The 207,614-nt window shown below is 45.7% G+C and overlaps 7 protein-coding genes across 24 annotated transcripts; 3 read left to right on the forward strand and 4 right to left on the reverse strand.

Annotated features, from left to right (window-relative positions):
* Window positions 1-4,334: 4,334 nt before the first annotated feature.
* HNF1A (HNF1 homeobox A) lies at window positions 4,335-20,752 on the forward strand. The gene is made up of 10 exons (XM_089894581.1): window positions 4,335-4,990; window positions 11,584-11,783; window positions 13,200-13,386; window positions 13,827-14,068; window positions 15,003-15,154; window positions 15,283-15,484; window positions 16,252-16,443; window positions 17,584-17,705; window positions 17,774-17,933; window positions 19,312-20,752. The coding sequence occupies exons 1-10, from the start codon at window positions 4,662-4,664 to the stop codon at window positions 19,437-19,439; spliced, it is 1,914 nt and encodes a 637-aa protein (XP_089750707.1). The 5' UTR covers window positions 4,335-4,661; the 3' UTR covers window positions 19,440-20,752.
* Window positions 15,199-30,380, reverse strand: C14H12orf43 (chromosome 14 C12orf43 homolog). Of its 2 annotated transcripts, none has more exons than XM_022550765.3 (6): window positions 28,355-30,380; window positions 26,192-26,234; window positions 25,914-26,012; window positions 23,065-23,138; window positions 22,436-22,526; window positions 15,199-21,920 (listed from the first exon to the last, which is right to left on the reverse strand). In XM_022550765.3, exons 1-6 carry the CDS (start codon window positions 28,473-28,475, stop codon window positions 21,575-21,577), a joined length of 774 nt encoding a protein of 257 aa, XP_022406473.1. In that variant the 5' UTR covers window positions 28,476-30,380; the 3' UTR covers window positions 15,199-21,574. The 2 variants fall into 2 exon arrangements, with proteins under 2 accessions (XP_022406473.1, XP_022406472.1); XM_022550764.3 differs by having other exon boundaries at window positions 15,199-21,923.
* Window positions 30,381-30,509: 129 nt separating this feature from the next.
* OASL (2'-5'-oligoadenylate synthetase like) lies at window positions 30,510-51,232 on the reverse strand. Its single transcript, XM_022550864.3, has 6 exons — window positions 50,752-51,232; window positions 45,203-45,485; window positions 43,611-43,786; window positions 36,472-36,713; window positions 34,096-34,243; window positions 30,510-31,517 (listed from the first exon to the last, which is right to left on the reverse strand). The coding sequence occupies exons 1-6, from the start codon at window positions 50,947-50,949 to the stop codon at window positions 30,963-30,965; spliced, it is 1,602 nt and encodes a 533-aa protein (XP_022406572.1). The 5' UTR covers window positions 50,950-51,232; the 3' UTR covers window positions 30,510-30,962.
* A 21,771-nt stretch (window positions 51,233-73,003) lies between these two features.
* Window positions 73,004-78,289, forward strand: C14H12orf76 (chromosome 14 C12orf76 homolog). The gene is made up of 2 exons (XM_089894580.1): window positions 73,004-73,177; window positions 77,025-78,289. Exons 1-2 carry the CDS (start codon window positions 73,045-73,047, stop codon window positions 77,108-77,110), a joined length of 219 nt encoding a protein of 72 aa, XP_089750706.1. The 5' UTR covers window positions 73,004-73,044; the 3' UTR covers window positions 77,111-78,289.
* Window positions 78,290-80,713: 2,424 nt separating this feature from the next.
* Window positions 80,714-120,365, reverse strand: ANKRD13A (ankyrin repeat domain 13A). Of its 3 annotated transcripts, none has more exons than XM_089894568.1 (15): window positions 119,988-120,365; window positions 101,512-101,644; window positions 100,577-100,701; window positions 98,374-98,419; window positions 96,728-96,871; window positions 95,860-96,049; window positions 92,024-92,090; window positions 90,601-90,682; window positions 88,883-88,944; window positions 88,003-88,133; window positions 87,189-87,346; window positions 86,381-86,494; window positions 85,206-85,366; window positions 83,587-83,654; window positions 80,714-82,756 (listed from the first exon to the last, which is right to left on the reverse strand). In XM_089894568.1, exons 1-15 carry the CDS (start codon window positions 120,081-120,083, stop codon window positions 82,303-82,305), a joined length of 2,031 nt encoding a protein of 676 aa, XP_089750694.1. In that variant the 5' UTR covers window positions 120,084-120,365; the 3' UTR covers window positions 80,714-82,302. The 3 variants fall into 3 exon arrangements, with proteins under 3 accessions (XP_089750694.1, XP_022406454.1, XP_089750695.1); XM_022550746.3 differs by having other exon boundaries at window positions 82,432-82,745; XM_089894569.1 differs by lacking the exon at window positions 83,587-83,654 and having other exon boundaries at window positions 82,603-82,745.
* Window positions 120,366-124,137: 3,772 nt separating this feature from the next.
* On the forward strand, window positions 124,138-173,237 carry GIT2 (GIT ArfGAP 2). Of its 12 annotated transcripts, XR_016387512.1 has the most exons (21): window positions 124,139-124,326; window positions 128,477-128,610; window positions 130,041-130,153; window positions 130,785-130,890; window positions 132,387-132,473; window positions 132,591-132,721; window positions 134,726-134,820; window positions 143,926-143,971; window positions 145,088-145,139; window positions 148,453-148,525; window positions 148,772-148,869; window positions 150,067-150,178; window positions 153,174-153,316; window positions 155,342-155,491; window positions 159,199-159,447; window positions 161,079-161,168; window positions 165,140-165,222; window positions 165,840-166,028; window positions 169,416-169,479; window positions 170,016-171,139; window positions 171,788-173,237. XR_016387512.1 is itself a non-coding variant. In XM_022550964.3 (20 exons), the coding sequence occupies exons 1-20, from the start codon at window positions 124,275-124,277 to the stop codon at window positions 170,226-170,228; spliced, it is 2,235 nt and encodes a 744-aa protein (XP_022406672.1). In that variant the 5' UTR covers window positions 124,138-124,274; the 3' UTR covers window positions 170,229-173,237. The 12 variants fall into 12 exon arrangements, 11 of the variants coding, with proteins under 11 accessions (XP_022406672.1, XP_022406671.1, XP_089750689.1 ...); XM_022550964.3 differs by having other exon boundaries at window positions 124,138-124,326; window positions 155,342-155,446; window positions 170,016-173,237; XM_022550963.3 differs by having other exon boundaries at window positions 124,138-124,326; window positions 145,091-145,139; window positions 170,016-173,237.
* A 3,226-nt stretch (window positions 173,238-176,463) lies between these two features.
* On the reverse strand, window positions 176,464-196,574 carry TCHP (trichoplein keratin filament binding). 4 transcript variants are annotated; one of them, XM_022550973.3, is made up of 14 exons: window positions 196,443-196,573; window positions 194,927-195,120; window positions 193,718-193,928; window positions 193,052-193,108; window positions 191,609-191,677; window positions 190,560-190,733; window positions 189,612-189,724; window positions 189,361-189,427; window positions 188,080-188,252; window positions 187,152-187,233; window positions 185,602-185,787; window positions 184,876-185,019; window positions 183,769-183,832; window positions 176,464-181,174 (listed from the first exon to the last, which is right to left on the reverse strand). In XM_022550973.3, exons 2-13 carry the CDS (start codon window positions 195,118-195,120, stop codon window positions 183,800-183,802), a joined length of 1,503 nt encoding a protein of 500 aa, XP_022406681.1. In that variant the 5' UTR covers window positions 196,443-196,573; the 3' UTR covers window positions 176,464-181,174; window positions 183,769-183,799. The 4 variants fall into 4 exon arrangements, with proteins under 4 accessions (XP_022406681.1, XP_022406680.1, XP_030620195.1 ...); XM_022550972.3 differs by lacking the exon at window positions 176,464-181,174 and adding an exon at window positions 182,246-183,290; XM_030764335.2 differs by lacking the exon at window positions 176,464-181,174 and having other exon boundaries at window positions 182,246-183,832.
* Window positions 196,575-207,614: the final 11,040 nt, after the last annotated feature.

Here is a 207,614-nt window from a genome sequence, read left to right on the forward strand (position 1 = left end):
GGAAAACAGCTTGTGCAAAAGTCATAGATGGGAGACAGTTTCAGGTATGCTCTGGAGATGGCAAATAGTGTGACTGGATAGAGAGTAGGTGGGGCTTAAGAGTCAAATAAAGTGGGTGGCAGGGACTCTTATGTGGAGAACTTTTGCAAACGAAGAAAACTCAGCCTGGGTAATGGGAGTGGAACGGCTGTTTTAGTAATCAGGTAATGATTATCATTCAGTAGTGGGGAGTGCTTACAATGTGCCAGGCACAGTGCTTTCTGTGTATTACTTCATTAATCCTCCTAACAACTCACGAGGCAGATAGCATTTTCATTATCATTGTACAGAAGAGCAAACTGAGGCACAGAGAGGTTAAGCAAGTTGCCCAAGGTCACAAAGCTGGTAAATGTCAGAGCCAGGCTCAAACCCAGGCAGTCTGGCTTTTAATCACTCTTTTATTCCCTCAGCACCTCAGTCTCCTCATCTGTAAAACCAACACAAAGGTGACAAGTCCAATGAGCAGAGTTACGCTTAACCAGAACAACAAAACAACGATGACAACAAAATAATAGTAACAAGTATTTAATGAGAGTGAACTGCCTCACAGAAAGAGGTAGTGTGGAATAGTGGTCAAGGGCTTGGATTCTAGCATCAGGGAGATCGGGATTCAAATCCTAGCTCTGCCAAGCACTAGCTGAGCAGTTTACATAGCCTCCTAGAGCCTCAGTTCCCTCATCTGTAAAATGGGGATAAAAGTACCTACCTCATGAGGCTGTTGAGATGTTAAATGAGAAAAAGCATGAAAATTGCATATACCAGCGACTGCTCAATAAAGGTTAAACGGTTAAAAGGTTAAAGGTAGTGGGGCTGGGAGGAAGAATAGTCCAAGTATGAATACAGGTGTGCCCCGAGGTGGGGGTGGTGGGGTGGTAGGGTTGGCGATTAAATTCCAAGAGAGCCCTGAGATTGGCTGACGGGGCACCCCTCTTGCGCCGCTTCCTAAGGCCAAGGAGAAGACTTGTGCGTTGCCAGAACTTCGGTTTTGCAAACATTTACTCACTCAGTAGGCGCGAATGGTGATAAAGTTCACAACTACGGTTTACTGAACACCCTCTGTGTCCAAGACCATCCCTTAGGTCCGCAGTTCCCAAACTACGCCTCGAGGTGCCCCTGGGAGCCGCAGAATATTCTAGAGGATTTTTGAAAGGAACACAGCGACATCTGTCGCCCACCTTGCGCTAGCTCAAGGTAGTTTGCAGTTTGTTAGATGATGTCATAACTTTGTGAAACTGGGTTTATGGCAGTTATTCTAATAATATCGTGCAAAAATGATTGTGGAACAGGAAATGAAGGTGGTTACGTCCAATCTAATTCCAAAGTTTAAGCAGTTGTGTAGAGCCCAACAAATCTCTGCATTAGGTGTACAAAGTTGTCTCAAGCAACCCTAGGAGATCTACACCTCTGTTTTATAAATAAGTCATGAAAGGCGAACTCAGTGCCTGAGGCCACCCAGTGCGGGGTTGGGGTGTGTTTGTGGGGGGCCCATGAAATGCACACTAGGTCCTGAATGATTCTCAAGAAGGCAAAATGCCTCTCCCAACCTCTGAGTCTGTTTAGTTGTGTCCCCTGATTGTGGGGAAGGGCAGGCTGGGGGCTGGAACCGCCGTTTCCATTGTCTGTTGCCAAGTATCAATAACCGACACCCTTCTCATTTTCAGAGGGAGCCCTAGTTGGGGGGGGGGCCAGGACAATAGCCTCTGTGTGTACTGGAGCTGAAGTTGGACCCTGAGGGTCTCTCTCCTTAGACACCCTAGAGGCTCCCCCCGCCCCACACCACTGTTCTCCTCCCAACTAAATCCACCTTCAGTCCCGGAGTCACCAGTTCAGCCACCTGGCTGCCGGGGTGGGGGGGGGACCCAGCAGTCAATGAGCCCAAAAGTTGTGCAAAGTACCCAGGCCCCACCCTGTCTGGCTCCGTCTTCTAGAGGAAAGTCTCCGAGGGCAGCTGCAGGCGGCAAGCAGCCTCCTGGACGGGGTAGCAAGGAGGAGAGCCATGAAACTGCGAAGGGACAGCATGCAGCATCTTCCCTGTCCTTTAGCTGGACTTGAGAATTCTGCCCCCAGTAGTGAGCTGCCTGACCCCAAAGCTACTTGTGCTAGAGGAGAAGGGAAGCACTGAGAGCAATGTGGGGGGCCCACGTCCTCATGGGGCAACTGCCAGCACCATCCTGTGCAGAGGGCCGGGCTCTGGGAGTAACAGTGCCTACTTCACAGAGCGGTTCTGAGCATTTCATACGTTACTAAAGCCTGGTGCGGAGCTAAGTATACGTTGGGCGGTGCGCAATGAAATTTATTCATTCCACAAATATTACTGAGCACCTACTAAGTACGGATGAGGCAACATACTAAGCACTGCGAATACAGCAGTGAACAAGACAGACAAAAGCCCTGCCCTGGAGCGAGGGTGGGGGACCCGACACTCTAGCAGAGGCAGACAGACCATAAATAATAAACATCATACGTGTAAGTAAATTACAGAGCAGTGCTGTCCAATATAGAATGTGAGGCGCAAATATAATTCAAAAGTTTCCAGTGGTACCATTATAAAAGGAAAAAGAAACAGGTGAAATTAAGTTTTCTAATTTTTAAAGTATTTAGTTTTAAAATTAAAAACTTTCACTCAGTAGATCCAAAATATTATCATTTCAGCCAGAGGCATCAGCCACATTTCAAGTGCTCAGTGGCCGCACGGGCCTCACAACAGCTGAGTGTGTCAGGTGAGTGCAAAAATGAAGAAGCCCCTTTCCCCCTGCTGGCCTAGCCTGGCCTGCAGGGAGGGCCTTCTGGCCAAGGGCGCCTTCTCCCTTCCACCATTGCCAAGCATGACCCTGGCTCTGCAGACCCCTGAGAGATGCCCCAGCCTGGGGGCAGTCCCTCAGCACCACCCTGCCCACTCCAGGCAATGGTGCACACCCCTTGTTCTGGGAGCTTAGGGCCACCCCAGGGGACAGACAGCAGGAATTTTTGTCCAGGCTCTTACCGGAAGAGGGAAGGGTGGGGGTTGGGGATGAGTTTTTGCCTAGGACTGGCATTAGCGGGAGGTGAGTGAGGGTTGGAACCTGCCTTTATTTAACATTTTGATATTTTTTGTTCATCACAGATTTTTGGCATTAATTTTTCAAATTAATGAAAAGTATATTTTATTGATTCATAGATCATAAAATTTGCCCTCTTAAACTGCAAACTTCAGTGGTTTTTAGTAAATTCACAGAGTTGTGTAACATCACCCCATAAATATTAGAACATTTCTATCATCTCCAAAGAAACCCTGTACCCATTAAGCAGCCATTCCCTGTGCCCACCCCCACCTCCCCAGCCCCCAGCAACCACGAATCTACTTTCTGTCTGTATGGATTTGCCTATTCTGGACGTTTCCTATACATGGAATCATACAATAGATGGCCTTTTGTGTCTGGCTTCTTTCACTTAGCATGATGTCTTCAAGATTCATGCCTACTGTAGCATGAATCAGGACTTCATTCCTTTTTATGGCCAAATAACATGCCATTGCACGGAGAGACCACATTTCTTCTATCCATTCATCCACTGATGGATATTTATGTTTTCTCTATTTTTTAGCTCTTGTGAATCACGCTGCTGAGAACATTCGCAGGCAAATTTTTGTGTGGACATTTCTTTTAAGTTCTTTTGGGTTTTGCATGAATTTTGAATTTTTAATAGAGTATATAAAAATATTTTTTCATCTTGATTTCATCTTGAGTTTTTTGATATCCCCTTAAAATTTGCACCTGCACCAAGTGCTTCACTGGCCACACCCTGCTTCCACTCCACAAATCTTGTCCCTGCTAGCTGTGTGACTTTGAGCGAGTTGCTTACCCTCTCAGAGCCTCAGTTTCCTCCTCTGTAAAATGGGCACAATCCCTGTACCTACTCTGTTAGGGGGCTGTTAGGGGGCTACACTAAGGTAATGACACTCGTTACAGACCCAGCCCACAGTAGACTTAGTCAACGCGTTTTTCCCTCCTGGGAGGCCAGACGTTGGGGCTGGCAGTGGGGGGTCCTCAGATGGATGTGTCCTAGCCTTGCCCTTGAGGAGAGTTGACCCGACAGCCTAGAACTCTGCTGTTTCTGTTCCCAAGGCTGTTTTTGTTCTCTTGCCTCAGCCTGGCCCCCTACGAGGTCGCTGGGGGAGGGACCCAATGCTGGTCACCTGAAGGCCTCCCTGGCTCCCAGTACCTTCCATCCCAGCTGTCCTGGGCCCCCCACCGCTGCCTCCCCCGCCCTCCGCTCTGCCCACTCCCATGGAAGGCCACGGCTCCCTGTCCCTCTGCGCTGCCATGAGGCCTGCACTTTGCAGGGTGAAGTCCAAAGTTCAGTCCCTTCGCTAAGCACATGGATAAATATGAACCTTGGAGAATTTCCCCAGCTCCAATGTAAACAGAGCGGGCAGGGGCCCTGATTCACTGGCCACTGGGGCCAGGGTTGGGGGTTGGGGGTGCCCACAGGGCTTGGCTAGTGGGGTTTGGGGGGGCAGCGGGCGCAAGGAGCCTGGTTTGGGCCTGCCTGCTGGCCGGCCAGCACGGAGCCAGCCCACGCCGGGGGGGCGGGAGGCGGCCGGCTCAGTGGCCCTGGGCCGCGTGGCCCGCGCTAGTGGAGCCATGGTTTCTAAACTGAGCCAGCTGCAGACGGAGCTCCTGGCGGCCTTGCTCGAGTCGGGCCTGAGCAAAGAGGCGCTGATCCAGGCGTTGGGTGAGCCGGGGCCCTACCTGCTGGCCGGAGACGGTCCCCCGGACAAGGGGGAGTCCTGCGGTGGCGGCGGTCGAGGGGAGCTGGCCGAGTTGCCCAATGGGCTGGGGGAGACGAGGGGCTCCGAGGACGAGACGGACGACGAGGGGGAAGACTTCACGCCGCCCATTCTCAGAGAGCTGGAGAACCTCAGCCCCGAGGAGGCAGCCCACCAGAAAGCCGTGGTGGAGACCCTGCTGCAGTAAGGACCCCTCCCCTGTCCCCAGCTCCCAAGGAGCCTGGAGGGGCCCAGCCTCGGCTCCTGACCAGCCCTTGCCAGTCCAGAGTCCCATGGGCTGTAGCCTTTAGGCTGGCTGTCGGCAAGGGGGACAGGGCCCATTAGAGCTTGGAAGCGGGGGTGGGGTGGGGTCCTAGCTCGGAGGTTGGAGCCTCCAGCCCCTGACCCGGCCCTCTGCGGGGTCCCGAGTCTCCATGAGCCAAGGCTTTCAGCCCGGTGCCTGGGAAGTGGGGCATGCCCCAGGGGAGCCCCAAGATGGGGACAAAGCAGCAGAGTCCACGATTCTAGTCCCTGGACAACGGGGGTGGGGAGGCAGGGAATTTTTAGCTACCATGCCCATTTCTACTCCCCCAATCCCAACTTCCCTGCTAGGCACCCGGATGCACCAGTGGGGAGGGGGAGCCCAGGCTGGGGTTTTGGGGGGCCCGCTTGGCCTCCCCGGAACTTAAGCATTCAGTCAGCAGAACCCAGGTCTTTCTTACCTGAGGGAAATGGAGCCTTAGGAAGGGAGCTGCTCCCCTTTCCGGCACAGCCTCAGGCCATGCCCCTCACCAGTGGGTACCGTTAGAAGCCTCCCCACTCTGTACCCCACCCACTGGCTGACTCCCCATCTCCCAGAGAACTGGGTGGGTCTGAGCCCGATGCCTCCCCTCTCCTCAGCAGAGCTGACCTGGTTACTAATTACCCACGGGCTTTATTATTTCTCTTTTGTTTTATAAATTTATAAATGGCAAAAGGCTCTGATAAGGCCTGTGATCATTAACTTGGAGGGCTGGTAGCCTGGGGAAGCCTGAGCCAACCAACTTCACACGGAGCAGGGGTGGGGGAGGTTGGAGGTGAGGGAAGGGGAACCTGGGGGCTGCAGGGACTGCCCCTCCCCTAAGGCTCTGTAACCTCTATCCTAACAGCCAGGTGGGCACGTGCTGAGGTTTCACAGGTATCATTTCGGGTAGTGTTGAGATGAACTCTGGAGGCACCTGGGGACAACTGCTCCTCAGATGAGGGAACTGAGGCTCTGAGGGGGACGGAGCTGGACTAAGGCCACCCAGCTGGGGCTCCACACCCACTCTCTTTGGTGCCCTCAGTCACCATGACCGGGGCCAGGGGCCAGCTGGGGGTGTCTGGGGGTTCTGAGCAAGAGTCCCAAAGACCACCTCTTTTCTGTCCAAGGTCCTGATCCCAGCTTGGGGTTGGGGAGGGCTGGATCCCTGCCTCAGGGAGCTCTCAGGGCCTGACAGGCCTTTTGAGGGCCTGGGCAGGAGGCAGGGGAGTAGCCAGGGCCCCCTGACTTGGCAGGAAGAGGAGGGCAAAGGGCCCTGCCGCGTTGCAGGGGAGGGGCAGAGTCTGGCATCTCCAGACCCAGGGCGAGGGCAACCCGGACAAGGGTGGGGCAGGGCCAGTCCTGCTCAGGGCCCCAGATGGGACTGGGGGCTTTCGGGGGAGAGTGGGGGCAGGGAGTGCCAAAGGCCTTACCTGGCTGGGTGGGGCCTCTTGATCAGCAGCCCCTTTGGTGGGATGATGGGTGGAGGGAAAGGCTTGATCCACAGCACTCGAGCGGGAAGCAGGGGTCAAAGTGCTCCCTGGGAACCAGCAGAGACCTGGAAGCTGAGGGAGAGAGGGGAGACATGGAGGAAGAGACAGGGCGTTAGGGGAGATGGAGAGAGAGGCCTGGAGAAGCAGAGTGGAGCGGACCAGCAGAGCCGGGAGGGAAGAGGGGCTGACACGCAGCTGGGAGAATGGGCTGGGGAGAGAGCGAGGCGCCCCAAGCTGCAGGGAGGCTGGAGTGCTTGCCTCCCGCCCGATTGGGTTTTCTTTAATGCTAACAGCATGCTATTTACTTTCCATTTAAATTTGAGATGTTGCTATAAATTATCAACCAGCTCCTTGTTCCTGCGGGGTTTATAACTAACTACCTGGGTTACTTATTGTTCAGGTAACAAAAGGGATCTGAAAACGCCCCGAGGGGAAAAAGTGGGGCCTTGAGCCTCAGGGCACAGGCTGCAGAGGGGTAGGGGACCCCCATGAAGGCCTGGCCAGTGGGGGAGGTTGAGGCTGGAAAGGATGGTGAAGAGGCAGGGCTTCCCGTGGAAGCCAAGTGTGACCAAGTGTGACCTTGGGCAAGTCTCTTCTCCTCCTGCCTCCGTTTCCCTACCCGGACAATGAGTACAATTCAAACTCCCTGCCCTGATCCCCTGATCTCTTCCTGACGGACCTCCCTCCCTCCCTCACTTTCCTCCAGTTACACTACACTTTGCTGATTCCCACCTCAGGGCCTTTGCATGTGTTGTACCTTCTCCCCGAAACCCTCTTTCCAGATCTTCCTACGGTCAATTCCTTCTCCTCTTTTTGCTCAAATGCCACCACAGTCACTCCCTCTTCCACTACTTCCATTGACTTTCCCCTGAAACTTATCATTACTTATTATTACCTTATTTTGTCTGTTTTCTATCTCCTGCTATGACAACAGAAGCTCTTCCAGAGGCTTGTTCACCGCTCAGACCCCTGATATCCACCCCAGTGCTGACACACAGCATGAATGAATGAGGGACTAGGCTTCTCTGAGCCCTGGGGATGTCTGCTGTAATGGCCAAGGGAGTAACACGTTCCCAGGGCTCCTTCCTCAGTGTCCTCCTGGGCCCTCCTGTCCCTGAGCAGCTGAAACTCAATCTTGAGGGTCTCTGGTCCTCTCCATTGGGCAGCACCAAGGCACTGAGACCCAGGAAGACAGCGGCCAAGGTGGGGCAATCTGACATCCCTAACTGGGGCCAGCCTGCCTGGGCTTGAACCCCAGCTCTGCTCAGGCAGGCAATTTCACTCTTCTGAGTCCCAGTGTTCTCTGCAAGGCAGAGCTGATCATAACGCTTACCCACAGGGTAAGCATGTGAGTGCAACGAACAGTTGCTATTATCAGTGGTCCCATTTTACAGATGAGCAAACTAAAGCTCAGAGAGGCAAAGTGACCTGCCCAAAGTAACTCGTACAAAGCAGTAAGGCCAGGACTTGGACCCAGGTCCTCCTAATCCCACACTTTGCACAGCACCCTGAGGTGGCATGCCTGTCCTTGATACATTTATCTCCCTCTTTACCCTCCTGGGTCATTCTTGCTGTTAATGTCACCATCGACCACTTCCACGTAGTGCTCGAGGACTCACGAAGTGCTTACAAGTGCATTAAGCTTGTTTTCTCCTCCTGACAACCTATGAAATATTAGCTCCCTACCACAGTTGAGGAAACTGAGGCACAGAAGTTAAGAAACTTCCCAGGGCCACCCGGAGAGTGAGTGGCAGAGCTGGGATTCACACTGAGAACTCGGCTCCCCCTCCGGATGAGTGGCCTTCAGGCTGGTCTCCCAGCTCTGAAGCCTTGGATCCACTGAAACCCCACGGGCCAGGGAGCAAGAGGCCCAAAGCCTCGAACCTCTGATTGACCCTAGAACTGGCAGGAGGCGGAAGGAGGGGGTTGTGGGCAGACCTTCACCTTTCCTGGGCCCTCTTCCCTCTGCTGTGGGGCTGGAGGTCCCAGGATTAGGTCGCTGCTGCTGCTGCTGATGGTAACAATATTGTTCCACTTACTGAGCACTTACTGTGTGCCTGGCCCTGTCCTCAGCATTTCACTCCTATTAGACACTCATTCAGTTCTCCCAATAGAGAACAGGGAGGCAGGCGTGAATTTCCCGCTGTGTTACAGGGGAGATGCGGGCCATGTGCACATTGGGCGCGAGGCCGCAGTGGTGGGATTTGAACCCAGGTTGGTTCGACTCTCAAACCCATTAGAGTGAAAGCAGGAGATGCCTGGAGACCTGGCCTCTTAGTTCTGCGTTGGGGAAAATGTCCTGCAAAGAGCCATGTTCTTGGAGACTGTGGGGGGGGGGAGGGGGGAAGAGAAAGAGAGCAGAAAACAGAGAGACACAGAGACAGAAGGAGAGAGAGTGAGAGAAACAGAGACAGATAGAGACACATGGGGTCAGAAGGACAGAGACAGACAGTAAATCTTTAGTTTGAGCCAGGAGAGGCCCTGTTGAAGGAAGACTGGGCTCCTTCTCTCTGGAGAACAGACAGAGGGAGGGAGGATCTCTCAGGAGGGTGATGACTGCAGTTGGGGGAGGAGGGAGGCTATCGGGCAGCCCAGCCCCGGAGTCAGATAAACATGTTTGCCACGGAGCACAAGGCTGGACTTTGTCCTGCCCTTCCCTCCCAGCTCTGACTGGCACCCGGGGACCGGGGGAGGTGAGGCTCCTACGAAAGCAGGGAGATAGGGCTTGGGGAGAGGTTGGGGGGTTCAGGAAAGTGAAATATTCTTGAGTCCCAGCGAAGTCACCTTGGATAAGTGTTCACCTTTCTGAGCCTCAGTCTTCTCACCTGTAAAATGGGCATACTTCCTAGGGTTATTGTAAGATTTAAATGACCAGCCCTTACCTGGCTCACCATAAATACTCAAGAAACATGAATTCTCACGGCTATCATTTCTACACAAATGGGACTTTGCTGGACCGACTGCTGATTAACTATATCTGTCCCCACCTTCCATTCCTCCCTGCCTGTATGGGAACTGCTGATAAAAAAAGGAGGAAGTCAGAGGGCCAAAGTGGATGAAAGGCTCTGTGCCCTCATGTCTCGGAAGGGCATTGTCAAGGACGCAGGCGAGACTGGTTCTTTGAGGAAAGAGAGAAGGGCCAGGGGAGAAGGCAGTGTGGGGTGGGCTTCAGAGCACTGGGGGGTTTCTTTTCTTTTCTTTTTTTCACAATTCACTTTTAAACATTATATATGCATATGTAGCATATTATATGATACTATATTATTGATACATAATTTATGAAGTACAGAAGAATAACAGAGAAAACCCTCCCCTCTCACCCTGTCCCCAGCATCCAATCAGTGACTCCAGTTCATTCTGTATACTTCTGGTATTTCATGTGAACAAAGCAAATATGTAGAAATCTTCTTTTATCCCACTTAAAATTTTACACACATAGCACAACAGACCTACCACACAAACTGTTCCATCTGGGCTTGTACAGAGCTTTCTCAGTGGGTTTTTACGGCTGCATTGTACAGAGGCATGCAATTTGGTTAACCAGCATCCTTTTGCCGGACGCTTAGGTTGTTTCCAATCTTTGGCTGTGGCAAACAACATGGAGATGAATCACTTCCTACACATGCCATTTGGCACATATGCCTCAATTCTAGAAGCAAACTGCTGCATCAAGGCTGTGGGGACACAGGCTTAGGATCACACAGACCTGGGTTTAAATCCCAGCTCTGCCTGTTTCAGCACTGTTGTATCTGACACATGGTTGTAACAGAAGCTCAAGAGAGGATGAAGGGAAGAGAGGAGGGTTGAGACAGAGCAGAAGAGGGAGAGAGAAGAATTTCTATCGTACAGGCAACCTGACCCCTTCCATTCCCCACAGTGAGCGGAGAACAGGAGATTGAGCCACAGGTGGCCTCAGGTCCCCTTGAATCCCTCGAGTGAGAGAACTGAGCCCACAGAGTGGGATTCCATGCTCAGACACACTCATTTTTCTTACAAGGCCTTGGGATGCCAGCCCCTAACCCCTTCACCTGGGACTCTGTTGAGAAATTAGCCACCCGCCTCAGTGCTGTGGGGAGACTGGCTGCGCCACCATCTAGGGTTTAGTGCAGATTTTCAGGAGGCGTTTTGATGCTATGTGATTTTTATCTGACAGACTGACTTAGAACCAAACACTTTAAGCTGGGGTGGGACTCCACTGGGCTAACCCTGTGACCTTCGGCAAGAGATACAAGTGACACAGTGCTCTGAGCCTCAGTGGCCCTGGATGTAAAGTGGGAGAATCATGTTTCTCTCCTTGTTTTCAGACCCCAATTTTTTTCCAGTAGATCTCTCTCATCTATCCATCCATCCACCCACCCATCCACCCATCCATCTAACATCTACCCATCAACATCCCATCTATCCATCCATCCATCCATCCTCTCACCCACCATCCACCATCAATGCACTGACCATCCCATTACCCACCCATCCATCCATCCATCCACTCATTCATTCATGCATTCACCAAGGGCACACTCTATGTCAGGCCTATTTTGGATGCCGAGAACAAGACAGTTCCTGCCCTCCAGGTGTTTATAGTCTCTCACAGTGGTTAAGACACAGCCACAAATAACATTTCTAGGTAGAATTGCGGGGGGCGGGAAATCTTTAAAGGAGGCACAAAGATGAGTACCCTGCCCATCTGGCTTGTGCAGCTTCCCGGGGGAGTCTGTTTTTGTCTACATCTGTATCCATGTCTCTGTGTGTCTGTGTTTCGAAACCTTTATCTGTTCCTATGTCTGTGTGGGACTGGTTGGGGCCTGTGTCCACATGTCTGCCATGTGTATGTGTCTGCAAGTCTCTGTCCCCATGTCCTTGTGTCCTGGCATGAGTGCCCATACCTCCTGTCCCTGAGTCTAGGTACAGGCTCCTGGGCTCCACGCCTGCTTCCATCTACCATCCTCACCCCCCGGGTGGACAGGGCTCCCAGCACCCACCCTGGGCTGAGCAGCCTGTCCTTGTCCCCCCGCCTCCCCCCCCAGGGAGGACCCATGGCGTGTGGCGAAGATGGTCAAGTCCTACCTGCAGCAGCACAACATCCCGCAGCGGGAGGTGGTCGACACCACCGGCCTCAACCAATCCCACCTGTCCCAGCACCTCAACAAGGGCACCCCCATGAAGACACAGAAGCGAGCTGCCCTGTACACCTGGTACGTCCGCAAGCAGCGAGAGGTGGCCCAGCGTAAGTAATAACGGACTGCAGCCCTGTCTTCCCGGCAGGGCCTGGGACTACCCGCAGCTCGAGGGTGGGAGCTGGAAGCCTCCCACCCCATTCCTCGGACAGGCAGACTGAGAGGAAGTCGGGAGGATTCAACCAGCATGTATCAGCTGTTCTGCGCAAGGCGCTCTGGGGGAGGGGAGGAGGGTTGGTCTTGGGCATCCTCTTTGGGTGGGTGAAGTGGGCCCCTGCCTTCCAAGAGCTCCCTGTGTAGAGGGGAAGCAGGAGAACAAATCATTATGATTCGGTGAGCACTCACCGTGCGCCAGGCCCAGGGCAGGGCACTACAGAAAGCGTTTCCAAGGTTGAGCTGGTGGAGGAGGAGAGAATAATCTCTTCCTCAGGGAGGCAGGGGCATCAGGAAGGATCAACTAGAAGTATGATCTTTTGACTAAGTCTTAAAGTGTGAGTTGAATTTTGACCCATGAAGATGCAGGGATGGGGTTTCAGGCAGAAGGAAGGGCAGTAGAGGCTCCGAGGTGAGGTGTGTGCTTAGGGAACCCGGGCCTCATACCCCACAAAATCCTAAGTGCACTTCCGCACTTTTGAGCCTAAGTGTAAAAAAAAAAAATGTTTTTGATGTTGCTTTTATAATTATCCAGGTTTTCAAGGTAATACACACTGAATTTATAAAAAATAGAAGTAAAGATTTTACAATAAAAATTAGGTGTCCTTCTCCTAAGGCAGCCACTGGCATTCCTGGTCTCATACGTAACCTTCCAGGGGTACTGTATGTATATACTGGCTATATACATATTTCCCCTGCTCTTTGAAGGGCTACTAGCTGTTCTGTTATTCGGAGGCGCCATTAACTGGCCTCCTACCAAAGAACCAGCTGAGAAAGTGTCTGGGTCTCTTCTCTCCTGGCTAATACTTATACTTTAAGCTTGATTTTCAAGTCTGCAATGTTGAAAATAGCACGGAATCTACTCAGGAGATACAGTTCAAGTTTCTGCTCTACTGTGCGACCCTGGAAAAATATTTAACCTCCCTGATCCTCAGATGCCTCATCTATAAAATGGGATGGCATATGTGTCAAATGTGAACAAATGCTGATGCTTACCTGGAGCCTTGTATTGAGGACTGTGAGATTATATCCTGGCCCGGTAGCAAAGTACGCAGGGGTTGATTAGTGATGTCTCCCTTGGACACAAGTTAGGAAAGGGGTGGTGTGTGTGCTGTGTGTCTGTCATCACTGGATTAGATGATTTCTAAGTTCTAGCTGTAAGCTCCTCTGGCTCAGCATCCTAGGAATGAGAAAGAACCACGGGCATGGTTAGGTGAACCAATTCCAGCATGGTGAACCAATTCCAGCATGGTGAACCAATGCTGGAAGGTGGGATTGGCCAGTGTTTTGCTAATGGCTCTCTGTGCCCACAGAGTTCACCCACGCAGGGCAGGGTGGGCTGATTGAAGAGCCCACGGGCGATGAGCTACCAACCAAGAAGGGTCGGAGAAACCGTTTCAAATGGGGCCCAGCATCCCAGCAGATCCTGTTCCAGGCCTATGAGAGGCAGAAGAACCCCAGCAAGGAGGAGCGGGAGGCGCTGGTGGAGGAGTGTAACAGGTAGAATGGCTGGTGGTCAGCAGGGCTGGTTTGGTCTGGGCTGGGGGTAGGCGAGGGGGGCTCTGGGTCCTGAGGGAGGCTCCCCAGGTTTTGAGAGCTCCTGCTGTTGGCCCAGGAGTTCTCAGCTCCTGTTCAGTGTCTGACACCTAGCTCCATTCCTGGCACCCACCCCCCACCGACCCAAGCAGCCCTTGAGTGGCTGCTCGTGTCACTCATCCTCACTACAACCCTACACTTACTGGGCTCACTCTATAACTGAAGAGATTAAGAGAGGCTAAGTCACTTGCTCAAGGTTGCACAGCAGACTGGGCTCGGAACCCAGGTCTGCCAGCCTCAGCAAATACTCAGGTAGAGCCCTACTTCTCAGAACCCTCCCCCCAGCCCCAGGGGAGGGTTCTTCTGTGCCTGATCCAGAGGCTCATGAGTGGCCATTTCTGCAGGGCGGAGTGCATCCAGAGGGGGGTGTCACCCTCACAGGCGCAGGGGCTGGGCTCCAACCTCGTCACAGAGGTGCGCGTCTACAACTGGTTTGCCAATCGGCGCAAGGAAGAAGCCTTTCGGCACAAGCTGGCTATGGACACGTACAGCGGGCCACCACCAGGGCCAGGCCCAGGCCCTGCGCTGCCTGCCCACGGCTCCCCTGGCCTGCCCCCACCGACCCTCTCCCCTGGTAAGGTCCACGGTGAGTGCCATGTGGGCAGGGGGATTGGGACCGTGGGTAGAGGGAATATGGGGGTGGGTGGGAGAGTTGGGGAGCACCACCCCAGTGGCAGCAGCCACCGAAACCTCTTAGCACTTCCTTACAGCTCCAACCCCACTCTATTTGCACTGTTTTATCCACTCCACTCCTCTCCATTCCATTGACCACTCAACTTCCCCACTGTACTCCATTCCATCCACTCCACCCTCACTTGCTTTCAGTTACTTCAACTCATTCCAGATCAACCCAACTCAATTCATTTCAGCTCAGTTCAATTCAATTCAATTCAGTTCAACTCATTATAATCTAATTTAGTTCATTTAAATTTGGAATAGTTTGATCCAATCCAATTCCCAATTGATTCAGTTTAACTAAATGTATTTCAAGGAAATTCAGTTAATTTTCTATCAGTTCAATTTCAATCCAATTCAATTCAATTCGACTCAATCAAACTCAATTCATTTCTGGTTTGATTCAATGATACTCAGTTTCATTCAACTAATTCCAGTTCATTCTATTCAACTCAAGTTTGCTGTGGTTTAATTTCATTACCGTCAATTCAGTTTGGCTCAGTTGTCTTTTTTTTTTGGCCACACTGCACTGCACGGCATGCGGGATCTTACCCCGACCAGGGACCAAACCCTGTGACCCCTGCAGTGGGATCGCAGAGTCTTAACCACTGGACTGCCAGGAAAGTCCCTGGCTCAGTTGTCTTTTATTGAGCACCTACTTGCGTTCAAGGAGTTGGAAGCAACCAGCACAGGGCCTGGCAGGAAGTGGACACTCAAGCAAAGTCTGCTGGCTGCATAAAGATGGGGTGGGGGGTCTGCGCAAACCAATGCAGTTTGGAATGATGGGGGCCATGGAGGCGGGCAGGGAAGTGGGGTGCTGAGGCTGGACACTGCTCCCGCTCCAGGAGTGCGCTATGGACAGCCTGCAACCAGTGAGGGGGCGGAAGTGCCCTCAAGCAGTGGTGGTCCCTTGGTGACAGTGTCTGCACCCCTGCATCAAGTGTCCCCCACGGGTCTGGAGCCCAGTCACAGTCTGCTGAGCACAGAAGCCAAATTGGTGAGTGTCCCGCCCCATCTCCCCCCCCACCCCGCCCCGCCAATCTCCTCTTGGCTGGAAGATTCTGGAGCAGTCCCCATGGAAGTAGGGTGGGACCCCACCTGACTCAGTTTGGCTTCCCCTCCAAGGTCTCGGCCACTGGGGGCCCCCTGCCCCCTGTCAGCACCCTGACAGCACTGCACAGCTTGGAGCAGACATCCCCGGGCCTCAACCAGCAGCCCCAGAACCTCATCATGGCCTCGCTTCCCGGGGTCATGGCCATAGGGCCTGGTGAGCCTGCCTCCCTGGGCCCCACGTTCACCAACACGGGCGCCTCCACCCTGGTCATTGGTAAGCTGGTGGGGTAGACGGGAGCATCTGGGTGAGGGGCTCATGGGGCTCCCACAGAATCCAGGAGCAGGATGAGCCACTGGGACTCATTCCTTCATGTATTTATTGAGTGCCCACTCCGTGTTCCACTGGTGATACACAAGTGGACCGAACAGCCCCAAATCTCAGCCACACAAGTCGGGAGGCAGACAATAAGCAGAATATGGGTTGGCCAAAAAGTTGGTTCAGGTTTTTCCTAACAGCTTACAGAAAACCCCGAACGAACTTTTTGGCCAATCCAATACATAAGTTATATAGTACCTTAAAAGGGAAAACAGCTATGGGAAAACAGAGCAGAGCAAGGGGGACTGAAGTTTTCTAGGTTTTAGGTTTTAGTTTGTTTTAAAAAAAAGCCCAGAAAAACTTTATTCAGAACTATTATGCAGAAACTCAATATATAAGACAGACAGGGAGCTGCTGGGAGCCAGGTACAGAGAGTTAAGCCCCAGGGCCTTTGCATCGTTGTGGAACCCCAGGCCTCCAGGGACCCTAGTTTGACACACCCCCTGCCCTTATGACGAGCTAGCAGCTCAGAGGGGGAGTTAACTTGCCAGGGCTGTAACTTAGTGAAGGTTCCTAGTACAAGGCTGTTTCCTGATTACCTTGTCCCCTCTTCCTACCCACTGGCCCTAGGAGGGAGTGATGGTGCCCCTGGGGGTCAGGGCTGGGCCTGGGGAGGCCATGGAGGCAGCAGGAGGTCTGGCTGACTCCTGCCCCTCCCGCTCCAGGCCTGGCCTCCACGCAGGCACAGAGCGTGCCAGTCATCAACAGCATGGGCAGCAGCCTGACTACCTTGCAGCCCGTCCAGTTCTCGCAGCCTCTGCACCCTTCCTACCAGCAGCCGCTCATGCCCTCCGTGCAGAGCCACGTGGCCCAGAGCCCCTTCATGGCCACCATGGCCCAGCTGCAGAGCCCCCATGGTGAGCACCCCTCAGCCCCCCTGCTGGGGGAGGTGGTGGGAGAGACTGGCTGTCGTTCAGCCCAGGGGAAGAGGGCGGCTTGGCAGATGCTGTGGTCTGTGTGTGTCTGATTCAAGTGTGAGTGCTTCTGTGACGGGGGCTCTGCGGGTGCTCAGATGAGCGTCTGTGGGCTGGAATACGTTTCAGTGTGTGAACCCGTGTGGTTGCGTGTGCATGCACATGGGTTTGTGTGAGTGGGTGTTTGTGTGTGCACACCCACGTGTGCCCTTGGGGCCATATGTATTTCTCAGCTTTTAGAAAGGTAACGTGGTGCATATACCATGAATGACACACCTCCCAGCAGGGCTTGGGGCAACACCCTGTCATCAAACACCATGATTCCTGCAGCAAAAGGTAGAATTCCACGAAGTGGGTTAATAAAGACTCAGCCTCACATCAGGTTCAGGTCAGATTTTGCCACCAAATGAGCTCTAGTGCCAACCAGACAAAAACCTGTTGGCTTTCAGACCTTTCTGGAACTTGGACTCTTGGATAAGGGCTTGTGGACTTGAACATCTGTGTATTTGGTTGAGGGCACCATTTATGCGTGTATGTGGGTGGTTGTGTTTTCATCTGAGTCCATGTGAGAATACGTGATTTATGTTGTTTTCTACTGGCATCTGTGTGTGTATTTGTGGGGCTGGAGACTGCAGGTGAAATTCTGGGTTAGACTGTGGAGAGGGGTCCTGGAGATGCAGAAATGCTGCCCCCTCCTCAACCCCTAACAGGAGCCCTGGCCTTTCCCTCCAAGGCCGGTACTTAGTGCCCTAACAGCACCTGTGCCTCCCGTTGCCCTTCACACCTGTCCTCTCGAGATGACCGCAGGAGCTGGGTTTGGGTTCCCAGCCTCGCCCAGGCTCCTCTCCACCGAGACAGGCAGAGCAAGCCCCTGCGGTTGGGGAGAGCGTCCAACCCCTCTACCTGGAGCTCCCAGTTTTGGAAATCAGCCCTGAGTCCCCAGCCACTGCCCCACTGGGCTGCTCACCAGGCCCACGCCCCATTTCCCCTGAGCCCCCCACCTTGAGGCCCTCCTGGGAGGGGTCCAGCCCAGCCCAGGTGCCAAGTCTGTGTCCTCCTCTCTCCTCCCTCCCTCCCGGCCAGCCCTCTACAGCCACAAGCCCGAGGTGACGCAGTACGCCCACACGGGCCTGCTTCCGCAGACCATGCTCATCACCGACACCACCAACCTGAGCGCCCTGGCAAGCCTCACGCCCACCAAGCAGGTAAGGCCCAGGCCTGCCCCGGCCCCTCCCTGGGTCCTGCCCCAGTGCACACCCTGGGGGCTCAAGAGCTGCCCTTCTGCCAGGTCTTCACCTCAGACGCTGAGGCCTCCAGTGAGTCTGGGCTTCACACACCAGCGTCCCAGGCTGCCACCATCCACATCCCCAGCCAGGACCCTGCTGGCATCCAGCACCTGCAGCCCACCCATCGGCTCAGCGCCAGCCCCACTGGTGAGTGGCCTTTCCCTGCCCCCCCACCGCCATCCCCATAGCTGGGGAGGAAGTCGTGGGCAGCAGACGGGGGGCAGGGAGGGGGTAAATGCGAGGGGGCACCTGTGCTCCCCTGAAGTGAGCCGAGGGGGGTGTGAAACCACAGGAAATGGGCCTGTCTCACAGGAACATCTATTAACTCAGTTGAGAAAAAAGATAACCGGAAGAGGTGGTAGGGGGTAATCATGAGGTAAGAACTGGGCTTGCTGGGGACCAGAAGTGACTCATGGATGTGTTGCTTCAGCTCAGGGTTTAGCATTTTTTTGAATTCGTTGCCAACAGCTAAAAATTAAGAGCTTTCATAGACTTCTGGCTCCTCTTGCAAAGTCAGAATTCGTGTTGCCCCATGGCAACCACAGAGTGTGGGCTCTCCAGCCCACCACGTCCCACCCAACCCACACATTTCCATTCCCTGAAGACCTGAGTCTGCAGCCCACAACGTCAGGGTGAAGAGCAGGCACTTTGGAGTCAGGCTGCCGGGCTTTGAGACCCAGGGCAGCCACTTGCTAAGTGTGAGCTTCAGCATCCTCCATCCAGCCCTGGTGGCTATAGGGACAGTCACTGAGGGCTCCACGGTCCAGGCTCTGTGCTCTACCCATGAGGTGTGTGTTGGCATCCCCGTTTTACAGATGAGAAAGCACTGAAGGAGGAGAGGGACTTGGTAGCGCTTCCAACAGCCACTAGGTAGTGGGGCCAGGACCTGAACCCAGGTCCAAACTCAAAGCCCATTCATGCTCTCTTGAGGGTTCTCCTGAGACGCAGAACCAATAGGAATACACACACACACACATATATTTAAGGAATTGGCTGATACGACTGTGAGGGCTGGCGAGTCTGAGAGCTGCAGGGTAGGAAGTGATGCTGCAGTCTCCTTCTCCAGGAAACCTCAGCCTTTGCTCTTGAGGCCTTCAACTGACTGGATGAGGGCCACCCACATTATCAAGGGAACTCTCCTTTACTTAAAGTCAACTGACGTAGGTGTTAACCACATTACAAAATACCTGCACAGCAACGCCTGCGCTGGGGTTTGGCTCAATGACTGGGTACTAAAAGGCAGCCGAGCTGACGCATAAAACTAACCACGACACCGGCTCACCAGCGCTTCTGTGATGTTCCCACTAAAATGTGCTGGGAAGGCCACTCCCTCGTGGCCCTGGAGCCTGGCGGGGGGTTAACAAGGCCCAAGGGCAGAGGTGTGACTCTGGGGTCCGGTCACCTGCTGAGATTCAGGAGGTGGCGAGGTGCCACTTTCCCATCCCGAGTACCCCTTAGGGATGGCGGGCGGGGAGGGGTCGGGATGGGCGTGGCAGGCAGCCAGCGGCCTCCTCTGCCTCTGCAGTGTCCTCCAGCAGCCTGGTGTTGTACCAGAGCTCCGACTCCACCAACGGCCATAGCCACCTGCTGCCATCCAACCACAGCGTCATTGAGACCTTCATCTCCACGCAGATGGCCTCTTCCTCCCAGTAACCATGGACACGGCCTCCCAGGGGATGGGCCCTGGAGCCTACACAGCCTGCTGCAGGGGTGACCAAGACATCTGAGCCTGCAAAACTTTCACTGCCCCCAGGCTGCTGCTCTTCTCTGGAAAACTGTGCCTCAGTCCCCACCCTGTTCCCCTCAGAAAAGGGGGGTGTTCTGAGGCGCCCGAACCCGAGGAGGGCTGCTTCAGTGCACAAGAGGGAACCGTGCAGAGCTTGGAAGCAGAGCTTGTTCCTGGTGGGACTCGGGAGGGACTGTCCCTGCTGCTCAGGGTAAATCTTGTCACTTGGAACGGAAGGGGGCAGCCTTGGACTCTGGTACCCCCAGGCCGGGCCTGTGGAGATCCCTGGCACCCCGCAGGGAACTGCCAGCCACACTTCTCAGGACACCAGCCTGTGTAGCTGGGAGAGAGGTCACAGGTCAACGTGGCCCCATTCTGTCACCTGTGCCCCAATCAGGCCACTCCACCCAGCCCTCCTTCCTGCTTTTAACCCGCACACCCATTTGGACCCACCTGTCCCCCCTCACATAAGCATCGCCTGAGTGGCTCCTCTGTGCCAGGGCCTGGGGCAAGCAGGCCTCTCTAGCTTCCCTCGTCCTGAGCCATCCCTCTCCCCGGCCGCCATGACCTCCCGTTTTCTTGGGCATCTGTCCCCCTGTGCATCACACCTTCTGATGTCAGCCTGACATCTCACCTCTACTGGAAAGCCCCCCACCCCCGCAGGCCTAGGTGTTGTCCCTGCTCCTATGGGAGACTCGTGACTCTGTACCTGGTGCCAAGTCAAGGTTGGGGGGCAGCAGACCCTTCCCTGCTTTGGGGCAGAAGCTGCTAAGCTCAGAAGGCAGTAAGGCCGGGGCAGCTGGCAGAGCTGAAGGGCCCAGAGGGAGAAGAGAGGCGAGACCAGAGGAGAGCTTGCCGCCTGGAAGCTTGGCACCCAGCTAGCTGAGGGGAGGCGTTCACAGCCCCCCACCCCGGGGAGGCTGAGGTCCTGAGGGACAAGGGAGCCATGCCAACCAAGGGCTCATCTCCCTGGGGCTGCTGCAGACAACCCAGCCCTAGTGGATTGCCTCCATCCTGGATTGAGGAAGGAACCAGGGGGGAATGGCATCCCCTGCAGCTTGCAGCTGGCTAAGGGCGAGCCTGTACATTTATTTAACTCTTAGTAAATGAGGAACATGTTGAAACGTCTTGCTTGTCCACACATCGCCCAGATGGGATTGGGCAGGCTCGGGGGGGGCGGAAGGGGACCAGGAGCCCAAGGAGGGATGGGGCCGGCACACACGCTCTCACATCCCACCTCTGTCTTCCTTGCTTTGCCGAATCTCCAAGGCCAGGCAACGAAGCCAGCACTTCACCTTCACCTTGAACTTCTGCTCCTTCTTGCAGGATACATAGGTCCACGAATCCCCCAGGCCACGAGTGCTGTGACACTTCCTGAAGTCTTGACGCTGGGGTAGGGGAACACTTCTGGGGGTGTAGGCAGGACCCCTCCTGTGTGATGCTTACTTATAGTGGCTCATCAGGATTCAGCACAGACACGAGGGCGGCACCCAAATCCCTCTGTTACATTCTGGGTCCCTCGACAATTTATTTTCAATTATCCAGTTGGCTCAGAGACATGATCATGCATGGTGTATTCACAATGTGAAGAAAGAAAATTCTGGAAAACCAGGTGGAGGCAGGGATCTCTCTCCTTCTTTTCCAGACAATGTTATATCAGGTCTGTGTGGCTTGGAGGGAGATGCACAAAACTCCTCCTGGGGCTTGGCATCTCGGGGACACCCTCCCTCGTTTTCTTCAGGTCATGTCCCACACCAGGCTGAGAAGGCGGAAGCTCTACCACTTGGCCATCAGCCTTCAATGACTGGGAGGCTCCTCCTTCTTCCTGAGACCACAGAATGTTCTGGTACCACGGGTCTGCCCCAGCCCCAGTGGGAGCACAGAAGGGCAGGCCTTGCTCGCCCTACAACTGCTTCTTTGCCCCGACCCTTGGGCCAGCCCCAGTCATGGGCGACGTCTAGACTTGCAAGCCAAGTCCTTGCACTTGGAGAGGGAGGCGGGGCTTGGACATGCCTTGTACCCTGTAGCTGCCTGAGCTGGGCCCCGTGCTCACAGGCAGGGCTCAGTTTGCAGGCATGGCTGCTGCACTCTTTGCTGGCGGGGACGGGGAGGTCTCACTGGCCCTCTTTGCCTTTTTCTTCCTTTTCTTCTTTTTGGTCCCAAACGGTGCCTGGTCTCCGTTGAGCCCGGTGGACTCCCTTCCCTGCTCCCCAGATGCGGCCTTGCTTGCGGTGGTGGCCGTGGGGGCGAGGTTGGTGCTGTCCTCCTTGGCTTTCTTTTTCCACTTCCTTTTCTTCTTCTTTGCCTTTTTCTCCATGTTGCCAGGGCCGTGGATGGCGGACTCCTGGATGATGTCAGAGACTGACACAGCCGCCTCCCGGCAGCGCTGCAACTCATCGCCGTCCTCGCTGCTGCAACGGGAGTGCAGGCCGGGTCAGCTGGAGTCGGGACGGGGCCCCAAAGCCGCCTCTCGCTGCCTCTGTCCAAGCCACCAGAGAGCGGCCACAGACAGAGAGTGGCAGTTGGAGAACTCAGGCTTGGCAGTGAGGCAGAGCTGGGTTCCAATACTGGCTTCTCTGCTTCACAGCTGTGTGACCTCACATTGTGACTTAACCTCTCTGACCCTCAGTGTCTTCATCTATAAATTGGGGATCTTAACACAGCCCAGGCCTCACAGGGATGTCCCAGGAGTGCAGTGTCTGGCACAAGATGGGTGCTCGAAAAGCAGTAAACATCCAAAGCCAACGGCCAGTGGAAACTCTTCCCCCTCCCACTGAGGTACTATTTCCCCAGCTACTGACAGGGCTCCTTCTGGGCCTGGACCTCACTGGAGTTGGCCTGGCTATTTCAGGGGCAGGGGGACTGGCCAAGACAGAACACAGGCAACAACGAGGGAACTGGAGGAGTGGGTGTGCCGTCTCACCTGGAGCTGGAAGGCAACCGTTTCCGGCGGGGCTGGGGAGCAGCTTCCTTCTCAGGGCCTCCAGGGATGGACGTGAAGAAAAGGCGGAAGCCTGCAACCCACAGGGGCGGAGTCAGCACCGCCAGGGGCACCCCAGGGGCCGAGGCTGCCCCATCTCTGCCCTCAAGGAGCTCCCAGTCCAGCGGGCATCGCTCCTGTCTAACTACAAAACGGTGCATCATGGGATGAGAGGCACACTTGCTACCTGCTGCAGTGAGAGGATGGGGTGCTTGAGGGGATGCCGGCTGCCGAATCAAGTCAGCAAGCCCTCAGAGGCTTCAGGGAGTCAGCAGCTGAGCCTCCCGCCTAAGGCAGCTCGCAGAGTGGCTAATGAGTTGGGCAGGGGACAGAGACTCATGTGGGAGAGGCTGCAGGATGCAGTGGCTAGGCACTCCTGCTTAGGGTCACCTCGGGCCAGCTGCATTCCTCAGAGACCCAGTCCCCTCACGATTCCCCCCTGTGAACAGGATCACCATAATACATGCCTCGGACAGGGGCTGCAGGGATGAAAGAAGATAAAATGCCAAAAATGTATTTCCCAGCTCCAGACTCACAGGAGGCGCTTAATAAAGCAAAGTATAACTGCTCACCATCATCCTCCAGGACGCCTCTCGGTACCTCAGCCTTTCTTGGCTCCTTCACTACTTCTGAGATGGTAATGGAGCTAAGGGAAGAGATGGTGGATTTAAGATGAGATTCTGGGTAACAATGAATTCTTTTTAATTAAAACTTGCCTTTCTCCCTTTAAGTGGATGGGGTAGGGTAATGTGATACTAAGTGCAAAGGTGGAGAGCACCCTGGCCTGATGGGGACGCAAATGTCCATAGTGCCAGCTCAAACTGCGGTGCCTCACTGGTTTAAACCCTACTTTATTCCAGAAAGTGCTGAAGAAGTTTTGAAGATACTCACAGTACAACAAAATGAGTGCAATTTCAAATAAGGCAAAGAGAAAACAAGAGCAGGAAGGACAGAAAGAGCCAGACGTGTAGCCAGGAAGCCCTACACACTTGCTAGACAGCGGGTACACATTTTGTTCTGAACTTCCTGGCAGCAAGCACGAAAAGGGAAATATGACCAGTCTAGAAAAAAACAATTCAGAGGTCAGCTCCTAGAGCAGGGCAGACCTGGTTTTGTTGTTGTTGTTCGTTTTTTTTAAATTTTTAAAAACTTGAGCTAATTGTAGATTGACTTACAGGGCCAAGAAATAATACAGGGAGATCCACGGACTCTCCCCCACCCCGTTTCTCCCTCTGGTGACACTGCGTGTAACTAGGGTCCGTTATCACAACTGGGAAACTGACTTTGCTACAACCCACCGACCTTTTTCAGACTTCAGACCTGGGTTTTGAATCCTGATTTTGTCACTTACTAACAAGGGACTTCATCTCTCTGAGCCTTTGTTACCCGTCTCTACACTGCGAGTAATAAGAGTCCCCACCTCCGAGGGCTGTCACAAGAATTAAATGAGACAGTGGATACCAAGCCCTGAGCACAGAGCCTGGCTGCAAGCCAGTGCTCAGTAAACAGCAGCTACAACGATGCTGAAGATGACTACTGTTGTCAAGATAAGCAATGAGCTTCACAGGACCCCCTTTCTCTAGAAGCACAGAGAGAGTGGGGAGAACTGACGAGACCAGGAAGCAGGTCTTGGGGGAATGCTGTCGGGGCAGTCACCTCACACGCACCGCAGAGACCGACGCTCTCAGCAACATCCTCGCAGCGAACACAGCAATGCACTGGGTGCTTCTCCTAACTGCCTTCTGTAGGTGCCAGAGGCCTCCCCGAAGTCCTGTGTGGGACGCGGTCTGGGGAGAGGGAGCGGAGACGCAGTCTGGCCCAACTGGGCGCCGCCCCTGACCTGGGTAGTATCTAACCCAGTGGTTCAACGTTGGTCTGCAGGGGACACCAGGCAATGACTGGAGACACAGTTGGTTGTCACAGCTGGTGGAGAGACGCTACTAGGATCACATGGGTAGAGGCCAAGGATGCTGCGAACCATCCTACATGCACGGTATAGCCCCACACAACCACGGATGATCCAGTCCAAAACGTCCATAGTGCCAAGATGAGAAATCCTGATCTAACACAAGGGACCAACTGGAGTATCATTTCTTTGGAGAGAAATATGGGAACACTGCAGGGAATATCCTGACCACGTGTAACCCGCATCCTGTTGGATTTCCACCTAGGAAAGCATCCATTGTGGATCCCTGCAATGCCAGGCAGGCCCTGGTCACCCTGAAGCCGAACCACCATGGAGAAAAACCGCTCCCAGGGGTTGAGATGCTAATTGACCTTCCTAAACATGTTTAACACATTCCCAGGTTGGGGGACTGGCACTAATGCCATGAGGGTGCAGGCTGCTGAGGCCTGGCCCAACATTCTGTCTGGGAAGAGCAGCTGGTGTGCACTTTGGGAAGGCTTATTTGTCCTTTTTCAATGACTACTTCAAATTGAAGGACTATGGCCTGAACACCCTCAATCTCCTTTTCAAAACCTGCTAGGCTGGGGACTTCACTGGTGGCACAGTGAATAAGATGTCGCGTTCTCAATGCAGGGGGCCCGGGTTCGATCCCTGGTCAGGGAACTAGATCCCACATGCATGCTGCAACTAAGAGTTTGCATGTCACAACTAAGGAGCCCTGGAGTGGCAACTAAGACCCGGTGCCACCAAATAAATAAATAAATATTAAAAAACAACAACAACAAAAAAAAACCCTGCTAGGGCTCTGTCAAGTGGGGATGGATGTAGACCAGCGTATCCCGGAACACGTCCCATGACACGCCATCAGTCATCCATGGAACAGAGGCATTGTGGCCAAATGAATTCACAAGATACTGGGCTAAACAAAGTTACACAGGTCTCTTTACTGCAGGACTTCTCAGGGCCTTGAATACACTATTAGGAATCTAAATCTCCCAGGCACGGGGGTATGCAGAGTGCAGCGTTTCTCCTCCTCTTTGCTGTTGGACCCCTTTTGTCAAGAGCCACACTCTGGACTCGCATTTCTAGGCACCTATTTTGGGAATGCTGACCTGGATCTTTACAGATTGTATTCTCACAGTGCCTGGCATACAGAAAGCACCCAAGAAATAGGAATTCAGTCGGTCCCTTGCCCTCTTGCAGAGGGAATGAGCTCGGGTTCCCCTCTTCCTCTCGTGGTAGCAGGATTGCACAGTGGTTAAGAGCAGGGCCTTTGGAGTCAAAGCCACTCTGCTCCTTCCTCCCTGTGACTTCAAGCAAATGCTTCCTCTCACAGAGGGGAGCCTGTTGCCACATCTAGAGAAGGAGGACAACGACAGGACCTTCGTGGTAGAGTGATTATGAAGCGATGAGGTGACAGATGCCACATGCTTGCCGCGATGCCGACTTACACACTCTGAGCTTCCAGGCCATGGGAGCCCTTACTCTTCGTATTAATGAATAAGGGCAGGTTACCTGTCCAGCAGGGCTCCCAGCATCTTAGCTACGTGCGCTCGGAATTCAGGGGTGGTCTGCAGCTCGTTGCCGTCTTGTTCGTGCTCATCCACCTTGTGCCTACAACACACACGAAAAGGACCTCACTTCCTGCCAGCTCAGAAGCTGCCCCCATGAGGGCGGGGAAGACATGTGTCTGGTTCGCACTGACATCCCAGGGTCTAATAGCCTCTGGCACACAGCAGGGGAGCAATATCAATGAATGAATGCGTGAAACGTGAACCCAAAGTGCACAGTACCTGAGGCTCGGTTGGGTGGTTGGCAACTGAGTATTTGCAGCACCTGTGAAAATAACGAACACCAAAGTATTTATAGAAGAAACGACTATAGCATCAGTTGTGTGCCGAGCACTATTTTATGTGATTTACATGTATAACTCATTGAATCTTTCCAATGACCCCATGGGGTGGGGGTTACCATTATCCCCATTTTGCAGGAGAGGAAACTGAGGCAAGGAGATGTAAAATAGCTTAGCCAGGGTCAAACAGCCAATAAGCGACAGAGTTGGAATGAAGACCCAGGCGATCTAGCTCCAGAGGCCCCCCCTTAACCACCATGCTGGACAAGCAAGTGTAATTTGATTCCAGTATTTATTGAGTGCCTACTATGTGCTTGTCTGTGTGCTAAGTGCTGTGGAAGAGACAGAAGAAGGGGGCTCAGTTATGTTGATCACTGGACTGGGAGTCTGGCTGGGGTCTCAGCCTCCACATTCATTAGAGGTGCCTTTCCGGCAAGTTCATTTATTTAAGAACTATTTTCCTGACCACTGTGTAGGCCCTGGGGATACCATGGTGAAGGGATACCAGCCCTCGTGAAGTTCACATCATGTAACCTCTCGCTCAATAAATATCTGTGGATCAAGTACAGGCCAGAGTTGACTCTAGGTGCTCGGGATGCAGGGATGAAAGGAAAAAAGACAGGATAAATAAAGAGGCAATTGTAGAAGAAAGGAAAGCATTATATACGAAGGGAATCGCACAAACTATGATGATGGTGGAGAGAAGGCATGTAACCCAGCTTTCCCGAAGAGATGGTGTCTCAGCTGTATTATTAAAGGATGAGTGGGAGTCAGACAGGAGGGGGAAAGCAGTCCATGAAAAGAGACCGATCACATAATTGCTGCTATTTATTGGGCCTTTAATGTGCGCCAAGCACTGCACATACATCATCTCAGTTCCTTCTCAACCTTATGGGGTAGGTACTACCATTACCCCCACTTTACAGATGAGGAAATTTAAGTACAGTGAGATTTAAGTACCTTGCCCAACTTTTTTACTGCTAGTAAGTGATGGGGATGGAAAGGCATTTCTGCTTATAGAAAATGAAGAGAAAACTGCAGAGTTGTGGTGCCCACAGTATGGTCTGGAGCCTACCTACGGGAAGTGTGCAGTATGGCAGGAAGGCAAAAAGGGACAGGCAGGCAGGGAATGGATTACCAAAGGGCTTGTAAGTCCTTTTCAACAAAAGCAGGGGCTCTTTGCCATGGCCTGCTCTGGCAGTCTGGTAAAGCCTGGATCCCTTCTCAGAATGTTTTAGATGCAAAAAATGTAACACATAGGATTACAAAGAAAACCAATGATACTGAAATTCAGTTATCATTAATAGTAAAAAGCCAAATTTGGGATAGTATTAATATATGTGCTTCTTCATTAATGTATTAAATAAGATCTACTGATGGGTCTAAATATTACTGTAATTTTAAAGCAGGGATGAGTGGAAATAATTTTTTTCAACATTTTATTATGAATAAAATATTTTTGATGTATCTGCAAAGACTGTAATGGGATTTGAAAATCTGCGACTTTTGTTAAGACAAAGTAACAGGTATTGCCAAGACTACTGTGGCTTGTTCACATGCATGATGGAAAGAGATGCTAAATTTCAAACAGAGATTAATGAAAGTAAAGATGAAATATTTTTCCCATTCAGATTCACGGACCCTCTGGATTTTGTCCGGGATTAGGTACCCTTAAGTTAAGGAGTTTTGGATTTATTCCCAAGGCACTAGGGAGTCACGGTCAGAGAGACGTGTAGGACACAGCTCGCTGGCAGCCCCAGGGAGTGAGAAAGTGTTGGAGGCGGGGAAAGGCTGGACGCGAAAACCCAGTAAGGGTCGCAGGCACCTCGGAGAGGTGGTGGGCTGCCCAGGGTGCGACAGTTAGGATGGACCCAGGGAAGCAAAGTCAAGAGACATTCAGATGACTTGGTTTCTCTGAAGGGGATAATGGAACAACCCTCCCTGCTGAACTTGTCCGCGCTTTGACTCTGAACCCCACCCAGGCCCTGGAGCCTCCTCGCGGAAAGAAGTCTAATTCCAGGGACTCCCTCTTCAACATCCATTCTCAGGCCGCAGGGGAAGATCCTGCGCCCTTCGGCCAGACTCCCCGAACATAGTCCCCTACCGGCTCTTGGCTTCTCCGGGCCCCTCGGGCGCTGCTCCAAGCCCCAGGCCGGCATCGCCGCCTCGCGGCACCGGTCCAGCTCCTCCGCATCGCTGCTGCTGCTGCTCTCCAGATCGCTCATGGCGCCAGTGGGCGCCGCCACCTTGAAGCACCGCAAAGGGTTGTGGGGAGTGCCTCCAGGAGCGATCCTCTTTCAAGATCCCACAAGGGAGCGGAGCAGCACAGCGCATTGTGGGGATTGTAGTTCTCAGACTCAGGCCGCCATTGGTCCTAAACTGTTATGGAGGTTTCCTTAAACGTGAGAGTTGGAAGGGCCTAAGAAATCAACTTATCTATCCTTGAGGAGGAAAATGAGACCTATAGAGAGGGAAGAATTGCTTAAGGTCACACAAGGGGTTAATGAGCCAGGATTGGTTCCCAGGTTTTGGTAAATCCGTCTGGGCATCAAGAGCACCTTAGGGAACTTTTTAAAATGCAGATTGTTGAGTCTCACTAAAAACTAGGCGAATCAGAATCCCTGAGAGTGGGACTCAGGAATCTGTATTTCCTCCAACATCCTAGGGCCTTGCTGCTACTCAGTGTATAATCCGTGAACCAGCAGCACCGGCAAACTCCAGAGCTTGTTAGAAAATGCAGAATCTTGGCTTCAGCCCAGACCTCCTGAATCAGAACTTGCATTTAAACAGGATCTCCAAGTGATTTGTGTGCACATTAAAGTTTGAGAGGCACTATCCTAGGTGATTCTGTTGCACAATATGGTTTGGGAAACATTCTGCGTTTTTCTAGCTCAGGATTTCACTCAACCTGCACATCGGAAACATCTGGGAAACTTTAAAATACTGACTCCTAAGATCCCCCCAAGACCGAAACATTAGAATCTCCACAGTTAAGATACTCCAATATAAAATATGAACAAAATCACTTTTGTCTTTGGAATGCTTTTCTTTGTGTTTTATCTTTGAAGCTGAGTGTGTCAAAATTTTTAAAAAATAAACTCTCTGGCCTCAGCTTTCCTATTATGAAAGAGAGGAAGGTAACTTATTCATCATTCTATTAAACAAGAATTGGTCCACTACCTACAATGTGGGCTCTACTGGGCTTTATAAAGGATACAGAGGGTGTGGGATGGACTCACCTGTCTGCTCCATGGAAAGGAGGCACTCTTTCCGCCCCTGAAGGCAAAAAGAGGTGGGAAACAGGCTGCTATTGATAAATTGCCCAGAGACTATTGAGAACCAATTATAAAGTACATTTTTCCCCCCCTACGGTGAGTAGTCCATTAGAAAGTGGGGCAAAGGGGAGGGGGGAAAAAGCAAACTTTTTAATGGGTTGATTGGAGTAAACCTGATCACATGATGTCCTTTGATGCTAAAGATGCTATTACTTTCCTTACATCCTTGGACAATTAGGTACTGTTTGTGTGTGTATTGCAGGAGTTGAGGGAATTTTTTTGTTTGTTTGTTTTTATATTGGAGTATAGTTGATTTATAATGTTGTGTTAGTTTCAGGTGTATAGCAAAGTGAATCAGTTATACATATACATATATCCACTCTTTTTTTTTCATTTTAGATTATTTTCCCATATAGGCCATTACAGAGTATTGAGAAGAATTCCCTGTGCTATACAGCAGGTTCTTATTAGTCATCTATTTTATATATAGTAGTGTGTATATGTCAGTCCCAATCTCCCAATTTATTCCTCACCACCCTACCCGCCTTCCTCTGGTAACCATAAGTTTGTTTTCTACATCCGTGACTCTACTTCTGTTTTGTAAATAAGTTGAGGGGATTTTTAAAAATTTATTATATTTTTACTTTTGGTTGTGTTGGGTCTTTGTTGTGGTGCGCGGGCTTCTCATCGTGGTGGCTTCTCTTGTTGTGGCGCACGGGTTTAGGTGCTCCGTGGCATGTGGGATCTTCCCAGACCAGGGCTCGAACCCGTGTCCCCTGCATTGGCAAACAGATTCTTAACCACTGTGCCACCAGGGAAGTCCAAGGGGACTTTTAACACCACATCATCCTCGCTCTCCCAGACTTTGCTTTTCTTCATCTCAGTTTCCCTACAGTCCTCACTTTCCAGAGTTGAGAGGCTCAAATGTTTAAGCAATAATGCCAGGACAGCCTTAGCATCTGTGGAAATAAATGAAGACCATCCGAAAGAGAACAAAGATTATTTATTCCCAACTTGCTATAGCCAGGGAATCAGCCACCATCTGTTGCCTTTGGCAGAGACTCCAATGCAAGCAGGGCTGTGGGACAGCTTTATAGTGGGAAAAAGGGAAGGCTTCAGGCATACCCTGACTGAGGCTGTTTGCACAGGGAAGCTGGAGGCGGGCTAAGCAGAAGCAGGCTGTCCTATGTGATTGGTTAGGGAGCTTGTTTGGCTTTCTTTCATCGATCCTAAATTGGAAGGGAGGGAATAAGGAAGCTGGCAGTTATTGACCAAATCCTGATGGTTTGGGCTTGATTGATGCAGGCATTGTGGTTTGGCTTCGGGCTGGTGGCTGCAGAGCTTGTGGGTTAGAGTTCTATTGTCGAATATGGTCTGGCCATTGTTCGTTTGTATATCTAGTGTCTCATATCCCTCGTCATTCGTCTACTGGCAAGGTTAGGTGGAACTGATGGGGTCTGGATTAAATGGCAAAAATGCACAGAGAGGTCTTTCAGAGGAACGAGCTGGGTTCTTCTTCTTTCCTTCTTTCTTCAGCGTGAGGGTGGTGCTGTCTTGGACACCATAGCTCATCAAACTCCACCCATCCTGCAGGACTTGGCCTTGGAACTCTAGCTGTTGCTCCTCTCTGTGCAGCCCCTCCTTGACTTCAATCTGCAGCTTCAGGTTCAGGACAAGGCTTTCAGGGTAAATGGCATAGGCATGGCTCCCACCACTGGGATTCTTCACAAAGACCTGGATCTCAGGGGAGATGGTCTGCAGCAGACAGATGCGAGTGTTGGAGAAAACCCCGTAATCAGCCAAGGAGTACTGGCTACTGAGGAGCTGTCGCTCCCCACCGGGCTCCTGGAAGGACAGACGCTGTAGGAATGTGGAGCCCAGTTTCCACTGGATCTTCCTCTTAACCTTCTTTATAGAGTCATAAGGGTTCACCATGATGATGAAATCCGAGAAACCCCACTGCTCCACTGTCAGTTGGATGTCTCGTGCACCCTGGAAGGGAGAGGACAAAGAGGGGTTAAGTCCACACCCCTCTGTCTGAGTACAAAAGTGCCCTTTACCTGTCCTCATCTTTACAACGACAGCAGCAGCTGCAAACATTTAGGGGGTTCCAATCACCTTCCGGGCCCTGTGCTGGGTGCCGTTCATCCTCTTCTTAATGTATTTTATTCTCACAGCAGCCCTATGAGGTTGGTTCTGCTATTAGCCCATTTTACAGATGAGGAAACTGTGGCTGAGCAGGGTTATGCCATTTATTGACCATCACAAAAGTAGTGAGGAGCAGAGCAGGTATTTGTTTGTTTTTCTTTCTTCCACATCTTTATTGGAGTATAATTGCTTTACAATGTTGTGTTAGTTTCCGCTGTACAACAAAGTGAATCAGCTATATGTATACATATATCCCCATATCCCCTCCCTCTTGAGCCTCTCTCCCACCCTCCCTATCCCACCCCTCTAGGTTGTCACAAAGCATCGAGTTGATCTCCCTTTGCTATGCAGCAACTTCCCACTAGCCATCCATTTTACATTTGGTAGTGAATATATGTCAATGCTACTCTCTCGCTTCATCCCAGCTTCCCCTTCCCCACCCCCCATGTCCTCAAGTCCGTTTTCTACGTCTGCGTCTTTATTCCTGCCCTGCCACTAGGCTCATCAATACTGCTTTTTCATATTCCATATATATGCGATAGCATACAGTATTTGTTTTTCTCTTTCTGACTTACTTCACTCTGTATGACGGACTCTAGGTCCATCCGCCTCACTCCAAATAACTCGATTTCGTTCCTTTTTATGGCTGAGTAATATTCCACTGTATATATGTGACACATCTTCTTTATGCACTCATCTGTTGGTGGACATTTAGGTTGCTTCCATGTCCTGGCTATTGTAAATAGTGCTGCAGTGAACATTATAGTACATGTATCTTTTTGAATTATGGTTTTCTCAGGGCATATGCCCAGTAGTGGGATTGCTGGGTCGTATGGTAGTTCTATTTTTAGTTTTTTAAGGAACCTCCATACAGTTCTCCATAGTAGCTGTATCAATTTACATTCCCACCGACAGTGCAGGAGGGTTCCCTTTTCTCCACACCCTCTCCAGCATCTATTGTTTCTAGATTTTTTGATGATGGCCATTCTGACTGGCGTGAGGTTTGTGGTTTTGATTTGCATTTCTCTAATGATTAGTGATGTTGAGCATCTTTTCATGTATTTGTTGGCCATCTGTATGTCTTCTTTGGAGAAATGTCTATTTAGGTCTTCTGCCCACACGAGCGGGTATTTGAACTGAGGTCAGCCAGACTCCAAAGTCTGTTCTTCACCACCGGAGGCCACACTCAAGGGCCTGAGAGCCCCAGATGTCTGAAGAGCAACGTCTGGAAGGTGCTGGGGGAGGGGAATGGTGGGCTGACCTCTAGCTGATCCTTTTAAGAAGGAATATAGGCCCAGCATTGCCAAGTCTTCTGATTTGTCAAGATAAAAATCTTTTCGTGATGGTTTTTATATTCAGGAAAAATCCAAAGGCATATACTTTTCAGCCCATCTGTGGGCCTCATATGGCTGGTGGGCCCCCAGTTTGTAATCTCTGCTCCTTATTAGGGAGCCCCTGATTCTGCTTCTGCCTTCTGCTCTAAGCACCTCAGTCTTTTGCACACAACTGTAGTCCTTTGCCCCTCATCCCCTACCCTGACCCTCTCCCTGGATGGAGTACCCTTTGTTCTGAGTGTCTACATCCGTCCTTGGCTTTTAGGGCCCACCTCATGCCTTAATTTCTTCAAGGAATCTTCCTTGGTGACTTATGATGATGACATTTATTTTCCGATTCCACAGCCCCACAAAGACCTGGGTGTGAGTTCTGGCTCTGCTGCTTCTTAGCAGTGTGACCTTGGTTAATTCACTTTACCTCTCTGAGCCTCAATCTCCTCATCTGTAAAATGGGGATAGTAACGATAAAGATAATAATACTACTTGACCTTTCTATTTTATAGACTTGTCCCTGAACAAGTGCTATGCAAATCGTAAAGCACAATGTGAATAAAATAGATTATTATGTTCTTTACCTGTACTGTGGGTTTGGCATCACATTATAATATTATATGGCAGTTTTTTGTTTTCTGAGTATCTTCTCTGGTAATTCTATTTAGCAGTTTTGTGCAAGTTTGCTTCCATCTGGCAAGTTTCTTAAGGGTTGTGGCCACGTCTTATTTCTGAACCATTGTTGCCCCCTTGGTCACCCACCATCAACCCCAAGCCTGGTGCTGGCACAAAACACCTGATTGAATTGACTTGCCTGGGCTCAGCTTATGCAGAGAATGACTGAGAGCAAAGAATCCCAGTGATTCTTTGGTAGGTTATGGGAAGAAGAAAAAACAGGAAAACAAGAATTTGAAGATAAGGAACCTGAAGCTCAGACAGTTGAATAATTTCCCCAAGTTCACAGAGCTGGTAGGTGGTGCAGCCAGGCCTCAAACTGACACTAAAGTCCTCTTGGCTCCATCGACACAGAATTAAATACTATGCAGTTATCTCATTCTGAGCTTCAAGCTCCTGGCAGCACAGAGAGGAGCCATTACCTTCACGTTCCATCTGGGGACTGGGTTATCATAGTTGTCATAGCAACAGTCCTGTTTCAGGCACTGGCAGGCCCTCTGAGCAACTATGTCCCATCTGTAGCCTTTTGCCACATTGTGGGTGGGGTCAGCCGGATCCAGGATGATAGGCCTGCAACACAGAGAGAAGGCGCCCAGGTTCTTTCTGGTTTGGAGGCCCGCAAGCCAGAAAGAAACCTTCTTGGCAATCATCTGAGCATCTGCTATGTCCAGAGCCCAGGACTGTCAGTCTAGGAGGGCCCAAAAATATTGCCGGAGAGTAACAGAATGGAGAGGATTCTGTTTCCAAGAATTCCTCTTGGGCAGAGTACTTTAGGTGTTTGCAAGGAATTTTTGAGGTGTACGGAGGGTGAGAGCCCCAAAGGCATGCTGGAACAGTAACAGCAGCCCACTCAGGCAGGTGGGCCTCAAGTTCAGAGCTTTCATTTTGCTGAACAGGCTACATAAGTGAGTTCAAGGCTAGAGCTGCTGAATTGCTTTGGATGACAGTAACACCACCACCACTATTTACTGATGTTTATTGAGGCATGGGCTCAAACCCTATGTGAATTAACCTATTTTAATCCCTACAGCAATTCTATAAGGTAGGGCCTATGATGATGATGGTGGTGATTTTCCCCCATTTTATAGATGAGGAAACTGAGGCACAGACCTCCCTAGGTTATCCCTAGGGATTCTTACCCATCTCCTCTGCCTCAACAGAGGAGAGGTTGGGCTGTCTCCAAGCATCTCTCCTCTAGGTAAATGTTGAATAAATACTTTAAAGAATATTGGCTTGAAGGGGGTCTAATAGCCTATTTGGGTTGCTTGGGGTGACCACATGTGCTGGATGGCAAGCCCATGATCAAGACCCGGCCCTTGTACTCCAGGAGCTTTTGACTTAGGTGGGAGCTGAGATTTTTATCTAAGTGACACAATGTGATAGCAGGCTACTGACATGAACTAGACACCTTAGGCTCCATGCTCTCAACTCCCAACATCCCTGACTCCCTGAATGGTCCTGCCTCATTTAGAGTAATAACATGCTGACCTATAGGGTGGGGTCACCTGACCCAAAGGGACCCACCAGGTGACCTGATATGCAGGCCCTGTGCCCAGAGATCAGACTTGTTCCCTCTGGAGTTTGGACCAGGAATGATGGAGGTTCCTCATCAACTAGGAGTAAGAGGGGAGCCGAACAGGTGTGGAGAGAGAAGCAGTGAGAGGAAAGGGTGCACGTGGGCAATAAGAGTGAGCAACAGAGAGAAGGGGAGTCTATAGATTTGCCTCAGGTCCCAGTGGTTTTCCAAGGTCAATTTTCTGGGCATCCTTACAATAAATCCTCTTTTCATTAGGAGGCCAGGTTTTTCTCCGTTGTAAAAAAAGACCCGACACTCGCATAAGGGAATAATAAACAACCTTGCGATATTGCTTGCATTGACCTAAAACTTCTAATGTAAAGAGATGTCCCAGGCTGCGTTCCCCCAGAAGCAGATCCTAAGATCAGGATTTGAGTGCAAGTCATTTATTTGGAAGGAGATACCAGGAAGCACCAATAAGAGAGTGGGAAAGTGAGACAGGGAAGGGAAGGATGCCAGTAAAGGGTATGTGTCTAGGTGATTACCACTGTGAGCAACTGGGGGCTAGTCCCCCAGGCTGGACTCTGGGAAGTAGTAGAGAACATGTGTCCCAAAGAGAGTCCCTCCATCTGAGATCAGGGAGCTGGGGTATTTATACACCAACTTCCACCAGTCACTGGGGGAAGCTGAAAACCCACAGGCAAAGGGACGCATGTGCTGACAGCTGGAGGTTGAACCAGCCTTCCTGGAAACAGTAAAGGCCCAGGGGATACGAATGGGTACAGGCAGCATGTGCTACAACATTTATCTGGCATCTACCATAGGCTAGATACTGTAGGCCCTTTACAAATATTTTGTCTGACTCTCCCAACAATCCTGCATGTTTGGTGCCAATTATTCCTGTTTTACAGATGAGGAATAGAGATGAGAAAATGGTGGAGCTGGGCTTACACTTGGGTCTCCCTGGTTCTTTCCAGTTTCCCGTGCTGTCACTAAAAAGCTAAGGTAGCTTAGCTTTTCTGAAATGTTTTTCTGAAATGGTCTTCTGAGGGCAAGAGGGCTAAGGTAGGGTGGGGTGGTGGCTCGAGGAACAAGGAAAAGGCTTATAGCCTCTAAGGTCCTTGCAATTTTGAAAGGCAGTCACCTTGAGATGTCAAGTGTGTCAGGGTGAGATATCAGCTTTCCTACTTAATAAAGCCCACCCAGAAAACTTGATACCGCCTCTCCCTTAATTCTCTTTCTTTTCTCTTCGAGATGTGGTTGGCATGCAGTGATCTAGTACCTCTCTTTTTTGAGCTGTTTTCTGACAAAGTCCTCAATGATCGGGTTCTGGAACGTGTAGTAGTCGGTCCAGTAGACACAGAGTAACTTATACTGCTGAAGCAGTCTCATCACGGTGGCCAGGCCGCTGTCCAACCCGAAACATGCCTCCTCCTGAGTACCCACTTCCCAGGCGTAGATGGTCAGTAGCTCAAGGGCATAGAGAGGGGGTAGCTCGGCCCTAAGGCACCAGGATTTCACGCACTGTTGAAAGACATGGGAAGAGAGAGCGAGACCCCAAGATTCCTTATAAGGATGACATTGAACCAGAAACTAGAAAAGTCCAAGTTGTGGTCCCAGCTCTGCTACCTAATGGCTGCGTAGTCTTGACCAAGTCACTTTCCCTCTCTGGCCCTAAATGGGTTTCTCCATTTTAGAATTAAGCAGCTAGGTTACTCCAGTTGGTTTCAAACTGTGCTTGACATAACTCCCGGAAATGGAGTGATAAAGGGGTGTCCCAAGGAGTGAGCAGGTTGGGCTCTGTCATCAGCACTCCAGCCTAAGCAGCTCCATTTTAATCTATTTAGGCTTCTGAAAGATTTTTTTTTTTTTTTTTGTGGTACACGGGCCTCTCCCTGTTGTGGCCTCTCCCGCTGCGGAACACAGGCCCCAGACACGCAGGCTCGGCGGCCATGGCCCACGGGCCCAGCCGCTCCGCGGCACGTGGGATCCTCCCAGACCGGGACACGAACCCGCGTCCCCTGTATCGGCAGGCGGACTCCCAACCACTGTGCCACCAGGGAAGCCCCCTTAAAGATTTCTTTTAAAGAAAAGTCTTAGCTAAAGAGAAAAAAAATAGTATGCGTGTGTTGGGGGACTATAGGACTAGGTAATAGCTGAGAATCCATGGTGAACATTAGGGTTGCCTCTCTAACAGGCGTTTCTTCCTTCCCCATTGTATAGTAGCCATGCTGTTTGGATGGAATTGACCCAATCCTCCTCTCCAGGGTTGGCCCTGACAGGATAGGGTCACCAGTATAAACCTATTCCCCTTGCCAAGTGATTGGTTCAAGAGAAGCTTTGTAATCTAAGTTGGCTTAATTTGAGTCAAGCCTAGTTCTTTTGTTCAGTGGTTGAAAGAAGAGAAGTCCTCTCTTGTATGTGGATGTGAGGGCAGGAACAGATGTGGCCATTTTGCCACCATGAGGGAAGCCAGCCTGTGGACCAAGGTGACATATAGAATTGAGAGACGCTGAGAGTATTACAGAGAAACTGAGCTGGAGCATTCATCAAACAATGCCTGAAGCCTCCTCTCCACTGCTGTGGGTTTTCACACATAAGCTGATAATTCTCTTTATTGGTTAAGCCAGTTTGAGTTGGTTTTTCTGTTTTTCTGTTACTTGAAAAAGAAAGCATCTTAATGGATACCAGTCACCTCCTGTCTAAAGAACCTCTCTAACATTGAGCTAGGAAATGAAAATTTCTGTCAAACATCCAGCTATTTAGTTTGTGGAAGCAAAACTGACATCTTGTCCTGTGGCCATTATAAATAAGTTTTATATCACACCCCTCAAAAAGACAAAAACCCACTTTGACCTTGAAACAAACAGAAACGAGGCCATCTGGTCTAGTTCCAGTCCCCAAAATAAATGAAACCTGTGCCTTTCCTGTAACTAACAAAAACAACTTTATCCTTGACTTTAAAATGTTTTTAATTGATTTCAAACTTATTTATACATTAATGAATTTGTTTTTGTAACATTTTGTGAATTCACATCTCACAAAGCTGTAAATCTTAACTAATAAAATTATAATTTTTTTAAGAATGTAAACTCATGACAAGACAATTTATTTTCTCCAATACTAGTGAAATTTTACTAGCGAGATTCTTAAAATTTACATGACAAAGAAAATGCAGAATGCCTGTAATCATAAGATGTAAGCCTTAGGAAAAATGAGCCGTTCATTTCTTTTAGGACTTTTGATAGACTATTTAATGGTACATTAAAAAAAAAAAAAAAAGAGCAAACCAGAAGAAAAGATGTATGTTCCCTTCCAGTGCTGATTTATGTTAGTGATGCTCTGATTTCTCCATATTTTGGATTTCTCTGACTTTTGCGAAGTTGCAATACTTCATGACCTTTCTAGATCTGATAAGCATGTGAGAAATTTGCTATTTTTCCACCATCAACAGAGATGAACTATAAACCTAGTAATCTTGGTAATCGTTTTTTCTTTAAACGCCTATTATACATATTTTTTATTGGATTAAGCCTTTCCTTCTGCAGTCTGATTCCCTTGCAACTTCTCTGCAAGTTCTTATTTAATGAATGACTTTTTATCTCTTGTTTCTGGTTGCAGCTGGAGGTTCCACTGAGACTGTTCCAAAACTGAGTAAACTGTGTTGCCTGAGAAATGCGCCCCATGGGCTGTTTACATTCAGACGTGCCCCTTTTTTCAATTCCGAGGGTGAATCTTGTATGACAATAGCTTTTATTCTTCTGATGTTTCTCTCCTCCCTCCCCACGTCTACTCTGTTTTTATTTCTGATTCTAGATTGTCTGATTCTTGGACAAGTCTGATTCTGGTTCTTGTACCTATTTGCATGGGGCCACTTATGTCCCCACTGATGACTACAATCGGTGACTCTGCTTTTATGGTTTGACCATCTGGTGGTCTCTGTCGGGAGACGGATGATAGGAAGTTATTCTCTGCTGAGTGGCAGTCGATGAGAGTTTGATTGTATTTTGTGTTTCTCTCTCTCTCTCTCTCTCTCTCTCGCTCTCTCTCTCGCTCTCTTTTGGTCTGTTTGTCTTGAGTATTCAGATATCTCCTGGGAGCCCTGTTATTGTTGTCTTGTATGCCATTATGAATTTAAATCACTCAAAAATTGGGGGGTAGGGGTGCGGTGTGTGCACGCACACACATATGATTCCTGGAAAACAGCCCTGTAAAATTAGGAGCTGATGGACTGTTAGATTTTATGCTGTGTTTATTTTGGACCCGTAATTAAAATAGTAAAATCACAGCTGCCAATTCTTTTTGTTTTTATGTATGTAAATGAAAAAAAAAAAGGATTTCATAAAAGAATGGTCTGATTACAATATAATCTATCTGCCAGCAAATCTCTTCCCCCCAACTCCACTATGGGAAATTTATGAAGTGTAATAAATTCGTGGATAAAGACTCATATGGCCACCAAAGGGGACTGAGTCAGAATTTCACCAGAATCTTTTATTTCAGAAGTAGGCAACTTCATAAGAGCAGATTGCTTAACAAAATGAGAATTAATTACTCAGGTTAATGTTCTATTGATGACTATGTGAGAGAAAAAAAAAAACACAAAAAACCCTTTCTTTCTTACTCTCCTACCCTCAATATACGGAAATACATGTGCAAACTAAGATACATTCTGTAAATGATATATTATTCCAACTGACACCTCAGAATAAAAAAAATCCCTATAAAAATTCCTATTATAGGGCTTCCCTGGTGGCGCAGTGGTTGGGAGTCCGCCTGCCGATGCAGTGGACACGGGTTCGTGCCCCGGTCCGGGAGGATCCCACATGCCGCAGAGTGGCTGGGTCCGTGAGCCACAGCCACTGAGCCTGTGCGTCCGGAGCCTGTGCTCCGTGGCAGGAGAGGCCACGGCGGTTAGAGGCCCGCGTACCGCAAAAAAAAAAATAAATAAATATATAAATTCCTATTATAGATTATGAACTAACTAATCCTCAGGAAAACAAAGATAATTATTCTGTAAAATAATAGCATATGTAAATTGGCCTTGCTTATAAAACTATTCAGAATGATGGCTTAATATTCACGAAGTGTCTTTATTAAGTTCCTTTTCAGGAATATGTAGCGTTTACATACGTTCAAAAAATCTGTCCTCCTTCCTACCAGGATAGAATTAGATAAATCAAGAATAAATCGGAACTTTCCTGGTGGCTCAGTGGTTAAGAATCCGCCTGCCAATGCAGGGGACACGCGTAGGAGCCCTGGTCCAGGAAGATCCCACATGCCACATAGCTACTAAGCCTGTGCGCCACAACTACTGAGCCTGCGCCCTGGAGCCTGCGAGCCACAACTACTGAAGCCCGCGCGCCTAGAGCCCGTGCTCCGCAATAAGAGAGGCCACCGCAATGAGAAGACCGCGCACCGCAACGAAGAGTAGCCCCAGCTCGCCGCAACTAGAGAAAGCCCACGGGTAGCAACGAAGACCCAACGCAGCCAAAAATAAATAAATAAATTTAGTTTTTTTAAAAAAAGAATAAATCAAATGTATAAGTAAACTTGTATTCATGTCAGAAATCTCATCCAATTAAGTATGATAATCCCACGGTTAAGAATCAGACACAGGGAATTCCCTGGTGGTCCAGTGGGTAGGACTCATCCTTTCACTGCAGGGGGCACGGTTCCATCCCTGTTAGGGGAAATAAGATCCCGCATGCCGCATGGCACGGCCAAAAAGGAAAAAAAGGATCAGACAGAAAAGGACAAATATTGTATGACTCCACTTATAAGAGGTCCCTAGAGCGGTCAAGTTCATAGAGATAGAAAGTAGAATAGAGATTACAGGGCTGGAGGGAGGGTAGAATGGGAGGTTATTGTTTAATGGGTATAGTTTCTGTTTTGGATGATAAAAAAAGTTCTGGAAATAATGGTGATATTTACACAACATTGTGAATGTAATTAATGCCACTGACTTGTACACTTAAAATGGCAAAAGACAAAAAACCCTCCAAAACAAAACAAAAAAACAACCAAACAAAACACTTATGTCAGAAGCTCAGCCAAAACACTGGGGAAAGCCCCATCTTTTTCCCAAAATGGAACTGAATTAAATACTTCAAAAGATAGAACATAAACATCAGCTTGTTGGTAAATTAAAACACAAAAGAAATCAAGGACAGCTCTTCACATGGGGAAATGATGCTCAAAAGTCCCTCTTGGAAACTGATACTGTTGCAAGGCTTATGAAAGCCCAGAATTATAGATAGTCAAAGTAACACTTTTTGGTTTATCATGAGCATGCACAAACTTGGGCATCTCTGAGATCAGTGATATTCTTACAGTTAACATTTGGTGAATAGAACCCAGAGAAGCTCACTTACATGTTCCTTGGTCCCTGACCCCAGTAGATGAGTTGGTAAGAATCATAAAATAATTTTGAACCATGAAAGTGAATGACAATTCCTGTGATGTTACGTTTCCAGACAAAAATGAACTATCAACCTTTTTAGCATCACGGGATTCTAGTTTTGTTTAACATACAATATGAACTCTTTGTGTCCTTAAGTATTGATCAACAAACACATCTTGTAACACTTAGCTAAATAAAAGTTCTCAAATAAAAGAAAACATCAAATTAATAATACTGAATCAGGGACTTTCCTGGTGGCACAGTGGTTAAGAATCCGCCTGCCAATGCAGGGGACACGGGTTCGAGCCCTGGTCAGGGAAGATCCCACATGCCGCGGAGCAACTAAGCCCATGCGCCACAACTACTGAGCCTGCGCCCTGGAGCCTGCGAGCCACAACTACTGAAGCCCGTGCGCCTAGAGCCCGTGCTCTGCAACAAGAGAAGCCACTGCAATGAGAAGCCCGCGCACCGCGACGAAGAGTAGCCCCCGCTCGTCTGCAACTAGAGAAAGCCTGGGCGCAGCAACAAAGAACCAACACAGCCAAAAATAAATAAATAAATAAATAATAACACTGAATCAAAAAACTGTTTCAAAAAACCATATGCAGACAAATTCTTGTCTTAGAGGCAGAAACTTTTGGGGTTTTTTTGTTTGCTTGTTTGTTTTTGGGCACATGGGGATCTTGGTTCCCTGACTAGGAATCAAACCTGTGCCTCCTGCAGTGGAAGCATGGAGTCTTAACTACTGGATCGCCAGGGAAGTCCCTTAGTGGCAGAGACTTGAACAAAGAAAGGGCTATAGAAGTAAAGCTGATACGTTGTTCTGCGGACATTACAATAAATGTTCAAGTCATATACAGGAAGAAAACACTTTGTACACTTAGACAGACAGACAAACAAAGCAAACAGATCATTTTGTTGAGTTCTAGCTCTCCAAATCCACAAAACCTTGGATCAATTCCTCTTAAGTGACTGACTGACCAAAAAAACCAATTTCATTCTTGGCTTCGGTGATGCTAACATCTGAAGATACATCACAACCTTGGTAGAAGTGATAATCATGCAAGAAGATGACTGCTTTTCCACCATAAACATACTAACTATAAACTAACTTTGGTAATATTCTGATTTTTATCTTTAAATACTTTTTTTTTCTTTTTGGACTGGACTGGTCTTTCTAAAATCTGACCCTTACCATTTTTTTAAAAATAAGAAAGCATCTTTTTTCTTTCTTTCTCATTTTTTGTTTGTTTCTGAGTCTTCCTTTCATAAGTTCAGATGACATGTTCATCTGGGTAGTTTGAAATATACCTGATACCATGCAGACATCATATGTGAAATCTAAAAAGTAGCTGCTGTGGATGTACTCACTCAGTAATGATCATGAGACTCAGGAACTCAATCATTTGGAGGGGGAATTGGTGCAGTGTGGAATTAAACGAATTTTTCCGCTTGTTAGTCCTTAATCAGCTGAGATTAATGTCCAGAGAGCCCAGAGAAGTTGGCCTTAGCAAGCACTGGACTTTAGCTGGACCATTACAAGCACTCGTTCTTCGAAATACAGTACGTTCCTTATTTCTCTCCTTCCTCCTCTGTTTCTTTCTCCTCCCCCTCCTCTCCTTCCTCCTTCTTCATCTGCATCTTCTGCCAGGTTCACATTTTAAAAGGTGAGCCTTAGGCTTCCCTGGTGGCGCAGTGGTTGAGAGTCCGCCTGCCGATGCAGGGGACACGGGTTCGTGCCCCGGTCCGGGAAGATCCCACATGCCGCGGAGCAGCTGGGCCCGTGAGCCATAGCCGCTGAGCCTGCGCGTCCGGAGCCTGTGCTCCGCAACGGGAGAGGCCACAACAGTGAGAGGCTCGGTACCGCAAAAAAAAAAAAAAAAAGGTGAGCCTTCTCTCGCACCCCACCTCCATTGCCTCTTGGTGCAGTTTCCCAAGATGACAGATATGGTTCCTGCTTTTTCTTCCCCTCCCTCCTCCATCTTCCGCTCCTGCCCCCAGCCCGGCAGCCTCCTCACCTCCAGGTACCAGTGTTTTACCAGCCGCAGGAGGCTCTTCAGCTTGGCGGGCCGGTGTTTCACGAAGTTTCTCTGCAGCTCGCTGAAGGATGGGGAGAAACGTCCAGGGGAACCGCAGGCCTTAATCAGACTCACATAGACCTCTGGGGAGGGATGAGAGTTGGGAACAGAAGGCCCTGAAGAGAGAGGAGGCGAAGGGGAGAGAGTGAGGGTTCAGGAAGCCCCAGGTTGCTGACTACTCCATGGGGGAGAGACTGGTAATTATTGGAGTATCTCTCCAGGGAGACCTGGGACCACATAGCTTAAGAGACTAACAGTTTGCCTTCTTGGTTGTCCTTCTGGAGAATCAAAAGTGAGTTTTCCAGAAACAGACTCACAGGCATAGAGAACAGACTTATGGTTACCAAAGGGGGAGGGTGGGTGGGGGAGGGATGGATTGGGAGTTTGGGATCAGTAGATGCAAACTATTATACATAGGATGGAGAAACAACAAAGTCCTACTGTACAGCACAGGGAACTAGATTCAATATGCTGTGATAAAACATAATGGCGTATATTATGGATAACTGACTCACTTTGCTGTACAGCAGAAATTAACACAACATTGTAAATCAACTAGACTTCAATAAAATACATTTTTTTAAGTGGGTTTTCTATTCCTCAGGCTACTCAAGGACTATTGTCCTCTCTTGATGTGCCCAACACCCTCAGTTTCCCTTAATGTCTGTTTTGGATCTCTCAGCGATTTATATGAAGCTTCCATCACTATAGGGAAGGACTAATTCCATATAAGAAAGCTGGGCTCAGAGAGCACGTTTGCTGAAGGGTGGGGCGTACATCACTAATGCCTCCCACTGTCTCTTTCTGGCTCAGATGGGATCCCAATTCTGACACTTTCTCCATGGAGCAACTCCCAGCAGCCACTCTAGTTAAGAGGAGCCAGTGCACCAGATGAAAGCTGGATCATCTGAGCTTGTAGCTGATACCGTTACTAGTGCCATCGGTGCTCCTGGGAAGCAGCTCTCAGCCAATGGCTGATGGGAAGCAGAAGCTGGTGGATGAAACACTCAACAACCCACTTGGGAGACGTGCTCTGCACTTTTCCCAGAGCTCTGCAGGGCACAAGCCCAGCTGCTCAGCACGGTGACTAGTTCAACCTGCATCTTGTTGTGCTCCCCGCCTTCCGTCTCACTCCCCTGCTTCCCCACCAGCATCTCCTGGGACTGCTTATCCTCACATCCCTGTCTCAGGCTCTGCTTCCGGGAAAGCACAGACAATGACAGGCCCCCGCCCCCGGGGTAAATGTTTCAGAAGCTCCCAGGGTTGCTCTTACTCCTTCCCCTCCATGGCTCTCACTTCCTCTCCAATCATATATTTATCTGCGTGATTCTTTGATAAATCTGTTTCCTAAGTTGAGCCACAGGACAGCCAGAGTTGAGTCAGTCCCAGGCACTGTGGTCACCCAGCACCCAGCACAGGACGTGGGTTGAATGGGTGAATACAGGTGTCTGCACGTGGCCACGAAGGAGAGGTGAGGAAGCTGCGGGTCCCCCGGGAGGGTGGTCGTGTGAGTCTGGTGGGCTTCCGCTTACCCAGGACCCTGTAGGCCGGCACGATGGTGACAGTGATGGGCTCCGCAGTCTCCCAGGACTGGATGGTGAAGGCGACAGCAGAGTGGACTCCCTGGACCAGCCTCAGGTCCTGGAGCTGGAGGCTCAGGAGGTCCTGGCAATACCTGAGCTTTTCACATAGCAGGCTCAGAATGTCGTCGTGGTGCCTGGCCTCCTCCTGGAAGCTGTGGAAACCACTCAGGAGCATCACCAGCTCCACCTCTGAGCTGTCCCTGAGCACTGTGCCGTTCCCGAAGGAGCCCACCTGCAGAACACAGAGTCCCGTCACCCCGAGGCCACTGCCTGGACCAGGCAATCCCTGATGCTCTTTCCACGGATGATCGCCACCGCCCTGAGGGATGGGCGGGGAGTATTTCCTTTTTTAAAAATTATTTATTTATTTATTTTTGGCTGCATTGGGTCTTCTTTGCTGCGTGCGCGGGCTTTCTCTAGCTGTGGTGAGCGGGGGCTACTCTTCATTGCGGTGCACGTGCTTCTCATTGCGGTGGCTTACTCTTGCTGCGGAGCACGGGCTCTAGGCGTGCTGGTTTCAGTAGTTGTGGCATGCAGGCTCAGTAGTTGTGGCTTAGTGCCTCTAGAGCGCAGGCTCAGTAGCTGTGGCGCACGGGCTTAGTTGCTCCGCAGCATGTGGGATCTTCCCTGACCAGAGATCAAACCCGTGTCCCCTGCATTGGCAGGCAGATTCTTAACTACTGTGCCACCAGGGAAGTCCGGGTGGGGAGTATTAACATCCCTTCTTTACAGGAGACAAAGCGGGGATGTGGAGAGGCAAGCCTCTCGTCCAGGGTCACACAGTGGGTGCTTCCAACCAGGCAGCCAGACTCCACAGCCCACGCTTCTTATTTACTCCACTGCCTCGCTTCCAAGACTCAGCCTTATCTGCAGAGTGATCCCCACTCCAAGGGAACAGTCATCCTCCACAGGGTGGTGGTTGGAGGATTCTGGCGGGGGTGGATGTCTGAATAATTTCATGACATTAAAAAGGGGGGCACAGGGACTTCCCTGGTGGTCCAATGGGTAAGACTCCGCCCCCCCCAATGCAGGGTGCCCAGGTTTGATCCCTGGTTGGGGAACTAGATCCTGCGTGCATGCCGCAGCTAAGAAGTCTGCGTGCCACAACTAAGATCCCGCCTGCGGCAACTCAGACCTGGCACAGCCTAAATTAATAAATAAATGAAGAAATAAATATCTAAAAAATAAAATAAAATAAAAATAAAAAGGGGGGCACAGGATTGCCTGGTGGATGAGAACCGCGGGCTGGGGAACAGGGCCGCCTGACCATGACCTCGCCCCGTGCCCCTGTTTCTCAGTTGCATCATCCTCTGAACGCTGCTCATCTGGAACCTCAGAGTAATGACGGCACATGAGTCACTGGCTGATTGGGAGGATTCGACAAGACAATGTGTGCCAAGGGCTTGCCGTGGTGCCTGGCACACAGGAAGTCAGCAATATATCCCTCTTCCTTCTCCTGCTCTACTCGACCTAGATCATCTCTTCTGCTGCCTGGAGTTCAGCTTCCCCATCTGAATTGAAGGAGCCTGAGCTGGATGATTTTGAAAGGGTCTTTTTGATGTTCTGAGATCCTAAACTTGCTCTTCAGCGCTGTGGCCTCCGGTATACAAAGTCCCCCAACTCTCTGGCCTTCTCTCTTTCTCACTCCAGGTCGGGAGGTGGAATTGCCAGGGATGCCTCAGACCTCAGGTCGGCTACCTCTGGTGGTGGGTGGAGTCAAGGAACATTGATGATGACCCAGCTGCCGCCAGTTGAGCCCTCGCTGTGCCTGGCACCACTGAAAGCCCTTTATACACACAATGTCTTTTAATCCTCACCCCCATTAATTGAGGTGGGGGGACTAGTATGATTATCCCCATTGTACACATGAGAAAAGGAAGGCAGTTGGGGGTTAATCAACTTGCCACGGGCTCACAGCCAGGACTGATAGTCACAGTCAGATAGAGGGTCAGAACACCAGGTGTGGTGGTTCTACCTCTTTCTTCCCTGTGACCCAAGTCTATGTGGCAGGCCCTGCTTCTGTGCAGGAGTCCGCCATCTTTTGTTTCCTCTTCCTTTCCCATTTTCTTTCTCCACCTGCGTTCGGACTCAGCGTTTCTGCCCTATGTGAGAGGGTTGGGAATGGCACTCTGGGTGCGGATGAAGAGCACATCCCGCTGAAGGCTGTGCCTGTGCTGCCCTTCCCACCTTTTCCACTGGTAAGATACAGGCAGAGAGGGAAGAGCGTTCTAGAACAGGCTTCATGACTTGCTTCAGTCCAAACCTATTCAAACCCAAGGACAAACATTCACTCTTGCGGACCAGCACAGCTTAACAGATTTTCAGGGGTGGGGGGAGGGTTTAAAGCCCAAATAAAGTGTTAATTTCTCGTTGGCCAGGGGGCACCAGCCGCCCACACAGGGTGGGCAGGTAGCTCCCTCAGCATCCAAACTCCCTCTGTGGGGAAATGAAACCCACGGGGTCATTTGGAGGAAAGGTGCAGTTTCAATACACCCATACAAAGGGAGTAGAGTCATAAGATTTATTACTTTCAAAAATAGATAGCTGGGCTTCCCTGGTGGCGCAGTGGTTGAGAGTCCGCCTTCTGATGCAGGCGACAGGGGTTCGTGCCCCGGTCCGGGAAGATCCCACATGCCGCGGAGCGGCTAGGCCCGTGAGCCATGGCCGCTGAGCCTGCGCGTCCGGAGCCTGTGCTCCGCAACGGGAGAGGCCACAACAGTGAGAGGCCCGCGTACCGCGAAAAAAAAAAAAAAAGAGAGAGAGATAACTAATGAGAACCTACTGTATAGCACAGGGAACTCTACTCAATGCTCTGTGGTGACCTAAATGAGAAAGAAATCTAAAAAGGAGGGGTATATGTATTTGTATAACTGATTCACTTTGCTGTACAGCAGAAACTAACACAACATTGTAAAGCAGCTATACTCCAACCTAAATTAATTTAAAAAATTTTTTTAATGATTTATTACTTACAGATCCCAGAAGCAAGGGGACACAGTGAGCCGGGGGAAGGGCAGTCTTCCACCCCAGGTCACAAGCCAGCAGGAGATAGAGCAGGGTAGCAAGCACCTAGTACTTACAAGGTGATTGGGGCAGAGGTTACTAACTTTTCACAGGCTTAACTCTAAGTGGTTTTTTTTTTAACACCTTTATTGGAGTATAATTGCTTTACAATGGTGTGTTTCTGCTTTATAACAAAGTGAATCAGTTATACATATACATATGTTCCCATATCTCTTCCCTCTTGCTTCTCCCTCCCTCCCACCCTCCCTATCCCACCCCTCTAGGTGGTCACAAAGCACCGAGCTGATCTCCCTGTGCTATGCGGCTGCTTCCCACTAGCTATCTATTTTACGTTTGGTAGTGTATATATGTCCATGCCACTCTCTCACTTTGTCACAGCTTACCCTTCCCCATCCCCATATCCTCAAGTCCATTCTCTAGTAGGTCTGTGTCTTTATTCCCGTCTTACCCCTACGTTCTTCATGACCTCCTTTTTTTTTTATTTCTTAGATTCCATATATATGTGTTAGCATATGGTATTTGTGTTTCTCTTTTTGACTTACTTTGCTCCGTATGACAGACTCTAGGTCCATCCACCTTGCTACAAATAACTCAATTTCGTTTCTTTTTATGGCTGAGTAATATTCCATTGTATATATGTGCCACATCTTCTTTATCCATTCACCTGTTGATGGACACTTAGGTTGCTTCCATGTCCTGGCTATTGTAAATAGAGCTGCAATGAACATTTTGGTACATTACTCTTTTTGAATTATGGTTTTCTCAGGGTATGTGCCCAGTAGTGGGATTGCTGGGTCGTATGGTAATTCTATCTGTAGTTTTTTAAGGAACCTCCATACTGTTCTCCATAGTGGCTGTATCAATTTACATTAAAAAAAAATTTTTTAAACCCTCTTAGCTCTACATTTAAAAAAAGTTTTATTTATTTATGTTTTTTGGCCACACAGTGCAGCATGCAGAACTTCCCTGACCAGGGATCGAAACTGTGCCTGCTGCAGTGGAAGCTCAGAGTCTTAACCACTGGACCACCAGGGAAGCCCACTCAGTGGTTATATTAAAAGGTTCCACCGGGGAAGGCAAAGCAGGAACCTGTGGGGATACCCTAAACCTATCTAAAAGTCCAGACTCTGAACATCTGGTGTTAGTAGGGTCACCATACTGTAAAATGCCTAGGCAGCCACTCAGAAAAACAAAATCGTTTTCCTCAAAAGTTGTTTTCCTCATCACACCTTTCTAGTTTTGACCTTCTTGCATTATTATCCTAGCTAGGACAGGAGGTGACATGATGCAGCTGCAGGAAGGGCTTGGGGGAAAAAAGCTCAGTGAGGGCAGCCTGGAGTGGAGTAAGATAGATCCTGGTTGAAATCCCAGCTTCACTACTAGCTGTGTGACCTTGGGCAAGTGACCTCATCTCTCTGAGCTTCCATTAAAAAAAAATTCCATTATCAAAAACTTTAAACAGAAAAATAGAAAGAGCATACAATGAACACTTATACATCCACCCAGATTCAACAAGTCTAAACTCTGCCATATTTGCTTCAACTAAGCCACTTTAAAGTAAATTACAGATGCTAAGGACCATCGTCCCTAAGTACTTTAGCATTTGTGTCCAACAAAAGAGAACATTTTTCCCCATAACCACAAAACTATTTCGCCTCAAAGAAAAACAGTTCCCTGGGACTTCCCTGGTGGTCCGGTGGTAAAGAATCAACTTTCCAATGCAGGGAACTCGGGTTCAATCCCTGGTCAGGGAACGAAGATCCTTCATGCTGCAGGGCAACTAAGCCCGCGTGCCACAACTACTGAGCTCCCACGCCTCAACGAGAGAGCCCGTGTGCCGCAAACTACAAAGCCCACACACCCTGGAGCCCACGCGCCACAACTAGAAAGAGAAAACCCGCACGCCACAACTAGAGAGAAGCCCGAGCCCGCACCCTGCAACAAAAGATCCCGCATTGCCACAACTAAGACCTGACGCAGCCAAGAAAATAAATAAATTAAATAAATAAATATTAAAAAAAAATTCCCTTATATATATTATTTAACATTCTGGCCATATTGAAATTTCCCCAATTGTTCCCAAATTATATTTTACAGATGGTCCATTCACACCAAGATCCAATCAGAGACCTTGCATTGCATTTGGTCATTATGGATCTTAAATCACTGAGTTTCCATTCTGCTCATCTGTAAAATGGGAAAAGAATAGTACATACCTCACAGGGTACACAAATTAGACATAATACATGTTAAGGGGTTAGGCTAGTGCATCCAAAAAAGTACACTATTATTATTAGCTCCCTTACTGGACTTGCTCTGCTCAAGGCAGCAGTGCATTGGGATGGAGTGTCTTGAGATGTCAGTAGCATGGGCTAGAGATAATGAGGCAACAGGTCCTAGCATCCTCAGGGATGTAGACCCACAAGCTGCATTTTGCCCAGCCCTGGCCTGGGGATGGAGGGAACCAGTCTCACCTTGACCACCTTCAGCACCCCCAATTCCTGGTCCAGCCCATGCTCCCCTTGGAAGCTCTGCTCCCTCAGGAACTGCTCCACGGTCTGCACAGTCTCCAGCACCTCTTTTTTCCACTTCTGGCTGGGATGTAGGCAGTCAGTCACGAAGGAGTTCAGCCTGGAAGCTGGGGTGACAAACAGCTCCGGGGGCACTGCCATCTCTGTCTTGAGAGTACCACTGGTGGCTAGATATATACCCACACACCTACCCAGCTCCTGGCACACACACTCTTCTTTAAGGGGACTCCTCCTCAGCTGACCTCCAGCACCCTGTGGAATAAAGGACCAGAGTGGAGAGGAAACAAGGGTGTCTGGCTGACCAGGGGATCCTCTTCCTGGAGGCCGTTCACTGCAGCTGGGGTACTGAGGGACACTGGGTGAAACCACCTTCACAGGCGGGGCTTTTAGTCACCCTTTCTGCTGTAGGTTTCGTTTCTCACCTCTTAGTTTCCCTTTTACAACTTGGAAACTGAAACTGGCTTGAGGATGGCCCTGGGAAAGGCAACTCCCCCAGGAGATGGGAGTTGGATGGTATCCACCAATCCCATCCCCACAACCTTGTCACCCGAAACAGGCTCAGCAAGAGCAGTGACTCACTCGAGGTTGGGCTGAACAGTGGGAATTCTAGGGTTCCGCAGAACGAACTCTGGAATTCCAGTCTGCCCTTTGCCAGACTCGTAACCTCTCTGACCCTCACATAAATAATCCTTAAAATGGGTTTAAGAATAATACCTACCCCATAGGTTGTGTGGATTAAGCGTGAGAACATTTAGCAGAGAAAACATTAAGTAAATGCAAGTATTGTTATTCCTTCACTGTACATCTAGTGAGTGCTGGCTGGGTGCCAGACATTGTGCTAAGAAGACAAGGTAAGATGTGGTTCCTGCCCCAGGGGCTCCCAGAGCAGTGGGGGAGACAGAGGAGACACAGAGAGTCCAGTGTCCTGTGTACTAGGAGAAAAGAGGGCACAGAAACCTGGTGGAAATTCAGGCAGAAGAGTTTCTTTGGGGTCACCTGTGGTGTCAGTGAACACCTGCTTGAGATGACTCTTAAAAGACTGGGAATGTGGCCAGGGGACAAAGGGCACAAGACAGGATAAGGCTGAGAAGTGTGAATCATCCTGGTATGTGCCAGGACTCGGCTGTTAGGTCTACGTTGGCTTGGAGGGCAGGGAGGGGAGAGGTGAGAGCTGTGCCTGGACAGGTGGGCAGGGATTGAAACTCGGAATGCCATTCATTCAACAAACATTTGTTGAGTGCCCGCTATGTGTCACACAGGTGTCCTGGGGATACAGCAGTGAATAGGCAAAATTCTCGGACTGCAGAGGGCTTACACTCTAATGGTGGAGACAGATAATAAACAGGATAAATAAGTAACATTATAATAATTAAGACGGTGATAAGTGCTAATCAGGAAAATAAAGCAGGGAAAGAGGTTAAAAGGTACTGACTACGTGTGGGGGATAAGAAGTGGCAACGTTTAGGGGTTCAGTCTCAAAAAAGGTGGTTAGGGAAGGTCTGAAAAGGAGACATTTGAGCAAAGACATGAAGAAGGCGAAGAGTGAGCTGTATGTATGTCAGAGGGAAGAATGAGAGAAGGTAGGACTTCCCTGGTGGTCCAGTGGGTGAGACTCCACTCTCCCAATGCAGGGGGTCCAGGTTGGATCCCTGATCGGGGAACTAGATCCCACATGCATGCCACAACTAAGAGTCTGTATGCGGCAACTAAGAAGTTCACACGCCCCAATGAAAGATCCTGTGTGCCGCAACTAAGACCCGGCTCAGCCAAAAATAAAAAAACATTTTAAAAAATTTTAAAAATAAAAATAAATTTAAAAGGAATGGGAGAAGGAACAGCAAGTGCAAAGGCCCTGTGGTGGCAGTATGCCTGGTGGGATTGAGGAATAGCAGTGTGGCCGGAATGGAATGATCAAGGGGGGAGAGTGGGAGGGGATGAGGTTTGAGTACAAGGGTAGGGGGTAAATTGTGTAGGATCTTGAAGACCACTAAGACTTTGGCTTTTACTCTGATTGAAATGGGGAGCCACTGGGGAATTCCAAGCAGAAGAGGGACATGGATGGACTTTCATTTTAAGAGTATCACACTGGCTGTTCGTGGGAAGATTGGATTAAAAGCAGAGGGTGGGGAGTGGAGGTGAGAGCAGAAGCAGGAATTCAGTTAAGAAGCTACTACAACAGTCCAGACAAGAGATGTGGCGCCTTGGATCAGAATGGTAGCAGTGAAAGGTAGGGAGAAGTGGTATGATTCAATTTTCTTATTATGGAAAATTTCAAACATGAACAAAAGTAGAATAATACAACGAACCTCCACGTACCATCCCCCATCTTCAACAATTATCAACCTGTAGACAGTTTTTTAAATGTTTATTCAGGTCTTCTGCCCATTTTTATTTTTATTGGCTGCCCGGCACGCGGGATCTTAGTTCCCCAACCAGGGATTGAACCCATGCCCCCTGCAGTAGAAGCACAGAGTCCTAACCACTGGACCACCAGGGAAGTCCCAACCTACAGACAATCTTGTTTTAATGATATCTCCATCCACATCTCCCCTCCTGTATTATTTGGAAGTGAATCCCAGACATCATATCATTTCACTGGCTATATTTTGAGTATAAACAGGTCTTGCTAATGGATAGTGTGTGATGTGAGAGAAAAGTTAGAGTCAAGGACCACTCTAAGGCTTTGGCCTTAGCAACTGGAAGGATGGAATTGTCCTTAACTGAGAAGGGAAAGACTGGGCCAGGGCACAGTGTAGCATGAAGGTCGGGAGCTCAGCTTTGGAAGCAAACTTGAGTGTCTAGTGAGATCCAAGTTGGCTAGGGAGTTGCATATTTGAGTCTGGATTTCAGGGACGAAGTCTGGGGTTGAGATACAAATTACCAGCATAGACATATTTAAAGCCATGAGGCTGGATGAGATCACCAAGGGAGTGAGTATAGAGCAAGACAAGAAAAGGACCAACGACTGGGCCCTGAAACACTTAATAGTATTAAGTGATTGGGGAGAGGCAAGCATCCGGCAAACAAGACTGAGAAGGAGTAGCCAGGGAGGTGGAAGAAAAATCAGGCGTGTGTTTTGATAGCCAAGTGGAAACATTGTTCTAGGAAAGAGAAAGTGATCCACTGGGTCACATATCAGGTGAATCTGCGCTGACTTTGTCCTGAGGGCAGGTGGCAAATCAGAGGAGCGACCAGAGGTGAAATGACCATTCTGGAAAGACTGGTCTGGCTGCTTCTGTGGGGAGGATGGATTGCAGGGGGCAGGGGTAGATATGTAGGGAGAGGTGTCAGGACACTGTACAGTGATCCAGGTGAGAGGGAAGGTGACCCGGACTGAGCTGGAGAAGGGATGGGATTCTAGGTCTACCTTGGGGGAAGGGTGAACAGGAGTTGGTGACTATAGGTATGAGGTGAGGGAAAAGACAGGATGGCTATCAGCTCTCCGGCTTGGGTACCTGGGTAATGGATGGAGGGTACTATTAACAAAGGGAGGAAGATACAAGGAGGAGTGGGAAGTGGGGAGGTCTAGAAGGGTAGCTGCTTAAGCCAGAGAGCTTAAAAAAGTTGTCCACATTGCCTAATGCTTCCGATAAGTTCAGGAATACAGGTCTGAGAGGCACTCAAGAGGCTACTGGTGATCATTGTGGGTGAAATGTAAGGGACAGCTGGGAGCAGAAGCCAGATCTTAGGTGCGGGGTTGAAGAGTAAGTTGGGTGAGGAGGATGGAGACCAGGAGTGTAGATAACACTTTCAAGAACTTTGTCGTGAAAGGGAGGAGAGAGACCAGGTGTTAGCTGAGGAAGTGGTGGGGTGGAGGGTGTTTGTTGTCTTAAATACCATTTGGGGGAAAAAAAAAACCCTCAATCATGACACGTTTCAACTTAAACTTTCCAACTGGCTAACCCCAAACGGAAAGAATCATATTTTTAATTACATAAATTCTAAAAGTCTCCATATTTTCAAAGTTTGGTAGTGCCTGGTCCTTAAACAGTCCTATATTATAACAGTTTAAAGAGCAGTGGCAATTTCGCAAACCAAAGTCAACAATAAAGTAAGATTCCAAACATTTGTCCTATGTTTATAATGACAGATAATGAGCTTCAAGGCAATATAAAAGTTATTCAGGGCTTCCCTGGTGGCGCAGTGGTTGAGAGTCCGCCTGCCGATGCAGGGGACACGGGTTCGTGCCCCGGTCCGGGAAGATCCCACATGCCGCGGAGCGGCTAGGCCCGCGAGCCATGGCCGCTGAGCCTGCGCGTCCGGAGCCTGTGCTCCGCAACAGGAGAGGCCACAACAGTGAGAGGTCCGCGTACCACAAAAATAAATAAATAAATAAATAAATAAATAAACTACTGAAAGAAAAGAAATATCAACTCAGAATACTGATGTAGCCAAGATATCCTTAAAGATTGAAGGCAAAACAAAAATGAAAATAAAACAAAGGCTGATGAAGATGAAAGAAGACAAAAGAGTTAATTATCAGGTAGCTAGATATAAAATGATGGGAAAAGAACTTCTTCAGGCTGAAGCGAAATGACACAAGAGTTCCTAAAGTTGGAACATCTTCAGGAAGAAAGAAAGAGGCACAGAAGGGGTAGCATCTGGATAAATGAGATAGCTTAGTTTTCTCCTCTTAAATTATTTTACTATAAGTATGAATTTTGAAGGAAAAAATTATACCACAATCTCAGAAGGTGAAGTTCAATTCATGCTGAGGTATTAATATGACAACTATAACATAAAGAACAAAGGGTAAGGAAATCTATATTGCTGTAAGACTTCTGTAATACATTTTACATTCGTCAAAGCAAAAATTGCACCCAAGGACTTCCTTGGTGGCTCAGTGGTTAAGAATCTGCCTGCTAGTGCAGGGGACACGGGTTCAAGCTCTGGTCCAGGAAGATCCCACATGCCGCAGAGCAACTAAGCCTGTGCGCCACAACTACAGAGCCCGCATCTCCCAACTGCTGAAGTCCACGTCCCTAGAAGCCTGTGCTCTGCAAGGATAGAAGCCACTGTGGTGAGAAGCCTGCGTACTGCAAGGAAGAGTAGCCCCTGCTCTCCACAACTAGAGAAAGCCCAGGCACAGCAATGAAGATTCAGTGCAGCCAAAAATAAATAAGTTAATTAATTAATCTAAAAAATTGCACCCAAAAAAGTTAAATAGGGAAGGAAGATGATATTGAAGACTACAGTAATAAGGGAGAAAGGTCAGGACTCAGTGGGCTCAGCTTCACTGAAACAAAAGGCAGGAGAGTTTCTCAGTGCTGAGGTGGGGTTGATCTATGGGGTGCTTCCAGAGCATTGAGTTAATCCTGAGTTTGCAATTGTTTTTCTCTGTGATTAGGACATCTCTGTGTGCTATTTTGTACCCATCAAAGTTAGGCTCCTACTCTCCAACAGAGACTGGGAAATATATATGGTAGAATGAACGTAAAAGTCAAATGTAACCACTGTTTCTCAATGTTGGCATTTTATGTGTTTTGTACTTGCTTTCTTTTGTTCATTTGAAGTTTGGAAATGTTTGAAGATACACAAGAATAATGATAAGTGCGGGCTTTACTTCTCAGGAAATCACAAATAATTCATATATAATCTTAATATTTCCCCTTCTCATTGTTGTACCACAACTCATATCAGTTTCCTTCATTTTATTCTTTGTATGATGTACAGTCAAGTTTGCTTGCTACAGTTTCATGATTTTTTAAAACTCTGCACTTGTTTATTATTGCAGTTTTTAAAAGTCCATCCCACGGTAAAATCTCTAGGTACAAAGAAACCCCACATGTGTTTTAAAGATAAACTCGTCTTAAGCAAAAAATAATCAGATTTTTTAAAATGAGGATCAGAGGAGACAATAAATAGAAACTAATTGGCCAAAATGGGTACTTTCTAAATCAGAAAACCTTGGCATTTATATATTCTGAAAGTGTTGACTTGAAACAAATAGACTACCCCCAAGCAGCAAGGGAAGGAGAATGCTTTTACAGAGGGGACAAAGAAGTTGGGAGGGCTCTAGTCAAGAGTTCACGGCTTTTCACTGGCTGAGTCTTGCCAGGAAAGAAGAGGAGTCTTTCTTCTTCCTGTTGGGCTCTGCTATGGTCACAGGGCAAGACAGCTCCCCCTCTGGTCTCCCAGCTCTATGTAATTGAGGTTTCCCTTTATTAATTTTTTACACCATGGTCAAGCTTTGAAAACAAGCCTTGTCTTCTCTAGGCGTCTTTGATGAATTAAACAATGGACAAAGTAACGTACAGTACGTCTGTCTGGGTTATAAAATAAATATTAGTAGATAAATACCACCCATTTAATCAATGAATAAAATTACATTATTAATTCACAATTTTTTTTCAGCTTAAAACAATAGCCAATTTTTATAGATTATTTATTTATCTTTTATACAGCAGGTTCCTATCAGTTATCTATTTTATACATATTAGTGTATATATGCCAATCCCAGTCTCCCAGTTCATCCCAGCACCACCACCACCATCCCCCCACCCCCCCCTCCCGCTTCCCCCTTGGTGTCCATACGTTTGTTCTCTACATCTGTGTCTCTATTTCTGCCCTGCAAACCGGTGCATCAGAGCCATTTTTCTAGATTCCACATATATGCGTTAATATACAATATTTGTTTTTCTCTTTCACAATAGCCATTTATTATCACACAGTTCTGTAAGTCAGAAGTCTGTTCTGGCTAACCTGGGTTCCTTACTCAGGGTCTGGCGGTATGAGGCCAGCTGAGTTCTTTTATTGCTTTAGATGACACCTAGAGGGCCAGGAGAGTGTGGGGAGGATGAAAATCAGGAGAAAATATAAAGGAAGTCAGATTGATTTCAAATTATTACATACAACTGTCTGTCAATCCAACGGTAATTGTTTGTTGTCTACTTTTTGCTGGATATCTTCGTATTTCATATCCAAAATCAAGGCCACAGACTCAGCTTTCTACTAAGTTTGTCTCATTAAAGAATTTTTAAGACCATACCAATCCAAATAAAAATGGTAACATATTCTACTAGAAATGTTTATAAATTATCGTGGGAGAGCAATATAAAGCAATATTTTGTCTTGGGACAAAAGGAATGGTTCCTAGAAGAAGGAACAGCTGATCCAGGCATTGGGTGCGGCGGAGTTTTGCCATGTCACTCAGGGTGAAAGGTCTCCAGGAAGAAGGAAGGCTGAACATTTACCTATGAATTTAAACTGCTGTAATTTTTTTTTTTTTTTGCGGTACGTGGCCCTCCCACTGCTGTGGCCTCTCCCGCCGCGGAGCACAGGCTCCGGACGCGCAGGCTCAGCGGCCATGGCTCACGGCCCTAGCCGCATGCGGGATCTTCCCAGACCAGGGCACGAACCCGTGTTCCCTGCATCGGCAGGCGGACTCCCAACCACTGCGCCACCAGGGAAGCCCTAAACTGCTGTAATTTTTAATAATCTTGCGAGGAGCAGATTGTCAGGATATCCTATTTATCAAGAGACAGAAGTGTCTACAAAACTGAGCCGTCACAGGTTCAGATGGGTCCTTGCTTTCTGGTGAGCATTTCAGAAAGTTGAATCTAGGAGGCAGGAAACCTGGATCAGAGCAGGGAAGAGCCAAATCCTTTCATAGACTTCGACATAGCGCCACCTAGCGGGTAGCTGGGAGATGGCTGGAGCCTTTTATGATTACCTCATTAATCAAATGTTAAATATGTCTGCAACTGTCACTCAAGAACTAAAGCCTCTCCAGGCTTTTTATATTTGAAGGGAAAAAGCCAAAATATGTGGGAAAAAATTTTTTATACTTATTCATTTTTGCTGCACCGGGTCTTAGCTGCGGCACGTGGGATCTTCAGTTGAGGCACGAAGGCGTCTTAGTTGCGGCATGCACGCGGGATCTAGTTCCCCCACCAGGGATCAAACCTGGGCCCCCTGAATTGGGAGCATGGAGTCTTACCCATTGGACCACGAGGGAAGTCCCTGTGGGAAAATGTTTAAAAACAACAACAAACTCTCAGATTTCGTTGAGGGTTCGGTAGCAAGGATATTTTTTAAACGTACAATTTAGGACCTTTCCATATTTTGAATCTCAAAAACATCTAAAAGTCATGATTTTTGATCCACCTACATTTTGAAATTTCACTGTGCGGTAAAACACGATGACAGTAATAACAGATTTCTTCTTTCTAATTATTCATTGGCAATAAAATGAAAGTGGCTAGTCTATCTCATAGGATGGGAATTAAGCACGGCCAAATCCCATCTCACCTTCCCTTCTTACTACATGATTCCTTAGTAAATAGGTTGTGTGTCCATCAACCTGGACCCACATATTCTAAATAGTTGAGGTAAAGCCAGTGAGAGTTTAATCAGGTATTAGTGAGGTGCGAATATTAATCAGTAAAGCTGAGGGTTTTAGGTCTTAAGAAAATATTAGTGAAATTAAAATGAGTTTTACCTACCATTGAATAGAGATTAAGCATGAATTTTTTACTAATATACATACATATGCACATATATACATGGAGTAATATTAATGAAATTAAATGGAAAGGTCTGATTTTATCTAAAAGCCAAGAAAAAATTATAATTGTTGGCCATAGGCAATGTTCTTGAGATTTATAAATACTCAAATACAAAATTTCTGAAAATGCAATTCATTTTGAAATTTTGGTTCAATGTTGAATAAAAACATTCGTGGTGACCTCTTAGTCGTTAGTAAATCATAAATCAAAATATGATCAGATTAAAGAGGTGAGGCCTGTTGTGAATAGGGTGGGAAGAGGATGCTTCAATATAAAAAAGCCCCTTGTAGGTGACTCTCACTCCAGAACTGAGTCACTTTAAGAAGGAGAATCTAGTAGAGGAGAGGTGAGTCTAATCTTACGTAATTTCTTTTTTACCTCTCAGTTTTCTACAAAAGGCAAATACGACAGCCAAATTTTGGGGAATGGAGTAATTTTTTTTTTTCGGCCGCACTGCATGGCTCGTGGATCTTAGTTCCCCAGACAGGGATTGAACCTGTGCCCTTGGCAGTGCAAGTGCAGAGTCCTAACCACTGGACAGCCAGGGAAGTCCCTGGAGTAATTTATTAATACAGTAAGTGTTGCCGAGGCCAGCTCAATCCCAGACCTAGTGTGTACACTTAGGGACCCTTGGGCCCTCTGCTCCAGGAGCTGTAGGCAGGACTAGGTTTCAACACCCAGGCTGGAGAGATGATTCTCTTTTTCCTTAATCAGATCCTGGATGGAGTCCTCTACCACATGGTGAATTGAGTTTCCCCCATTGACTGATTCAACCTCTCACCTGCTGCTGGGGATCTGAGCCACAGCCGAGTCGGACCAGCTGGCGGGAGTTGGAGGACCTCTGAGTCTAGACCAGGATGTCCAGTAGAATGTAACCCACATATCTAATTATAAATTTTCTAGTAGCCACATTAAATAAAATAAAAGGAAACAAGTCAAAATAATTTTAGTCAGCAAAATGTTATCACTTCAACAGGTATTTACACTGACGACACAAACATTGTTTAAAAGATCTCAATGAGATAGTTGAAATTTGCTTTTTCTTATTCCGTCTTCAGAATCCATTATGCATTTTTACACTCAGAGCACATCTCAGTTCAAATAAGCCGAATTTCAACCTGTGGTTGGCGGCTACAGTACTGGACAACCCATGTCTAGTCCATTCACTAACTCAAGTCAAAGCTAAATGATGGATTGAGTCTTTCTTTCCTTTCCTTTTTTTTTTTCTTTAATGTAATGCATCTCTCCATCAATGCACTTAACTTTTTTTAAAAAATAAATTCATTTATTTATTTTTGGCTGTGTTGGGTCTTCGTTGCTGCACGTGGGCTTTCTCTAGTTGTGGAGAGCGGGGGCTACTCTTGGTTGTAGTGCGCGGGCCTCTCATTGCCGTGGCTTCTCTCATTGTGGAGCACGGGCTCTAGGCGCACAGGCTTCTATAGTTGTGGCATGCTGGCTCAGTAGACGTGGCTCACAGGATCTAAAGAGCAGGCTCAGTAGTTGTGGCGCATGGGCTTAGTTGCTCCGGGGCATGTGGGACCTTCCCTGACCAGGGCTCCAACCCGCGTCCCCTTCATTGGCAGGTGGATTCTTCACTACTGTGCCACCAGGGAAGTCCCTGGATTGAGTCTTTCATTCTAACTAGCACTCCAAATATCAGAAGTTCTGGGGCAAAGGTCAGTTATATTTATACTTATATTTACATTTTATGTCATTACCTAGCACAATGGATGGCACATATTAGGAACCTGATGTATCTATACAAGTAAAAAGGATAGAGCCCCAAGCACTAATGGTCATTCAACTCATGGAAACTCTAACAACTTGCTCATTTTTCCACAGACAGTGACTATGGCTAAACATTTTAAAGAAGAAAGTAGATGTCTCATCTGCCTAGGTTATCTTGAAAAGCCTACGTACCTAAAATGCAGATATGTCTGCTGCCTCTGGTGCATCAATTCAACACAGAGGAAGCCCCATTGGAAGCGTTCATTGTGCCCGTCCTGCTCTGTGGTCGCTGAGAAGAATGAGACCAAGACAAATGGTCAGTTGAGGAACCTGGTGAGAGGCACACCTGAGTAATGCTCCACAGTTTAACCCAAGGATGCTAAAGCTCCAAGGTGAGGCATCTGTCCTAACTACTGCAACCACTGCACCACCAGGGAAGCCCTCTATAGCTTTTTTTAAAAACTTTTTTTTAACTTTTTATTTTATGGTGGAGTATAGCCGATTAACAATGTTGTGATAGTTTCAGGTGCACAGCAAAGTGGCTCAACCATACATATACATGTATCCATTCTCCCCCAGACGCCCCTTCCATCCAGCCTGCCACGTAACATTGAGCAGATTTCCCTGTGCTATATGGTAGGTCCTTGCTGGTTATCCGTTTTAAATATAGCAGCGTGTGCATGTTGATCCCAAATTCCCTAACTATCCCTCCATCCCACCCTTCCCCCCATAACGGTAAGTTCATTCTCTAAGTCTTCGAGTCTGTTTCTGTTTTGTAAATAAGTTCATTTGTATGAACATAGGGCTCTTGGGCACTTGAAACGTGTCTAGTGTGATGAAGGAACAAATGCTTAATTTGATTTAATTAATTTAAATATGAACAGGTACATCTGGCTGGTGGCTACCAGACTGGGCAGTGGAGCTCTAGAATCCAAAGAGGGGGAAGATGTGACCACCTGTCCCCTGCTTGCTCCTTGCAGAGTAGTTTACTAGTCTTTCCACCGCTGATCTGACCAGTGACATCTTTCAGTCTAGCAGTTTCATCTTTTTGTTTTGTAGGGAAAAATACTGATGCCTACAGGACTATCAAATTCTATTAAAATACAATCTATTCCACACAAGATTCATGATCCAAAAGGAAACTCAAACCCTACTTTGTCTCATTTTATATTGACTTGAAACAACTCCCTTGACTTGTTAAGGCTTCGGAAGAAACCCAGACCCTATTTCCTCTGGCAGGTTTGACAGGGACGTGAGTGGCGAAGTTCCTATCCCACTGCTGAGTTCCTCTTTCCCCACCTCGCAACGCATAACCTCCCCTTCATCCTCCCAGGAAGGGAGCTCCTGACGCTCAGTCCCTGAAGGAGATCTCTGTCCAGTGTTTCATGCCCAGAACACAGAAACTAGGCCTGGCATTAGTGACGGTTCTGATTTTCCACACGACGATGGCACTTGCTACTCCTGGCAACATTTTCTGAAGCAAAATATGAGATCTCAGTTGGTGAAAGTTGGGGTGAATCTCTTCCTGGAGGCTCCCTTCTCAGATTCCTTCAGAACCGGGAGTGACATGTGGGTTCCCCCCGGGGCTCCTGCAAAAGGAAGGAACCCTGCCCCAGCACCATAGCCGAGATGGGGGAGGTTTAATGCTGAGACCGCCTGTAATCTAAAGGTTTGGGGGAAGAAGGGAAGAAGCAGGAATGAAGCATCATTGGGGGAAATATCCATTTAATACTAAAGTATCTGAGGGATCAAGGGCTGGGGTTACTGCATCTCAGGTCCAGCGAGCATCCCACACAAAGAGGCTTAGGAACAAGGATTAAAATCATAATTGATGCCAAACTCAAAGGAGAATTTCAGTCTCTCCCAGGCAGCAGACGTGTGGGAGAAAGTGCAGAGGCTCTGGATCAAAGGCTCCAGACTGCCTCACCCAGTTCCCCACCCATGGGCTGTGCGACCCCCCATAATTCATCCACCTTCTCCAGCCTCTGTTTTCTCTTATGTGAAATAAGGACAATGATGGCTGCTTTTCATTCACCACCAATCAAACTGCCTGAAGACACTATAAAGGGCTCGACAGAGGTGAGAATTATTAATAGAAGTTGTTATTGACTCAATCACAGTGATTCTGAAACACACTTTTGTCCACTTGGAACCCTATGAACATTTGCCTAGCTGGTGATGGGATTTTTCCCCTGAGCTTATTGAGGTATTCCTGCCATACAAGAACTGCACACATTTTAAGTGTACAATTTGATACATTTTGAAACACATATAATCACATGAAACAGTAGCGATGGGATTTTTCATTTAGAAGCTGACACTGGCAGTTGCCTTGCTGGAGGCAATCTAGGGAAACACACACACAGACACACACATGCGCACATGCACACTCAGAATCACACCACCCAGATCACACAGACAACAGCCCACTGCTATGCACACAACCTGTCACCACTTAAAGGCAATGAAACTGCTTCTTGAAAAACGGCCATGGTTCTTTGCCTGGGAAGTCAGCTTCTTTCATCACATCCTCAGCCCTTGTTCCCAGCAGGAATTCAGAATCAGGGTGGCTCTCCAGATGAAAGCCAGCAAACAAAGCCCACCTTCCTTATCATCAGCATTTTTTCCCCAAGCAAATGATTGATTCCAGAATACGTACCATTTTCAGTTACCCCTGAGGCCACCTGCAATTACAGAAAAGAAAACACTATGAGTATCAGATCACGCTGTGTGTTGTTGACATGGATCTTTTATCCAATTGGTGACTTTAGAAAAACAGATGGGAAACTGTCCAGTCAAATGTCCCAAAAGATAGTATAGGAGACACTGGTGAAAATGGCACAAGCTTTTCCTGCACCATGAATCTTTCAAGTGCATATTGGTTGCCCCTTGCAAAATTCTTAATCCACTGAGGAAACATCTTTTTTTTTCTTTTTTTTGGCTGTGTCCGGTCTTCGTTGCTGCACCCTGGATCTTTGCTGAGGCATGAGGGATTTTTCACTGTGGCAGGCAGGCTCTTCTAGTTGAGGCGTGCAAGCTCAGTAGTTGTGGCACACAGGCTTAGTTGCCCCACGGCATGGGGGATCTTAGCTCCCTGACCAGGGGACCAGGGATCGAACCTGTGTCCCCTGCTTTGGAAGGCAGATTCTTTACCACTAGACCACAGGGAAGTCCCCTGAGGAAACATTTCTGATGAAGAAAGGTCCCTGCGTGATATATAAGCTGATGCTGCATTACTGAATGGCTTCTTAAATCAGGGGTCACTGGGGAGAGACTCAACGCTCCCCGAAAAGGCAACTATAAATCCCACCTTTAATGCACATGGTCAGATTTTCATATGTGAATTCAACCGAATTAAAAAAGAAAGAAAGAAACCAAGAAAGCAGCACTTCTATCTCAGACGAAGAAGGGTGAGCTTACCTTGGCATTAAATGGACTCTCTTCCTCTGCCCTGTCCCTGGGCAGCTCCTCCACCAGGCCCTCGGGGAGAGCTGGAAGGACGCAGAGTGACTGTCAGTCATTGGTGATGCTGCTCAGGAATCACTCAGGGAGGTTTGCTTGATGTGGACCCAGGGCCAGAGTCTACGGCAGCGACTGGTTAACAAGCAAGGACTGGGCATTAAGGGTCACCCTCCTTGGTGGATGAAGGAAGGCAAAGGAGAGGAGCAGGAAAGAAATGAGAAGCAGGGTCCAGGCTAATAACAAAGCCATATACTGAGTTCTTATTTGTCGCCGTTCCAGGGTATGAAGCTCACACCATCTGACACCTGCAGAGCTTGCGGTGATAATATTATTGAATACACTAAAATACCCCCCTGATTCTTATATGCTTGGGGCCAGAGGCTGAGGAGTGACCCCAGCACTGACAGATGCCGACCTGCATCGTCTACATGGAGCCTCATACCTCTCAGAAGCTGTGCACTGACCAGGAGCGCCAGGCTCCTAATGTGCGTTCACACTCAGGACTGTGCCCAAGCCGGCTGTTAAATGCACCTAGAGTGCCCTGGGCTCCGTGCCCACTGAGACCACCTCCTGATGGTGGGCAGTGTCTGGGACCCCGTAGATGTACACGGATGCTGCGAAGCTCCTGCCCTGAGACGAACGACCCCGTGGCTGAGTGACAAGTGCAGGTTAGCGGTCTAGAGCACCAGCCACATGCCCGGGCTCCCACGTTGGCTCTTCCATGTAGGAGCTCCTGAGCTTGGGTCAATCGTCTCTGCACCTCAGTTTCTCTCCCAGGGGAGTGGAGATAGTAAACCAATGCCCAGGCACAGCTGTGGGGAGGGTTGAATGAGACAATGTACATAAAGTGCGCAGTGGTGCTAGGACTTTCTTTGAGAAACGTGACGCTTGTGATTGTGATGTGTTAAGTGGGACATATCTACTGGGGAAACACGTATTTTTAACCGTACGTATTGCCTGCACAATCACAATCACATCACACAGACCCACACACAGACAACCCTAAAGCCCCATGGGCACTGACCCACACCACCTCAAGGGAACACAGCTCCTCCCAGGGGCTGCAGACCATGGCCATAGTTCTCTACCTGGAAACTCGGTCCTTACCCCACACCCGTAATCCTCATCCCAGGAAGCTGGAAATAGGGTGACTTTCTAGACTAAAACCAGCAAGAAAGCCCCACCTCCCTTTTCTTCTAGAGTTTTCCTCAGCAAGTGAGTGATTCTAAAATACGTACCCTTGGGCTTCCCTGGTGGCACAGTGATTAAGAATCCACCTGCCAATGCAGGGGACACGGGTTCGAGCCCTGGTCTGGGAGGATCCCACATGCCGCGGAGCAACTGGGACCGTAAGCCACAAACTACTGAGCCTGTGCGTCTGGAGCCTGCGCTCTGCAACAGGAGAGGCCGCGACAGTGAGAGGCCCACGCACCGCCGAGAAGAGTGGCCCTCGCTCGCCGCAACTAGAGAAAGCCCTCGCACAGAAATGAAGACCCGACACACCCAAAAAAAAAAAAAAAAAAGTCTCAAGAGAAAATTGTAAAATATTTTGAACCAAATGAAATGCAAATACAGTTTGTCAAAATGTATGGAAACACTGCCCTAAGAGGGAAATTTATAGAATTAAATGTAACATAATGGAAAATAAGATATAAAATTAATCATTAAGCTTCCATCTTAGAAAGCTATACAAAGAAATATAATACAAAGTGAGCAAAGAAATAATAAAAATTATTGCAAAAATCACTGAAATTGAAAACAAAAAATCAAAAGAGAATATCAATGAAACCAAAGCTGGCTCTTTGCAAAGAACAATAAAATTCATGAACCTCTAGCTGGGCTAGCCATAAAATTTTAAAAAAAAGAAAAAAGAAGACACAAATTACAAATATGAGAAATGAAAGAGGGAGTGATCATTACTGAGCCTACGGACATTTAAAGGTTAACAAAGGAATATTTTGAACAACTCTATGCCCACAAATTTGGCAGCTTAAATGAACTGAACTAATTCCTTGAAAGACATAAACTACCAAAACCCACACAAGGAGAAATAGATAATCTGAATAGACCTATTTCTACTAAAGAAATTAAATCAATAATGAGTTATCTCCCCAAAATAAGAAAACACCAGGCCCTGATGATTTCACTGGTGAATTCTACCGAATTCTTACAAAGCAAACCATGCTTTTACTATATATTCCAGAAATCACGCTCTTATGTATTAATCCAATTAAGCTGAAAAATTGTGTGCACACAAAAACCTGCACGGGACATTTTATGGAAGCTTTATTCATGATTGCTAAAACAAGATACCTTCAATGGGTGGATAGGTTTTTTATTTTAAATAATTTTGATACAACCACGCAATGAGTTATTATTCAATAATTTTAAAAAGAGAAGAAGAGCTATCAAGCCGTGGAAAAACATGGAAGAAACTTAAATGTATATTACAAAGTGAAAGAAGTCAGTCTGAAAAATCTACATGCTCTGTGATTCCGACTATTCTGGAAAAGGCAAAAATATAGAGACAGTATTGGAAAGGGGAGAGGGATTAATAGCTGAAACACAGGGGCAGTGAAACTATTCTGTATGACACTGTAGTGGTGAATAAAGACATTATGCATTTGTCAAAAACTATAGAAACATATAACACAAAGAGTAAACCTTAATGTAAACTATGGACTTTAGTTAATAATTATATATCAATACTGGTTCGTTAATAGTAACAGATATACCACACTAATGTAAGATGTTGATAATAGGAGAAACTAGGGTGGGGGATGGGAGTATATGAGAACTTTCTCTATTATCTGCTCATTTTCTATGTTAATCTAAAACTGTCCTAGATACTAAAATCTATTAATTAAAAAAATAATCTGAAAAAAAAAATCTGGCTGCACTGTTTCATGGAAAGACCTACTTTTGCTAATGTTCAGCAATCAGCTAATACCCAAACATTAGCTAAGACCTTGTTTACTATTAAATGTAAACCAAACCTGAGTTGTAAATGCATCTTTACTTCTCTGGTCATAGCACAAATTACTGACTTAGTTTATCTAAATTTTCACACATGGGAAAAAAAAAAGAATATGGCTTAGCATTTCTATACTTTTCTTTACATATAGTACACTGAATGAACTTCAATCATTATTCTTCAATCTACTTAATGACTTAATTTCCAAAGTACCTTCAATTGACTCATTTGTAGGGTGCACTTTGGGGTATGGCAGGATGCCCATTTTTCTGACCCACTTCTGGGGGTGAGGTGCATATCTTCTTGAATGAGGATCAAATTTTCTTTTTGTATCCATCAGGCCAGATTCTGGGAAATGCACTCACAACAAAGAGAGCGGCTGACATGTTGCTAGCAGAAGAGCACAGGAAAATTAGTGATAACTTATTCACAGTTCAAACTTTTGATCCCATTATTCACCAGCTGCCTAGCAGAGCCTCCTGAATCAAAGTTGGGCTTTAGGAAGATCTTGCAGTTTGCCGTGCACTTAGACAGACTGCATGGGCAAATATGTTTATTTAGATGGGGCAACATAGGAAGGCAGCACAGTATAGACTGAGAGCATGGGTGCTGGTGCCTGATCACCTGGGTTCAAATCCCACTAGAAGCTGCATGAACCTAGGAAGATTATGTACCCTTCTGTGCCTGAGTTCTCTGCACTGTCCTTAAACAGAACCTATAGCATCATAGTATGAGGCGTAAAATGATTAAATACAAGGAAAGATTAAGAAAGAGTACTTCAGAAGTCCTCTTTAAGTGTTTGATCATTAAATGTCTGGAAGAATAAGTTAGAATCTAGGTAGGGTTGCCTCCAGAGAGAGGACTTGGATGGCTATAGCACAGGGAAGGGTGGATGTTTACTTTTCATCCTTTACGTGGGAAGGGCACTTTACCGCTCATGGAGAATATCTGTTATCATCTCCTGTGATCCCCAGGTCAGCCCTGTGGAATGGGCAGTGCAGGAGCTGTAAAACCCACATTCTGTAGTTCACAGCACTGAAATTTAGAGATTTTAAGTGCCTCGTCCAGTCACATGATGCACGATGGAATTGGGACAGGAATGTATTTGGTTCCTTGAGGACAGAGATCCCTGAACCCCTAAGACTTCTAGATTGCGCCCTATACACAAATCAAGGGCTCCTCTCCCTCTCTTGTTTCAAAATACCCTGACCCAGGGTTTCTGTGGGAGAGAGTTGATGCCCTGGAGGAGATCCTGAGCTACAAGAAGGGCTTAAACCCTGACCCAGCCTCCTGCCTCTAAGTTTCAACTCCTGACCCCAAACATGGCAGATTCCTCCAAACAGAGCCCCTCTGAAGGACAAGGGGAAGTATTACAACCATGTGTCCATCCTCCCCCAGCATCTTCCCACTGTCAGCTGTCTCACATTGAGCCTTCCTGATGACCAGTGTGGACTACCCTGAATGACCAGTGGTCTGTTTGGCCCCCAAGCTGGCTCAGAACTCAGGACATTCCAAACCAACTGTCACATGACAGCTCTGCCAAGAATTAACTTCCTTTCAACGGACCAACCCTGATGAGCAGTTCATGTGACTTAACTGGGAAAGTGGGCATCTAGGCTGGTGCATTGGTAATTTAATGAATTGAGTCTGTGACCCTCAGTGTTTCACTGACTATTGATGTGAGCAACTGTCTGAGCAGCCTGGCTGGGGAGGGGCCCCGGCTGCACTGGCTCTGAGTGTACATCTTTTCTGCCCATCCTTCCTCACCAGAATCCAGGCCCTACAAGCTTCTCATCGTCCCTAGATCCTGCAGTAGCAGAGGACAGGCTCCCATCTCCTCCTAAAGGGACCCCTCCATAGCCCCACCCTAGAGACCCTACCCCAGGACTTTCTCTGAGGATGACCCAGGCCCTCCTAACCTCGGTCACCAAATGTTCATTCCACTAACCTGATGGCATGATTGTCTCTTCTCTCCACTCTCCCAGGAAGCATCCAAACACCCAGTGATCCTTATGGAAATCCTGCCATGAAATCCCAGTTTCTTTCCTTTCTAAAAATCTCTGAATCTAGACTGCTAATAATTGGTATTGGATTTTGGCATCACCATTCAGAAGAGTTTGGCCTGTAATTCCCCTTTCCTGCAATGTCTATTGCTAAGATGGTATCAAAATTCTCCTGATCTGATAAAAAAAATATGGGTGTGGTTCCTCTAAATCTCTTCTCTGGAAGATTGTGTTCAAGACTGGCATTATTCCTATCTTAAATATGCGGAAGAATTCAGAGGAAGACACCAGGGCCAGAAGTTTGCTTTGTGAGAAAAATATTCTCGGTATTTTTTTTTATTTGATGGCTCCTTTACATATTATATGGTGCACAGATATTAAGTATACAGCTTGATGACTTCTTATAAATATAAATGTGTGTACTGTCAACATCCAAATCAATATAAAGAATTTCTGAAACACCTAGACAGCATTGTTTTTGCTATTTCCCAGTCAGCAACCCCCAAAAGGAACCCAATGTTCTATGACCACTATATTTTATGTTTCTCTGCTTTCAGCATCAAATAAATGGAAACACAAGTATGAACACCTTTGTATCTGGCTGAATATTATGTCTGAATAGTACTGTAATTCATCGATGTTGTTATGAGAAGCAAGAATTTATTCTGAATTGCTGTCTCAGTATATAACATTGTACGTATAAGCACAATAAGTTTACTTCCTCTACGTCTTACATACCCTGTGTCGTTTCTCATGGTGGTTACTCAGAATGATGCAGAATGAATGATTCTGTACAGGCCTCCAGGTGGACATAAGCATGTCTCCTTCATGTGTCTGAGGGAGAGGAGCCAGTCAAAAAAATATATAACATATCGTATGATTCCATTTATATGAAATGTCCAGATTAGACAAATCCATAGACACAGAACATAGATTAGTGGTTGCCTGGAGCTAGGGGGAGAAGAGAATGTTTCTTGTTGATTGAAAGTGTTTAGTGACATGGGCTTCCCTGGTGGCGCAGTGGTTAAGAATCCACCTGCCAATGCAGGGGACACGGGTTCAAGGCCTGGTCCGGGAAGATCCTACATGCCGCGTAGCAACTAAGCCCGCGCCCCGCAACTACTGAAGCCCACAACTCCTGAAGCCCTCAACTACTGAAGCCCGCGTGCCTAGAGCCCATGCTCTGCAACAAGAGAAGCCACCGCAATGAGAAGCCCGCAGCACAACAAAGAGCAGTCCCTGCTCTCTGCAACTAGAGAAAGCTCACGCACAGCAACGAAGACCCAACGCAGCCAAAAAAAAAATTAAAATAAATTTTTAAAAAAAGTGTTTAGTCCCAGATTCCAAATGGTTTACTAGTTTTAGGAGTTAGTTCCTGAGTCTTAACACAAACTTTGGAAGGTCATTTATGTTCCTTTATGTCCTGGCCAGGGACATAGTTCTCTGGAATAGAATTGTGACTCAGTGTCATCAAACAAACAAAAATAGATGCAACTTTCAAAGTGCTTGAAGTAGATGTACTCAAAATGACAGAGGGCAAAAGTTGCCAAGTCGATGGCTTTAAAATTAGAATGTTGATGAAGCTAAATTTCACCTTGTCTCAGAACACAGGAGCATAAAGATGATTATGTTTGAGGAAAATGAAAAAGGCAACCTTGATTAACAATAAAAAGGACAAATCGTACAGGAGAGGACAGCTGCTTCCCTGCTCTAAATGTAGGTGAAAATATACATTTTGCAGCTGTATTTTAAATATATAACTTTCTTGGAAGCCAGTCTCTTGTCATTATTTGACACTCTACTTCTGCTGGGGTTTTAACATTTTGAAAATGCAATCTCAAGTGCCCAAGTAAGAAAAATGGTCTAAAAGGACATGAAGGTCATATGTGGAATTCCTGTTTCATGTCAACATGCACTGAAATGAATTAAGGACATGAGAGGGAGGAGGTGAGAGCAAAGATGGCTGGGTCCTACTTCAGCTGAAAGGACAGGTCAACAATTGAGACAGTCACTCCCTTTGCTAAAATAATTGGGATACTTCTTGTTCAACTCAGGTTTCTGCAGGTCTACCATGTCAGGATCCTTTGGGGTGAAAATCACAGCCACCTGACTCAACAAAGAAACTAAAGCAAAAAAAGAAAGAAAGGAGGGAAGGAAGGAAGGGAAGAAGGAAGAAAGAAGAAAGAAACTTACTGAGTCAAGTGACTGCAAAGTCTAGCCCAGGTGTCTGGGGCTAGATGCTCAATGTCATCAGACTTCATTTCCATCTCTGCAGTCATCTCAGAGCTCCTTTCTTCCGTGTTGGTTTCATCGTCTCAGCGAATGGTAAAATACGCAGAACAATACCTAGGTCAACAATACCTTGACCCAGGTATTATTCTGTGCAGCATTGGGCCAAACACTTAACTAAGCTGTTTCCTCATTTATTCAGCCAACATTCATGGAACATAATATGCTACTCTTCTAGGCTATGAAACAACAGCGAGCAAGAACAAATCTCTGCCCTCATGGACCTTACATTCTAGGATGATAGCAGGTACCCAGTGCCAACTAAAAATTGTCTCTCGCCATCTGCCTCTACGAGGATGACGTCACTAGCCACTGCAGTCACTGACCTTCAACACACCCTGAAAGGAGTTCAGGGAAGAGATCAGGAATGTGGCACTCTGTGCTCTGGGAAAAACTGGCAGAACAGGCCTTCAGGTAGTTAGATCTTTTTCAGAAGAAGACTTTATGAGCCCAATTTCTTGCATCTTAAATCTAGGAAAGCACTAAAATCATTGACAGAGACATCTGTTCCTCGTGACTAGCAGCAACCTTCTGCCAAAACGTGTGCTTGATTGCACCTATCCCCCTTCACTAAAATCATATATATAGCAACCTGCCCCCCCCACCTCTTCAGAGCTGGTCCTCATTTTGCCACAAATAAAACTTAACTCACAACTGTCACCTTGTGATTTCTTTTTTCTCCAGTCAACATCACAAAATAACAAAATGTAGGTTAAATGGGTATGTAGGGTAAATGGGGAGAAGTTAAGAGGGGATGAAAGAGGCAAAAGAGTAGGGAGTGTATATATCGAGGGAGCGGAAGGGCTGCAATTTCAGAAAAAGATGTCCAGGTAAACACTCCCTGAGAAGGTGGCATTCGTAAGATAGGAATACAGTGTCTATTTCTCAGGCCTGTGGTGGAGATTTAGTAAGAAAATACACGGATTTGTAAAATACCTTCGATAGGTCCAAAATGGACCTAAGAAACCTCTCTGGAAATAGGCCCGCCTAGAACTCTAAGAAAGAGGGAAACTTTGTTCAGGGCGGAACTTGGATCGAGGTGGACGTTGCCGGGACGGAACGGTGATCCCCCTGAAAACTGGCCCGGGCGGAAACGTTGGTCTTGGAGGAACGTGGATCCGGGAGGAAGCTTGGTGAGGGCCTAACTCTGGCCGGGACGTACAGTTACCCTGGCAACGACGCGCGCCCGGTGCGACGGAAGGCGGTGCGCGAGAGGTAACCGGGGCGGGGCTTCCGGCGGAAGTGGGTAGCTCTCCACTGCTGGGTAGGGAAGATGTTGCGTCCAGTTTGCCGGTGGCTTTGCCTCTGTCTGTGCAGCCTCCTGCTGGGACAGGCGGAGGCCCCGAGCCCCGTGGAGCCGCCGGAGCGGAGCCGGCCGTATGCGGTGCTGCGTGGGCAGAACCTGGGTGAGCGGCCGTGGGCGGGCGGGCGGCGGGGTCGGGTCTGCGCTTTTGCAGTTCCAGGCAGCCGGAGCTTCGCACGCGCGGGTGGACGGCGGGGACCGTGTGGGGGCAGGCGGTGCAGGTGCGACCCTCTCTCTCCGAAGGCCTGGGACAGAGGCCTGAGCTGCGGTTCAGCGGAAGCCCTGGTCCTTGGTGGGCTTGATACATGCTGGTTGCATGAATGACCCGGGTCACAATCTGGGTCCCCTCCTCTATGGCTGTGTGGGCCCAAGCTAGGCAATACGGCGCATGATATGTACCCCATCCCCTCTTCTTTTCTAATGGAACTAATAGTCATAGTCATAATGATAACTGGCATTTGTCGAGCATTTCCTATATACCGTGTTGTACTAAGCATTTTGTGTACGTGAGTTTATTTCAGCCTCACAGTAAGTTAATCAGAAAGGTACGGTTTTCAGCCCTGTTTACGGATAAGGGAAGTGAAACTCAGAGAGGTGAAGTTCTTTGTCCAAGGTTACACAGCTAGGAAGTGGTGGAGGCCAGTAGGAGAACCTAAGTTTTGTGGGGCTTGAAACATACCTTTTGGGAGGATGTCATCAGCATGCACATATATATACACACATACATACGTACATATGGGCGTACATGGCTTTGGAAGGGGCCCTGGAGCTTAAAGCTTGGCAAACTTCACAGTAACTCTGAATCTTGTTCTGCCAAAGTCCTTTCTTTGCGCTGAACGTCATTGGTATGTCTGTATATCTGCAAAGCTGCTACATAGTATTGTTTCTGGATTACCTTGACTCTCCATGAACTCATTGTCTGTCATGTATTGACCACTTACTGTGTCCGTAGCACTCTGCTAAGTGGTTTCTATACATTATCCTGCTTAATCCTTCAGAACAGGATTTCTCAGCCTAGGTACTACTGACATACTGGACCAGATGATTCTTTGTTAGGGGGTGGGGAACATACTATTGTGAGCACACACTGTTCTGAGCACTGTAAGATGTTTAGCAGTGTCCCCAGCCTTTACCCACTAGATGCCAGTAGCACACCCCACTCCCGGTCCAGATAATCAAAATGTCTCTCGACATTTGCCAAATGGATTTTGCCACTGGGGCAAAATCCCGCTGGTTGAGAACAGAACTATTCAAAGTGTGGTGGCAGAGCAGTGAAGTCTGCAAACTATTTGTTATCAGCAAAGAGATGTCTTACAGCATTTGAGATTGTTTAGAAATTTAACGGTTTGACATTGTTGCAACATCCAAGCAGCTCGAAACCACTTCTAGGTCCCTAACCCGGAATGCTTTCTAGGTAGAGGGAGCTGCTAATTAGTCATACACAGTAGGGCTAGGTAGTGGCCTGGGACAGACTAAAAGTTACAAAAACGAGTCCTTTACCACAGCTTTGTTTGAGAAACACTGCCCTAGACCATTCTGTGCAGTGGGTATTTTTATCTCCATTTTTAAAGAAGAGGAAACAGACACAGAGAAACTGTAACTTCTGTAAGGTCACGTAGCCTATAAGTGTAGACAGGAACCCAGACAGTCTAACCCCAAACCCTGCGTTCTTGACCACTGTACTGCACTGCCTGTCTTGGTGGTAATAATGGCTTTCATTTATCATGTACTTATTATCTGTCCGGCACTGTGTTGAGCGCTTTTCATATAAAATATGAAAAAATTTTTGAGCTCTAAAATGAGATTTATTTGAATAAGATACAGTTGACAGATAAAACAGTAATGATGTGGATATGCTTTTCTAATTTTCCAATATTTTGGTTGGTTGACAAACAGATGTCACAGAAGTATTCCAAATAAGAGTTGGAACTGCCAGGAATATTGTAGAAAAAATGTTCACATGCAGTGAAAAGCTGGATCAAATGTCTTTTGGGACCCTTCCAAGGCTAAGATTTTCAGATTCTTTTAGAATATGCTGGCCACTTTAATTATTATACTTAAAACAATAGATTCCATGTGACAGTGTTAATCTTTAAAAAAAATGCAGTATTAGAATAGTTCCAAAACACTACAAAAACATTTCACTTGAAATTCACTATTTTAATGACATTGATATTTAGGCCTTGTGAGATGGGTTTCATTTGCCCCATGTTATAGGGTAGAGAATGAGGCTGGAAAAGGGGAAGTGACCATAAGGAAGGACCTAAGTAGTCTTAACGGTTCTGCCAGGGCCTGCCATTCAGGCAACTAAAGGGAGGGAGAAAAGATAATGATGAAGAGTGGGAGATCAAGGCCCAAAAGTATAGCTATTCCAGTGGATATCGTGTACCTAACAACTCTTGGTTTTAAGCTCATTTTTTGTATTTTTTAAGAAGACTTCCATTCTCCAATTCTAGTCCCCTGCATTCCTGCTTTGGAGGTTTTTGTTTTTGTTTTGTTTTTTTAGAGCCTTTCCAAAACGCAAAAAAAATGGTTTAAATGGAATAAGACAGCTTTAGGTCCAATTGTAGTCAGAGCCATAGAAACTCATGGAATTCTGAACTTTAAAAATTCGGGCAGGGGCTTCCCTCGTGGCGTAGTGGTTGAGAGTCCGCCTGCCGATGCAGGGGACACTGGTTCGTGCCCTGGTCCGGGAAGATCCCACATGCCGCGGAGCGGCTGGGCCCGTGGGCCATGGCCGCTGAGCCTGTGCGTCCGGAGCCTGTGCTCCGCAACAGGAGAGGCCACAACAGTGAGAGGCCCTCGTACTGAAAAAAAAAAAATTAGGGCAGGGACTTCCCTGGTGGCACAGTGGGTAAGAATCCACATGCCGATGCAGGGGACACGGGTTCGATCCCTGGTCTGGGAAGATCCCACATGCCGTGGAGCAACTAAGCAACTTATTTATTAAAATAAATAAGTTTGTTAAAAAAAAAATTAGGGCAGGTATTTAGGTAACAAGGGCTATTTTGAGATATGACATCTAACTCATGTAAGTCATGTTTAACAGAGACCTTTTTATTTTATTTTTGGCTCCATCAGGTCTTCGTTGCTGTGTGCAGGTTTTCTCTAGTTGTGGCGGGCAGGGGCTACTCTTCATTTCGGTGCGTGGGCTTCTCATCGTGGTGGCTTCTCTTGTTGAGGAGCACAGGCTCTAGGCACGTGGGCTTCAGTAGTTGCAGCACATAGGCTCAGTAGTTGTGGCATGCAGGCCCTAGAGTGCACTGGCTTAGTTGCCTTGCGGCACATGAGATCTTAGTTCCCTGACCGGGGATCGAACTCGCGTCCCCTGCATTGGAAGGCGGATTCTTAACCACTGGACCACCAGGGAAGTCCCAGAGGGATCTTATTTCCCGACTAAATCAGATCATGTCACTCTTTGCCTACAACCCTGTCTTTAAACTTAGAATAAAATCCATGTTTCCTTCATGGTCTACAAGGCTCTGCATGAACTGGCTCCAGCCTTCCTCTCTGGCTTCATTCCCCGCCTTTCTTCCTTCACTCCTTCCTCACAGCCACACTCGCCTCCTTCCTGTTCATTGACTTTCTGGCTTGTTCTGGCCTCAGGTGCTTTCATTAGCTGATCCTTGGGCATGCAGATCTCCACATGGCCGGCTCCTTCCTCCCATTAAGGCCCCGGTTTGTCCCCTCCTCACTTGCTTCCTCCATCACCACTCCCAGCACTCTCACATTACCGTCTTCCTCATGGCACTTAAAAGCTGTGTGAAATGCTGTCATTTACGTTCTCTCCTCACGTGCATGGTGACACGCCCAGAGAGGGTCTGTCATGGCTGCTTCCCCCACACCTGGCACAGTGCCTGGCACCAAGTGGCATTTGGCAAATCGTTGTCAGTGGACAACTTACAGAACCTGAAGCTGCCGTTAGGAGGTAACCTGTTTTCCTTTTGCAGTGTTGATGGGAACTATTTTCAGCATCCTGCTGGTGATCGTGATCCTTATGGCATTTTGCGTCTACAAGCCCATTCGGCGCCGGTGATGGCCAAGCCAGCCCTCCCACGAGCCTTTGGGAGCAGAATAAGTCGTGTTGCACATGGGTCAGTGGAGAAGGTGGAATCAGAACTTAACTGCTTGGAAACGATCGTCGGTCTGGACAGTTGGTAAATGCTGAATGATTTAGAAAAAACATCTAGCCATTATCTTATCCTAACACTGTAATGCAAGTATTTGGCCACTTAAGCCTGCTTCTCAGTGTTTCTTTTTATATCTGGCTGTACCTGTTGAAAGTAAGACTTGAAGCTCCAAGGTTCAGTGTAAAGTTGGAGTGTTCACGAGAAAGAAAACATGACTTTGTGAGTGATGTAAAATCCACACTGGAAAGGAATAATCATTAATGCTTGAAAATATTAAGAAGAGTAAGACTTAACATGTAGACATTCCCTGCTTAAGAACCATTTGGTCACAATGGGTTAAGAATCCCAAATGTTTTTAATTATCCCAAGTTGGCCTAGATGCCCCGTTTGCAAAGCAATGTCAGCTGTGGGGAACACAGGCTGCCACTCCTCACTCTGCACGGAGCTCTGCACTCAGACGCCCCCACTGAAGTTGGGGTCACACCAGCTAGGCCTGTGACCACGGGCACCCTTGGGCTGGGAGGCACTGGGGGTGGCTGGAAGTGTTAGCACTTGGCCCATCTGAAAAAGAATTGCTCCCATTCAAACACGTTGATCTCCTTGTCCTGCACTTAAAGTCTTCCCAGCCCTTGGCCTAGAAGTCAGGGCAGCTTTTCTGATTCGGAATCTAAAAGAGACTCAGCAGGACCTCTTTTCCGCCCTGGGTGGGGAGGGGCTACAGAAGTGCGTGTTCACTGTGGCGGGTGGGTGTGTGTTTACACAGTTTAATTTCAACTTTGAAAATGCTGCTATTCACTTGCACTGTTGGTGAACTGGAATTTTCCCCCATGGAAATACTTTCGTACATACAGTATTTATTTTATTTTAAGGGTGCTGGGTTTAACTTTGTTGTTAAATTAAAATGTTTATCTTGTTTGTGCTCCATTCAAGCACAGCACTGATTTTTTTTTTAACAACCGGCACTTAATGTGAAATAACTGGTGTGGGATACAGTAACTGACAAGGATTTTGTTTGTAACCCTAACACTGAGTCACTGAAACGTGCTTTTGAGCAAAATGTCCATTAAAACTAAAGTAAAATCTTATGTGTTGTTTTATTCCTAGTAATTATTTTCCAAGCATTTAAAATGCAGGTAGGGGTGTGTGTGCGCGTGTGCACACACTTGAATCTGATTTAATCTCTTGAGGCACTGTGAAGTGGAATTTTAAATTAATATGTGAAATAACACTACTGCCCCAAGGCAAGCTATTGATTATTTCAGAAAACTGACTGTAAGTAATCTCTCAGGCTGGGCCAGGGGCCAGAAGACCTGGATTCTTGTCGCAGCTCCAGTTATAAACAGGCTTAACTTCTCTAGAGCTTCAGTTTTCTCATCTGTGAAACAGTGATATACACACTTTATCTTTCTTTATTATAGTGAGGATCAAATGATGTGAAAAGTAACACAGATGGAGGTGGGGTCACCACAGTTGGCCTGTGCCTTGGAAGCCCGTGTTTATTGACCGGAGGGAGGAATGACTGGGATTCTGAGACTCTGGCACGGACAGAGTTAAGTCCCAGGAGCCCACATCCCCGCCTCATCTGGGATGCCATGTTTTGATATCTGCCTAAAAACTTACTGCCATTTTTAGAATTTTAAAAGGAAACGGTAAAAACTTGTCAGGCCCATAAACCTTGTGACCTGCCGTTTGCCCAGTAATCACCAGCCAGGTAACTGGATCATGTTCAGTTTTCTGAAACAATAGTTATTCCACATACAGATCCAAAACCCAGCCTGCATCATCATCCCAGTGTTACCGTCTGTTAAGTATGAGATTTCAGTCAAAAGTAGGACAAAGAATAACCTTTGTAGAAAAAGGCTTATTTCAGAGAAATGAGTAAAGATGACAGCATCAGTTCCAGGAGCGAGAGAGCAATAAACTGAAAACTTTTATGCACCAGAGGTTGACCAATTGCTATTTTCAAGTGGAATTATTCTCCTGATCTTCATCTTCAGGAGTGCAGAGGGGCAGTGGCTGAACCCTAGTTTTCCTAAACTGAACTGTAACAAGTCCCCTAACAAACACATTTGACTAATTTACACCAATCATAAAAACAAGTTATTTTAGCAAACACTATCTTAACTTTCTTTAAAGTTGAGATTAAGAAGTCTGCAGGTGCTGCTTGAGAGTAGGGGCTTGGAGTCTTATTAGTGGATTACAGTTTTTCCCACAGGATCTCAATCTTATAGCCACACTCATTTCTAGACATGGGCCTAGCTTGGACTTTGAACTCCATCATTCATGGCACTGCAGCCATTTGAAGTTGCTATAGTCCAACTCATCATCTTTGATGTCATCTGTGTTCAGGAGGAAACTGGGACCAAGCTGGTGGTTATGGTCTCTTTCCTGTCATTATTTAGAGCAGACTTTGCCCTGACGCCTCTTATCCAGCATGGTGTGATGAGCTTGTTTGTGTATCTTAGGAACTTTGTTACCCAGTCAGCCCTCTGTATACCACATCCGTGGATTCACCCAGCCACAGATTAAAAATATTTTTGGGAAAAAACATTCCAGAAGGTTCTGAAAAGCAAAACTTGAATTTGCCTCACACCAGCAACTATTTACATTAGCATTTACATTGTATTTATATCTATTTATATAATTTACATTGTATCAGGTATGTGATCTAGAGATGATTTAAAATATTCAGGAGGATACAGTAAGTTATATGCAAATACCATGCCACTTTATAAGGGACTTGAGCATCCACAGGGTTTTGGTATCCATGGGGCATCCCGGAAACACGCCTCTGCAGACAGTGAGGGAGGACTGTACTTAATTCCCAGCACTGTCTTATGTGTGGAAGTTGCTCGATGAAAGTTTACTGCTGGTAATGGTCCACCCAAGCTTTAATAAACCCTGAAGATAAAGTTAGAAACTATTAGTTTAATGAAATAAGCCGTAGGTATGGCTTGTCTTGACCTAAGAAGAGTAACAGTTTTCTCAATGCTCAAAATATTGCTTACTTCCCGCCCACCCCACCCCACCCCACCCCAAAAAGCAAAGCAGATCCTTCACAACTTCTGGAAATACCAAGGCCTCATTTCCGGAACCCAAACCTTTTTTACTGGTCACTGCCTTTTTTGTTTTATTACCAACATATTCAGGTGTACGGCAAGTCCAGGAGGCTGAATCATCACCTGAACTTCCAAGAAAGGAGAGAGCAGATTTACTGAGATTAGAGAGATCTTATGTTGGCTTGGCTTCCAGCACTCCACAAGAGACAGTCCCTCTCCAGGGCTGCAGAGGTACTCAGAGCGGCCCAATGCTGGCTTTGGAGTTTCCATTTGAAAGGACTAGAGTGCGGGCGTGTGTGGACCGTGTGACTTGGGCAGGACGCTGAGAGGACTGTGCCACCTTTGTCACGCACAAGCGAGGACTGGGAGGAATTCTAATGTTCCAGTAACATACATAACAGGAAGGGACTAGAAAAATGTGAAGAGAAAAAAAGACACAAAGGCTGTCTAGAATATTGTACGAGCACCCTCTAAGGAAGCAGTCTTTATTTGTATTTTAAGAGTGAACACATATCGAAAACTGAACACATATCGAAAACTGCTGTGACAGTGACACAAAGTTCAGTCCCTTGTTAACTGACCTCCTGGGGAGAAAGTCAAAGACATGGGAAAGCAGAACAATGGAATGCAAACAGAGATTACCTCTGTTCACCTTAGTGAGTAAACGATGGGGCCTAACTGCAGCCATTCCCAAGACATATCTTGGCTCAAGGTAAACGCCAAGTAAACAAAATGCTAACTGTGTATCTGAAACAAACATGATGCTGCATATACTGGCCTCGTGTGCAGAGAAGGAATTTTGGTCAGACCATGAAAGGAAAGGCAGATGGTCATATGGAATCAAAAGCACAATTCTTTGGGAACGTTTCATTGGCAACGCTAACTGCATATACAGCCGTTAAATGGAACGGTAGTTCCTGTTTCCCTTCCCGTCCCCAAAGCAGCGCAACAGACAGGAAATGGACGCAAAACAGAGGAGGAGGATATTGTTACTAGGTGATTTCAGTGCAGCCTGTAGGAATGAATCCATGGGCCGGGCTGGAGTGAGGGTGCCCTCGGCCGTATTCCCCAGGTTCTCTATGTTGTGCGGTGGTTATTTACAGAAGGGTTAGACAAAATAGTTAACTACTAAGGGTATCCAAAAAAGGCCTGAGAAAATCTGGTTAAAATGTATAACCTTGTATTGCTACTGATGGGAGCAGTCATTTTTATATCTTTTAAAAATAATAAAAAGATTCTGTTAAAAAATATATTCATCCAGAAAGATGTTGATTTGAACTCTAAAAAGTAACGTAGAATCATCATTTTCCCTTTTGAATACAGAGCCACTGAGTTCCGTTTGTAGCTCCCTTTCTAGTTTCAAGCCCACCCCTTCCTCTCAGGTGCACCCAGGGCACGTAGTGAGGTCTTCCTAGGCCTCTGCATGGAGACCCTTCACCAGAGAAGGCCTGGAACACACCCCTGGTTTGGTGATCCTTTGGTCAGCCTGCCCACTTCAGTAACAAGCCTCGGGCTCTCCTAGCAGCTCCTTCAGGGCCAGGATTAGCTGCCTTGGATTTAGCCTGGAGGATCCTGCTCTCAAAGGAACTGCCTTTACAAATTCAAATCAGATCCCTCAAAGTGGAGTGAGGTGGTTTGAAACCATTAGTAATTTTTAAGGCTAAGGCAACATCTGTTGGCATCTGTATATCTTAATTTGATGCAAATAGTTAACCCTAAAATAAAATAGATCCTGTACTTATCTCCTCTCTAGCTGGGTGTGGAAGGAGTGGAATAAGGTGGGGATGGAGTAGAACAGTGACAGTGCCCTAGAAACCCTGTAGAAAGGTAAAAATAGAAAAGCAGAAGGGCACAAATGATCCATTTCTTTGGTGAACTGTACAGAAGTGTCTCCCAAGTTCTCATACACCACACTCTGCAAAGGCTGCTGCTCTCGTATATAAAAGCACCCTGACTCCGCAAGAACTTGTTTTGTTATCACTCCTTGATAAAAATTAATGTACAAACCTGCGGGGTGGGATTGGGGATTGGGTTTTTATCTAAAGCTGGTAGTAAAACCGTGACCTGCAAGCCAGTACAGCTATGGAAAGTGAGGACGCTCTCCTCCCCTCAAGCCTGGAGATGGGGCCGCTGGCCGCCAGCCCGTTCACCGGGGAGCGTCGCGGGTGGCCCCGGGGGGCCCTGGCCCCGCACCTCTGTGGAAAGCAGGGTCCGATGCTGCATCGTGTGAGGCGCAGTCCCTGGGCCCGTGTGCGGACAGAGCCTCCGGGCGGGAGGCAGGAAGGACTACTTCTCGGTGAGCGACAGCTGTAAGACCTGCTGCAGCTCTGCCTCCTCCTCCCGCAGCCGCAGCTCGTGCTCCTCCAGCTCTTTGGCGGAGAGCTCCATGGCCAGCTGCAGGTCGCTGTCAAAACGGCTGGTCTCACGGAAGGCGCCGGGGCACAGGCCTTCAGAGCCGGAGGGGAGGCTCTCCTGGACAGCCCTGCGTGAGAACGACATGGGGCAGAGAAACTTTTAACATCGTCATCGTAGCAGCAGCAGCAGCCATATTTCTTAACTGCGGACCCAGTGTGCGCCGAGCCCGGCGCTTCCTATCCCCTCTTGTACATGATGCCATCGATCCCGTGTAACTCTGGTGGTGTAGGTGCTGGATGCAGGTACATACCTGCCCGAGATCACCCAGCCACTAAGTGATGGGGCTAGGAATTGAACCTGGATCTATTTTAAAGCAAAACCCAACTTCAACAGGTTTTCATATGTGCCCAGACTACAGGAAAATGCTTTGTAAAATGAATCTTTCCAGTTTAACCCCTTTTAAAACGGATAATCTGGGAATTCCCTGGCGGTCCAGTGGTTAGGACTCCAAGCTTTCATTGCTGAGGGCACAGGTTCGATCCTTGGTCTGGGAAGTAAGGTCCCACAAGCCACGTGGTGCAGCCAAAAAAAAAAAAGAATAATAATCATCTAATCATCTCTGTAGCCCTTCCCCAAAGTGGCACCATCCTTAACATTGTATAAACTTCCCACTGACGGCACCTAGACCCTCTGTGATCATATGTTCTTCGCAGAAGATCAGACCGATCAGAAAACATTTACTGGGTGCCTTTCTGCCCACGGCAATGGTTAGTGAACTGGTCAGCAATTCTATCACCAGTTCCTGGAAGCTCAGCCCCCGAGAGTTCAGAGCTCCTTTTATGAGGAATTGCCCCAAGAGGAAGCAAGAAAGCCGACATTGTATCAAGTCTCTCTTGCCAGGCCCGCTGCCGAGTGTCCTAAGCGCCTGTGCCAACCTCGGGTCAATCATCAAGAGTCACATCAGTCACCTCTCATCCTGGGCGTCACAGGTATGTGCCTGGCCAGTCCCTCCACTAGAAGCTGGTCCTGAAAGCTCCTAGGAAAGACATGTGACAGACACGAATACCCCTTAGAAGGAATAAACTGTTGTACTGATAACAAAAGGAAAGCAGCAAGAACAAGATTAAGAATATTTACAAGTCCATTATCCACAAAGCTGTGTGAAAAATTAATAGAGACTGGGGTTATCTCTAAAATGACACCCAAATGTCAGATAGTATATGGTCCACTACCCTGCTTGATTTGATATCAAGTATGAGAAGGTGGTAGCTGTCAATCTATTAAAAACAACTCAACCTCAGGCAAAGTTTCAATGAATAAAGCAGATAATTCTTCTAGAGCAAGACTGGAATACATAACTCATTATTTGTCATCTTTGGCTACTCCTCTTCTCAAAATTTATGGCCGACAAGGTTTAAGTAGCTATTGGGGAAAAAAATAAGCTCACTTATAACAGGAAAAGGAAACGCATACTGGATTGACAGTGACGGCTAGGAGAGGGAAGCCTCTCTCAAGGGGAACATGCCAGCCCTGGGGTCTGGCCCTTGGCCCAGCAGCCTCAGAAAACAGAATGGCTCTAAGAACAGGTCCATGGGAGGTGGGGCTCATGTTACCCAAGCTGAGACTTCAGAAAAAAACAGGATGCCAAAAACCTCAGCTGGGGGGACACTGGAGTGTGGGTACCGTTCTCAAAGCTTAGCGGCCCCATGACGGCAGGCGCTGGAGCTGCTTCATCAAAGAACTCCCAGCACCTGGCACAGAGTCTGGCACAAAGCAGGCACTGTGCAAACATCTGCCGAATGAACGATGGAAGGACAGAAGAAACCAATGAACAAACAAATGGACAACAGGAGCCCAGGACCACACCAAAGGGCAGTGGAGGGAGAAGCAGATCCCACTCTAGTAGAGCAGGAAGCCACAGAGGGAGGGGACGGAGGAGTTACTATCCTCAAGCCCTGGATGGTCCCAGGAAAGTGAGGCCTTGAGGAAGAACCACATAGGAAGACAAGAGGCAACTGTTCTCAGGCTGGTCTGTTCTCTCCTTAGTGCTCAGGAGTTTGAGATTATGCCCCTTACCACAGAATGAAACATCTGAGTAAAAAACAATTTTAACAATGAATCAACCATCCTTTTCATCACACACTTATTGAGCAACCACAACGCAATGACTGGTCTTCATTGGGGAGGAAGTTGGGATTAAAATCCACATACCTTTGTATGAGACTACTGACACGTAGATAACATTCTAGGGAAAATATGATGGCGTAAACTAGCAAGAATTTACTGTTTCACCACTGAGAAGTTATATAGCAGGCTCCGAAAGAGAGAAGATTATTAGCTACATCAGTGAGTATAAGAAAAAGACAAGTCTGTCAGGCTCTATCCTGTGAATGATGCTGACTGGGGCTATGCAGATGGTCTCATAAGCTTTTATAAAAGACCAGGTACATAAAATATAAAATAACCCATGTAAATACCATGAATATGCCAAACTTGTCATTTAGAGTAAGTCTGTCAGGTTAGCCAAAGACTGAGGCCAAACTGAGGCCAAGCTTCCAAGCCCCACCATTTATTCTGATAAATGCACCTGGCTTCTTCTGGACTCCAGTAAGCTCTGCTGGATGGCAAACTGCATTATCTCGTAATCTTCATCCTGCAAATACACGTTTCTGCCGTTGTCTTGAACGTGGTAAGATTCAGGAATTTCAAACACAGATTGATCAACCTCAAAGTTTGTGAGAGTGGAAGCTGAAACACAAAAGGTGACAGTACAGTGCCTGAGTTAGTAAAATAAATTTCCACTTCAACTTTTTTTTAATTAAAAAAATGAAAAAATTAAAACGATTAAAATCAAGGTTGGCTACTATGTAAGAGAGATTTCAAGGGAGAATAATCTTGACAGAGAAAAGTACTGGAATACTGTTTTTTTCCTTTTGCCTTCACTTTTTTTTAGTAATAAAATGCATAGTCACACAAAAAATATACAGAAGACTGTAAAATGAAAAGTGAAGATCTCTCTCCCTACAGCCTGTCTCCTATTTCCAAATTCCACAGGTAACCAGTGTTTACTTGTGGGTCCTTTGAGGAATGTGATGTGTATATATCACACAATCACACCAATGTGGGTTTTTTTCCTTTTTTACTATGAAATATAGTAAATATATGAAAGAAGATATAAGATATCTGTAAACTTAAAATAAAAATGATAATAATAAAACAAAGGCCTATATATCCCTCAACTGGCCTAAGACACAGAACACTATTTTACCACAATAAAAATTAAAAAAAAAATCAATTACATTTCGATATACTAGCTATGAGTAACTGGAAAATAAAATTAAGAAATAAGTCCATTTACAATAGCATCCAAAATCTGAATTGGATTGATGGCAAAGGAGCCTGAGGAAATTTTGGGGGGTGATGGAAATGTTCTGTATCTTGCCTGTGGTAGGGGTTACGTGGGTGTATACATTTGCCAAAAGGCACTGAACCGTTACATTTAAAATGGGAGTATTTTATTACATACACGTTACACCTCAATAAAGTTGTTTTTTAAGAACAGGCTGTCTTTTTAATTCGAGTGGGGTCATACATATTCTGCAAGCTTTTTTTCACTTAATTGAAACTAAATCTAAAATTTTCTTTCATTCAAGACAGAGATCTACTCATAAGATACTCTAATTTCAAACTGAATAATTACTATAATGACTAAATGTATGAGTTTTTTTTTAATCACATAATCCAACTTTTTTTTTTTTTTACCTGAATCAGATGGGGTCCCTTCCACATTTTGAGATACAGTTTCTTCAGCAGTGCTACAGCCATTAACATTTCCAAATGTAATCCGTGCATTTAAGACATGAAACAAGGGAATTTCTAATAAAATAAAAGCTTTTATAAATAAACTTTACTGAGAAGAATAACAGCCAGCATTTACTGAGTGCTTACTATGCTGGTACCATGCCAAGTACTTTTTATAAGTATGATTTCATTTAATCATCATAACCACCCTTCCCAATATACAGATGGGAAAACTGAGATTCAGAGAGGTTAAGCGACTTCTCCTAGATCACAGTAAGTGATCCAGCCAGGATTCAAGTGGATACAGGATACAGGAGCCAGGATACAACTATCCAAAATGTAAATTCCTCACAAGTAATATGTATTATATGTGGTATCACGCAGACTAATTCAAGCCCAGAAACATATTAATGTATCAAAGGATCTTAGTGTCAATTGTCTTCCTCAAATAATAAGTTTAATTTGAAGTTTCACTTAAGGCTTCATATTATAACAATGTGTCACGTTTTTATGCCTTTTTCATCTGTCAGCATCATCTGTAAATAGAACTGATGGCTGGGGAGGGATCTCCTAATGTTAATATGCAAAATGAACTAAGAATCATGACACTTCTTTAAACCAAATTAAACTAGAGGATAACTCTGCCCTCCTCCATTAAGTCTACTGTCTGCTTCTTTTGCCTCAGATGCTCCAATTCCCTGAAGCACACTCTGTCTCCCGCAAAAACGGGCAGAACCTATGGGCGCTCCTGTGGTTTATTGAACGGTACCTATTTTGACAGGAAATCCAGGTGGGAATTCCAGTTTGATGAAGTCTCTCAGTCGGGCAAAATGCGCACTAGTTCGGGCCATCAGGTCAATGATGGGGATGACCTGCTCCACGAGAGACAGAGGAAACTCCTCACACATCCACAGCATTGCTTTAAACCTGCCGGATTGGATGAGAAAAGACTGAGGCCATCTCCCTCAGACAGGGAGACTGCCTTACTTCTACGCAGTAGGCTAGACAACGTCAGCTTCCTTATGCCCCACGCCCCAGCCTTCCCAGTCATCTTACCTCCCCTACGTCTAAGCTGGGAAGGGATTAGAGCCACAAAGAACTCGCATCACCCTGAAATCGGGCAAGCAGGGGAAATGACCTGTGCTACAGCCTTAATCGATAGCAAGCAGGAAGAATTGGTAGCTGGTGGAAACCATTTCATTTGATCAGCTGAAGCTTGTTGGCAGTTAAAAAAATAAATAAGGAATTCTTATATCCAATCTATATTCCATTTGGAGAAGGTCGAATAATAAGATGGGCAATCTACTGTTACCTTTCATCAGATAAAGTAATTTTTGTTTTTGGGTTTTTTTTTTTTGTTTTTTTTTTGCAGGATGTAGGACCTTAGTTCCCAGACCAGGGATCAAACCTGTGCCCCCTGCAGTGGAAGGGTCTTAACCACAGGACCGCCAGGGAAGTTCCAGTAATTTGAAATTATTTTTAAAGGAAGGGAACAGAGGAAGGACCGAACATGACACTGGAAAACAGCACGACTTCTGAAACAATCAAGAACCCGTTGACAACGGCTGCTGAGTCTCTCTTACTTTTGTGTCCTAATCGTCAGCTCTTTGGGCCTTCCGATGTCTCTGTCCTTCAGATCGAACTCTTCGTTGAAGTACTCATCAGGTGTGATGGCTGTGGGGTTGTTGGCGGTGGCACACTCTGTGGTGAGGTCCTGCCGAGCCAGAACTCAGGGGAGTCAGAAATGCCAAATGATGCTGACAAGTGGAGGCCTAGGGCACCTAGCCTCTGAGGTGGACATGTTAACCAGCTACAGAGCAGGAAGTTCTAGTCATTAACTTTTTTTTATTAAGTTAACTGCACAGAACAAGAAAATTGACAAACAGATTACCAAACTACATGATCAAGTCTAATGGATTTCTCCATTTCAAATCATTTCTCCACTCTCCTTTTATCTCCTGATTATAGAAAGGAAAAAGAGCGACAGACAGAAATATCTGAAAGCACATGGGATCTGGAAGATTGGGAGTTCAGGTTCCAGCTCTGTCCTTCTTTAGCCTGTGGCGTTGGAAAGGTAATTTCACTTTTCTGACCCGCAGTGACCTCCACGGCAGCAATTGCATATGGTTATTGTGAGGACTGAGAAAGAAAGTATTTGTTCAGGTGCTCTATTAAAATATAAAGTCCTGAATCCTTTTTTCAGTTCCATTTTACAGAGAGGGCCTAGTTTAAAACAGGAGAGAAAGCACCTGATTTCTATAATCACTACCTGCCTCTAAAATCTTTATTTTCAAAGACTCACTCATCTTATTCTCTTCCAAAAGAATATCTCAGATTCCAGATGGGGAGTACTTTTTAGCCTGTTCAAATCAAGTGGTCTGCTCAGGATTCAGTAAATGCCACCACAAGCAGAGAAAAGTCATCTCCTGTTAAACCGTGCTGGAAGCTCACACTTCGACTTACCCCTTGAGCACCAAATTGGTGTTCCACAGTCCCCAGCAAAGACTCCAGTGGGTTCCTGTCCGCTACAGAGGAGGGAAAAGTTGAATGTCGAATATTATACCTTAATTATGATTATAGAAAAAGATTCTCATCCTACCTTCATGTTTCTCCATCATGCATTAGGAAATCCATCTATGGACAGGCCAATAAAATCATCCCCAATAGCCATCAGCTAACTTATCCTTTTCTGTTTTCGTTTTTTTAAAATTATTTATTTATTTATTTATGGCTGCGTTGAGTCTTTGTTGCTGCGTGCAGGCTTTCTCTAGTTGTGGTGAGCGGGGGCTCCTCTTCATTGCAGTGCACGGGCTTCTCATTGGGGTGGCTTCTCTTGTTGTGGAGCTTGGGCTCTAGGCACACAGGCTTCACTAGTTGTGGCATGCTGGCTCAGTAGTTGTGGCTCGCAGGCTTTAGAGCACAGGCTCAGTAGTTGTGGCACACAGGCTTAGTTCCTCCGCGGCATGTGGGATCTTCCCAGACCAGGGATCAAACCCGTGTCCCCTGCATTGGCAGGCAGATTCTTAATCACTGCGCCACCAGGGAAGCCCCTAACTTACTTTTTCTAGGACACTTTTTATTAGGATCTCTAAGCTAGATGAACAATAGTTATAAGAATTCAATCAGAATAGTAGAAAAAGTTTGGATTTAGGAACGAGCCAGATCTGGATTCTAACTGCACCTTGGCTGGTCGGAGGCCTCAGCTTCCTTAACTGTCAAACTGGACTAATGGGAACGGTAGAGGAGGTGTGAGTTAACAATGGCCACACGCTCACCGCACGCTGCAAGCCCCAGTCTCAAGGTTTACGTGTAATAACTCATCTGATCCTCCCGATGACTCTAAGGCAGGTCTGGTAGCACTCATTTCACTGCTGAGGAGACCAAGGCACAGCAGGTAGGTACTTCACACGGCCCTGAACCGGCCTCGCGCCAGCTGGGATATGGCAGCCATGTATTGGCTATGTTTTGGCTCAAAGCCCAAGTTCTGTCCAAATCTTTCATCGTGATAGTTTGGACTAAATCACTCATTCCAGTGATAAATATTCTCCAATATCCTTATCTACTTTTTCAACTGAATCCAACAATTGTCCTGCATAACACATAAACAAGCCCTGTGAATGGCTTTAATTACAGCTGGAGCCAATCACAGGGGAGGACCTCCAAGAATGAGTCAGACTAAGGAAATTTTGTAAAAAGGAAATTTGGACTGGCATGACCTAATCACATTAACCCCCAAATTTAACAGAGGCAACAAAGACTTCCTCTAGGCTAAAAAAAAAAAAAAAGAGGGGGGAGAAGGGGGACTTCCTTGGCGGCGCAGTGGTTAAGAATCCACCTGCCAATGCAGGGGACACGGGTTTGAGCCCTGGTCCGGGAAGATCCCACATGCCGCGGAGCAACTAAGCCCGTGTGCCACAACTACTGAGCCTGCACTCTAGAGCCCGCGAGCCACAGCTACTGAGCCCATGTGCCACAACTACTGAAGCCCGCGCGCCTAGAGCCCGTGCTCTGCAACAAGAGAAGCCACCACAATGAGAAGCCCGCGCGCAGCAATGAAGAGTAACCCCCCGCTCACTGCAACGAGAAAGCCCGCACACAGCGACAAAGACCCAACGCAGCCAAATAAATAAGTAAAATAAATAAATTTATTTTTAAAAGAAAGAGAGAAGGGAAGAGATTACCTTTATATCTCTTTTTTTCTTCCTCAGTCAGATGTTCTGTCCGTATTTTGGTTATCACACTCACATTGTTCACTGTATAAACCTTGAGAGATATGTGTGAAAGGAAACAGTGACACGGGGAATCAAAACTCAACAAATAAGCATAGCAAGAGCAAGAATGCTGAAGCCAAAACAAAACAAAACCCAGCAAAATAAAAATGAGAAATGGTTAACATTCATCAGAACCCTTCAGAGAAAATACACAGCTACCAACTTAGAAATGCATCAGCAGTTACTTTGCATCTCTGACATTTTTAATTACCCCTGAGTAGTTAACGGTGACAGGCTGCACTTTCCAACTTGCCCTTCTTGTTGCTAAACACTCTCAAAGAAGGCCCTGCAATTTAGGCCTCCCAGCTGGATTTCTACTAAGGGGCCCAAACCTGCATCGTGTACTTGGACTGATTTGTGGTAATCTTATACTCAGACCGACTTAGACAGCCATCGGACAGAAGGAAAAAGGAAGGAACACAAGGTTCTCTACACTGGTAAGATTTAGAGAAAACCAGCAAGCCACTATTTAAAAGGTATTCCGTATATTGACCTCAAATTATTTTAACTGCCAGGGTCAATGCTCTGTTTTCAAGGTTGATTGAAGAATACTGGGGTCTGGAAAATCAAACATCACAGTTCACAGAGAATTAACTATATGCCAAAACGTGGATTCCCAACGTCTAAAGATTCAGGAAACACACCCAGCACTGGAAGGACTATTTCTAAGTACATCTCACTGAGCGTGATGTAAGCTTTCTTTGCTCACTCAGAGGTCACCAGAGGACCCTGCAGCTGCTGGCAGCACCGTTGTGAGCCATCAATCCCCGCTGCACTGCAGGGCTAACGAGAGGCCAGGAAACAGCTTTCCAGCTGACACGGTGCCAGATGACTCGAGCAACTGTCGTCTCCACTATGACAACTATCTTCTAAATTCACTGACATCAGGTAAGTGGGCTGGAAGCCTACTGGTTACAATTAGGCTGACTAAAAATATTGGGAGAGTCATAAAAGCTACTTTACAATATATATTTTTTAAACCCCCTCAGGTGATTAAAATAAGATGAACAAGCATGTTAAATCTAGTCCTTTCTTTTTCTTTTTTTTTTTTTAAAGAATTAAAGGAATTGTCACTCCCACCAGGACAACTGGTACCTGGACTCATTTCTCTACAACACAGTTTCTCTTTGCCATAACTAGAGACCTCCTTGGGACATGCTATTCCATTTTCTGAAAGTCAAATAAGATAAATCCAAGGAGGAGACACATTAGACAGAACTTATTCCCCAGAGCACCTCCATGGCACAGATGCATGACAAAATCTGAACAGACTCCTCATTTGCATAGAAGCTAAATAGCTATGTTAAATCTTATTTTAAGAGTTTCCTTTTACCTTTGCTTCGTAACCATTAACAACTTCTGCTTTATCTGTCCTCCAGCCCCAGAATCCGGATTTAGTTCTGATAAAAAGTGAACACCACAAATTTCCACATGTACAATATGCCATTCAGATTTATCCCTGCAGCCTTTATAGGTTTCTTCCCCCAGCTTAAGTTAGTGAAGGACACTTGGAAATTAGGGTCCTACTGTCCACAGAAGGATGTTATTAACGACAGATGGCTCAAGTATCCCCCACCCCCTCCCACAGTTATTAATCAATTTGCCTCACCCCCGGCAAGAGAAAGCCTCCATTCTTGGCTTCTTTACGAAAGCTGCCGGCAGAGGCAACAAAGGTGGTGACATTTATTGGACAGCTGTCCCCAAGAAGTGAGTGCAGATGACCAGCGTCCAAGGGCTCGCCACTCTGGGCCAGAGCATTCATCTGAGTCATCCCAGCCGTGGGCACCGATAGAGTCAGTGGCTCTATCCCCATAAGCAGCATCTCAATCCAGGAATTCTTAGAACAGTGAGGCACAGACCATCCTGCTCCTGGGAGAACATGGGTGAGGCAGGAACTCATCACTGTGGAGAGCTGCTTGCAGAAGCCATTAGTGCCTGCGGAAAGGCTTGGGAGTTCGCGCGCGTTATCAGGTTTGGTGCAGCGGGGGAAAAGAATATCAAAAGCAGTTTTTCAGCCCAGCCATTGAGTCTAGCTCTGTGGAACTGCTTTTAAAGCAGCCCAGCACTTCAGCAGCAGCTGTAGCATTGGTAAAGTGCCCAAACACCCAGTTACTCAACTCAATATACTCCTGGAAAAAAAATGCATTTAGGAGCCAAATGCGGCCGAGAGGCTCTGATTCTTTTTCAAAGCAGCTCACCCTGGGAAATGCTCCCACTCCCGGGGGAGCCCTGCCCAGACTGCCCCTTTGTCTAGGACGTCACATCCCAGCTCCGCTGTGACTGCTGCACTTGGGCCTGTGTCGGGCAACTGCCTGCCTCCTGCTCCGACGCCGGGGTGAAGCAGGACACTGCGCAGGAAGCTCCAGAACGGTGGCCGGGAGGCGGTTATCTACATGTTGTGTTTCCAAACAGTTTGCTTTTCTTCTAATGAGATTTGGTAAATGCAATTAGTCCAGACAGGGTATGCGGAGTTTTATGTGTGCATTACAGTCCATCAGAGAAAGGAGGGACCAGAGCTTACTTTACTATTCGTTACCCACAGTTAGCACAATGTGACCGATGGAGGGCAAGAGAGGACGCCTAGAAGGATGATACCACATGCTAGCTATCTCCAATTTACATTCCAGAAACAAATTTAGGGACCGCACCTGCCTCATTAATGAACCTTAGCTAACCCTTTTAGTCGGCGATCAATGAAAATCAAGATATTCCTTTGGGTGAACAGTTCAATCCTCAGTTCCTGTCTTTCACTAAGAACTTGGTATCTTGGCACAGGAAATCATCGCTTTCTGGCACTCGGACTGAAGGATGACTAGGTCTGCTCCACTTCGTCCTTCGTGGATGCTGAGAAATCAGAGCCGCACTTTCTCCCTGGGAACTGCCACACTCCTCACTCAGCCACATCTGCTCTACCTGCAGTCCTGGCTGCTCCATTTCCTTCCCCACATCCACTCTCTGACAGCTTAGTTATTAAACTCAACATCTACGTCCTATTTTAAAACCAAGATTCTAATAAATCCTTGGCTCCTTGATTAACTGTACATGCAGAGGCATCTGATAATGACAGGAGAAAACCCAGCTTCCTCTTTTGCCATTTTCACCTCTGCCCGTCTCCACTGAGACCACCATGCCAAAGGCCACTTAGCACATGCTGGGACTCGGAGGCTGCCACACAATGTGGAGAAAGGCTCTGAGGGTGGCAGGGAATGCTCTGTTTAAGGTGGGCAGAGCAGAACCTTTCAGAGGAGAGACAAATCCGAACTGCAACCAGAGGGTATATATCTGCAGGCTCAAAATTCACTCGGGCAAAAGTATTACTTTGCAAACATCAAGCTCAGAGTAAGATTAGGAGAAAGAAAGGGGTGAAGAAGACTGTCATAACAGGCCCACGTCTTCCAAATTTAATCAGCTGAACACTAGCTCACACCTCGGGTAAGAACCAGGCAAGCACACTTTTTCTAGCAGCAAACCTCACCCTCAAGAGGGGCCCAAGCCCTTGCTTGAACCACGAGAAGCTCACTGAGCACCTATTTCATTCCAAGCACCACCGAAACCAGCAGGTGCCTTCTAGAAATTCTCTCTCAGCAACTCTCTGATGCTTGCAAAATGAGGGTTAGCCTGAACCGTCTGAAAACCCCGGGACCACAGGAATACAAGATGTAACTCAGTACAAATGGAAGGGGGGCTGTCTACCCTCCGCTGGGTAACAGCCAGTAACCATCACATTCTCTGTAAATTACACTTCAGAGCAAACAATGACGCTACAACTCTGCTGCTAAACTAGGGGGAACAGTGGCTCCTCTCATGACATCTGAGATTTCATCTCGAGATTCACCCCTTTTTTCTTTTCAGCTGAGGAAAACAGGAACCTGAAGATGAAGCCGCTTGCTCAGAGCTGCACAGTTAGCAGCCCTGCCGATGGTGCCAGGTTCCTCCAGCCCTCGGCTCCCCCGTCTTCCAGCTTTATGAGCAAAGCCCTAGGCTGGCGTGCCCTCCCGGCCTGCAGAGGCAAATGCTGAAGCCTGGAGATGTTTTCCCAAGACCCGTCCAGGTAAAGCCACAGTCAGTCCCTAAACCTTGCTGTCCCTGGAAGACAGCGGCTGTCACCTGGTGAGGCCGGCGCGAGGAGGCTGGCGACAGGGGACTGACCCTGCCTCAGGGGGTGTAACTCCCAAAGCAGCAGCATACCTGGCATTTTCTCTTCTGCTACCAACAAATACCCTAATTCCACAGCTTGATCTAAATTAGGGGAAAGGGGCACTTAAACCTTATGTTTGATTAAACCGAAGACTCTCAGTTTTATTAATAAATTTTATACTGGAAACAAAGAAGAAAAGGAAAAGAGAGAACAGTCAGTATATTCATTAAGAGAAAAGAAAGCCTAAATCCAGAAGAATAGTGTCCATGTCAGCTCAGGCTACGTCCACTGCTTTGGTTTACAGAGAGCTGGATGTGACATCCTAGGCAAACACTCAGGGCTCTTACAGAATCCCTCAGTTCGGTGTGTTCTACGGTAGAAGCACTCAGGCCAACAGCTATGACAGCCTCCACCCCCTTACAAAGGCCCTCCCCACCTCGGCTCTGCCCACAGGCAGAGGCCCAGAAATGGTGTTCTCACCTGGGTTAACCGAGGCACAGACCTCCCCAGAGGTTTCTCCAGATAAAGTCTGGAATAAAACTGAAACCCCTCCAGACTCTTGCTCTAAACTATTAGGCCTCATGGGGAAGCAGGAGGTGGATGAGGGGGAGAACCACATTGAATTGTATGATAAGTGTGTATTTGACTGACTAATATCAGTATAACCACACTCAGTACTGGACCCATTCTACCTCGGAAACTCAAAGCTCCATGATTTGGGACTAGGGAGTCTTGTGGATTGCCAAACACAGAAATAAAATTCAAGTAAAATCCATCAGAAAAGGGCCCATAAAAGAACATGAAGACATTTCTCCAAGACTTAACCAATGTGCCATAAAAATGATACATGGTGGAGGATGTCAGCTGTGGTTTGTTTGGTTAGAGCAGAGATCAACTTTAAAGCCCACTAGTGTTTCTTACACCATATTAGAAAAATCCCAATCCACCCATACTTTCCAATTAATATATACGTGGCACTAAAGATAGCAGTAAAGGGATTAGACGTGAAAATGCAGAACCTAAATCCATACCTTTCAAAAGCAATGTTTTTAGTATCAAGGCTGGTGTTAATGACTGGGCTTGTGAGCCGCCTCTCAACCTCCCTGCCTTTTGGCTTCATCAAGTCCAGAGTGAGGCGCTCCATTTCCTGGGAAAGGTCAAAGTGTTCGGTGGTGACCACTTTGTCATCGTGGTTGACTTCCATTAACTCTGCCCAGTTGTCTGCTCATGGAAAGAAGGGCATAACTAAGCACAGCGCAAGTAAGATGCAAAACCCAAGAAGCTTTGTATGTTAAACTTTCACACACACTCCATCCCCCCCAACCCCCTGGTGCTATCTGATAAAACCTAAAGACTATTGATTATCGATTACCTATTTGCCCAGGAATGATCTGGCCAACTTTCCATAACTCAGAGGAGGCTCTGGGCCATCTTCCCCAAAGATGCAGACTTTTTAAATAACTTGTATTTTTTGTTAGCAACACATTTCATCTGTGTACTACTTCTTTAAGTATATGATTACCTAATTAATATAAATTATTTATGCACAATACTGGGTTAGCCACACCATTTCTCACCCTCCATTAGGGGACCATGCCTGATTATGGAGGCAATATAAAGAGATACAAGACAGAGTCTTGCACTCAGAGGTTTAGGAACATCATATGTCAAGAGGGTAACAGTGTTGGGTGGTAAATGATATGTGCAAGAGAACTATCCAGATAAGAAATAAGAAACAGGAATTGAGAGTTGAATAACTAATAAGAATAACGGCAACAACAACAAAACATGCCGCAGAGACAGGCACGGAAAAGGCACATAAATGTGAATACATTTTGATGGTTAAAAAATCACTCAGAACTTAGGAAGAGCAGTGATTACTAAAACAGAACCACTCACCTTCTCCCTTAAAGATAAAACTCCGCCTCCCTCTTATCCAGCTCATGTTCTCAAATCCCAGCAATGTGATATCCACACGCAGTTTGGCACCACTTTTCCAAATACGACAGACATCATTCGGGCATATTCTGGAAACCAAGGGCACTGGAGAAGAGAAGTGTACTACTGAGAAAAGCCCGAGGGCCAAGCAGAACAGCCAGGCCCCAGAAATCAGGATTCTGACTTTAATGAAAGGACAGGAGTGGCAAGATGGCGTTGGTCATACAGAACTGGGCTTGACTCCCACACTTACAATACAAGGAGTCATTCTTAAAAAATAAAAATGGACTTTCTGTTCTACAGCTGTTTATAAAACTGCAGATCTATGTCTTGTCCAGAGAAAACGCTAAATCAATTTCCCAAGAGTATTCTCAATCCCGAATGAACCCCTCTCACTGACTACCATCAGGGCTAGAGGGCATCCATCTGGCTGTCCTTATCCACATATGCTACTCTCGCCATCTGGCTGAGGCCCCCCTATACTGTCAGGCCCACCATTCAAGATATCAAATGTCTAAAATATGCTGCTTTTTTAACAAAAACTGAGATCAGAGTGGTTATTTGCATTAAAAAGAACTCAGTTTCATAGAAGAAGCTGAAGTTCTGTTCTTTCATATACTTTTTACTTCATTTAAATGTTTTATTACAAATATGACTTCTTGCCTGAAAGGGAAGTCTGGAAGTGAAAACAGCTGAAAATCTGGGAGTTAGAAACTGTCATTAACTGATCTACAAGAAACAGAAGTAGAACATCTAGGAAAATTACTGTCAGTCAATTTGCCTTACATAAGATTTTGGAGAAATACATCCATTTTGTTAAAAACAAGCTATTCCAATATTCATCTCATCTTCTTCCTTAGAAAAACAAGTTTAGGACTTCCCTGGTGGCGCATTGGTTAAGAATCCGCCTGCCAATGCAGGGGACATGGGTTCGAGCCCTGGTCCGGGACGATCCCACATGCTGCAGAGCAACTAAGCCTGTGCACCACAACTACTGAGCCTGTGCTCTAGAGCCCACGAGCCACAACTACTGAAGCCCGCGTGCCTAGAGTCCATGCTCTACAACAAGAAAAGCCACCGCAATGAGAAGCCCGCGCACCACAACGAAGAGTAGCCCCCACTCGCCGCAACTAGAGAAAGCCCGTGCGCAGCAACGAAGACCCAATGCAGCCAAAAATAAATAAATAATTAATTTTTTAAAAAAAGAAAAGAGAAACAAGTTTAAAAGGATCGCGTTGAACTCCACAAGGAAATGAGTAACTGATTTATGATAAACCTTACTAAGATTTTAGCCATTTAAAGTGAGATATTAAAAAACGAATAATATAGATAAATGTCAGCGATAACTGATAAAAGGAAGAGACAAAATTGTCTATATATTGTACTGATGAATGCTTGGGAGAAAAAGTCTTATGCACGTGGTAAAAGTTTGGAAGGAACACACCTAAAGCATCAACAACCGTTGTGTTTATGTGGGACTGTGGGTGACTGTCTTCCCTTACTCTCATCTATTCATTTTCTAGATTAAAAAAATACATATAACTTTTATAAAAAGTTATATAAGCCTATATTCAAGCTAAATAAATTTCAAGCCCACAGCCACTCACCCCAGCTGGTGAATTCCCACTTCATCTGCACGTAGAAATCCGGAGCCTGAAGGACAAAGGTTTAAAATAAATTACCCCTTACAGCGGAAACTAACACAACATTGTAAATCAACTATACTCCAATTAAAATTAATTTTTAAAAAATAAAATAAAAAATAAAATAAATTACCCTTGGTACCATTAACTAAACACAAACACAGTAAGGTTTACTAGGGGTGTTTAAAAGGGAGAGCGAGAAAGAACAGAGAAGAAGAAACACAAATCGCAAACCCATCACACTAAATCCTTATTTTATGTTCAGGTTGTTATTTTATCTCAATATAAAATATGTCTAGAAAGTTAATAAAGTTAACTGCAAGTGACAAGGTTGGAGGGAGATAAAGTCAAAGTTGATTTAGGGGCTCAACCGTGTTCCTAACAGTAATGGCCCATGAGCCAGGAGGATGGGCTCAAGCACCACCACACGATATGGGTCACAGGCTGGTCTAAGCAGAGAAGAGGGAGCATGGACCCCATCTGTTCTACGGGGAACTTGACTGTGAAAGGCTTTGTGTGCTGGGAAGTGCTTGGTGTTTATCGGACCACTCTGAAACCAAGAGGCTGCAAGACATCACTGCCCCCAGATCTGAAGTTAAGTTTTCCCTCCAGTTAACAGAAGACTTTTGCCCCACTTTCCTCTTAAAGCTTTAGGATTTGGCTTTTTGAGGTTTCACACCACCACAGCAGGCCTGTTTAGGATGATTTTCTGACCTACCATGAATTCCTACAGAAGGTTCTTGGAGAGCTACTTAAGAAATCCAACAGTTAGCATGAAGGAAGAAAAATGCCAGAAATTCCAGGTGTTTTTCTGCTCAAGAAAAACCAGATTCCAATGATGGGTGAAGACACTCCGAGGGGCAATGGATAAGAAATGTGGACACGTAACAAGGAGACACTGTTGAAAGACAAGCCGTCATGCATGGCCTCTGGTGCCACCAAGCACCATGTTATTTGTGGGCTGTCTATAACCTCCAGCAAAGAATACCACTCAGTGCAGTTCACTGCTATGGATCAATACAGGTAAAAAACAGAAAGTCTTTTATACTGAATTTTTTAAGTGTGGGTGACTCCATGTTAAATAAGTCATTTTCTGCTTTGTCAAATGGACAAATGATGTTTTTAGTTCCTCCTACAGTGAGTTAGATAAGAAAACAAATCTATGTGATCTTTATGCACTCAAACACACATCTATTTTAAAAACAATGGATACAACAATTTCATACTTCATGGACGGTTTTTTTGTAGTATGTGTAAAATGAATGTCTTAGGCAGGATTTAGCTTGTGTCACAGAAATTTTTAAGAAGAGTGCTCAGATAACAAGCAGTGATTGTCTCACAGCAAAGTTATTCCTTTTCTCAACAGAATTGTTAATTTTTCTCAAGAAATGTGGAAAGCCGATTTATCTAGCAAATATCTTTGGAAATACTTGGGGAGCTCACTTCTGTGTTTAAACTGAGAATAAACAACATGAAAATTGAACCGCTGGTACTTTCTCGTCTCCTGCTGCCTCGGGAATATTGCATATAGTTAACCAATAAGACAGTTATTGCAAGTGACAAAGGTTATCTGAAGAATGGTAACCACCATCCAAAACAATCCAAGAGCCTAGAAGTTAAAGTCTTTTAAGAAAATTCTCTGTCACAGAGCCCATACATCATTCACAAGAGAGAGAAACTGCCCCAAAGCCAATAACTATAAATAAATTAAGGGAATGGATTAGAAGTCACAAAATACAAATGGCTAAAAGTGACAGGGGTGTCAAGAAGAGCTGCACACAGACTTCTGAGCCTCAACAGGCCCTGAAAATCCCCATAAAGTCACAATGTTCATTACAATTTCCCCAAGATGACCTGAGCTCGGGATGCTACTTGTAAGAAAACAGGCAGCTAGACAAATTAATTGCTTGATGTCCATTTGTCTTTAGTTCTAATTTTTAAGTAACACTTAAAAGAGTAAGTCTTAATGACCCGGAAACGTAATTTGTGAAAGACTTCACACATTTAACAAGTTGGAAAAGCAAGGAATAATGCATTTGGTATTCAATACATCGTATTCATGACTCATAAAACTCTTTAGGAAGGCACACAAGGATGTCAAACTGTGTCTGCAGCTGCTGTGTCAGCATTTAACTCCAATGATGGCACTGTCAATTTTTATGGCTACCTCGAGAATTTTCTGGAGCAGCTCGGGAACTCCCTCAAGGGCCATGGATGTGTTGTGGAAGTCCCGATGCTGAAGGACTGTGTACACCATCTCGGGATCACCAGTGCTCACAGCCTCGTGCAAAACTGGAAGGCAAAACAGTGAAATTTGACCCCCCTGTATTCTCACACTTTCTGACAAATTCCAAAGCCACTATGAAAAGTATCTATCTGGATCAAAGGCCAATATTCTCTTCAAAGTGGGACCCAGGCTGCAGCGCCCCCTGATCTTTATGACCATGACTACTTACTTCTAGCCCTTACCTGACTGAGAAGAGAAGAGAACATAGCACTCTTAGCCTCTTGAGCAAACCCTACCATCGTTCCCTTTCCCCCCTTTCTTACCACTGGCTCTGAAATACTGACAGTGTCTTCAGAGCTGGCTTTCACTGTGTGATCACATAACTGTGGAGATGGGCAGGTAGGGTTTGTGTTGTGTATATCCTTGCTCACTCAACTCAAAATTACTCTGAGAGTAATTTTGAGAGTATGAGAGTGTGCAAAACAAGTGAAGTGCCAGGATTTCACTGGAAAATACTACTACTTTCAGCTATAATTTTTTTGATTTTGTCTATCCTCATGGACTCGCTAGAGTTACCACCACATTCCTCAGGGGAAATCCGGCCTCCACACTCATGTCCGATGCACATAGAGCCGCTTTCTGGATAAGGAGTCACCCTCTACCCAGGGCTCTTGGCCCAGGACATAATTCGGACCACTGTGCTGCAGACGAGCCAGCAGCATCCGAGGCTCTCATCTTCTCGCCCAGCCCCAAGTTCCAAGAGAGAAAGAGTCTTAAGATAAAGATGACTTGGGACAATAAGGATTGAAACTGGCCTTTATTCAGAAAGAGAAAACAAAATGAAAGGCTTTAAATTATTTTACAAGTATACTTGCCTGTCCATCCCTCGCGATTTTCTTTTGTAACATCTGCTTTATGTCGGAGCAAGACTCTAGCAGATTCCAAATGTCCCAAAGAAACAGCAAGATGCAATAAGGTTCGACCTCGCGGATCCAGAGCCTCCACATTCTGTAAAGTAAACGCTGGCATTTATATAATTGGATATATTACATAAAAACGTGGAAAGGAGTTTGAGAGATAATATTCAGTATAAAAATTTAAAATAGGAGGGTCGGGGCTTCCCTGGTGGCGCAGTGGTTGAGAGTCCGCCTGCCGATGCAGGGGAGACGGGTTCGTGCGCCGGTCCGGGAAGATCCCACATGCCGCGGAGCGGCTGGGCCCGTTAGCCATGGCCACTGGGCCTGCGCGTCCGGAGCCTGTGCTCCGCAACGGGAGAGGCCACAACAGTGAGAGGCCCGCGTACCGCAAAAAAATAAATAAATAAATAAATAAATAAATATTAAAAAATAAATAAAATAGGAGGGTCTGGGAGAACCCCGTTGACATAGCGTCACACAGAAGGGATTTGGTGTGTTCACAGTGGTGGCAGTAGAATCTCTCTGACACATCTGGGCCAAAAAGCAACCTCAGGCTACTGAGACAGGACTCCCCATTCTCCTGCAAAGGTAAGCCCAGGAGGCTTGAGACAGTACCCTCAATGTGCTGTGGATGGTAAATGTCATTTAATCCTAAGACAGTTCAGAATTAAATATGAGAAAGATGAAATACACCAAATCCACAGTATTCATTTTTGTGTTAACTTTAGTAGTATTCTGTGTAATATGGCATTTTCAATGTTTGTAAGATTTAGATAATGTATTAGAGAATCTGACAAATTAGCCTGTGATTCTAATGTAAGATATACCATTGAATAATTGATTTTGGACTCGTATTAGAGATTTTTACTAGTGTGCAAATAATATTAAAAAAGAGGAGGACTGGTTCCAGATAGCAGAGTAGAAGGATGTGTGCTCACTCCCTCTTGCGAGAGCACCGGAATCACAACTAACTGCTGAACAATCATCGACAGGAGGACACTGGAACTCACCAAAATAGATACCCCACATCCAAAGACAAAGGAGAAGCCACAATGAGATGGTAAGAGGGGCACAATCACAATAAAATCAAACCCCATAACTGCTGAGGGGGTGACTCACAAACTGGAGAACACTTATACCACAGAAGTCCACCCACTGGAGTGAAGGTTCTGAGCCCCATGGCAGGCTTCCCAACCTGGGGGTCTGGCAACGGGAGGAGGAATTCCTAGAGAATCAGACTTTGAAGGCTAGCGGGATTTGACTGCAGGAGTTCGACAGGACTGGGGAAACAGAGACTCCACTCTTGGAGGGCACACACAAAGTAGTGTGCGCAGTGGGACCCAGGGGAAGGAGCACTGACCCCACAGGAGACTAAATCAGACCTACCTGCTAGTGCTGGAGGGTCTCCTGCAGAGGCGGGACAGAGGTGGCTGTGGCTCACCATGGGGACAAGGACACTGGCAGCAAAAGTTCTGGGAAGTACTCCTTGGCGTGAGCCCTCCCAGAGTCCACCATTAGCCCCAGCAAAGAGCCCAGTAGGCTCCAGTGCTGGGTTGCCTCAGGCCAAACAACCAACATGAGGGAACTCAGCCCCACCCATCAGCAGACAAGCAGATTAAAGTTTTACTGAGCTCTGCCCACCAGGGCAACACCCAGCTCCACCCACCACCAGTCCCTCTGATCAGGAACCTTGTACAAGCCTCTTAGATAGCCTCATCCACCAGAGGGCAGACAGCAGAAGCAAGAAGAACTACAATTCTGCAGCCTGTGGAAGGAAAACCATATTCACAGAAAGACAGACAAAATGAAAAGGCAGAGGACTTTGTACCAGATGAAGGAACAAGATAAAACCCCAGAAAAACAACTAAATGAAGTGGAGATAGGCAGCCTTCCAGAGAAAGAACTCAGAATAATGATAGTGAAGATGATCCAGGACCTTGGAAAAAGAATGGAGGCAAAGATCGAGAAGATGCAAGAAATGTTTAACAAAGACCTAGAAGAATTAAAGAACAAACACTAAAGAACAAACAAACAGAGATGAACAATCCAATAACTGAAATGAAAAACACACCAGAAGGAATCAATAGCAGAATAAATGAGGCAGAAGAACAGATAAGTGACCTGGAAGACAGAATGGTGGAATTCACTGCTGCAGAACAGAATGAAGAAAAAAGATTGAAAAGAAATGAAGACAGCCTAAGAGACCTCTGGGATAACATTAAACGCAACAACATTCGCATTATAGGGGTCCCAGGAGGAGAAGTGAGAGAGAAAGGACCCAAGAAAATATTTGAAGAAATTATAGTCGAAAACTTCCCTAACATGGGAGAGGAAATAGCCACCCAAGTCCAGGAAGCACAGAGAGTCCCATACAGGATAAACCCAAGGAGAGACACGCTGAGACACATAGTAATCAAATTGACAAAAATTAAAGACAAAGAAAATTATTGAAAGCAACAAGGGAAAAATGACAAATAACATACAAGGGAACTCCCATAAGGTTAACAGCTGATTTCTCAGCAGAAACGCTACAAGTCAGAAGGGAGTGGCATGATATATTTGAAGTGATGAAAGGGAAGAAACTATAACCAAGATTACTCTAGCCGGCAAGGATCTCATTCAGATTCAACAGAGAAATCAAAAGCCTTACAGACAAGCAAAAGCTAAGAGAATTCAGCACCACCAAACCAGCTCTACAGCAAATGCTAAAGGAACTTCTCTAAGTGGGAAACACAAGAAAGGAAAAGGACCTACAAAAACAAACCCAAAACAATTAAGAAAATGGTAATAGGAATATACATATTGATAATTACCTTAAACGTGAATGGATTAAATGCTCCAACCAAAAGACACAGGCTTACTGAATAGATACAAAAACAAGACCCACATATATGCTGTCTACAAGAGACCCACTTCAGACCTAGGGACACATACAGACTGAAAGTGAGAGGATGGAAAAACATATTCCATGCAAATGGAAATCAAAAGAAAGCTGGAGTAGCAATACTCGTATCAGATAAAATAGACTTTAAAATAAAGAATGTTACAAGAGACAAGGAAGGACACTACATAATGATCAGGGATCAATCCAAGAAGATATAACAATTATAAATATATATGCACCCAACACAGGAGCACCTCAATACATAAGGCAACTAACAGCTATAAAAGAGGAAATTGACAGTAACACAATAATAGTGGGGAACTTTAACACCTCACTTACACCAATGGACAGATCATACAGACAGAAAATTAATAAAGAAACACAAGCTTTAATGACACAACAGACCAGATAGATTTAATTGATATTTATAGGAAATTCCACCCAAAAACAACAAATTACACTTTCTTCTCAAGTGCGCACAGAATATTCTCCAGAATTGATCACATTTCGGGTCACAAATCAAGCCTCGGTAAATTTAAGAAAACTGAAAGCATATCAAGCATCTTTTCCGACCACAATGCTATGAGATTAAAATCCATCACAGGGAAAAAAATGTAAAAACACAAACACATGGAGGCTAAACAATACGTTACTAAATAACCAAGAGATCACTGAAGAAATCAAAGAGGAAATAAAAAAATACCTAGAGACAAATTACAACAAAAACACCATGATCCAAAACCTGTGGGATGCAACAAAAGCAGTTCTAAGAGGGAAGTTTATAGCAATACAAGCCTACCTGAAGAAACAAGAAAAATCTCAAATAAACAATCTAAACTTACACCTAAAGGAACTAGAGAAAGAAGAACAAACAAAACCCAAAGTTAGCAGAAGGAAAGAAATCGTAAAGATCACAGCAGAAATAAATGAAATACAAACAAAGAAAACAACAGCAAATATCAATAAAACTAAAAGCTGGTTCTTTGAGAAGATAAACAAAACTGATAAACCTTTAGCCAGACTCATCAAGAAAAAGAGGGAGAGAACTCATATCAATAAAGTAAGAAATGAAAAAGGAGAAGTTACAACAGACACTGCAGAAATACAAAGCATCATAAGGGACTACTACAAGCAACTCTATGCCAATAAAATGGACAACCTGGAAGAAATGGACAAATTCTTAGAAAGGTATAACCTTCCAAGACTGAACCAGGAAGAAACAGGAAATATGAACAGACCAATCACAAGGAATGAAATTGAAACTGTGATTAAAAATCTTCCAACAAACAAAAGTCCAGGACCAGATGGCTTCCCAGGTGAATTCTATCAAACATTTAGAGAAGAGCTAACACCCATCCTTCTCAAACTCTTCCAAAAAACTGCAGAGGAAGGAACACTCCCAAACTCATTCTTTGAGGCCACCATCACCCTGATACCAAAACCAAAGATACTACAAAAAAAGAAAATTACAGACCAATATCACTGATGAACGTAGATGCAAAAATCCTCAACAAAATACTAGCAAACAAAATCCAACAACACATTAAAAGGATCATACACCAGGATCAAGTGGGATTTATCCCAGGGATACAAGGATTCTTCAATATATGCAAATCAATCAATGTGACACACCATATTAACAAAGTGAAGAAAAAAAACCATATGATCATCTCAATAGATGCAGAAAAAGCTTTTGACAAAACTCAACACCGATTTATGATAAAAACTCTCCAGAAAGTGGGCATAGAGGGAACCTACCTCAACATAATAAAGGCCATATACGACAAACCCACAGCAAACATCATTCTCAATGGTGAAAAACTGAAAGCATTTCCTCTAAGATCAGGAACAAGACAAGGATGTCCACTCTCACCACTATTATTCAACATAGTTTGGGAAGTCCTAGCCATGGCAATCAGAGAAGAAAAAGAAATAAAAGGAATACAAATTGGAAAAGAAGAAGTAAAACTGTCACTGTTTGCAGATGACATGATAATATACATAGAGAATTATAAAGATGCAACCAGAAAACTACTAGGCTAATCAATGAATTTGGTAAAGTTGCAGGATACAAAATTAATGCACAGAAATCTCTTTCATTCCTATATACTAACAATGAAAGGTCAGAAAGAGAAATTAAGGAAACAATCCCATTCTTTTTTGCAACAAAAAGAATAAAATACCTAGGAATAGGGCTTCCCCGGTGGTGCAGTGGTTCAGAGTCCGCCTGCCGATGCAGGGGACACGGGTTCGTGCCCCGGTCCGGGAAGATCCCACATGCCGCGGAGCGGCTGGGCCCATGAGCCATGGCCGCTGAGCCTGCGCGTCCGGAGCCTGTGCTCCACAACAGGAGATGCCACAACAGTGAGAGACCCGCGTACCGCAAAAAAAAAAAAAAAAAAAACAAAACCTAGGAATAAACCTACCTAAGGAGGTAAAAGACCTGTACTCAGGGCTTCCCTGGTGGCACAGTGATTAAGAATCCACCTGCCAATGCAGGAGACACGGGTTCAAACCCTGGTCCGGGAAGATCCCACATGCTGCAGAGCAACTAAGCCCGTACGCCACAACTACTGAGCCTGCACTCTAGAGCCTGCGTGCCACAACTACTGAGCCCACGTGCCACAACTACTGAAGCCCGCATGCCTAGAGCCCATGCCCCGCAACAAGAGAAGCCGCCACAATGAGAAGCCTGCACACCACAACGAAGAGTAGCCCCTGCTCGACGCAACTAAAGAAAGCCCACGCGCAGCAATGAAGACCCAACGCAGCCATAAATAAATAAGAAAATCTTACTCAGAAAACTATAAAACACTGATGAAAGAAATCAAAGATGACACAAACAGATGGAGAGATATACCATGTTCTTGGATTGCAAGAATCAATATTGTGAAAATGACTAAACTACCCAAAGCAATCTACAGATTCAATGCAACCCCTATCAAATTACCAGTGGCATTTTTTTACAGAGCTAGAACAAAAAATCTTAAAATTTGTATGGAGACACAAAAGACCCCGAATAGCCAAAGCAGTCTTGATGGAAAAAAATGGAGCTGGAGGAATCAGACTCCCTGACCTCAGACTATACTACAAAGCTACAGTAATCAAGACAATATGGTACTGGCACAAAAACAGAAATGCAGATCAATGGAACAGGATAGAAAGCCGAGATAAACCCACGCACCTATGGTCAACTAATCTATGACAAAGGAGACAAGGATATACAATGGAGAAAAGACAGTCTCTTCAGTAAGTGGTGCTGGGAAAACTAGACAGCTACATGTAAAAGAATGAAATTAGAACACTCCCTAACACCATACACAAAAATACACACAAAATCCATACACAAAATGGATTAGAGACCTAAATGTAAGACCAGACACTATAAAACTCTTAGAGGAAAACATAGGAAGAACACTCTTTGACATAAACCACAGCAAGATTTTTTTTGATCCACCTCCTAGAGTAATGGAAATAAAAACAAAAATAAACAAATGGGACCTAACGAAATTTAAAAGCTTCTGCAAAACAAAGGAAACTACAAACAAGACAAAAAGACAACTCTCAAAATGGGAGAAAATATTTGCCAATGAATCAACAAAGGATTAATTTCCAAAATATATAAACAGCTCAATATTAAAAAAAATAACCCAATCAAAAATGGCCAAGGGAAGCTTCCTTGGTGGCGCAGTGGTTAAGAATGTGCCTGCCAATGCAGGGGACACGGGTTCAAGCCCTGGTCCAGGAAGATCCCATATACCATGGAGTAACTAAGCCCACGCACCACAACTACTGAGCCTGTGCTCCAGAGCCAGTGAGCCACGACTCCTGAAGCCTGGGCACCCGGAGCCCGTGCTCTGCAACAAGAGAAGCCATCGTAATGAGAAGCCCGCACACCGCAACGAAGAGTAGCCCCCGCTCACTGCAACTAGAGAAAGACTGTGCACAGCAACAAAGACCCAACGCAGCCAAAAATAAATAAATAAAGTAAATAATAATTAGGGGAAAAAATGGGCAGAAGACCAAAATAGACATCTCTCCAAAGAAGACATACAGATGGTCAAGAAGCACATGAAAAGCTGCTCAACATCACTAATTATTAGAGAAATGCAAATCAAAACTACAATGAGGTATCACCTCACACCAGTTAGAATGGGCATCATCAGAAAATCTACAAACAACAAATGCTGGAGAGGGTGTGGAGAAAAGGGATCCCTCTTGCACTGTTGGTGGAAATGTAAATTGATATAGCCACTATGGAGAACAGTATGGAGGTTCCTTAAAAAACTAAAAATAGAATTACCATATGACCCAGCAATCCCACTACGGGGCATATACCCAGAGAAAACCATAATTCAAAAAGACACATGCACGCCAATGTTCACTGCAGCACTATTTACAATAACCAGGTCATGGCAGCAACCTAAATGCCCATCGACAGAGGAATGAATAAAGAAGATGTGGTACATATATACAGCGGAATATTACTCAGCCATAAAAAGGAACGAAGCTGGGTCATTTGTAGAGACATGGATGGATCTAGAGACTGTCATACAGAGTGAAGTAAGTCAGAAAGAGAAAAACAAATATCGTATATTAATGCATATATGTGGAACCTAGAAGAATGGTACAGATGAACCAGTTTGCAGGGCAGAAATAGTGACACAGATGTAGAGAACAAACGTATGGACACCAAGGAGAGAAAATGGCAGGGGGATGGTGGTGGTGGTGGGATGAATTGGGAGATTGGGACTGCCATATATACACTAATATGTATAAAATAGATAATAAGAACCTGCTATATGAAAAAATAAAATTCAAAAAAAATTTAAAAATAGTATTTGCACATCATGACAGCACTATATGGGAAAATGAATGCTTGCAAATGCAAGACTGAAACATGACTCTGGGAGCTATACATAAAGATGACAGTTACTAAGTTACTTTTTCTATAAAGTTAAGTGCCTCATAAACACTGGCTATAGGCCTCAGATCACTGAACACAACCTTAAGCACGAATGGCATTGAACACAACAGCACTCAAATTAAGTCTAAATAAGGCTAAGGGCTTTCATGGAAATGCAACCACCCTATGATGTGGAACATGGGGGATTTCTCCAGCACATCTCTTCATTCAAGTCAAGAACAGGAAGTGCAGGACTGTAATCAAAACCGAAAGTACAGGGCTTCCCTGGTGGCGCAGTGGTTGAGAGTCCGCCTGCCGATGCAGGGGACACGGGTTCGTGCCCTGGTCTGGGAAGATCCCACATGACGCGGCGCGGCTGGGCCCGTGAGCCATGGCTGCTGAGCCTGCGCGTCCGGAGCCTGTGCTCCGCAACGGGAGAGGCCCGCGTACCGCAAAAAAAAAAAAACAAAAAACAACCGAAAGTACAAAAGATAATTTGAGTTAGAATAAAATTACATTCTCTAGCTGGATTCCCACCAAAACACCACTCTCATTATTGTGTGTTGAGTGCCCTGAAGTAGCAGCACCCACGGGTTCCACAGACAACCAGCATGATCCACCAGGCATGTGTGTGGACATATTTGCAGATAAATGTCCATTTGGCTTTGACTCTTCATTCCTATTTTGGCCCTCCTCCCGGCACCTGCACTGGGTCTCCAGAGCTCAGTCTGAACAACTGGGTGCTGCCTTCCAAAGACGGCTCTGGATGTTCTTCCAAGGACACAAGAAACTGCCATGGGGCTTTTGTTATATAAAAACTTTACGTGCCATGATACTGCTGAGAAAATGTGCTTTATGTTGATTTGAGATGCTAGTTGTTGTGCAGCCTCCAGAGATATCCAGAACAAGCCACTATCAGCCACAGGAAAGGAAGGTAAGCCGGACTGTGGGTAAGCAGCTACTATCCAACAGCTACTGAGCTTCCCTGTTTTGCTAACTGTATCGTGGCTATTGTGGAGTGAAGACAGGAACTGCTACTGAGGAAAAATAGAAGTGGTCGAAGACATTCTGCTAAGTGAACATGCGTCCTCCTGGACCAACCCCAGGCCTCAGCGTTCTCTCAGGTGCTGAAACGCCAACAAGTATCCCGGAACGGGGCCCACACCACCTCCTGGGATTCCCTGACTTTTCCCAAGGGGACGGCCTGTCTATCTCACCAAAGCGTCCAAAGGGCAGGATCCGAGTCTCCTGTTTCTTAGCTTCTGCCACCGTAGACTCTAATTTGCATTAAATCATCGTTCTTTAAAAAAAGTAATATGGCTTTAAACTATTAACTAAGCTGAAGTTTACTAGGAAAGAAATAATTAGCAAATTCATCATTTTCTTTCATGTCTCTTACAGATACTGTTTTCTTTTTTCTTTTTTTTTTTTGCGGTACGCGGGCCTCTCACTGTTGTGGTCTCTGCCGCTGCGGAGCACAGGCTCCGGACGCGCAGGCTCAGCGGCCATGGCTCACGGGCCTAGCCGCTCCGCGGCATGTGGGATCTTCCCGGACCGGGGCATGAACCTGTGTCCCTGGCATCGGCAGGCGGACTCTCAACCACTGCGCCACCAGAGAAGCCCCAGATACTGTTTTCTTACTCAACAAGTTCAATGTACTACATGAAAGGTGCTAGGGTTAGCATACTGCCCGACACAGGAGATGCTTAACAATATTTACCACACAAAAGGGGAAACTCTACTTACTTTAATTCATACCCCAGAACAAAACTAACATCTCGGACTAAGCTCCTGGGCAACCATTAAGATACGATGTATAAAATGAAAGCCAAATATATTTTGTTGACATTTTTCTGTTTTGGACCACAGGGAAAACTGTATGTCGGAGCCACATAGCTGCACACTTTGCATGGCTAACTGTTCAGAGCCTCCTGTGCCTCTCCTCATTTGAAAGGAGAGAAGGAAGGAAGAATAATATAATATATTACGGTGACAGTGTGATTTAAAACAATGGATGAATAACAATTAGAGTGGAAAAAAAGGATAGAAAATCAATAGAGAAAAATCAACAAAACCAAAAGTTGGCTCTTGGAAAATATCAACAAAATTGACAAAATTTCAGCTAGACTGACGAAGGAAAAAAAAAGAGAGAAGGCTAAAGTTACCAAAATCAGGAATGTAAAAGGGGATATTACTAACAACTCTACAGAAATTAGAAGTATTATAAATGAATGCTATGAACAACCGTATGCCAACAAATTAGAATTCAGATGAAATGCACATACTCCAAGACAGCCACAAACCAGCAAAACTGACTTAGGAAAAAATAGAAAACCTGAAAAAAATTTATAACAAGAAAAGAGATTGAATCAGTAATTTTAAAACTTCCCAGGAAAAAGACCTCAGGCCTAGATGGCTTCACTGGTGAATTCTACCAAATGTTCAATAAATTAATACCAATTCTTCACAAACCCAAAAAAACAGAAGAGGAAGGAAAACTTCCCAATTCATTTTATAAGCCCAGTATTATCCTGATGATGAACACGTCACCAAAAAGAAAACCACAGACCAGTATCTCTTGTGAATATAGGTACAAAAATCCTCAACAATATTCTAGCAAAGTAAATTCAGCAACATATAAAAAGGGCTATTGTACACCATGACCAAGTGAATTTATCCCACAAATGCCAAGGGTGGCTTAACATCTGACAATCAATTAATGTAACACAGCATATCAACAGAATAAAATAAAATAAAAAACACATGACCATCTCGATAAATGCATGCTGTGCCCTGAAGGTGAAGTGTCCACCCAAACTTTGTATGTTGAAATCCTAACCTCTAAAGATGATGGTATTAGGAAGTGGGGCCTTTGGGAAGTGCTTAGATCATGAGAGTGAAGCCCTCATGAATGGAATTAGTGCCTTTATAAAAGAGGCTCCAGAGAGCTTGCTAGCCACCTTCTACCATGTTAGGACACAGTGAGAATGCACCTGCTATGAACCAGGAGGAGAGCCCTCAGCAGCCACCACACCAAACCTGCTGGCACCATGATCTTGGACTTCAAGGCTCCAGAACTATAAGAAATAAATTTCTATTGTTTATAAACTATCCACTCTATGATATTTGTTACCGCAGCTCAAATGGACTAAGACAATGCAGAAAAAGCATTTCACAAAATCCCACACCCCTTCATGATAAAAAAACACTCAACAAACTAGGAATGGAAGGGAACTTCCTCAAACAGCATCCGCCTGTGAAAACCCCACAGCTAATATCATATTTAATGGTGAAAGACTGGATGCTTTCCTCCTAAGATAGGAACAAGACAAGAATGTTCTCTTTCATCACTTCTATTCAGCATTGTACTAGAGGTTCTAACCAAGGCAATAAGGCAAGAAAAATAAATAAAAGGCATCCAGATTGGAAAGGAAGACATAAAACTATCTCTACTCACAGACAACATGATCTCATGTATAGAAAATCCTAAGAAATCTACTTAAAAACTATTAGAACTAATGATTTCTGCAAGGCTGCAGGATACGAGAGCAATACAGAAAAATCAATTGTATATCTATACACTCGTAGCAACTCAAAAATTAAACTTTAAAAATTCCTTTTACAGGGCTTCCCTGGTGGTGCAGTGGTTAAGAATCCGCCTGCCAATGCAGGAGACACGGGTTCGAGCCCTCATCCGGGAAGATCCCACATGCTGCAGAGCAACTAACCCTGTGGGCCACAACTACTGAGCCTGCGCGCTTAGAGCCCATGCTCTGCAACAAGAGAAGCCACTGCAATGAGAAGCCCGCACACTGCAACAAAGAGTAGCCCCCGCTCGCTGCAACTAGAGAAAGCCTGCACGCAGCAACGAAGACCAATTGCAGCCAAAAATGAATGAATGAATGAATTACTTTTTTAAAAATTCCTTTTACAACAGCATTGAAAAGAATAAAACATTTGGGAATAAGCAACAAAAGAAGTATAAACCTTATACTCCGAAAACCATAAAGCATTGTTGAAAGAAATTAAGATCTAAATAAATGGAAAAGCATCCCATGTTCATGGTTCAGAAGACTTAATATTTTAACATGTCAAAACTCCCTAAACTGAGCTACAGAGTCAATGCAATCTCTATCAAAATTCCAGCTGACTTTCTGCAGAAACGAACAAGCTTATACTAACATTCATAGGAAATGCAAGGAACCCAGAATAGCCAAAACCATCTTGAAACAAAGAGTAAAATTTGAGGATTCACACTTCCCAATTTCAAAACTTACTACACAAAGCTACAGCAATCAAGACAGTGTGGTACTGGCCAAAGGACAGACATATAAATCAATGGAATACAATCTAGAGTCCAGAAATAAACTTATACATTTATGGTCAATTGATTTTCAACAAGGGCACCAAAATAACTCAATGGGGAAAGAATAATCTTTTCAACAAATGGTACTTGAACAACTAGATATCCACATGCAAAAGAATGAAGTACTGTATATACCATATGCAAAAATTAGCTCAAAGTTGATCAAAAACCTAAATGTAAGAGCTAAAACACTAAAACTATTAGGAGAAAACATAGGATTATATCTTTGTGAACTTGCGTTAACCAAAACCTTCTCAGATACAACACCAAATGCATAAGAGACAAAAGAAAATGCAGATAAACTACACTCCATCTAAACTGAAAACTGCTGTACTTCAAATGACATAAAGAAAGTAAAAAGACAACCTAAAGAATAGAAGAAAATATTTGCAAGTCATATGCTTAATAAGGGGCTAGTATCCAGAAAATATGAAGAACTCTAACTACTCAAGAATAAAAAGACAAATACTCCAGTTTTAAAATGGGCAAAGGATTTAAATAGACATTTCTTCAAAGAAGATATGCCAATGCCCAATAAGCACATGAAAGATGCTCAACATAACTAATCATTAGGGTAATGCAACGCAAGACCACAAAGTGATAATACCTCACCCCCACTAGGATGGCTACAATCAAAAAGACAGACAATAACAAGTGTTGACAAGGATGTGGAGAAACTAGAACCCTCATACACTGCTGGTGGGAATGTAAAATGGTGCAGTCAATTTGAAAAGGAGTTGGCAGTTCTTCCAAAAGTTAAACATAGAATTACTATAAGACCCAGCAATTCCACTTGCAGGTGTTTACCCAAAAAAAATAAAAACATACAACCACACAAAAACTTGCACACAGATATGCATAGCAGCATTATTCATAATGGCCCAAAGGTGGGAAAAAACAAATGTCCATCAACTGGCAAATGAATAAACAAAATGTACTCTATACATACAATGGAATATTATTCAGCCATTAAAAGGAATGAAGTACTAATACCTCCACAACATGGATGAACCTTGAAAACATCATGATAGGTTAAAGAAGCCAAACACAAAAGGCCACATATTGTATGACTGCATTTACATGAAATGTCCAGAATAAGCAAATCTGTACAGATAGCAAGCAGCTTAATGGTTGTCTGGGGCTGAAGGTGTTGGGGGAAAATAGGAAATGACAGCTAATGGGCGTGGGGTTTCTTTTTGGGGTGATGAAAATTTCTGGAATGTGATAGTGGTGACAGTCACACAACTCTGAATATACTAAAAAACAGTGAATAATATACTTTAATGGGTGAATTGCGTAAGTGAATTATATCTCAATAAAGATGTTTGAAAACCAACATATGTATGTGTTTTATGTAAGACATAAAACTAATCTACCCTCTATCTATATGCTGTTTGACGAGTTGCTTAATTTCTCTTGAGCTTCAGTTTGCTCCCTTGTAAAACAGGATTAAAAAAAAAACAATAAAACCCCACCTACCTTACAAAGTTCTTACAAGGGCAAAGGCACAAGCCTAACCCACACAGAAAGCACTTCGAAGAGCCAGCACTTATTATCATACACCTACATTACATAGTTTCTTATAAGCCGTCACTTTCTCCCTAAAAGGGATTTGTTCAAATTTCCTTACAGTTAATAGTGGAGCTTAGGGTCTTCAACTAATAATGTTAGTTTAGCGAGCAAGAGCTTTCAGAATTTAACTGGAATTCACTGTCGAAGCTGACCATGTAAGTTTTTCCTTTAAGTTTCTTCAGTCATGAGCCGTACCAAATTAAAAATCCCCACCCTTTTAACTATCATCGTGCCCCAAAAGAAGAAAAGGAATGAGATTTCTACACGTCTCCTTACGTGATAATGTAAGCCCACCGACTTTTCTTGTCCAAGCCCTCTTTGCCAGCCCGCTGTCCTCCAGCCGCAGTCAAGGCGCAGCTGAGTGCGGGCTGCAGAGCCAGACAACCGGGCCCACTTCCGGACCCCTCACTAGCCTCGGGTGGATTACTCAACCCCTCTGAGCCTTGGTCCCTAGCGCACAGCCAGAGCTTCCGAAACTCTCACAGGGGCCTCCTGGGGAGGCCTCAGGTAAGAGGCTGCTAAGCAGCCCTCCATTCGCTTGAGAGAGTCAACCACCCTCATTCCTGTGCACTCTCAGACCACCTTGGTCCTCTGCAGCTATGGCCTGAGCTGGTTCTCCCACTCCTAGTCGGGGGTCGGGGTCAGGAAGCCATACAAGCCTGGTTCCTAAGGTGAGCCTGAGCCTCTGAGGGCTGAGGAGGAGCAGCTGAGAGGAGGCTCCAGGCTCTTCCCCTTGGATGCAAGGCTCTGGCTCACAGTGGGCCTCTAGCCAACAGGCACTGGCTTGAACGTGTGCCCAGTGGCCTCACCCCGCCTAGCCCCTGGCTGGGATGAGAACCCCAGGGTGGTTCCCTGGTCAGGCTCCGGGCACTGCTGCTGCTAGAACATCCTCTTCCTCTTGCCCAGATTTTGAGCTTTCACTGCTGGCTCCCTAACAGGGGGCGGGCCCTGGGGTCAGGCATCATCTGCCACCCTCCTCTCCACTCGATCCCAGGGCTTTCTCTCCCCTGCTAAGGTGCACTGACTGACCTTTGCATTTGTCCCCGTAAGGTTTCCTTCATTCTTCCAGCATCAGCAGGAAGGCCAAAAGATGTTTAACAGACCTCTTTGGCTAAGTGACAAATGACATAACCATAACACAAATCATTTCAACTGTACCAATCAACTTCAAGGCCCCGCTGAATATTAAAGGCAGTAGAGCTGATGGGTTAAGAGGCACTTAATAAAGTGCCTCTGCTGAGTAAACGTTGAAAGCGTGAAACAATCTCATCACTGGCAAAGTTACACAAGCAGTGAACTCCAGCTATTAGCAAGACGGTGGCACTGGGGCTGACTCACTCACACTCAGAAACACGTGCTTATCCTCTTCATCTGGATAAACTCGATTCTTTCTGTGCCACTGTTCCTAGAACAAAATAAAATTCTTATAGCTACCAGTGTGCCTGCTTCACGTCTCACTCGTGGGATGGAAGGAATGAAGGAACAGACAGCAGAAAATTACTGGCAAACAAAGCCTCAAGTGAAACAGCTGGTTTTATTGCTGCGGTGATAAGAATTTTTTTGTTTTTAATTATGCAACCAATACGTGTTCTTTGTAGAAAAATTGGAACATACGTAAAAGAAGCTACATTCCCAGGATGATTATAATACTAGCAGCAGCAAGTATGGTAAATGTACTGCTCCCATTTACTAAGTGCCTTTGCTTTCTGATCTGTTCTCTGCTTCATTCTCCAGAATCCTGAAATGGAGGCACTTTCACTGAAAGACGTAAAGCGGAAGGGTTAAGAGTACAGGATTAAAGCAGACTGTGACTTTCTGGGTGGACATCCTGGTTCGACTACTGGGTAAGCAGGTGACTGAACCTCTCCACCTCCGTTTCCTCATCTGTGAAATGGGAATCACAATAGCACTCACCCCAGGGGACTGATGTGAGAATTAAATCTAAAACTTCACATAAAACATTTCAGCACGGTGCCTGGCAAAACAGCAAAATACCGCGTTTTGACAGGTGATGAACCGATTCGGCAAGGGTAAATTAAGCACCCAAGCTCACAATCTAACCTGCGATAGCACTGGCCATTAACCTAACTGCCTCCAAGGCACAGGTGTAGGCAACTGTTTCGTAATTAACAGAGGATCTCGATAAATATGAAAGCAGCAAAATATTCCCTGCCTTGTACTTTAAAGACATCAATTATCAACTTCTTGACCCTGAAGCAGTTACATAATTTGCAGGACCCAGAGAAAAATCAAAATGCAAGGCCCCTTAATCAAAAAAAAAATTTAGAACTTCAAGACGATAACTGCAGAGCATTAAACCAAGCACGAGGGACTTCCCTGCCTGGTGGTCCAGTGGTTAAGACTCCACGCTTCCACTGCAGGGGGCACAGGTTCGATCCCTGGTCGGAGAACTAAGATCCCGCATGCCGCACAGCACAGCCAAAAAAAAAAAAAAAACCACCAAGCACCAGCCACTTCTGAGCACAAGGCCCTGTGCAACTGCCAGGTCGCACACCCTTGAAGCCAGCCCCATGTCCACCCCTTCAACGGCCAAGTTTCAGGATCGAAACTGGATTGCGTGCTCATGACAATCAAGCTTCCACGGTCAAGATGTTCTTTCTGAATACACTTCAACTATCCCTTCCCCAGAGAAAACAGGATACTGTGGAATGATCTACAGTGATAACCAATAACAAAGCCAAAACCAAATAATTAGCAAAGATGAATATTCTCTCCTGACCTCCTTGCCAGTCAAAGGCATTAAGGATCAATTTACTCCGGGACAACCTGCTGCAAACTTATAATTCTCTAATCGCGAATGTCCTTAACGTTTTTCAAGGTAAGAGGCACAGCGAACTTTCGATGAACATGTCTATCACAGCTTGCAGGAAAAAGAAATAATTCAACCATGCCACATTGTAGATTATAAACCAAGACTTGGTCTTATCGAACAAGTTTTTCTATAAAGAAAGACTGCGCTTCATTTAAACTCTTTTCCTCACTCCAATGAACAGAAAGCCTGCTGCTTTCAGAAATCAGTATTGAACGTGTGTGTGGTTTAAGGACAATGATGAACCTCTCTATCAAATAGGATTTTAGTTTTGTGACTTTCCTTGTACTTTATCTCAATATTTCGTAAGAAGCTGGGGGGCCCCGATACCAAGGAAGTGCAGAAGCAAAACGTAGCAGAACTAAAACAAGACTGTCTGGTCATTTTTAAAGTGTCCAAGGTGAGACTGAAATCTGAGAGCAAAATCATGGAGGATTCTCTCTGAGCCACGTTTAGTAAAAAAAAAGGGAATTAAATCTTCAGGTATACCGCAATGCCTAATGGTGAATCATTTACTCTGGGGGCATGATCTAATTAACAGCAATGACTCTTACAACGAAAGTTTATTCTGTCGGGATAGAGAATTTAAATTAAAAAAGAGCAACTTTTGACTTCCAGTGGGTGCTCAACAGACTTAAAAGGGAGATGTCAAGGTACAAGAACACACTTAGCAGTAACCGTTCATCACATGGGGGGATGCTGACCTTGCTCAATTATTGCCTACCATAAGAAAAGCAATGCCCCTTTTCCTCTAAAATTTCTTGACAATTACAGCATCAAATTGGAGCCATTCAAACACCAGAACTTTAGCACACTGTATAAAATGAAGTCAACCAGAACAATTATACCAAATAATTACAAATCCTCATCCTAACTGCTAAGTCTGTTAGTTTGTAACTTGAGGATACCAATACCTCCCAGAATTGCTGGGATGCCTTTAAGGCAGGGTTTCTCAAGCAAAATGCTACTGACATTTTGGGACAGATAAATCTTAGTTGGGGAGGGGGGTGTCTTACGCATTTGTGCATTATAGGATATTGAGCAGCTTCCCTGGCCTCTACCCATTAGATTCCAGTAACACCCACTCCCCACTTGTAACAACCAAAAAAGTCCCCATTAATTACTTGATGTGTGGGATAAGGGATGAAATCACTTCCAACTGAGAACCACTGCTTTATACAGATGGGAATAAATAAAAGGTAAGGAATCAAAGCACTTTAAAACAGGAAGTGATTTTAAGGATGCCGTGCACCAGTGATTCTCAAACTTGACCTATTGATAATAGTCAAGTACAAGATTTGCCCACAGGGGTATCAACACCCTCATTCTACAAATACGTGGACGTGGGCCAGAAAAGGAAAATGCCTTGCCCAAGGTCACAGGGCAAGTTAGAACCTGGACTCCAAACCCAACCAAGCCCTTCCTTACAAAACGTATGGGTGGGGTGAGAGGTGTGTGTTGCTCATACATTTTGAGGAGAGGCAGGCCTAATTGGTTAAGACGGTGCGCTCTGGAGCCAGCTGGCCAGAGTTAAAAATCCTGATTTGGTATTTATTAGGTGAGGGACCTTGTGTAAGGCACATAACCTCTGAGAGCCTCAGTTTCCTTCTCTGTCAAATTTAACGATAGTACCTACCTCCTAGGGTTGTTGGAAAGGCTGAGAGAGATAATATATATAAAACCTCGACACAGGGCCTGGAACACATTAAACACTCAATACATGTTGTTATTATTATTATTATTGTCCCACGACTGCAGAGTGGAAGGGGTCTGTAGGGCCCCGAGGGCAGAGGGCTGGAGATGGGCTCAGGGAGGCGATGCGACGCCCGACTCCCCCCTCCTCTCGCCGGGGGCGGACCCCCGCCTCGCCCCTCACCTGGCCCTGCAGCTCCTTCTCCAGCTGCCGGTAGTCGTTGTTCCAGACCAGGACGTGTAAAGGGAAGTGGCCGCTAGCGTCGCAGGCAGAGGACATGGCGAGGAGGCCGCAGCCGGGCCCTCACCGCCCGCTTGCCAAGTCTCAGCACCGGCAGGGTCTCCGGCGCCCGCCCGCCCGGCGGCCGGCGAGCGAGAGAACCAGGGGAGCGAGCGAGGGGCGCGGTACGAGGCAAGGGGGACTAACTAGCCAGGTGAGGGGCACGCGCGGGAGGTCGGCGGTCGCGGGCCGGGTCGGGGACGGGGTCGGCCGCGCCCACCCCGCGCCCCGCCGCGCTCCCGCCTGCGCTGACAGCTCCCGAACCGACTTCTGCGGGCAGAACTGCCCCAAACAGGGAAGTGCGGGGAGCGAACCACCGCGCGCCGTGGCGGGGGGGGAGGAGAGGACAACCACCTGGTCCGGGGTCCGCTTAACCCCACCCACCTGAAGTCCACATCTGGAAACACAGAAATGCCCAAAACAGAGCTAAAACTCTCTTCTTTAGCCCAGAATCTCTACATGGAAAACTCGGTCTACCCTTCATCACCCCCTTTCCCCCTGCTCCAGCTTTCTCATATGGTTCGGTCCACAACTGGGCCTCTTCCACCGGCTCTGTGGTCACGGGGTGACAACAGGCGCCTGGACCAAACCATTCTAGTTACTGACTCCCTAGCCTTTTTGGACCTGGGCATATGCTTCCACGATTGGTCAGGAGCCATTTTGGAAGTGGGCAGCACCAAACAATTTTCAAGGGGGAATTATAAACTCTAGAGAAGTGGCATTAAATAGTTGCACAATAAGAGGATGGTTCTATCTCAGGATTTCTCAACTTCGGCACATTTTGAACCACGTAATTTTTTTTTTTTTTTTGCTATTCTGGTAGCTCTGATTCTTTTTAATTTATTTATTTTTTACTTTTATTTATTTTGATTTTTTATACAATTTTAAAAAGTTGCTTTCCGGGGCTTCCCTGGTGGCACAGTGGTTAAGAATCCACCTGCCAATGCAGAGGACACGGGTTCAATCCCTGGTCTGGGAAGATCCCACATGCCGTGGAGCAACTAAGCCTGTGTGCCACAACTACTGAGCCTGTGCTCTAGAGCCCGCGAGCCACAACTACTGAAGCCCGCACGCCTAGAGCCCGTGCTCCACAATGAGAAGCCACTGCAATGAGAAGCCTGCGCACTGCAAGGAAGAGTAGCCTCCACTCGCCACAACTAGAGAAAGCCTGCACGCAGCAGCGAAGACCCAACACAGCCAAAAATAAATAAATAAATATATTTTTAAAGTTGCTTTCCATTTACAGTTTTTACTAAATATTGGCTATATTCCCAGTGTTGTACAATACATCCTTGAGTCTATCTTACACCCAATAGTTTGTGCCTCTTCCCCTACCCTTATATTACCCCTCTCCCCAGTGGTAACCACTAGTTTGCTCTCTATATCTGTGAATCTGCTTCTTTTTTGTTATATTTACAACTTTGTTGTATTTTTTAGATTCCACGTATAAGTGATATCATACAGTATTTATCTTTCTCTGTCTGATTTATTTCACTTAGCATAATGACCTCCAAGTCCATCCATGTTGCTGCAAATGGCAAAATTTCATTCTTTTTTTTAATGCCTGAGTGGTATTCCATTGTTGAATACTACATAAAGGGAACATACCTCAACATAATAAAGGCCATATATGACAAACCTACAGCTAACATCATACTCAATGGTGAAAAGATGAAAGCATTTCCTCTGAAATCAGGAACAAGATAAGGATGCCCACTCTCACCACTTTTATACAACATAGTTTTGGAAGTCCTAGCCACAGCAATCAGAGAAGAAAAAGAAATAAAAGGAACCCAAATTGGAAAGGAAGATGTGAACCACATAATTCTTTACATGGGACTTGTCCTGTGCTTTGTAGGATGTTGAGCAGCATCCCTGGCCATTCTATCCACTGGATGCCAGTAACACTACCCCCAAAATGTCTCCAGACATTGCCAAATGTCCCCCGGAGGACAAAAATCCATCCCCCACCCCCCACTGAGAAGCACTGTTCTACCTGAACCCCAAACTGGGTTATGATTCAAAGTCACCTAAGGTGGTGGTTTATTCCACATATGAATGTCATCTATTTTTGAAGCTAGCCATTTGAATTTGGGGTTATGGCCAAAAGGACTAATAGATAATACTTAGACTTGACCACAGTCAGCCACTATTAAGTTCATTCTTTGGGTTTCAATCTAAGACACTATAACTCCTTGACTCAATGAAGAACCAAGTCAACTTACAGCTACTCACCAGCCTGAGCTTTCTGCACAGCTGTCTACAACTAGACCACATAACTGGGCAAAGTTGTTTAATGCATCTTGAAAGCATACCCTCTGCCTTCCCTGCTTGTGCACATCCAGCTTTTCAGATGCCTGCAACAACAGCTGTTCAAGAATCCTGGCCTAATCCATTCTCCACATGTGTTGAGTCCAGAAGATTTGTTAGTCTGCAAACCAAAACAGGATGCAGGAGCATCAGGATGGAACCCAGAGGCTCTAACTGTGGAATGTGTGGGAATTATGTGGTTATGCCCATACCACACATTTATAAAAATGGAGAGATGAACCAAAGACCAGTGCTTCTGAGACCTCTTCCAGGACTTCTCTCCTTTCAGAAGGCTTGTGCAATTTAATTTTCTTTCTCTTCATCATCCTATGTTTATTGAACATTTCTCTTAATTCATTAGTCGGAAAACTCCACGATAACTGCTCACCAGAGTACCTAAAGTTAAAACAGTACCTGGCCCACAATAGGCATGGAATATTTGCTGAAGGGAGATCATGGTTGTGTTTACATATAATGCATACAATATTCATTAGCATTAGGGTCACATCTCTGCTCTTCTTCCACTGCTTAAACTCATCTCATTGTGTTTATCTCACACCATCCTGTGAGTTAGATTATCTATTCTTATCCTCAAGACAAAAAAAAAAAGTTGTGATTAGAAAATAATTGTAATATCAAATTCCAGGGCTTCCCTGGTGGCGCATTGGTTAAGAGTCCGCCTGCCAATGCAGGGGACACGGGTTCGAGCCCTGGTCTGGGAAGATCCCACATGCCGCGGAGCAACTAAGCCCATGCACCAACACTGCTTAGCCTGTGCTCTGGAGCCCGCGAGCCACAACTACTGAGCCTGCAAACCACAACTACTGAAGCCCGCATGCCTAGAGTCCATGCTCCACAATAAGAGAAGCCACCGTAATGAGAAGCCTGTGCACCGCAAGGAAGAGTAGCCCCCGCTCACCGCAACTGGACAAAGCCCGTGCGCAGCAACAAAGACCCAACTCAGCCAAAAAAAAATTTTTTTTTCCAATAATAATAGGAGCTACTATTATTGAGGGCTTACTATGGGGCAGGCACACCACACACTTCTGTAAATTATCCCATTTGTCCTTAGCCAGACAGTAAATATTTAGCTTTGCACGTCATATATGTTTTGTTGAATATTCTTCATCCTATCCCTTCTCTCCTTTTTCTTCTTTACAACCCTTTAAAAATGTAAAAATCATTTTTAAGTAACAGGCTATACAAAAGCAAATCATGGCCTACGGGTAGATACACATTATCTCCATTTTGCAGATGAGATTAAAACTGCAGCGTAAGGAAACATCTAACATATTCCTATTTTACTTATTGTAGATCTAGTGCAGCTGAAAGTAAGCTCCATAAAGACAGGAAATTTCGTCTTCTTGGCTCACTGCTCCTTCTCCAGTGCCTGGAGCAGTGTGTGGAACATAGTAGATGCTCAATAAATATTTGCTGAATAAAGGAATGCATAAATAAGTGAACTTGGCCAAAGTTATGGTAGATGACTTGACTACTGATTGCCTCAGGAAGGTTGTGGCTGCATACCTCTAGTCACTAGATTTTGCTGCTTCCCCTGATATTAATCAGCGCTGGGAAGAAGCGAATCTCTTCCAGAGAGGGAGACACCAAATCAAGGAAATTTGGAAGTAGGACAGAAGACACCTGCCCTCACTCAAGATGGCGACAAGGCAGCGTGCCCTTTCCGGTCACATGACCTGCCCGTCGCCGAAGGGCGCCTCCCCGCGCGTGCGTGCTGCGCCGCGGCTGTGAGGCGCTGAGGGGAGAGGCGCCGCAGCCAGCACCACCGTGGGGACCCGTTAGAGCGGAAGCGCCGCCGCCGCCGCCGCCGCCTTCGCTGTCCCCGGCCACTAGGTTCCCGGTAGGTGGGAGGCGGGAGCCATGTCGAAGCGGCTCCGGAGCAGCGAGGTGTGCGCTGACTGCAGCGGGCCGGGTGAGTCGCACCAGCCGGGCCCGCTCCCTTCAGCTCTCCTGGCCGGGACTCCTGTCCCGGGGCCGCCCCCTCGGGCCGGGCGGGTCCCGGCTGTCGAGCTCTGCACCCTATGTCTGGGGTCGGGACGAGGAGGAATCTCGGCGGCCTTGGGGCGGGACCGTCCCGGGCCTGTCTGAGCCGGAGCGGGCAGGGGGTCGCCGCCCTCCCGTCCCTTCCTTCCCTCTCGTCCCCTCTGTCCCAGGCCGGGCGGTGAAACGGCGGGGTCGGGCCCGCTTTCCCAACAGGAAGGGGCTTGGGCAATCTACAGGAAGGCCAGTTACAGAAGTGAAATCCGAGCGTCCTCCCGGCTGCGGCCCCCAGAGGCTGCAGGTGTCAGCCCCCTCCCCACAGCTACCCAGACTCCCGCCCCAGGAGGGGGCCCTGGGGCCCTGCCCGGAGTGGGTGACATTCGCCGCTTCCCTCCACTGAGACTCGCCAGAGGACCCCCATGGATGAGTTCCCCGCTCCTGACATCCCTACTCCCACTCCACCGCGGAGAATCTCCAGGATGTCGGGGTCTTGCAAATGCGACCAGCACTTAGGAGGCAATGCCGGTTTCAAGTTGTGAGATCTGAACAAGCTGAGTTCAAACTAGATTTTGCCTCTGGGTGACCTTGGGCTAGTGACTTCATTTGGCCGAGTCTTGATTTCCTCATTTTTCCGATGAGGATAATTGGGAGTACAGTGCTCAGGGGTAGGGAAGATTCAATGAATATTCTTAGAATCATCTCATTTAAGGCGGTTTTTTTCCTTTTTTTCTTTTTTGTACTGTGTACAGAACCTTTACAGTCCCTTAAAGCTATAGTTGAATTTCTAAATCATACATTAATTACACCTTACAAAACAACCACACACCAAATCACGGGCAAGTATACCCATTTGTGCATTCAGGCAGTATAGGCATATGGGAGCATTGAAAGGCCAAAACCATTCCTCCCATGCATAGTTTTCAGATTTAGAGTTCAGATCCATCTTAGCGGTTGGAACTGGGTTGACAGGTCTCTATGCTGTTTTCAGTGTTTGGATTTATCTGCTTTGAATTTGAAGTTGTAAGATGGCTTCTTTGGCACAATAGCATCCAATAAACGATCTTAACGAAATGAGCACCAGTGTTTTTGCAACTTTTCGGAACTTCATCTTGTCATATGGAAGTGGAGACTGATTTTAAATAGTATTGTGATAACTCAAACCTTATGTGGTTATTTCACGGCCTGTATACTGTAAGTGGGGTTACCAGTTTCCTTTGAAGATAGGGAGATGGGTGGAGGAGTTTAAAAAGAAGTGTTTCAGAAACCAAGTTAGTGTGTTATACGAGCTCCATTGTATTCTCTAAAAATGTTATTTGTTCCACTTCCTTATTTTCTTGCCTGTTTTCAGTTGAACTTTCTGTGATGTTTGATTCACATGAATTTAGATTCAAACTTCCTGTTGAAATGCATTTTCTTTGCTTCTCAGTGGATGGTATGGGGCAAAGGAAAACTGCATCTCCATTGCCACACTAAATACTCAACTAAATAATAAATACAGTCTTGCACTTCTCCGGCGTTTTGTGCATTTCAGAACATTTTCTCTTCCATTGTTATCTTTTTGGTTGTTGTCTCATGCCTCATCTACAGAGACTTGAGTCACTTCCTTCCTGTTTTGAATATAATTAGGCTACCTTGAAATGTTCTGATGAACTTGAGCAGCTGGGAATTTGTGCTGCCTTTTCTGCAAAGCCCTAGTAAAAGAGTTACCTTTAGGGTTGGGGATCCTTTTTTTTTTTTAATTAATTTATTTATTTTTGGCTGTATTGGGTCTTCGTTGCTGCATGCGGGCTTTCTCTAGTTGCAGTGAGCGGGGGCTACTCTTCATTGCAGTGCTCAGGCTTCTCATTGCAGTGGCTTCTCTTGTGCGAGCATGGGCCCTAGGGGCGCGGGCTTCAGTAGTTTCGGCACGTGGGCTCAGTAGTTGTGGTTCGTGGGCTCTAGAGCGCAGGCTCAGTAGTTGTGGCGCACAGGCTTAGTTGCTCCGTGGCATGTGGGATCTTCCCAGACCAGGGATCGAACCTGTGTCCCCTGCATTGACAGGTGGATTCTTAACCACTGTGCCACCAGGGAAGTGACCCTTTTGAGATTCTGATGAATGCTCAGACCTTCTTCCCAGAAAATGCACACATGCTTAACTCCTTCATACAGAATTTATGTTAAGATTTCTCAGAGGGGTTATAGACATTTCTGAAGCCCATTGGTTGTGTTCCTAGAACCCAGGTTAAGAAGCCCTGGAATAAAACGTTCAGATAAACTGGAAGGGGTTCACCCACTCTCAGTCGTACAAACTCGATTTGGATTTTACTGTGTTGTTAACATTCTGATGTTCTCTCCATGGGATTCTGATTCACGATGTTAAGGTGATTAATATAGAGCCTTGCTTAGTGTGTGTTAAATCCTTGTTGTCTTGTTCCTGTTAAATTTCCTCCAAGAAGATTGTGAATACCTCTGAATGATACGTGAAAAGCAAAGGTAATCTTCAAAACGAACAGTCTTTTTGTATGTGTGTCATTAGTTGTAGTACCATACTGCAAAAAGCAAAGTTGTTGTGTATCTTTGCAGGGATCCTTCATCTTGGTGTTTCCAAACTTTGTTTTTTAGAATGGCTTAGTAGTACTGACATAGTTGTACTTCATTGAATAATTTTGTTTCTGTTTTATTTCATGGCAAACATTTGACTAACTATGATCAAATCTTAGTATTCAATAAATAGTTTACCTTTTTTTTTTTTAAAGTGAATCTAGTTCATATCCTACTCTGAGTTCAACTACCTGAAAACTCCACTGAGATTTTTCACTGTAGTAAGACAGTGTTCGTGTGAAACATTCAATGTTTCATGTATTAGCAAACAAAAACTTTCTCTAGTGGCCATGAATTTCAGTGGGCTCTTGAAAATATTTGAATGGTACTTAAAATAATTTGGAAATATTACTATATGCAAGGAACTTCACTTACTCTTTATATCCTCACCACCCTAAGATGTGTTGTTCTTCCCATTTGATCCATGATGAGGACCCTCAGGGAAATAACTTGCCTGAGATCATTATGCAAGAAGTGGCAGAGTTGAGGTTCAAACCCTGGACTGCTTATCTCCAGAGCCAACCCTCTTAACCACTACACTCTTTGACTCCCAGTTTGTCTTTGATTGAAATCCCGTAACTTTTCATTATATGGTTGGAAGGGGTTTGAATAAACTGTTAGAAATGGTAAAGATGGTGTACATGCATTTTAGAGATTTTTGTGGGCATTGAAGAATTTTTAAATATACCCCTTAAGCCAGGCAGCTTGAGCGGCACCTATTGTCACCCCATTGTGAGTCTGATGAAATGTAGGTCTGTCTTTATTTTGAGTTTCTAAATATTCAGTTTACTTTCCCAGTGTGAGTTATTCTTACTGCTTACCAAGTGTGAATTATTCTTGTTTCAAAGGATGTCTAATGAAGCTCTGTGGGACTTCACAGGAAAAAAAAGTGTTGTGCACACACCAAAAGTATTACTCCCTTGTATTTTACATCTTTGCTTCTGTGAAGCCGCTGTTTTTACAGCTTCTGTCCTTTCAGATCAGTGGCGAGATCGGACTCAACAGTTTATTTAAAATACCTAATGGGTATGATAGCACATTTCCTAGCACACAGGAGGTCAGGTTTCCCAGTCTGTGTTCACAACCATAGCAGCTGAGCAGTTGTATAGTTGTGTCACTTGCAGCTTTCTGCTAAGCCCAGTGGCATGTAGATGTGTAGCAGTTGTAGGGTAGCTGTCTTTTCACCACTCACTTCACATAATGCTGTGTGGATTGTTCACTGACACAGTTATGTTATCTTGCTACTTGTGGAGATGGATTCGAAATGATTCAGGTGAATCCTCTCAGTTTGCTTCTCTTACGTTGATTGAAAGAGCACACATCTGAGATGGTAGATCTCATTAGGGTATCAGACAAACTCGTCAGCTTGATATGTTGCCTAGCATACTAAAACAACAGAAATGTCTTGTTTTTCTGAAAAACCAAACCGCAGTCATCTTTTGCCATCTGGCGGAATAGCAACCACCTGGTATCCTTGCCACTGATTTCATTCTCCTTTCCAGATCCTTCCTGGGCATCAGTAAATAGGGGAACTTTTATATGTGACGAGTGCTGCAGTGTCCATCGGAGTCTAGGGCGCCATATCTCTCAAGTAAGGCATCTTAAACACACACCATGGCCTCCAACATTGCTTCAGGTAAAGAATAAGAATTCTGCTCATGGTTTGTAATTTAAGTTTTTAGGGCTCACTGTTTTAGCACTAAAATTATACTTCTTAAATCTTATAAAAATGTTTGACTCATAATTGAGCAGAGGTGCTATGCTTATTGATGCTATATATAATTATTGAATTCATCATTTAAGATTTTTTTCCCTCCTAATGTAAATCTTGTCCCAAAATCTGAACTATAGGTAGACAGTCATTAGAATTTCCTGCTGATGTTTCATTGCTGACTTTCTAGAATGTCACCAGAAATTGTTTTTAAACCGTCTGTCTTTCCCACATACTGTGATGAATGTTTCTGAAAGTGACTGCCTTAGAAACTTTTCATGAAGTTGTCCGCTTTGATAGAAGCATGGACTGGGATTCCTCAGAAATTTCTGAAACATCTGATTTAAGTTCTCTTAAAGTTCTTGTAATCTGTTAGAGACAATTAAGTTCTGTTTTGATTGAATGCCTAACACCCTGCTAAGTGTTCAGGGGGCCCTTTGTTTTCTTTGGGGGTCCATTGTCATGTCAGCGGTACTTCTATTTCCGGGTACACATTCTTCGAGTTCTGTTGGAACTCAGACTTACGCATGTGTTTCGCCTTCATTTGTTTTGAGTACATATTTTACTAAATCTGTGCCAGCTGCACAACATGTCCTTAAAACTTGCCTATGTGTACCAAAGGATCAGAACAAGCATGAGTGTGGATCTTTGATGTGACAATATCTTCACGGACGTAAAAAACAGATGGGGCCATGTCAGGAGTCATGCTTTGAAATGAAATTGGGAGACATGGTTTATTAACAACTTTTGCTCAGAAGTTTCTAACAGCTCATTCTCATGTGAAAATGGATGTTTACTGCTGTCAGATTATACAGAGTACTCATTATATTATAGGATCTGAATAAAGTTCAGAGATGAGTAGTTTAAAATGCCAGATTTGACCCTAAAACAATTCCCAGAGTATGGCACGTGAACCACCAGTGGTACTCAAGGTAGATGTAGGTAATACTCAAATATTTATTTAAATGGTTGCCTGAAACTGTAACTAGCACATCAAATTATAATTGCTAGTGAAAGTTTTAGAAAGTAAGTGGATTTAAAGAAAAATATTAAGAACCTTGAAAACAGAATTTGGATGCTCAGGCTTGGGAAATACTGTCCTAAAGTGTCAAAGTACTCTTTCTTCATCATCTATGAGAAAATGTAATTAAACCCATTTAAGTACCTGCTGGTCAAACCTGAGTCCTGCGTACAGGTTCATCTTTCTCATTCTAAAACAGAAGATAATGACGTGTGTGATATCCCAGTCATGCTAGTGTTTGTAATAGGGCTTTGTTTTCCCAGTTCAGTCACTGATTCCCACTGGATGTTTGCAGAAAGAAATTTAAATATGATTTTATGCTGCTTGGTTTTAGATGGTTGAAACCTTGTATAATAATGGTGCTAATTCTATATGGGAGCATTCTTTGCTGGACCCTGCCTCTCTTATCAGTGGAAGACGCAAAGCTAATCCACAGGATAAAGTACAGTGAGTGAAATGCTTATAAATACTCTTATTTCTTCGTAACCCCTGGGGCCCACTGAAAGGAGTGCAGCTGTTTTTGACCAGCTCCTACAGGGGCAGCACGGGAGGTGGTCACCCAGTTTTGCATTGACCTGTTTGCTATTAGGAATGCAGAACAAAGCCAGGCATGGGACCATCTCTTTTGCATGGTTACCCAGCACAATTCAGTGGTTTCTCCGGTTTAAGACTAAGGCTTGGTGGCTTTTGATGTAATCACATTTGAGCTTTGGCACTCAAACAGTAGGCAGTCAGACCAGAAATCTTGGTTCTGGGCTCCAGTCTGCCTGATGCCTCACTTATAAGATGGGATGAAGAGCTGCTTCCTCGCAAGGTTGCTAGGTCAATTAAGAAAATTACACAGAGCAGAAAAATGCTATAAAAAGCAGGTATTCTGCAGTCCTGGCCATTATAATGACTAATGTATGTTTTCAGACTTCAGGCCTGACAACGCACTGCTGAAACTTACTTCAGTGTTGTTCATTCTGTTCTTGAGTGGGGGATGTGGGTCACTTCCTCTTCTTTTTACAGTCTGAAGAATGGGGAATGTCATAGCTGAACTGCAAGTGAACTGTTTTCTTTTTTGTTTTCGAACCAGTCCTAATAAAGCAGAATTCATCAGAGCAAAGTATCAGATGTTAGCATTTGTCCACCGCTTGCCCTGCCGGGATGACGATAGTGTGACTGCCAAAGATCTTAGTAAGGTGGGTCACACCTTTTAAAATCCCTAAAATTGCTGGATGAAGCAGCATATCGGCTGATTTGAAAAAAACTTAGAAAGAAAAGAAAAACAAAAACTCCTTTCTGTACACTAAATAATTAGTAACAGCTTTTTTTGCAGTTGGTTTCTTCTTTCATCTTACTTCAAATGGCAAGCATTCATGTTAGTGGAGGTATAAGGAGCAGAGGAACAAATAAGTATCCAGAAAACTATTTGTGTTTTTCAGATATGGTTCTAAAATTGTATTTCTGTAAGTTTTTGTTTAGCTTTGAAATAAGAGCCATCTCAGAGTTTGTTTCTAGGGGGGACTAGAAGGTTTGTGGGACTTCTGCAGGCTTCTAGGTTGCATGCTGAGTGGGATCTTCAGGAAGCAGGGTGTGACTCGAAGCTGTAGTACACGGGATGGTTTATTAAACTTGCAAAATGAGTAGATGGTTTTCTTTATGTGGGCCTTTACATGTTTTTGAGAGATGCCACGAAAATACATATCCTTATTTTCAAAGCACTGCTTTCGGCAAATGCTCACACAGATCGTAGGCACTCATAATTTTAAACTTTGCATGGAAATGTATATGATTGTTACTTCCATTTATTAATAAGACTTGGTATGTGTTTTTTACCGCAATTTTAAAAAATATAATTAAAAAATAAGACTTGGATACAGATGTTAGTGTAGATTTCTCCATTGCTATGATAAGAGTTATTGCATTTTGGACAATTCTAGGTTAGACTTGAAGGAAGGCAGCTCTTCTGAATGTATAAGGGCATTTCTGTAGTGGTACAGAATTTGGTATAGCACAGGCCTATTTCCCACCCTGAAAGACTTCATTAAATCATTGTATACAAGGCCAAGAATAGTGTTGAGGAGAGGGTGTGATATAAGGCAGAATCCTGTGACTTGCACGGTATAGGATATGAAGCTCTAAAGCCCTAGGTTCAATAATAACAACAAATAACAACATCAACAATAATAATAGCAGCTGTATTCTTTGAGCATTTCCTATGTACCAGGCTCCATGCTTTGTTATATCATTGAGTCCTTATAGTAACCCTGTGAATAGGTGGCATTATTATCACCATTTTAGAGATAAGGAAACTGAGGTTCAGATTGCTAAAGAACTTCCTCAAGTTCACACAGCTTGAGGGGTGTATGGTTTGAAATTCAGACTTCAGAGCCATGCTCAGCCACCTCTTCACACTCCCTCTCACTCAAGGTCTGGTTGTGCCACTTAGATCATGCATTTGGTCAGGTCAGCCTTCCCAGCCCTAGTTTCCTGTCAGGAAAATGGGCCTGACCCTGCCTTAGAGCCCGGGGATGGTTGTGACCAGCAAGGGAGAGACTGCTTCATCCACCTTACTGAGCTAAATAAAGATGATGTAGTACTACTATAATGTGTATTAAAATAGTCTGCCAGCTGCCCTGCTACGACATTCTTTACATTTTTAACAAATATTCTTTCTTGTGTGTGTATTTTTCAGCAACTCCATTCAAGCGTGAGAACAGGGAATCTTGAAACCTGTTTGAGGCTATTATCATTAGGAGCACAAGCCAACTTTTTTCACCCTGTAAGAAAGCATGAATTGATTCAGATATTAAATTGAAACTAAATGGGTTGCATTCGTGTAGCCTTTCGTTTATTTAATTTTGCTTCTTTTTGTATACTTTTTATTAATGATTCTTAGGAGAAAGGAAACACCCCACTCCATGTTGCCTCTAAAGCAGGGCAGATTTTACAGGCGGAATTATTGGCAGTATATGGAGCAGACCCAGGCACACAAGATGCGAGTGGGAAAACTCCTGTTGATTATGCAAGGTAACAGACTAGATTCTTGTCACCGCTCTCTGTTTGGGATTATTTCTGTTGTGTATGATTCATTGTTAAGTGGCTAAATTGTGTATGATTAGCATTTAACCCCTTCAGAGGTTTGCATGCTATTATTTTGCAGATGAAGGTATTTCAAACGCATATGATCTTAGAGCCAGCTAAAGTCAGGGAGGGTAGAACCATTAACCATTGTGCTTAGCTTCCAGTCTTTCATTTCTTTTTATCCTTTAAACGCAGTGGTATTTGAGCCATAGTTGGAGTACAGATCAAGTATGAAGAATTGCAGAACCCACTCCTCAGTTTTTTAATAGTTTTAGTCATTGCTTGAACTTAGAAACAAATCTATATGGATAGATATGTGGTTAAACAAGTATAGTAAAATGTTAATTGCAGGATTTAGGTAGTGGACATCTGGGTGCTTGCTATAAAATTCTTTACTTTTTGTTTCAAAATTTTGGCTGTGAAGTGCTGGAAAATAAATAAATACATCCATAGATTAGGCTTGAATATCATTTAAATGATAGAAGATGGATCATCTTTCCTTCTTTTTCCAAATTAACTTTTTCCAAATTAACTGCAAAGAATTATATTCTGCAGAGGATAAAATGACAAGTGACAACTTGAAAATGGCAAGTGAAATGAACTCTGCCCTCCTAGAATTTACTCTCTCAGGGAGGAGGAGGTTCATAAATGCATGTAAGAGTTAAATGAGGCAAGATAATGTAGAACTCATTACCAAAATTGATACATATATAGGATTTCTTCACTGTGGCCCAGATCATTAAGAAATGTCTTTAGTTGGTCTTTGAAGAGTAGATTGGATTTGGGTGTGTGAAGATGAACTAAGGTGTACCAGGTGAGAAGAAGGGCGTGGGTCAAGTTCAGGAAGGAGGGATGGACAGGGATGTTCGGCACAGCAGGAGACCTGATTGGATAGAGCAGAGTGTGTCTGGGAATAAGAGCTAAGGTACTGAGGAATACAGTATTTCATCAGGTCTAACACTCTACTGTTTATATGGGTCATCATTATTTCATATACCATTAAAAAGGAAAAGACTCAACCAATTAAATGATGATGTACTATCAACTGTAGGATACTTCCTGATTTCACAGATGTTAAAAAATGAGAAAAAAAGATGTGCATCACAGAAATCAAAGATGTATGGGTAGGTTGGAGAATATTTTTGTAGTACGTTGTATGTGGGAGGAGAAACTGGCAGAAACTAGACTTCATCTTTTAAGGGGAACAGAGCCCTCAGTAAATGATACTTATCACTTATCTTGGAATTTCCTCTTGTACCTTGCACATAATAGTCTCTCAGGGTAATGATTTATTTATATGCCTTGTTACTTAAAGGATTTCAAGCAGCTTAAATATTTGTTTCAAAGGCAAAATTAATATTTTCTGTGATGGAAATTAAAGACAAGGAGGTGTGAATTATGCATTAGGTTGGTCTGTCTCTCCCTGAATCAAAGACCTTGAAGTGGTTACTGAACTCTAATCCAGAAGTCAGGCTGGCTGCCTGAGAAGCATCTAGGGGAAGGACCTTTTTCAAAATATTAATGTCCACACTGCTCCTGTTTTTATTGATTCAGAATTTCCAAGGGTGGGTCCTGGACATCTGTATATTTTTTTAAGCATGCTAGTTAATTTTTGAGAACCTCTACCCTTGACCATTTATTAATTTTATTTTCTACCTCATTAGATGAAGTTATTCTTTGTCCCTCTCATAAGTCCTTGAATTCTTTATTAAGTACTCTGTCTTATAAATTAATAAAGGAAAGGCGATAGTTGAGATTGTGAAAACAGTTTTTATAAAGGTGGGAATCGAAGTAGACCTTGACAGTTTACCTCACACAAAAAGGTTGATTATTCTAAAAAGTCACGTTTGATAAATGACTCAGGTATCTCAGGGGACGTCTCTGTACTTTTCTATTCTAGCTCCAGTGGCCAGCGAGCAATATAAATGGTACTTTGTTTTCTCTTGGTAGGCAAGGAGGGCACCATGAGCTGGCAGAACGCCTCGTAGAAATACAGTATGAGCTGACTGACAGACTAGCCTTCTATCTGTGTGGCAGGAAACCAGGTGAGTTGAAAGGACAGCAGCCTCTCCACACATCCAGCCAGTCAGTCTCTGGAAAAACAAATTGGGACACTATCATTTATGATCTCTGCTTTAATGTATCCTTGAGAAAATTGCAAATAAGGATTTCTGTTTGCAATGATAGCTACAGCATTTTTTGTTATATGTGAAATATGTAACATCGGTCAAATCTTGAATTTTAGTTTTTAGAATTTTAGCTCTACAGTAGTGACTGTTTCAGGAATCAAAGAGCATAACTGAACCCAAACTGAACGTGCGCAACGGTTCTTGTGATTAATGGGAGTAGGAATGGAAGAGCAAAGGATTAACTTTTGTAGTTATTTGCAGAATTCTGCTCTCTAAGGAATGGGAAAAAGTAAAAAAGTGAACTTTACCATTAACCAGCTTTGCTCATGAGGTAGAACTGGGGTCAGCAAACTGTGGTCCATGGGCCAGATAAGCCTATCACCTGTTTTTTTTCAAATAAAGTTTTATTGCAAGATAACCATGCCCATTCATTTACATATTATCTACGGCTGCTTTCACACTACAGCAGCAGAGTTAAGTAGGTTGAGTAGTTGCAACAGAGACCATACGGCCACAAAGCCCAGAATATTTACAATCAGGCCCTTTGCAGAAAAAGTTTGCCAACCCTTGATATAGAATATCCACATACATGTATACAGTGGTTCTCCACCCTGGTTGTACAACAGAGTTAAGAGCCCTTGGTGTGGTTCCAGTTCCCAGTGAGATGGAATAAGCACACCCCCACCCCGTCTCTCCTGCTGAACACAATTATAAACTATGGACCAAATACATGGAGTAGCTATCTGAGGACTGTAGCAGGTAGATTAGGGAACTCAAAGTACCATCAAGCTGGTGGTGAGTGTCCCCTTTATTTTGCTTCTGATATGGCATCCAGGACAGCCTAAAACCTGGAACTGCATAGCAGGTGCAAAGAAGCCTTCTCTGTGTGGTCTGAGGAGCAGGAAATGGGATTCCTACAGGACAAAGAATAGGGGAATTCCCCTGGGTTTTTTTTCTCTTCCTTTTTTCCCCACCCTAGTCCCTAGGCAATCCTATGGCTTCAGTAGTGGCAACAGCAGTGGCAGCACAGGTGCCTAAATCTCTGACCAAGAGCCTGAGGGAATCCTGATTGCTTTTGTTTTTCTCTTTATTCTCTCACCACTTGGCCCCGGAGACAGAACCTCACCTGGTCAGGTACCTGCTAGAACAAAATATTAACATTCTCCATAGAGTTTAAGGAAGATTCAGAGTCTCCACGACGTAATATGCAAAATGTCAGGGATACCACCCATAATTACTCCACATGTGAAGAACCAGGAAAATCCCAAAGACTTGCACGGAAAAAGGTAGTTAACAGATGCCAACCCTAGATGACTCAGATGTTGGAATTATCAGATAAAGATTTAAAAACAGATAGTAACATCATGCTCTAAGAAGTAAGTGTGAACGTTCTTGAAACAAATCTAATATAGACAGTCTCCGCAGAGAAATAGAAGATATAGAAAAGAACAGAACAGAAATGTTAGAATTAAAAAATCCAATAACTAAAATTTTAAAACTCACTGGTTGGGCTTAATAGCAGATGGAGATGGCAAAGAAAAGAGTGCATTGAAAATAGATCACTAGAAATAATCCAGTTTGAGCAATAGAGAGAAAAAAGAGTAGGAGGAAAAGAAACCGAGCAGAGCCTTAGGGACCTATGGGACAAAATCAAAACATTTGTATCATCACACTCCCAGAAAGAGATCATAAAGAATGTGATGCAGGGGCTTCCCTGGTGGCGCAGTGGTTCAGAGTCCGCCTGCCGATGCAGGGGACACGGGTTCGTGCCCCGGTCCGGGAAGATCCCACGTGCCGCGGAGCGGCTGCACCTGTGAGCCATGGCCGCTGAGTCTGCGCGTCCGGAGCCTGTGCTCCGCAACGGGAGAGGCCCGTGTACCGCGAAAAAAAAAAAAAAAAATGTGATGCAGAAAAAAATACTTGAAGAAATATGGCTAAAAACTCTAAATTTGGCAAAAGACGTAAGCTTACAATTCAAGAGTCTCCGAGAACTCCAAACAGAATAAACTCAAAAGAAATCATCACTCAGACACATCAAAATCGAACTGCTAAAAACTGAAGAAAGAAAATGTCTTGAAAGCAGCCGAGGAAAAAAATGACATACCATGCAAAGGAACAATTATTTGTATGATTGTGGATTTCTCATCAGAAACCATGGAGATGAAAAGGAAGTAGAACAATTTTTTTTTTTTTGGCCACACCACGGGGCATGCGGAACTTCCCCGACCAGGGATCAGATGTGCACCCCCTGCAGTGGAAGTGGGAGTCTTAAGCACTGGACCACTAGGGAAGCCCCAGCAGAACAATATTTTTTAAGTGCTGAAAGAAAAGAACTGTCAACCTACAACTCCATTTCCAGTGAAAATAACCTTCAGGAATGAAGAAAAAATAAAGACTTTCTTATTTTATAAATTTATTTTATTTATTTATATTTTTTATTTTTGGCTGCATTGGGTCTTTGTTGCTGCACACGGGCTTTTCTGTAGTTGCAGCGAGTGGGGGCTACTCTTTGTTGTGGTGTGCGGACTTCTTGTTGCAGTGGCTCCTCTTGTTGCGGAGCATGGGCTCTAGGTGCACGGGCTTCAGTAGTTGTGGCACACGGGCTCAGTAGTTGTGGCTCGTGGGCTCTAGAGTGTAGGCTCAGTAGTTGTGGCACACGGGCTTAGTTGTTTCACAGCATGTGGGATCTTCCCAGACCAGAGTTCGAACCCGTGTCCCCTGCATTGGCAGGCGGATCCTTAACCACTGTGCCACCAGGAAATTCCCGAAAAAATACTTTTTTTTTTTTTTGGACATCAGCTCAGCTTTTATTTCTTTATTTCTTTATTTATCTTTGGCTGTGTTGGGTCTTCGTTTCTGTGCGAGGGCTTTCTCTAGTTGCAGTAAGTGGGGGCCACTCTTCATCGCGGTGCGCGGGCCTCTCACTATCGTGGCTTCTCTTGTTGCGTAGCACAGGCTCCAGACGCGCAGGCTCAGTAGTTGTGGCTCACGGGCCTAGTTGCTCCGCAGCATGTGGGATCCTCCCAGACCAGGGCTCGAACCCATGTCCCCTGCATTGGCAGGCAGACTCTCAACCACTGCACCACCAGGGAAGCCCCTAAAGACATTTTAAGATGAAAGAAAATAAGAGAATTAGTTGCTCTAACAGAAATGCTAAAGAAAGTTCTTTGGGTGGAAGGGAATTGATACCAGAGGGAATCTTGGAGCTTTAGAAATGAAAGAAGAACAGAAATAATAAGTATCTGGATAAATACAATAGGCTGTGTTTTCTTCTTAAGTTTTCTAAAATATGTATGACAGTTTAAAGCAAAAGTTATAGTATTGTATGGTGGGGTTTTCAGCATATGTCAGTGTAATGCATTTGACAATTATAACATAAAAGGGAGAGGGTAAAAGAAATATGGAGGTAAATTTTTGCATTCTTCTTAAAATGGTAAAATACTATTTCTAAGTAGATTGTAAAAAGTTATGTATAGTTTAATCCCTAGCACTGAAAAAAGACTATACAGTGATATATGGTCAGAAACTCTAGAGATAAATTAAAATGGAATGTTAAAAATTACCCAAATAATCAAAAGATGTTTTGATTCAAAATATTCAAAAAAAGAGAGGAAAGGGGAGAGAGAGGAACAAAAAACTGAGGTCCAAATAGAAACTAAATAATAAATCATAGACTTAAATCCAAATGTAACGATAATTACATTAAATGTTAATGATCTAAACACACCAATTAAAAGCAGAGATTGTCAGAATGGATTAAAAAAAAGAAAACAAGCCCTAACTGTATGCTGTGTCCAAGAAACCCCCTTTAAATATAATGGTATAGGTAAGTTAAAAAGCAAAAAGGGGTAAAAAGATATACCATGCCAACACTAAGTAAAAGAAAGCTAGAGTGGGGCTTCCCTGGTGGCGCAGTGGTTGAGAGTCCGCCTGCCGATGCAGGGGACACGAGTTCTTGCCCCGGTCCGGGAAGATCCCACATGCCGGAGAGCGGCTGGGCCCGTGAGCGATGGCCGCTGAGCCTGCGCGTCCGGAGCCTGTGCTCCGCAACGGGAGAGGCCACGACAGTGAGAGGCCCGCGTAACGCAAAAAAAAAAAAAAAAAGCAAGCTAGAGTGGCTATATTAATATCAAGCAAAGTAGACTTCAGAGCAAAGGAAATTAGCAGGGATAGAGAGGGACACAACGTGATAAAAGGGTCAACTCACTAAAAAAACATAACAATTCTAAATGGGTACACACCCAGCAATAGAGCTGCAAAATATAGGAAGCAAACTATGATAGAACTGAAAGGAGAAAAGGTCAAATCCACAATTATTGTTGGAGACTCAACAGTCTTCGTTTAGTTAATAGATAGAACTAGAGGTAGAAAATCAGCAAGGATATTGAACTGAAACCATCAACCAACTGCATCTGGTTGACATTTATAGCATCCTCTCCCTAACAACATCAGAACATATGTTCCTTTCGAGTACACAGTCAAACATTCCAAGATAGACCATATTCTGGGTCATAAAACAAACCTTAGCAAGTCTAAAATAGTTAAAATCCTAGAAAGTATATTCTCTGACCATAATGGAATTAAGCTAGAAATAAATAATCAAAATATAAGTGGAAAATACCCAAATGCTTGGAAATTAAACAGCATACTTCTAAATAATCCATGGGTCTAAGAGGAAGTCTTAAGGGAAATTAGAAAATATTTTCAGATGAACAAAAATGAAAAGACAGCAAATCAAAATTTGTGGGATGGAGCTAAAGCAAGGCTTACAGGAAATTTTATAGCATTAAATTATTATGTTAGAAAAGAAGAAAGGTCTCAAATCCTAATTTAAGCCTCCCAACCCTCAAGAAACTAGAAAAAGATGAGCAAAATAAACCCAAAGCAAGCAGAAGTTAAGAAATAATAAAAAGTAGAAATCAATGAAATTGAGAAAGGAGAACAGTAGAGACAAATCAGTTAAACCAAAAGCTGATTCTTTGTAGAGATTAATGAAATTGGTAAATGTCTAGACATACTGACAAAGAAAAAAGGAAAGAATACACATAGGAAGATGTCACTAAAAAACCCACAGACATTAAAGGGTAATGCAAAATATAAATAACTGTACATATAAATTGGACAACTTAGATAAAACGAACCAATTCTTTGAAAGCCACAAACTACCAACACCTATCCAAGAAGAAAGAGATAATGTAAATATATAATCCTACATTTTAAAGAACTTGAATTTGTACTTAAAAACATTCCATTAAAGAAAACCCTAGCCCAGATGATGGCACTAGTAAATACTGTGAACCAGCTGAAGTGGTATTGCCATACAGCAATACAATCAGTGTGGCTTATGACTCACATGGCTTGCTAGCTTTGCAGTTATAATTCTTTACAGATATTTTTAAGTATTCGGAATTCACATTTCAATTTTTGCACATAAAATGAGACTATCCTACCAAACATTCGAAGAAGAAATAACATCCGTTTTATGTGATATTTTTTAGAAAATAGAAAGGTAGGGGGGACTTGAGGACATGGGGAGGGGGAAGGGTAAGCTGGGACGAAGTGAGAGAGAGGCATGGACATATATACACTACCAAATATAAAATAGATAGCTAGTGGGAAGCAGCCACATAGCACAGGGAGATCAGCTCGGTGCTTTGTGACCACCTAGAGGGGTGAGATAGGGAGGGTGGGAGGAGACGCAAGAGGGAGGAGATACGGGGATATATGTATATGTATAACTGATTCACTTTGTTATAAAGCAGAAACTAGCGCACCATTGTAAAGCAATTATACTCCAGTAAAGATGTTAAAAAAAAAAAACAGTAAAAAAAAAAAAAGGTAGGGGGAAATGCTTCTCAAGTCATTTTATGAGGCCAGCATTACCCCAATACCAAACCCAGCAAAGATGGCACCAAAAAATATCCCTCACTAACAGGGACACCAAAATTCTCAACAAATTATAAGCAGATTGAATCCAACAATATGTAAAAAGGAAAATGTAATATACCAAGTGGGGTTTCCAGATATATGACTGATATTTGAAAATATTTGAAAATCAGTTAATGTGATTCATCACATTAACAGCCTAAAAAAAGAAAGCTGTACAATCTTACCTGTTGATGCAGAAAAAGCATTTAATAAAATTCAGCATCCCTTTGTGATTAAAGAAAAAAGAAAAACCTTAGCAAACTAGGAATAGAAGGGACTTCCTTAATCCGATAAAGAGTATCTATTGAAAAGCCACAGTTAATATCATCCTTAATGATGAGAGATTGAATGCTTTTGCCTGAAAATCAGAAACAAGGCTAGGATGTCCACTGTCACCACTTCTATTCAACATTGCACTGGAAATCCTAATCAGTGCCATAAGGCAAGAAAGCCAAATAAAAGGCACACTGATTAAAAAGGAAGAAATACAACTGCCTGTATTCATAATGAAATGATTTCCATGTAGAAAATCCCAAGGAATCTATAATAAAGTTTCTAGAACCAATGAATGAGTTTAGCAAGGTTGCAGAATGCAAGATGAACAACCCAAAATCAATCATATTTCTGTAGACTAACAGTGGACAATTAGAACCTGAAACTAGAAAAATAACATTTATAATAGCTCCAAAGTAAATACTTAGGTATAAATCTAACAAAATATATGTGGAATCTATATGCCAAAAATTACAAAATGCTGATGAAGGAAATCAAGGAAAGCCTGAAAAAGGGTTTCTACTCTGTTTATGGATTGAAATACTCAATATAGTTAACATGACAATTCTCCACAAATTAATTTGTAAATTTAATGCAATTAAAGGATTTGCTTATTGACATGGACATCCTGGTTCTAAATTTTACATGGAAAAACAAAGGAACTAGAATAGCCAAGACAGTTTTGCAAAAGAACAGTAGTAACATAGGAGGAATCACACCACCCAATTTTAAGACTTGCTGTAAAGCTCTGCTGTACTCAAGACAGTGGTTATGGTGAAGAGGTGGACATACAGATCAATGAAACTGTATAGAGAATCCAGAAATAGACGCACACAAATACATTCAATTGACTTTTTTTTTTTTTTCTTTTTTTTTTGCGGTACACGGGCCTCTCACTGCTGTGGCCTCTCCCGTTGCGGAGCACAGGCTCCGGACGCACAGCCTTAGCGGCCATGGCTCATGGGCCCAGCCACTCCGCGGCATGTGGGATCTTCCCGAACCGGGGCACGAACCCGTGTCCCCTGCATCGGCAGGCGGACTCTCAACCACTGCGCCACCAGGGAAGCCCCATTCAATTGACTTTTGACAAAAGTTGCAAAGGCAGTTCAATGAAGAAAGGACAGTACAATATATGGTGCTGGAACAACTGAATATCCATGTGCAGAAAAATGAGCTTCAACCTAAACCTCACACCTTGTATAAAAACTGAGGGGACTTTCCTGATAGTCCAGTGGTAAAGAATCCGCCTTCCAATGCAGGGGACATGGGTTCGATCCCTGGTCAGGGAACTAGGTTCCTACATGCCAGGGCAGCTAAGCCCGCATGCCACAACTACTGAGCTCGCACGCCTCAACTAGAGAGCTCGTGTGCCACAAACTACAGAGCCCACACGCTCTGGAACCCGCACGCCACAACTACAGAGCCCATGTGCCCTGGAGCCTGTGCGCCACAACTAGAGAAGAGAAAACCCGCACGCCACAACTAGAGAGAAGCCCACGTGCTGCAACAAAAGATCCCACATGCCTTAACAAAGATCCTGCGTGCCGCAACTAAGACTCGATGCAGCCAATAAATAAACAAACAAAATATTTTTTAAAAAACTAACTGAAAATGGATCATAGATGTAAATGTAAAACCTAAAACTTTAAAACTTCTAGAAGAAAACATAGGAGAAAATCTTAGTGGTCTTGGATTATATAAAGTACTTAAATGTAACACCAAAAGCACAATCCGTAGAAGAAAATATTGATAAGCTGGCCTTTGTCAAAATTTTAAGCTTTTGCTCTGCAAAAACTATAGTTAAGGGCTTTCCTGGTGGCGTAGTGGTTGAGAGTCCGCCTGCCGATGCAGGGGACACGGGTTCGTGCCCCGGTCCGGGAAGATCCCACATGCTGCGGAGCGGCTGGGCCCGTGAGCCATGGCCGCTGAGCCTGTGCATCCGGAGCCTGTGTTCTGCAATGGGAGAGGCCACAACAGTGAGAGGCCCACATACCGCAAAAAAAAAACAAAAAAAACCCAGTGTGATACCACTAAGTACCTATTAGAATGACCAAAATAAAACAAAACTCAAACCAACACAAGTGCTGGGGAAGGTGTGGAACAATGGTAACTCTTATACGTTGCAGTTAGAAAAGTGATAGAGCTACCCTGGAAAAAAGTCTAGCAGTTTCTTACCAAGTTAAACATGCATTTACCTATAACCCAGAAGTCCTAGGTATTTACGCAAGAGAAGTAAAGACTTATGTTTACACAAAAACCTGTATGTGAATGCCCATAGTGGCTTTACTCATTGACACATGATCAGTGTCCTCCACAAGCTTGATTAGGACTCAGTCAGCATTATAGGAGACAGAGCCCGTGCCTGGACCTGCCCAGACCACCTGGGCCAGCCCTGACTGTTTTATGCTAATTGATTAATTTGAAGGTAAGCCACTAAAGCTCAAGGAAGCCCCACCATCCCACATGGGAGAGCAGATGGAAGCCTGCTCCAAGCTACTTCAGCTCCCTAAATGTCCTTTCCATGGCTGAAGATCATTAGTTATACTGGAGACAAACAGCGTAAGGATTAAGTTGAGCATAGGCTTTCCACTTAATGACGTTGGGACCTTTGTACCAGAAGAAAATAAGGAAATGATCCTTGCTACTGGCCAGATTTTGAGAAGTTGTAGTCAATCTGGCAACTTCTGTTTCTCCCACATAGATCATAATTATGGGAAGATACTAATTGCAAAACATAAATTGAGAAAATAATGATGGTATTCCTTTACAGATCTTATCAATATTTATATGAACAAAACTTTGACTTGGTTTCTGTTTCAGATCACAAAAATGGACAGCACTTTATAATACCTCAAATGGCAGACAGGTAAGGCCATTGAAATACCAGTCAATATTATCTGTCACTAGTATTTCCTTGGTTGTATAGTGTTTAAGTGTATTATATTTTGTGTTTAACAAAGCCCATACATTTTTCTCTTTTATGGCTATGCAATTTGGAAATAAGATGGCTGTAAGTAAACCACCATATAAAACTTAAGTTTGAAAAAGCACAAGTAAGAAATTTGCTAATCCAATTGGAGTTAGAGATACTGTCACAGTTTTAGCTAGTTGTGACAGTATATTGTGTCTCTGGATATATCACAGAATATTTCTGTTATAAGAGTGTAGCCTTTGTCTATGACAGGGATCAGCAAATTTTGTTGTTCTTAAGGGCTAGATAGTAAATATTTTAGGCTTTTTGGGCCATACAGCCTCTGCCACAACTACTCAACTCTACCAGTTGTAAATGAAAGCATCCATGGACACTATGTAAATGAAGGGCATGTCTGTTCCAATAAAATTTTATTTCTGGATACTAAAATTTGAATTTCATATAATTTTCACATATTATGAAGTATCATTTGTTGGGTTTTTTTTTCCAACCACTTAAAAATGTAAAAACTATGCTTAGCTCATAGGCCGAACAAAAAGTGGGTTATAATCTGTTGCCCCTGGTCTATAAGGTCAGATGAGTTCACGGCTGCAGAAATGAACTTTAAACCCTGATTTAGCCAATAAACTTTGCATAAGTACTGTCAAGAGTTTATGAAATGATTAATTGCTATTCCATATGTAATCTTACCATTCTGTTTTTTAACATTCTGCCCTTTTTGTATTTTCCTCTGCATGCTTTTTTTAACACTTTAAAAATTACGACTTCTCACATAAAGGGCCTGGGGACTAACCTGGCAATAATTTTGCCTTTTGGTTAGTAGGTGATTATTTTTCGGTTTACCACTTTGCATGATTATGGTATTTCTAGGAGATACTTTCACTAAGTTCTGTTCAGTTTCCTCACTGACGATTGGGCTGTAGAATTTTGGCCTCTGACCTTGTCCATGAACTGTAATTAATATCTTAATCCCTTGGCTATCTTAATCTTCTACAGAGCTCATGAAAATGGTTTTATTTATTTGCTTATTAGTTTTGTACACTTTCTTAGCAGCCTGGATTTGTCTGAATTGGCAAAAGCTGCTAAGAAGAAACTTCAGTCTGTGAGTATCTCTCTTTCCTAGTGAACTCCTGTATGGAAAACCATGTGTCCTGCTAATACCTGTTCTTAGCCCATTACCTAGTACATCAAATGACTTTGTTTCATGCTCTCAGATGTTAAATCAGAAGCAGACCATCGAGTATGTAGCAAAGAAGAATGAAAGTACTAGTAAGTTTAGTATATCCAGTTTATTGGCTTGGCTTCAAATAATGGCATTTTTCTCTGTCATTTTAAAAGCGAAGACTGTGCCTTTGACATTAGGAAGTTGTTTCTCCCCATAAGAGTTCCCTAGTTTCTCTCAATGTACATGAATACGTGGGACACACTTCTTGGGATTACTTCCTGTAGCCTCATAGGATGCTAGAGAATGATAAGAGCTGAAGCTGGAATGGTGAGTACTGTAGATTGACTAGCTGCTATTTGGGATCCAGCCACCGCTAACTGTCGTGCGTGTCCCACGCCATTCATCAGAGTTTTGTAAATGTAGGCTTTTAACTGCTGGTTCTGCCTCAGCTATGTGCTCAGAGTTTGCCCAGTTCTGCAGGTCACAAGCTCACTTTAGTCTCTGTGTTTCTCTTCAGCCTGCCCATTTCAGCCTTAGTCAGGACCCCGAGAAATCTACTCCTCTGGGAACAGTTTCTCCCTGTTTAGTCCCCACAAATGAAGCCTCGCCTGGTGCTTCCCCAGCCGTTCTAACCACCAGATTACCCGCCTCAGCTGTTCTCATTGCTCTCAAGATCAGAACCAAGATTCTTAACTTCTTTTCGTAGCCTTTATGGGCGTCATCCCACTCTCACCCTTCAGTTCTTGCCCTGCTTCCCAACTGGTTCCCACGGTATGGGTGTGGGTGTGGGTGTGGGTGGGTGCGTGCGTTTAAATATTTCTTTAAGGGTTAGCACCCTCGGAGGCCACCTTCAAGTCCTCTTTCAGGAATCCTCTTTTGCCTGCTGTGCTTTCCCAGCTACCCTCCCTTTCATCATTCAAGTAGCTGAAATCTGACCCCCTTCACAGTGTAGGTAGGAGTTTTCCCAAAGCCTAACTCTGAACTTGCAACTCCCCTAATTTATGTCTTACTCTTCATTCCCCTTTTCATAGAAGACTCTTTACTAGAATTTCATATAATATTAAGTACTAAATATTATATTAAATGAATTTCTCATTACTAGCATTTAACTGTAATATGAAATAAATGTATTTTATGCAATTTGGTGTCTCTGTGTTCTCTATCTGCAGTTTTGTGTGTATGTGTTTTTATTGCCTTTCTTAAATTAAGGAGGTCGTGTAGTAAGATGATTAGGATGATAAGCTTTGGAGTCAGCAGTGAATATTCTGTGATTTCCTTTTAATTACTTAACAGTATGTAAGCCAATTTTTATTTTAAATAATTCAAACATGGATAAAATCCAAGCTCCCCTTGACTATCCTATTCTACATTTGCTAGGCTGAAAGCTGGGGTTATGTCTGTAATCTCTCTAGCGTGTGGCAGGCACTAGATAAACATCTGGGACAAAGTTGAGCATAGTTCTCAAGAACTTGGGCTCTGGGTCGGACTGGTCAGGTGTGGATCTCGGCTCTGACGAGCTCCTTCACCTCTGTGTACCTCGGTGTCCTCTCCTAGAAAGGGAGATGGTGATCCAGCAGAGGCAGCGAGTCAGAGCTGCCCAGTGAGTGTGAGCTGCCCCCACGCTGTGGTCTCCGCCTCCTATCAGTGCCAATTCAGTGTTTATCCCACAATATCTCCCTGTCTCCCTCCCTCCCTCCCTCCCTCTTTCCTTCCTCCCTCCCTAGTGAAAAGCTGGGAGAAATATAAGACCACTAATGTATTCCTTGAATTAGTAAATATTAACATTTTAAGAGAAACTTGCATCCCAGGTCCATCACTTCTTGGCTTTGTGACTTTAGGTAAGCTAACTTCTGTGCCTTGGTATCCTTCTCTGTAAAGTGGTATAATAGTAGTTCCTGTCTTCGGAGAGGTGTCGTATTTACAATGATGATGGTATTAGCAAGGCTCCTGGGATGTAAGCCCGCAACAGTGTTGCTGCTGTAGTTATTGTTAGTAATAATAACATTAGCTTGTAGCCCCTTAGAGGAAACAGATTGGGTGTTTATGGTACAAGTTCAGTTTCCCAATCCTTCATCACCTTATCCAGCAAAAGGCTCTCAGAGTTTATTTTTAAATATAAATGTAATGTAACCACACTAGATAAAATTTGGAAAATAGAGAAGGGGAATCATCCTCATTTACTATATTCTTAATGGGTTCACGCTCAATATTTTGGTATATTTTTTCTAATTCTTGTTTCTGATGCCTACCTTTTTTTTTTTTAACTGAAGCGTAATTATAGAATTTTATATCCTGCTTTTGTCACCTAACAATGTATTGTACCCATTTTAACGAGTTCAATGAGGTGTGTGCAGCCAGCTTTAAATTCTGCATGAAGTACCTTCTGGTCAGTGTATGAATGGATATTTACTGGGTCCCATCTTGGTGCCGGGTACTGTGTGGGGATGTAGGGAACAGTAGAAGATGGAACAAATTCAGCATCTCCCCTCGCAGAGTGGGGAAGCAGTCAACTCAGAAGTAACAGCCACCGAGCGGCAGGGTTTCATGAGGCAAAAAGTGCAGAAAGAGCTAGAGCCAGCCTGGTAGGGGCTTAGCCTCCTCTGGGTTGAGGAAGACCCAGTTGCTGCGAGGAGGGCACCCCAGTCTGTGGGGATTGTTTTGTTGGGACACTGCACAATGTACTGATTAGACGGGCTGTCCTTGGTAGGGGACGCTTAGGTAGTTTTGTAGGGGTTTGGGGGACCTCTACTGAGGAAGACAGCAGAGAGACTTAACCGAGGTCTGGGTGGTATTTTCCTTCAGTGGCACGTTTTATCCTCTCGAAATGGTGTGTTTTGGCTTCTTTATCCTACCAAGGGTTTCAGATCCCATATACTGGGGGCAGAGCGGGTACTGGCACTGGCAAACATTCTCAAAAGAGCAGAAGAGACTTTAAAAAGGTGATGTCACACGAAGAGTGGAGAACTGGACCCTGCCTTTGAGATAGGCACTTTAGATGCCTCTTGCTTCCCTTATGGCACAGCCCTATCTGCATATCAGGAGGGAGGCTGCTGTGGGTGGCAGGTATTTCTAGAGGATCTGTACTATTTTGGAAATGTTACTGTTTGTTTAATAATGGTGGGCATTTACTAAGTAAGCACTGGCTTTGGATAAGACGTTGGAGGTAGATGGGTGAATAAGTCGCAGTCCCCACTCATCTTCCTAGTGTTAATCCTTGTCCCTTGTGTTCCTGATATTTTTTTACTTTCAGCTAAGCAATCATTTGTTTGAAGAACTTGCCATGGATGTGTACGATGAAGTTGACAGGCGAGAGACTGATGCAGGTGACTTAACATGTGGCTTTATCTACTAAGCTTCTGTTACCAGTAGGCAGCAACAAGCTGCCAGCCTCAGTGTTTTGCCCAATTTTTACTGTCCTGATAACACGTGTGTCAACATTGACTCTTGTGTATGCTGGCTTCGGAGTGTGCTGCCCCTAGTCTACCTAGTAATGCGAGAGCCGCGGCTCTTAGAGGAGCAGTGGTGCCCGTGGTGATGAGATTCTATCTCTGGCTCTTTCCTCTGGCTAGTCTGGCTTGCCACGCAAAATCACAGCACCCTGGTGACCGAGACAACCGTCGTCCCCTTCCTTCCAGTCAATCCCGAGTATTCATCGACACGGAACCAGGCAAGTGGCCAAGTCCAAAAACTCACTAGTAGTGATATTTGGGGAATGGCTGATATCATGGTATTTTATTTTCCCAGGACAGGTATGTAAGATTTTTTGATTGATTAAAATGTTAATATCCTTTACACACACACACAAACACACACACACACACACCCTCACAAGTTGATAAGAAAAGCAATAGAAGTTAATAGATGACTGGGAAAGAATATAAAACAATTCACAAAAGGAATACAAATGGCTGCAATTCCCTCACGGTCCAGTGGTTAGGACTCCGCACTTTCACTGCTGATGGCACGGGTTCAATCCCTGGTTGGGGAACTAAGATTCCACAAGTACAAGGGCAAAAAAAGAAAGAAAGAAAGAAAGAAAGAAATAATAAATGGCTTTCAAATGTGAAGAAATGTTTAATCTCATTAGTAATCAAAGAAAGCAACCTGAAGGCATTAATGAAAGTTTTATCAATCAACTTAATAAAGTATCAATACATACTAAAGGATACTCCAGACTGGTAAGGATGTGGCAAGATGGGCTTTCTCATGCTACAGATAAGAGTTTAAATTGCTGCAGACCTCACAAAAGCAATCTGTTGACTTGTTTCAGAGGCCTCAAAATTAACTGCATCCTTCCACATAGGAATTCCTCATCTGGGAATATGTTCTAATAAACTAAAAATACAAAGCTTTATGCACATTTTCATCGAAGCACTGTATTTAATAACAGAGCACTGAAAAAAGCCTAACCATCCACCAAGAGCAGTGAAGCTGAGTAAATTGTGAAGTGCTTTTCATTTTTATTGATTACTGGTTATATATAATGATAGAGCCCCAGCATCTAGACTATAACTTTATGTTGAAATTTTAAAATTTGTCCCTTCAAATTAATTTTTGATTAGTAGGCCTACTTCAAAACTGAATAGATATTAGAAAGAAAGCATTAAGAGAGCCATTTTGTTTTGGTTCACAAAAATAGATACTCATTGTGAGAACTTAAATGTTATATTGTTGTATTATGTAAATGGTTTTAAACTGTTCACAAGGAAAATGTTAAATTTGATTCAGTTATGGCTGTGATTGATGATACTTTGAGCATGCTGGAAGGCCTTTGCCGAAGTCTAACAGTAGTCTGACTAGTTTTATGTGAATAAGTGTGTATTTTTACATCTGGGAATATTTCCAATTATTTTCTCACCCTCAGGGCAGACAGAAACTAGCTCGGTTTAACGCCCATGAGTTTGCCACTCTGGTTATCGACATTCTCAGTGATGCCAAGAGGAGACAGCAAGGTAGTCCTCTCTCTAGTTCAAAAGGTAACTGTTTCAGACCTCTAAATGTTTGCTTCTTTGGCCTTAAAACTTCACACGAGTGTTAAAGTTATAAAAATAATTAAAGCAGTCATTGACACCACAGCTTAGTTAAAGTCCTGTAAGTTTTATTGGTGCTGTGTTGTGACGACAAGTTTCTCTCTTTGAGTCCTGGTGAATTATAAATATTTCAGCGTTATTAACTGTGATTCAAATTTATCTTATATATGATTTTTTACCTCTTGGGTCACCTGTCTTCCCTAAAAAATTGCATTCTGAAATTAACTCAAAAGTCTGACTTAGATCTTGTTAAAGGACATAAGAAACTAAACCCTCTTGACTGAAATTCCAGCTCACCTGCTGTTGTTTACCTACAAGACTGAGTTCTCCATAATTAGAATTTGTCGCTATAAACTTTAGATGTCTACAGCAAGAGTTATTGGGGTTTAAAATTGTGAAGAGAGCACCAAGCACCTATTTCCGAGGTGCCCTTTGAGTCTTGTTCAGTAGCTCAGGGTCCTGTCTCCATGCTTGGGAACATACTTCCTCCCCAGCCCTGATGCTGTATCTTTTTTGTTTTTTTCTAATTGTAGAAATAATACATTTTTAAATTGAAAAACATGTAAACAGGAAAAATACATACCGTAAAGATTCAGTTTTCAGTCAGCATCACATTCCCCAGAGATAGTAATCGTTAACTGACAGCGATTTGTTCTTCTTGATTTTACTTATTCAACCAGACATAAACAAGTTCTAAGAAACTTTATTAAATTTTGGTGAAGGTGCAGTGATAAGGGTCCTTTAAAGTCTCAAAATGTACAAATTCTTTGATTTGGTGTTTCCATTTCTAGGTGTTAATTGAGAGGAAATAGAGATGTTACATGTATGTTATATATAGCACTGGAAACATTAGAAACAAATAAGCAATAATAGAGCAATTGTTAGTTACATATTTGAATAGTGCACACTTGTTTTCAGAGACTATGTAATGACATAATATAAAGTAATAAATTAATTTTTTTAAAAGCTTTAGTATAATCCAAATTTTGTAAGGAAAACATTTATATACATATGTACAAGTGAATATATCACATGTAAATATAAATATACCACTAATCCCCATTACTCACGGATCTCGTATTTGCCAATTCACCTATTCATTAAAATTTGTTGCCTCAAAATCATACTGACAGCACGTTGATGGTAATTTGTGGCTGTATGCAACATGCTGAGAAATTTGAGTCACCCAAAATGCACGTTCCCAGCTGAGATTGAACAAGGCCACGTTCTGCCTTATTGCAACTCTTATACTGTAAACAGGTGTCCTTTTTGAGATTTATTTAGTGCCACAGTTTTCACACTTTTATCCTTTTTGTTGGTGATTTCACTATTTGAAGTGGTCCCCAAGTAGAGTGCTGAAGAGCTGTGTAGGATTCCTAAATGCAAGAAGGTCGTGTTGTGCCTTGTGGAGAAAATACATGTGTTAGACTAGCTTCGTTCAGGCGTGAGTTATAGTGCTGTTGGCCATGAGTTCAATGTTAATGGATCAACAACATATATTAAAGATTTCTTTAAACAGAATCACATGTAAAACGAGGTTATATATTTATCAGTTGTCAAAAATGTGATCAGAGGTTTGCAGGAACCTAACCCTGTGTTTCCAGTCAGAACAATGGTTTCGTATTTGCTAGTTCGTTCTTCACAGCAACTTTATAGACCGTAACTGCTACAAATAATGAAATTGACTGTATGTATGTGTATATGCTTAGGAAAAAGACTGGAAGGAAATAGAACCACATGTATCAATAGCTATGAATGATTACTCTATCAGTTTCAGTTTTTCTATATTGAATCTTTATCACTTCTATAATCTGATGGCACGTATATATATATATATTTTTTAATTAATTTATTTTATTTAATTATTTTTGGCTGCGTTGGGTCTTCGTTGCTGCGCACAGTCTTTCTCTGGTTGCAGCGAGCAGGGGCTGCTCTTCGTTGGGGTGCGCGGGCTTCTTATTGCAGTGACTTCTCTTGTTGTGGAGCACGGGCTCTAGGCGCACGGGCTCAGTAGTTGTGGCACGTGGGCTTCAGTAGTTGTGGCTCGCGGGATCTAGAGCACAGGCTCAGTAGTTGTGCACAGGCTTAGTTGCTCCGAGGCTTGTGGGATCTTCCTGGAGCAGGGCTCAAACCCGTGTCCCCTGCATTGGCAGGCGGATTCTTAACCACTGCACCACCAGGGAAGCCCCGGCATGTATATTTTAAATATTAATTTTAAAAATTAAAATTCCTTTTAAGTAAACATAATTTATCACCAAGATACTATCCATCGAAATATCCAGAAACGATATTGGAAATTAGAGGTTTGCTTGAGTTGCCTGAAAGAAAGTGGAGAGACTTGGATAATTTGTGAAATCTTTCATTCAAAATGTCTTGGAGCCAATGGAGTCATCCCTGCTTCCCTATAGACCATACCTTCCTGGTGTGCCCATGTGTGTCCAATGGATCATTCTCCTCTTTCTCTCTCTCTCACTGGCATTCAGCTAACGAAAGGCCGATGTGCCTACTCTTTGATCACCTAGTTTCTAGGCTCCACTTTAACAATTTCCTTTCTGTTTTGACTTGACATTACCTTGTAAACAAGGTACAATTATAACTGAATTGCAGTTAATCTTACATTAGTTACAGCTTTATTTTCATGATTTCGAGCTACACCCTGTTTCCTTGAATGATTACAAGTTTGGGAACCTGTCCCCTTATCTGAGCAGCTTTTTCCTAAACCATGTAATTAATTTGGCAGGTCGCTCAGAGGAATGCTTAAATCTGTCTCTGCAGTTTTTAGTAGACTCTCTGTTCAGTTGATAACTTGCTGTTTATCCCTTTTTGGTGTGAATATAACCTTACTATTTCTGTCATTTTCTTCCAGTCTTTTAAATGGCTAGTTTTTTAGGAAAAAAGTTTTTTGCAAGCCTGAAGTAAAGTTCTTTGCTTCTATTGATAGACAATGTGGAGCTCATACTGAAAACAATCAGTAACCAGCACAGTGGTGAGAGTCAGGACAATGACCAGCCGGACTATGACAGTGTGGCATCAGATGAAGACACGGATCTGGACGCCACTGCGAGCAAAGCACACAGGCAGAAGGTGAGGTGGCACACCGCACACAGAAAGAGACTGTGTTTTCTTTTCAGATCTTTCCCCCTGAAAATTTGCCTGCTTTGTAAATCACTTGAGGGCTAGGCTTGTGAAAAGTGCTCTGGAAGTAGAGTCAGGTTTTCTACTAGCTTGGGCCAAGCAAAGGTCAATGAGGTAAATAGTTTTAAAATAGGGGGTCTGTTGTCCCTGAGTCAGTTGTTGACTCACAGCCCTTCTGCAGTTTTGACTTTATAAAACCTGTGAAGAAGGACTGGTGGGTTTTATTCTTTCAACGAATGTTTACTTTCGTTGGGTAGTTATCCACACTTCCCTGGATAATACTCTGCTGAGTGAGGCCTAGTCCCTTTCCTCTACGAGGCCGTCACCGCCCGCCCAGGAGGAGAGAGAACTGCAGTACAGGGTCATAAACACAGACACAAGAGGGGGGTGGGGCGGTCAACAGAGACACAACTTGTCACTGAGGAGGAGTATCAGGGGAGGCTTTAACGTGTGCCTTGAAGAATGCCTGGGATGTGGGCGTGTGGAGAGGCTGGGGAGGGTGGGCTAGACAGAGAGGAAGTGAGACAGCGGCGTTGGGGGGCGGGGGAATCTGGTCACGTGTGGAGTCAGCCTGAAACGAGTGGGAGTCAGAGCTGCAGCAGAGGGCAGGGGTCACACCATATGCAGGGGCATGACGCCAGACCAAAGAGCCTGGACCTTGGCCAACAGTGCAGAGCCCAGGAAGCTTTTAGGCAGGGCAAGAGGGCGATGTCAGCCGTGTTGGGTCCTCTGTTTTGGGAGGACTGTTCCGGTGGACCAGGGAGTGGAGGAAGGGAACCCAAGTAGGAGGTGCTGACGAGGTCCAAACAAGAGGTTACACACGTTTACCTCAGGGCCTTGGCTGGGAGGGTCTGGATGGAAGAACAGTTACTGTAGCAAAGTGTGAGCCCGAGGACAGGGCAGCAGGGGCCTGGCTGGTCTACCCACTGCTGAGTGTCCCAGACCTGGCCCACAGAGGAGCCCAGCAAACATTTGAGAATGGATGAACAGGAGGAAGATAAAAAAGGCAGGGCTTGGCAGTAAGTTGGATATTTGAAGTGGGAAGGTAGACTTACTGGAGTTCTGTCCAGAGTTTTCCAGCTTACACAGCTGTGAGAACCAGTGGTGCCACTGGCAGATGCAGGGAATGTGGAGGGGCTAGCAGGAGTCACCTGTTCCATCTGAAACATCTCTGCCCGGTCTCCACAGAAGCGCTGGGTTCACTCGAGTGAAAGCCGGGTCATGACAGGACCCTACACGATGGGGTCCCTAGACTGGCCGGCCTCCGCCTCCTCTCCGCCTTGCACACCCATTCCCTCCAGCTGAGCCCTGCCACTGGCTATAACACCCTTCCTCCAGACAGCCATCTGACTAATGACCTCCCCTCCTGCAGGCTGTTGCTCATGTCCCACCTACCCACGTGTCAGGTTAAAATGCACCCGCCTTCACCCCAGCTTCAGCTCCCCAGCCCCTCACTCTGATCCATTCTATTTATTTTCCATCTCACTTATCACCTTTCACCGTACTATATAGTTTTTTATTTTTTCCCTTCCTCACTCTGTTGGGATGTAAACACCATGGAAGCAGGAATCTTTATCTATTTTCTTTTCTTATGTATCCCAAGCCCCTAGAACACTGCCTGATGCTTAGTAAAAAAGCATCAGAAAAGTTGGAATGAGTAAATTAATGAAATAATGAATAAAAAAAATGAATGAGCAAGAGAAAGGCAGACAAGACAGATGTGCATAGTCATTGTCAGAAAGGATTTGTAGCCCCACTGTCTGATCTATTAGAAAATATTGACTTTAAAATTTTTCAAATACTTTCATAGCCCTACCTTTATGTTTTATTTTTGCATTACGCTTAGAAGCTTTGATTTGGTTTGATTAACTTTGCGATCCAGCTGGCATGGTCAGAATTTGAAATTCTTTAGCAGTTAGTCTTGAATGTTATCATTGTCTCAGATTGTGAACATTTTCCCCAATTTATTTTTAGAGCCTAGATTCAGATTTATCAGATGGACCAGTCACTGTGCAGGAATTTATGGAGGTCAAAAACGCTCTAGTGGCTTCTGAGGCCAAGATACAACAGCTAATGAAGGTGAATAACAACTTGAGTGACGAGCTGAGAATTATGCAGAAAAAGGTAACATGTCAATAAATGCCAGGACGGTTGCTCTTTAACCCCATAGTATAAGGAAGAATCCCAGGCATGATGCTTGTGGTCAGAGGGAAGAAACACAGATCTAAAAATCTTTGGGCCAAGCTGTCTTTTTGGAAGCAGTATGTATTTTGGATATTTTAAATGAAGTAGCTTTGATTAGAAATAAATCCAGTGTAAGTTTCCCAGGTAGGAAAACATTACAGCCTATTAAGTGTTTGTGTCAGTTGTAGAAACCCTTGCACTATCCTGTGCTTCCTGGGAAGCTAGGCACCACTCCATGGATGTGATTCTTCCTATTTATCGCTTGTTCTAAAGAATAAGCACGCCATGAAGACCTGGCAGACGAAAGCCCAGGACAGGTGTATGTGTTTATCCGCATTCCAAACCCCATGCCACACAAGGGGTACTGTCCCTGTTCACTGTAGTCTAAGATATTACCCACCCCTGCCCTGGCAGCCCAGTCCCACAGCCCTGCTTTTTTTTCACCAGTAATTACCACTAATTTATGATGTCCTCAGAGCCACAGAATAGGTACTCAGTAAATGTAAGAAAACTTTTGTGTTTGCACCAGCGAGAACTGTACGCTGGTAAGAAACAATCCCATTTGCTCGGCATTTCCTTGTTTGCCGCCTTTTGAGAGAGTTAGAAATATATAAATATATTAATCTCTATCTGTAAAAAAAGTATGGCTAATAATAGCAAGGAATATGCTTCAGAAGGGATTACGTATATAACTCTTTATCAGAATGCTAAGAAAAAGAAGTGGAAAGATTCTAAATTCTGCCCGAGACTTTGTAGGTACTGCTCCCATGATTCAGTGCTCTACAAAATGAGATTCTGTACACTTCCTTAAACAGAAACAAAACAAAGTATATATCTGTGTCTTCCTACTATCATTTGAAGAGTGATGCTTCAGAATCATTATCAAGAACAGAGGACATGGTGCACCTCATTTGTGGCTGGGCCCTTTTCAGTGGTGCTTCCTAAAGGAAGGCTGAAGATCTAAGAAGAGGTCCGTGCCCCTCTGCTTGTCAGGGAAGAACACTGCAGTGCACCCTTGCCTGCGGCTTGGTCCAGGATTCTTTTGAGTTCTAGATCATTTTTGGAGACGTTTTGAGATAGATGGCCTCAGTACCTATAATAGAAGGGGACAAGAATGCCTGAAGATCGATCAGATTTTAATCAAACACTTGTCCTGTGCCACCCTGGCCCTGTCGCCGGCTGGTGTGCAGCCATGAACAAGACAGACAAAGTGCCTTTTTGCCATAGCATACAGGGCTTGCACTTTTTCTGTCTTTTCTGAAATATCTTTTGTTTAATGAATTACAGTTTGTCTCATTAATTGAACTAATGCATTTTTTTGAGGTGACTTTTTCTGAAACATGCTGACTTTGCCACTGCAAATCAGTCTGCTAAGCATCACCATTTTTATTCTTATTATTCTCCCTTTAGTATTTGTAGAAATCACCAGAGATAACCTCGAATCTCTGAAAGCAAATGTCTCAAGCTTCTTTAAGAAATGCAGAGTGGAATTATTTGCCATTGTTCATAGATTATCTCCTCAATTCTTAGAAATGCTTTTGATTTATGAACCTATTATCTATAAATTTCATGTCCTGTTATACTCCTTCCAGACAAAAAAAGTGTAGTCTGGTTCTTATTAAGATAAGCACCATTCAGATTTATCTGAGGATATCTCGCTAAGTACAGAGTACTAAAATTTAAAAAAATTGAGACCAGGAACTACTGGTCATCAAAGCACATTAAAGCAAAACCCAGGCTGGATGTTTTAGAGTGAAAAGTGTGAAGATAAAGTTTAAGATTTCAAGACCTTGTCTAAAATACTCTAAGAGGTTTTCACATAGACACACAAGCATGTGACCAGATCCCCTCAGTCCTACACTGAGGACCATGTGTCAGTTATGCTCCTCACTGGTTGGACCTTGACCATTTCATTGTAGAACATGGGTTCCCTAATAAGTAGTTTTGACGGGCACTTTATGCCTGTCTGTTTCCTAGAATGTAGGAATTTTCAGTAGCTGCTTGTCACTTTGCAGCTGTTCTTTCTTTGGAAAGGGAGTTGCAGATATAACTTATGCCCTGAAAGCCTTTCTGGTGTAGAAGCAATCTATCCTTTCTTAGGGATCACGCTTTGAGAAAACTGAGAATGAGAGTATTTCTGTTGCAAAGACAGTAAATCAGACTTTCACAAAAGTTTGGCACTACTAATATAAAGTATGTGGAATTTGTTTATTTAGCAAAGATGCATTGATTTTATTTCAAAGTTAGGTAAAGTTTTTTAATATATATATAGTTGACGAAGTAGCATGATTTGTGTCTGATCTTTCACATTTAACAGTTGCTTGGAAAAGATGCTAATTAATGAAGAGGAGCAGCCACTATTGGTGTATTTTTCACAGATCGGTGCTTTCTAAAATAGAAATTGAAAGTAACTCCTAACACTGAATGGGCTTGCTATTGAAAAAGTAATGATCTCCTGGTGCAAACACAGTTGCTTGTGGACTTAAGCCTTGGCCCTGGTGGGGAATTTGGTCACATTTTACAATCTCTGTCAAAGAGTAGACAGCTGAACTCACACCACACCCAGCTTATAAAATGTCCTGGAAGATGGAGGAGCACCAGAGGGGAAGGACGTTGTGCAGCCTGGACTCAGTTAATTGTGTTTAAAATGCCAGATGCTAAAGAGTAACTCGGTTCCTTGCTGATCCCTTAACTCTAATTCATCCAGCGCCATGAAGCAGCCTGCATGTAAGGAATGGAAGGAGCGTTCAGGGTCTCCAAGTGACAGCCTCTAACTAAAACGGGGTGGTGCCAGGCAGATTAGATGTTTAAAGCTGACACCACCACGGTCGCATTTTGGGGCGGCAGAGCCAAAGGAGAGAGAGGCCAGGTATTCCGGCCCTGGCTGAAAGATGACGATCACCAGAGGGCAGCGCACGCTACGTGGAGCGTTCAGATGAAGATGTTGATAGTTCAATAGGTCTCCGGTTTTCTTCATGATATGTTAATATAGCAAACTTAACCAAGATCTGGTTCCCTCTCTTTTTAAAAAAGTGCTAAATTGTTTGGAATTTTAAAGAGTATTATGTAATAAAAACTTGTTGATCTTATTTTTTCTTGTTGGCTTTTTGGGAAGCAGTAGCTCATCTGATTTTTCGTAAGCTGAATTTCACTGTCTTTCTTGCTTTGCAAAGCAACTCTAGTTATCTTTGTGCTGCTTCCATGGTGTCTGCTGACATTTTTGGCATTTGCAAATTGCTCAGGGCTCATTTGAAAAGCAAGTTACCTAAGTGATGTCTTAATGATCTCAAGCTCTTGCTTGAAACAGCCTTAGAATAATCCAGAGTGCAGCTTGCCTGCAAACGTTTCCCAGGCCCACCGTGACCAATTTTTACGTGGTTAGACAGTTCGCTTTTAAAAAGTCCAAACTGCAACTTTTTCACATTCAGAAATTAGCTATTTATTTTGCTTAAGTGACAAAGTGAGTTGATTGCGTTTCACTTATTCTAGAAGAAAGAGTTTTGGTTTGTAGTTGCCTTTGACTTTCAACCCAGCGAGCTGTTAACTGTTCTTATTGTTAAAGCTGGTAGTTGTATGCGTTTACTTGGTGTTTGCTTTTTCTGCTTGCTATAGAAAAACACAGTCCCACTGCCAAACATGTCTTTCAGCTTCAAACACTCCAGAGTGAAAATTCGAACCTCAGGAAACAGGCCACAACCAATATATATCAGGTGCAAACTGATTCTGAGTACACAGACACTTCCAACCACTCTTCTTTAAAGAGACGTCCATCTGCCCGGGGCAGTAGGCCCATGTCCATGTACGAGACGGGATCAGGTCAGAAACCCTATCTCCCAATGGGAGAAGTGAACCACCCCGAAGAGAGCAGGACGAGACTCCAGCCTTTCCCCGCGCACGTAAGTAACACCACTGGCGCTTCTGCTTTTCACTCTCTGTCCAGCCTGACTCCTGCCTTCCCTCTTCTGAACCTGCAGATCCCCAGTCTCTGCTTTGCCAAATTGGGCTACAAGAGTCGTCCTTGTGTTTGCTGTATTAACATGTCGACAGGTGCTTGCGGTGTTCCCACAAGCACTCAGGGCCACTGGCCGAAAGTTTTCCAACGACCCCGGGGATTCTGGCTCTTGCTCAGCCCCTCTCCCCTTTTTCTCCCCCGTATCCATAATATCTTTCCCAGCCAGCCACTATTGGAACTTTCTTGGTAACAAGCTTCCTTCCCTATTTCCAAAAACAAAAGCAAATTATAAAGGTTACTGGCGGCAGTAAGTACTGTCTTCTTCGAGGTAGATGGGCATGTGCCCCCTTACGCACAGGAGCCCTGAGAATTCAAGGCACCTCCTCTGCTCCTCCCAGTGGAGCGGGTGGCGTCTGTGGCCTGGGCATGCAGGCCAGGTCTGGAAGCCTCTGGGCCTCCGCAGCCCCTGCATCTGTGGTCAGTGTGCCTGCTTAGCTGCATCCTCCTCCCTGCGTGGAGAAAGTGTTGCTTTTTCACTTCATAAGAATGAGATGTAAGAATTCTATATCGACCTTACAAGCGTTACATTCCAAAGATTGTATTCTGTAACAGGCTACTAATGCTCCTATTCTACAGTGGAATAACTGTTGTGTTGTGAGGGTTTCAAATATTATATTTCTTGGGGATTAATTTGTTTTAAAAAACCTATGGTTTGACAAAATGTTGCAGGCATTTTGAACCTATGTGATGTTTTCTCAAAGAGTAATATTTATCTTTTTGAATGTCAGAGTTATTCTTCAGTCCACTCTTATAGGAATTTCCAAAAAAATTCTGAGAGTAAATAGAAAGTAAAGGATATGGTCTAGGAAATTAAGCCCTAGTTTAATTTTGTCAAGCTTTAATGTGATAAAATTACAGTGTGGTTATATTGTAATTGGGAGTCTCCTACTTCAACTTTTTAAGTTGTTTGGGCTGAACATTCTAAAGCAATTGATTTGATACATTGGGTGTAATGGGAATGCCATTGAACTAAGTTAAGAATCTTATTTTTGTATAACTGAAAACAAAATTTAGGAAAAGCCACTTTGTTAGTTTTCACAGTGTACTTTTTAATTTTAGAAACATTTAAAATGTAAGAACGTCTTATTATTGTAAAAGTTCTATATCTGTACTAAGGATCAGATTGATAGCATATACCAACTTTAAATCATTTGTATAGTTTTTCATTTCATATCATCTGTCCTGGTTAAAAAACAAATATTTGTTTAAGACTATCTATTAAAAAAAAAAAGAAACATTGGCAAATTTGACAAATTATGCTAGGTATTGTCTTTCCCTTATAGAAAAGTAGCCTTATAAATTCCAAGTAATTTCCGAGAGGCATTTCACTAAGGGATTAAACATCTCTAGGGATCTGTCATTGGCTAGCGTGGAAGTTTCAGCACTGATCTCATGTGTGTAGTGAGTTGCTTTTTAGGATTCTTTTCTGGGAAACCTGGGCCGAAGCCAGGGTAGGAGGTGGGGTTTTTTGTTTGTTTTGTGTTTTCCCGAGTGTGTTTCTTTTTCCCCTTCCAGATTGGGAGGAGTGCGCTTGTGACCTCCTCTTCGTCTCTGCCTTCCTTCCCCTCCACACTTTCCTGGTCGAGGGACGAGAGCGCCCGAAGGGTTAAGTACACTCTGAATGCTCTGCTCTCTGGAGGAGGGGCAGCGCTCCTGGCACTCTGTGCTTCTCCCAGCCCTCCCTCCTTCCGCTAACTGCTCTCTGTCCTGCATGAGGCAGCGCTTCCCTCCTGGTGTCTCAGCTCTCAGCACTCACACACGCATGCATGTCTGCAGGAGGCGGCCTCCGTCTCCTCGAACTCCACATTGCTCAGTCTCACGTGACATTTAACACAGTCTGCAGTTCACCCTGTAACACTGATTCTGAGCATTCTGTCTTTTTAAACAATCAGAAAATTAGCTGGCTGCTGGCTAAATATTATAATAGGGCAAATCTGTCCAAATTTGTTCAGAGAACTAGTGTATTTGGACTAACGGAAACACTAAGACATCGTGCTCTTTATTTTTTATTGTTTTTTTACCTCTTGACATATTTTACCGCAGCACCTTACTTGACAAACCAAGGTTTTGCAGTCCTTGCATTCTGCATCCAGATTGCAACACATGGTAGCACTGGAGGTGTAGGCACCTGTTAGTATGAAGTTGTTCACTTTGTTCTTTGGTCAAGTCCAGCTTGCCGACGTATAATTTACATTCCCAGTAACAGCACATGATACAGGTAAGCTCCTTTTAGAGTAGCCAGGCCGCAGGTATTTATCAAGCACCTTGTCCACACCCAGCCTTTTGGAAAGTCAGTTAAAGGGTCCTGGGGACTTAGGTGACCTCCCTGCTCCCAAAGGCACTGTCAGTTTAAAAAACAGTTTCATGCATGAAGAGTACATGGCAGCAAGCTGGGAAAGTCATGACAGAGCACAGGCTTTGCAGACCTGCGTTCAGGTCCTGGCTCTTTTGTTTTTTACTGGAAGGGCAGTGTGGCTAAAGTGAGAGGAGGGAGGGTGGGTGTGGGTGAGGGACCACCTTTACAGACCAGGGGGATTTGCACTGCCCTTTGTCCATTCCCTCCACATCGGCAGGAACGATGGAGAATCTTGCCCACTGCCAGTGCCTTATGGCACGTGGAGGCCCTTTGGGGGTTCTTTTCTGCACTTTTGAGGTAATCTTTTTTAAAAAAACCTCTTGACATATGCTACTATCTTCTGAGCAGTTCTGAAATTGAACTGCACTATTTATATTACGGTATTTCAGTTAAAGTAAGGGGCAGTTAAATAGAAATGAATATCTTATTTGAAATGTTGTTGCTAAGAGTCAAGTAAACCTCTTTTTGTCCACTGTGAAAGTTTTTAAAAATTTTTTGGTAGTTTTGAGAATTATTGCAAGGACTGCTTACTGAGACAGTGTTTTATACTGGCCATTTAAACGGGTAATCCTCATTGCTCCTGACAGCTTCATCGTGAGGTTAGGCTTTTATGGCATGTCTGTATGCAGAGAAAACTACCAATCTATTAAATAAACTGAACCAGCACCAGCTATAAGGTAACTTTTCTATTAACAGCTTTGAGAGAGCAGCACTTTTAACTAGTAGACCTTAGTTCTGCATGTTTACAATAATTTTCATAAAATTAATGCTGACTAATTTGAAATCCTGAAATATGCTTTTGTTGATAATGATGAAGGATTTAATGTAAGTAACGGATTTCCTGGGTGGTTATTGTTGTACGTTGTTTTCTGTATTTGAGAAACATTTCCTGAGTACTTTTATTAGATATATGAGTCATTACTCTTCTAAAATGTTTCAATGAAACTTGGTACTTTTGATCATTGTGGAGGTAATGCATTTGATTTGTAATTGTCAAATTTACATCAAGGAAGGCAAAAAGATCCATTATAAAAAGGTGGGGTTTTTCTGGGTTTAATTCCGTTTTCTAGCTTTTTCCACTGGAGCAGCTCTGGACAAATGTCCCAGAATAATTATTTAAATACACATTTTTTACATTCCATTTTATGCTGTGTATGTGCATGTACACACACAAACACACACTCATCTCTGTGTGTGTATGTATATATAAAAACTAAAGGAAAAGTAATGTATTAGTCAGACATTCACTGTGAAAGGTAAGAAGAGATTTTTTTGTTCTGTTTTGTCTTTTGTTTTTTGTTTTGTTTTGTTTTTTGAGATCATCTCTGCAAGAGCCTGGTTTCACTGTTCCCTGCCTGCCTTTGTTCTTCCATGTAGATAGCCAGTAGCCAGTAACTCACTGATTGATCCATAAAGCCAAACCGAAAGCAGCTAGTGAAGCAGAACTGCTTGCTGGTAGGAGATGTAAACAAAGGGATCTTAAATGTTATAGTAGTTTTTACAGAACTTAGCTTTACAGACTCTCTTTATAGCTGCAGGCCAACATTTTCAGTCATTTGCCAGATGTATTTGAGTGGTTTCAGTACGAACTCGTATTGAACTTCAGGAGCCCAGTGCAAGTGTCTTACGTTAAGTGGCTGGGACCAAATAGAGCATTGGGGGAAACATGAAAGACCTCAGCAGACAGAGAAAGAGTGTTCTCCCTGGGAGAGGGCAGAGAGGGGTCATGGGGATAGTAAGCAACACGTGGTATGAATAAGGAGCCTTTCCCCATCTCAGGGCTGGCTGCCTGCCTGCCTACCCGCCCGCATAGGGCCTTCAGAGGGCCAAGCAGCATTATCAGGAAGGAGCAAATAATTAAACTTTATGGAGACTTACTTAACTGAACTCACTCTAAGGGAGCCATTCATTTGAGTGGAGCTACTGGGTCTCCGTGTGTTTAAACAGGGCTCTGAAGTTACAGGCGCTTTATTTTTAGCCACATTTTATTGCAGCAACCATAAAATTCCATAGGCACATGTTTTGATTAACTTGGATTAAATTCAAGTTACAGAGCTAGAAATAGCTCATATTTCTCTTTTGCAATTGGTAATCAATTTAGGTTTTAAATCAGCTTCCACTGATTTCTGTTCAAATGAAGAAATTCCCAAGCACTATGGGTAAAATAAATACTGAGGGGAAATCCTTTGTATTAAATGCTCCAGAACTAACATAGTCCCCTTCAAAGGAATGTGGTCCCCTTCAAATGTTGTCACCCCAGAAGGCCCTGTACTTAGCAGTGCTGCCATTTGCTCAAAACAGTTGTAGGCTTCCTGTGTCCCATTTTTGTTGTACCATATCTTTATGTTTTAAGGGATAGATGTTTGGGGAGACAGATGAAAGGGGTTGGCAACCAAGTGTCACACCAGGTTAATCCGTTTTGGTTCACAAACAACGTGTGGCAATGAATGAATGGTTTCTGGTTTCCTTGTGTGGCTCACACAAGCCGTCTCTGAGGATAGTTCTTGGAGAGCTGTGTTGTGAGCAGTGGTGGTCCTCAGGGCCCCAGGTGTGTGGGGTATTGGAGGTAGCAGGAGACAGGAAGCCCAGGTTCTTAGTCCAGGTTTTCTGCTGACTCTTTGGCCTTGGGGGTGACCCCCAGCTCTTTTGGCCCTTCCTTTTCTCATCTGGTATTAGACTAGCTGATCTGCAGGCGACTCCCAGTGCTGACATCTGTGGATATATGTGCGGACCCATTTGCTTCTTAAATGGGCCCCATTATATTATAGTTAAACTCCATACTCCTCAGAGAGCTAAACATGAGCGTTGCCTTGCACGTCTGTTAGTTTGTACCGGGGGTCTGTGTATGGAGCAGCTAAGAAGCAAAGAAGAAAATGGGGCAGAGAAGGAAAGAAACCGTTTCTGGATCCACTATTCATCTGTTACTAAATTAAAAAAATTTTTTTTTTTTTTAAATTTTCTGGCCACGCCACGCGGCTTGCAGGATCATGGTTCCCTGACCAGAGATCAAACCCGGGCCCCGGACAGTGAAAGCACCATCTCCTAACCACTGGACCACCAGGGAATTCCCTGTTCCTAAATTTTTAATAAAGCATCGGCCCCCGTCCCAGATGAGATCTGGGGCATGATGGCCACGTAGCCTGACAGGTAACAATTCCTGAGAAGGCACCCAAGAAGTGTCTGGTGCTCTCAACTAATGGGGTCGCCTTTTCTCTTGTAGGCATCCAGGCTGGAGAAGCAGAACAGCACACCTGAAAGTGACTATGACAACACTCCCAATGACAGGGACCCGGATGACTTGGGGTACATGTGCAGGAAGAACGCCCTGGGGCTGGGCTCTTCAACCAGAGACCGAGCAGCGTGGTCAGGAGGCACACTTCACCACCTGCACCCGCTTCTCTGTTTTCAGACCCATAAGGTCCTCAGATATTAAGGCATAAGTTCATAGTTCACACCTCTTCCCATCTCCCATTATTGCCACAGGGGCCTTTTGTTCTTTTACCAGCAGGTTAGACTCATCTCTGAGTCTCTGTAATGCGCTTCAAGTCAGTTCTCCATTTCATTTTCGAGTCAACGTTAGGTTACAGCCTGCATTTGCATCCCAAGGAATTGTCTCAATTAGGGTGGCTTCATAACCACACACCCTCCCTGTTCCGGTTGTTCCCTCCCTTTCCCCATCTTTAGCCCTCCTACTAGGGTCATCATGTCCACCCCCATGGTAGAGTGAAACAGCCTCCCTATGAGCTGTGGCTGCCTGCTGATGAACCAGCCTTACCCTGAGTCTCCTGCCAGACAGGGTAAAGGAAACCACAAAAGCAGCCCACTCGCGCCTTCGGCACATGCACATGCTGTGGCTCCTAGAAGCAGAGAGGCAGCTGATAACTACCTGTCACATTTAACCACTTCTTCAACGCTCACAGGTCAAGCAGGAAGGGAAGGCAAAGAAGTACAGTGTGGCAAGGTGATGGCTCAGGCCCAGATGCGGCAGAGCCCCACACGGCCCCGAGCCCCGTCTTCCCCAGCACCGAAGACGTCATCCGGAAGACTGAACAGATCACTAAAAACATACAGGAGCTCTTAAGAGCAGCCCAAGAAAATAAACACGACAGGTAAGGAGGCTTGAATATCTGGCCTGGCAGGATGTGTGCACATGCTCTGGAAGAGATGCTGTTGCTCCCTTATAGATGGGGATTTTTTTTTTAATATGCTCACTTCAAAAGTTGTTGAAGGGCTTCCCTGGTGGCGCAATGGTTGAGAGTCCGCCTGCTGATGCAGGGGACACGGGTTCGTGCCCCGGTCTGGGAAGATCCCACATGCCGCGGAGCGGCTGGGCCCGTGAGCCATGGCCGCTGAGCCTGCGCGTCCGGAGCCTGTGCTCCGCAACGGGAGAGGCCACAGCAGTGAGAGGCCCGCGTACGGCAAAAAAAAAAAAAAGTTGTTGAAAATTTCAGGTTTATGTAACAGGCTTAAAAACAAATTTGTCTTTTTTTTTATGTAGTATTTTTAATCTTTCATCTTCTTATGAAGTGCTCTGAATATAGCTGCCTCTAGAGATAGAATTGCAGCGTATTTGGGGTAGTGACATTCCCAGTTCTTGAGGTGAAAGAAGCTACCTCAAAACTGGCAACACATTCTCCCGGCCATACTGCTGTCTGTGGTCTCCTTAGCTGGGGAGAAATCTACTGCCATAGAAGGTATCCTGAAATGAACCTGATTTCTTACCTTTTTCCCTCATGCATGTGCACGTCTAAGAAGCAAGTGGTTTTTTAGAAAAGTTGATCTAATTGTCACGCAAATCATTCTCTGCTCCTGAATGAAGAGTCTGCTCACTCTGGGCAGAACCATATCTTGCAGAGTTATTTCTTACTGCAGAGAAGGGTCCAGCTCTCGTTCTAACTCACCCCTCTGTCCTCTGGTAAGTTGTTAGCTGTTGCAGGTGGTATCCTAGTCTCACGCGGCCGGCCTGCTCCAGACACAATCATGACACGTTTAACATCATCCCACTGAGTTTATGAAAGTGGCAAAATTTGATCAAAACCCAAGAACAATCTCATTTTTTTCGTTGTCAGCAAAGTTTAGGGCTTCAGTGAAGAACTTCTCTCCATGCCTTTGCACGAACAAAAGTTGTTCAAGGAACACAGTACTGCTTCTTCTTTTTCCTGTTCTCTTCCATGAAAAGATGCACCAGTATCTTTTGCATTCTACGTGTCCCTCGCACTGCCATGCTCACCTCCCCATTTTCTACCGTCTTCCGTTTTGCTGTACGGCTCAGACTTCTCTCAGTGTCATTATTTCCCACTCAGTAGGAGAGGAATGGTCAGTGTTTATTGAAGGAACAGAGCTAGTCTTCATGGATGGACTGCTGGAGGCTCCTCAGAGAAAAAGAGGAACCTGCATAATTTCTCAGCCTCCTTCCACGAAAATTATGTAGCTGTTTATCTCCCCCCTGCCCCGCACATCCTCTTTATCACACGCCCTTCCTGCCTCACACGCTACAGGTGTGGAGTTCCTCTGCTCAGCACCACAGCCTTGGCAACAGGCAACTTCATTACCACATTACATAAAGCAAAACGTTTCACACCTCAAATGTATCAAGGCACCGTGATAACAGGGTGAACTCCTTTCCTGGGGCTCTCCCACCATTGAACAACATGCTTCACTTCTCATTTCCCCCCGCTCAGAAGTGCCTTGCTCGTATTTCAAACAGCAGCCAAAAACTATGCTTACATTAAGTTTCTCTCTTTGATGGTTGTCAAAAATATAAATATCTGCCCTGGAGCTGTTTCTGGCTTCAAAGATCACAATATGTGGTGCTTGGTACAATTTGGGAAGTTTCTTTTTTTTTTTTTAAGACGTACAAATCCATTCAATATATGTCATGATCTGTTTTCTATAAGAACCATGAGAGAATGATGCAGAGATTTTTAATCATCAACTCACTCTTTTGGTTTAAACTAGAATTGGTCTAGAGAATTTATATTTTATAAATTGTTCAGTGTTCTCTTAAAATCTCTGGTTCCTTGCGTATCTGAGACACTTTCTCTTTTTTTTGGCTGCATTGGGTCTTCGTTGCTGCGCGCAGGCTTTCTCTAGTTGCGCCAAAGGGGGCTACTCTTTGTTGAGGTGCACGGGCCTCTCATTGCAGTGGCTTCTCCTGTTGCGGAGCACGGGCCCTAGAGTGCATGGGCTTCAGTAGTTGTGGCGCACGGGCTCTAGAGCACAGGCTCAGTAGTTGTGGCACACGGGCTTAGTTGGTCCACGGCATGTGGGATCTTCCCGGACCAGGGCTCGAACCCATGTCCCCTGCATTGGCAGACGGATTCTTAACCACTGCGCCACGAGGGAAGTCCCGACACTTTCATTTATAATCTTGCATTATATGAATTAAACCCATGCCTTTTTCTCTTGTTTTCTCCTCTCGATATCCATTGCTTATGCTTGTCCTAAGTGGACCAGTAGCCCATGCAGGCACGGTCAGGCTTAGTCCTGGTCCCCTGAGCTGAGCAAGCTCCCCACAGCCCCTGACCTTCCCTCAGCCTGGTCCCATCCCCTCAGCCTCCAGCCTCACTCCCTGCCTGTCTCTGTTTCTGTCTCTCTCTCTTACACACAATTACACAGTCCAGGGATTACTGCATATTATGCACAAAAGCCTTTTCAAGGAAAGATAACAAGTTGTGAACATGGACTCCCTGTGGTAGAGAAGGAGGAGGACTTTGTCATTAATCTGCATGTGCTTTCTTTCGTGGCTTATTCAGGACTTCCTAAAATATGTTGTAATGAGTGAGTTTTTGAGAGATGTCCTTAGGAAAAATGTCTCCTCTATGTAGCAGGAGGAAAGGGTGAATTATATTTCTGGGTCAACATGAAAACCATAACCAGCAAAACATAAAAAACTCTTAGGTGTGGATCTCAGTTAATGCTCAAGAAACATTTGTGGCTGATACATTGGTTGCTGTGGACATTGCCTTTTTTTGAGGGTCTTTGTCACCAGATGGGTTGTTGCCCTTTCACATTTGCAAGTTAAATAACTCCTATGCATTGGTGTTTTTGTTATTACATGGTGTATGGTTCTAACTGCTCATAAAGGTAAAAGTCGGGAATTCCCAATTGGAAGGCATTTTGGTATAATTCAAACCAGTTTCTTGAGATGCAATGATTTAATTAAAATGTAGGCAGTCTTAATTTGAATGACCACCTTGAGGAGGTGTAGATATCTTTACAGACTAACTGTTCTGTGGTTCCACCTGGCTGGTAGTGGACGTTGCCTACATTCATACCTGGAGACTGTTTTTGTCTGATTGAATGAACTTTCAAGAAAGGATGGGGCCCCTGCTTTATCACAGAGCGCCTTTTGTTGATGTGGGATCCACAGCAGGTTGGCCATGGCCTCAACCCCTTTGTTATGGGAATGTAAATGGGACCTATTCTTAGCCGAGTATTCTCTGTCTCTGAATTATTTTCACTGTCTTTGAATAACCTCTTCAATATTCTTGCAGTTATATTCCCTGCTCAGAGAGGATACATGTAGCTGTTACAGAAATGGCAGCATTATTCCCCAAAGTAAGTCACTCCCTACTAACTTGGTTCAGATCCCTTTTAATGAACCGTAAGAAATTTCTTTATGACCTTTACATTATATTAATCTTTTTGTAGCACAGGAAGTTTTGAATATGCAAATAGCCATATAGAGCTTTGAAATACTTTTTGTGCTACATGAGTATTGATTTGGGTTTAATAAGACAAGAATGTACAAGCCAAATGCTGAAAGGTAAAGCATTAATAGAATGAAATTTTATCTGGAATATTTCACCCAAGTGGATTAATATTTTTCAAAAACCACTTCAGTATAGCACTACTAAATGCATACTATTAAATACACTGCACGCACTTTGACCTTTGAGACAGAGCCCTTCAGCATCCGCCACACTGTGGGTTGCCAAGCTTGCAATGTTCCGAGCACCCTCAGTGAAAAAGTGCTGGACAGAACTGCTGTTCACTGTGGAATAGTTTGAGTTGTTTTCTGAGGAATGCTTGTCCGTGCTCTCGGATACATCCACCCTGCAGTTCATGGCGAATGCCTATGTTTTTCTGTTTAGAAACCCAGGTCCGACATGGTGAGGACTTCCCTCCGCTTACTGACATCCAGTGCCTACCGACTCCAGTCGGAGTGCAAGAAGACCCTCCCAGGTGACCCGGGCCCGCCCACGGACATCCAGCTGGTCACGCAGCAGGTCATCCAGTGTGCGTACGACATCGCCAAGGCCGCCAAACAGCTGGTCACCATCACCACCAAAGAGAACAACAACTGAATGGCAGGGCTGGCCCGGCCCTTCTGTTTTTGAGGCTTTTCTAAGTCCGGTTTCCAATTTAGACATGGAACTCTTCCGATTTTTACAGAAACAAACGTTTAATGAAAATTTAAAACTTTTTAAAAGAAAACTCAGTATTATTTTTGCATGTTTTCTAACAAATTTTCAACTATTAATTTAACCCACTTGCCTTACTTGTGCCTGTTTGCCAGTTTACCTTCTGACGTGCTGTTGTGCTGTCCGTGACCATCGAGTTAATGATCATAGATATCCAAAAGCAGATCTTCACTGTTTAGAGTATTTTAGAACTTTTCCATGCCGTCAGACTCCTTGCCTATGGCTAAAACTATAAGAGAGAGTTTTACTGAAACATTCTCTGGAGAGAGTTGGGTTAAAAAAAAAAAAAAGTCAACATTGTCTGTTCCCTCTCAAGTATTGTGCAATAAGCAGATTTTCCAGCCTCCACTGCAGAATCTCTAAGTTTGGGGTATCTCCAAGCAGGCATGTTAGAGAAAGGACTTTGCCACTTTCTAAAAATAGTGTAACAATCTCTCTTGGAAGGAAACAATGAAGTGTTCAATTTCTTTTAACTGTTCTATCATATTAGGTGTTCTCTCATCTGATTTTTCGATCCTATCTTCTATTTCTGTTTTACTATCATCCTCAAGTCTCCATGGCATCCGATAAGCACTCATGCTCCCTGTCGTGTGTCCCTTGGCCGTGTTATCACGTACACTCTGCGGAGTCTCAGTCCCACGAGCCGTAACTAATTTTGTCCCTCCCCATTCAGATAGCACTGCCATAAACGGTGACAGGAGCAGTGATCTGCTCCCCTTACTCCTCTAGCCGCCTAAAGCCTTCCCACACGATCTGCTTCGCGTATCTCGCCACCTTTAAGGACTTCTTATGAGGTAAGATGTGTACAATCACCTGAGTTCGCTTCTCTTCCATTATCTCACTGGTACTTCACAATTAGACATCACCTTTCAAGGGACTTCCAGTGCAGGGGGTGTGGGTTCGATCCCTGGTTGGGGAGCAAGTTACTAAAAAGAGCTTTGTTGTTCTAAAAGCTAAAGCATATTCCTTCCTGCTTGTTCCCACAGTTTTGTGTGGGTGTGGCTCAGACCCTGACCTAGACCAGAGGGGCCAGGTGGTACTGACATTGGTGAGTGAAGCGAGCCAGGTGCCCAGGGCAGGGGACAGTGGGGGAGCCCGTGGCACATCAGTGGTCACAGCAGCTCCCTGGCTCCACTCAGGCTGCCACATGGAAAAGTGGGCCTGGGGTTGCTGGAGCTTTGATTTGTCAGGAGACACCAGATATTTTTTGTGCCGTCTCTCCATTTGTAAATGTTCGCAACTCATCTAAAAGTGTTCACGGCACACGTGTGGGTAAGCTTCGGCCTCTAGGCTGCCAGCTCACAGCTCTGCTGTGTAGTGTGAGGGCCTGGCTTCCCTGGTCTCCCCCGGTTTAGCTTCTGAACCTTACCTGTAGCGTGGCCACCGTACCCTGTGATCAGTTGCTGTTAGTCCTTGTCTCACCCATCTTTTCTGTCCCATAGCGCTCGTTCACACACGTGAAAAAGTCAAAATAATCAGAGTTGCCTAAAAACATCCTCAATAAGCCTGTATTTTCACAGAACTGTTTGATTCACAAACACCTTTGTAGTGTGACTGAATGCTTTCGGAGAGGCGAACTGCAATGGTGTTTGGTTTACTAAGTCACTGTGAGTGGGTGCTTTCGCCGGCTTTTGCTGCACTGAGTAGTGTGGGGAAAGGGTCCACATCTCCAAGACTTGTCTGCACAAACCTAAGTGCCGTGCTCTTATTGGATGCTGAGGGGACGCCTTCTCGAGGAATGTCTTCTACCTTAAGTTCAAGCACTGTCTGAGAACCTTTTCTGCATGCTGCATGTACCGGGCTGTCCCTCCTCTTCCTTGCAAACACGTGCCCTCCTGCCAGGCCTACATGGGCTCCTCGGGAAAGGCCCAGCGGCAGTTCAGAGTCAGTGCCCTTGGCCTCCCGGGGAGGACGGGCTTCTGCATAATGAGTCGCCTGCGGTGGGTGAAGTGGTGTCTTCACTCCAGCACTCAGGACCTGCAGTGGAGGACGCTGTTCCGTGCCCCTGGAGAAAGTCAAGGAACGTGGGGACCACCAAAGCATTTCCCGTTGTGAGAACGCCACAGGAGGTTGCTCTGTTAACCCACAGTGCCAAAACCCGGGAAGGAAGTTCCCAGGTGGAGTGACAGGAGGGCCACAGCTCGTCCTTCTCATCAAAGTGCCCTGCCCGTTTCCTCGGCCCTGAGAGGCCGGGGTTAGAGGTCCCCGGGGCCTGCGGACAACTCGCACCTTGTCTGAACAGTCGTTCACCGTCTTTTGCACATGGGTTCCACAGCCTTGCACTAGTGTCTGCGTTCTGTAATGTCATTCTCTTACCCTTGATTCTCAAATCCCCGCCCCCTCAAAAGCCCCTCGGAGCTGAGAGGTCGGAGGTAGGAAACCGGCATTTGCCACTTGCTGGGGGAGACGGCTCCACCCCTGAGCTCCTTCAGCTGAAGTCATCTTCTGCCTCGGCATGCAAATAGTTCTTACTTGCCAAAGAACAATGAATCGGGCCCAAAGACCAAATACAGCATCTCATCGATTGGAACTATAAACGCACAACTCAGGAGCTGTCCTCCAATTCCTCCAGCGGTTTAAGCTGCGGAACCAGAGTGAGACCAGCATGAGTGTCCTCCGCAGCCACCCGGAGCTCCCAAAGCAGAGAGTTTTCCTTCTTTCCTTGTCCCGGTTGAAGGTCACCTTGATTTTACAAAAGAAAATGCTGCATAGGAAAAATGAAATGCCTTTTATTCCAATGTGTTTTATCCATGTCACCCATTATTCTGTACTTATTTTTCCTGTTTGTTGTACATTCTATTCCTGTAATTATTGTTCAACCCTTTAAGCGTTGTAAAATCGTTTTGGAATTTGTGCCTGCTAGTTATGCAATAAACAGGCTCTGTAAGTGTCCTTGTGGTAATTCTATGCTTCCCATCAATAAGTTGATGTTTCCAGATACTAGGTCAAAGTTCCTAGAAAGTTCTTCCCACAGAACCCCATCTTTGATGAGAGATGGTATCAAATGTGCCTCCACCCTGGGGCGGCTTTGTCCGTTTTCAGAAAGGATGACCTTTTCCTCCTCTCTGCTCAGCAGATAGCTTTCTTACGAGAAGTCCTGCATCAGGGAATCAGTTCCATGTATCTTATCATGATGCATTTACTCCTCACGTTAAATTTTGTAAATTCAGCGAAAGCCAGCCGAGCGCAGGCACCCTCACTTCTCCTGGGCAGGTGATCGGGTGGTGAAGTCAGTTCGGTCTCTCGAGGCGCCCAGTCTTTTACTTTCAGAGCCAGGCTGTTGTGCGGGTTCACATGGGAGAGCTGTGGGATAGATTCACACTGGGTTCAACAAGGATACCCACAGTCCCCGACAACTGTCCTCCCCACGGGTGACTTGGGGCACTTCTCCCAAACGGAAGAAGGGATGGGGCAGCACGGGTGCCTTTCTAAGCGAGAAGTCCGGGGAAGACGGAGCACCCTCTCTGTGTGATCCAGCTCGTCCGAGGACCTCGCAGTTCAGACCCATCAGCTCACTCCCAGAGGCAGCTCCTAGGGCAGGGGTTCTCCAGTGAGCCAGCATCAGAGCCCCTGGAGGGCTTGTGAAAGAGTCTCCTGTTCATCTCTGATTCAGCAGCTCTGGGGCAGGGACCCAAGAATCTGCGTTTCTAACAGGGTCCCAGGGATGCTGCTGCTGGTGGTCCAGGGACCACACTCTGAGAAGCACCGCTGTAGGCCATTTTTAGGCCCCATCACCAACACCACACAGCTCCTTGCCTTCTGCTTTCAAGACATGCCTGGGACCTGGGACCCTTTACTGCAGTGTTGCAAAGCTTGCACCTGGACCCACCTCGCCTCAAGCTACAAAATACAGAGAAACTATATTCGACTAAAAATCACTGTGTGCATGGGCAGTTGGGGCAAATTCTGGACCCAAAAAGATACAAAAAGACAAAAAAAAAAAAACCCACCAAAACACTGCCATTTCTGAAGAGCCAGGAGCAAAAACAGCGTATTGGAAGCAAAAGTAGGGTACCGAGCATGGCCCCTGCACTCAACACCACCTAAGGGGGAGGTAAAATACCTAAGCCACCCCTCCAGCTAGACCTCTGGACACATCCCTACCCTCACCCCATATAAGGAACAGGCTTGCCCCACCTGCCAGCTAGCGAGCAAGCCAGGGAAACTGGTATTTGTTCTCGCTCCCCCCGGCTGCAGCAGGGGCCCCAATAAAGCCTTGCCTGAATTTCATGTCTGGCCTCTAGTCAATTTCTCTTGATTGGGGAAGGCCAAGAACCCTGGTCGGTATCACTTTTAGCCATGTTTTTGTAATAATTATAATTAAAGCTCACATTTATCAACTATTTACTCTGTGCCAGGCACTGTGCTGGGTTCCTTATGTATATTAACTTGTTGAATCCTATCTGCAGCCCTATGAAGCAGGAGGAGTTGTTCCCATTTTACAGATGAGGAAGTTAAACTTGAGGTTACGTCCTGCATCCAGAGATGAGGGAGAGCGTGTGAGTTATTGCCAGTCCGGTGTGTCTTCCTCGTAATCAGCCAAGGTGGGTTTTCATGACCCTAGAGGGGTCTGTGACTAAGGAGCTCAGAGAACATGGCCTCTGTGTGGAGGTGAAGCCCGGGGAGGCTGCATCCCTGAACGTCTGCATAAGAGGTGATGTGAGATTATGTGAATAAAGGGCATTAGTAAGTAACCAGGGCACAGTCTTCCTGTGCCCATCAGACGTGTCTCACCCTTGAGCCCCAGGCACCAGGACCCCTCCAGCATTTGTTGAGCGACCGACTGGCAGGACTGTCCACTGGCTCCCAAGCACCATGGGCATTGCTTTCCCAACCGTGGGGCTTCACAGAGGCGGCCTCACCACAGGGACAGCTCGGGGGCCATCTGAGGTTGACACTCTGCGAGGCTGTCCAGGAGCCGGCCCCCATGGCCCACGGACGCCGGGCAGAGGTGGCCACCAAACCAGAAACCGGAGCCACACCGGGTGGGACGGATTCCTTCATAGCTTTACGGGGGCATGTGGCAGCTCACCACAGAGCAGGTCCCCGGGGAGGGGCCTCTTGGGACAAGGAAAGGCACAGTGAAGCCCTGCTTCATCCTGCCCCCCAAAACATACCATCCTCCCTCCCCCACACCCAGGTCCTTGTTCACAAGTACAGCTTCCCTGACCACGCTCCCCAAACTTCCCAGCCCATTTCTCACCCCAGTGCATCTTCTCCCCCAAATCCCTTTTCACCCCTCACCCCTTCCCAACACCTTCCCCTCTCTTCCCTCTCAGGCCCCTCACTCCCCTCCCTTCCTCTCCAGCCCACAAAGCACCACCCTCTGTGTCCTGCCCCTGCCCTCAGCCTTCTCTCCACCTCCTTTCCCTTTCAGATCCCCAGGTAATTACCTCTCACCCAGCCTTGGCCTCTTCTCTTGCCTTAGTCCTGTAAGCTCCATCTTTCTCCCAGGTCCTACTTTCCTCAGGAGCCCAGGACACATTACGGACAGGAAGTCTGGTCTTAAAATTTGCACACACATCCCCACCCACACGATGGCCTAAGAGTGGCTCTTAGCCCCCCTCACCCCACACCTTGCTATCTGCTTCCCTCTCCCAGCCCTCCCCTCTCAGGACCTCTCCCTCTTTCAATACTTCCCCACCCTACCCCACCCCGTTCCTTTCAGACCAGAAGGGCTGAGTTCATACTGGCACTCGTTGTGTGCGGTCACTGGGCTAAGTGCAATTTTATACGGTAGCAACTGAAACAACCCCCCATTTTGCAGATGAGGAAACTGAGGCCCAGTTAGTGGTGGTGGAGCAAGTCAGAGCACAGGGCCTGTGCTCAACCATGGGGCTCTTCCTGGCACAGTGGACCCTCCAGGATGAGGGCTGCAGGAATGTGGCAGACAGCAGACCTTCTGGAAGCAGAAGAGGGTGAGGAATGGCCACGACCTGGATAGAGGTAAGGTGGGAGGGAGGTGTGGGGCAGACTCAGCGGCAATCCTCTTGCCTGGGAGCATCAGAGAGGAAGGCCAGGATGCTGGTCTCTGTGTGGTCTTCTGCCCACCCTGGGTGCCGGGGGAATTTAAAGGAATGTTGAACACCAGGTTTTTGTTTTGTCTTCCAATTCCGTGTTTACCACAGTATTTCTTGTCTTTTCTGTCTGTTTCAAATTGAGACATTTGGTAACCACTACTCAAAGTCAGACTCTGATCTGTGAGTGGAGGATGTTGCCCAATTCAGCTGTTTCAACAGTTCAGGGCCTCACAGATCCCACAGGGCATGGTAGAGGCACCCAGGTCGGTCCTTCTGGAAGGAGCAGCCCTGTGCCTGCTGCTGGAAGCCAGGGGGGCTCCCTCCAGGGGACTGGATGGGACTCCCTGCACCCAGGGAGGGAGGGAGGAAGCTGGCTCAGTGGAGGAGCGCAGCCTATACGGCCTGCTTCTAACTATTCAAGCAAGGTGGAAATCCTGCCAGAGTCCAGCAGCAGAGATGAGGGTGCTTCCACCACTGGCAGGTTGTTTACTGGGCAGGGGAGGAGGCAGGGATCCTCCTGGCAGGAAAAATAGGTCCATTTGAGCTTGGTGGTTTCGGTATCTATCTTACCCATCCTCACATCCCCATTCTCCACTTTTCATGGATGAAGAAGAACTGGCCCAAAGAGGGGTCACCTGGCCCCTAAGTGGTGGGGCATCAGGACAGGAACCCGGGCCAGCCTGGGCCACAGCCTCTGCCCTTCCCCCTCCATTCTGTTCACCCTACCTCCCCCAACCTGGACTCTTATGTACAGAAATATGTCTAATGCATCCATGCAGAATTATAATGTGGCCCCCTGTGTCTCCGCCACCAGGTCAAGAAACAAGAGCATTGCCTTTGCATTAGAAGGCACCATGGGTCCTTCCTTCCCCAGACTTTAGTGCTAATTGCTTCCTTGCTTTTGGTTGAACACCTGTGTGTACCCCTTTTTAAGTAAGAGCTTTCTTTTGCCTGTTTTCAAACTTGTAACCGGAGCCACTGATGTATGCTTTTCTTCCTTCACATTGAGATTCATCTAGGTCAACGTGCGTGTGTAGCTCTATTTAGTAACATTCCCCATGTTGTGCAGTCTTCACTGAACGTATACACCATGATTTATCTATCTAGTATTTTATGGATGGACGTTTGAGTTTAGTTTTTGGCTCTTATGAAAAATACTGCTTTGAAAAATATGTCTTCTGGTACATGTATTGTATGTTTCTGTAGGGTATATGTATACCTAGGCGTGGGACTCCTGGGTCATAGAGATGTGCATCTCCAAACTGTAACATGTTTCCATGCTGTCTTCCCAAGGGTTGTACCAGCGGCAGATGAGATTTCCCCTTGTTCTACATCTTCATCAGCAGTGGTGTAATAAGCAGTTTTAATGTCGCCAGTCCAGTGGGCTTGTATCTAGTAGTTTGAGTTCGCACTTCCTGATCTATAATTCAGCTGCGTGCTTTTCCATGTTTATCATAGCCATTTAGATTTCCTGTTTGGTGAAGTGCCTGTTTGAGTGTTTACCTATTTTTCATTAGGTGCTGTTTTTTTTCTTTTTAAATTATTCATAGGAGGGTTTTCTTTTTTTTTAATGTTCTAAACATTTTGTTGCTATCTGTGTTGCAAACATCCTTGCCCATTCTGTGGGCATGCCTCCCTCTCAGGTGTCTTTTGAAGATAAGCTTTTTTCACGTAGTCAGATTTATCAATCCTTTCCTTATGGTTAGTGTGCCTTGGGTCTTAAGAAACCTTCCCTACGCTAGATTACTATTATGTTTTATTTTGATATAATCGTAGACCCACAAAATAATTGCAAAAACTGTACCCTGCGCCCTTCACTCAGCTTCCCCCAGTGGTGACATCTTACATAACTATAGTACAATATCAAAATCAGGACACTGCTTTTGGTGCAATCACAGACCTCATTCAGATATCATAGGTTTTAGACACATTTGTGTGTGTGTAGTTCTTGCCATTTTACCACGCAAGTAGGTTCCTGTCACCACATGAAGATACAGAACCCGCACAGATGAAGATGCATCACCAGACACCTCCCTCCTGCTGCCCCTTGAGTCATACCTGTCTCCTGGCAACCATGAATCTGTTCTCCCTCATTTTCTCCTTTCAAAAATGTTATATATGTGGAACCATATAGCATGTGACCTTTTGAGATTGGCTTTTTCACTCAGCGTAATACCCATCCAAGTTGTTCAGAGACCAAGGTCATGGGGAGGGGCCCCAGAACCAACCGTAGGACTGTGTCCTGACCAGAAACCTTCCACACCCATATTTGGAAATGGGTCCTTAATTTTTCCTGCCAGAGGGTAGGAAATACCTCCTTAAGGAATAGAGGCTGGGTTATTTAGTTTGGGTTTATCTTGTAGTTTTGTTAATTATCTAGTATTTGCCTTTTTCTTTGTTTTTTAAATAACATTTTCCCCTCATTTCAAAGGTTATAAATGTTCTCTGTGGAAAATATAGAAAAGCACCCAAAATGAGAAATACCCATTATCCCAACTTTGAGAAATACCCACAAAGTAATATTATGTTTCCTTAAAAATGAAGTTACGTAGCTATTGCTTTTGATCAGCTTTTTAACACAGCGTGAACATTTCTCCAGAATTTTCAGAAAATTTTAAGCATTCCATTTCATTTTAATTCACTGTATAATACCCCAAACTCAAACAGCCTCCTCGTGTTGGACATATAGGTTATCAGTTTTTGCTATTCTAACTAATGCTGTGAGGAACATCTTTGTTCCAGTCTGATTGTTACTTATGTTCCTGGGCCAGGGGGCAGCTTGGTGCATTTAGGGAGGGCTCCTGGAGGGCTAGCCACTATGGGGCCTGGTAGGCTAGGGGAGGATTTGGGTCTTGGTCCTAAATGCAGAGGGACACCATTGAAGACAGTGGAAGATTTTCATTTCAGGTGTGTGTTTGTAAAAGATCTGCAGGATGGAGAGAAAAGTGAGGTGGATGGGTGACTTCAGGCAGAAGTCAGTGGTAGGGATGAAAGATAGATGGTGGTGAGAAGGAGCAAAGTGGATGGACTCAGAGATTTCAGGTTAAAGTAGCAGGACTCAGTGCCCTGGGGTATGGCTCCTGCAGCGGGCAGGTGGATGGTGGTGCCATTCACTTATCTGAGAACGCTGCAGGAGGGCCAGATGGCTGTTGCTGTTGTTTCGTTTAATGATGGGAGTTCAGGAGAGATCTTTTGATTATTCTTGTTGTGCTGAGTTTGAGGCATCTTTGGGACATAGAGTGGAGATGTCAGAGCGCTAGCAGATATAGGAGTCAGGACCAGAGATACAGATCCAGGAGTTATCGATGTGTACATGGCATTGGACGCCAGGGACCTGGCTCACATCATGTAGGAAGGGCCTGTGTGGTGCCTGGGCCTGAAAGGCTGGCAGAGGCCAAAGTAACTCTGCACAGGTGCCCAAAGAACCCCGCTTGTATCGTCAAGAATGTGTATGGTAACTGTAAGCCAGGCTGTTCAGTTTGTCTCAGGAGTGACAAGTCAGCAGCATGAATGACAGTGCCACACGGCTTGGTTAATCGCAACACATGGGGAACTCTCAACACGGCAATGTTCTCTACCATAATTGTTTCTGCATAGAAATGGAGGATTGGGTGTTTAGGGGGAAAAAAATGAGCAAAAGAGAAGTCTTTTAGGTCAGCTAATAACCAAAATGAGAAAAAGAGTGCCAAAGCCCTACAAGGACAGTGTCACAACATAAAACAAGGCTTTCCCATCATCATCACTGTAAGGCTGAAATAGTTCTTCTAGCCAGAGATAATCTTGAATGTGTGCAACGTAAGTTATGTGTCCATATGTTTATAGAAACACTATTTTTATTTTTATTTATTTATTTACTTTCTGGCCTTGCCACACCACATGTGGGATCTTAGTTCCCCGACCAGGGAGTGAACCCGTGCCCCCTGTACTGGAAGCACTGAGTCTTAGCCACTGGACTGCCAGGGAAGTCCAAGAAACACCATTTTTAAAAGAAAAAAATTAGAAGCCAAATGAGAATGAATAAATAATAATACCATCATTAATACCATTTATATTAGCACCCCAAAAATGAAATACTTATGTATAAAGTCTTAATAAAAAATTAACTTAAAAAATCACATGCTGGGCTTCCCTGGTGGCGCAGTGGTTGAGAGTCTGCCTGCCAATGCAGGGGACGCGGGTTTGTGCCCCGGTCCGGGAAGATCCCACATGCCGCGGAGCGGCTGGGCCCGTGAGCCATGGCCGCTGAGGCTGCGCGTCCGGAGCCTGTGCTCCGCAACGGGAGAGGCCACAGCAGTGAGAGGCCCGCGTACCGCAAAAAAAAAAAAAAAAAAAAAAATCACATGCTTATATCCTTTGAGGTAGATTGTTTTTTTCTACCTTTTAGAACTTCTGAGTAATCATAACATTAAGTCAGAAAGTTAAAAACCCTCTAAAATGAAGACATGACAATGTCAAACTCCATAAAATAAAATTCCACGTGGCTTCACGGCTGAAGTTCGGCAAGGTCAGCAGGCACTGCTGACGTTAATGCTTTTGAAGGCATTATAATGATGCTTTATATTTTATGAAGACTGAAAATTACCTAAAAACCCAGATTGTGAAAAAATATTCATTATATTCATAAGGAAATGTGGATATACTGAATATATTTATGGCACACATGGTTCCTTCAGTCCCACGAGTTACAACTGGCTCTGTGCCCGCCAGTGACTCCTTATCCATGCACTTGTTTGATTCCTGTGCCTGTTCTTGTTCAGCTTTTTAACTTCCCCAGGCCTCGCAGAGCATCCACCCTAAACAGGATATGTGCTGAGGGAGCAAAAAGAGTGAGAATCGTTTACACACAGAACATGTTAGTAATGGCTTCAACACCATCTGTTCTAAAGGAATTGAACCTTGTAGAAGAATCTGCTATAGAATGATCTATAAATTATTAATTTTACAGTAAGTAGAAAAAGGTGCTTAAAACAATAAAACCAATATATGTGTATGTATATAGCTACAACACAATCAACAGATAAGAGCTAAGAAGAGTATGTGCTATGCCAGAAACAGTAAGACAGTGGAATCTCTAAATCTGGAAACAAATATTGAGGCCCAGTTTAGAGAGGAAACAGTTAAATATTTTAGGGTATAGAACCAGTATAATGTAATTTTTAATGCTAATAAGATTCCTGCCAGGCTTCAAAAACAAAAAACTCAAAGAAATAAAAAATATTCAGTAAACCTGCAAGCCATGCAGCGTGGCCAAAAAAACAAAAAGACAGATAATCTGGGGAAATTCCCTGGTGGTCCAGTGATTAGGATTCTGCGCTTTCACTGCTGAGGGCCCAGGTTCAATCCCTGGTTGGGGAACTAAGATCCCACAAGCTGCGTGGCATGGCAGAAAAAAAAAAATTCTGTCCACATCGATTCTGTCCTGGAGCTTGGACAGTGTATGACTGCTAATAATTCCCTGTAGTCTACTTAGAAGAGGCTCCAATAGAAATGAGAGACAATACCACTTTCACAAGAAAAATGAATATAACCTAGAAAATGTGACCATAGAAAATATTCAAACCTGTAAGAGATGTGGATTAAATCAGTAAAAACCTATCATTCTGGGCTTCCCTGGTGGCACAGTGGTTGAGAGACCGCCTGCTGATGCAGGGGACGTGGGTTCATGCCCCGGTCCGGGAGGATCCCACATGCCGCGGAGCGGCTAGGCCCATGAGCCATGGCCGCTGAGCCTGTGCGTCCGGAGCCTGTGCTCCGCAGCAGGAGAGGCCACAACGGTGAGAGGCCCGCGTACCACAAAAAAACAAAAACAAAAAAAACCTATCATTCTATACAACCCACTTTGCGGCAATTAATAAAAGCAACAATGACAAAGCTTGGAAGCAATGCTGTCAAACCAGAACTTTATTTCACAACTAATGAACACCTGAAAGAAGGGAAGTAAATATGAGCACACATAATGAAAGTGGTGCTCAGGGGATCACATCCAAAGAAATGTAAGACAAGAAAGTGAAACACAGATTAAGGATGCAGTTCGCAGCTCAATTTGTTTTTACAGCACAATGGAAGTGAAAGGCAATGCAGCCCTTAGACTCGGGATTTTTTAATAAACTCTGTTTTAATAACCTGGAACCCAGCCCTGTAATTAGCTGTAATTTACTGAGATATGGAATCTTGAACACAATGTAATGAAAACTGAAACCTCAGAGGAGGAACATGAAAAAAATACAAGTCATAAAAATACGATTATTGCTGCAAGGAACTTACAGCTATTTATAGAGATAAATCTAGGACTATGTCTCATTGATAGAACAGTGGGAAGACAGATTTTTGGCCGATCTGTGGTTGAGTCTGATTTCGTTTTTTCAGGTTCAGTGCCCCTTCCTCTGGGCACATAAATCCCAGAAGCCTGCATACAGCTGAGCCCTTCCCAAGACACTAGAGGTCCAAGGTGTCATGCCAAAAGGTTAGCCAACCAGGTGACCTTCTGAGGTCCCCCTTTTTTTTTCTTTTTTTTGCGGTACGCGGGCCTCTCACTGCTGTGGCCTCTCCCGTTGCGGAGCACAGGCTCCGGACGCACAGGCTCTGCGGCCATGGCTCACGGGCCTAGCTGCTCTGCAGCACGTGGGATCTTCCCGGACCGGGGCACGAACCCATGTCCCCTGCATCGGCAGGCAGACTCTCAACCACTGCACCACCAGGGAAGCCCCTCTGAGGTCCCTTTTTGAGGCTCAGTTACATATACATTGGGATCATCGCCCCCTGCCCCCATGCAATGCTCTATGGGAATTCTACCAAAATGCTTCTTTAAGGAGGAAAGACTCATTTATCACCACCTTTTTAGAAAGCATCCATGGACGACATCAGACTGTCTCAGGGTTCATAGTTCTTTTCTTCCATAAAACAGGACGTGATCCTTTTGGGACAACTAAATTAATAAATCCTGAAATTAATAAACTGTACCAAGACCCACAAATTTGTTTTCAATAGAAGAGTTAAATTTAAATGGCAATTTTAAAAACTGAAAAATTTCTCTATCTCTAGCTGGAGTCCTCACTGGAGGTTGACAATTAGGGGTGAGACAACAGGAAACCATGTATCCTATCGTGGAACACAACGTGTAACTCCTAGCATTGACTTAGAATCTACATTATTTATCAACATATTACAAGACTGTGACAGCACTGTCAATGTGTTAACTGTGAAGCCCCTTTCTAGGATAAGAAAGGCAGGAAAGGGCCTCCTGCTGCATGCTGCAAATCCATCACAGCTTAAAGTCTGGCCAGATCCTCTCTCTGTTTAATTGTGGAACTGAACAGGCTCGCTGAACTATTTTACAGTGACCCGAACGCTGGAACAGAACACGTAAGACGGTCTGGCAGCTGCATGTCAGAGGCCTCACCAACCTTGCTCTCTGTGCTTACAGTATCAACAGAGTCAGTTCCAAGCGATTCTGGGATGTCCATAAGGCTGAGAAGAGAAAGAAAACATAAGACTGATTAGGTCAGCAGTCTCTGGAGCGCTGGAAATTAATCTCATTTTAAGAAAGAGCTACAAGCACAGTATAAATGGCTATTTTCATTTAGAGCTGAAAAGTCTTTGACCCTAGGCCCTAAATGAGGCCCTCTTTTTTTTTTTTAAGTACCAGCCCTAAGTAACATTTCACGTGGCTCTTTGAGACCTCGATCTGAGACACTCACTGATCCATGATGGAGTAAGTTTAGAAAATGCTGTTCCCTGCGCCTTGAGATCCCCGGCCAGTTAGGACACTGACGTTCTGCAGCAGGTGTGGTACCTGCTGTTTCATCAGCTTCCCGGAGTTTCTGACCACAGAGGAGCTGGCCTCTCTGTTAGAACGCCAGAGTGGCCCTGCTAAAGGAGGGACAAAGGCGACACGCCTGCTGAGCCCTCAGTCAGTTCCTGGGTGCTTTAGTCATCAGCTCCCTTGAAGCAGGGGTGACGGCCTCTGCTTGTCTGTGATCCCCCGATGCCTCGCATCGGGGGTCACTCAAGTAGTTCGTGAGGCAGGGAAAGAAGGAAGGAGAGGATCAGATGATAGGGAGGGGGCAACCGCAGGTGCCGAGGGCAGGAGAGGAAGGGAAACAAGCCCCTGGTCACCCCGGTCAGCTGGGCTCTGCTGTCTGGACAGTTAGGACACAGCACCACTGTGCCTTCACCTCTCACCAGCCACGGCAAAGCTCTTCTTGGATTGTTCTCTATCCCGAACAGAGTGGCCAGGCACACAGCTTAGCAGTCAGGACCTCAGTCCTTGGGCTGCAGCGGCAGGAGCCACAGCAAAGTCGCCACAAGGGCTGTTTGAGGCCCAATGAAGGACTGAAACAGACGCTGTGTCAAGGTTCCCTACCAGTCGAGAAAGGAAGAAACACACAAGAGGAGCAAGGAAGAATCTGAGCTGCTGGGAAGCAGCCCTGCGCCCTGGGCTGTGAGCCAGCCTGGAAGAGCAGGGCCAGGCTGCGCAGCACAGCAGTAGCGCCGTCCGCTGCGCTCCCTACCTTGGGCCGGTAGCCCTGCTCGGCCATCATCTTCGCCTCCTGCCGCAGCAGGGCGTCTGTGAGCTGCTCTGCCTGCCTCGCCTCTTCTTCCTCCTCCTCTTCCTGCTGGTCTGCTTCCCACGCCTGCAGCTGGCGCTCTGCAACCTGGCCACCGAGAGCAAAGTCACCTGGGACGGGCCACAGGGCGGAACCCTGCCTCTGATCCAGAGGGAGAGGCTCAGGTCCCCCCGCTGGAGCATCAGCGCTCAGCACTAGTGGTGGCAGTGCCCTCATGGGAAGGACATTCATGGTACTGAATGGTACCATGGTACTGGAGAGGTTATGTGTGTGGTAAAATGCACCTTGTAAAAAGCTCTGGACATAGCCACGTGTTGGGAAGACCCTTCTGTGTTAACTATTAGGTACTGAATTGAATAAAAAGAGACTTGTGGCCAGTGAGCCAGGTGCTTGCAGATGCAGCCAGGAAAGAGGCAAGGAACGGTAACAGCAGCCTTGTTTCCACAGGAGACAGAGGACCCGGAGCGGGGCTGGAGCTACAACCAGGAGGGTCAGGGTTCCAGCGGGAAATGAAAAGGGATGCTCTGAGCTCCCAAACGTGGGCTTCCTGGACAAGGTCCAGGCCAGGCTGTGGAAATAAGTCAAGGGTCCCTGAACCCTGTGCCATGATGGTGCAGGAACCTCAGCAGGGCCTGCTGCCCGTGCGTTCATCCCAGGGCTCAGCCCCACCTGGGCTTCCAGCTCCTGCTTCCTGGCTGATTTCAGTTCTTCGCTCTCCTTTTTCTCACGATGAGCTGACTCTCTGGCCTCCTCAAGATCTCGAATAAGTTGCTCTCTGTGTCTCAGGGATTCCTCTTGCTCCCGTCGGTTCTGTTCAATCTTTTCCTGTATTTGTTTTTGTCTTCCTGTCAGAACCTATCCTCAGCGGAAAGGAAGAGGGAAGATTTTGGTTAGACTTTAACAGATGCCTGTTCTACCAGCCGTGGACAGTCTGCAGCTGCAGCTACATGGAGACCAGACCCAGCCTAATCCTCAGCCTCAGGCCCAAATACACCAGGATGAAGGCAAGCCCAGACTGCGGGATCGGTCCAAACAATCGGCCACGTTTCCCACACGTCTCCATCGCACACAGAGTGCACGTGGACTGTGCGTATGGAGACAGCCGAGCACCAAAGAGATCAAAGCAGGCAGGGATGGAGCTCCGTCCCCAGGGCACAGACACATAGCAACAAGGTGGCTCTCACTCCCTATCAGTGAGTTCTAGAAAAAGTAAGAAATCACAAGCCACGTAGATGGCCAGAGGCAGAGTCTGGGTCATCCCACCAACCTTGTGGATTTAAATTTACTGCTCAAAGCAGCAGAAACCTGCTGTGTTTGATTCTTGGCCAGAGCAGGATTATGTCCACATGATGGTCAGGACTTGGCAACCAGGAACAGCAGGAAGCCACCTGCCATACCCAACAGTCATGCTCTCTGTGGGGGGACATGTAAAGTGGCCACAATGAGGAGGAACATTTTAAATGGGGGAAAAAAAATAAAAAGATGCTGGAGAGTATCTGGTATTCACAAAAGTGAAAAAGCACCAGTTGAGACCGGATTTCCCATGGGTTCTAAAATGTAGCATGCTGGCATGCACAGAATATAATTTCCATTTTAAACCACTTTAAGATAACTTCCAATACATGGATAATAAAGACCTTTTTTCCCCCAAAAGATTTCCTTTGAATTGGGGTGTGTCTTATAATGCACTACTTATATATGACAAATAAAAGTCATGTTCCTTAGTCTACTTCTGGTTTTGCACTCCAAGAAAAAAATCCTAAATGTGGAAAAGGCTTCTGCACCAAGATGTTCACTGCAGTAATATATAACAGCTCAAAATCAGAAAAAAAATGGATCCACAAAAGGAAACGGAAAAACAAACTATACCCACAAGATATATTACACAGCCATCAAAATGACATTTACAAAGAAGATATAATAGTATAATAAAATGATTGAAATCAAATAGCTCAGTATAGTATGTAGAAAAAACATTATCCATAGAAACAGAAGCATAGAAGGAAATAAATAGTGGCTGTGTAGATAGTGACTGTTTTTTTACTTTTTACTTTTCTGTACTGAATTTTTTCCTAGTAAGCGTATATTACTTTTATAATGATATTGAAAGTCCACTGAAAATGCCCAGAGGGGACTCTGTTCCCAGAACATTTGGCAGGGTCAGCACGTGGTCACCAACCCGACACCCGCCTGGCCACCTGAGCCCACTCCCGGATTACCTCGCTCATCAGCCGGTCTCGAGCACTCCTCTCGCGGGCCCACTCTGCCTCTCTCTTTTCCCACATTTCCTTAGCCTCCTCCCTAGGGAGACACGGAGAGGATGACAGCTGGATCCTTACCACCACCGGTGGTAGAAGAGAACCAACAGGGCTCCAAGGCACCAGGTAGCACACACCTTCTGTGCAGCCGACCTCCAAATAAACTTCCAGCAGATTACAGGGAAGGACAACTTCACAGAAAGTATTACTATCATAAGTACTTTAAGTTCCTTTTTTTAACCCTCCATCTCCTTACAAAAAGCACTGGTGAAGACGTGCATCCAGGACATTTAAACACTGAAGTGAATGAAACCATCGGGGCTGGAGAAGAGGAGGGGCACGCCGGTGCCTGAGCTCTGTCACCATGTTCCTGCGGTCACTCTAGCTCGCCCTGTGGCCTGGGGCAAGTGAGTGACTGCCTCGACTCCCCGTGACCCAAGTACTCTGTGACCCCAGCACTGGGCTGGATGTCAGGATTAAACAGAAGGAGGACCGTAAAGCACTTAGCACAGTGTCTGGAGCACGGTAAGTGCTCAGTAAGTGTTACCTGTTATTCCAGTACTTCAATCTACCAGATTAAGTTTTAGGATCCAGACCCATTCATATAGACCTAAGAAGCATTCAATGTCTCCATAATTTATAACCATTTCCTTTCAAGTTTCTAAGATCTCAGATGAACAGATCCTTACTCTAAACCCTAATGGCTTCCACATTAAATAACCCGAGGGAAACACCCCACAAGCCAGGTCCACTAGCAAAGATGTGCTCCTCACGAATGATGGACAGAGGAACAAGGATGGGAGTTTCATCAACAGCAGACAACCCTCACAGCGACCTGCTGACCTGCGGGGATCGAGGTGCAAGTAGAGGCCGGGATGCCACCTCTCACCTCAACAGCATCTGCAGCTCCGCCTCCCGCGCCCTCTCCAGTTGCAGCTGCTCCTCGATGACCCGCTTCATCCAGGCCACATCGGCCTGGGCCTGCTCCCTCCGGGCCAGGTGCACACGCTGGTTCTCGTCCTCCTCCTCCAGCAGCGCCTGCAGGATGCGCCTGTCTGCCTCCTAGAGGAAGGACGAGGAAGCGCAGTGGGCGCGGTGCCCAGCCCTGCAGTAGCAACAGCCTCAGCTCTGCCAGCCCCTCGGCACTGAAAGCAGGCGTTCTGGGAAGACATGGGCTGTTTCCAGAGCAGGCAGGGTGTGATCACGTAGGGATGATTTAGACGCCACAGAGGCCCAGGAGCTTTTCTCTGCCCACAGGGAGAGACCCTCTGCCACCACACACACATCTCTGCCCTCGGACACATCTGGTAGCACAGCTTTTTAGAACACAATTTGCCAGCAATTCCACTTCACAGGATATAAGCTACAGAGACACAAATGCACAGAGATATATGCACAAAGTGCTCACTGCAGCTGTTCCGTAAGAGGAAAGCCGACTGGGGTGGGAAAGCAACTCTCCTGTCTGGTCTCAGTGAGGGAGCCCATCAAAATACTTGCAAGGAATACCGAGCAGCTAGTCAAAAAGAACAAGCTCAGTCTAAGAACACGGGTCTGGAAGCCTGAGGTGTACTCTTAGGTACTATGCTGTGCAATGCCACTTCAAGTACATTTAAAATGAAACTGAAAACCCCCCAAACTCACCACTTCCCTGTGTGTGTGTGCATGTAAATACAGTTGATTCCTGAACAACACGGGTTTGAACTGTGTGAGTCCACTTACACAGATTTTTTTCAATAAGTATACTAGTATTTTTATTTTACAGATCTTTAAATTAACTAAGTGTGGGAAAAGTGTTTGACTAGAGAGTACAGTAGGTAGACTGAAATGAACTAGGGTTTGAGTCCTGATTCTAACCAAACTGTTTTAGCTTCCTGCCCTTCAGTGGGTCATTTATCAATTCGTTTTTGAGGCAGAGAGAGCAGTACATGGGTTTTCAACTCCGTGGGTGTCAGCACCCCTAACCCCCACGTGGTTCAGGGGTCAACTGCATATCTAGAAAGATGTACACCCAAACAGACGCCTCTGGGAGGGGCAGGGATTGCGGGGGCTGCTGGTTAAGGGGGGATCTCACCTGGTGTTTTCTTATGAGAACGCACCCATTACTAAGCAATGGAAAACATGCTTTTCAAAAGAAAGTGAAAGAAACGCCAGGCTGTCCCTTCAGATTTACCAGTTCCTCTTGGATCTGCTGTGTACGTCTGTTGAGCTGCACGTTATACTGATGTCTCAAAAAGCGTCTAGAAATGAGAAAATATGGGTTGCCTTCAGTGTTTCCTAAAGAATTAAGCAGAGGTTAGACAGCTGCTTTCTGCAGATTGTATCCTGTTCGGTTTCAGGGTTACCACTGCACGTCTGAGAAAGTGAGAGGCTCGCCCGCTTGGGGAAGGCAGGCGAGGGGTTGGGAGTCCTTCTCACACGCACCCCAGCTCCGCCTTCTGCCACAAGGCTGCCATCTGCTTCCGCTCTTCCTCCAGCCTCTCCAGCTCCCAGCGCTGCTTCAGCAGATTCTCCTGCTCCTTCTTTAGTTTGGTGGCCTATGGGTACAAGACGGTAAACCCAGGTAAGTGAATGAGAATCAGAGTTCCTTCATCCCTCAGCAGACACCACACAACAAGGGTGGCCTGGCCACCTGGTGCCAGGATCCCCTTCCACCTCCGGGGCTCTGAGCCCCTTGGCCCAGCTCACTCATTCATCTTGCTGGGCCTTCCCAACCCTGCCAACAAGGATGAACCCCTGCCCCGTGCTCCCACAGGGCCCTGCACTTTCCAAGCCTATTGTAACTAAACATCTGTCTCCCTGACCCGAAACAGCTCCCAGCTGTATCCCTACAGCCAGCCCAGTGCTCGGCACTTAGAATACATAGTGGGCACAAAGGATCTAGTTCTTGAATCATTCTGGCCTGGGGAAGGGGAGAGTGCTCCCCTCGCCTGCATGAGAAGATCCAGCCCCTCAGAGCAACTGTGCACAGTATTCTCAAAACAGCTTCCAGGACCAAAGATCCTCATGGTTTGTGCCTTGAGACCCCCAAACTGCTAGTCTCCCACGAGAGCTGTGTGCTGGATCATCAGACTAAGTCAAGTCTACTAAGAGCACTTGAAATCCAAGTACTCAGGAGGCTCTCGGACAGCAGGCCTCTCTACACACGTCGGAGGGGACGCGTGTTATCTCCTGACAGTTGACACTCTAGAATCTGGGCACAGAAAGAACCACAGGTGGGAGCACATGTCAGAAGGAGAGCCCAGCGTTGTTTCCCTTCTTAGAATCGCCCCCCCGGATATGGTCTCTGTTTAGCGCAGCTTTTTAAACGCCCGTTTCCTAACAAGAAGGAGCTACGAGCGAGGAGGCCCTGGCGCCGGGGCTTGCCCTCACCTCCATCTCCTTCACCTTCAGCTCCTCCATCTGCTGGCGCAGCGCGTCTGCCTGCAGTTTACCCTCCAGTTGCCTCCTCTCCTCTTCTGCTTTCATCCGTTCCAGCGCTTCCCGTCGGGCCGTTTCATATTCATTTTCATACCGTTTTTCCTTTTCCTCTTCGGCGGCTTCTTGCTGCATGGAGCCAAAGGGACCCGGGGGTGAGTATCTGTAGCATGGAGCTGGCAAAGACCCTGCTCCCCACCACCGGTCAGCAGGCCTCAGGGCCCGTTCCTCATTCCAACACGTCTGTACCCGAGGAGGCCATGCACTTATCAGCTGTGTGGCCCAGGCAAAGGTGCATCTTCCTGGGCTCGATTCTCACTGTGGGAACCATGGGAGTGGTGCTGCCCTCAGAGACGAAGCTGGGGAGGCTCTCAGCACAGTGCCTGGTACAGAGGAGGGGCTCAAGAACACCAGGGTTCCTTCCCTTCCACAAGTCAACAAAACACTTTACAAAATGAACCCAGAGGTGAAGCAATGGGTCCACGGAGGTGTGGACTTTTATCCCCAGAGTTGCTGCTATAAACCAAGGTTGAGACTTTATGACGTAAATTACATCAAAAGAGGGTGCTGCAACAGAAACAACCTTTAAGGATGCATGTTGCGTCTACCATCAACCAGCCCTGGATGCCTTGTCTTACTCTGCCCCTGGGAGTGATCACGTGGGATTCTTGTCTGCATAAGAGCAGCAAACATTCAGTTTTAACATGTGTTAAGTAAACCGAGAAAAAGTCTATTCCTGTGTTGGAGTCATTAACATTGAAAACAAGAAACAAATTCAAAGACATGGACACAGGGCTTCCCTGGTGGCGCAGTGGTTGAGAGTCCGCCTGCTGATGCAGGGGACACGGGTTCATGCCCTGGTCCGGGAAGATCCCACATGCCGCGGAGCATGGCCGCTGAGCCCGTGCTCCACCACGGGAGAGGCCACAACAGTGAGAGGCCCACGTACCACAAAAAAAAAAAAAAAAAAAGACATGGAGACAGTCTCCCAACACATACCACACCTGTTTTTTTTCCTCTTTCTGTGTTTCCCAAGAGTTTATCACATGTTTCTTGTGAAGTTCCAATTCAATCTGAGGACGAGAAGGCAGAGAATAAACTTCCTAACTGATTCATTGGACACATATTCACTGCCGAGTACAGTGTCATGGCCTGGAATGTGGCCAGGTGTCTTATAAGTAAGTGCATGGTGACCCCAACATATACAGTCTGATTGCAAGTCAATTAGAAAACCAAAGGACCAGTCAATTCTAAACCATGTCAAGAATTGGAAAAAAGTAATAAACTTTTCTTCCAGTACCCTTGGGGCTGAGCCAGAACAGGTCAGCAGACACTGAAATGGAAATCTAATCTCAAAGGCCACCCTGGCAGGTCTAAAGCCTGCCAGGCCCCAGGGCAGAAGCTAGATGAGGAACAGACTCAACCTTTGGCCTGGCTCCCCAGTACTCCCTCTGCAAAAGAGCAGCTGTAAAAACATGCACTACCTGGATCAATAGATGCAACAAATTTGGGGTAATTAATAAGAGATTTGGGTTTAAACAATCTTTTGGATCAGAAAATGAATTGTACCACTGTCCAAAAGCTTTTGTTTGGGAAATTGTTTATAAAAGTTTTAAATTTCTCCCTCAACTCACACATGTAAGCCTTTGCAACTAACTTGAATGTTCTGAATAAACATCTGAGTAGGTGACTTTGGAGGAGCCACTGAAATCTACAAATGGCTGGGGAGAGGAGTCCTCCCGGGTTTAGCGCTAACGGCACAGCACTGCAGAGCAGCCAGATGCTCTAGTACTTGTGACTGGCAATTTCTACATGAAGTTATGAGCACACAAGTGAACACACCAAGTGGATACACAAACTATACACTGAAACTAATTAATTATATCCTTCATGGGATTCTCTCCCTCTAGCCCAATCTCTGTTGAATGATGTCACCCCAGCCAAGACGCCCCGCTCTCTCCTTGCCCCGAAGCCTGTGGATTTGTCCCCCTTTCTCCTGCCACCCCAGTTCTGACCTTTACCATTACTTGCCTGGGCTGCGGCAGCAACCCCTCAATTGACATCACCCCTTCCCCCCCCACCTCGACATTACTGCCAAAGCTGCTGCTCCCCAAAATGCAGCTGGGACCCTGTTGCACCCCTGCTTAAAATCACGCAGGTGCTCCCCAGCACTTCCAGGGGAAGACCGTATGAGGCCGTCCAAGGTGGCCCCTTCTGCCTACCCAGCCTCTGCCCTTGGGGTCCCCCCTCCCTATCAGACGTCCCAACCTCACAGCCACTTGTAGCTGTTAACCGAATGACCCAGATCTTCTGTGTGGGGCTTCTTTTCAAGGTGGCTGGAGTGATCTCTGTTTCACCCCAGCACAAGATGCAAGCTTAAAAACAAGACGGGAAACATGACTTCATCTACTTAGGCAAATCAACAGAAGGATCTCCTTGGTTTTCACCTCTCGAAGTTTGGGGTTGTTCTTTTTCCAGTGTTCATACAAAAGCTGTTCAGCAATCTGTCAAGAAAACACAAAGAGGGAAGCCTGATGTCACTTTTCCAATCTGTCCACATTTTGGATAACCCACAATAGAAGTCAGGTCAGGCTAAGAGCTCCTCCACTGGCACCCGGCACTGTGCCTGCCCTTCAGACCTCCCACATGCCTCACACCCACGGCGCTGGAAGCCAGACACCTGATTGGAAGCACACAGTGCTGACAAATGACTCTTATAATGGTGACAAAAGGGGGCCCAAATCTGATGCTACAGATGGGTCCTAGATACTAAAGATCTGTTTCAAAATATACAACAGGCTTAAAAACAGAGCTCTGGGGCTCACCATCGCACACGACTACTTTGGAAGATAAAATATACCACTCCCAGCCCTTTGTGGGACCAGAGAACTAGAATAAAGAAAAAGGACTCAGATGTAATGATTAAGGGGCCAAAGAGAATAGAGATGACTCATGGAAAACACACATAAAGAACAACTCAGAGTAAGCACTTTTCCCGACTGGCTCTGGAGTGAAGTGCCGTCTCAACAGGTCAGAGCCCCCGAGGGGACCCCACGTGGCATCACTGACAGGCTGGGGACTCCCGCTCTGCAGCCTCCTAAAAAGCTACTTACCAGTTTCCTTTGCTCCTCTCGGGCTGACTTCAGATTCCTGTGCTGCTCCCGGATTCTTCTTTCCCTCAAGTTCATGCTCAGCCTCAGCTCCTCCAGTTCTCTGGCCAGCAGGTCCTGCTCCTCTGCCAGAAGCTGCCTGAGTCTCTGCCGTCGGGCCTCCAGACGCTTCCTCCCCTCCTCCTTCATCTTCTCCCGCTGGTAGGCGTGCATGCTGGGTAAGAAGGAGCCACCATCAACCAGATGTGCTACAGCCGCACAGGGAACACGTGGCTGGTTGTGTGGGTGACAGAGGCTGAGGCAGACAGAATGTGGTGACCCGGGAAGGTTTCTTCCAGCCAAAGTGAACAGAGGTGACAGAACCACTATGCATAATAGAATCTTGTTTTTGCAAGAAGAAAATGTATAATGGGCTTATATATGCGCGTGCTAACGGTACCAGCTAATATTATTTGAGCAGTTACTGTGTACCAGGTACTACATACCTGGACGGTTTTATATTAAACATCACATAAATCCTATAAAGTAGGTTCTGTTTTAGCCCCACTTCACTGATGAGGAAACTGAGCTCATTCATACAGCAAGTGACACAGTCAGGGTTTCTATCTAGGTCTGTCTGACTCCAAAACCTATGCTATTTTTTTTGCGGTACGTGGGCCTCTCACTGTTGTGGCCTCTCCCGTCGCGGAACACAGGCTCCGGATGCGCAGGCTCAGCGGGCATGTGGCTCACGGGCTCCGCGGCATGTGGGATCTTCCTGGACCGGGGCACGAACCCGTGTCCCCTGCATCGGCAGGCAGACTCTCAACCACTGTGCCACCAGGGAAGCCCCTAAAACCTATGCTTTTAACTTCAATGTTTTTACATGCATTTCTACAGAAAATGGGTGTATATGTGTGTATATATATTTACACACAAACACAAATGGAGAAGAGTATGGGAGGATATGCACCAGACAGTTCATTGTGTTTCTCTCCTGGGGGTATGGGGTTACGAAGGAGACTTCCACATTCTACATACATTTCTCATTTTATCTTTTTCAGTGCGAATTTGTTACTTCACTGATGATCTTTTTTTCAATTTCCAGTTGGAAAGACATCACTGTGCAGGTAATCCATGCTGTCCAGCCACACTCCCCCAGGTCCTTAAGGTCACATCTCCTGACAGCAAGTGGCCCTCAACCCTAACCGATGGCAGTCACCACACAATTACCTCCTCTGGTAGGAGGCCTTGGAGCTCCATTCTGCCTGTTTGGAGCTGCAGATGTCAGACACCTTGAAGTAGCGGCTGTTCTGATCCCACTGCTGCCGAAGCTGGGCCTCCTGCTCCCGGCGTTGCTGTCGTGCAGCCTGCTGATCCGGGAGCCTCCGGCTGCACCAGGAGGAGGGCAGCGTGGGGAGTGCCATCTGAGGAGAACAGCAGTGGTAAGAAAATGAGCCTGCTGCAACCTCTCATCCCTTTAATGCGTGATCCTCACCCCTTGGCTGAACACTGGAATCGCCTGGTAGAGCCTGGGCCCCACTCCAGACTAGTTAAATCAAACAGTCTTAGTGTAGGCCCCCAGGCACCAGTATTTTAAAAATGATTTGTCATCAGGACTGCAAATCATCTACTTAAATAAGCGTGGACTGCACCGGGCTGTGAGCCAGACATCATGAAGGGCACTGCAGACAGAGACAGAGAACCAGTCCTGGCAACGCTGGACAAGCACACTGGGGACTTCTATGCTCTGCCTAAGGTAACATAGATAATAATTTAAGGAATACTTGTGTGTGCCAAGCCCTTGACATATACGATCTTTTTCATTGTTACTATCGCCCCATTTTTTGGCAGGTGAGAAAACTTAAGTTCAAAGAGGTAAAATGACTTGCTCAAGATTACAAAAGCAGGAAGTGGAGGAAATTTATAAAAGAGCTGGGATCCTAATTCATGTTAGTCTGAGATGAGTGCCCGGGCTCTGTAGACTGCAAGAGGCTGCCTGTTGGGGCCAACATGCCCTGGCTTCGGCAACCCGCAGAGAGTGGCCCAATCCAGGTGTCACATCTGGAAGTGTTCTGGATTAGCATGGAGGGAGATCCCTCATCTTACGGATGGAGAAACCACCACCCAGAGAGAGGAATGAATTTGCATGGGTCAAGGAGCAATCTGGGGACACAGCTGGAGACTCGAAAGCAGAACCAGTCTCACTCCGGACACCTTTTCCCCTGGTCCAAAAGCTGCCCTATGTGCAAGGTCTACACAGTGCTTGGCTGTGACAATGCTTAAGGAGCTTCTGTTGAATAAGCAAACTCAGAGTCCTCCGATCCCGAAGGAAAGTGATCTGCGTCTATGGGCCGAGTTTAGCCTGAGGCTGCCAGTTTATGATCTGTCTTCAGACTGCGGCAGGCTTGACAAACTGTTTTCCTTGCCCTGTGAGCCGCCCGCGGATAAATCTTTGCACCAGGAGTCAGAAAACTTAAGATTCCGGTCCCGGATCTGCCACCAACAAGCTGGGCTGCTCCCTGAAAAAGTCGCATCCCTCTGTAACAAAAGCGGTTACAGAGGAAAGTGTCGGACCCAGAGCGCGCGGGGAGCAGAGTGAGAACGGGAAGCCGAACCCCCGGGCTCCCTGCGATCGCGTCCCGCGATGGCGGACGCGCTTCCCGCCAGCGCGGGGCCGACTGCAGCGGGGCTCTGAGGGTCCCGGCCCCAAAGCCGGCCCCCGGCCGAGCCCAAACCCCCGACTTACGTTTCTCTGCGCCCCGGAATCTTCGAAGGCTGTCCCGGCCCGAGCTGCAGCATGTCCCAACCGACCCCGGCACGGCCCGCTGCAACCCTTCCGGGCAGAACTGCACCTACGCCGGCCGTTTCCCCGCTCGTTGCCGGGGCAACGGGTCGGCGACGGAGCGCCGCGAGGGCCAAGCCTCCTGCAGCGCGATTACTAGACGCGCAGAGAGGAAAAAGAAGGCTGTGTTTTTCTCTGGTGCCCCCGCGTGATGGGCGGGAGCTCAATCGCAAACGTCGCTAGTCCTGGAAACAGGCAAGGAAAGAGGAAAAGAATCCATTCACTACACCAAATTTAGGATAAAGGTGAGGATGGGGGGAAATCAGAGGGATATGATAGGGGAGGTGATTATAAGCCAGTGGTTCTCAAACCTGGCTGCGCATGAGAATCATCTCGGGAGCTCTTAAAAATCCAGATGTCCAACAAACTCCAGACAAATCCCATGAAGCTCCCTGAGGGTATCAGTGGTTGTCTAAGCCCCCCAGGTGCTTTCGACGTGCAGCCAGCTCGCAGAACTGCTGGCGTCAGTAGGGACGAGTTATTGGTAACTTTCTATTGTCTTAGGATAGTGGTGGGTTCAAGTCTGTTCATTCTCTTAGTGTGTTTTATAACTCGCAGGTGTTACGTGTATTATCTTATGTATCAACTATTCCGTTAAGAAAATGAAAACATCCGCTCTTTGATTCATGCCCTTTTCATTTTCCCATTCTTGTCTTCATTTACTCTCTCCTTCATTCCTTCCTCCCTTTATTCCACTCTCTGTTTTCCTGGATGCAGCATAATGTCCGGTTGAACATTGTGGCCTCTGCTGCAACCTCCACCACGCTAGTCATGTGGTCTTGGACAGGTCACTTCATCACTCCGTGCCTCAGTGTCCTCATCTGTGAAATGAGAATGTTAAAGTAATTGGAAAAGGAGGCCGTGAGACTGCGGAGGCCCTGACGCCTCCGTAGCCTATGCAAGCCAACCTAAACCGAGGCCAGAGCCAATGCACTTGAATCCGAGAAAATGAAACTTACCAATCACCAACAGCCAGCTAGGCGTTCCCAAACAAGGCAACCCCTTAAGCAATAGCCAATCAAATATTTCCTTGCTTTCACATCTTCTTTCTAAAAACCTCTCTCCTAGATTCTGCCGGTGGAGCGCTCCCGACCGCCTTTTCTTTGGTGCTGCCTGATTCAAATCAGTAAGTCTTGAAAATTTTACTGTGCCTCAGTTTAGCTTTTAAAAAGAATACCATCAGGGCTGCTTTCTAGGGTTGCCCTTGTGAGAGGAAATGAAGGTTTAAATGGAGAGGGCCCAACAGCAGAGCACCTCAGGTGAGCTCAGGTGAGCATCTCAGGTGAGCACTGTCTCTCACATCCCCCTTTACTTGACACATGTTTACTCAGCATCTGCCCTGCCTCATGCGTGAGATTCCCTAGGGTCAGCCTCCGATTGGTCCCAACCCCTTTGGCCAAGGTCATGGCCACTCTTCCATATTGTGTCCCCAGTGGAGAAGGGAAGCAGCCACCCACTCTGATCAACCCAGCCAGAGCTGCCCACACAACAAAAGAGCCCAATAAATAAATACTTGTTGATGGGCCTCCTTGAGTGTGGTAGGAACTTTAGAAACATGTGAATTGTGTTGTGGGAGACTTGCCTTCAGGTCCTGATTTTGTGCCTCTTGGGCAAGGGCCTTCCACTCTCTGGGTCTCAGTTGCCTCATCTGTATAATGGCCTTAAAGGACCAAACAAGCTCCACTACTGGGATCAAGGGCCTAGGGCTTGACTGGCCTGGTCCTGGAAGCCTGAGGCCCCAGGGCATAGCCTCTGGGCCTCTTCTTCTGGGATGGCACTTGCCCAAGGAACCACAGCTTATAGGTGGTAGAGCCAGGACTTGAACCCAGCTCTGTCTGATTGCAGGTCCTGAACACTCTCTGAAGCACCGAGAGGGTAGGGATCATTACCTTCCCTGCTGTGGCTCCAGTGCCTGGCACAATGTAGGCACTTAATAAATATTCGTCGAGAATGAATGAGTAGATTCCCCCCAACTTGAGTCCCTTCTTTTTCTCCAAAAGGAAAAGGGAAAGATGGTATTGAAAGACAACAAAAAGAAAGACATAAAGGGACTAACATTGTTTGAATACCTACCGTGTGTCAGATGCTTTCAGAGGTAATTTCTCGTTTAAGCTTCCCTCTAACATGTGAGGCTCTTGCCTGCATTTTGCAGATGAGGAAACTGAGACTGAGATCTCAAGCAACTCTCTTGAGGTCACACGGCAAGGATGACAAGAGTCAGGATTTACACCCAACCTCCAGAGCTTGTAAATCTCTTTTCAGTCTGCTTTTCCAGCAGCTTGTGACTTGTAGATGTAGCTCTTAAAAGAGGCCAGCAGATGTGGGCCAGCTGGGCCATATAAAGAGTTCAGCAATATTAAATATTTAGCGACAGTTTGATGACTACGGCCCACAAGGGACTAGGAGAGAAAGCCTTGGCAGGCAACCATCGAGGTGGACGCTGCACACACTGGGCCCTGGGCCAGCGCACCATTCCTTGGGGCTGTTCTTGGACTTGTCTTTGGGTGTCCTGGCATGGGAGGAGAAAACAGGAATGGGGAGGTGGCATGATGACACGGGAGCAGCTCCCTATTAGCTGAAACGTGACAGTGCTGGGGGCCGTGCAATGCCCTCACTTAATCAGCAGGTGGCGATGCCAAGGCACATTTACCTACGCTGGGTTTTCACAGCGTTTCAACATCAACCACCCTGGTTTCTCTCTTCATACCTGAGCTGGGCTCCCTACCCTCCCTAAGACAAGGATGCAGAAGCAGACAGGTGAGCTCAGAGACCCTGGGGCTATGGGGCTGCCTCTCAGAGCCCCAGTTTTGTGTTTTATTAGCACTCAATTGTTTGACTAGCACTGAACTATTTCGTATCTCTGAGCTTCAATTTTCTCACCTGTGAAATGGGGATAGTAGTGCTGGTTTGTTTAACAGCTGCCTCAACCCAGTGCTGGACACATGATTAGCACTTGATAAGTGATACCTGTTCGTGTTATAATTGCCTTAATGCCGACAGTTTTCTGCATAGCGCCTGCTCAAGTGCTGGGTTTAGTTCCCTTTCTCCTAAGGGAAGGAGCTGAGAAACTGTTACAGGCAGACCTTGGAGATACTGCAGGTTCAGTTCCAGACCCCCACAATAAAGCAAGTACCACAATAAAATGAGTCACACAGATTTCTTAGTTTCCATGCATATGTAAGTTACATTTACACTATACTGTGGTCTATTAATTGTGCAACAGCATTATGTCTAAACAAACAACACACATACCTTAATTAAAAAATACTTTATTGGGGCTTCCCTGGTGGCGCAGTGGTTGAGAGTCCGCCTGCCGATTCAGGGGACGCGGGTTCATGCCCCGGTCCGGGAAGATCCCACATACTGCGGAGCGGCTGGGCCCGTGAGCCATGGCCGCTGAGCCTGCGCATCCAGAGCCTGTGCTCCGCGACAGGAGAGGCCACAACGGTGAGAGTCCTGCATACCGCTAAAAAAACAAAAAAACTTTATTGGGACTTCCGTGGTGGCGCAGTGGTTAAGAATCCGCCTGCCAATGCAGGGGACACGGGTTCGAGCCCTGGTCCGGGAAGATCCCATGTGCCACGGAGCAACTAAGCCCTTGTGCCACAACTACTGAGCCTGTGCTCTAGAGCCCGAGAGCCACAACTGCTGAGCCCACGAGTCACAACTACTGAAGCCCACACGCCGAGAGCCCGTGCTCCACAACAAGAGAAGCCACCGCCATGAGAAGCCCACACACTGTTTCGAAGTGTAGCCCCCGCTCGCCATAACTAAAGCCGGCGTGCAGCAAAGAAACCCAACACAGCCAAAAAATAAATAAATAAAATAAAATAAATACTTTATTGATAAAAAAATGCCAACCATCATCTGAGCCTCAGCATGTCATGATCTTTTTGCAATACTCACATCAAAGATCACCGATCAGGGACTTCCCTGGCAGTCCAGTGGTTAAGAATGCACTTCCAATGCTGGGGGTGCGGGTTTGATCCCTAGTTGGGAACTAAGATCCCACATGTTTCGCCGAAGTGCGGCCAAAAAAAGAAACCCCGAGAAACAAAAAACAGATCACCGATCACAGATGACCATAACAAATATAATAATAATGGAAGAGTTTGAAATAGTGTGAGAATTACCAGTGTCTTGGTGACACAGAGACATGAAATGAGCAAAGTCTGTTGGAAAAATGACACCGACAGACTCGCTTGACACAGGGTTGCCACAAACCTTCCATTTGTATAGAACACAGTATCTGTGAAGTGCAATAGAGTGAGATCTGCCTGTACTAATTTGCTCACCACCAGTTGATAAACACATAGCCATTCTCCCAGTTTCCCTGCTTGAGCTGCACACTGATTGGGGTGGGGTGTCTACTCCTCTCTGCGTGTGGTTCATGAGTAAATCCTGATTTGTCTAAGTCAGCTATGATGGAACCATGCCCTTGACTGGGCTGGCGGTGGGCTTGGGGCCCAGTCCTGCCCAATGACATTTAAGGGCACATCTCCTGGGGGTAGGGGTGGTTTTGCTGGGTCTGTGGGAGACCTGTGGCACTGCTGCGGCCCTCCTCTCTGGGAGGAAGCCCCTGACACAGCTGACCGTGACCTTCGCAGGGCAGGAACAGAAGAATCTGGTCCTTGATGGTGATGTCAAATATGGAATTAACCCACCAAGTGGGCCCCCACTCCATAGCTTGGGATTCCTTTTTTTTTCTTTTAAGATTTTTCTTTTTACTACTTTTTATGGTAAAACAGCATACAACCTGAGATCTACCCTCTTAAAACATCTTTACGTGTACAGTACAGCGTTGTTAATGGATACAGAAAACGTGATCTATACATACAATGGGATTCCTTTTTAGAAGGTAAAATAGAGTCTTGTTGCTTAAATAATTTTTCAGTCAGCAGGAAGTACTCCCATACACAGACTTGTCTAGAGCAGCATTGCTCAAAGTACAATTCCTTTTGTTTTAATACATGACTTTTTTGGGGGTAAAATACACATAAAAATCAACATTTTAACCATTTTTAAGTGTACAATTCAGTGGCATTAAGTATAGTCATAATATTGTACAACCATCTCAAAGTGTGATTTTTTTTTTCTGTTTCAACTTTTTAATGTAAAAAGTCAGGTCGTGGAAATATAAATCATCATCATCGTTGTTCTGCAGCACACATCACACTGTGGGTGTGGATATTTCCATGTGTTATTGGCAAGAGAAACCACAAGAAAACAAAATAACTATTCAAACACTCCTTTCCCCAGGCAGGCTGGCAGTCAGCTTTGGCCCACATTCACAAGAGAATTCCAAAAGAATGCTGTTCTGGGCGGTATGTCAGGGGCATGGATTAACGTGGTTGTTTTAACTCTGATCTTTCAGCGCTCGGGCTGGTTTCCCACGGCTGAACTTCTGAAGACAGGCCTCACCACGTGCAAATGGCACACTTTCTAGAAAACAGGTGGTGTATGAGACCCTCGCTTTTAGGATCAAAGTGTAATTCTTGGACCATGACAACAGCTGGGGAAGGGACGTCAGAGGTTCTTCCCTAGCTCCCTCTGGGGGCTGAGGCCCCAAAACACGTCTCTGTGACAAGTTCCCCCGCTGGATCTGACGTCACCACAGCTGGTAAACCACCTGGGCCAGTGTGGTGGAGCTCACCCCATCCAAATTCCTCTGTTTATACGGGGGGGCTGAGGCCCAGAGATGGAGAGGTCATGCCCAAATGAGGTAAGTGGCAGAGCCAGTGTCTCTAGTGAGAGCAGCTGGTGGCCTCAGCATGTGGAGGTGGAAACAGAAGCTGCAAAGAAGAGAAGACTTGGCCAGCACCTGCTTAGCACTTACTGAACATCTACTGTCCTGTGTGACTTCCCCTTGTCCTCAGTGTCTCTAGGAATTATGGGTTATCACAACTCCACTTTTCAGATGGGGAAACTGAGGCTTAGTGTGGTTGGCCTGTATGGTGTAAGTCAGACCTCACCACCCCAGAGCCCATGCCGGTTCCATCCTGCTGGGCTGTCAAATCTGGGCACAGTCCACCGAGATGGGGCCTCAAGCCAGTCCTGTGTTTTCCATGCCTTTCCCAAACATGGGCACCCACTGGCCATGCCTGGATGGCAGAGAGCCTCCACTTCCTAAGTTCCTAAGTTCAAGGTGACTGGTGGATGGTGTCGGGCAGCTCCCTTCTGTGCTTAACCTTGAGGCTTCCTCAGCTCCCCCTCTCCTTCCACGTGAAGCCACACCATGAACAAGCCGCTGGACCTGGCACGGTCTGGGCCCTGGCCAATTCCACCAAGCACACTAGCCTTTTCTTTAAGTCTCACGGCCAGTGTTTCTGCTGTGCTGTTCCTCTGCCTAGAAGGCTGTTTCCCCTTCTAACTTCTCCTCATCCTTCAGGTCTTGGTGTAAATGCCCCTTCCTCTGAGAAGCCCTCCCCCAGCCCCGCTGACTGGGTCAGGTCACCTGGCCTCAGAACACACTGGATTTTTCCTCCATAGTGTTCACTGCAGTGTTAAAGAAATAATTTTAAAAATTAACATCCTGCCCACACTAGACCGTGAACTTCATGAAAGCCAGGGACCTGGCTATCTGGTTCCTGCTGTGTGTCCCAGCCTCTGCTCTACTGCTTGGTACACAGTGGGTGCTTAATAAATACCTAGAGAGTGGGTGAATGAAACTATGGCAAGTGGAGCACTATGTCCTCATAGTCGGGGGGGAGTGGGGACATGGGCTAGAGGGCCACACCTCTGCTGGAGAGGTTTGCCGCGGAACCTGGACAGTGTGCACTACGGGTTCCTAAAAATTCAGTGCGACCTCTGTTGAGCAGGCACCTGGGATGTTCCCAGACTCCTCTGTTGAGTTTCAGGAGCCTTTGTCCCCGAGAAAAACTTTGCCACTCGTCCTGTCCACCGAGGTGTGCCTCCACTCCACACTCATTGGGACAGTAAAGTTACTGGCCTGGGTCCTGCAGCAAAGCCAGCTGCCAGGGGGTAGTAGGAGTGAGGGACACACCCCGAGAGCCACTAGTGGAATTAGGAGGTAGAAGGGACTTTTTTTTAATGGCCTCAGCTTAGCTTATTTATTTTATTTTTAAAATTTTTTATTGGAGTATAGTTGATTTACAACGTTGTGTTAGTTTCAGATGTACAGCAAAGTGAATCAGTTATACGTATAGATATATCCACTCTTTTTTAGATTCTTTTCCCATATAGGCCATTAAAGAGTACTGAGTAGAGTTCCCTGTGCTATACAGCAGGTTCCTATTAGTTATCTATTTTATACATAGCAGTGTGTGTATGTCAATCCCAATCTTCCAATTTATCCCTCCCCCACCAAAGGGGGCTTTTGAAATCATCATGCTGGACCCATTCACTCAACACATGGGGAAACTGAGGCTCACGAAGGGAAGTAGAGTCTGGAAACCAGTCAACAAGAGTCAGGACCAGATCCTGGGTACCCTGAGAGGTGGGCCTGGGTGCTTTCACTCTACTTCCACCCAGAATTACTGAGAGCTGGGGAGGGCATTTCTAGAACCATCAACATCCTCACCTTCAGCATCCCCATGTGACATATACCGAGTGCCAACCTGTGTCCCAGGTGGATCCTTAAATTCTTAGGTGCCATCTCCTTGAATATTCTCAGTACTTTGAAGGAGGGGCTATTAGGATACCCATTTCACAGATGAGGAAACCAAGGCTCAGAGAGATTATGTTCTTTGCCCAAGGTCACACAGCTGGAAGTGGTAGAGCTACTAATAGCAATGGTACTTTGTTGTGACACTGTCTTTTGTCAGTGACATGGTTGGGTTTCCTTATAGCATTTTTTTCCCCTGAGGCTGCCCCTATAGGTAGAAGATGAGGTGGCATTTCTCCCTTTACTCTGTGCTGTTTACATGCCCCAAATACTATGTTCATGCAGCAACTGAAAAAAAAGTTCAAATATTTAGCTGTAGTATGCGGTGCTGTTTTCCTGGGATGGCAGGGAGTGGGCCTGCTGGTGTGTGTCGCCTTTGCGTTAATTAGGGAGAAGCGGCAGACGGGCCCCGCGAAACAGCAAGGCGGGTTGGCATGGCAGCTCTTCACACCCAGGGGAGTTGGCTCAACAAAGCCAATTTGGCACATTTAATCCTGCTGAAAACCTGGCAGTTGGGGATGTGACATCACTGGAATCAATTACCCCCACAATTGCCAGTCCTGGGTAGAAATAACTCAAGAAATCGACTCGTAATAACCACGCCATTCATTGAGGGCTGCCTGCCTGCCAAGTCACCAACTGCCTGATTTACATTAACCCGTTAAACCCCACATGAGCCCTGAGAGGTAGTTACCATTATTACTATCCTCATTTTACAGGTGGGATAACTGAGGCTCAGAGACGGGAAGTGTGGTAGGCTCAGTAATGGCCCTCAAAGAGATCAGGCGCTAATCCCTGGAGGCCCTCAATGTGACCTGATTTGGAAGAGAGGTCTTTGCAGATGTGATTTAGGACCTTGAGATGGAGAGATCATCCTGGATTATCTGAGTGGGCCCTAAATGCCATCACAGGTGTCATAAGAGAGAGACGGGGGACTTCCCTGGTGGTCCAGAGGTTAAGACTCTGCACTTCCACTGCAGGGGGCATGGGTTCAATCCCTGGTCAGGGAACTAAGATCCCACAAGCCTTGTGGCGCGGCCAAAGGAAAAAAAGAGAGAGAGACAGAGAGAGACTTCACACAGAGGAGAAGGCCATGTGAAGCTAGAGGCAGAGACTGGAGTGATGCAGCCACAAGCCAAGGGAACCTGGAGGCACCAGAAGCTGGAAGAGGCCAGAGACAGATTCTCCTCTAGAGCCCTCCGAGGGGGTGCAGTGCTGCCGACACCTTGATTTTGCCCCAGTGATACAGGTTTCAGCCTCCAGACTGTGGGAGCATAAATTTAGGTTGTTTTAAACCACCAGGTTTGTGATCATTTGTTACAGCAGCCACAGGAAACTCATACAGAAAATGACTTGTCCACGGCCAAATAGCTATGAAGTGGAGGTGTTGGGCTTGAAACATAGTAAGTGCTCAATAAATGTTACCTGTTATTATTATTATGACCAGGTGCACGTGGGGAGGCTGATTTATAGGATGAAATGTCCAAAAGACCACCAACATGGTCTACTTTATCCATTCCAACAGACTCTGTTGGGAAGGGTCAGTCTGAGTAACCCGGATTTGATGATTCAGTTTGGGAAGAAGCTATTAACACTGGGTGGAGAGGGTTCAGCAAAATGATGCAACTTTGTAGCATGAACACCTCACTCCCACTGAGTCAATGCCAAGCACTAGGATTAACTCCACTGGCCAAGCTGGTCCCACAAATCGATTTCAGAGCAGGTGTGCAGCCAATGGAGCAAGTGTGATGGCCCACAGAGGTGGCTCCTCTGTGTCTGGCAGCATTTCCCCCAGGACACTTTATTTGTTGTTGATTACAACCTCTGTCCTCTTTGGTTCAGAGTAAACACTCAACACATATGTACTGAGTGTGTGAAGTCTGCCCCATTACAGTAAGCTAAAGGTAGGGATTGATGGCCTATAGCTAAAGCCAGCTGGCTAAAGTTCTATGTGCCTCCTCCCCTTTTTCCCCTCCCCTCCCCTCCCCTCCCCTCCCCTCCCCTCCCTTTCCCTTCCCTTCCCTTCCCCTCCCTTCTGTTCTTTAACAATTTGATCCCCTAGGTGGGTCCCAGCAAGGTAAACATCAGCGATGGGGGGAGGGGGAGAGGGTACATGCCGGTCCAAAGAGGGGTGTCATAGCTCAAAAGGGATAAGAAGAGTGTCTGCATGGGGTGAGGGTGGCCCAGCACAGGGGCCCAGAGCTTGCGTGAGTGAGAAGGTCATCCTTGTGGAAAGGCAGCTTGGTATGTGGTGTCAGAACTTGAGTGGGGTGTAGAGGGTATCCTTGTTGGGGGGAAGGCAGCATCAACAATAAGAAATTGTTACATAAGGGGAGTTGGTCAAATAAGTGAACACACTGAAAACAGTGAGAATACTAGGTTTCTCACTGTCTGAGCAGGGAGTTACCAGTATGGAAAGACTAGAATTAACCCTGTGGAGTTAGGCTGGAACTGGATCTATCAGGGAGAACTCATGGTTTTCAATATCGATAAAAGACTATAGATATAAATATAGATATAAATGTGTGTGCACACGTGTGTGTGTATAACTCAGTCCACTGATAGGATCTAGGGGCAGTGACACCCCCCAAACCATAAGCACATCTAGATCTTGGTTTCTAAATACCATTCTCTACTAAAAGAAACCTGGGTTCTACGGAGAAACGGCTGATTTCAGAGCTAGGGCAGAGAAAGTACAAGATGAGCCTGGAATATCTTGTGTCAAACAGTAATGAAGTGTTTAAAGAATGATGGAGACATGTCAAAAGGACACAGAAGCCAGATTAAAGGGGCTGTCATGGACCAAATCTAGGATACACTGGGCACCCAAATAAATAATAACAGTAATGGATTGTAACCCATGGAATCAAGAGCCTGTACTAATGGAAATAAATAAATGGAAAGTTTGATGAGAGATGGAATATTTACCTAGTCTCAGAGTACCTCCCTATGAAATATTTATTAATTTCAAAGAGGAAAAGAAGAAATTCAGAGTGAGAAGCCTGGAAGACACCATCTTATTCAAGTGATCACAATTAACATCATCCATAATTGGACAAATTGAAGTCACCTATATCATCTGTTATGATGCAATAAGGACACAGCATCACTTCTGTGATATTTCATGATATACAGAATCCACAACTTGCATCTAATCTATGATGCATGGTCTGAACCTAACTGAGAGGAAACATCAGACAAACCTAAACTGAGGGACATTCCCCAAAGCGCCTGCCCTGCCTCTTCAAAAGAGTCCAGGTCACGAGAGCCAAACAAAGACTGGGGAATGTTCCAGACTGAAGGAGACTCAAGAGACAGGACCATTACATGCAACATGAGATCCTGAACTGGACCCTTTTGCTACAAAGGACATCCTTTGGACAAATGGCAAAAGTTGATGAGCCCTGAGTATTAGAGCTCTGAGTATTAGACACATTAGAAATGCATCAGTG

Source organism: Delphinapterus leucas, chromosome 14 (genome assembly GCF_059928025.1).
Source record: "Delphinapterus leucas isolate spDelLeu-1000000601 "Yukka" chromosome 14, BTC_Dleu_Yukka2, whole genome shotgun sequence".
Classification (NCBI taxonomy): Eukaryota; Metazoa; Chordata; class Mammalia; order Artiodactyla; family Monodontidae; genus Delphinapterus; species Delphinapterus leucas.

Bases quoted from the DNA above. Each gene is read 5' to 3' on its own strand.
- ANKRD13A (XM_089894568.1), bottom strand. From the start codon at position 120,083: ATGTCCTCTGCCTGCGACGCTAGCGGCCACTTCCCTTTACACGTCCTG. The intron at 101,645-119,987 runs GTGAGGGGCGAG...TTTACTTTACAG, and splicing joins AGAAGGAGCTGCAGGGCCAG to AATGTGGAGGCTCTGGATCC. The intron at 96,872-98,373 runs GTGAGTGGCTGT...TCTCTTCTCCAG, and splicing joins GTGGGAATTCACCAGCTGGG to TGCCCTTGGTTTCCAGAATA.
- OASL (XM_022550864.3), bottom strand. From the start codon at position 50,949: ATGGCAGTGCCCCCGGAGCTGTTTGTCACCCCAGCTTCCAGGCTGAAC. The intron at 43,787-45,202 runs GTAAGCGGAAGC...CTCTCTCTTCAG, and splicing joins GCCGGCCTACAGGGTCCTGG to GGCCTTCTGTTCCCAACTCT. The intron at 34,244-36,471 runs GTACTAGATCAC...TCTGTGTTGCAG, and splicing joins AAACAGCTCAAAAAAGAGAG to GCCTATCATCCTGGATCCGG.
- HNF1A (XM_089894581.1), top strand. From the start codon at position 4,662: ATGGTTTCTAAACTGAGCCAGCTGCAGACGGAGCTCCTGGCGGCCTTG. The intron at 15,155-15,282 runs GTGAGTGTCCCG...TTCCCCTCCAAG, and splicing joins TGAGCACAGAAGCCAAATTG to GTCTCGGCCACTGGGGGCCC. The intron at 15,485-16,251 runs GTAAGCTGGTGG...CTCCCGCTCCAG, and splicing joins CGCCTCCACCCTGGTCATTG to GCCTGGCCTCCACGCAGGCA.
- GIT2 (XM_022550961.3), top strand. From the start codon at position 124,275: ATGTCGAAGCGGCTCCGGAGCAGCGAGGTGTGCGCTGACTGCAGCGGG. The intron at 124,327-128,476 runs GTGAGTCGCACC...TCTCCTTTCCAG, and splicing joins CGCTGACTGCAGCGGGCCGG to ATCCTTCCTGGGCATCAGTA. The intron at 132,474-132,590 runs GTAAGAAAGCAT...AATGATTCTTAG, and splicing joins AAGCCAACTTTTTTCACCCT to GAGAAAGGAAACACCCCACT.
- C14H12orf76 (XM_089894580.1), top strand. From the start codon at position 73,045: ATGTTGCGTCCAGTTTGCCGGTGGCTTTGCCTCTGTCTGTGCAGCCTC. The intron at 73,178-77,024 runs GTGAGCGGCCGT...TTCCTTTTGCAG, and splicing joins GCTGCGTGGGCAGAACCTGG to TGTTGATGGGAACTATTTTC.
- TCHP (XM_089894570.1), bottom strand. From the start codon at position 195,120: ATGGCACTCCCCACGCTGCCCTCCTCCTGGTGCAGCCGGAGGCTCCCG. The intron at 190,734-191,608 runs GTGTGGTATGTG...GGCTCCATGCAG, and splicing joins AGAAAGAGGAAAAAAAACAG to CAAGAAGCCGCCGAAGAGGA. The intron at 188,253-189,360 runs GTAAATCTGAAG...TCCTTCCTCTAG, and splicing joins AGCAGATCCAAGAGGAACTG to GAGGCAGACAGGCGCATCCT.
- C14H12orf43 (XM_022550764.3), bottom strand. From the start codon at position 28,475: ATGAGCGATCTGGAGAGCAGCAGCAGCAGCGATGCGGAGGAGCTGGAC. The intron at 26,235-28,354 runs GTAGGGGACTAT...TTATTTTCACAG, and splicing joins CCCGGAGAAGCCAAGAGCCG to GTGCTGCAAATACTCAGTTG. The intron at 22,527-23,064 runs GTGAGCAGTTAT...TGTGGGTTGCAG, and splicing joins AGGCGTCCTGGAGGATGATG to GCTTCCGCCTTTTCTTCACG.